The sequence below is a fragment of the Ranitomeya imitator genome, chromosome 1, assembly GCF_032444005.1.
Source record: "Ranitomeya imitator isolate aRanImi1 chromosome 1, aRanImi1.pri, whole genome shotgun sequence".
Taxonomy (NCBI): domain Eukaryota; kingdom Metazoa; phylum Chordata; class Amphibia; order Anura; family Dendrobatidae; genus Ranitomeya; species Ranitomeya imitator.
Window position 1 is genome coordinate 779388463 of NC_091282.1, and position 288358 is coordinate 779676820.

The 288358-nt window shown below is 45.9% G+C and overlaps 3 protein-coding genes across 5 annotated transcripts in view; 1 reads left to right on the forward strand and 2 right to left on the reverse strand.

The window, feature by feature from the left end:
* CALM1 (calmodulin 1) overlaps positions 1-7477 on the forward strand; it is a 7989-nt gene extending 512 nt beyond the window's left edge. The window contains exons 2-6 of the mRNA XM_069736701.1: positions 2661-2691; positions 3746-3889; positions 4548-4654; positions 4741-4876; positions 5318-7477. Of these exons, the coding sequence (XP_069592802.1) occupies positions 2661-2691; positions 3746-3889; positions 4548-4654; positions 4741-4876; positions 5318-5346 (447 nt within the window). The 3' untranslated portion in view covers positions 5347-7477. The remainder of the gene's footprint in view (positions 1-2660; positions 2692-3745; positions 3890-4547; positions 4655-4740; positions 4877-5317) is intronic.
* Positions 7478-23804: 16327 nt separating this feature from the next.
* On the reverse strand, positions 23805-213660 carry TTC7B (tetratricopeptide repeat domain 7B). 3 transcript variants are annotated; one of them, XM_069736734.1, is made up of 22 exons: positions 213436-213660; positions 177388-177542; positions 105678-105846; positions 70745-70875; positions 65955-66076; positions 58119-58197; positions 57832-58004; positions 57686-57749; positions 55956-56093; positions 55622-55705; positions 54544-54648; positions 53417-53534; positions 53087-53144; positions 52606-52678; positions 50164-50324; positions 43474-43590; positions 43297-43394; positions 41320-41466; positions 39004-39057; positions 36469-36609; positions 28265-28467; positions 23805-25160 (listed from the first exon to the last, which is right to left on the reverse strand). In XM_069736734.1, the coding sequence occupies exons 1-22, from the start codon at positions 213554-213556 to the stop codon at positions 24939-24941; spliced, it is 2733 nt and encodes a 910-aa protein (XP_069592835.1). In that variant the 5' UTR covers positions 213557-213660; the 3' UTR covers positions 23805-24938. The 3 variants fall into 3 exon arrangements, with proteins under 3 accessions (XP_069592835.1, XP_069592816.1, XP_069592826.1); XM_069736715.1 differs by lacking the exon at positions 41320-41466 and having other exon boundaries at positions 39004-39066; XM_069736725.1 differs by lacking the exons at positions 39004-39057; positions 41320-41466 and having other exon boundaries at positions 213436-213659.
* Positions 213661-226540: 12880 nt separating this feature from the next.
* Positions 226541-282310, reverse strand: RPS6KA5 (ribosomal protein S6 kinase A5). The gene is made up of 17 exons (XM_069736746.1): positions 282100-282310; positions 254735-254806; positions 253122-253340; positions 249808-249923; positions 246158-246265; positions 244655-244738; positions 243731-243834; positions 243256-243406; positions 240051-240212; positions 238357-238482; positions 236596-236729; positions 235436-235529; positions 235030-235200; positions 234027-234218; positions 233609-233768; positions 233005-233168; positions 226541-229714 (listed from the first exon to the last, which is right to left on the reverse strand). Exons 1-17 carry the CDS (start codon positions 282155-282157, stop codon positions 229481-229483), a joined length of 2349 nt encoding a protein of 782 aa, XP_069592847.1. The 5' UTR covers positions 282158-282310; the 3' UTR covers positions 226541-229480.
* Between the last annotated feature and the right edge of the window lie 6048 nt (positions 282311-288358).

The window sequence follows — 288358 nt, forward strand, 5'->3', positions numbered from 1 at the left end:
TGTCTGTGTAATGGGCCGGACTCGGCTGTGTGTGCCTCTGTAATGGGCCGGACCCGGCAGTGTATGCCTCTGTAATGGGCCGGACCCGGCAGTGTATGCCTCTGTAATGGGCCGGACTCGGCTGTGTGTGCCTCTGTAATGGGCCGGACCCGGCAGTGTATGCCTCTGTAATGGGCCGGACCCGGCAGTGTATGCCTCTGTAAGGGGCCGGACCCGGCAGTGTATGCCTCTGTAATGGGCCGGACCCGGCAGTGTGTGCCTCTGTAAGGGGCCGGACCCGGCAGTGTGTGCCTCTGTAAGGGGCCGGACCCGGCAGTGTATGCCTCTGTAATGGGCCGGACCCGGCAGTGCGTGCCTCTGTAAGGGGCCGGACCCGGCAGTGTGTGCCTCTGTAATGGGCCGGACCCGGCAGTGTGTGCCTCTGTAAGGGGCCGGACCCGGCAGTGTGTGCCTCTGTAATGGGCCGGACCCGGCAGTGTGTGCCTCTGTAATGGGCCGGACCCGGCAGTGTGTGCCTCTGTAAGGGGCCGGACCCGGCAGTGTGTGCCTCTGTAATGGGCCGGACCCGGCAGTGTGTGCCTCTGTAAGGGGCCGGACCCGGCAGTGTGTGCCTCTGTAATGGGCCGGACCCGGCAGTGTGTGCCTCTGTAAGGGGCCGGACCCGGCAGTGTGTGCCTCTGTAATGGGCCGGACCCGGCAGTGTATGCCTCTGTAATGGGCCGGACCCGGCAGTGTGTGCCTCTGTAAGGGGCCGGACCCGGCAGTGTGTGCCTCTGTAATGGGCCGGACCCGGCAGTGTGTGCCTCTGTAAGGGGCCGGACCCGGCAGTGTGTGCCTCTGTAATGGGCCGGACCCGGCAGTGTGTGCCTCTGTAAGGGGCCGGACCCGGCAGTGTGTGCCTCTGTAAGGGGCCGGACCCGGCAGTGTGTGCCTCTGTAAGGGGCCGGACCCGGCAGTGTGTGCCTCTGTAATGGGCCGGACCCGGCAGTGTGTGCCTCTGTAAGGGGCCGGACCCGGCAGTGTGTGCCTCTGTAATGGGCCGGACCCGGCAGTGTGTGCCTCTGTAATGGGCCGGACTCGGCAGTGTATGCCTCTGTAATGGGCCGGACCCGGCAGTGTGTGCCTCTGTAATGGGCCGGACCCGGCAGTGTATGCCTCTGTAATGGGCCGGACCCGGCAGTGTATGCCTCTGTAATGGGCCGGACCCGGCAGTGTGTGCCTCTGTAATGGGCCGGACCCGGCAGTGTATGCCCCTGTAATGGGCTTAACCAGGCAATATGCATTATGACCCGGGCCTGTAGGCAACAGCACAATGATCCCATCATAATAGCTGATCTATCGGGAGCTTGGTGCAGCGCTGCCTTTGCACGTTCCTTGCCCTCTTGCAGTTTTGCATCCTGGTGCTGGCTGCGGGGCATTGCCAGTCATTACTGTATCACCCTGTGATCGCTGCTGTTGTACACATGCTGAGTGTCCTCTGTACTGCTGTGCAGTCATGGAGGATTGATGATGTGTAGGCACTTAGCTGTCTGTGCTGCCAGCCTGCAGGGCACCCTGTAATAACTCTGCTGAACACGGCTATAAGGCTGCTGCCCTGCTGCTGTGGTGTAATTTATTTTCTTGTGCAGAGGTCTTAAATCTCCTCCAGCAATGCAGGAATCAAATGTTAATGTCCTTTCGCTGGAACTTCTCTGGTTCTGTGCCTGGCCTGCTTGATTTAAAGCTTGTCATATTTGAGGGTGCATGTCATGCCTTTACAGGTAGATGGCGTGATTTAGTTATGGCCAAGTCTCGTTGTGTTTTTAGTTTATTTGCATTTCTTTCATAATGAGAAAAATATAAAACATCATGTTAGCAGCCAGCGGCCTAGAAGAAAGGGCCCATAGAACATTTAAAACTCTGGTATAGCCATATCAACAGGCAGGCAGATGCCCGAAATACGGGACTTGGGTAACAGCACATGTAGAGGAATGGTGGCAAATGTACATAAGTGGGCACCCCCAAGGGAGCTCGGTACTTCCAGGTCCTACACTGATGCAGAATCGCTTCTTGGTCTCTGCCAGCCGTACGCTGTCTAGTTATGGAAAGAAGTGATGCTTGGCATTACCTAATTAAACATTACTTGTGTCCAGAAATCACATCATTGTGTGATGGGTGCGGGGCGGCCAAGACTGGTTACTGAGAACCATGTATACCAGACACAGAAATCCTGGAAGCGGTGCCGGCAACATGCAATGGATCCATAACCAGATGTGCTCATTCTCCTACTGATCACTTTTCTGCTCTCCCTGCAGACTGCTCACATTGCATGGCTGTGACATGTCAGCTGCTCATGGTGGAGATTTTAAACTTACCTGAGGGATATGGGGACACTGCTTCTTCAGTTGCAGTGTAGTGGGATCTCTTGTTCCATTATGTCGATCATGTCCGCTCCATGGAGTGTGTATTATATAACTTTTATGGTGCTGCAGTAAATAATTTACATCACCATGTGCAGTGTTTTTGCAATGCTTGTGCTGCAGGTTTGCAGCAGAGAAGGTCACCCCACCCTCCCTCTCCATCTTTAGCCTTGCCCGGCTAATAAATATACTCCTAGATCTGCTATATTATCACTACATGATGCATTGCTTCGGTCTCTCATACATTATTTTTCTCTTTAGGCCGATCAGCTGACTGAAGAGCAGATTGCTGGTGAGTAATTGCTTTTTCCAGCAACCGGGGTAATTTGGTTTGCAGGCTGTTCAGTTGCTTGTTATCCGGCTATGACTAAGCTTGTTTAAAAAGCGGAGCTTGCCTGTCATCAATCTCTTCCTCTAGCTCTCGCTCCGCTGGCTACTATACGGCACATAAATCGGCGTGTGCTACTGCACAAGAGGAGCATTTGTGACATTTTCTGGAGTTGCCTGCACAATGTCAGCGTGTGAACACTAGCAGGTTTGCAATCGGCACCGCTGCAAAAATCAAACGTTGAGCCAAGGGTTGTGTACAGGACTATGGAATAACCTAATGATGCATCAGTCCTTGGTCACAAAACTTACAATTGCTCATCTACATTGGGGCCAGTGTAATAGGAATCCATTTAGCCTATTATGTAGCTGGTGTGTGGGGAAGAAACATGAACGCATAGACTCCATGCAGATGTGGCCCCTGGTCATATTTACACCTAAGGCCCAAGTTCAGAGAGGTGATGGTTGTTCAGCCATTGACATTACGATCTTCCTTGTGCAGTCTATATGGAAAATCACTTGTTTGCAGTTTGAGGGCATGTGCTGCCTCTCAACAGAGACCACCAGAGCAGTTCTACATCAATGGATATTCAATGCATTAACCCTTTAATTTCCTGAGAATGCTTTTGTCACTTTCTGGACTGTACCCAAACCTCCAGGGTGGAGTCTCCATCTTACTCAATACCTCCAGGTTCATTGCCAAGGAATTGCTCCAACATTTAAGGGAACTGGAATGTAGGCATTTTTTTCCTCTGCAGTCAGAGGGGTCATGCACAGACTTGTAATGTTCAGCTAAATTTTCATGGCTCGTACTGGGACACTTTGCGATAAAATAAAGGTATTGTATGTACTCCAGCACGCACAGATTGGGGCTTTTCTCTTGTGGAAGGACTTGGCAAACTATTGTACTTGGGGTTTGGACATGGTGGTATCTATGTATAGAGAACCATTAGGTGAATTGTCCTTGTATAAATTTTAAATCTGATTTACCCCCTCCCCTTTTTTTTCCTCCTTTATAGAATTCAAGGAGGCTTTCTCCTTATTTGATAAAGATGGGGATGGCACTATTACCACCAAGGAGTTGGGCACAGTCATGCGGTCACTTGGTCAAAATCCGACAGAGGCTGAACTGCAGGACATGATCAATGAAGTAGATGCAGATGGTAAGTTACGTCCTAATTAGTGTAGCCGATTCATTAATGGCTGTTTTCGGAGGGATAATTGGATCCTGTAGTTGCTTGAAGCATTGTTAGGTTTGTCACATAACCGTATTAATTATAGGCAGTGATGGCATCACTTGGTTAGATGTCGGGGCGTGAGGGACAAAATACCATGTGCTTTTTGTAGTGATATAGGAAGTGTCAATTTTGAATTTAAAGTGGTACACTCCTTGCTTGCATGACTTCTGATTGCTATTATCTATGTGCTTGCTGCGAAGCACTGACATCTCTAGAAGTAATGGCACAGCGCTGTAATGCTCCCAGTGTAGGAAGGCGTCTGCTCGGCACCTAAGACCTCTGCTCTTAATCACTAGCACGGCTGCAGTGCTGACAGTCACAAGTGGACTGGCGCTTGCACTGAACAAAACTCCTGGGGGGAGTTGGATGCAGCTGCTTATTTATGAAACTCCAAGTTGGAGATATGGCGAGGGGCTCTGAGTGATGCAGAGACTACTAGAACGGCCGCCCCAGGCAGTGTCATCTGCAGTAAGAGTCTGTTGTTCTGCCCAGAGTTCAGTTTGCTCAGTTTTCTGCTGTTAAACATCGCAGCCTTTAGGAAAATGCCCTCACTATCCTCGTTAATTAACCATCTCTTTTCCAGGCAACGGCACAATTGACTTTCCTGAATTCCTAACCATGATGGCAAGAAAAATGAAGGACACAGATAGCGAAGAGGAGATCCGTGAAGCATTCAGAGTGTTCGACAAGGTAGCAGATCCCAGAGTGTTCAATCTGCACATAGTGCCAAAACATAGGTGGCCACCATCTGATGGAGACTTCTGTTTTTCCTACAGGACGGCAATGGTTACATCAGCGCAGCAGAGCTCCGTCATGTAATGACTAACCTAGGGGAAAAACTAACAGACGAAGAGGTAGATGAAATGATCAGAGAAGCCGATATAGATGGAGATGGGCAGGTCAACTACGAAGGTAAGAAATGGGAGACTTTGTTTATCGCTGCAGAATGGGATTAATAATTTAGGAACCCCCATAAATAGCATGACATACATGGAGCAGAGAAAATTGTTCTTTTATATTCTGTACAGCACGTGGTGGTTTGTCAGGTTTCATCTACTAAAGAGATTCTGAGGCAGTGCAATGTCTTGTACTATTCTTGATGTCTAAAACAGATCCATTTGATATTGATATCTGTATACTGGCACTTACCCAGTAAGTCCAGTTCGGCTGCTCTTAATGGCCTGTTTCAAAGTTACTTTCCATATCTATCACATTCCAAAAATTTGTGCAGTCCTGGAAGTACAAAGTCAAGACTTGGGCCAAATAATGCATGCTGATAGCCATCTCAGGTGGACCAGGACATCTCTCTTCATTCACCGCCTGACTAACCCACTCCATTGTTTTTCTTTCCAGAATTCGTACAGATGATGACCGCAAAATGAAGAAGTGTCCCCAATCTTACCCTCTAGAAGAATCAAACTGAATCTTTTACTTACCTCTTGCAAAAATGTTCATTTACTCATTCTGTTTCTGTATAGCAAAACTGAATGTCAAGAAATACCTTCTGTCCACAAAACAATCTGCATGTAACAGTTGGTGGTCCTGTCCCCAAAAAAAACAAACAAAAAGATGAGTTTAAACATCCGTTTTACAGTATCTCGATACTCGTACTACCTTTTAACAACAAGGAAACACTTAGAGGACTCCTTTAAGCTCCATTTGCTAATGATTACTCCACTGTTTGGGCTGGCCAGTTTTACATGCATGCAGCTTGACAATTGAGCACAGTCAAACCTTTGTATTTTAAAACCAAGAAAAAAAAATGCAAAAAAAAAAAAATTGTAAAAGCTATTTTGCCCTGAGTGGCGAGTTTCAATTTGTAGTATAAATTGTCATAGCTGGTTTACTCTAAAATTGGTTTATACCTCAGGATGGTGTGCAGCAGTTTGGCTGATGGATACAGATGTTGGAAGCCCTCCTTCCCCTTAATTGACTGGTCCTTTTTGTACGGAGATGACGACACTACCCGACGATGGCATGCCTGTTCTAATCTCAGTTTAACGTTCTCGTTTCGTGCTGCACTTGAGTGAGACAGGTGTTGGGCCATTTACGATTTTGATAAAGCGTTCACCGTTGGGGGAACAGCTTTGGACTCTCGTCATTTTTAAAGAAAATAAATGTATGTACCGAACTTGGGAGACAGCGGATTCCTATAATCATTGTAGGACTTCAGCACAATGATCGAGGCTGTTTAAGAAAGGAAAAAAAAAACTAATGTCCATTCCAAGTCGTAAATGCTAGTTTTTTTCCAATAAAAAAAACATTAGCGCAATAGATTTTTTAATTTTTTTTAATTTATTCATCCACCCATGTACAGAGCGCTTCTCATTGCTTTGCCATCCTCCTAGTTGCATCCTTAGTGTCTCCTCCCTTTGTAATCTGCTAGTGAAGCTTTGTACATGGTCTTCTGATGGGTCTGAACCCCTGGGCAGCGAGTGTATATTTTATATTGCTGAGAATCACTTCTGTTTTTCATTGACTTCTAGTCTTAATGCGTAGCACATGGACAAGCCTTTTATTTGCATGCTCAAATTTACTGTACAGAAACTAAGGCTCATTATTTTTTATTTTGGCTGTTAATCTGGATTTTTCTTTTTATGAACAGAGGACTAAAGGTGTGAATTGTTTTGGTAAGCGCAATGGCAGGTAACTGGTCACTGAGCATTGTTTACAGCTGTCTGCCAGTAACACAGGGGTAATGGTGGCCAATAGGTGAGGTGTGTTTTGCAGAAGAATCGACTGTTGCAGTTTGGTCTCCGGTCCCGATATCTCACTGTACCGGTTGACTCAAGCGTCCTCATCTGTATAGCAATGTGCTGGCTGTGTGACTAAAAACACATTGCACTGATTACTATGGACCTAGTTGTGTATGCAGTGGATACATGTAAAATGTTTCAGGCTTTTTTGAGGAGTTGAGCAGTAATTTTGAGACTAGTGGCAGGGGTGTGACAGGTTATGCCATATCTGGCTGCAGCCACGGCCTGCAAAGCTCTATATACATCCACGTGCTATATTCTCTCCTCCACCATCCATCAATATCATGTGCTCTGGTTCTGGCAAGAGCTTTGGCACTGTGTGTGAGGCAATGATATTTAATGGACATGCTGCCAGTCTTCATTTCATGTACCAATTTTGTAACTTTTCTTCCTCCTTGCCACCATTTTAATAAGTTGAGTTGCAGAATGCCAAAGACTAGACCGTGCATTGGGCATGGTGGTGGTACGTGGGGTAGGCAGCTCCGGGCGACACTAGTAAGGAGTCTCCTGCTTTTTCAGTTCCCATCATTTTTCATTTTCAGGCCATTCTTGGCGGTGAACACCAGTGGGACAGTGTGGACGTGGCACTCCTGCACTCATTCTACCATGGCGTGACTGGAAGCTTGTGCTAATTCTAAATCTGTGCTTGCACTTTAGGGGAAAATGAAACATGCTAAGCCTTGAAATAAAAGACCTGGATAGAGTAAATGGCTGTCCTGTATTGCAACTGAAATTAATAAAGCCAAATAAAAACAAACATCCATTGTGGTCATCATTGCTGGGTGATATGATTTGGGTAATATTCTGCCCTCTGGATTGGTCCAACATGGCATAGTTTTAAGTGAGACCCTGTTGCTGCCGGGGAACAGCTGCTGGGTGAGAGAAAAGCAGAAATGGTTGGCTTTTAGTGTCCTGCCTTTTTATAAGCCAGATATCGCAACTCTGTCCCTCTCACTTCAGTGAGGCTCGGCTGCAATACCAAACAATGCCAGTAGACTTGAGTGGCACTGTCTCTACATGATGAAATGTTCAACTTCTAAATAACTTTCAGTCCTTGACAGTTTAAAAAAAAAAAAAAGTGCTTGCTGTTGGGGAATCAGAATAGGAGGCAACGAGTAAATAAATGAGACCCTTTTAACTAACTGCATATAGAGCTCTTGTAAAAGAGATTATGGAGATGTGAAAACTGCAGAACTCCAATACTGATGTAATTTCATAATATCAGTTGCAACCACTGGTGGGATAAGAAGTTGCCACGGGCATAACACCTGGAAAGAAAGCTGAAGAATCCAGATTTTTTTCTTCTGTAGAGATCGGCCCCCTCCCTCTGTACTTAACTTTCCCTCATGCTTTGGTGACCCATGATCTTGGATTTCTACATTTACTCAGTTGAGGGTACAGGAGCTTTTCCAACTGAAACCCTGCTCAGTGTTTATGCTGTTGTTGCATGGTGGTTAGTTAATTCAACCAAAATTCCAACTGGAGACACGGCTGCAATATTATCTGTAACGTCTAAACTGTCCGAGTATTACAGTCCATTTACAATGCACAGCTAGTGGGAACAATTCCTAAGAACAAGAGATTTTCCCGATAATCACGCAAACTCTCAATCACCTGATGGACTGGCAACATTGACATGCTTTTAAGTAATTCTTCTCTCAGCAGCACATACTGGGTTACACAAGACAATGTGCTGTCGAGAACAGAGTGCACAGACTGATCTGTGCGTATCGGATGCCCACAGCCTGTCTAAGCATATTGCATGACTGCCCGGTGTTTTAATGCTTGGGGTTGGCTGCTGTAAACCCAGCCTTACATTGTGCCTAGTAGTAACCCAAACTGTCACTGCCATAGTGGTTCAGAGTAAGATGAGTGTCCTCTTACAGCTCTGCTACAATAGGAAAGTATTTGGCTGGGTGACTGTAGACTTTTGGATGTGTTTGATTTGACCAGAACTTGTAATGTGTTGGAAAAACTAAGGGGCATTTTACATGGGCTGATAACCAGGGAATTAATTTTCATAAGGAATATGTGCCATCTAAACAGGATGCCAAATGCAGATATGAGCAAAACACTTTATACAATTCTGGCTTCTGGCAGCACATAATGTTTTGTTCATAGACTTGTTGCCAATATCATGGGATACAATGATCAGCTAGTGATAGATCTGTAAGTGTCCATGGCAAAACAGAGTAACTCTACATACTGCATTATACTGTAGGTGCTCAGCTGTTAGTAGGATTGTGAGATGTCCCCATCTCCCATACTGAGTGCACCTCTGGAGTATAATACAGCATGTAACTTGGATAAGTAACATTAGCTAATCTAAAGACACACAATTTAGTCTGTATTTTCTGTTGTAGACTATAAAAGTAAATTCCTGCTCACCTGTAGGACATGTGCTTGCTGCCATTGACTGTTGCTTCTAGTTGTCCTTTTGTCTCAAGGCTGATGTTGCGTTCTCTGCAGGTTTTTAATCAGTCTTGTTTTTTTAAATTCTGGCTAAAGAGTCCGTGCTCGTTTCTCTGCTCTCAGAAAGTCCAGAGTACCCTGGAGGTGTCATCTGATGCTGCCCATTTACCTGTTAAGTCCTTGCCTCCCCCATAAGAGATGTTTGAGAGTCCGGTGGGCCCAGAGAAAAAGAAACCTCTGACACCGGGTAGAAACTTCAAAATCTGGATTTTGAGATTTCCTTCCTGTTTCCACTGTATAGAGTGCTGGCATCGATCCTCCTGCACAGAACTCAACACCGTAAGCTTCCTGCAATATAGCCAAACTTATGGTCCCATATAGCTGCTATGACCCATGTATTGTGCCTCAGGTCCTGTATATCAGCTGAGATGGAGCAGGACCTGCCACCTCAAGGAAAGCCTCAGTAGTGGCCATTACATTCATAACCTTGTGTATCGGTCATCCAGTGGCTGATAAATCAGTAGGTCTCCTAAGGCTACTACTGCATTCTGGGAATGCTCCACAATGCTGGCCATGTACAGTGAATGCCCTGCATGACCAAGCCTAGCACCGCAAACGCCCCACAAGAAACCCCCCTCTACTAGAAACACTTCAAAACCTGCAGTGAGCTGGTCACAATGCTAAGAAAACATTTATTTTAGAGATGCTTTAACCCAATCATTTGGACATCACAACATGGTCCTTGTCGCAATCACTTAGATCCTTACGCTTGCTGCCTAATTTTGTGCAGTATTATCTATTATATTATGTGTGTTCACTAACTAATATATAATATAATCAAATTATACACCGCCTCATACTGCAGCATCACCTCACTTCTCTCATTTTCCTATCACGTCTCTCATTTTCCCCCTTACACCTGTCATTTTCCGATCACTACACTATTTTCCCGTCACTCTTCTCATTTTCCACTCACACTTCCTCACTTTCACCTCACACCTCATTTTTCCATCATTCCAGTATTTTCCCCTCACACCTGCACAGCAACTTCCTGTTATGAGCACAGCGGTGTAATCCATGAGGCTCCTCCCTTTCCCTTGACATCATGCCGAGTTTTGCGCGTAGCTGAGTTTTGTGTGGTGTGTTTTGAGTATGTGCAAGTTTTGTGTGAGGCAACTTTTGCTTTTGTGCATGTGGCAAATTTTTTTGCGTGTGGCGAGTTTTCCATGAGGTGAGTTTTGCACGTGTGGCGAGTTTTGAGCGGCGACTTTTGTGTTTTGACTTTTATGTGGCGAGGTTGGTGTATGTGTGCTGAGGGTGGTATATGTGTTCAAGCACATGGTTGTGTGTGTGTTCATATCTCCCTGTGTTTGGAGTATCCCATGTTGGGGCCCGACCTTAGCAACTGTACAGTATATACTCTTTGGCGCCATCGTTCTCACTCTTTTTAAGTCCCCCTTGTTCACATCTGGCAGCTGTCAATTTGCCTCCAACACTTTTCCTTTCACTTTTTCCCCATTATGGAAATTTCACCTCACAACATAGCCTATGATGCTCTTGGGGTCCAGATGTGTGACTGCTAAATTTTGTGGCTGTAGCTGCGACGGTGCAGATGCCAATCCTGGACACACACCCCTTTATATATTAGATATATATATTCGTGCAAAATGGCTGGCGCCGTCATGTATTGGTGCTAATTGCAATGTGGCATGCGGGTACAGCTAACAATCTGCAGTGCTGGGTTGTGTAAGGACACTACGCAGCGTGGGGGTTCATTGCAGAGGACGCTGTCATCCGCATGTCTCCTGCTCTAGGATATTGCAGCTTGTGCATGGGCTGCAGCTAATAACTCCATATATAGTGTGAACAGGGACGATACTGCTGTTTCCAAGCTGCAGAATAGCTGAGCTCTGGGAGCCATGAAACTGCTGACCCTTCCATGGGCACAGCGTTCACATACATACACAACATAGCAAGCAGCCCCAAATACAAGGAAAGCACATTTTGGGCAATTCAGGGTTAACATAAAGGCATAAGATTACCAGTGGGATGTGGTCCCTTTTAAATGTTAACCACCTATTTGCAGTAGATGCAGAAGCTCTCTATAGAGTGGGCCCCCAGCAGCATGAGATGTGCAGCTTGTGCTGGGACAGAGCCGTAATCTTTCCTCCCCAGCTGCAAATCTCTGCAGAAAAGAGGCAAATGCTCTGCTGGATATTGACGAAAGCGCCGCAGCTCCTCTGCATTGCAGAACTCCTGGGCACAGTGTCATTACAAGCAGGGGCACAGGATCAACTCAGGGCAGCTGCTAATACATCACTGCTGCATCAATGTCATAGCCGAGACGCCCACGAGCATCAGGCCAGGGCCCAGTGCATGTGCTCTGCTATACCATATCTATAGGTAATGATATTCTCATGTATTATCAAAGGCCAGTTAGATGCAACTGCTAACCCTGCACCCACTATGCAGTGGTTCCTATCCACTGACAGCAAGCAAAGATCTTAAGATTGTTTTAGATTCCTCGCTTCTTTTAAGTTGAATTGTATATTATCATATACATAACAGCTGACATCAGAATTGCTACAGCTCCGCTTGTGCCTGGAATATGACTGAAATACAAGGTGAAGGCTTTGTGCCAAGTTTTGAAGTTGACCACTTTGGATAGAGGATAACATCAAAGTCTCTGCGGGGAGGATGTGAATGACGGGACCCTCAACAATATTGGAGACAGGAGCCCTGTGTGAATAGAGCAGAGAAAAGATTGAGTATGCGGCAGTCTGCGCCATTCTTTCTCACTGAGACTGCTGGAAAGAACCCAGAGCCCTGCATTCTGGGTCAGTGGGGGGGGGGCGCAGGAGTCGAACCCACAGTCATTGTGACGTTATATTAACTTATGGAAACTTTGCAGATCTGCACTGCCTTATAGAATAACACTGATCCGAGTAGAATAATGTTTAGAATTGAGAGTCCTTAGTGGTTGATACCTTTTAATGGCTAACTGAAAAGATGGTAACAAATTGCAAGCTTTTGAGACTACGCAAGCCTCTTCATCAGGCATAGACTAATACAACTTCTGAAGAATCACATATTTATACACAACACGGTACAGAACTGTCATTATGAGAGAGTGATAAACAGTCGTGTCCATTAATATTGGAACAGTTCGCAGATGAGTGAATGATTGATTTTTTTTGTCGTTTGATTGGGGTCTGGTTCTTTGTTATGATGCCCCGTAAGGTCTGAAGTGCAAATTCTTTAATTGATGTAAAAAGACATAAATCCATGCAACACATTCATTCCTGCACTAAGTGTGTCAAATGATGTCATAAGTTTATACTCCCAGATTCTCTTGTCTCTCTGAGATTTGAAGTTACCTTTCAATACAAGTAATTTCAGGCCTATGGTGCTATGAACAGGGATACAAAAATGTTTGGCCACAGGTAGATCCGTTCTTTTTTCTCTTATTGTGTGGCGGTGAGAATTTATCCTTGTTCTCAGTTCCTTTCAGATCTGAGTAGAATTCCATCTTTAATCAGATTGCATTGGTCGTCGTGTGAGCGAGACCTAACATGGTAAATGATGAGTGATCCTGCAGGATGGCGGTTTATCATTTTTAGTGCAGTTGAGCACATGGAATTATCACATTTCTGACTTTTTTTTTTATAACTGGCCATTCCTCATACACTTAGAATATTATTTGTTTTAAAGAAGCAGTTCCTCTAAATAACGACACATTAGACAGACGATTTTGTGTGAGATTTTCCCACTCCGTGCTATTTGCATAGCTGCCAGATCCACGCCTCACAGGTGTTCGGGGAGACAAGCTGTGTATACATACATATATATATACGCTGTATTATTGACCCACAGTTGTTTGTGGCGGTTTCCAGCCTGGGTCTCCTAGCAACTGCCTGCTGAGATCTGCCTGTAGTGTGTGCCAGAGCTGGGAGCGGCCCCCAGCGTGCACTGCGTCAGTGCTGTGTCCACAGGAAATGATTCACTCCATCCACAGTATACAAATGTGCGCGGAGGAGGGGGCTCACCATGCAGACATGTGCATACAGCCATGCCCCGACCGAGTCCTCTGGGGCACTAAGTAGTGGGGTCCATTTGCAAAAATGGATTCCCATTGGTGTAGAGTTTTACCACATTTAACGCAAGGAATTGGGATTTGTCCACGTCCCTTTTCCACGATCCCCAGGGCAAATCCTAAGAAGTGAGCCCTACATGGAGCAGAATAAGAACAGCCCAGGCTCGACTCTTTCCGGTTATGGGCCCTAAATAACCTAAAACATGAATGCACAGGGCCCCTTAGAAAACTCACCATCCTCCACAGTAATCCCCATCACTTTTATCCACGTGGGGCCTGATAGTTTATGCTATGCTGCAACCCATATGCACATATTAGGGTATGTTCCCACGGTCAGGAACTGCTGCGGATTGGACGCTGCATACATCTGCAGCGTCCAACCCACAGCAGCCAGATGTTACAGTATAGTGGATGGGATTTGAAGAAATCCCATCTCCACTATGCGTGCAGCGGCGCCCACGGCTTCCCTGCGTTGACGGACATGCGGCGTGTCTTTCGAGAATGCCTGTCAATTTATCTTGTGGAGACGCTCAGTCTCTGCAAGATAAGTTTCCTGTCCAATGTATTGGACGTGGTGATTGCACACGGTTCAATGAACACATGCGGAATCGCCTGCGTTCAAAAGCCAGCAGCACTTTGGGCGGAGCGGACATGTGCTGCCGGTTCCTGACCGTGGGAACATACCCAAGACCACCACAGAGTGCTCATATATCAATACAGCACCATATACTGCTGTATCCGCTATCACATTCACCGTATATGGTGGGTCAGGTTTTGGGTCATCAGAGCGTTTCTTCCCTATGGATTATTGCAGTTTCTTCACGTGAGATGCTCACGGCCACCATGATCTGGCGGGGGTCAGGAGAATTAAAAAAAAAAAAAAGAAAAATGCAAGATACAACTTTCAATCAACCTGACAGAAGGTTTATTGGTGGTGACGACTGCAGGACCCGGCTTCATCCCTCACCGTCCACGTCGTTATCCCAGTGAAGGTGACATCCAGGGGATTTCCACATCCTCCGCTACCTCCACATGACCTGCGCTATCAGCCATTGGTACTGCAGGAGCGGACAGATGTCACCAGGCAGAAAGGAGGGACTGGGGACAGTGGATGTAGATACAGCCACCAATTAACACCTTGTGCCCTGAATAGAGCCCCTATTAGTCAAAAGCGGAATGTGATACTGTGCACTAGAAACAGCCCCAAACCCTTCATATCAATCCATCAGATATTTAGACATTCAGAATAATCCTTGTATCTCGTCACCTTAATGTAAGTGAAACCATCTACTCTTGAAACACTCTGCTACAACTGCTGTAGGAACCAAACTGACAATCACAAATACCAGTTAATTTAGAGGATTAGACCAAACGCTCAATTGGAAGGCCCCACAGGATCAGTACACTCCCGTGCTGACATACTCTGTGCTGCTTGAGACCCTGCAATTCCGCAGTGTAACTTCCTACAAGATCAGCCGCCCACTTCACTCCTGTGATCCTCAGTGCTGCTGGGGACGCTGCTCCATCTATATAATGGTCAGCAGCACACTACTCTCCCGAAACACTCTGTGCTGCTAAGTGCACTACCCAATTCCTTCCACTATGTACCATGTATGCTAGGAACAGCATTAAATCAGCCTAGTCTTCTGAAATACTCTGTACTGCAGAGGACCATGTACCAGCCTCTACAAAACTCTGTGACTTCTTTCAAGGTCAGGATATTCCTCTCCAGAAATACTCTGAAGTGCTGGGATCACTGATCCTGTAACCTCCCACAAGATCAGCAATTGCTCTCCTGACAGTCTGTGCTACTGGGAGGACCTAATTCCTTCCTCTATAATAATAATAATTTTTATTCCTCTATGTAATCGCAGGCTGGGATCCTGCTCACTATACCACAAGAGTAGCACACGCCTCTCCTAAGATTCTCTGTACTGCACAGAGACCAAATTCCTTCCACACTAACGCTCATCCTAGGACCTGGCACAAGATCAGCCAACGGGTAAAGTCATGCTCCCCTTACCCCATTTCTCAGTCTGTAGCCCCCGCTATGGGTGTCTGCACTATTGCTGCTTTGTTTTGTGTTCCTGCCTGGCTCCTTTGAAGGAATTCACCTTTCAGAGAAATTCTCCCCATGAAATATTCAGGGCGCTGCTGCCACCCATCCGGGGAGATGGGACTTTGAAGAGATCAGAGGCAGCGGTGAGGGCCATATGGATAATTCTGTCTATAAACCGTATCAAACATCTCTTCCTCCATATTGCTGTCAGATTATAAAGACAGCGGCAGAAACGCGGCTCTGGAGAAGATCTGACCAGAGGCGACATGAATTTCCATCACATCTGACCGCAGCCGTTGAGTGCAATGCAAATCAGGAGAAGCCACAAAATACGGCAACCATCATTATGGTATGGAAGCCACTGGGTTGTCACTTCATGAGGATCCTCTACAGTCTAAGCCACAATATACCCCCAACTGCTGCTGATGTCACAAGCGATAGCATCACACTGTGCAGGGGGTAATAATGAGCCTTGAGGAGGTGTCCAAACTTGATGTCACAAGCATGACAGAGGGTAATAACGGGGCCTAAGGAGGTGTCCAAACTACTGATGTCACAAGTGATGATATCACACTATGCAGGTGTAATAATGGGGCCTGAGGAAGTGTCCAAAATATTGATGTCGCAAGTGATGATATCACACTGCAGGGGGTAATAATAAGCCTTGAGGTGTTCAAGCTATTGATGATGTCACAAGAGTTTCAGGGGGTAATAATGGGGCCTAGGGAGGTTTCCAGCTAGTGATGTCACAAGTGATGATATCACACTATGCAGGTGTAATAATGGGGCCTGAGGAAGTGTCCAAAATATTGATGTCACAAGCGATGATATCACACTAGGCAAGAGGTAATTAATAATTGAGCTTAAGGAGGTGTCCAAACCATTGATTATGTCATAAGCAATGACATCCCACTATGCAGGGTTTAATAATGGATCATGGTGCCTGAGTGGGATCATAGCTGCAGATGAGCTCATAAGTGATTCCAAAAGTAAAGATAGACAGCGCTCCATCCAGGTGTATAGACCAAAACCAGTGAATTTATTCAGCCATAATAGCAACGTTTCGACCCTAGTGGGTCTTTGTCAAGCATGCTTGTCAAATCATGCTTGACAAAGACCCACTAGGGTCGAAACGTTGCTATTATGGCTGAATAAATTCACTGGTTTTGGTCTATACACCTGGATGGAGAGCTGTCTATCTTTACTTTTGGAATTCCGTATGGTCCTAGTGGGTTCCCTGGACTTGGACGGGCGCTCCGGTCTATGAGTGCTGTCAGCCATTTTTTTGTTTCTGAGCTCATAAGTGATGACATCACACTATGCAGTGGGTAATAATGGGGCCTAAGGAGGTGTCCAAACAGGTGATGATCTCAGAAGTGATGACATCGCAATATGCAGGAGGTAATGGGGTCTGAGGAGGTCTCCAAACTACTGGTGATGTCACAACAGATGACATCACACTATACACGGGGTAATAATGGTGCCTAAGCAGGTGTCCAAACTACTGATGATGTCACAAGCGATTACATCACACTATGCAGGGGGTTATAATGGATCATGGTGCCTTGTTAGGGTCTTAAGGCCCCTTCACATTAAGCGACGCTGCAGCAATACAGACAACGATCCGGATCGCTGCAGCGTCGCTGTTTGGTCGCTGGAGAGCTGTCACACAGACCGCTCTCCAGCGACCAACGATGCCGGTAACCAGGGTAAACATCGGGTAACTGAGCGCAGGGCCGCGCTTAGTAACCCGATGTTTACCCTGGTTACCATCCTAAAAGTAAAAAAAACAAACAGTACATACTTACCTAACGCTGTCTGTCCTCCAGCGCTGTGCTCTGCACTCCTCCTGTACTGGCTGTGAGCACAGCGGCCGGAAAGCAGAGCGGTGACGTCACCGCTCTGCTTTCCGGCTGACCAACGCTCACAGCCAGTACAGGAGGAGTGCAGAGCACAGCGCTGGAGGACAGACAGCGTTAGGTAAGTATGTACTGTTTGTTTTTTTTACTTTTAGGATGGTAACCAGGGTAAACATCGGGTTACTAAGCGCGGCCCTGCACTTAGTTACCCGATGTTTACCCTGGTTACCAGTGAAGACATCGCTGGATCGGTGTCACACACGCCGATCCAGCGATGTCAGCAGGGAGTCCAGCGACAAAATAAAGTTCTGGACTTTCTTCAGCGACCAACGATCTCCCAGCAGGGGCCTGATCGTTGGTCGCTGTCACACATAACGATTTTATTAACGATATCGTTGCTACGTCACAAAAAGCAACGATAGCGTTAACAATATCGTTATGTGTGAAGGTACCTTTAGCTGCAGCTTAAGTCAGAAGCAATGACATCACACTGCAGGGGGTAATGAGGCCTGAGGAGGTCTCCAAACTACTGATGATATCACCAGGGTCGGACTGGCCCACCGGAGAATTCTCCCGTGGGCCCAGGCACTGACACCTGCTGGCATATTGGCTAGCAGCTGCCTAGGGCCCCCACTGCTCCATGGGCCCCCCAGCCAGTGGAGAGTCGCTAACAGCAGCACACCCAGCTGCTATGGGGCCCCTGAGTCAAGGGGGGCCCTTTTGGTGCCAGAGAGCAGCAGATGGACAGGAGTCTGTCCCCGCTGCTAAAGAGAAATGAATATTCACGCTTCCCCATGGGCGTGGAGAGGCGTGAATACCATTTCACTTTAATGGCGGGCAGCGTTAGCCACAGGCTGAGCTAACACTGCCCGCTGCTGAATGGGGGGCCCCGGAGGTGGGCACCTAAAGGGCGGCGATCCTTGATTGCGATCCCTGCAGCTTGGGACCAGATCGGAGCTGCAGGGATCCACGCCGTCCTCTTTCCTGCCCGGCACGACCTGTCTGAATCAACGCAGCTGTTTCAGACAGAAAGTTGCTGGGATGTGCTGCGGCTGATGAGAATGTGCGAAGAGGTGAGTGGGTGCTGTGTGTGTGCGTCTCTGCCTCCGTGTGTGCAGCTGTGTGTGTGGGGGGAGGCAATGATGATGGTGCTGGAGGCCATGATGATGGTGCTGGAGGCCATGATGATGGTGGTGGGGGCAATGATGATGGTGGTGGGGGCAATGATGATGGTGGTGGGGGCAATGATGATGGTGGTGGGGGCAATGATGATGGTGCTGGAGGCAATGAATATGGTGCTAGAGGCAATGATGATGGTGCTGGAGGCAATAATGATGGTGCTGGAGGCAATGATGATGGTGCTGGAGGCAATGATGATGGTGGTGGGGGCAATGATGATGGTGCTGGAGGCAATAATGATGGTGCTGGAGGCAATAATAATGGTGCTGGAGGCAATGATGATGGTGGTGGGGGCAATGATGATGGTGCTGGCATATTGGCTACCAGCTGCCTAGGGCCCCCACTGCTCCGTGGGCCCCCCAGCCAGTGGAGAGTCGCTAACAGCAGCACACCCAGCTGCTATGGGGCCCCTGACTCAAGGGGGGCCCTTTTGGTGCCAGAGAGCAGCAGATGGACAGGAGTCTGTCCCCGCTGCTAAAGAGAAATGAATATTCACGCTTCCCCATGGGCGTGGAGAGGCGTGAATACCATTTCACTTTAATGGCGGGCAGCGTTAGCCACAGGCTGAGCTAACACGACCCGCTGCTGAATGGGGGGCCCCGGAGGTGGGCACCTAAAGGGCGGCGATCCTTGATTGATATCCCTGCAGCTTGGGACCAGATCGGAGCTGCAGGGATCCACGCCGTCCTCTTTCCTGCCCGGCACGACCTGTCTGAATCAACGCAGCTGTTTCAGACAGAAAGTTGCTGGGATGTGCTGCGGCTGATGAGAATGTGCGAAGAGGTGAGTGGGTGCTGTGTGTGTGCGTCTCTGCCTCCGTGTGTGCAGCTGTGTGTGTGGGGGGAGGCAATGATGATGGTGCTGGAGGCAATGATGATGGTGCTGGAGGCCATGATGATGGTGCTGGAGGCCATGATGATGGTGGTGGGGGCAATGATGATGGTGGTGGGGGCAATGATGATGGTGGTGGGGGCAATGATGATGGTGCTGGAGGCAATGATGATGATGGAGGCAATGATTATGGTGCTAGAGGCAATGATGATGGTGCTGGAGGCAATAATGATGGTGCTGGAGGCAATGATGATGGTGCTGGAGGCAATGATGATGGTCATGGGGGCAATGATGATGGTGCTGGAGGCAATAATGATGGTGCTGGAGGCAATAATAATGGTGCTGGAGGCAATGATGATGGTGGTGGGGGCAATGATGATGGTGCTGGAGGCAATGATGATGGTGGTGGGGGCAATGATGATGGTGCTGGAGGCAATAATGATGGTGCTGGAGGCAATAATGATGGTGCTGGAGGCAATGATGATGGTGCTGGAGGCAATGATGATGGTGCTGGAGGCAATGATGATGGTGCTGGGGGCAATGATGATGGTGCTGGGGGCAATGATGATGGTGCTGGAGGCAATTATGATGGTGCTGGAGGCAATTATGATGGTGCTGGAGGCAATAATGATGGTGCTGGAGGCAATGATGATGGTGCTGGAGGCAATGATGATGGTGGTGGGGGCAATGATGATGGTGCTGGAGGCAATGATGGTGGTGGGGGCAATGATGATGGTGCTGGAGGCCATGATGATGGTGGTGGGGCAATGATGATGGTGCTGGGGCAATGATGATGGTGGTGGGGCAATGATGATGGTGCTGGAGGCCATGATGATGGTGCTGGAGGCCATGATGATGGTGCTGGAGGCCATGATGATGGTGGTGGGGCAATGATGATGGTGGTGGGGGAAGCAATGATGATGGTGGTGGGGGCAATGATGATGATGATGGTGGTGGGGGAGGCAATGATGATGGTGGGGAAGAAAGCAATGATGGTTCTGGTGTAAAGGACAAAGATGGTAGTGGTGGAAAGGACAATGGTGGTGGGGAAGGAGGCAATGATGGAGGTGGTAATGAGTACAATGGTGGAGGGGGAGAACAATGATGATGGTGGAGGGGGCTGAATTATACCCTTTCAGTGGGGCTGAATTATACCCTTTCAGGGGGGCTACATTATAATTCTGTGGGGGCTGCATTATTCTCTGAGGGGGCTACATCATACTGTATGAGAAAAATGCACACTATACAAGCAATGTCAGGAGAAAACAAACCTGAAAATAGTATTGTATCACAAAGCTTGATAAGGGGTAGCAATATGAATGGCAGACCATTCGGCATTAAGAGAGCAAGAAAAAGAAAAAAACCGAACAAAATACACCGGTTGCCTGTTCATTTATTTACATACCCATATTATCTCATGTTATATGGACATCTATATGGACATTTATATGCCCTTTTACTTTATACATATATATTTAACATTTTCTTATGGGCTGTATTATTGATGGATGTCATCTTATCTGTATCATATACATGTACAGTGGGGCAAAAAAGTATTTAGTCAGTCAGCAATAGTGCAAGTTCCACCACTTAAAAAGATGAGAGGCGTCTGTAATTTACATCATAGGTAGACCTCAACTATGGGAGACAAACTGAGAAAAAAAAATCCAGAAAATCACATTGTCTGTTTTTTTATCATTTTATTTGCATATTATGGTGGAAAATAAGTATTTGGTCAGAAACAAAATTTCATCTCAATACTTTGTAATATATCCTTTGTTGGCAATGACAGAGGTCAAACGTTTTCTGTAAGTCTTCACAAGGTTGCCACACACTGTTGTTGGTATGTTGGCCCATTCCTCCATGCAGATCTCCTCTAGAGCAGTGATGTTTTTGGCTTTTCGCTTGGCAACACGGACTTTCAACTCCCTCCAAAGGTTTTCTAAAGGGTTGAGATCTGGAGACTGGCTAGGCCACTCCAGGATCTTGAAATGCTTCTTACGAAGCCACTCCTTCATTGCCCTCGCGGTGTGCTTTGGATCATTGTCATGTTGAAAGACCCAGCCACGTTTCATCTTCAATGCCCTTGCTGATGGAAGGAGGTTTGCACTCAAAATCTCACGATACATGGCCCCATTCATTCTTTCATGTACCCGGATCAGTCATCCTGGCCCCTTTGCAGAGAAACAGCCCCAAAGCATGATGTTTCCACCACCATGCTTTACAGTAGGTATGGTGTTTGATGGATGCAACTCAGTATTCTTTTTCCTCCAAACATGACAAGTTGTGTTTCTACCAAACAGTTCCAGTTTGGTTTCATCAGACCATAGGACATTCTCCCAAAACTCCTCTGGATCATCCAAATGCTCTCTAGCAAACTTCAGACGGGCCCGGACATGTACTGGCTTAAGCAGTGGGACACGTCTGGCACTGCAGGATCTGAGTCCATGGTGGCGTAGTGTGTTACTTATGGTAGGCCTTGTTACATTGGTCCCAACTCTCTGCAGTTCATTCACTAGGTCCCCCCGCGTGGTTCTGGGATTTTTGCTCACCGTTCTTGTGATCATTCTGACCCCACGGGGTGGGATTTTGCGTGGAGCCCCAGATCGAGGGAGATTATCAGTGGTCTTGTATGTCTTCCATTTTCTAATTATTGCTCCCACTGTTGATTTCTTCACTCCAAGCTGCTTGCCTATTGCAGATTCAGTCTTCCCAGCCTTGTGCAGGGCTACAATTTTGTTTCTGGTGTCCTTTGACAGCTCTTTGGTCTTCACCATAGTGGAGTTTGGAGTCAGACTGTTTGAGGGTGTGCACAGGTGTCTTTTTATACTGATAACAAGTTTAAACAGGTGCCATTACTACAGGTAATGAGTGGAGGAAAGAGGAGACTCTTAAAGAAGAAGTTACAGGTCTGTGAGAGCCAGAAATCTTGATTGTTTGTTTCTGACCAAATACTTATTTTCCACCATAATATGCAAATAAAATGATAAAAAAAACAGACAATGTGATTTTCTGGATTTTTTTTCTCAGTTTGTCTCCCATAGTTGAGGTCTACCTATGATGTAAATTACAGACGCCTCTCATCTTTTTAAGTGGTGGAACTTGCACTATTGCTGACTGACTAAATACTTTTTTGCCCCACTGTAGTTCATATACTTACGTGGTCTATTTGTGAGGTGTGTTTTTTTGTGGGCTGATACACACTATGTGTGGTTGGTACCACATTGCCATATTTTTCTTTCTTTCTCTGTCCCTATTTATTACCAATAAAGGTTATATTTTGACTACTTTATGTATTTTGATATGCTTATTTATATTTATTTTTTCCTTTTGACCTATTTTGTTCGTTTTTTTTCTTTTTCTTGCTATCATACTGTATGAGGGGAGCTGCATTATGCCCTATGAGGGGCTACAGTATATTCTATGGGGGCTGCCTTATGAGGGGTTGGCATTATACTCTGAGGGGGCTACATTATATTCTGTGGAGGGGCTGCATTATATTATATGTGGGGGCTGCATTATTCTCTCAGGTGGCTACATCATACTATATGAGGGGAGCTGCATTATGCTCTATGAGGGGGCTACAGTATATTCTATGGGGGTTGCATTATACTCTGCGGGGCTACATTATATTCTGTGGAGGGGCTGCATTATTATGCCATATGAGGGAGCTACATTATATTCTATGGGGGAGGGGGCTGCATTATATTCCATGATAGGCTACATTATATTCTATGAGGCATCTACATTATATTCTATGGGGGGCTGCATTATATTCTGTGGGAGGCTACATTATATTCTATGAGGGGGCTACCCCAACCCCTGCTACATAATTAAGACATGTACTACCTTATATTATGCCCTGATATAAGCGTGTTTTACCGCACAATTGATGGTCTTGAATGTATTTCTATGTAGCTACATAGTGGGCCCCAAGAATGATTTTCTCTGGTGGGCCCAAGGTGCTCCAGTCCGACGCTGGATATCACAAGTGATGACATCACACTGTGCAGGATGCAGTCACAGCTGTAGCAGGATGCTCGGCTGGCTGGGGCACTGCTGTCACCACACAATGACCAGGGGCCTGGTGCAGCAATGGTGGCTTCAGTGGTAGTCGCTCAGCTTTCCTAGAGAACATCAGCTCTGATATACTGTTGATTTCTGCACACAAAACCGGGTAACGTCCGCTCTATTTAACACAACGGCAGTGTACAGCAAGCACGGGCGCCCGCTTCTGATCACTGATGTAAGTGGAGACCGTGACGAACGCTGGTGAATGCATCGGATTTATCGCGCCCCATTTATTCCTTGTTTGTTTCACGTCTCGGCTGGGAATCCTCTGTAGCCCAGACCTATATATCTGTGATTCAGCTGTGCGCTGCTCGCCCAGGAGACCGCACCGTATGTTCATTAACAAAAGCTCACCGTGTGCAGGAAATGTAGGTCAGCGCGTGGGCGGACACCATACTTACACTCCCTGGAGGCACATGATGGCGCTGACCATTAAATACAGGATACCCTTCCCCCGCCCTATGGTGCAGGATGCTGAATCCTGTGACCCTGCAGCCCCCTCGGTCTACTGGACCTTATATTGTCAGATATCGCAGGGATTGGTGCTGGATGGCGATGCGAGTTATCACATAAAACAACGGTCCTTTAAAAATGATTTTATTGACACAGTGACTTGTAAATCATTGTAGAACATGAGGAATGTCACCTAAGCGTCTCCATAAATAATCTCTGAAACCACAAAAAGAAATCTTAAATAGAACGGAGATCCACGTCATCTCGTAACAGGCAAAACATAAATCTCTGATAACAGAACAGTCTGTTCGGCTACACGACGTGACCCGCGAATTCTGAGGGACTAAGTGACATGAGGAAAGAGGGGCAATGGCGGTAGAGCGGGCGCAGTTACCAGTTTACGCCTTTTTGACCATTTATACATAATATAGGAGCAACAAAATGTCGTCGTGAATCAGATTCTAGACTCCTAACCTACATCAGCTGAGACAGTAACATGGCGACACGTTGGCTTCTACGCCACGACATCACCTGACGTCATGCAGCCAGACAAAGCGGCCAACATGTCTTTGGCACTTGCGTGAGTTTGGCGATAATCCTGTCACGGTGCCTCAGAACAAAATAATACAGCGCTCAATGGAAGCCACGTGACGACAGCAACAGACCGCCACTACACGATGACAAGAAGCGACCGAGGGAAATCTCACAACACGTCAGGCCGTGTCTGAAGCCGCAGATATCGTAACAATGCAGAAAATGGCGCAACAGTAAAACGAAAGTAACAGATGCCAAATATGTCAGCATTGCTAAATAATTTAGTGTGGTGGCGGGTCCGTGTGTGCAATTTGTTTGCATATTAGGGTGAAATGAATTATACAATATTACTACAGCAGGAAAATGGTGCAGTCATACAACTATGGAGCCCAATCGCCATCGCAATGCTCTAAATATCTGAAGGACTGGCATCAGCCTATAGAGAAGGCTGGAGAGCGGCAAAACGTTTTCCTGTCATGCAAGAAAGCCCCGGACGCTATTTTCCCTGCGTTAAACCGCAGTGCTGATATACAAGGTATCATGGAAAACACTGGCTGATCTCAGATGACGATGTAACAGTTGTAACATGTAAGTTGCCCCCCACCCCTGGCGAGCGACGACCGTGCCCTCGGTGATTGGTACGGTTATGATTTTAACGCTGAAGCAGGACTGATGGGAGATGGTGATGGGTCTCAGGTCACACTCTCCCCCACCTCGCGCCTCTTCATCACAAGACTCGCGGGATGATTGTGAACGGGACAATGGGACTGCTTGCCTCCAGCTCCAGAGCAGTCAGGAAGCACTCGGTGGCGGCATCATCGTTCCCCTGCGCCTGTAGCACTTCCCCCAGATTATTCCACACCTCATGAGCCGTAGAGTTCACCTGTACAGCGTCTCGAAGGATTTTCTCTGCCAGGCTGTAGCGGCCGTGTTGATGGAGGATCAAACTCTGAAACAAGAAGCAAAGTGTGTTATAGGACGAGCTATAAATTACACCAGTTCCTGTCTGTGGTCATTACATATGGTGACACTAGCCTAACAACTGGTACAGTAGGAAGTGGGTGACAATGCTGCTTGCCCCCGAGTGACGGGCATTGGCAGCTCCACTGTATTTCTCGGGGGCAGACAGTGGACGGACTGCAGCACCGCGGTCAGGACCCTCGCGGTTTGTATGCCGACTGTATGACTCCAGATACGAGGTGCCAGCATCAGAGCAGTGGCTGCACAACCTGAAGATTCACAAATCAGTGTGATCGAGGAGGCAGGAAATCGCCAAGACCATTAAAGGGGTCCTGACCGTAGAAAAAGACGTACCCTATCATACATCCCTCTCTGAACAACCGGGCAGAAACAAACAGTAGGGAAAAGATGGGCGACAACAAAAGAAAAGAAAAAGCAGTGGTAACAACCAAAAAGTTGGGAAAATCTGGGTGACAACCAAACAATAGAGAAAAGACGGGCAAGATACATACATTTTGGGAAAAGCAAGGCTGACAACAACTAGACAGCCAGGGAAAGGAAAAGCTGGTGTGACAACCTGACAGCCAGGGAAAGGAAAAGCTGGGGTGACAACCTGACAGCCAGGGAAAGGAAAAGCTGGGGTGACAACCAGACAGCAAGGGAAAAGAAAAGCTGGGTTGACAACCTGACAGCCAGGGAAAGGAAAAGCCGGGGTGACAACCAGGGAAAGGAAAAGCTGGAGTGACATCCTGACAGCAAGGGAAAAGAAAAGCTGGGTTTACAACCTGACAGCCAGGGAAAGGAAAAGCCGGGGTGACAACTAGGCAGCCAAGGAAAGGAAAAGCTGGGGTGTCAACCTGACAGCAAGGGAAAAGAAAAGCTGGGGTGACAACCTGACAGCCAGGGAAAGAAAAAGCCAGGCTGACAACCAGACAGCCAAGGAAAGGAAAAGCCAGGGTGACAACCAGAAAGCCAGGAAAAGCTGGGGTGACAACCTGACAATCGGGAAAAAGAAAAAGTTGGGCACGATATATGCACATTTGGGAAAAGGTGAGGAAGAGGAAAAGTCTGGGTAACAACCAGTTATAAAAAGTAGAGGTAAAAAACAGAAAGTCAGGTAAACCCCATAAACAGATATACAGTCGGAAAAGCTGGGGTAACAAGAAGATAGTTGGGAAAAGGCGGGGCGACAAACAGTTCAGAAAAAAAATGATAGTTGAATAGTAAGGAAAAGCTGGGTGATAACCAGACAGTCTGCTTACAACTGAAGGGCAGATCTGCTTCTCGGTGAAATAATACGTCCTTTACTCCACTAGGTTACAGAATAAGGCAGCTCCGTCGGTCAGGAAAGCAGAGTGAATAGCTCTGAGAGTGGTAATGGGGCTCAAATTAGTTATATTAGTGGTGACCCAGCTTTCCCGGAAACAGAGAACTGAGAAAAGGCTTAATGACCTGACGTAAGACTCACAATGAGTGAACAGAATATATGGCTGCAGCTTTAGATGCTAGTGGAGTAAAACAAGTTTTGTAAGGCTACTTTCACACTAGCGCTGTGTGATGTACGTCGCAATGCGTAGTTTTTGGAGAAAAAACGCATCCTGCAAAGTTGCCCGCAGGACGCGGTTTTTTCCATAGACTTGCATTAGCGACGCATTGCGACGTATGGCCACACGTCGCATCTGTTGTGCGACGGATGCGTTGTGTTTTGGCGGACCGTCGGCACAAAAAAAGTTGCATGTAACGTTTTTTTGTGCGTCGTGTCCGCCATTCCCGGCCGGAACTCCGTCCCCTCCTCCCCGGACCTTACAATGGGGCAGCGGATGCGTTGTAAAACTGCATCCGCTGCCCCCTTTGTTAATTTTTTTCGCAGTTTGCGTCGGTACGTCGGGCTGACGCATGGCGATGGCCCCGTACGGACGCTAGTGTGAAAGTAGCCTTAGAGAAGTCAAAGCCGTTGACATTAGGGAAAGGGGAGTCGCTGATCACAGACATTTCTGGAGGCCGCTTATCTCCCCCACATTACCGCCAATGTTTGGGGGTCTCTGCACAGCGACAGTACAATGTGGGGACTGCAGCTGGGATGTGATTTACAGGAGCACTCTCTTAAGGATTAGGAACCCTGCGGCCAGGTCCTTCCCCGTGTGCTGAACACCTGGTACCATGTGGATGTTTTTCATTCTATGCCGGATTTTACAGATCCCAAAATGTGACTGGTCATGGTAGACGCGCTTAAGGATTGCAGATATAAATAAGTAACAGGATCCTTTCTGCTGCCGCGCTTTCTGACAAGATGTCCTGGGAGCGATGGAGAAAACCCTGCTTAGCGGCTGCACAACACGGGGTCCGTGCCCTCATTAGTAACAAGGCTGCCTCTGTTATGTCATTACCATAATCTGAGCCGGCACAACGGGTGAGGGGGCAGCCCCCGGGAGGGGGTCCAGACACAAAGCCAGGACTGAATCCTCCATATCACATGAACTAATCTGGTTCTACAGCTCACATCCAGACCTGCATGTGCTGTACTGCTTCATCATGTCCTATACTCCATTCACATCCAAAGCTGCAAACCAAAATAAATACTGGAGTTCTCCTCTTCTGCAAATGGTCATTAATTATATTCAGCTATTATGGAGGACAACCAATGTAGCCACCGTTCAGCTCCCACCCAACGTATGAAGGAAAAGGAGCCCCAAGTTCTATCAACCAGCAGAATTGTGAATGCAGCTCTGGAAAAGACACGTATCAGAGGTGAACTGTACATGTACAAATGACATAGACCCTAACATAATGTGGCTTCGAATGCAGGGAAGAGTGCAAGGGTCTGCTGAGCACACATATTCTCAGTATGGGAGAAGTAACCATCTGTTGGACTTATTCCGCGTAGTAAAGAATGATTGGGCATTTAAAAAAAACATGCCTGATCCCTTATTGCCTCTAGACCGGGCAAGTCAATAGCAAGTGTATTATGTGTATGGCCACCTAGAAAATGGTGGCTAGCAGGTCACAGCAGCCAGACCACCACTGGTCACTACACAGAGCCCTCTGCTCGCCGGCTGGCGGGTGATGGGGAGTGTGACCCCTACTGGCACTCACCAGTCTCTGCATGCTCTTAACATGGGTGGGGCTGATGGACAGCGCCTCTTCATACCATCTTTTGGCATCGTCGATGTTTCCTCTCAGCTCGGACACCTGACCTCTCATGTAAAGCACATTGTGCGACATGGGGAAGAGGTTGGCGGCCTCCTGGATACAGGCCGTGGCTTCTGACGGTTTACCTATCCCGATGTACACCTCCGCTGTAAAAACACAAGGAAAAATCTGCAGTCACATGACCTGCTAGCACCAAAACGAGTCAAATCACATCATGTAGTAGAGAATCGCTTACATACCAACGCCCTCATGTGATGGATGCTAATGCAACATGCAAAATCCCTACTTTAAATATTAGAAACCATCAGTAAATAGTCTGCACGCTGCTAGTAAAAAGCAAAGAACTGGGAACTTCATGGGTTCACTGTAATGGGGCAATATCTCAACTGGCGCTTACCTAATGTGATTGCATTGCTTCAGTTATCTATAGCAGCAAAACTATCAGGGTATGTGCACACGTCAGGATTTCTTGCAGAAATTTTCCAGACAAAAACCGGACATTTCTGCCAGAAATCTACATGCGTTTTTTTCGCGTTTTTGGTGCGTTTTTTTCCCAAATGCATAGAATAGTTGGAAAAACGTAGAAAATCCGCAAAATTAATGAACATGCTGCTTTTTTTTACCGCGATGCGTTTTTTCGCGGAAGAAAAAAAGCATTATGTGCACAAAACATGCAGAATGCATTCTAAATGATAGGATGCATAATGTATGCGTTTTTAATGAGTTTTTATAGCGTTTTTACCGTGAAAAAAACCTGAACATGTGCACATAGCCTCAGTATTTTCTAGGAAAGCATCAGCAAGCTTGAGACAGCTTCTAAAGAAAGACATACCATTACATTAAGGGATTGTTGTTTAAGCTAAATATCTCAATTTCTTCATATATGATTTGCCATTTTCCTCCTCTTTGCAGAAACATCAGGGGGCAGCGATGATGATGGTGAGAGAGGATCATCCTCCATGAGTGATGTCAGCACGGCCGGACCCCTGGCACCGATCACAGGGCAGAACACACAATGATATCTGCTACCACCGAATGGATGGTGCCTTTATATGGAAAGCGAGAGGCCGCAGTACACCCGATGGCAGGCAGCCTCCAGCACACTGTCCTCAATTAACCCCCTGTGCCACAGCAGGATGCAATTCAGAGGAGGATCACCATGCTGACTGCCTCCACAAAGAAGGTACAAAAAATCTACCCACAGCACAATCAATGGACTCAATATATCCTACTAACTACTACTGATAACGTTCCAGAATCACAGGAAAAGAGATTATACAAAAATCAATCATTAATTCTGAAAGTTCATTAATCATAACACAGCAGATATCATTGTCTTTATGCATGGCTCCATATGTACAAGAATATAACTGCTATAATACTGCTCCTATGTGCAAGAATATAACTACTATAATACTGCTCCTATGTACAAGAATATAACTACTATAATACTGCCCCTATGTACAAGAATATAACTACTATAATACTGCCCCTATGTACAAGAATATAATAACTATAATACTGCTCCTATGTACAAGAACATAACTACTATAATACTGCTTCTATGTGCCAGAATATAACTACTATAACACTGCCCCTATGTGCAAGAATATAACTACTATAATACTGCCCCTATATACAAGAATATAACTACTATAATACTGCCCCTATGTACAAGAATATAACTACTAATACTGCCCCCTATGTACATGAATATAACTACTATAATACTGGTCCTATATTCAAGAGTATAACTACTATAATACTGCCCCTATATACAAGAATATAACTGCTATATACAAGAATATAACTGCTATAATATTGGTCTTATATACAAGAATATAACTACTATAATACTGGTCCTATATACAAGAATATAACTACTATAATACTGGTCCTATATTCAAGAATATAACTACTATAATACTGGTCCTATATACAAGAATATAACTACTATAATACTGCCCCTATGTACAAGAATATAACTGCTATAATACTGGTCCTATATACAAGAATATAACTACTATAATACTGCCCCCTATGTACAAGAATATAACTACTATAATACTGCTCCTATATACAAGAATATAACTGCTATAATACTGCCCCTATATACAAGAATATAACTACTATAATGCTGCTCCCTATGTACAAGAATATAACTACTATAATACTGCCCCTATATACAAGAATATAACTGCTATAATACTGGTCTTATATACAAGAATATAACTACTATAATACTGTTCCTGTATACAAGAATATAACTGCTATAATACGGCTCCCTATGTACAAGAATATAACTGCTATAATACTGCTCCTATGTGCAAGAATATAACTACTATAATACTGCTCCTATGTACAAGAATATAACTACTATAATACTGCCCCTATGTACAAGAATATAACTACTATAATACTGCCCCTATGTACAAGAATATAATAACTATAATACTGCTCCTATGTACAAGAACATAACTACTATAATACTGCTTCTATGTGCCAGAATATAACTACTATAACACTGCCCCTATGTGCAAGAATATAACTACTATAATACTGCCCCTATATACAAGAATATAACTACTATAATACTGCCCCTATGTACAAGAATATAACTACTAATACTGCCCCCTATGTACAGGAATATAACTACTATAATACTGGTCCTATATTCAAGAGTATAACTACTATAATACTGCCCCTATATACAAGAATATAACTGCTATAATATTGGTCTTATATACAAGAATATAACTACTATAATACTGCCCCTATATACAAGAATATAACTGCTATAATACTGGTCTTATATACAAGAATATAACTACTATAATACTGTTCCTGTATACAAGAATATAACTGCTATAATACGGCTCCCTATGTACAAGAATATAACTACTATAATACTGCCCCTATATACAAGAATATAACTGCTATAATACTGGTCTTATATACAAGAATATAACTGCTAGAATACTGCTCCTATGTACAAGAATATAACTACTATAATACTGGTCTTATATACAAGAATATAACTACTATAATACTGCCCCTATATACAAGAATATAACTACTCTAATACTGGTCCTATATACAAGAATATAACTACTATAATACTGTTCCTATAAACAAGAATATAACGGCTATATCACTGCTCCTATGTACAAGAATATAAGTACTATAATACTGCCCCCTATGTACAAGAATATAACTACTATAATACTGGTCCTATATACAAGAATATAACTACTATAATACTGCCCCTATGTACAAGAATATAACTGCTATAATACTGCTCCCTATGTACAAGAATATAACTACTATAATACTGCCCCTATATACAAGAATATAACTGCTATAATACTGGTCTTATATATAAGAATATAACTACTATAATACTGTCCCTATATACAAGAATATAACTACTATAATACTGGTCCTATATACAAGAATATAACTACTATAATACTGCCCCTATATACAAGAATATAACTGCTAGAATACTGCTCCTATGTACAAGAATATAACTACTATAATACTGGTCTTATATACAAGAATATAACTACTATAATACTGAAGACAAAAAGAGAAATGATCCAGCTGGAGGTGGAGGCAGTTCAGACTTTGTGAGACTTTATTAGACAACTAAGGCTCCTTTCACACTAGCGTCGGAATCTCCCCGTCGCAATGCGTCGGGGAGAGATTCCGACGCTAGCGTTTGCTGCATTGCACAATGGAGGAAGCGGATGCATTTTTCCGGCGCAGCCGCTGCCCCATTGTAAGGTGCGGGGAGGTGGGGGCGGAGTTCCGGCCGCGCATGCGCGGTCGGAAAAAGCGGTCCGTCAGGAGAAAAAACGTTACATGTAGCGTTTTTTTCTCCCGACGGTCCGCAAAAGCACGACGCATCCGTCGCTCGACGGATGCGACGTGTGGCAATCCGTCGCAAATGCGTCGTCAATGCAAGTCTATGGGGAAAAAACGCATCCTGCAAGCACTTTTGCAGGATGTGTTTTTTCTGCAAAACGACGCATTGTGACGGATTGCAGAAAACGCTAGTGTGAAAGTAGCCTAAAGCGATAAATAGTTCTTCAACAAGAAAAATCTTTACATAGCAAACACCTGGCACACCAGTGAGGAGGATCAACGCGTTTCAACTATGAAGTCTTACTCATGATCATGAGTAAGACTTCATAGTTGAAACGCGTTGATCCTCCTCACTGGTGTGCCAGGTGTTTGCTATGTAAAGATTTTTCTTGTTGAAGAACTATTTATCGCTTTAGTTGTCTAATAAAGTCTCACAAAGTCTGAACTGCCTCCACCTCCAGCTGGATCATTTCTCTTTTTGTCTTCATTTGCTGTGGGCGCTCACCCCGAACCGTGCTGGGCGTTGGCAGGTCTGGGGATTTCGTCTAAGACCGGTAAACTGACTACATTCCTTTTTTTCTTTAGTTACTATAATACTGCCCCTATATACAAGAATATAACTACTCTAATACTGGTCCTATATACAAGAATATAACTACTATAATACTGTCCCTATATACAAGAATATAACTGCTAGAATACTGCTCCTATGTATAAGAATATAACTACTATAATACTGGTCTTATATACAAGAATATAACTACTATAATACTGCCCCTATATACAAGAATATAACTACTATAATACTGGTCCTATATACAAGAATATAACTACTATAATACTGCCCCTATATACAAGAATATAACTACTATAATACTGGTCCTATATACAAGAATATAACTACTATAATACTGCCCCTATATACAAGAATATAACTACTATAATACTGGTCTTATATACAAGAATATAACTACTATAATACTGCCCCTATGTACAAGAATATAACTACTATAATACTGGTCTTATATACAAGAATATAACTACTATAATACTGCCCCTATATACAAGAATATAACTACTATAATATTGGTCTTATATACAAGAATATAACTACTATAATACTGCCCCTATATACAAGAATATAACTACTATAATACTGGTCTTATATACAAGAATATAACTACTATAATACTGGTCTTATATACAAGAATATAACTACTATAATACTGCCCCTATATACAAGAATATAACTACTATAATACTGGTCTTATATACAAGAATATAACTACTATAATACTGCCCCTATGTACAAGAATATAACTGCTATAATACTGCTCCCTATGTACAAGAATATAACTACTATAATACTGCTCCTATATACAAGAATATAACTGCTATAATACTGCCCCTATATACAAGAATATAACTACTATAATACTGCTCCTATATACAAGAATATAACTACTATAATACTGCTCCTATGTATATTTAGGTGATGATTATATCTGAAGGCAGTTTTTGCAGTGGGTGCACTTAATTTGCAGTGTTGTGCGGTATTTCTGTTGCTCAGTGGCCTGTACAAGGTAACTGATGATAATATCGGGACGTTGTTTCTGGCGAGTTCAGTACATGATGGGACATAGTAGAATGATATAACTGCTATTCCCATATAATGTGATAACTTCACTATGACATCAATGATCGTTATCGGCAAAGTCTTCATGGTGTGAGAATGTAATGGTGTCGCCCTCCTTTGCCTCTGAACGCCAAACTATGCACATTCCTGTACAGTCGTTCAGATAAGCAGCGGCTGGTGCACAGGGCAGGGACTGGCAGAACAGAGCAAATATTGTATGTCAATGAAGAGGGTGAAAGTCCCTGACAGTGCCACCACGGGGGTGGGGGTGACGGGGGGAGCACAGAACGTAAAGGTCGCAGCTTACAATGCAGCTTTCAGAGTGCAGAATGGCACGATCAACATGTTGCACCGCAGTGCATGATCCAGGGGGCATCTTACAGGATCTGGGGGGAAAAACGTCACAAAAGCATGACAGGGGAGCTGGGGGGAATGTCACAGTAGCCAGAGGGAAAGTCGCAGTAGCCAAGGGTCAGAATTTGGGGGATGGGGCACATTGTGGGAGGCAGGGAGCATATCACAGGCAAGGGTGGCATACTGCAGTATTACATGACTGGAAAAGCTGGGTCTGCTCAGGCTTTCACCATTACTCATCCAGCTCTGCTGCATATGAAAGCCATTAGTGGAAGCACTGGTTCAGCCGACGCCCAAGAATGTGCGATTTCTTCTGTCTGTGCGACCATGAAATATTTTCACACCTCCACCTCCTCCAGCAACGAGCTGAAATGTCAAATGACTGGAAAGAGTGGAGGCTGGAGGGTCCGATGTGTCTCCATCTACGCGTTTAATACGCCATCATTTAGCTCATATAGCAACTCCCTAACATTGAGTTCTTCCTGCTCGCCGCGGGGGAGATTCAGGGTGCAGACAGGACCCCAATCTGAGTTCCTGGAGCGGTCCTGCCGCAGTTTTCAATCACTTGGTGGAGTTACAATTAAAGCGATTGTCGGATGCTGTCAGGAAAATTGCTGAGAAGTGAACAGTAAATTGTGAGGGAATTGCAATGTTGGCAATAAAGGTATTCATGGAAAGGCTGCTGTGAATACACAATGTCTATGGGGGTTTGGTGCCCACACGGATTGGCGCCCTGTAATGGCTCTTGTGATCGTCTGTGCCCCGGCAGCATTTTGAGCTTTGTCTTCTGAGCGCAGTTATCTGGTAATGTTATCGGGCCCCGGGGTCACCTGATGAATAATACACAGCAGCTAACGCCTTGTGCGCGGGGTGTAAGGTGAGCCGCTCACTCGCTGATCGCAATTTGTCATCAATCTCCTGATGACTTACCTGCGTCTTTAATAACCACCATGGCCAAACCTCGCCACGTCTGCCGTGATTGTTGCTCTGCCATCACACAAGGATCCAAGAGCGATCACATCGCAAATATGTGTCAACAAAATGTATCCGGCTTGTATATCGGAAAAGTGTAAAAATGCTTTTAAGATGACGCACCCTGAGCGCCGGTAACGCTCTCTGCAGTAGGTGGGCACCGTACCCACCCCCGAGGTCTGTCCCGCTCACATGGCTGAGGATTTGTCACAGTTGTATTCAGTCTAGACAATCCCATCTGATAAACTACCAAGACAGGGTAGACAATTGAGCCGCAGCTCCTGATAAGGTCATCGGTTGAACCTTCCATTCACAGGAAGCAAGCAGAGATTTTAAAAATAGCGAGAAACTGAAATGCTAAGTACATTGCAAAGTTGCAGAACATCTGATGAAGTTTAAGGCAATAAATCAGGGAGATCATTGTGATCAGCGGCGCTCTATTGCTGTGCACATCCCTTTAATAAGCAGCGACCCCTAGTGTCTGACGACGGACTGCGGCTAGGATTGCGGGCGCACTGTACCATTATCATACTGGCTGAGGCCTCTTGATATCTTAGAGCATCTTCCACTCCCAAACCTGGAAATGGCGCTCGCCATCAATCACCCGAAGGGATACACGCTATGCTGGCTGTGCCGCTATGAATAGGCGCCAATGTAAATACTATAATCAGAAGCGGCAACAAGCTGGAATTAACCACCCACCTTCAAGCAATTTTTAGCTTTCTTTCCAAAACAAAAAAGCCAACAGGACCTGCAGCTCTGAAGACAGCACTGAGCGACCTGGATATATTTAAAGGGCTGGTTTACTTCTGGCCATCACATGGCAGGGTGACTGAGCACTGCTCAGTGAGATTTGGGCATCCAGACGGCGCAGCTTCACATGGAGCCGCTGTAATTCCATCGTCCCTGTGTGAAACCATGATGAGGACGACGAAAGGGCAAAAGGTTGTTGTGCGCTAAAGAGTCGGGAGGTGAAATTTCAGCCGGCCCGGGGAAGTCTCCTATCACTGTTTCCGAACAGATCTCTGTCACTGTAACAAGGTCAGACTGACAGAAGCCATGGGGAGGATTCGTACTGACGGACGTGAAAAGAGCTGATCTTAAAGTGCCGGCGTCCAGCGAACAACATACAATCATCGAGTTGTGCAACTCTTCTAATAAACTCGATATCATTCATAAGCTGAGGTGTTGTTACAATGTATCAGTCTAGACACAGATTGTCATTTCTTATCAGTTTAATATCTACCATTTACCACCTATCCCTCCCTATAATGCTCTTCTGGTCGTATCCAAGATGAGAGCGATAAATGGACGTTACCTGCATGAAGCCAGATCTGCGCCAGGGTCATCCATGGGTGCAGCGGGCCTTGCTTCGGGGCGCTGCTTTGCAATGAAGAGGCCACTTCAGAAAGGGCCTGCTCTACGCGTGATGCTGCGATGGACGTGGCGTGCACAGAACCTACGGAGGTAAAAAGAGATGTCGGAGAGAAGCGGAGCCATGTGCAGATAGATGCCACTTATCCATTGCGTGCAGTGACCCGGTCCGTGCTGGACACACACACACAGGCGTGAAGCCCTTGATCGTGCCAGATCAGCCATTAACTTACCTGGAGAAGGGCGAGAAGCTTAGTGCTAACCCCATCATCTTCCTCTTACACCCACATCACTAACCACACATAGCTGTCATTATCCAAGCTGATCAGCGCACAGGCAGGAAATGTCATGGTCTTTGTACTAAATGGAATATCCCTACAATTTATATAAATGGTAAGTGCTGCACCCCACTTAAACTTTAGCAGTGGAAGACCCTCCATGGATTTTGCACCTTGGGGTCCCTCTTCAATCTGCAGCGCCTCCCGCTGGTGGTCCGGATTGCTCTAGGAAATGATCCAGCGTGAGAAATGACGCAGGGAAGGTGACTTCTGACTCATTGGGACGACAAGGTATACGAGATCATGTTCTGCAGCAATCTGGCAGCCGTGCATGGGAAGGTGGGGGATGCTGTGCAGGAAGAGCCCAGATTTATGGGAACGGCGGCTGCGGGGGAGCTAGAGACATCCCTGAAGACTGAGGTACCACGAGCCTCACACCTCATACTTGCATACTACTCCCTGTACTGGTCTCAGAGCCCCAAGGTTGTGTTTTCAGTTGAGCATCTCATCCAGACTTGTTTCCTTTACCTTTTTACCCTCTCAACGCCACAGGGTTTTTGCAATTTGCAGATTCCAAATTGCAGAAACTCTACAGATGGATTGTGCTGCAGGCTCCGGAAGAATGCCAAGCTCAGAGCGGCACAGCGACAACCGAGGTCTGTAATGGCATCTTCTGCCCAGTCAGAGCCCCACGTCTGGACAGAGTCCCGGAGGTGCCAGACGGAACATCTCCAGGACTGATCGACGAATCGGAGACATTGATAATGAGGTGTAATGGGAGCTCCAGTGACGGTGCAGATGCAGCAGACTCGCGAGCAGCACAGGTGTATCGAGGCATAACCAGCAATTTACAGACTCACAGCACTCTATTCCCAGGAGGAACACACTAAAAACTCTGTGACTGCAACAGATTCAGTCGAGGATAGGCAGCAACAAACCACAAGGTGCATGCGGTGGTGCAGGCAGACACGCAGGTAATGCAGCTTCTGTGGCATGCGGCGTGCTGCAGACCGACAGTCTTTTATATCTACGAATCAATCAGATTCCTTATCTGTATTAAAAAGACAGTAGACACCCAAAGATGGAGAAATTAGAGGGCGCAGCGACTACAATTCATCATTGCATCCAAAAATAAATATAAAACAACTTTGCAAATAGTCACAATTAAAAGTCTTACTTTTCTGTGTATACAGCTCCGTTGCAGAGTGATGGGGTCAAACTACAAACAAACCCTGTGTCATCTAGTCAGGCTGAAGATCAGGGTGTCATTGCTGATGGGGTTACATTATGATTGTTGCAAAAATTAAATGATGTTGGAATTTTTGGGCCACGTGGACTTTAATTTACGCAACTTGTCTGTGCCTCAGTAACCGGATAACAGCGCAGCGAAGCCACACAAAGTTTTTTAGTCACGTGACCAGTAATTCTGGCTTACTACACTCCATCTTCTACTCTCTGCAGGAGTGTAGCAGCACATGACAGCAGGATCTGGGGGTGTTTATGCAGTCTGTTACACATAAGTCTGCATCCGAGCTGTAAGCAGAAACCGGCAGTAGTTAACTGTAGCAAATTAAAGAATTGATTGTATTAGTGTACACACCCTTTAAGCTCATGTAACTCGATTGGGGGTGGAACACTATTTACAGCAAAAAAAAAATGCTGCAAAAGTGATGGGGAGGAACGAGATGCAGCTTCAATCTCATTAGGAAAAATAAATTGTGCAACCATGATTCTCGGCTCATACACAGAGGACATTCACTGTCTCAGCATCAAGTTCAGAAGTTGCATCGCGGACTGTCACGTAACGTTTGTAGGAACATACGTGTCATCACGTTATAAGCTGCACATATGTAACAGGCGTAGCAGGTCCGAATAAAAATGCTGCAACGCAAGAGCGCCGTTATTATTAAGTAAAGAGCCCTCCTAAAATAACAGTACACTGAAGCTTTTGTAAATGAATACTGTCTCTTTAATAATTAAAGGGCCAGTCCAACAGTATTTAGGCCTCTTAACAACTCGCTCAGTTTACAGCCGTCACCTGCCAGTGGTGAGTTGTGGAGGCAGATATAACAAAATAAAAAAAGACTGGCGCCCCTGTCTGGCAAAGAAGGGTACGGCAGGCAGTATATACTTGACACATCACGTGACTGCTAAAAAGGACAGGCCGGTTGCAAAGCGAGACACTAGCCAGCATTACTTACAAACAGAAAACATGGAGTCAAAACCATGAGAGTGGGGGATGTCTGGAGAGCGCCCTTCAAACACTGGGTACAAATCACAAATTAAAAGAGAATGCACAAGCATCACTGCAAACAAAATCAGCCCCCAACTTCCCCCAAACAAAACCTATATTTTCTGAGGAATCTGCAAAAATAATGTCTGAGGCACAAAGCCAGTGAGCCAGTTCGATACCTAAGGTCAGACCTCCTGAACAAAAAATTGTCCTGTCCCTTTAAGAAACAAAATTGCTAAAGCTGAGCAGGTTGACGCTTGATATTTTACCATTACCTGAATGTCTGTCCTTCTATGACAAACCAAGATTACATAAGCCAAATCCGTTTTTCATTATTTGTTTTCTAAGCCGAGATATGACATTGTGAAGTTACAGGCCCAAAGCCTGAGGCTGCACTACTGCCAAGTACTGAGGACGACAGCATTCAGCAGTGTCCACAAATACTAATACAGGTGCTTCTCACTAAATTACGGTAGATTATCATCAAAAAGTTAATTTATTTCAGTTCTTCAATACAAAAAGTGAAACTCCTATATTATAAAGAGTCATTACAGAGTGATCTATTTCAAGTGTTTATTTCTGTTAATGTTGATGATTATGGCTTACAGCCAATGAAAGCCCAAAAGTCATTATCTCAGTAAATTAGAATACTTTATAACACCAGCTTGAAAAATTATTTTAAAATCAGAAATGTTGGCCTACTGAAATGTATGTCCAGTAAATGCACTCAATACTTGGTCAGGGCTCTTTTTGCATCAATTACTGCATCAATGCGGCGTGGCATGGAGGCGATCAGCCAGTGGCACTGCTGAGGTGTTATGGAAGCCCAGGTTGCTTTGATAGTAGCCTTCAGCTCGTCTGCATTGTTGGGTCTGGCGTCTCTCATCTTCCTCTTGACAATACCCCATAGATTCTCTATGGGGGCTAAGGTGAGGTGAGTTTGCTGCCAATCAAGCATAGTGATACTGTAGTTTTTAAACCAGGTATTGGTACTTTTGGCAGTGTGGACAGGTGCCAAGTCCTGCTGGAGAATGACATTTCCATCTCTAAAACGCTTGTCGGCAGAGGGAAGCGTGAAGTGCTCTAAAATGTCCTTGTAGACGGCTGCGCTGACTTTGGTCTTGATAAAACACAGTGGACCTACACCAGCAGATGACATGGCTCCCAAACCATCACCGATTGTGGAAACTTCACATTAGACCTCAAGAAGCTTGGATTGTGGCCTCTCCACTCTTCCTCCAGACTCTGGGACCTTGATTTCCAAATGAAATGCAAAATTTACTTTAATCTGAAAACAACACCTTGGACCACTGAGAACAGTCCAGTTCTTTTTCTCTGTGGCCCAGGTAAGATGCTTCTGGCATTGTCCATTGGTCATGAGCGGCTTGACAGAAGGAATGTAACACTTGTAGCCCATGTCCTGGATACGTCTGTGTGTGGAGGCTCTTGAAGCAATGACTCCAGCAGCAGTCCACACCTTGTCAATCTCCTCCAAATTTTTGAATGGCCTTTTCTTAACAATTCTTTCAAGGCTGAGGTTACCCCGGTTGCTTGTGCACCTTATTCTACCACACTTTTTCCTTCCACTCAACTTTCCATTAATATGCTTGGATACAGCACTCTGTGAACAGCCAGCTTCTTTAGCAATGACCTTTTGTGGCTTACCCTCCTTGTGGAGTGTGTCAATGACTGCCTTCTGGACATCGGTCAAGTCAGCAGTCTTCCCCATGATTGTGGAGCTACTGAAACAGACTAAGGGACCTTTTTAAACACTTAGGAAGCCTTTGCGGGTGTTTTTTGTTAATTATTCTAATTTACTGAGATAATGACTTTTGGGTTTTCATTGGCTGTAAGCCATAATCATCAACATTAACAGAAATAAACACGTGAAATAGATCACTCTGTTTGTAATGACTCTATAGAATATATCAATTTCACTTTTTATATTGAAGAACTGAAATAAATTAACTTTTTGATGATATTCTAATTTTGTGAGAAGCACTTGTATATGGTAGGGAGAATGAACATGGTGACGAGGAGGGCAATCATCCCTATAATGCACCTAGCAGGAAGCCAAACCTTTCAGTAGGGAAGCCTCAGGCTTGGGGCCTGTAACTTCACACACTCATATCTACACTTAGAAAAACAATCTCTAAAAACAGTTTTCTCATTTTTAATGGTGACTAAGAAATTAACCATCTCAGATTTTTGAGTCCAGTTTGCAGATTAACAGAAAATAAAGGGACAAAAGGGAACAACAGTTCAGAGCAGGAAACCAGTTTACAGTGAGGAGGTTCGGGCCCTGAGGTGAGCTCAGCGCTGGCAGGGGACCTGGTTATAGGGTCGGTTTTGGAAGGTGGATGAGGTAGATGAGAGGAGACAAACAGGTGGAGAGGAGATTCTGGTCTCGAAAGGGAAGAGGAGTCAGATGCTAAAAGACAAAGCAAGAGAGAAGGATGAAGGACACAGACAGGAGTCCGGCAGAGAGGAGCTGGAGGCCCATGCAGAGGGGCTGGAGCCCGACCAATAATGCATCTCTACCTGGTCAAAGGATGGCGGCCGGAAGGGCAACTTTCTGCCATAAAAGCATGCAAATCATTGGCCACGTGTCACAGAAAAGGTCACATGATCTCTCTTGGCCTATCATACCAGAGGGGTGCATTAGTGATCACTGTGTTATAATTTCTGCAACTTTCCCATAAACTTATGCTCTCTCACTTTTAAAATCAGTGCTTACTGTCAGTGAATGGGAGAATTCAATGATTACATTTAAAACATAAAACGCCATCCTGATCCAGACCCACTTTAGCCAGGGAGGTTGCGTGATATGATTGGGGGCTAATACTTACTATGAAAACCCAAATCGTGCATGTGTGCTGACACTCAATTCATCAATATTTGAAAGGAGCGCAAGGGCGCATTGTTCCTCCTTGTGTGTGCAATCGTGAGGTTCCCACAAGTGATCGTACTCATGGTATTGAGTGTGACTGGTTGTACTGACATCGTACGCTGTGAGCAAGCAAATTTACTGACATCTGGTGATGACATCCTGGCTGCAGCTCGGGCCCTGACAGATGGCCTCATATTAATGCTCAGGAGCGAAAGAGACCACGTGACTCACATAGGATGCGGAGGTGATCAGGGAGGGGATGCAGAGAAATCTGGAGGATGATATGAAAAGATGACAACATGGTGGAAGGTGTCAAGGGAGTGGTAACAAAGCAACAAGGGAGGTTACAGGTAATATATTAGACTAAGCCAAGATAAGGAGTCGATATCCGTAAATAACACCTAACTATCGAAAAAGAAAAATTCAGCAACTTCCAATTCACACGGCTCCATTTTTATCACAAAAATTTCAAGAGTTTTGCTTGCGGTCACTGAATGGAAACATTCTTCCTTCCAAACAGTGGCTCACAACCCATGTAAATCTACTCACATCTGAGGGTTTGTTACAACTGTGATCCAGTAAATGCAATAATTTACCTGCACAGAAACAATGTAACTGTGAACAGAACCCCAAGAGGACGGATTTCAGCCTCTGAATAGAAACATTCAGTAAAAGCAGACAGAGATCTTGAATATGACAGAGCGCTGAAAATGATTATTAGAAAGTTGCAGAACTTTTTCTTATACAGAAACTGATGTAAAATACTAAAAGCTCGGTAACAATGAGATCCACTGTGAAATTCGACCACAGCATCATGGAGTATTCAAGAAAAGTGTGAGAGGAGGAAAGACAAGTATGACGGAAAGGTGGGGGCGAAGAGTATACAGGCACTCAACAATAGGAAAGGATTAATTGATTTCCCGAAATGTGAAACACTGACATAATTATTCCCCAAAGTGTAAAGTAATGAGGCTGTGCAGAGTATTTCACCCAGGGAGAATGTGCTGCAGATATAGACTTCCTTATTAGAGTTGAGCGAATTTGATCGGGTCCCTGCTTATTCGGCAAGCTACAGCGCTTATCGAATAAGCTGCAAAGGGAACCGGGATACATGGAGCGTGCCGGCTGATCAGCTGTCAACAAACAGGCTCTCCATGCATGTGCTGTGACAGTGACACAGCCACGATACATGTAGCTACGGCGCCGGACAGCTGATCAGCAGGAGCGATCCAGGTTCCCTCTGCGCTATAGCTTGCCGAATAAGGAGGGACCCGATCAAATTTGCTCAACTCTAATCCTTGTGTCGAGCTGCCCCCTCAGAGCAGGGCAAATATGAGGCACGGGACTGGAGGGGACAGGGGTCCTCCTCACCTGTCTCCGGGTCACTGAAGTCCGGCAGGGTGATCGTGTTCAGCTGCCTCCGGTCGGCGATGGCTCTGTCCAGTAAACTGCTGCCGCGTCCGGAGTCACTGCCAGAAGCAACAAGGGTTTATAATACTAGGGCGTGTAGGGGCCTCGAGGAGCCCCATCAGCTCTACACACATATACCTGGGATTAGTGAGGTTGTAACAGGACTTCCAGATCTGCAGCATATGCTTACAGGACAAGAGCGCCTCATCTGGCCCCCGGCACAAAGACTCCAGCTTCATCTTGGTAAATAGCAATCTACAAGAGAAAAGACAGAGACAAAAGAAAAACGTGAACAAGGAGAGATAAAAGCTGCTGTAACCCACAGAAAACATTTGGTAAATTCAAAAAAGTTCATTTTTTCTGATTAATGTACACTCTGCACCCCATCTTGACTAAAAAAAAACAAAACACAAATGTAGTAATTTTTGCAAATTTATTAAGAAAGAACAACTGAAATATCACATGGTCATAAGTATTCAGACCCTTTGCTCAGACACTCATATTTAAGTCACATGCTGTCCATTTCCTTTTGATCCTCAGTGCAAGACGTATGAACATATGAAAGCCCGCATAGAGTTTGCTAAAAACACATGAAGGACTCCCAGACTATGAGAAATAAGATGAGACGAAGATAGACCTTTTTGGTGATAAATCTAAGCGGTATGTGTGAAGAAAACCAGGCACTGCTCATCACCTGCCCAATACAATGCCAACAGTTAAACATGGTGGTGGCAGCATCATGCTATGGGGGTGTTTTTCAGTTGCAGGGACAGGATGACTGGTTGTCATTGAAGGAAACATGAATGCGACCAAGTACAGAGATATCCTGGATGAAAACCTCTTCCAGAGTGCTCTGAACCTCAGACTTGGCCGAAGGTTCACCTTCCAACAAGACAATGACCCTAAGCACACAGCTAAAATAGTAAAGGAGTGGTTTCAGAACAACTCTGTGACCATTCTTGACTGGCCCAGCCAAAGTCCTGACCTAAACCCAATTGAGCATCTCTTGAGACCTGAAAATGACTGTCCACCAACGTTCACCATCCAACCTGACAGAACTGGAGAGGATCTGCAAGGAAGAATGGCCGAGGATCCCCAAATCCAGGTGTGAAAAACTTGTTGCATCATTCCCAAGAAGACTCATGGCTGTACTAGCTCAAAATGGTGCTTCTACTCAATACTGAGCAAAGGGTCTGAATACTTATGGCCATGTGATAGTTCAGTTTTTCTTTTTTAATAAATTGGCAAAAATTACTACATTTCTGTTTTTTTTCAGTCAAGATGGGGAGCAAAGTGTACATTAACCCCTTAGTGACCGAGTCAAATTTTTGAAATCTGACCAGTGTCACTTTATGTGGTAATAACTCTGCAACGCTTCAACAAATCCCAGTGATTTTGAGATTGTTTTTTCGTGACACATTATACTTTATGATAATGGTAAATTTAGTTCAACATTTTTTGTGTTTATTTATAAAAAATATAAAAAATTTGAGAAAAATGTTAAAAAATTAGCAATTTTCTAAATTTGAATGATTATCCCTTTAATCCAGATAGTCATACAACAGCAAACCATTAATAAATAACATTTCCCACATGTCTGCTTTACATCAGCACCATTTGTAAAATGTTATTTTATTTTGTTAGCATTTTAGGAGGTTTAAAAATGTAGCAGCAATTTTTCATTTTTTCAAGGAAATTTACCACATTTATTTTTTTAGGGACTTATCCATGTTTGAAGTGCCTTTAGGGGTCCCATATATTGGGAAACCCCCAAATGTGATACCATTTTAAAAACAGCACCTCTAAACATATTGAAAACTGCTGTCAGGTAGTTTATTAACCCTTCAGGTGCTTTACAGGAATTAATGCAAAGTGGCATGACAAAAATGAAAATGTGTATTTTTACCACCTAAATGTTGCTAACTTCTAAACAGATTACTATAGCCGTCAGACTCTAAGGCCGCTCTTTGGTCATGAATTGCCATCGCAAACATCAGGACCACAAAATCATGATCTGAGGGCACCAATTGGGATAAAGAAGAAGCCCCCACACTCTGTTAACCATTTATAATGATGTAGTCACTATTGACAGCAGCATCTAAGGGGTTAAACAGATTTAGAAGGTGCAAATACTGATCGTGGCTGATACAGCAAGTTGTCAGCTATAGTGTACAGCCGACAGATGCTGGATTGTCATCTGTATGGGGAGGCTATTCTCTTATATCTCAGGTCAGTTAAAAGACGTATTGGCGGTCATTAAGGGGTTAATGAGAAAAAATGAACTTTTTTGAATTTGCAAAATGGCAGCAATGAAACAAAGAGTGAAAAATTCAAAGGGGTCTGAATACTTTCTGTCCCCACTGTAACTCGTGATCAGCGATTTGATGTATGTACACAGTAGCACCCATGATAGCGATCACTCAGCTTTCCAAGGATCATTTTTTGGGACAGTCTGACATGATCTGATGACTGATGGAGCTGCAGTATAATACAATGTCAGCCACACATGATAATACCCTGTAATGATGGTAATGTGAGCTTCATTGTTAATAGCATTGCTATATACCACGGGTCCTACGGAGCAGGATATCACAATATCTATACAGGCAGGGCCGTATTTGCCACTAGGCACTTGAGGGCACGTGCCTAGGGCGGCGGGATGCGGGGGGGCGCCCTTGAGCTAGGTTTTTTCCTTTTTTTTTTTTATTTTATTTTATAAAACTCCGGGGTCAAGTTTCCGCCCCCCCTCCTCCCTCCCCCCTTCCCGCCCCCCCCTCCTCCCTCCTTCCCGCCCCCCTCCCTCCCTCCCTGAAGACGTAATACTCACCTTCCTCCAGCGGTGGCTGCAACTGCGTCTCAGCGCCGTCCTGTCTTCAGCGGTCACATGGTACCGATCATTAAGGGTGATGAATATGCGCATATTCATCACCCTTAATTAGCGCTACCATGTGACCGCTGAAGACAGGAAGGAAGACGCTGAGATGCCAGGAAGTTCTGTGCTGCGCGCCGGTGAGAGGTAAGTATGACAGGGAAAAAAGTGGGGTGCCGTGCACACAGGGGAGGAGGATGGGGAGCCGTGCATACAGGGGAGAAGGATGGGGAGCCGTGCATACAGGGGAGAAGGATGGGGAGCCGTGCATACAGGGGAGAAGGATGGGGAGCCGTACACACAAGGGAGAAGGATGGGGAGCCGTGCACACAAGGGAGAAGTATGGGGAGCCGTACACACAAGGGAGAAGGATGGGGAGCCGTGCACACAAGGGAGAAGGATGGGGAGCCGTGCACACAGGGGAGAAGGATGGGGAGCCGTGCACACAGGGGAGAAGGATGGGGAGCCGTGCATACAGGGGAGAAGGATGGGGAGTCGTGCATACAGGGGAGAATGATGGGGAGCCGTGCACACAGGGGAGAAGGATGGGGAGCCGTGCATACAGGGGAGAAGGATGGGGAGCCGTGCATACAGGGGAGGATGGGGAGTCGTGCATACAGGGGAGAAGGATGGGGAGCCGTGCACACAGGGGAGAAGGATGGGGAGCCATGTACACAGGGGAGAAGGATGGGGAGCCGTGCACACAGGGGAGAAGGTTGGGGAGCCGTGCACACAGGGGAGAAGGATGGGGAGCCGTGCACACAGGGGAGAAGGATGGGGAGCCATGTACACAGGGGAGAAGGATGGGGAGCCGTGCACACAGGGGAGAAGGATGGGGAGCCGTGCACACAGGGGAGAAGGATGGGGAGCCGTGCATACAGGGGAGAAGGATGGGGAGCCGTGCATACAGGGGAGAAGGATGGGGAGCCGTGCATACAGGGGAGAAGGATGGGGAGCCATGAACGCAGGGGAGAAGGATGGGGAGCCATGAACGCAGAGTGGGAGGATGGGGGAGCCATGAACGCAGAGTGGGAGGATGGGGGAGCCATGAACGCAGAGTGGGAGGATGGGGGAGCCATGAACGCAGGGGAGAAGGATGGGGGAGCCATGAACGCAGGGGAGAAGGATGGGGAGCCATGAACGCAGAGTGGGAGGATGGGGGAGCCATGCTTGCAGGGGAGAAGGATGGGGGAGCCATGAACGCAGGGTGGGAGGATGGGGGAGGCATGAACGCAGTGTGGGAGGATGGAGTATAAATATGGAGTATAAATACTGGGCCCTATAAGGGGGACACAGTGTGAGAGGACAGTGTGAAGAGGGGACTGGTATAGAAAGGAGAGGACAGTGTGAAGAGCATGTACCATAAGAGGGACAGTGTGGGGGTCATACTTTGTGCAGACAATATAGTGAGGGGCAATTTTTTATTTAGGAGCATTATAATGACACTTGTATCTTTAAGGGCGTCATGTGGAGACTTTCTGCAAAAGAGCGGCGAAGATGGAAGTCTGCAGAGACGGCTGTGGATGAGAAAACTCATCATGGGGTCTGGACAAGATGAAGAAAAGGAGAACGGCTCCAGAGGCGACGTCATCTATCAGGTACCTGGATGTAAATGTTATTTGTGATGCTAACTCTCATGTTTTTATATATGTTAGGAGATTTAAAGGGACACTGTCACCTGAATTTGGAGGGAACAATTTTCAGCCATAGGGGTGGGGTTTTCGGGTGTTTGATTCACCCTTTCCATACCCGCTGGCTGCATGCTGGCTGCAATATTGGATTGAAGCTCATTCTCTGTCCTCCGTAGTACATACTGTACCTGCACAATCTGCAATCTTGCCTTGCGCAGGCGTGTACTATGGAGGACAGAGAATGAGCTTCAATCCAATATTGCAGCCAGCATGCAGCCAGCGGGTAAGGAAAGGGTGAATCAAACACCCGAAAGCCCCGCCCCTATGGCTGAAAATTGTTCCCTCCAAATTCAGGTGACAGAGTCCCTTTTAAAGGGGATGTCCAGGCTTGTGATGAGTCTGCAGTCATTCTTTGTGACTGCAGACTTCTGAATTCTCACAGTGCACACTGCACGCTGTCAGGATTCTCTCATGCTGGGGATTTACATTAATGCGATCACGTGCTGACTAGACATGCGTGACCTCCGTCAATGAAAATGAACTGAGCGAGGCCGGGCACATCTAGTCAGAATGTGGTCAGAAGTCTACAAATCACATACTTGTGCTGACATGACCGTCCACCGGCAAGGGAGAATCCTAAAAGTGCAGTGCATGCGTTGTGAGAATTCAGAAGCTGCGATGTCAGGATTCAGCTCTGCAAGTTCCAGTAGTCGTCACATGGACACGTCACTCATATGCGATTTTTCAGACTTAGGGTGTGTGTCCACGTTCAGGATTGCATCAGGATTTGGTCAGTATTTTACATCAGTATTTGTAGCCAAAACCAGGAGTGGGTGATAAATACAGAAGTGGAGCATATGGTTCTATTATAGTTTTCCTCTAATTGTTCCACTCCTGGTTTTGGCTACAAATACTGATGAAAAATCCTGACCAAATCCTGATGCAATCCTGAACGTGGACACATACTCTTATGGTCCTGTGACATCGAGCTTCTCTTCTGCTTCTCTTAGTTTTTCACTGAACATTGAGAGCATTAGGGAGAGGAGCTCGTGGGCACATGACTGAGTGTGCAAATCACATATGTCCTTGGCGGAGGGGGGGCACCAAAATGAATTCTTTCCCCGGGTGCCAGAAACCCTAGATACACCTCTGCTGGTATGCTACTGCGAGCGGTGATTACCGGGTGCGGTGGAGGGAGGTCTGTGCACAGGCAGTGAGGCAGGGACTGAGGGTGTGCACAGAGAGGATGGAGACCCGGAGACTGCCCGTCCCAGTCTACGCCGTAGCCTAGAGCCCTCATTATCATAGGAATATGGCAGTTAATAAATTGCTTTTCTGAAGCTTTATAGTGTAGTTTTAGGTCAGGGAGGGTTGGATAGGGATGAGCTAGCAAGGTGCAGGGACAGGTAATGATGGCTACTTGCGAACATGTGCGGCAATTGCGGTTTTGCACTTACGATGATACATAAAACACTGCTAGTAGTGTTTTTTCTCATTGCTGCAAGTACCGCATTTGCCGGATGGCGGCAAAACCGCAAGAGCCGCACATGTCTGTAAGTCCCATAGGGAATGAATGAGGCCGAACGCAGTGTTGCCCTAAGTGATCCATTACGCGGCAGATGCGGAAAAACTGTCGGATCTGCTGCAAAAGGCGACTTTCACATCAGCGATTTTTGCCAAAGTCACTGCCGATAGTGTCATACTCACCAAAGGGGGAGGCAGCACTAAAAGTGCCTAGGGCAGCAGAAACTCTAAATACGGCCCTGTATACAGGTCTGGATTTAGCTTCCTGCGGAGTCTGATGATGTCGCCGCGCAGCTGGTGGATAAGAGCCGGCGTGCGCTTCGCCCCAGCCCCGAGCTCTGGTTACAATATTCTGCAGATGGCACATTGTGATGATTTCCAGTGCACAGAAGAGCTGTTGGTTAATATTCATTATTTAAAGGGATGGTCTCAGGTAACATAAGCATATTGAGGCCGGGAGGGTAACCATGAGATAACCGTGATAGCAAGGATGAAAGCAGGGAATAAATATTTCATTGGCAAACACAATTCTGCAGCGGCAGGTGGTCAGGAGGAGCTGTGGGGGTCAGAGCTGTGAATGTCCGGGAGATGAGGCTGATGCAGCACTAGGGAAAAGGATTGATTTTACGTTTCCCTGCTTGTCAGCTTTTATGTAGTGGTGATATATTCTGCAGCTTTGTGCACTCACGATAACCACTCCCGTCATTCACATGGATGAGTCAGGACTGCACATGATGTGAGTGACACAAAATTAAGGAGAGCGAAAAACACAAGTCCAAGTTTCCACTGAATTTTGTTACTTACATGAAGTTCTCTGGATACTCGCTCAGAGCCATGTCCATGATATTCAGTGCATCGTGGTAGTGCTTCTGAGCAGAGAGCAGCAGCGCCAACAAGTGGAGGGAGTTGGAGTCATCACCCTGGAGCTGGAGAGCCTGACGAACATAACCCAGAGCTTCCGGGATCTACAGTCACAAAAAAACACAGGCTACAAAGGAAAAACCAGAAATGATCTGTGCCGCCTATCTATAACTAGAGATCAGCGGTGACATCACTGAGAATGCCTCCTATCCATCACTAGAGATCAGAGGTGCCATCACTGAGAATGCCTCCTATCCATCACTAGAGATCAGAGGTGACATCACTGAGAATGCCTCCTATCCATCACTAGAGATCAGCTGTGACATCACTGAGAATGCCTCCTATCCATCACTAGAGATCAGCGGTGACATCACTGAGAATGCCTCCTATCCATCACTAGAGATCAGCGGTGACATCACTGAGAATGCCTCCTATCCATCACTAGAGATCAGAGGTGACATCACTGAGAATGCCTCCTATCCATCACTAGAGATCAGCGGTGACATCACTGAGAATGCCTCCTATCCATCACTAGAGATCAGCGGTGACATCACTGAGAATGCCTCCTATCCATCACCAGAGATCAGCGGTGACATCACTGAGAATGCCTCCTATCCATCACTAGAGATCAGCGGTTAAGTAAAGTAAAAAGGGCAGCACACTGCAGCGCCAAAACATGCAAACTTGAAAACACGAAATTTGAACTGCATTACTGCACTAGAAATACGAAAAATGAGAGCTTTTAGCGCGTAAAAATGGCCATATTTATGTGTACCTCGTAGCCACTCTACGGCATCTCTCTTATACGAGGTCCTACGCTTGACCTACCTCGCTGAGAATAAACGTCTCCATCTGAATGGGTACATGTGAAACCTCTTCTTGGACTCAAATTCTCTCTCTCTGTGGAGGGGTATTGGACCTACTATAATTAAAACACCTGTGGCTAGGAGGCGGGGAGTGCACGATCAGAAGGCTAAAGAATACATTTCAAAAACCTGACCTGCACATCCAAACATAGACTGAGTGTGAACAGGTGCTGAACCCAGAGTCGCCAACTCGTATATAGTTAAGTAAAAAGGGCAGCACACTGCAGCGCCAAAACATGCAAACTTGAAAACACGTAATTTGAACTGCATTACTGCACTAGAAATACGAAAAATGAGACGTTTTAGCGCATAAAAATGGCCATATTTATGTGTACCTCGTAGCCACTCTACGGCATCTCTCTTATACGAGGTCCTACGCTTGACCTACCTCGCTGAGAATAAACGTCTCCATCTGAATGGGTACATGTGAAACCTCTTCTTGGACTCAAATTCTCTCTCTCTGTGGAGGGGTATTGGACCTACTATAATTAAAACACCTGTGGCTAGGAGGCGGGGAGTGCACGATCAGAAGGCTAAAGAATACATTTCAAAAACCTGACCTGCACATCCAAACATAGACTGAGTGTGAACAGGTGCTGAACCCAGAGTCGCCAACTCGTATATAGTTAAGTAAAAAGGGCAGCACACTGCAGCGCCAAAACATGCGGTAGGTCAAGCGTAGGACCTCGTATAAGAGAGATGCCGTAGAGTGGCTACGAGGTACACATAAATATGGCCATTTTTATGCGCTAAAAGCTCTCATTTTTCGTATTTCTAGTGCAGTAATGCAGTTCAAATTTCGTGTTTTCAAGTTTGCATGTTTTGGCGCTGCAGTGTGCTGCCCTTTTTACTTAACTATATACGAGTTGGCGACTCTGGGTTCAGCACCTGTTCACACTCAGTCTATGTTTGGATGTGCAGGTCAGGTTTTTGAAATAGACATCAGCGGTGACATCACTGAGAATGCCTCCTATCCATCACCAGAGATCAGCGGTGACATCACTGAGAATGCCTCCTATCCATCACCAGAGATCAGCGGTGACATCACTGAAAATGCCTCCTATCCATCACTAGAGATCAGCGGTGTCTTAAGTATCTGACTTGTCAGACATATTACCATTACAGGAGGTAACTGGTTACTATTAACCCCTTGGTATAGGCAACATAGTTTTGCAGCCGTCGAGTGATGCTGTGGGGATGAAGCTGTGGAGCACTAGAAAGCAGCAGAGCAGGTGGCCTTTCTGGGGTTAGGGTTATGTAAAGCATCTGGTAAGAGCTGAAAACGGCTTCACACATGAAATATGCAAAGTGGCTCCATGACAGGAGCACAGAGGGGACAGCCTGCGCCAATCCTTCCCAGGAAGCGGTCCTCTGCTGACCCCAATACATACAATTATGCTAATGTCGTGTATAACCAAGACTGGATCAGTCTCTGGAGTCTATGATCCAGGGGCTACGGAGTTGGCTGATGGCAGCGCAGCCGTCACTGAGGTCCTCTATAATATACAATGTCACTCACCTGTCGGGATATCGCCAGCTGCAGAGCCAGGTAAAAGGCTGCCTGATGGTCGGTGGGTGACAGGCTGTGAGCTCTGTGTGACAGAAACGGGCATGAGTACTACAATTCTAACTATGCACAAATCACAGGTTGTCATTAAATTTTGGAAGTTGTCAGATGTTTGCATTTGTGAGGTCAGGATGGTGCTGAGCACAGTAGACGATATTTCCATTGTATACAATTCCTTAAGGGGGTTGTGCATTATCTCGGGATCCCCCTGTACAATTCAGAACCACAGAACAGAGTGGCTCTGACCATGGTGGACCCAAATCATCTCCGGCAACCGGAGGTGTTGCAATAATACACAGATAACAGGGAATAGTGTGATTTTACGATCTATAGGAACAGGGTCGCAATTAATTCTCAGTACATTTTATCTTGGTAGAAATGCTGTCTGTATGTACGGGATGTGTCATGGAGGCCGACACTCCACATTACTCACCGCTGGAAGGCCAGGAGAGCTTTCCTCTGCAGATCTTCCTGCAAACCACGCAGAGACGCTGCAAAAGAGAGATGTGACGTTACTTACCTCCCCCTGCACCATCAACAAGACGACCAGGGTGCAGATCAGCTGTAGTCACTGATACTAACAAATGCAGAGATGCAGTGTAAAGCATCGGAAAAGAGGAGCAACATTTGTGCTTCCGATGAGACATCAGACTTCGACAATGCAGCCGAGCCGTTCTCGATGTCTCCAGACTGGTACCAGTATCAGGGTTAGAGGTTACAAGTATACGCATTCCCTAGACCAGCGCGTGCCAATGCCCCTTACCATCAGAGGCTTGTAAACTATACGCCAGACCCAGGGCCAGGAAACCTTTGGCTTTGAATTCGGAGCTTTTTTCTGCACATTCAACCACCATTTTGGCGAATCTTTCAGCTTCTTCCATCTACAAAAATTAAAATATTGGTCACCTAAGAAATACCGAAACTTAGGTTACGTGCCCACATTGCAGAAATACTGTGGAAATGTCAGCAGCATTTCCGCAACTCTGTGCGGCAGTTAAAATTCATGTGGAATTCGCATGCGTTTTTCCACGAAACAAACGCATTTTGCAAGCGTTTTTAGCTTGCAGAATGCTTGCGCTTTTACAAGCGATTTGAAGCATCGCTTGGAAAAGTGATTGACAGGTTGGTCACACTTGTCAAGCATAGTGCTTGACAAGTGTGACCAACTTGTTACCATTGATGCTGCTTATGCAGCATCAATAGTAAAAGATAGAATGTTAAAAATAATTAAAAAAATTTAAAATATGGTTATTCTCACCTTCAGATGCCCCCCCGATCTCCGCAGCGGCGCTCCCGGTACGTTCCGTTCCCAGGGATGCTTTGCGCGAAGGACCTTTGTGACGTCACTATCACGTGACCGCAACATTGTCTCAGGTGATTCGCGCAATGCATCCCTGGGAACGGAAGCCGCCGTGTGCACCGCTGAGAGGCGGGAGGATCCCAGGGGCCATCGGAAGGTAAGTAAATCCCTATTTTTTATTTTAATTCTTTTTTTTTTTTTTACAGAAATATTGTACCCAGGGCCTGGAGGAGAGTCTCCTCTGCTCCAGACCCTGGGTACCATCCGCACATGAAGCGCTCACTTTACGCATGGTGGGCATAGCCACATGCGTAAAGTGAGGATTTCAATGCAATCCTATGGCGTTGGAATCGCCGTGATTCCGCAGAAATAATGAACATGCTGCGGATTTTACCGCTATGCGATTTTGCAGCGGGAAAAGCTGCAGCATGGGCACAGCAACTGCAGAATCCCATAGGATTGCATGGGAATGCGTTTTTTAAGCCTTTTAAGCGTTTCCGCTGCGGCAAAAATGCAGCGGAAACGCATAAAAAACGCAATGTGGGCACATAGCCTTACAGGTGTCCACGTGTCTTTGCAGAGGCGCTTACCCAGTGCAGAGAGCCCATACACAGCTTGGCAGCAAGAAGGGGAATGGTGGCGTCCTCAGGCTTGAGGCGGATACATTCTTTTAAAACCTTCACAGCTCTGGCAGACTATGAAAACGAGATAAATTTAACGAGAGAGCTGGACAATCAGGGGAAGACGGCACAACACAAGAGCAAAGTGCTAACAGTGTAGCAGCAGAGAAACATGTGCTCGCGGTTTGCACAGGAGCATTTCTGCGCTGATGATTGGCACTGGTTTGAGACTTTTCTGCGCGATCTGTGTTAATACAATAGTTTGGTGCCCATATGATGTGCATATTATCGGCAGCACATTCCTCGTTTAAATGGGGCGATGTGATGCCGACTGGGGCCAGTTTAGGACCCTCATAAAAGGGTGTAAAAAGAGCAATCGCTCTGCTTGTTCGCTGGCTGACCAGCAACAGGTTTATTGGGCACTATGATCAGAAAAGTGCGCACTTACAAAGATGGCTTTGCTTGATTATTGCCTAGGGTAAAGGGGGTCTCTATAGGATTAGATCTCCAAATCAGATCCAGAAATTCCAATAATGCAGAAAATAATGGCCATAGCCTGAAGGTCGAGCATTATATCAGTATCTGGTCCATGAGGAAGGGACGAGAGGCTGAGAGGACCTTATTAGCATTCATCAGTGGTCAGCAAACCATGAGTTTCCAGCATATAAAGCTTTAAGGACTTGTGCTGGCACTTCTAGTTTTCCAATGGTTGAGGAGCCACAGAATTCCAATGACATAAAAAAAAGGGACTTGGGGACCCCACAGTTAGCAAAATGAAGGGTTGCAGTGTTTGCTGGGAGGACAGTCCATTGATTATCTGGACAGCGCCATACTTATGGGGCTGGTACTGCAGCTCAGTCCATGGCATGGTGGAAAGATAAAACTATAAAACCACCACATTACTCCAGCGAGTATTGCAACCCTTTCATCCCGCTTAACATGGAGGTGGGAGCCCTGTCCATCATACCGTTATGGGCTAAATGATCACTATAAAGCCAGCCTGCGTTTAACACAAGTTGTACGATCTGGGAGCAGCAGAGGACCTCACCTTTCCTGCAGCCATGAGCGAGAGGGCAAACTGGTACCAGAGGTGGAACTCTTCAAAGGCAAACTTCATGGCTCTCTCCAAGCACTGGTGGAAGGAAAGCAGGAGAGGTCAGAGGCCGTCGTTATACAGCGTGCCATTACAGTCCAGAGACAGAGAGTCCACCAAAACAACGAGAGGGTTAAAGGGGAACTCTGGATCAGACCTAATCCATCATTTTCACATAAAGGTTGGGACGCTGCATAAGCAACAATGTAGACACTGATGACATGTCCGCTCTCTTGAGGCTTATACTATACTTTGGGGGTGTTATTTATTATTGTCTGGTGTTCTGTACCTCCGAAAGCATTTCATACTGCCCCCTCCGCCCCAGCGCAATGGTCAGCAGGTCGTACACCACAGAGGCGCTCTGCAGGCTGATGATCCGATCGTTCTTATGTTCTGGGATCCGGCTGAGCACGGCGTCCCTGTTGGCCTAAGACAAGATGAAACAACGATCAATACGTCACGTCAGTAAATTAATAGACACATTAAATGGTGGAGTAATGGGGGCCATATTTGGTTATCACCCAGCTTTCCCAGAGGTGGACAGACTGACTGGATACAATTTTTGACAACGTGACATTGTATTGTCCTCTTTTATTCAGTTAAGTATGGGGCCGCAACAGCTCCCGGAGTCCGTGCCAGGCTCAGATCTGCAGCCCAGTAATGAAAGCCAAGCATCCACAGCGGCTATATAAGAGCCCTGAATCTGGGCGCGGCCGCGTCTGTTTACAATCTGCCTCCCGCCCCCACCCAAAGCCAATCTGAACAATCTGGGAAAAGCCACAGTTGTCATGGAAACTTCTAAATTTAGGAGGCGATTAAAAAGCGAATCTAAAAAAAACCCCGAAATCCTCCAGTACTGGGTAGCATCCTGACAGAACCACTTGTGAACGTCATATTAGGGCATAGAGGAGTTACCAAAATCGACAGCCACCTACCCATGTAGCACACGGGAATGGTCAGCATACAATGCACATTCCTGATGACTCGTGATGAGAGCTGATCGTCAGTGATGTAGGAAGAAAAGGATTCTCTTTGTAAGACTTCACCTCCAATTAAAACTTCTGTAACTCTCTGTTTCAGTTCTTCACCATTTTCAATATTTCTGCTTACTCACAGAGAACGATGCTCACATCCAGAGGCTACAATTCCCCCCAATCTAATTTTTTACACAGCTGATTGGTTTGTTGCAAAAAATCCAGATACAGTATGTAAGAGATTTCACCATTATGAGAAATTTGTACCATCCTCCCCGACAGAAAAAATTATCTTTACTGACACACTGCAACAAATCATCAGCTGTACGAGAAAGTTCAGCTGGACATAGATTGTAACCTCTCACAAGAATCGTTTCACTACATGACAAAAGAGAGATATGGAATATAAGGGGGGATTGAAAAACTTAAATCTTGGCTTATTGCTAGGATATGCTAAATTAATGGGGGTCTGACTTCTGGGACCCCCACTAATCCTGAAAATGAAAAAGGCACAGTACTGTTATACACAGCAGCGCTCCCGGCTGAGCAGGGAACGACATCCAGCTCTATCCACTTGGAGACAAACTGCTGCAGGGGGCCCAGAAAGCCCCTCAGAGGAGGAAAACCCGATAACGGCTGCTACAGCACAGCGACCCCTTCATTATCAGGATCACTGACGGGCCCAGAGGTTGAACCACCAGCAATCATTAAATGATGGATTATCAAAGACCTATACCACCAATTACTAAGACGAGAACACCCCTATAAATTAGAAAGCTGATAAACTTTTTATTCCACATTAATTAAAAAGGCTTTTCTCAAAACTTATCATTCATCCACAGGATAAGCATCAAGATGCTGGGGGTCCGGTCAATCACAGGAACTTGGGGGTCATCTGAACAGAGCAGCAGTCAGACATGCTCCCAGCCACTCCACTCGGATCAATAGCACTGATGGCAGTAGCCTAGGGCTGCAGATAGGGGAACGTGCTTCATATACTGGCCCCCACTGTCAGTGTCGTACATTGTGTAACGGGGACTCTCACCATGGACTCACTGATCAGCAGCAGGAGCAGCGCCTCTTCTGTGTTTTCTTGAGGACAGAAAATGCTAGAAAATAAATGAAATCTTAAATCAAAGCAAAAACACCAAAATGCAAAATATCTACACAGAACAGAATGGGAATACTCACTTCTCCCCTGAATAGACCCGCGGCCTCCGGCTTAATGCATAGCTTTTTATGTTCAGACCCTGTCGGAGGGGGTCATCCAGGGGTGACTGGTTTGGGGGATCTTCCAGTGGGTTCCAGTAACTTTGCTCGCACATCCCCCGGAGCAGAATCTCAGCCAGCTGCCGGGCGATCGTCTGATACAGAGAAAGTAAAAAGACAAGACAGTCACCACTGAATGACCTCCATTTATCTAGGTGTGACTAGCATTCAGGACCCGTGCTTAGCAATGTCCTGCATAGCACACTCACCATCCGTAGGTTCTGTGTGGTCCTGGTCTCTACAGCTCTCAGGATCTCCCGGAATTGGCCCACTCCCCGAGTCAGGTTCCTGGATGAAGAACAGACACCATGAACTCTGTCCTAAACCTCTGGATTAGATGGTCAGCTCTGCAGGACAGGCTTCTGTTCTCTGCACCAGTCATGAATGTATTCCTATGCTCCAGGAGGGGGTGAAGACTTTTCCTGGCACATTATTGCTGCATGCCTGTGACCTGGAGGGAGCCCCTACATTCGCTATAGATTTTAATTCTCTGCTATCTCCCGTGCGATCGCCTGCATCTAATATAAACGGCTGCAATCATTTACAGACAATTCATGGTTTATGGCGTTTACTTGGCAGCACATTAACTTCTGTACACCTCTGACGAAGCTGAGCAGCGAGACATGGCGGATTTTCATGGCGCTTGTGGAGTTCACAGAGTCTCGCTCCTGGGGGCGACACTAATGAAGTAGTAAAGTGTAATCATCAAGGGCAAAACAAGTTCTGCGCAGAGTCCCCTGGGCAGCTCTGCAGCCTAACAAGCCGTGCGTCTTATTACTGCGCCACAAATAGCAATGTAGCATTAACGCCATCGCCGCAGCAACAATTGTATTCACTTTCCACGGATCAGATCTGTGGTGGTAGAAAATCTGCGCTATGGTGTTTTATAGAAGCACGCCTTATCGTTCCGTTTGTGGTCAGTCTGTAGGCCGTTCTCCAGTAACTGATGACAGCAAAACAAATCTCCCCAGATGAACTGCTATTTCCTGCGCTGACACATTGTAACAAGACAAGAATTTCTGCCCAGTATTGAGAAGAAGGATAAAAGCCTGGAACAGCCGAGCCCCATAACTATTTTTCCCACAGGCTGGTGTATTATATTAATATTTCAGTGATGGGCACGTGGGTGCAGGGCAGGACTCACAGGTCTGGCGCTTGGCGTTGACCCCGTGCAGCCAGAACATGGCACTGGAACAGTCTCCAACGGGCGCAGCAACTCGCTAATCCTTCTAATTAATTCTGCATAGTGAACTGGCAGCGGGACAGGTCCGGCCACAGCAGATCTGTCAACGCCTTCACCGGAGGCTTTATAAAGACGTCTGATGCTGAACTCAAGGAGATGTCACCTGAGAAGCGGCCCACTACGACTTGGCAGCTGATCAAGGTTGTTTGTGCTGTACTTAGGGCCTCCTAGGGTTTTACAAAGGACTCCAGGGATCAAAAGGAAATCGACTTTATTTTATCCCTTAAATACCCCCTACAGGGCAATTATAGGATAATCCAACACAACATCCCTGGGTTCGCAGCACTTCTCCAGCGCAAGTTCAACACCGAGAGAAGGGACTGGGCAAATTAAGCAACTGGGAACCATTTCTGAAATACTATGTGGTGCTGGAGGACCCTGCTCCCTCTACTATGCAGGCTTCAACCAGAACAACACACATCTTTCCTGTAATACTCTGTGCTGCTGAGTACTCTACTTCTTCCACTATGGTATTACCAGTCTGTAATGTTCCACAAGATCAGTTTACTACTCTCCTGAAACACTCTGTGCTGCTTGGGACCCTGCTCCTTTTATTATGTAAATTCTAGTCTGTGACTTTTTATAAAATCATATCACTTCTCTACTGAAATACTTTGTACTGCTGGGGGATCTAAAATTAAAAACTGCAAAATTGCAAACACGAATTGATAAATAAGCAATCGTGCCCTTAGGGTGGTGAAGTATAGTGCCGCCATCAGACACCACGAGCACATCACCACACACACTGATCTCCAGCTCAGCCTCAGTGCAATAATCACATAACAGGTCGATTTAATAGGATTGAGACCCGGAATGAACTTCTAATCTGAAGCGTCCACACAAAGTCACCCAGGCAGTTATAAAACCTGAAGAGCCGCTAGAATAAAGGACACATAGGATAAATGCATGAAGTGCAATTCCCTAACATCCTGTTATCACTGGAATACAGGGAAGCAATGAAAAGTTTGACTATAAGGTCCCCAGAAGTCAAGCAGCAGTGCTGGAGTTCATCAGTCAGCAGCCAACAGATCCCTAAGTGGAGGTCACTACGAGACCACGCCTGGCCCAACGTAACGTTACTTGCCCACTAATCAGAGGTTCTAGTAATAATCCGACTTATGTAACCTCAAAAAGTAAAACCGTGTTTCCTAACCCCCAAACTCACATGACCTCCAAGAGTTATAAATGACCTACACCTGCCCTGAGGACAACAAATCACAACAACCATATACAAGGACGACAATCTATATGCATGTGTATAAACATTACCGACCATAGAGCAGTATTCTAGCAGTTATTTTCCAATACATAGAGGCAGTATTACTGTAATTATATTCTTGTACATATGAGCAGTATTATAGTCGTTATATTCTTGTACATAGCAGTATTATAGCAGTTATATTCTTGTACATAAGGGGTAGTATTATAGTAGTTATATTCCTGTACGTAGCAGTATTATAGCAGTTATATTCTTGTACATAGGGGGCAGTATTGTAGTAGTTATATTCCTGTACATAGGAGCTGTATTATAGGAGTTATATTCTTGCACATAGGAGCAGTATTATAGTAGGTATATTCTTGTACATAGGAGCAGTATTACAGTAGTTATATTCTTGTACATAGGAGCAGTATTATAGTAATTATATTCTTGTACATAGGAGCAGTATTATAGAAGTTATATTCTTGTACATAGGGGCAGTATTACAGTAGTTATATTCTTGTACATAGGAGCAGTATTATAGGAGTTATATTCTTGTACATAGGAGCAGTATTATAGCAGTTATATTCTTGTACATAGGAGCAGTATTATAGAAGTTATATTCTTGTACATAGGGGCAGTATTACAGTAGTTATATTCTTGTACATAGGAGCTGTATTATAGGAGTTATATTATTGTACATAGGAGCAGTATTATAGCAGTTATATTCTTGTACATAGGAGCAGTATTATAGAAGTTATATTCTTGTACATAGGAGCAGTATTATAGTAGTTATATTCTTGTACATAGGAGCTGTATTATAGTAATTATATTCTTGTACATAGGAGCAGTATTACAGTAGTTATATTCTTGTACATAGGAGCAGTATTATAGTAATTATATTCTTGTACATAGGGGCAGTATTACAGTAGTTATATTCTTGTACATAGGAGCAGTATTACAGTAGTTATATTCTTGTACATAGGAGCTGTATTATAGGAGTTATATTCTTGTAAATAGGAGCAGTATTATAGAAGTTATATTCTTGTACATAGGAGCTGTATTATAGTAATTATATTCTTGTACATAGGAGCAGTATTACAGTAGTTATATTCTTGTACATAGGAGCAGTATTATAGTAATTATATTCTTGTACATAGGGGCAGTATTACAGTAGTTATATTCTTGTACATAGGAGCTGTATTATAGGAGTTATATTCTTGTACATTGGAGCAGTATTATAGTAGTTATATTCTTGTACATCGGAGCAGTATTATAGCAGTTATATTCTTGTAAATAGGAGCAGTATTATAGAAGTTATATTCTTGTACATAGGAGCAGTATTATAGAAGTTATATTCTTGTACATAGGAGCTGTATTATAGGAGTTATATTCTTGTAAATTGGAGCATTATTATAGTAGTTATATTCTTGTACATAGGAGCAGTATTATAGCAGTTATATTCTTGTACATAGGAGCAGTATTATAGAAGTTATATTCTTGTACATAGGGGGCAGTATTATAGTAGCTATATTCTTGTACATAGGGGCAGAATTATTGTAATTATATTCTTGTACATAGCAGTATTATAGTAGTTATATTCCTGTACATAGCAGTATTATAGCAGTTATATTCTTGTACATAGGAGCAGTATTATAGTAGTTAAATTCCTGTACATAGGAGCAGTATTATTCTTGAACATAGGGGCAGAATTATAGTAGTTATATTCCTGTACATTGGGGCAGTATTATAGTAGTTATATACCTGTACATAGGAGCTGTATTATAGGAGTTATATTCTTGTATACAGGAGCAGTATTATAGTAATTATATTCTTGTACATTGGAGCAGTATTATAGTAGGTACAGTTAGGTCCATATATATTTGGACAGAGACAACATTTTTTTAATTTTGGTTATAGACATTACCACAATGAATTTTAAGCAAAACAATTTAGATGCAGTTGAAGTTGAGACTTTTAGCTTTCATTTAAGGGTATCCACATTAAAATTGGATGAAGGGTTTAGGAGTTTCAGCTCCTTAACATGTGCCACCCTGTTTTTAAAGGGACCAAAAGTAATTGGACAATTGACTCCAAGGCTATTTCATGGACAGGTGTGGGCAATCCCTTCGTTATGTCATTCTCAATTAAGCAGATAAAAGGCCTGGAGTTGATTTGAGGTGTGCTGCTTGCCTTTGGAAGGTTTTGCTGTGAAGTAAACATGCGGTCAAAGGAGCTCTCCATGCAGGTGAAACAAGCCATCCTTAAGCTGCGAAAACAGAAAAAACCCATCCGAGAAATTGCTACAATATTAGGAGTGGCAAAATCTACAATTTGGTACATCCTGAGAAAGAAAGAAAGCACTGGTGAACTCATCAATGCAAAAAGACCTGCGCGCCCACAGAAGACAACAGTGGTGGATGATCGCAGAATAATCTCCAGGATGAAGAGAAACCCCTTCACAACAGCCAACCAAGTGAACAACACTCTCCAGGAGGTCGGCGTATCAATATCCAAATCTACCATAAAGAGAAGACTGCATGAAAGTAAATACAGAGGGTTCACTGCATGGTGCAAGTCAGTCATAAGCATCAAGAATAAAAACTTTAGACTGGACTTTGCTAAAAAAACATCTAAAAAAGCCAGCACAGTTCTGAAAGAACATTCTTTGGACAGATGAAACAAAGATCAACCTCTACCAGAATGATGGAAAGAGAAAAGTATGGCGATGGCGTGGTACAGCTCATGATCCATAGCATACCCCATCATCTGTAAAACACGGCGGAGGCAGTGTGATGGCTTGGGCATGCATGGCTGCCAGTGGCACTGGGTCACTAGTGTTTATTGATGATGTGACACAGGACAGAAGCAGCCGAATGAATTCTGAGGTATTCAGAGACATACTGTGTGCTCAGATCCAGCCAAATGCAGCATGCAACTGATTGGTCGTCGTTTCATACTACAGATGGACAATGACCCAAAACAAAGCCAAAGCAACCCAGGAGTTTATTAAAGCAAAGAAGTGGAATATTCTTGAATGGCCAAGTGAGTCACCTGATCTCAACCCAATTGAGCATGCATTTCACTTGTTAAAGACTAAACTTGAGACAGAAAGGCCCACAAACAAACAGCAACTGGAAACCACCGCAGTGAAGGCCTGGCAGAGCATCAAAAAGGAGGAAACACAGCGTCTGGTGATGTCCATGAGTTCAAGACTTCAGGCAGTCATTGCCAACAAAGGGTTTTCAACCAAGTACTAAAAATGAACATTTTATTTAAAATTATTGAATCTGTCCAATTACTTTAGGTCCCTTTAAAAACAGGGGTGGCACATGTTAAGGAGCTGAAACTCCTAAACCCTTCATCCAATTTTAATGTGGATACCCTCAAATGAAAGCTGAAAGTCTGTACTTCAACTGCATCTGAATGGTTTTGTTTAAAATTCATTGTGGTAATGTCTATAACCAAAATTAGAAAAATGTTGTCTCTGTCCAAATATATATGGACCTAACTGTATATTCTTGTACATAGGGGGCAGTATTATAGTAGTTATAGTCTTGTACATAGGAGCAGTATCATAGTAGTTCTATTCTTGTACATAGAGGCAGTATTATAGTAGTTCTATTCTTGTACATAGAGGCAGTATTATAGTAGTTCTATTCTTGTACATAGAGGCAGTATTATAGTAGTTACCGTATATTCTTGTACATAGGAGCAGTACTATAGCAGACGTATTAACAAATATAACGAAGATAATAAACTAAAAGAAAGTCTTGCATTCGGAGACAACATCATTTTAGATCAGTGTCCTTTCCGGGGATATGCTGGGAGACACATTCGGTATACAGTAGTGATGTCTTAGTGACTTCCGTTGACAGAGTAATGGTGGTAGCGGGAGGTCATAACTTGATATCGATTAACAGAACGATAATTGTTTCCAACTAATGATAACATCGATTTTGCTCATGTCTTCTGGGAGAAGACAATCATTATTCTTGGAGGTCAGTGCAGTCTGCTGCTCAGCACTAATATCACGGTGTGGATTAGATAACACTACAATGGAGCACTGTGCTGGGGCACCTGCATCAGGAGGCCCAGGATGAGCAACGCGGCATTGTGGGAATATGTAAATATAAAGGGCAGTCACAGACTATGTAATGTCACCGATCAGCGGTGCAAAGCGGAGTGTCTGTCTGCTGCGATGTGCCACTCTGCAGGGGCCTCACCTGAGAAAGCATTTTATTTCTTGCAGGTCTCATTTCTAATATTAACAGATCTTCCATCTACATTTTCAGAAACCGGATTTCTGGACTTCATTAAACATTGAAAAATTGTGCTGCCTCTAATACAATGGATAAAGCAGCTCAACTGCAGCAAGAAATCTGTGATGTCGCGAATTTCTGAACAGTCAGAGTGGAACAGGTGAGGAGCAGCCTTTATCACGGCAGTGAACTCAATCTCGTGCTTGCTTGGGGGTTTCCATGGCAGTACCTACCGAGTCTTTATGGGCTTCATGATACTCATAAAATAGGATTCATGACAAAAGAGGGCACTCGAGTGTAGCTGTAGAGAGTTCGGCCATGTCCGCATGTTCGAGATTCTATCAAAATCTGACAATTGTGACCTGACCCTTAGTTTGTTGCTACCATGGCAACCCCAGAGCAAACATGACAGTTGCTGCAGCATTGAGGAGAATCAGTACCACATCAAACAAATCAGCAGAGGCTGAAAATATGGTGAAAAGGAAATCAACATCCTCAATTTCAAAACTTGGAGTGAGACAAGAGCCAGGACACCACGGTATATGAATGCAATGTTATAGGACTTAATGGTGGCATACAATCCCCCATAATAGGGTGCAATCACTGAATCAGTAGTGAAAGAGCAGTGATATATAGCCCTTTTATTAAAGGGGTAGAATTGCACATTAAAGGGAACAATCCAGTGAACATCACTACCTAAATCCTGAGCTTTACATCCTTCACATTGATCCTGAGCTATATCCCGAAAAATTCTACTTTAGTTACAGCCAAGGCAAAACCTTTTTTTATTTTTTTTTATTTCCTCTCAGGCTTCAAGACTTTGCAGACTACTGCTGGTTCAGCGTGTGCACAGTACAAGATCTGCTGTGTGCACAGAATCAGCAAGGGGTGACAGGAAGAGGCGAATCCCTATGGCCTGAGAAAAAAAAAATATTGCAGAATTATAAGAAAAAGGTGGAATAATCATCTCCAAGGTTTGAAGTTGTGGAAAATGAATACAGACAAATCGTTGTCTATTCATTTTTTTCTGAGGATGAAATTACAAAGCAGGAAACACGTCATCGAGTCTGAATCCTACAGATGAGAGGGGTTTACTGGAACAGGTTAACGTGGTCACATACACCAGTCTGGGGGGGTCTCTATGCGAGGAACACTTATTAGCGGTATACATACTGTTCATCTTCATGAAAGTTTATCCTGCAGCGGAACATTATAGACATACAGAAAAAGTAATAAAATATCCACAAGACACAAAAAAATAAACAAAATTAAGTGCCTCCACACACAGTATAGGAGCCGTCACCTATATACAGTGCCAGTGTTGGCCGCAAACACCACTCACCCATTCTTGAAGTACAGGACATGTGCCCGCTGCAGCCCATTCTCCAAGAAGAAGCTCATCTCCTGGTCTGGGGCTGCTGGTCCTGGCTTCGGACTCCGGTTCTGAATATTTGCTGCTTGCACCTGATGTGGGAAGAATATGTATATGATTATATATATATATATATATATATATATATATATATATATGTGTGTGTATGTGTTTTTGCCCCCTTCCTGATTTCCTATTCTATTGCATGTTTGTTACGCTTAAATGTTTCAGATTAAACAAATGTAAATATTAACAAAGATAACACAAGTAACACGAAATGCAGTTTTTAAATAAAGGTCTTTACTATTAAGGGAAAAAGAGATCCAAACCTACAGGGCCCTGTATGATAAAGTGATTGCCCCTAAACCTAATAACTGGTTGGGCCGCCCTTCGCAGTAACAACTGCAATCAAGCGTCTGTGATAACTGGCAATGAGTCTTTTACAATGCTCTGGAGGAATTCTGTCCACTCATCTTTGAAGAATTGTTGTAATTCAGCCACACCGGAGGGTTTCTGAGCATGAACCACCTTTCCAATGTCATGCCACAGCATCTCAATCGGATTAAAGTCAGGACTTTGACTAGGCCACTCCAAAGTCTTACTTTTGTTTTTCTTAAGCCATTCAGAGGTGAACTTGCTGGTGTGTTTTGGATCATTGTCTGTTGTAAAAGTGCATTTCAGCTTGAGGTCATGAACAAATGGCAGGACATTCTCCTTCAGGATTTTTGGTAGACAGCAGAATTCATGGTTCCATTTACCACAGGTAAGTCTTCCAAGTCCTGAAGCAGCAAAACAGCTCCAAACCTTCACACTACCAACCACATTTTACTGTTGGCATGATGTTCCTTTTCTGAAATGTTGTTACTTCTATGCCAGATGTAATGGAACATTCACCTTCCAAAAACTTTTGTCTCGTCAGTCCACAGAGTATTCTCCCAAAAGTCTTGGGGATCAACAAGATCTTTTCTGGCAAAACGGAGACAAGCTTTTATGTTCTTATTGCTCAGCAGTGGTTTTCGTCTTGGAACTCTGCCATGCAGGCCAATTTTGCCCAGTCTCTTTCTTATGGTGAAGTCATGAACACTGACCATAACTGTGGCAAGTGACGCCTGCAGTTCTTTGGATGTTGTTGTGGGGTATTTTGTGACCTTTTGGAGTCATTGCTGCGCTCTTGGGTTAATTTTGGTCAGCTGGCCACTCCTAGGACGGTTCACCACTGTTCCATGTTTTCGCCATTTGTGGATTATGGTTCTCAGTGTGGTTTGCTGGAGTCCGACAGCTTTAAAAATGGCTTTATAATCTTTACCAGACTGATAAATCTTAATTACTTCGTTTCTCATATGTTCCAGAATTTTTTTTAGGATCGTGGCATGATTTGTAGCTTTTGAGGATCTTGTGGTCTACTTCACTTTGTCAGGCAGGTCCTATTTAAGTGATTTCTTGATTGAGAACAGGTGTGGCAGCAATCAGGCCTTTGTGTGGCTACGGAATGTGAACTCAGCTCCCCAAAGATGTGATAAACCACAGTTACTTTATGTTTTAAGAGGAGGTGGGTAGGTTTTTTTTTTTGTTTTTTTTTGTTTTTTTTACACAAGGCCCTTTAGGTTTGCATTTTTTCCCTTAAGAATAAAGACTTATATAAAAACTGCATTTTGTGTTTACGTTTACTTGTGTTATCTTTGTTTAATATTTAAATTTCTTTGGTGATCTGAAACATTTAAGTGTGACAAACATGCAAAAGAATAGGAAATCAGGAAGGAGCAAACACTTTTCACATAATTGTATGTATTTATACAGTGGGAAAAAAAGTATTTAGTCAGCCACCAATTGTGCAAGCTCTCCTTCCTAGGCCGGTTTCACACGTCAGTGGCTCCGGTACGTGAGGTGACAGTTTCCTCACGTACCGGAGCCACTGACACACGTAGACACATAAAAATCAATGCATCTGTTCAGATGTCATTGATTTTTTGTGGACCGTGTCTCCGTGTGCCAAACACGGAGACATGTCAGTGTTCGGGGGTGCACAGGAGTTGGGAGGTGGGTGATGACCTGGATCTGCCGGGGACAGCGCTAAACTTAACGGTGCGTGTGGTACCCAGTGGGCACACGGCCGGCACACGTGTGCCGCACGTGTGCCACACTGATGTGCCACAGAAACGCACTGGCACATGGACACAGATAATTCCGGTACCGATTTTTCCAGTACCGGAATTATCTGGACGTGTGAGACTGCCCTTAAAAAGATGAGAGAGGCCTGTAATTGACATCATAGTTAGACCACAACTATGAGAGTCAAAATTGAAAAAACAAATCCAGAAAATCACCTTGTCTGATTTGGCAATTTATATTTTGCAAATTATGGGGGAAAGTAAGTATTTGGTCACCTAAAACATGCAATATTTCTGGCTCTCACAGACCTGTAACTTCTTCTTTAAGAGACTCCTCTGTCCTCCACTCATTACCTGTAGTAAGGACACCTGTTTGAAATTGTTATCAGTATAAAATACACCTGTCCACAACCTCCAACACTCACACTCCAAACTCCACTATGGTGAAGACCAAAGAGCAGTCGAAGGACACCAGAAACAAAATTAATTACTGAATCTGCAATAGACAAGCAGCTTGGTGTGATGAAATCAACTGTGGGAGCAATAATAAGAAAATGGAAGACATACAAGACCACTGACAATCTCCCTCGATCTGGAGCTCCACGCAAGATCTCACCCCATGGGGTCAAAATGATCACAAGAACGGTGAGCACAAATTCCAGAACCACACGGGGGTGGGGGGTTGTGGGACCTAGTGAAAGACCTGCACAGAGCTGGGACCACTGTAACAAAGGCTACTATCAGTAACACACTACGCCGCCAGGGACTCGGGGTATGTGCACACGTTGCGGATTTGCAGCGGATTTGGCTGTGGATCCATTGTGGATTTGCAGCAGTTTTCCATGCGTTGTATAGTACCATGTAAATGTATGGAAAACAAAATCTGCAGTGCACAAGCTGCAGAAAATACAGAGCAGAAACGCTGCGGTTTATTTTCCGCAGTATGTCAATTATTTGTTCGGATTCCGCAGCATTTTACACCTGCTCCATAATTTAATCCGCAGGTGTAAAAACGCATGTGAAAACCACGGTAATTCTGCAAGTAAAACGCAGGGCGTTTTACCTGCAGATTTCTCAGAATCCAAGTGGAAAAATCCACACACGAATCCGCAACGTGTTTACATACCCTCAGAGCCTGCAGTGCCAGACATGTTCCTCTGCTTAAGCCAGTACATGCCCGGGCCCGTCTGAAGTTTGCTAGAAAGCATATGAATTATCCAGAAGAGTATTGGGAGAATGCCATATGGCCTGATGAAACCAAAGTAGAACTCTTTGGAAGAAAGAAAACTGGTCGTGTTTGGAGGAGACAGAATGCTGAGTTGCATCCAAAGAACGCCATACCTACTGTGAAGCATGGGGGTGGCAACATGATGCTTTGGGGCTGTTTCTTTGCAAAGGGACCAGGATGACTGATCCCTGTACATGAAAGAATGAATGGGACCATGTATCGTGAGATTTTGAGTGCAAACCTCCTTCCATCAGCAAAAGTAATGAAGATGAAACGTGGATGGGTCTTTCAGCATGACAATGATCCCAAGCACACAGCCAGGGCAACGAATGAGTGGCTTTGTAAGAAGCATATGAACGTCCTGGAGTGGCCTAACCAGTCTCCAGATCTCAATCTCATAGAAAACCTTTGGAGGGAGTTGAAAGTCCCTGTTGCCCAAAGACAGGCCCAAAACAGCACTGCTCTAGAGGAGATCTGCATGGAGGAATGGGCCAACATACCACCAACAGTGTGTGCCAACCTTGTGAAGAGTTCCAGAAAACGTTTGACCACTGTCATTGCCAACAAAGGATATATAGCAAAATATTGAGATGAACTTTTGTTAATGACCAAATACTTATTTTCCACCATAATTTGCAAAATACATTTTGCCAAATCAGGCAAGGTGATTTTCTGGATTTGTTTTCTCATTGTGACTCTCATAGTTGTGGTCTACCTATGATGTCAATTACAGGCCTCTCTCATCTCTTTAAGTGGGAGAACTTGCACACTTGGTGGCTGACCAAATACCGTACTTTTTTTCCCCACTGTATACATTAACATACATATTTACAGTAAAATTCCTTTTCATCCACTAGTCATTGGTCCAGAAACTCTGATATTGTCAAGCTTCCTGCTGTGCCTGCATCCCTGGCCCCTCGTGCCGGTCATATCTAATCAACACTCTTCGGTCTCAGAAGAGCCAATTCTCATTTCCACTCTCATTATTAATCAATAGTGAAGGAGAATTCCCACATATAGACAGAGCGGGGGTTCCATCATTTATTAATTCCCCCATAGCTGCTTGTATCTACTGGTGAATGGCAAATGAGAAATAATAAGCATCTATTGATTGTCCATGGGGGCCCCTTATCTCTATTTGCTGTGGATCAAAGCAAGCTATTGTTATCTGTTATCCACCTCCCCACCCCCGCCATACAAGGCCTCAAGAGAGTTATCCAATGATCTTGTTACTGCACTAGAGCAGAGGACTTCAACCTATGGACCTCTTGATTGTTGCAAACTAAAAGTCCCATCGTCATCCCTGTCAACATCCCTGTCCTGCCTTGACAGCAGGAGGCTCCAAGAGCATGCTGGGTACTGTGGTTCTCCATTGGCTGGAGGTCCGCAGGATGAAGGCTTCATAGCCCTCAGTGAGTGCTCACCCGCTCCACCTCCTGCAGGTACAGTAAGGCGATGTCTCCAGACTTCTCGTAGCATGTGATGATATCTTGGTCCCGATCCACGTGAAGACTGTTGGTGGAGGAGGAATATGGCAGCTTTTCTAGACAAAGACCTAAAATTAACACAACATATAAAGGTAGTCGGAGCTCGTTGAAGGTTGTTATTTTGCTCGTCCCCCTTCCCCCCACAACTTATATCGTGAAATCAGCAGCAGAAATCACAGATGCGTTAAGGCCCCGTCACACATAGCGACGCTGCAGCGATACCGACAACGATCCGGATCGCTGCAGCGTCGGTTTGGTCGCTGGAGAGCTGTCACACAGACAGCTCTCCAGCGACCAACGATCCCGAGGTCCCCGGTAACCAGGGTAAACATCGGGTTACTAAGCGCAGGGCCGCGCTTAGTAACCTGATGTTTACCCTGGTTACCATCCTAAAAGTAAAAAAACAAACGCTACATACTTACCTACCGCTGTCTGTCCTCGGCGCTCTGCTTCTCTGCTCTGGCTGTGAGTGAGCACAGCGGCCGGAAAGCAGAGCGGTGATGTCACCGCTCTGCTTTCCGGCTGCCCGGCGCTCACAGCCAGAGCAGAGAAGCCCAGCGCCGGGGACAGACAGCGGTAGGTAAGTATGTAGCGTTTGGTTTTTTTACTTTAACGATGGTAACCAGGGTAAACATCGGGTTACTAAGCGCGGCCCTGCGCTTAGTAACCCGATGTTTACCCTGGTTACCAGCGAAGACATCGCTGAATCGGCGTCACACACGCCGATTCAGCGATGTCAGCGGGACCTCAAAGATCAAAAAATGGCCCAGGCCATTCCGACACGACCAGCGATCTCACAGCAGGGGCCTGATCGCTGGTACGTGTCACACATAGCGAGATCGCTACTGAGATCGCGGTTGCGTCACAAAACTTGTGACTCAGCAGCGATCTCGCTAGCGATCTCGCTATGTGTGACGGGGCCTTTAGAGCTTTTCCTGCACAGACTTTCAACCTCTGGATAAAACAAATGGTTTTATGCACTGAGAGCACCTGATAAATGTATTTTCCCGGCAGTGATACATTGTAGCGAACTCTGAGGACAGAGTTTTGTGCTGCTGATGTTATGATGTTCCTTTGTGCTGATAGCAAGCAGAGATCTTGGGTGAAATTACTAGAACTGATAGAAACTTGTAGAACATTTTATTTATTGACATAAAATAGAAAAAAATGTAACCCGTTAATAACCACCAAAACGTCCCTTTAACGGCGGCAGTTAAGGGTACTTATTACTCTGCGCCACTTTTTAACAGCGCTGAGAAATAAGGTTATAGCGCCCCTAGCGTTGTAAATTATCTGGGGTCTCGGTTACCAGGGGTAGCTGGAACCCCGGAGAACATGATTCGGGTCGGTTTTTACCGATCCCAGTGTTGCGATCACCGTTATTATACCTTAGTTTGGTAAAAATATTAATATAAAAAAATGTATTTATTTCCATTTTTTCGTTAGGATTGGGCTAGGGTTGGGGCTAGGGTTAGGATCACGGTTAGGGTTGGCATTAGGGTTAGGGGTGTGTTACGGTTAGGTTTGTGGTTAGGGTTATGGCTGGGATTAGGGTTAGGGGTGTGTTGGGGTTAGGATTGGAGTTGGAATTGGGAGGTTTCCACTGTTTAGGTATATCAGGGGGTCTCCAAACGCGACATGGCGCCCACCACTGATTCCAGCCAATTTTGCGCTCAAAAAGTCAAACGGTGCTCCCTCCCTTCTGAGCCCTGCCATGCGCCTAAAAAGTGGCTTTCCCCACATATGGTGTGTCCACTTTCTCCTGATACCCTTGTGAAATTTAAAAAAATTTGGCCCCAAAGTAAATTTTTTTGTGAAAAAAATATTAAAATTTGTACAATTTTTAAACTTTTAATTTTTGGACCCTTAAATCAGAGAGTGGGTTCACACAAAATACTTAATAGTTAATAAATAACATATCCCACATGTCTACTTTACATCAGCACAATTTTGGAAACTATTTTTTTTTTGTTTGGAAGTTATAAGGGTTAGAAAGTTGACCAGCAATTTCATTTTTCCAACAAAATTTACAAAACCATTTTTTTAGGGACCATCTCACATTTGAAGTGAGTTTGGGAAGTCATTATAACAGAAAATACCCAAAAGTTACACCATTCTAAAAACTGCTTCTTTGTACCTGTGGCAGCAGCATCAGAGAAAGGAGCCACAATGCAGGGAGAAAGTGACTTAGCGCCGCTGCTAGAACATGGGGATTAGAGGTCTGAGGCAGCAGTATACACTGTTAAGCAAAGGGGAAGAACCGCAGCAGACACCACGCCTGGGAACAACCCAGTCACACCACACTAGAGACTAATGACAGTCCTCTGGTTACTGACAGTGGATGGGAACATTCTTGCTTTATTCAGACAATTTCCTATACGTTGTATAGGGGCAAAGGCTTCACATCATCGCTAGCTATGCTCATCCTCGCTATATGCTGCAGCTTAGTGATCCTCATCAACATTACTGTTCTCGTATGCGTCCTGTCCCATTGCAGCGGATACGAGAAGTGTAATCATTGCAGTAATAACTCAGTGGCATTAATGATATAACGGTATTAATGGATCAGATTCAGGAGAAACCGTCACTTTGTCACTAAGACCAGAGACTGAATGCAATCCGATCCGATCCAGGGCCAGAGAGGGGCCAGGGGCAGAGATAAATGGAGAGTGTAATATGAGGATACGGCGCCCCCTGCTGCATGCACAGCGCAAACACCCAGAACTACTGTTCAGAGAGAACAGCCAAGAAAAAGACAATGTGTCACCAACAAAAGAATAATCAGGAGAATAGAAAGCTGATCTCTAGTGATGGATAGCAGGGCTGTGGAGTCGGAGTCGGTATAATAAATAATAATTTTATTTATATAGCGCTTTACAAATTATAGAGGGGATTTGTACAGACAATAGACATTTACAGCATAACAAAAATCACAGTTCAAAATAAGATACTAATCGGAATGGGGAACCTGCTCGCAAGCTTACAATCTATAAGAAAAAGGGAGACACGAGAGGTGGATGGTAACAATTGCTTTCGTTGTTCGGACCAGCCATATTGTAAGGATCGGGTGTTCATGTAAAGCTGCATGAACCAGTTAACAGCCTAAGTATGTAACAGTACAGACACAGAGGGCTATTAACTGTATAAAGTGTATGAGAACATGATGTGAGGAACCTGATTAAGGTTTAAGGTTTTTTTTTTTTTTTTTTTTAATAGGCCACACAGGGATAGTTAGGTTAATGAGTTGAGGCGATAGGCCAGTCTGAACAAATGCGTTTTTAGGGCACGCTTAAAACTGTGGCGATTGGGGATTAATCTTATTAACCTGGGTAGTGCATTCCAAAGAATTGGCGAAGCACATGAAAAGTCTTGGAGACGGGAGTGGGAGGTTATGATTATTGAGGATGCCAACTTCAGGTCATTAGCAGAACGGAGAGCACGGGTAGGGTGGTAGACTGAGACCAGAGAGGAGATGTAGGGTGGTGCTGAGCCATGGAGTGCTTTGTGAATGAGGGTAATAGTTTTGTACTGGATTCTTAAATGGATGGGTAACCAGTGTAATGACTGGCACAGGGTAGAGGCATCGGTGTAACGGTTGGTGAGGAATATAATCCTGGTAGCAGCATTCAGGACAGATTGGAGCGGGGAGAGTTTGGTAAGAGGAAGTCCAATTAAGAGAGAGTTACAATAGTCCAAACGAGAATGAATGAGTGAAACAGTGACAGTTTTTGCACCGTTGAAAGTAAGAAAAGAGCGAATTCTAGAAATGTTTTTGAGATGCAGATAAGAGCCAGCCAATGATCGGATATGGGGGGTGAAGGAAAGCTCAGAATCAAGGATTAACCCAAGGCAGCGGGCATGTTGCTTGGGAGTAATGGTGGAACCACACATGAAGATGGCAATGTCAGGCAAAGGTAGGTTAGTAGAGGGAGTGAACACGAGGAGTTCAGTTTTTGACAGGTTCAGTTTCAGATAGAGGGAGGACATGATGTTAGAGACAGCGGTAAGACAATCACTGGTGTTTTCTAAGAAGGCAGGTGTGAGATCAGGAGAAGAAGTGTATAATTGGGTGTCATCAGCATAGAGATGGTACTGGAAACCAAATCTACTGATTGTTTGTCCAATAGGGGCAGTATACAAAGAGAAGAGGAGGGGGCCTAGGACTGATCCTTGAGGAACCCCAATAGTAAGGGGAAGGTGAGAGGAGGAGGAACCAGCAAAAGATACAGTGAAGGAGTGGTCAGAGAGATAGGAGGAGAACCAGGAGAGAACGGTGTCCTTGAGGCCGATGGAGATGAGCATAGAGAGGAGGAGCTGATGATCCACAGTATCGAATGCTGCGGAGAGATCCAAGAGAATCAGCATGGAGTAGTGACCATTAGATTTAGCTGTTAGTAGATCATTAGAGACTTTAGTGAAGGCAGTTTCAGTAGAGTGTAAAGAGCGGAAACCAGATTGAAGAAGGTCGAGAAGAGAGTTATCTGAGAGATAGCGGATGAGACGAAGGTGGACCAGGCGTTCAAGGAGTTTAGAGATGAATGTAAGATTAGAGAGAGGTCTATAATTAGCGGCACAGTTTTGATCGAGGGATGGTTTTTTAAGTAATGGGTGTATGATGGCATGCTTAAATGAGGAGGGAAAGATACCGGAAGATAGAGAAAGGTTGAATATTTTTGTTAGGTAAGAGGTGACAGCCGGGGAAAGTGACTAGAGGAGATGTGACAGAATGGGGTCACTGGTGCAAGTGGTCGGTCGAGAAGATTCAAGGAGCCTGATTACTTCTTCTTCTGTAACTGGTTCAAAGTCAGAGAGTGAACTAGATGCAGTGGGGGAGGGAGGACAGTGCATGGTATGAAGGGATTGGGAGCTAATTTCCTGTCGAATGTGGTCAATTTTTTCTTTGAAGTAATTGGCCAGATCGTCAGCGCGGGGATCCGTGGTTGGGGCCTGCACACTTGGGTTGAGTAGGGAATGGAAAGTGTCAAAGAGACGTTTAGGGTTACTGGACAGCGAGGTGATGAGGGTGTTAAAATAGGTTTGTTTGGAGAGGTGAAGGGCAGAGATGTATGTTTTAAGCATAAATTTATAATGGATGAAATCTTCGGGTAGATTAGATTTTCTCCACAGACGTTCGGCGCACCTGGAGCACTGCTGTAGGAAACGTGTTTGCAACGTGTGCCACGGTTGTCGCCGTCTGTGCCGAGTTGTTCTATGTATAGAAGGTGCAATTTCATCCAGGGCACTTTGGAGGGTTTCATTGTAATGCTTCAGTACAGAATCAGGACATGAGATGGAGGAGATAGGGGCCAATGAGGCCAAGTTCTGCATAAGTTTCTGGGTGTTAATGGCCTGTATGTTTCTATAAGTGTGGAAAGTGGGGGTGACCTGAGCAGGATGGCAGTTCTTGATAGAGAATGAAAGAAGGTTGTGGTCAGAGAGCGGGAGAGGGGAGTTTGTGAAATCGTCCACTGAGCAAAGCCAGAAGACCAAGTCAAGGGAATTCCATCTTCATGCGTATAAAATGGACAGACTCTGAAAATATATAATAAATTGGGTACAGTAGTTCAATGTAGTTTGTGGGGAATATTTTTTTCATTAGAATTTGGTAACATTATGAAATGTTCTATAAATGTCTGTCCTATTCCTGATCTAAGGTCTAGACTTTTAGCTGAGATGAATCTGTGCTGCAGTTTATGTTCATGACAAGTAGTGAGGCTCCTCCTCTACAGATAAGGGGAAAAAAAATAACAAACACACATGGAAGGAAAGCCTACATTCATCTCAGAATTTCTGGAGTGAACAGGAAAGCAGAATTAAGGAAGGTAAGTACATCCTAAAGCATACTTAAACTTTCAATAAACTGTGCATAAATCAATAATCCAGTATATGTTTTCTCTGTATACTTGATGTTTTAGTTTGTTTTTCCTCTTAGCTCATGTTTGGACAAATTAGCTGCTCTTATATACACTATACATAGAATATAAGGGGGAAAAATGTTTTCTAACATCTCAAATTCAGAAATACAGTAACAGGATCGATGAGGACATATATATTTGTGTGTGTTCTGGAATATGATTCAGCACAAACATGCTCCCTCCCTCCTCCCCTCTTCATAGACTGTGAAGAAATATGATGTGAAGCATTTAGTGAGCTGTACCCTGTTGTAAAGTGTTCATTTTAGGACATGGTAACGTATCAAAGTCAAACATCAGAAATACTCAGTCTGACGCCTGAGTCTGACGCCTGAGTCTGACGCCTGAGTCTGACGCCTGAGTCTGACGCCTGAGTCTAATACTTGAGTTGAACTGCTGAGACAAGCCTTGACATTGAAAGGTCAGAGTAAAGCTATTTAACAACATATTTTACAAACTTTATACTTATCTATTGATTTATGCAAAGATTGTTTTATTTCTATCCCAAATTATACAGGACACGATTCACTATTCTTGTAAGTATTATACTTTATTTTTTTACAGGACAAAATTATTTTAGAGCAAATTTACATAATTACAAATTGTCTAAGAAGCATCTTATGAAGTCCTCTGTATTTGAGCATTTTACAATGATTTAAGATAACATTTTGTGTGTCAGTGTATAAGTGACAAAGATGAAAACAAATGCTGTGATGCCAAAATCAGTGCATACTCAGGCAGTGGTAAAAATGCTCCTTCAAGATATTCCAATCTAAAAAGACATTTATAACGCTGCCACCCAGTTTACAAAGCTGTGACTGAAAAAGATCACAGCAGCACCAAGAAACCAGCACTTCCCGCCAGGCAAAGGAGGAGGAAAGAGCATCTTAAATGTCAGTTACAAGATATTTTGTAAGTGACAAAGTTACTGTAACAATGACAACAGATGTGTTTAACCCCTTCACCCCGAAGCCTGTTTTCAACTTCCTGACCAGGCCATTTTTTTCAATTCTGACCACTGTTACTTTATGGGGTCTTAACTCTGGAATGCTTCAACTGATCCTGGTGATTCTGAGTTTGTTTTCTCGTGACATATTGTACTTTATGATAGTGGTAAAATTTCTTCGATATGACTTGCGTTTATTTGTAAAAAAAAAAAAAAAAAAAATTTGCTGAAAATTTTGCAATTTTTAAACTTTTAGTTTTTACGCCCTTAAATTAGAGAGTCATATCATACAAAATAGTTAATAAATAACATTACCCACATGTCTGCTTTACATTAGCACAATTTTGGAAACAATTTTTTTTGTTAGGAAGTTATAAGGGTTAAAAGTTGACCAGCAATTTCTAATTTTTACAACAAAATTTGCAAAACCATTTTTTTTAGGGACCACCTCACACTTGAAGTGACTTTGAGGGGCCTATGTGACAGAAAATGCCCAAAAGTGACATCATTCTAAAAACTGCACCTCTCAAGGTACTCAAAACCACATCCAAGAAGTTTATTAACCCTTTAGGTTCTTCACAGGAATTTTTGGAATGTTTAAAAAAAATTGAGCATTTAACTTTTTCACAAATTTTTTTACTTCATATCCAATCTGTTTTATTTTACCAAGAGTAACAGGAGAAATTGGACCACAAAAGTCATTGTACAATTTGTCCTGACTACGCCGATACCCCATATGTGAGGGTAAACCACTGTTTGGGCACATGGCAGAGCTCGGAAGGGAAGGAGCCCCATTTGAATTTTCAAAGCAAAATTTGCTGGAATTGAGATCGGACACCATGTCGCGTTTGGAGAGCCTCTGATATGCCTAAACAGTGGAAACCCCCCAACAAGTGACAATTTTGGAAAGCCGACACCCTAAGGAACTAATCTAGATGTGTGGTGAGCACTTTGAACCTCCAAGTGCTTCACAGACGTTTATAATGTAGAGCCTTAATTTAAAAAAATTTTTTTTTAATCTTTTCGCCCCAAATTTTTTATTTTCCCAAGGATAGCAGGACATTGGACCCAAAAGTTGTTGATCAATTTGTCCTGAGTTAGCTGATACCCCATAAATGGGGGTAAACCACTGTTTGGGCACATGGCAGAGCTTGGAAGGGAAGGAGCGCCGTTTGACATTTCAATGCAAAATTGACTGGAATTGAGATCGGAACCCATGTTGCGCTTGGAGAGTCCCTGATGTGCCTAAACAGTGGAAACCCCCCACAAGTGACCCCATTTTCGAAAGAAGACCCCCTAAGGAACTTATCTAGATGTGTGGTGAGCACTTTGAACCCCCAATTGTTTCACTACAGTTTAGAATGTAAAGCCGTGAAAATTAAAAAATCATTTTTTTTCCCCACAAATTGATCTTTTAGCCTGCAATTTTTTATTTTCCCAAGGGTAACAGGAGAAAATGCACCCCAAAGGGGGCGTGGCTATGTAAGCCAAGAGAGAAGACGCACCTTTTGGAGGCTCCCATTATCCTGATCTGAATCCGGCCATTTATCCCCCTGAACTGCAGCTGCACCGGCTGAGGCGGTGCTCTGAAAGCTCGGGAGACCGGCGACCCCCCCGGGTGGCGGCGGTGGAACGCTGGAGAGCCGATATCTGTGGCGGCCTGGAGGAGCGGCGAGGTCCCTGGGCTGCGGCGGCCATCTTTAAGCGCGGCTCCGACGGGCGGGACGCAGTGCCGGCGGCGGCTGAAGCCGGGTGGATCCCCCGGGGAGCACGGCAGGCACTTACATACAGCGGGGACGCTGTGGAACATCGAGGAGCAGGAGACAGGTGCCGGGTCTGGAGCGGCGGGCGGGCCCTGGGAGACGGCGGCCATTACCACAGCGCACTCTCCAGCAGCAAGGAGAGAGGCGCTATATAGCAAGTCTGCGGTGCATTCAGGAGGTGAGCTACCGGCCTGAAACACTAAAAGGGGCAGAGCGGTGTGCGCCCTGGAAAATTGGGCCCTGCACTCCCCTTATCAAAACCCCTGCTTGCACCATTACTTTGGAGGGATCGTTCCCCCCTCCCTGCTGTTCTTCCTGGGGAACTGTGGCTGCTCTGGGACACAGTGCCTGGGCAAACTCCTAAATTGATACATTTGCAGATATCTGAGACTCTTTGCTTGGTTTGCTGCCTCTCGGGGGGTGCATCCCGGTGTTTGGCCCTGTCCGGTCTGCTAGTGGAGAATAGACTGCCATAATAATAAATTTGGTCATTTGGTGGGGATCTTCTGCCAATCACCATGCATCATCCTAAAGGAGCGGGGGCTGCTGACAAGTTGAGGAAATATGCCAGAGAAGATGCCCCAGATAATACACGCTCTCTCAGAAATAATCCCACGCAGAGTCAACGCAAAAATCGTCTTTCTGACAGCAATGAGGAGGGAGAACAAGACGAACTGACTCTTAAACAAGCATCTGAGCAGTTGATGCAGGCTATATCTCTCACCAGGTCCTCTCTCACTGAGAAAATAGAAGACGTGCATACTGAAGTGGGCCGTCTGCGACAAGATATACAAACTATGAGAGGGCGTATTTCAGAGGTTGAAACAAGGGTGTCTCAGATAGAGGACACCATTGCCCCAATGGAGGCTAAGTTATCAAAGGCCACTGGCTCTGTGAATGCCTGGAAGCAAAAGGCAGATGACCTGGAAAACAGGCTGCGCCGTAATAATATCCGAATTATTGGCCTACCAGAACGCTCGGAGGGTCAGCAACCTGAGCAATTTCTAGAGGACTGGCTTAAAACCTCCCTGGGAGACGGATTCTCCTCAACATTTTCTGTGGAAAGGGCCCATAGGGTCCCAACGAGACCTCTTCCTCCTGGAACTCCGCCCCGACCCTTTCTGGCACGTCTCCTTAACTGCAGAGACAGGGATGCAATTCTTCGCTTGGCAAGGCAGAAGGCCCCTATTAAATTCAATAACGCCACTATATCAATCTTCCCGGACTTCTCTATGGAACTTCAAAAGCAGCGAGTTCGATTTATGGAAGTCAAAAAGCAGCTCAGGGATAAAAACATCATTTACTCCATGCTTTATCCAGCTCGACTCCGTATTGTTCATGAAGGCTCCTCCCTGTTCTTCACTGACCCGGCGGAGGCGGTCGAATGGTTACGGTCATACAAGGGGCCTAGTACCCCGGACTCTTGAGTAGCTCTTTCTATCTGATGGCAACACAATCTAGAGCTCTCTATGTGGGTGCTGAGTTTGTCAACTATACCGGACGCTGATTCCAGTGAGGGTATCCCCTATTCTACTCAACTATAGGAGTGTAGGATTACACTCCTCCACTGTTCAAATGTTGTTTGGTTTGGTATTTTACACCAGTTTCAATTTCAATTGTTTGTTATGTTTATTAGTCGCCAGTGATAACCTTATGCTCTGTATGATGTTCCTGATTCCCGCCCAGGCTGTGGTGTATGTTATGCCTTTTCCCGAACGTAGATATGGGATCTGAGATTGTATGTATGACGTGGAACATACGGGGTATTAAGACTCCTCGAAAGAAAATTAAGGTATTTTCACAAATTAAAAGGTATCATCCACATATTGTAGCACTTGTGGAGACGCATTTGACCAGAGACACAGCTAAGTGTACGCAAAAGCCGTGGGTGCAGTGGTCCCTTCACGCATTTCACACCAGTTACTCCAGAGGGGTCTCCCTGTTGGTACATAGGAATGTCAGGTGGGAGGCTAGAGAGTCACGACGCGATCCTGAGGGTCGCTTTGTTTTTGTTCATGCCTTTATTAATATGAAGGAATATGTGATATTATGTGTTTATAACCCACCCCCGGCCGGCATATCGGTTCTCCGCATGGCACTGGGTTTCTCCCTAAATTATCCTAATGCTAGTGTTATCTGTATGGGAGACTTTAATTTAGTCATGGATAATCTTAAAGACAGACTGAGACTAGACGGCGAGATGTCAAGGGGGCCCCTTTCTCAATCTCCCTCTCAATTGGCATCATTTATGAACGGTAGCGGATGGTTAGACCTATGGAGAATACGTCACCCTGAGATAAAGGAATATACTTGTCATTCTTCAACTAGACAGTCTCTATCCCGTATAGATTACATATTTGGATCTAGCGACCTAGCACTGTGGGTGAATAGTGTCGAACATGGTAGCAGGGGGATATCAGATCACAGCCCAGTTGTTCTCAAACTTAAATACGGTCAGTCAAATAATAATATACCTTGGAAATTGAATCCCTTCTGGCTGAAACTAATAGATGCTAGTGATAGAACGGTTGATCAGTTAAACTGCTTTGTCTCTACTCACCCAGACCCCTCGAATCTCAATCTGTTCTGGGACACTCTAAAGGCATATTTGAGGGGATGTCTGTCCTCTACAATCTCCTATATAAAGAGGGTGACGGCGGGGGAAGATGACGAGATTGAGCGACGGCTGAAGGACTCGGAAGCCGCCTATGTGGCCAATCAAACTAACGGCAACAGGGTGGAGTGGCTCACTTCCCAAAGATTATACACCCAAAATATAGACACTAAATCAAAACGTAAATTATTTTTTACCCGTCAGTCTTATTTTGAAATGGGGAATCAGGCCAGTAAACTCCTAGCTTTTTTGGTACGTCAGCATAACACCTCCAACACGGTACTACAGATTCGGACACTCGATGGTTCGTTGGTATCCTCCACCGAGGAAATTCTTCAAAGTTTTTGTAATTACTATAAGTCACTGTACAAATCGGGTAGTGGTCTTGGGGTCCCTGAATGTATAGACTATCTATCAGACATGGCATTCCCCTTACTGAGCCCAACCCAGCAAGCTTTTATGGAAGCCGAGTTTACTCTGGAGGAGGTGGAACAGGCTATAATGGATATGGCCATCGGGAAGGCCCCTGGACCTGACGGGTTTCCCGTTGAGTTCTATAAAAAATATCGGGACCACCTGGCACCACTCTTATTGAAGGTGCTTCAGAATATATGGGAGGGAGAAATTATGCCTGAAACATTTTATGATGCAAATATCATTGTACTTAAGAAGGAGGGAAAGGACCCCTTGGAATGTGGATCATATCGCCCCATATCATTGGTGAACGTAGATTATAAAATCTTCACTAAAATATTGGCCACTAGACTAAATACAATCATATTAGATCTTATACACCCAGATCAAACAGGCTTTATGCCTGGGAAAAGTACCTCTATTAATATTCGGCGGGTCCAATCAGTGATTCAATATAGCTCCCTAGAATTGGATAATAACTGGGCTCTGGCATCCCTAGACACAGCTAAAGCGTTTGACTCCCTTGAATGGCCTTTTCTTTCTGCATGTCTGCAGAAATACGGTTTTGGAGATAAATTCATTAGAGGGATAGATACACTATATAGGAATCCTAGGGCACGGGTAATTGTGAATAATTCTATCTCTGATTCTTTTACTTTACATAGGGGAACCCGTCAGGGATGTCCTCTGTCCCCGGCCCTCTTTGCCCTCGCGATAGAAGCATTGGCAATACGCATAAGGTCTTCCACGGATATCAAGGGAATAAGTATTGCGGATCGTGTAGATACCATCGGTCTATATGCTGATGATATGATCATATTTATGGATAAAACAGAAGAAACACTACCGCGAGTAATAACGACTATAGATAATTTTAGCAAATTCTCTGGTCTCTATATCAATTGGGATAAGTCTGCTCTGATGCCTCTGTCTCATGCGCCGATGCCCCGTCTCGAAAATCTCTCGTCACTACCTGTAGTCTCCAATTTCAAATATCTAGGAATACATATGTCTCAATATAGTCAGCTGGACCTACGACTTAATATTTATCCACTATTGGACCTGGCCAAATCTAAATTCATAGCTTGGAGCAAACTCCCTCTCTCCGTTGCAGGTCGCATTAATTTAGTTAAGATGATATTGCTCCCCAAATTTAATTATTGTCTCCAACATAGTGCTGTGCCAATACCCAAATCTTTCTTTGCAAACTTAAACTCCCTGACCACGTCCTTTATATGGGGGAAGACTAGACCCAAACTCAAGCTATCTACTCTACAGAGACCGACAAGGGGGGGAGGGGCAGCCTTACCAGACTTTTATCTATATTATCTTGCTGGGCAGGCTAGGGCGATAAGCAAATGGATGCCTAGCAACTCCCTACCTAATTCAGAAAGCCATATAATCCATTCTGCCCGTATTGACTGTCCACTGGGTTTTTTGGAAATGGAGAAAGTCAGTGCTCCCCGTTTGCTGCCATTGCTTCGACAAGCGAGATTAATATGGAGACAAATTAAAAAAGTTATTAAATATACAGATATAATAGCCGAAATGCCACTGTGGTATAATAGTTATTTTCCAGAATTACTAAATCACCCGTCTACTGAGTTCTGGATCTCATGTGGTGTTCTCTCGGTAGGTAATTTGTATAACCAAGATGTTTTTGTGTCCTTTGAACAATTGCGGGATACCTGCAATATCCCAAGATCTCAATTCTTCCGTTATTTACAGCTGAGGTCAGCTTTCCAGTCACATATGCGAAATGCAGGTGCAGGTCGAGCAATTTCATCTTTACCCCTTATAGGCATTCTCAAATCACAGGGTCCTCAGGGGCTCATTTCCTCTTTATACACATACCTATTATCCGTGGGAGATGGGCTCACTATTAACACCTTAAAAAAGAAATGGGAGGGACTCCTTCCCGATACACTGGGAGAGGAGTGGGAAGATATTTTGGAATCTCCAACTAAAGTTTCTCCCTCAGTTAACAATAGGATGACCCAGCTATATATTACATATCAGACTTATCTGACTCCGACACGACTTTTTAAAATGGGCCGCCTTCAGACGTCAGACTGCTTACGGTGTCACGCACATGATGCGGATTTTACCCACATGATATGGCGGTGCCCGGTAATCCTTCATTATTGGAAAGAAGTCACGACATTGTTAACGTCTTTATTGTTAATCCCTGTCCCACTTGAACCATTGACTTGCCTATTTGGGGTGTGGGATACAGAGACCTGGGATCACCATACTGGGATCTTCCTTCGAGAAACGCTCTTCTTAGCACGAAAGGTACTGGCATTAAGGTGGATGGGTGGCTCCTCCCCGTCTCTCAGAGCTTGGATTGACCTGGTGAACTCGGTTATCCCATATGAAAGAACACTGTACCATAATAGAGGATGCCCAGGTAAATTCGAAAAAATTTGGGGTAGATGGAACTCATCTCATCATACTCTGTAGTCTGCGTGGATTAGATATATGCACGGGGAGGAGGGCATGGGGTTTGGGGACATCGTTGCAGAGCAAACTTGAATCTGTTTTCTTTTGGCGACTTATTACTAAAGGTTAAAGTTGTTTAAGTTGTATAGTAGGTATTTTGTAGGTACTAGTGATTCAACATGCACAGTCTATTGCCTCTGAACTTTGGATGCGATGATGTTTGTAATCATTTGTATCTGATGGTATGTTTAATAATGATAAATGTAATATGTGCAATGTTTGTCTATTCTGAAATTAATAAACGAATTTAAAAAAAAAAATGCACCCCAAAAGTTGTCCAATTTGTCTTGAGTACGCTGATACCCCATATGTGGGGGGAACCACCGTTTGGGCGCATGGCAGAGCTTGGAAGGGAAGGAGCGCTGTTTTGGAATGCAGACTTTGATAGAATGGTCTGCGGGCGTCACGTTGCGTTTGCAGAGCCCCTGATGTACCTAAACAGTAGAAACTCCCAAAAGTGACCCCATACTGGGAACTAGACCCCCAAGGAACTTATCTAGATGGGTTGTGAGAACTTTGAACCCCCAAGTGTTTTGCTAAAGTTTATAATGCAGAGCCATGAAATTCCAGAATTGGCTGGCATTGAGATCGGACGCCATGTCACATTTGGAGAGCCCCTGATGTGCCTAAACACTGTAACCCCCCCAATTCTAACTCCAATCCTAACCCCAACGCACCTCTAAGCCTAATACCAACCACAACCCTGACCACACCCCTAACCCGAACACACCCCTAACCCTACTACCAGCCCTAATCTCAACCCTAACCCCGGCACACCCCTAACCCTAATCCCAACCCTAACCCCAACCCTAACTTTAGTCCCAGCCCTAACCCTAACTTTAGCCCCAACCCGAACCCTAATGGGAAAATGGAAATAAATACATTTTTTAAATTTTATTATTTTTCCCTAAGGGAGTGATAAAGGGGGGTTTAATTTACTATTTATAGCGGGTTTTTGTTTGGCAGCTGTCACACGCTAAGAGACTCTTTTTATTGCAAAAAATCATTTTTTGCATCACCACATTTTAAGAGCAATAATGTATCCATATTTTGGCTCAGAGTCATGTGAGTTCTTGTTTTTTGCGGGATGAGTTGATGTTTTTATTGGTACCATTTTCGGGCACGTGACATTTTTTTGATCGCTTTTTATTCTGATTTTTGGGAGGCAGAATGAACAAAAACCAGCAATTCCTGAATTTCTTTTAGGGGAGGCGTTTATACCGTTCCACGTTTGGTAATATTGATAAAGCAGTTTTATTCTTCGGGTCAGTACGATTACAGCGATACCTCATTTATATTTTTTTTAATGTTTTGGCGCTTTTACACAATAAAAAACATTTTATATAAAAAATAATGGTTTTTGCAACACTTTATTCTGAGAGCTATAACTTTTTTTACTTTTCTGCTGATGATGCTGTATGGCGGGTTTTTTTGCGGGACAAGATGACGTTTTCAGAAGTACCATGTTTATTTATATCTGTCTTTTTGATCACATTTTATTACACTTTTTGGTCGGCAGTATGATGATAAAGCGTTTTTTGCCTCTTTTTAGCAGTGTTCACTGAAGGGGTTAACTAGTGGGATAGTTTTATAGAGCGGGTCGTTATGGACGCGGCGATACCAAATATGTGTACTTTTATTGTTTGTTTGTTTTTATTTACATAAATAGATTTATTGGAAAAAAACATTTTTTTTTCTTTATTTGGGGATTTCTTTTTTTTTTACACTTTATAATATTGTCCCAGGGTGGGACATCACTATGGTACATCAGATCGCTGATCTGACACTTTGCATAGCACTGTGTCAGATCAGCGATCTGACAGGTGGCCATTTTGGATCCGGGGACTCGCGATCGCATCGCTTTGTTCTGGTGGGAGAGCGCAGGGAGCCCCCGTCCCTGCGCAATGCCCCTCTATGTCGCTGTCACTACTAACAGCGGCATCAGAGGGGTGAAATGCCCACGATCGGCGCTAGCTGACACCCGCACGCTATGGCCGCGGTGCTCAATGTGAGACCGCGCGATAGTGCTGCCGTACTAGTACTGCGGTTTGCGGGAACTCAGGCGCATGTCGGAAAGGGGTTAAAAGACAGCTCATCGAGTTTGTTGTAAAGGACTGTGTACCATTATCATAAAGCAGGTCTTCGACTAAAAAGCTGTTTGATTATTTTCATCTAATTTCCATGTATTTTGGTGTGCTGAAAACGAAAAAAATATTGCAAAAAATCCTGAACGTCAGGATTTGCCACAAAATGCAAAATTCTCTTCAAATTTAGTATATTTTTCTCAATTTTTGGTATTTTTTTATCTTATTAAATTACTATTAATTAATTCACATCAATGCATTGAAGATATACAAGACTCTGACTACAAAAAAAATCGTCGGACGAATGCTGAAAGCATTTCAAGCTTTAGGTTGCCTGATGAGTTTGAAAGTGCATTTCCTCCATTCCCACCCTGACAACTTTCCTGAAAATTTGGGAGCTGTGAGTGAAGAGCAATGTGAGCGATTCCACCAGGACAGTAAAGAGATGGAAAGAAGATACCAGGAAAGATGGAGCATTACAATGATGGCAGGCTACTGTTGGACGCTTCAGAGAGACATTCCAGATTCTACTCACAAGCGTAAATGTACCAAGAGAAGCCTCACAGGGAAGAAGAATCGATTTTAGAGTGTGTTAGTGAGCTCATTGCAGTTAAAAAATGATTTTCATGAAAGATTTGTAATAAAAAATTAATTTTATGAGTCTATTTTCATTTATTTTGAGGTATTGTCTTATCTAACAGTTACTTAAATTGTCAGAAAACATGATGTCCTAGGACAAAACAGCTCATTTTCAGATTCAGCACACTTAAAACCATAAAGATTACGTGGAATAACCAAAAACAGCTCTTGAAAGAAAATTTTTTTGCAGACCTGTGATTTGCACAACAAGCTTTTAGGGTATGTGCACACGCTGCGGAAAACGCTGCGGATCCGCAGCGTTTCTGCAGCTGCGGGTCCGCAGCAGTTTCCCATGAGTTTACAGTTCAATGTAAACCTATGGGAACAGCGTCGGACTGGAGCACCTTGGGCCCACCAGAGAAAATCATTCTTGGGGCCCACTATGTAGCTACATAGAAATACATTCAAGACCATCAATTGTGCGGTAAAACATGCTAATATCAGGGCATAATACAAGGTAGCTCCCCTCATATAGTATGATGCAGCCACCTGAGAGAATAATGCAGCCCCTCCACAGAATATAATGTAGCCCCCTCAGAGTATAATGCCAACCTCTCATAAGGCAGCCCCCCATAGAATATACTGTAGCCCCTCATAGGGCATAATGCAGCTCCCCTCATACAGTATGATGTAGCCCCCTCAGAGAATAATGCAGCCCCCACAGAATTATAATGTAGCCCCCTGAAAGGGTATAATTCAGCCCCCTCCACCATCATCATTGTTCTCCCCCTCCACCATTGTACTCATTACCACCTCCATCATTGCCTCCTTCCCCACCACCATTGTTCTTTCCACCACTACCATCTTTGTCCTTTACACCAGAACCATCATTGCTTTCTTCCCCACCATCATCATCATCATCATTGCCCCTACCACCATCATCATTGCCTTCAGCACCATCATCATCATTGCCTCCAGCACCATCATCATCATTGCCTCCAGCACCATCATCATCATTGCCTCCAGCACCATCATCATCATTGCCCCCACCACCATCATCAATGCCTCCAGCACCATCATCATCATTGCCTCCAGCACCATCATCATCATTGCCCCCACCACCATCATCATTGCCTCTAGCACATCATCATCGCCTCCAGCACCATCATCATCATTGCCTCCAGCACCATCATCATTGCCCCCACCATCATCATCATGGCCTCGAGCACCATCATTGCCCCACCACCATCATGGCCTCCAGCACCATCATCATTGCCCCCACCACCATCATCATTGCCTCCAGCACCATCATCATTGCCTCCAGCACCATCATCATTGCCTCCATCACCATCATCATTGCCTCCACCACCATCATCATCATTACCTCCAGCACCATCATCATTATTGCCCCCACCACCATCATCATGGCCTCAAGCACTATCATCATTGCCCCACCACCATCATCATAGCCCCCACCACCATCATCATTGCCCCCACCACCATCATCATTGCCTCCAGCACCATCATCATTGCCTCCCCCACACACACAGCTGCACACACGGAGGCAGAGATGCACGCACAGACACACACACAGCCGCACACATGCAGGCACACACACAGACGCAGGCACACACAGACGCACACACAGCACCCACTCACCTCTCCACACGTTCCCAGCAGCCGCAGCACATCCCGGCAACTTTCTGTCTGAAACAGCCGCGCTGAATGATGACGTCATCCAGCCGCGCTTATTCAGACAGGAAGTGCCGGGCAGGACAGAGGACGGCATGGATCCCTGCAGCTTCGATCTGGTCCCAAGCTGCAGGGATCGCAATTAAGGATCGCCGCCCACCTCCGGGGCCCCCCATTCAGCAGCGGGCAGTGTTAGCTCAGCCTGTGGCTAACACTGCCCGCCATTAAAGTGAAATGGTATTCACGCCTCTCCACGCCCATAGGGGCGTGGGGAAGCGTGAATATTCATTTCTCTTTAGCAGCGGGGAGACTCCTGTCCATCTGCTGCTCTCTGGCACCAAAAGGGCCCCCCTTGACTCAGGGGCCCCATAGCAGCTGGGTGTGCCGCTGTTAGCGACACTCCACTGGCTGGGGGGCCTTAAGCAGCTGCTAGCCAATATGCCAGCAGGTGTCAGTGCCTGGGCCCACCGGAGAATCCTCCGGTTCTCCGGTGGGCCAGTCCGACCCTGTATGGGAAACTAAAAACGCTGTGCACATGCAGCGGAAAAAACAGCGCGGAAACGCAGCGGTTTACATTCCGCAGCATGTCAATTCTTTCTGCGGATTCCGTAGCGGTTTTACAGCAGCCCCTATGGAAAACCGCAGTTGTAAAACTGCAGTGAAAACTGCAGAAAAACCACAGTAAATCCACGATAAATCTGCAGGCAAAAAGGCAGCATTTTTTCCCTGCAGATTTATCAAATCTGCTGCGGGAAAATCCACAGTGGCCAAGAATAAGAGCTGTAAGGGTATGTGCACATGTAATGGAGAAATGGCTCACAAACTTGGTGTTTCTCTGGAAAGAGAAAGTATTAGAAAATTAGTGATTGAAGAAGCCCTTAACCAAATTTAACCAAAAGGAAGATCTTAAAAAGACTCTCAAAAGATGTTTTGTATTTCTTAAAATGGATGCCTGCACACGTCACAGAGTGAACTATTTCGCTATCAAAGTTCAATGTGTTTGTGACAACAAAAATTTTTTTACTAAGACACTGGCAGTAAAATATACTAAAGCTCATCACATCAGCCAGTTTCTCCAGACCTTAATGCAGGGGTGGGGAACCTCCGGCACGCAGGTGACTTTTCATGTGGCCCGCGGGCAAGTTCACGGAGTCCCCAATGCTCGGGCGGGAGCCGTATCCTGTTGACCCTTTAACCCCCAAGTGCACGGCACACAGCGTTCATTATAGAACGCTGCCTGCCCTGCACATGAAAGATGACATCATCTGGGTGGGCGGTGTTAGCACCCAATGCTCTCCTGTCCAGGAAGAGGAGCTGTTGCGGAGTTCAGAGCGATCTCTGTGCCGGAGGCTCTGTGCTTTTCTACTGGTGATAAGTGCCGCCCTGTGATCTATGTGCCCCTCCAGCTATGCAGCTATGTGACCCCCTATGATCTTTGTGCCCCCCAGCTATAAGCCCCCATGTGATCTGTGCCCTCAACTATATGCCACCCTGTGATCTGTGTGCCTCCCAGCTATGTGCCCCCCCCCAATCTCTGTGGACCCAACTATGTGCCCCCTCGATCTCTGTGGACCCAACTATGTGCCCCAGAGCTAAGTCCCCTGTGATCCCTGTTCCCCCAGCGATGTGCCACCTGTGATTTCTGTGCTCCCCAGCTATATGCCCCCCTGTGAATTCTGTGCCCTCCAGCTATATGCCCCGTGACCTCTGTGCCATCTAGCTTTGTGCTCCCCTGTGATCTCTGTGCCCCCCAGCAATATGCCCCATGATCTATGCCCTCCAGCTATGTGCTCCCCTATGATCTGTGCCCCCAGCTATATGCTCCCCTGTGATCTGTGCCCCCCTAGCTATATGCCCCTGTTATGATCTAGTGGCCTAGGAGCAGCATGAGACGGACTCTGGAGAAGGTGGTCCCTGTACTGACCGCAAACCCTGAACCTAGCAGCGCAATTAGAAGTAGCCGTGGGGGGTACCTAACACTCCCTAGACCCCTTGACACAGCCTAAGAACTATCTTCCCCTAAAGACAGAAACAGGAAACCTATCTTGCCTCAGAGAAAATCCCCAAAGGATAGATAGCCCCCCACAAATATTGACTGTGAGAGGAGAGGGAAATAACATACGCAGACATGAAATCAGAATTTAGCATAGGAGGCCATACTAGCTAAAAAGAAAGAAAAGGACAGAGTACTATGCGGTCAGTATTAAAACACTAGAAAATATCCACCACAGAAAAAACAAATCACCACATCTGACTAAAGACATGGAGGGTATATCTGCATCTCCAGAGACACAGCTTGGCTGCAAAAAATCCTTCACAGACAAAGCTGGACAAGACAAAACATGAAAATGCACAGAACTATAAGGCCCACAGCAGGTGGACAGCAAAAACAAAGCCAGGACTTATCTTTGTAGAAAAGCACAGCAAACAGGAGAGACCAGAAGGGAAGAGAATCCTCCAAAAACAATGGACAACTGGCACTGACTAAAGGATCAAGCAGGACTAAATAGCTGAGTCCAAATTGAACACACCTGATGAATGCTGCGATCCACAGACAGCAGCACTACCACTCATAACCACCGGAGGGAGCCCAAGAGCAGAATTCACAACAGTACCCCCCCCCTTGAGGAGGGGTCACCAAACCCTCACCAGAGCCCCCCGGCCGATCAGGATGAGCCAAATGAAAGGCACAAACCAAATCGTCAGCATGAACATCGGAGGCAACAACCCAAGAATTATCCTCCTGGCCATAACCCTTCCATTTGACCAGATACTGAAGCTTCCGCCTCGAAAACGAGAATCCAAAATCTTCTCAACCACATACTCCAACTCCCCATCAATCAACACCGGAGCCGCAGGATCAACAGAGGGAACAACGGGCACCACATACTTCCGCAACAAAGATCTATGGAAAACATTATGGATGGAAAACGAGGCCGGAAGGGCCAAACGAAAAGACACTGGATTGATAATCTCAGAAATCCTATAAGGACCAATAAACCGAGGCTTGAACTTAGGGGAAGAAACCTTCATAGGAACATGACGGGAAGACAACCAGACCAAATCCCCAACCCGAAGCCGGGAACCAACACACCAACGACGGTTAGCAAAACGCTGAGCCACCTCCTGAGACAACACCAAATTGTCCACCACATGAGCCCAAATCTGCTGCAGCCTGTCAACCACAGAATCCACACCAGGACAATCAGAAGGCTCAACCTGCCCTGAAGAAAAACGAGGATGAAAACCAAAATTACAAAAAAAAAGGCGAAACCAAGGTAGCAGAACTAGCCCGATTATTAAAGGCAAACTCGGCCAATGGCAAGAAAGCCACCCAATCATCCTGATCAGCAGACACAAAGCATCTCAGATAAGTTTCCAAAGTCTGATTAGTTCGCTCGGTTTGGCCATTTGTCTGAGGATGAAATGCGGAAGAAAAAGACAAATCAATGCCCAGCCTAGCACAAAAGGCCCGCCAAAACCTAGAAACAAACTGGGAACCTCTATCGGACACAATATTCTCCGGAATGCCATGCAAACGAACCACATGCTGAAAAAACAACGAAACCAAATCAGAAGAGGAAGGCAATTTAGGCAATGGTACCAAATGAACCATCTTAGAAAACCGGTCACAAACCACCCAGATAACAGACATCCTCTAGGAAACCGGAAGCTCTGAAATAAAATCCATAGAAATATGCGTCCAAGGTCTCTCAGGGACCGGCAAATGCAGAAGCAACCCACTAGCGCGGGAACAGCAAGGCTTAGCCCGCGCACAAATCCCACAGGACTGCACAAAAGAACGCACATCCCGCGACAAAGAAGGCCACCAAAAGGACCTACCAATCAAATCTCTAGTACCAAAAATCCCAGGATGGCCAGCCAACACAGAACAATGAACCTCAGAAATCACTTTACTAGTCCATCAATCAGGAACAAACAGTTTCCCCACTGGACATCGGTCAGGTTTATTAGCCTGAAATTCCTGAAGAACCCGTCGTAAATCAGGGGAGATGGCAGAAAGAATCACCCCTTCCTTCAGAATGCCGACCGGCTCAAGAACCCCAGGAGAATCAGGAAAAAAACTCCTAGAGAGGGCATGCTCCTTAACATTCTTAGTACCAGGAATGTACGAGACCACAAAATCAAAACGGGAGAAAAACAGGGACCATCGAGCCTGTCTAGGATTCAGCCGTTTGGCAGACTCGAGGTAAATCAGATTCTTATGATCGGTCAGGACCACAATACGGTGCTTGGCCCCCTCAAGCCAATGTCGCCACTCCTCAAATGCCCACTTCATAGCCAACAGCTCCCGATTGCCGACATCATAATTGCGTTCCGCAGGCGAAAACTTCCGAGAAAAGAAGGCACACGGTTTCATCAAGGAACCATCAGAATTCCTCTGAGACAAAACGGCCCCTGCCCCAATCTCAGACGCGTCAACCTCAACCTGAAATGGAAGAGAAACATCCGGCTGACGCAACACAGGGGCAGAAGTAAATCGGCGTTTAAAGGGAACCTGTCACCTGAATTTGGCGGGACCAGTTTTGGGTCATATGGGCGGGGTTTTCGGGTGTTTGATTCACCCTTTCCTTACCCGCTGGCTGCATGCTGGCTGCAATATTGGATTGAAGTTCATTCTCTGTCCTCCATAGTACACGCCTGCACAAGGCAAGATTGCTTTGTGCAGGCGTGTACTATGGAGGACAGAGAATGAGCTTCAATCCAATATTGCAGCCAGCATGCAGCCAGCGGGTAAGGAAAGGGTGAATCAAACACCCGAAAACTCCGCCCATATGACCCAAAACCGGTCCCGCCAAATTCAGGTGACAGAGTCCCTTTAAGCTCCTGAAAGGCAGAAACAGCCGAGGAGGACCAATTCGTCACATCAGCGCCTTTCTTCGTCAAAATCGGTCAGAAGTTGGCAATGAAACGACGATAAAAAATAGCAAAGCCCAAGAATTTCTGAAGGCTCTTCACAGATGTGGGCTGAATCCAATCATGAATGGCCTGAACCTTAACCGGATCCATTTCTATAGACGAGGGAGAAAAAACGAAACCCAAAAAAGAAACCTTCTGCACTCCAAAGAGGCACTTTGACCTCTTCACAAATAAAGCATTATTACGGAGGATCTGAAATACCATCCTGACCTGTTTCACATGAGACTCCCAATCATTGGAAAAAAATCAAAATATCATCCAAATATACAACCATGAATTTATCAAGATAACTCCGAAAGATATCATGCATGAAGGATTGGAACACAGATGGGGCATTAGAGAGTCCGAATGGCATCACAAGGTATTCAAAATGGCCTTCGGGCGTATTCAATGCAGTTTTCCATTCGTCACCCTGCTTAATACGAATAAGATTATATGCCCCTCGAAGGTCAATCTTAGTAAACCAGCTAGCCCCCTTAATCCTAGCAAACAAATCAGTAAGCAAAGGCAAAGGGTACTGAAATTTGACCATGATCTTATTCAAGAGGCGATAATCAATACAGGGTCTCAAGGAGCCAACCTTCTTGGCAACAAAAAAAAAACCTGCTCCCAATGGTGAAGAAGATGGCCGAATATGCCCCTTCTCCAAAGACTCCTTAATATAGCTCCGCATGGCGGCATGTTCTGGCACAAACAGGTTGAAAAGTCGGCCCTTAGGGAACTTACAACCTGGAATCAAGTCAATAGCACAATCACAGTCCCTATGCGGTGAAAGGGAACTGGATTTGGGCTCATCGAACACATCCTGGAAATCTGACAAAAACTCAGGAATTTCAGAAGAGGGGGAAGAGGAAATTGACATCAAAGGAACGTGACCATGAACCCCCTGACAACCCCAACTAGTCACAGACATAGATCTCCAATCTAACACCGGATTATGTACCTGTAACCATGGAAAACCCAGCATAATATCATCATGCAAATTATGCAACACCAGAAAACGACAATCTTCCTGATGGGCTGGCGCCATGCGCATGGTCAGCTGTGTCCAAAACTGAGGTTTATTTTTAGCCAACGGTGTAGCATCAATGCCCCTTAAAGGAATAGGGTTCTGCAAAGGCTGCAAGGGGAAACCACAACGTCTGGCAAATTCTAAGTCCATTAAGTTCAGAGCGGCGCCTGAATCCACAAATGCCATGACAGAAAATGATGATAATGAGCAGATCAAGGTCACAGATAACAGAAAATTAGGTTGTACAGTACTGATGGTAACAGAACTAGCGATTCTCTATGGACGCTTAAGGCAATCATAAATAACATGAGCAGAATCGCCGCAGTAAAAACACAACCTATTCTGATGCCTGAATCTTTGACGTTCAGCTCTAGACAAAATCATATCACACTGCATAGGCTCAGGTCTCCGCTCAGAGGACAACGCCACAGTGTGCACAACCCTGCGCTCGCGCAAGCGCCGATCAATCTGAATGGCCAGAGACATAGAATCACTCAGACCAGCAGGCGTGGGGAACCCCACCATAACATCTTTAACGGATTCAGAAAGACCCTTTCTGAAAATTGCCGCCAAGGCATCCTCATTCCATTTAGTCAGTACAGACCATTTTCTAAATTTCTGGCAATACGATTCTGCCGCTTCTTGACCTTGACACAGGGCCAACAAGATTTTCTCAGCCTGATCCACAGAATTAGGCTCATCATACAATAACCCCAATGCTTGAAAGAAAGAATCAACATTAAGCAAAGCAGGATTGCCAGATTCCAGGGAAAATGCCCAATCCTGTGGGTCACCACGCAGCAGAGATATGATGATTTTAACCTGCTGAATTGGATCACCAGAAGACTGGGGTCTCAATGCAAAAAACAGTTTACAGTTATTTTTGAAACTCAAAAATTTGGATCTGTCACCAAAGAATAAATCAGGAGTGGGAATCTTAGGTTCTAAGGCAGGAGTCTGAATAATATAATCTGAAATACCCTGTACCCTAGCAGCAAGCTGATCCACCCGAGAAACTAACTCCTGAACATTCATGTTATTACTAGATTCCGTAGCCACCCAGAGATTGAGGGAGGAAAATACAAAACAGGCTAAGGAAAAAAAAATGGCTCAAAACCTTCCCTCCCTTCTTCTGAGATGCAATTAACTCATTGTTGGCCAGTTGTACTGTTATGATCTGGTGGCCTAGGAGCAGCATGAGACGGACTCTGGAGAAGGTGGTCCCTGTACTGACCGCAAACCCTGAACCTAGCAGCGCAACTAGAAGTAGCCGTGGGGGGTACCTAACACTCCCTAGACCCCTCGACACAGCCTAAGAACTAACTTCCCCTAAAGACAAAAACAGGAAACCTATCTTGCCTCAGAGAAAATCCCCAAAGGATAGATAGCCCCCCCACAAATATTGACTGTGAGAGGAGAGGGAAATAACATACGCAGACATGAAATCAGAATTTAGCATAGGAGGCCATACTAGCTAAAAAGAAAGAAAAGGACAGAGTACTATGCGGTCAGTATTAAAACACTAGAAAATATCCACCACAGAAAATACAAATCACCACATCTGACTAAAGACATGGAGGGTATATCTGCATCTCCAGAGACACAGCTTGGCTGCAAAAAATCCTTCACAGACAAAGCTGGACAAGACAAAACATGAAAATGCACAGAACTATAAGGCCCACAGCAGGTGGACAGCAAAAACAAAGCCAGGACTTACCTTTGTAGAAAAGCACAGCAAACAGAGACCAGAAGGGAAGAGAATCCTCCAAAAACAATGGACAACTGGCACTGACTAAAGGATCAAGCAGGACTAAATAGCTGAGTCCAAATTGAACACACCTGATGAATGCTGCGATCCACAGACAGCAGCACTACCACTCATAACCACCGGAGGGAGCCCAAGAGCAGAATTCACAACACGCCCCCCTGTGATCTCTGTGCCTCCCAGCTATGCGCACCCCTGTGATATCTTTGGCTCCCAGTTTTGTGCCCCCCTGTTATACCTGTGATATTTGTGCTCCCATGTGATCTCTCTGCCCCCTGTCCCCTCCAGCTATGTGCCCCTTGGTGATCTATGAGCCCCCCCACCCCGGTGATCTATGTGCCTCCCCGGCGATGCCAGTCCCCTCAGTGCTGTATGTCCCCCCTCTCCCAATGCTGTATATCCCCCCCATGGCTGTATGTGCCCCCAAGTGATGTATATATTCCCCAGTGCTGCATTTACCCCAAAAGTGCTGTATATCCCCCGACCTGTGATATATATAGCCCCCAGTGATGTATGTGATCCGTTCAGTGATGTATATTCCTCCCCCATGACATATATACGCCCTGTGCTGTCTGTGCTTCCTAGTGATGTCTATTCCCCCCAGCCTACCCAGTGATGAATATGTCCCAGCATCTCCTGTGATATCTATGCCCCCTCATCCCCTCCTGTAATTTATATGACCCCAGAGTCTTCTGTGATGCATATATAGCAGTCTCAAGGTTTCCTGTTATGTATGTATAGCAGTCCCAGCTTCTCCTATGTGATGTATACAGCAGTCCCAGTGTCTCCTGTGATGTACATACAGCAGTCCCAGCGTCTCCTGTGTGACGTATGTACAGCAGTCCCAGCGTCTCCTGTGTGATGTATATACAATACAGCAGTCCCAGCATGTCCTGGGTGATGTATATGCAGCAGTCCCAGCGTCTCATGTGTGATGTATATACTGCAGTCCCTGCATCTCCTGTGTGATGTATATACAGCAGACCCTGCGTCTCCTATGTGATGTATATACAACAGTCCCTGTGTCTTCTATTTGATGTATATACAGCAGTCCCAGCGTCTCCCATGTGGTGTATATACAGCTGTCTCAGCATCTCCTATGTGATGCATATACAGTAGTTCCAGCGTCTCCTATGTGATGTATATGACTTACAAAACTTATTATGACAAAAAGTTGACTGCTCTCCTGGCCGACACAAACCTGGAAAAGCAGCTGTGAGAAGCAACATGATCAGTATCTCCTAACATCACAGCTGCACCAAAGAGAAGCAGCTCCAGCCGTCACATCAAGGGTGAGTTACCATAATTGTTTGACTAAATATACCAGGGTAATTTTTAAGGTGATCATTTTTGTGTGGCCCCCGAATGATGGTAGAAATTTCCAAATGGCCCCCGACTGGAAAAAGGTTCCCCACCCCTGCCTTAGTGGAAAAAGTTCTGCAAGATTATGAACTCAAAAAAAGATCAGGTTCTTGCTAATGTAACTGATCATGTTTCAAACATGATAAGTACAATTAAATTGATGAATGAGAATAATACAGCAGCTATAAGAACATTTCACATTCAGTATGTTGGAGATGGAAGGCCACAGTCCGGTCCGGTTCCCATAACGGAGGAACAAACAGATATTACTAAAGAAGAACAGCAAGATGATTCTTTACAATTAGATGATCTTGTTGAAGCGGCTTCACACCTCTTTCCTATTCAACTCATGTGCTGTGTTGTGCACACGATTCAGCTGGCAAGAAGAGATAGTCTGCATGAGGGACATGCTGGAACTCTGAATAGCAAAGTGAGGATATTGGCTATTGCTGCCAGAACCCCTAAAATTGATTCCCCCTTGAAGAGACGTGCTGGAAAAGGGGCAATTGTGGATCAAGCCACTCGGTGGGGCAGCAATTATTTAATGGTTGAGCGGTTGCTTGAGCTGAAACCCTTCCTTGTAGATATGGCCAACCCTCAGGTAACACTACAAGACGGTCAATGGACACAGGTGGCTGAATTGAAGGAATTGCTTCATCACCGATTTACAGTGACTAAAAAGTTACAAGCTGAGGATTTAACTCCTGTCATTTTTATAACGTGGAAGAACTTGTTGTTTTGCCTGTCCCAAAGAGGAGGTTTAATTGCAGATGGCATTGCTGCTTCAATGAAACGGAGAGAGACACTGCTATTAGAAAATAAAATTCTTCTTACAGCTGTTTATGTGGACCCGAGTCATCGTATATTGCTGGATGATCAACAGCTTACTAAAGTAAAAGAAGCCATGATTGAGGTAGCAGTTAGGATGAGTGGGCTACAGGACCGCCAAGAGCAAGAGGACTCGGGTCCTGCTAGTGCTGCTGCTGCCATTCCATCATCCTCATAAGATGAGGAGTTTGATTTTCGACAAGTATTTGGATGACATGAAGCAGACAAAGCGTTGCTGCAGGGAAAAAGATTCCACTCCCATAGAAAACAGATTGACCATATTTCAGCAAAATTTTTCACTTGCTCTCAAAGAAGTAGAAGAGTTCAATCGTTCATCAAAACTGACTGAGCACGAGGCAATTCCTTTATACCCTGAAATTGTTAGAGATGTTGCCCATGTGGTTACTGCTTTCCCACCAACCCCAAGTTAGTGTAGAGAGGTTGTTCTCTATCCTTAACATAATTACCGTATTTTTCGGGACCATAAGACGCACCTGACCATAAGACGCACCCCAAATTTGGGGTGAAAATTGCAGAAAAAAAGATTTTTTATAAGATGGGGGTCTGTCTTATTGTCCGAATTTACAGTATCTTACCTGAGGGCTGGCAGTGGCAGAGCAGGGTCACAGGAGGCATGGTGTCAGCAGAGGTGGGGTGATGCGGTACGGCATGCACCTGAGCAGGGTCCCTTCCTTCTTAGGTGGGTGACGCCACGACCTGGTGTCCATGGGGCGGTTGCAGCAGTGCTGTGGCGACGGCAGAGGTGCTGGGATATTGAGCGGTATGGTGTGAGCAGGCTCCCTTCCACAGGTGAGGTGATGCAGCAGCCTGGAAAGCAGCAGAGCCGGGTTAATTACCGGTTTATCGGTGGCGGCGGCCATCTTCCTGAGGCCGCACGTGCGCAGATGGAGTGCTCTGCTTCCCGGGGCTTCAGGAAAATGGCCGTGGGAGGCCGCACGTGCGCAGATGGAGATTGTGGCGGCCAGTTTCCTGAAGCCGAGATCTAAATCTGCGAACTCTGCTTCAGGAAAATGGCCAACGCAATCTCCATCTGCGCACGCGCGGCCTCCCGCGGCCATTTTCCGGAAGCTCCGGGAAGCAGAGCACTCCATATGCGCACGTGCGGCCTCAGGAAGATGGCCTCCACCAATAAACCGGTAATTAACTCGGCTCTGCTGCTTACCGGGCTGCTGCATCACCTCACCTGTGAAAGGGACCCCGCTCACGCTATACCGCCTCCTCATCCCCGCACCTCTGCCGCCGCACCACTGACGGTAAGCCTGCATTACGACTATAAGACGCACCCCTCATTCCCCCCCCCTTTTTTTTGGGGGGGGGGGGGGGGGGAGTGCGTCTTATAGTCGGGAAAATACAGTAGGTCAGATGGGAGGTCATCTATTTTTTTTTTTCAAATCAGATAATTTTTTATTAACAATATTCAAATTTTTCAACTACACACAATTGTGTCAGCAAAGGAGAATAAACATGTTTACAATCATTTTGAAAAAATCCCCCACCCTCCCTCCTCCCTTAAAGCCCTTATAAACAAGAATAGGACAATAGCATACATTGCTTACTTAATAAAACAACATCCCACTGGAATCAGTTCCTCTCCATCCAAGGTTTCAAAAGTGTTTCAAAAGTTTTCCTTTTTTCATAAATACCCTTTTCCATATTAATAACCATATCAGACTGTCTATAAAATTCCTGCAGAGTCGGCGGTACCTCACTCAACCAGTGCATGGCAATTAGCTTTCGCGCAACATATAATAATCTAGCTATGGCCACTTTATGATGATTTGGAACTCGGATCTCTTCTACATATCCCAAAATATATATCACAGGATCGCGTGCGATTGTACAGCCATACGATTTCCCAATTGCTTCTCCCACCTCCAACCAATATGAATTCAATGTCGTACATTGCCATAACGTGTAGAATCCCTGCCCCCTCGGACTGACACCAAGGACACTCGGAAGTCTGTCTCAGCCCTGCCTTATATGGAGTTCTATATACTCTGTGAAGCACATATATTTGCGAAAGTCTACCCAGGTCACTTAATGATAATTGGGGAATATATTCCCTGATATCCTCCCATTTATCCTCCTCTATCGTTCCCAGCTCTTCCTCCCATTTCTCTTTTGCCTTAAAGGGAACCTGTCACCCCGTTTTTTCAGTACGAGATAAAAATACTGTTAAATAGGGCCTGAGCTATGCGTTACTATAGTGTATTTTGTGTACCCTGATTCCCCACCTATGCTGCCGAAATACCTTACCAAAGTCGCCGTTTTCGCCTGTCAATCAGGCTTGTCAGGTCATATGGGCGTGGCGACATCGCTGTTTCTTCCCCCAGATCTTGCATCTCTTTCCGTTGGTGGCGTAGTGGTTTGCGCATGCCCATCTTCTGAATCCACTGGGCAGGAGAAGAAAAAACGCGCGATCTGCGCTATTTCCCTGGTGATCTGTGGGGGCGCCCATCTTCCTGAGGCCGCGCATGCACATATTGAGTCCTCTGCTGCCCGGGGCTTCAGGAAAATGGCCGCAGGATGCAGCGCGTGTGCGCAGTTGGAGATCGCGGCGGCCATTTTCCTGAAGCAGAGTTCGCATCTCGGCTTCAGGAAAATGGCCGCCACGATCTCCATCTGCGCACGCGCGGCATCCCGCGGCCATTTTCCTGAAGCCCCGGGCAGCAGAGTTCTCCATATGCGCACGCGCGGCATCAGGAAGATGGCCGCCCCCACAGATCACCAGGGAAATAGCACAGATCGCGCGTTTTTTCTTCTGCTGCCCAGTGGATTCAGAAGATGGGCATGCGCAAACCACTACGCCACCAATGGAAAGAGATGCAAGATCTGGGGGAAGAAACAGCGATGTCACCACGCCCATCTGACCTGACCAGCCTGATTGACAGGCGAAAACGGCGACTTTGGTAAGGCATTTCGGCAGCATAGGTGGGGAATCAGGGTACACAAAATACACTATAGTAACGCACAGCTCAGGCCCTATTTAACAGTATTTTTTATCTCGTACTGAAAAAAACGGGGTGACAGGTTCCCTTTAATAGGGAATCTATTAAGAAAAGGTACCGTATATACTCGAGTATAAGCCGAGATTTTCAGCCCCCAAAAAAATCGGTTGAAAGTGCCCCACTTGGCTTATACTCAAGTCATGGATGGCGGGGGGGTCAGTGGGTGAGGGGGAGCGACGCCTGTCAAATACTCACCTGCTCCCGGCGCTCCTGACGTGGTCCCTGCATGTCCCACGGTCTTTGGGCGCCTGCAGCTTCTTCCCCTGTTCAGCAGTCACTGGTACCGCTCATTAAAGTTATTAATATGGACTCCACTCCCATAGGGGTGGAGCCGCATATTCATTACTGTAATGAGCGGTACCATGTGACCGCTCCCGAAGACCGTGGGACATGCAGGGCCCACGTCAGGGGCAAGTATGTCATATTCACCTTTCCGCGTTCCACCGCCGCCTTGTCTTCCCGTCCTCTTGCTGTGACTGTTCAGGTCAGAGGGTGTGATGACGTATTAGTGTGCGCGCCGCCCTCTGCCTGAACAGTCAGTGTGGGGAGGCGGGACGCTGAGGAGCAGCGACGAGAGGAGAGTATGTAATTTTTTTTTTTTGTGCAGCAGCATTACATGTGGCACAATGCATGGCAAGAACTGCATGGAGCATTATATGGGGCATCTATGGGGCCATAACTGCATGGAGCATTATATGGGGCATCTATGGGGCCATAACTGCATGGAGCATTATATGGGGCATCTATGGGGCCATAACTGCATGGAGCATTATATGGGGCATCTATGGGGCCATAACTGCATGGAGCATTATATGGGGCATCTATGGGGCCATAACTGCATGGAGCATTATATTGGGCCATCTATGGGGCCATAACTGCATGGAGCATTATATTGGGCCATAACTGCATGGAGCATTATATGGGGCATCTATGGGGCCATAACTGCATGGAGCATTATATGGGGCCATAACTGCATGGAGTATTATATGGGGCATCTATGGGGCCATAACTGCATGGAGCATTATATGTGGCATCTATGGGGCCATAAAGAACTGCATGGAGCATTATATGGGTATCTATTGGGCCATAAAGAACTGAATATAGCATTATATGGGACATCTTATGGGGCCATAAAGAACTGCATGGAGCATTATATGGGGCATATTTTGTATGGAGCATCTTATGGGGCCATAAAGAACTGCATGGAGCATTATATGGGGCATATTGGTATATGGAGCATCTTATGGGCCATAATGAACTGTATGGAGCATTATATGGGGCCTATTTTGTATGGAGCATCTTATTGGGCGATAATGAACTGTATGGAGCATTATATGGGGCTCCTGATTCAATATGGATATTCAGAAACACTTAACCTACTGATGTCTCGATTAATTTTACTTTTATTGGTATCTATTTTTATTTTTAACATTTACCCGTAGCTGTTGCATTTTCCACCCTAGGCTTATACTCGAGTCAATTAGTTTTCCCAGTTTTTTGTTACAAAATTAGGGGGGTCGACTTATGCTCGGGCCGGCTTATACTCAAGTATCTATGGTATATAACAAATCCCTATAAATATCCGAGACTACCCCTTTCGTTCCTCCCGTCGCACAGACATAGTCCACCAGAATGTCTCTATAAATTCCCATTTCCATCGTTTTACTCTGCGCAAGATAGGCATGTCTCAACTGTCCACATTGAAACCTACAGGTCTCCTGCAACCTATAACTCTCCTGCAGTGCCTCAAAGGATAACAGTCCTTGTGCGTCCTGAATCTGAGCCATATATTGAATACCCAATGCTTTCCAATTTTTGAATTCCCCCATTTTAATAAATTCAGGCAGTATTTCATTATGCCATATTGGGGAGAGATTTGTTAAAAGTCCCACTTCTCTTGTCTTTTTAATTGCCTCCCATACTTTTTGAACCAGTATCAAAGTAGGATAGGTTGTTCCAAACTTCCCAAATCCCCCTGCCTCCAATCCCTGAACCAATGGGTCCCTTCCCACCAACCAAACCAAAATCCGCTGAACCCAGTCCATTCACCTCTCTCCAACCTCTCAGCTGCTGACGCTGCGCTGCCAAAAAGTAGATCCAGGGATTCGGAAGGGCCAATCCCCCCCCCCCCATGTGAGGTCATCTATAAAGAAGGATCTGATGGAGGCGATACTATTTCTCAGAACAAATTCATAGACTGCACAAATGCTATTCAGTACGTTTTTGTTGAAAACTGTTTTTTTCCCCACTTACTGCAGAGTGTATAATAAAGTGTAGATATGCAAAGTTGTTTTTGTTCTAGAGTTGTATTTCACTAAATATATTTTATGTTCTATGATCTAAATAGCTTGATTATTGTATCATAATAAAGATTAAAAGCCTGATGTTACTATTTTACTACAGTAAATTTATCACTTAAACATGAGACATGTATGAGGGAGTCGGAGTCATGGAGCCGGTGACATGGGAATTGACGAGTCGGAGGTTTGGCTTACAGACTCCACAGCCCTGATGGATAGGCGGCATTCTCAGTGATGTCACCGCTGATCTCTAGTGATGGATAGGCGGCATTCTCAGTGATGTCACCGCTGATCTATGGTGATGGATAGGAGGCATTCTCAGTGATGTCACCTCTGATCTCTAGTGATGGATAGGCGGCATTCTTAGTGATGTCACCTCTGATCTCTAGTGATGGATAGGCGGCATTCTCAGTGATGTCACCACTGATCTCTAGTGATGGATAGGAGGCATTCTCAGTGATGTCACTGCTGATCTCTAGTGATGGATAGGAGTCATTCTCAGTGATGTCACCGCCGATCTCTGGTGATGGATAGGAGACATTCTCAGTGATGTCACCGCTGATCTCTGGTGATGGATAGGAGGCATTCTCAGCGATGTCACCTCTGATCTCTAGTGATGGATAGGAGGCATTCTCAGTGATGTCACCGCTGATCTCTAGTGATGGATAGGAGGCATTCTCAGTGATGTCACCGCTGATCTCTAGTGATGGATAGGAGGCATTCTCAGCGATGTTACCGCTGATCTCTAGTGATGGATAAGAGGCATTCTCAGTGATGTCACCGCTGATCTCTAGTGATGGATAGGAGGCATTCTCAGTGATGTCACCGCTGATCTCTAGTGACGGATAGGAGGCATTCTAACTGATGTTACCGCTGATCTCTAGTGATGGATATCAGACATACCTGCTGTTCTGTGACTGAGCACAAGACTAATTAATTACCTCCTTTTACTTAGATCATTAACCACCACATTACATTACACTTGTACAGGGCTTATGACATCATTAGAATATAATGTAGAGTCACAGTTACATACAGGCTGTTGGGTTGGAACCTCAATGATCAATTAGTGGCGAAACTAAAAAAAAAAAAGAAACTATTTAAGAGAGACAACGTAATCTTTCTACCTTTGGTTGAGTAAGCTTCAGCGATCATCCGCAGCTTGTAAGGAGGAGCTGCCACCAACTGAATGTCATCCAGACCAACAAGAGCGTAAATACCAAGAGCTTCTTTATAATCACCCTCCACATAGTTCAGTTTCGCCATTATCATATTGGCTTCCTGAATGAAGTCTGACTGTAAAGAAAAGAAGAAAAAGGTTAATACAGCCAATAGAGTCAACTCCTGATCACTGGGTACAACGGGCAATGGGTAACATATCATACAACTACATGTATTATACCCCAGAGCTGCACTCACTATTCTGCTGATGCAGTCACTGTGTACATACATTACTGATCCTGATCGCACTGACACCTCATAAGCGAAGATTTTACTCTGGAGATCTCCTCGCGATACGTCCAGTTGAGACAAGAAGCTCGAGATTCCTCCTCAGACCCCGATGCAGACGGTACCTGCTCAGACTCCTGAGGCTCGAGAGCTGGCGGAAGAATCTCGCCACGGTTTCCTTGAACATCTCCCACCACTCTGACTTACTACTACAAAGATCCAGTAAGGATATCTGGCTCTAAACAAAATCCTCAAAGGGCTGTCTTATCTCCGCTTTTTCCAAGAGAGACGAATTGAGCCTTCAAAAGCCTCTTCCCATCTGGAGGGTCTGTAACATTCAGAGAAAACAAAATTAAACAGTGGTCGGAGAACTCCACCTCAACAACAGACCCTGCTGAAGAGACAGCTTCCTCCTTTAAATAAAACCTATCGTTACCTCTGTGATATGTGAACCCCTCGTGGCCTGGGGTGTGCCGAATGTGGACATCCACCAGGCGAGCCTCACTAGCAATACTATTAAGGGCGACGCCATCATAAGTCAGCTTGTCTCTGGAACCTCCTCTATCTTGGGGCCTCGTGACAGTATTGAAGTCCCCTCCAAAGACAACCTGCCGACTCATAAAAAGGTAGGGCTTGATCCTCATAAAGAGACACTTCTGGTCCCACTTAGGTTGGGGACCAAAGATGTTAAAGGGAGCCTGTCACCCCAAAAATCGAAGATGAGTTGCGGCCACCAGCATCGGGGGCTTATCTACAGCATTCTGTAATGCTCGCCTAGCTCCCTATCCTGTCTGCGCTTGTCTCGATGCCTCAGCTGGGCAGGCGTCTTTTTATTGCTTTTCCTCCTTGGCCCCTCAGCTCCCTCATCCCTGCTAGTCCCTTCCCCAGCAAAATCAGCTTCACGGCTTTCTCCCACCAGGGTAACGACTGCATTAGCGAAGGAGTGAAGACAACGGCTGAATAGGGATGTATCAAGGCATAAATGTCAATCGCCTTGAAGCTCATCCTCAGCAGGAGCTCCACAACTTTAGACCTTGGTGGACACACATCACTGCCCCTCCACCGAAGATGGACCACATTCCTACGGTCTGGCTGTTGGGAGGGACCACACTGTATCCCCCCCCCTCTTTGCTCTTGGAAGGCCCCGAGGCCATGCCTCTCTATCCAGAAGGATAGATCAACCTTTCGACCCTCTACCATTAGTGATCTATCCCCCTTCTTTAGAGCCTCCAGGAGACGCCGCTGCAATATGCCATCCCCAGAGCCCGGAGACGAGGAGGACGCCGTACTTCCCCCAGAGATGACAGCGGCAAAACTCCGGATGGGTGTTGCCACCACTGGGGGGCAACCGGACCAGTGACCACATCCACACCAACAGCATCACTATTACCCACCTCCCTAACCCCCTCACCTTCTACCAAACCAGCAACCACACTACTAGACAAAGAATTTTCCTCATCCATACTCACCAACACATTCACTCCTGCTGGACCAGTGACAATAGGGGGTGACATTTTGACCTCCGCATCATCAGGCACAAGGGGCTGAATCTCCCCCACAGAACTGGAGGCGACCTCACCCGTGGTCTTACGTGTGCCCTCGGCATCATCAGTTGATATTTTCCGCTGCTTTACTGTTGACACCAGGCGCCGATCTTTCGCCGCTGTGGGGCGCTGCTGATCCTTTATATCAGCATCTACAGGACTTTGGTGGGAGGACTGGAGCACCCAGCCCCGGTAAACCCCTCACACTGCCGCCGCTTCTCAACTAAGTGATCAGCGGCAACAGCATTCAGGGGCACTGAGGCTACCGGAGCTGCTCCCGACACTGGGCCGCTCAACCCCTCCCACTGAGGAGAGCACCACGGTATAGTGGCCTGACCATACGCCAACCGCCGGGCTGCCCTCACTGTCCAGCCTCTCGGCTGATTCACCTGCTGCTATGTCCCCGCTACTACAAGTAGAGACGGAGCTCTGCGCCTCATTAAGTTGTTGTGTAATCTTCCCGTACCTTTGCACCGTATCGACAGCAGAACCCGGGCTGGGCTGGGCAACGGGGCTTATACAGTGAGCTGACCCTGCAGCCGACTCAGGGGGTACTGGGAGGGGGGCATACACATAGCTTACCACTTCCTGCAGCTTTGGCTTGTTGGTTTTCCTTGTCTTTTTCTTCAGGCCTCCAGGTGCCTCCTCTGGTAAATCACCACCAAGATGGAAGTTCTGAAGGCACACTGGGGACTCCAGGAGCTTGATCTCTGCCATTAGCGCCCCTCCCTGGCCGATGTTATCACTGTGGAGGGGCTTTCTGCTGGTCATCAATCATCATTCTCCTCATCATCATCATCATCCACCTGGCTCTCAGGCTGCAGCCCCATCTGCCCTTGCTCTCTGTTATCAGCCATTTCTCTGAATCTATCCTCATTCACAAGCTTTTCCTTGAACGGTCCACTTTTTTCTCTGATGAAAGCTTTTCTGATTTCAAGCTCATTAATTTCAACTTAGTCTCCTTACCTCCGCCAGGAGCAGATTCTTCCTCGGTTTGGAGGCACCTGCAGCTTTAGCGCTTGTGCAGCGCAACTCCTCCCGGAGCCTCTTCAGGGACTTACTCGCCTCTTCATACTCACGGAGGTGGCTCCTGACCCGGGAGGCATAGGTGGACACAGACTCCCGGGGTCTCTGCAGCGCCCAACCCTCCTCAGTGAGGTTGGCCTCACCTCAGTGAGCACTCAGCTTTCCTCCGGAAGGGCCGCAATCTTGCACGCTAGCAGGCTTCTCCTCCATTTTAGAAGCCTTGCTGCTTCTCGGAGTCTCTACAGACCTGAGGGGAGAAGGAGCCACATTGCTGCGACTCCTGGTGGAGCGTCTTACCCCCGAGTCCTCTGATGTGCAGGCTGGTTGCTGGTTTCTTCTGCCACCCACCAGCCTGGTCCAGGAAGCAGAAGCCTGGGACTTGGCTCCTTCACTCATCCCAGGAAACCTACTCCCACCCTGGGTACGAGAGAGAGCAGGTCCTCAGGTGGAGAGGTGGTGATTCTCTGGAGCTCAGGAGCAGACAGCAGGATCAGTGGCGACCGCACCCAAAATTACCACAATGAGCAGCAGCTGAGCAGAGATGCGCTCACTATTCTGCTGGTACAGTCACTGTGTATATACATTACATTACTGATCCTGGGTTACATCCTGTATTATACTCCAGAGCTGAACTCACTATTCTGCTGTTGCAGTCAGTGCGTATATACATTACTGATCTTGAACTAATCCTGAGTTACATCCTGTATTATACTCCAGTGCTGCACTCACTATTCTGCTGTTGCAGTCACTTTTTGTACATACATTAATGATCCTGAGTTACATCCTGTATCTGTCACGGAGTTACCGCGACAGAGCAATACCAGAAGACCACGGTGTCTGACGGCTTCTGCTTCATCGCTGAGAAGCACTTCTCCTGTATATTAAAGGTGTTTTGTTTTCTTTCAGCAGGACAGGGGTTAATAGGCCTTGTGGAAATTCCTGCTTTCAGCTGTGCTCAGTTAGCCACTCCTTACTCCTATAAAAGCTAGGCTTTCTGATCAGATCCTTGTCTGAAATAGCACTTGCTTGATAGACCTGGAGTAGTGAGGAGCTGGTGTTTGGAGAGCTGGAGGAATTTATTGTGCGACAGTTGTTTGGTTTGTACGCTTGGAATATTCCTCATCCTTACCTGCTTTATTTACCCTCCCCGTCCTTCACACCCTGGTGGATACCTTTGTTATTTGTGAGATCATATTTTGTGTGAGTGGAGTTTTCTTTTATCCTTGTCTTTTTTCCCCTGTCGGGTTGGTGTACTGTTGTACACTGTAGCGCCTCTCTTCCCCGGGTGGGGGAGGGGACAGACGCAGGGCAGCAGTCAGGAGAGAGGGCGAGGGCGGAGGCCCCGGCATCCTCGCCATCTGAGGTATCCCGGGGAACAGGGCGAGTTAGGGCGCCCCCTAGAGCTAGGGCCAGGAAAGGTGCCCCTGGTTCCAGTTTACTCGCCAGTCCAATAGTGACATTATTTCAGACCCGAAAGCATTTTCTGATCCGTAATGGATCCTATCACAACGCTGACAGGGCAGTTGCAGCAGCTCAGTCTGGAGGTGGCGGATTTACGCACGGTGGTTTCACAGCACTCTGTTACGTCTTGTGTGGGAATCTCACTTTCCAAACAAATCATTGTGGAGCCCAGGGTTGCGCTGCCAGACAGGTTCTCCGGAGGGCGGGACAAGTTTGTTGTGTTCCGGGAGGCCTGCAAACTTTATTTCCGGCTGCGTCCGGTATCCTCTGGTACGGAGGAGAAACGGGTGGGGATTGTTATCTCGCTCCTACAGGGGGACCCGCAAGCATGGGCATTCTCTCTTCCATCTGACTCACAGTCACTTCAGTCAGTAGAGGGCTTCTTCCAGGCTTTGGGCTTAGTGTATGATGACCCTGATCGTGTCTCCTTGGCTGAGTCGTCTCTGCGCCAACTTCAGCAAGGAGACCGTCAGGCAGAGGAATACTGCTCCGAGTTCCGGCGGTGGGCCACTGACACTAGGTGGAATGACCCGGCCCTCCGTAGTCAGTTCTGCAAGGGTCTCTCCGTAAGAGTAAGGGATGCTTTAGCTCTCTATGAGACTCCGGATTCCCTTGAGGCGGCCATGTCTCTGGCGATCCAGGTTGATCGCCATCTTCGCCAGAGGCATAGGGAGACACCTCTGGGGGCAGGAGGTCCAAGTTTGAGCGTGACCAGTACTGATAATACTGTGGAACCCATGCCAGTGGGTGCAACATCCCAACCTAGCAAACTTGAATTAATTCGACGTAAGGGGGGGGGAGTGTGTTTTTGTTGTGGCAAGAAAGGTCATTTTGTGAGCACATGTCCTACCCGTCACTTGTTTAACCCCTTAGCGACCGCCGATACGCCTTTTAACGGCGGCCGCTAAGGGTACTTAAACCACAGCGCCGTTAATTAACGGCGCTGTGGAAAAAGTCCATAGCGCCCCCCAGAGGCCGATTTTCTCCGGGGTCTCGGCTGCCGAGGGTAGCCGAGACCCCAGAGAACATGATTCGGGGGGTTTTTAACCCACCCCGCATTTGCGATCGCCGGTAATTAACCATTTACCGGCGATCGTAAAAAAAAAAAAAGCGATCTCTTTTTAATTTCTCTGTCCTCCGATGTGATCGCACATCGGAGGACAGAGAAAAGGGGTCCCAGGTGGCCCCCCAATACTCACCTAGCTCCCCCGATGCTCCTCGTGTCTCCCGGTGGGCGCCGCCATCTTCAAAATGGCGGGCGCATGCGCAGTGCGCCCGCCGGCCGGCACCGGGAGAATCTTTGGGGTCTCGGCTGCCGGGGGTAGCCGAGACCCCAAAGAGCACAATCGGGGTCGGTATTACCGACCCCTGTTTTGCGATCGCCGGTAATTAACTGTTTACCGGCGACCGCAAAAAAAAAAAAAAAAGTAAAGTGTAATTCTCGGTCTTCTGATGTGATCGCACATCAGAGGACAGAGAAATAGGGGGATTCGGGGACCCTAGCATACTCACCTAGGTCCCTGGACCCTCTTGCTGCTCCTCCTGGCCGCCGGCAGCAGAACATGGCGGACGCATGCCCAGTGCGCCCGCCATCTATCTCCATCTGCCGGCCGGCAGGAGAACAGCAGTTGGGGCTAAAATTAGGGGTAGGGTTAGGGTTAGGGTTAGGTTAGGGGTAGGGTTAGGGGTAGGGTTAGGTTAGGGGTAGGGTTAGGTTAGGGGTAGGGTTAGGGGTAGGGTAGGGTTAGGGGTAGGTTAGGGGTAGGGTTAGGGGTAGGGTTAGGGGTAGGGTTAGGTTAGGGGTAGGGGTAGGGTTGGGTTAGGCGTAGGGTTAGGGTTGGGGCTAAATTTAGGGTTAGGGTTGGGGCTAAATTTAGGGTTAGGGTTGGGGCTAAACTTAGGTTTAGGCTTCTTTCACACTTACGTCGGTACGGGGCCGTCGCAATGCGTCGGCCCGACATACCGACGCACATTGTGAAAATTGTGCACAACGTGGGCAGCAGCTGTAGTTTTTCAACACATCCGCTGCCCAATCTATGTCCTGGGGAGGAGGGGGCGGAGTTACGGCCACGCATGCGCGGTCAGAAATGGCGGATGCGACGTACAAAAAAACGTTTCATTGAACGTTTTTTTGTGCCGACGCTCCGCCAAAACACAACTGATCCAGTGCACGACGGACGCGACGTGTGGCCATCCGTCACGATCCATCGGCAATACAAGTCTATGGGTAAAAAACGCATCCTGCGGGCACATTTGCAGGATCCGTTTCTTGTCCAAAACGACGGATTGCGACGGAATGCCAAACGACGCAAGTGTGAAAGTAGCCCTAGGGCTAGGGTTAGGGTTGGGGCTAAAGTTAGGGCTAGGGTTGGGGCTAAAGTTAGGGTTAGAGCTGGGATTAGGGTTAGGGTTTGGATTAGGGTTCGTATTAGGGTTAGGGTTGGCATTAGGGTTACGCTTGGGATTAGGGTTAGGTTTGGGATTAGGGTTAAGGTTAGGGTTGTGATTAGGGGTGTATTGGGATTAGGGTTAGGTTTGAGGTTAGGGTTGAGATTAGGATTAGGGGTGTGTTGGATTTAGGGTTTTGATTAGGGTTATGGTTAGGGTTGACATTAGGGTTGTTTTGGGGTAAGGGTTGTGATTATGGTTAGGGTTAGTGATTAGGATTATGGATGAGGTTGGGATTAGGGTTAGGGGTGTGTTGGGGTTAGGGTTGGAGCTAGAATTGGGGGGTTTCCACTGTTTAGGTACATCAGGGGGTCTCCAAACACGACAGCCAATTTTGCGCTCAAAAAGTCAAATGGTGCTCCCTCCCTTCTGAGCTCTGCCGTGCACCCAAACAGTGGGTTACCCCCACATATGGGGCATCAGCGTACTCGGGATAAATTGGACAACAACTTCTGGGGTCCAATTTCTCTTGTTACCCTTGTGAAAATAAAAACTTGGGGGCTACAAAATCTTTTTTGTGAAAAAAAAAATATTTTTTATTTTCACGACTCTGCATTCTAAACTTCTGTGAAGCACTTGGGCATTCAAAGTTCTCACCACACATCTAGATAAGTTCCATGGGGGGTCTAGTTTCCAAAATGGGGTCACTTGTGGGGGGTTACTACAGTTTAGGTACATCAGGGGCTCTGCAATCGCAACATAATGCCCACAGACCATTCTATCAAAGTCTGCATTCCAAAAAGGCGCTCCTTCCCTTCCGAGCTCAGCCGTGCGCCCAAACAGTGGTTTACCGCCACATATGGCGCATCAGCGTACTCGGGATAAATTGGACAACAACTATTGCAGTCCAATTTCTCCCGTTACCCTTGTGAAAATAAAAACTTGGGGGCTACAATATCTTTTTTGTGGAAAAAAAATATTTTTTATTTTCACGACTGCATTCTAAACTTCTGTGAAGCACTTGGGCATTCAAAGTTCTCACCACACATCTAGATAAGTTCCATGGGGGGTCTAGTTTCCAAAATGGGGTCACTTGTGGGGGATTTCTACTGTTTAGGCACATCAGGGGCTCTCCAAACGCGACATGGCGTCCGATCTCAATTCCAGCCAATTCTACATTGAAAAAGTAAAACGGCACTCTTTCTCTTCCAAGCTCTGCGGTGCGACCAAACAGTGGTTTACCCCCACATATTGGGTATCGACGTACTCAGGAGAAATTGCACAACAACTTTTGTGGTCTAATTTCTCCTGTTACCCTTGTGAAAATAAAAATTTGTGGGCAAAAAGATAATTTTTGTAGAAAAAAATGCAATTTTTTTTTTCACGGCTCTACGTTATAAACTTCTGTGAAGCACATGGGGGTTCAAAGTGCTCGCCACACATCTAGAAAAGTTCCTTAAGGGGTCTAGTTTCCAAAATGGTGTCACTTGTGGGGGGTTTCCACTGTTTAGGCACATCAGGGGCTCTCCAAACGCGACATGGCGTCCAATCTCAATTCCAGCCAATTCTCCAATGAAAAAGTAAAACGGCACTCCTTCTCTTCCAAGCTCTGCGGTGCGCCCTAACAGTTGTTTACCCCCACATATTGGGTATCAGCGTACTCAGGAGAAATTGCACAACAACTTTTGTGGTCTAATTTCTCCTGTTACCCTTGTGAAAATAAGAATTTGTGGGCAAAAAGATCATTTTTGTGTAAACAAAAGCGATTTTTTATTTTCACGGCTCTACGTTATAAACTTCTGTGAAGCACTTGGGGGTTCAAAGTGCTCACCACACATCTAGATAAGTTCCTTAAGGGGTCTAGTTTCCAAAATGGTGTCACTTGTGGGGAGTTTCCACTGTTTAGGTACATCAGGGGCTCTCTAAATGTGACATGGTGTCCGATCTCAATTCCAGCCAATTCTGCATTGAAAAAGTCAAACGGCGCTCCTTCACTTCTAAGTTCTGCGGTGCGCCCTAACAGTGGTTTACCCCCACATATGGGGTATTGGCGTATTCAGGAGAAATTGCATAACAAAATTTATGGTTACATTTCTGTTTTTACACTTGTGAAAATAAAAAAAATGGTTCTGAATTAAGATGTTTGCAAAAAAAAGTTAAATGTTCATTTTTTCCTTCCACATTGTTTCAGTTCCTGTGAAGCACGTAAAGGGTTAATAAACTTCTTGAATGTGGTTTTGAGAACCTTGAGGGGTGTAGTTTTTAGAATGGTGTCACACTTCATTATTTTCTATCATATAGACCCCTCAAAATGACTTCAAATGTGATGTGGTCCCTAAAAAAAAATGGTGTTGTAAAAATGAGAAATTGCTGGTCAACTTTTAACCCTTATAACTCCCTAACAAAAAAAAATTTTGTTTCCAAAATTGTGCTGATGTAAAGTAGACATGTGGGAAATGTTATTTATTAACTATTTTTTATGACATATCTCTCTGATTTAAGGGCATAAAAATACAAAGTTTGAAAATTGCAAAATTTTAAAAATTTTCGCCATATTTCCGTTTTTTTCATAAATAATCGCAAGTAATATCGAAGAAATGTTACCACTAACATGAAGTACAATATGTCACGAAAAAACAATCTCAGAATCAGCGGGATCTGTTGAAGCGTTCCAGAGTTATAACCTCATAAAGTGACAGTGGTCAGAATTGCAAAAATTGGCCTGGTCATTAAGTACCAAATTGGCTCTGTCACTAAGGGGTTAAACAACCGCTGGAAAACTAGAGAGCTCGGGTTGCAGGGAGGTAGGCAACCCGGTGTACTCATAACCTCTGTGGGAAAGACTCGTTTTTTCCTCCCAGCTATGTTATATGTGGGTGAAAATAAGGTTGACGTGTCTGCCTTCTTGGACAGTGGGGGGGGGGGGTTAAATTTGGTCGACGCAGGGTTCGTCCGGGACCAAGGCCTTGTCTCACAAACCTTGTCCAGACCTATTCCCATAATAGCTATTGATTCTGGTCCTCTAAGACAGAAGCACTTCACACAGGTAGTCCATGACTTACGGCTACAGGTAGGGGCCATACACACTGAGGTGTTAAAATTTTATGTGCTTGAGGGCCTACCCTCACCTGTGGTACTGGGACTTCCTTGGCTCGCTCTGCACAATCCAGTAATTGATTGGCAGACACAGGAAGTGGTAAAATGGAGTACATATTGTCAAGGACACTGTTTGGGTACCCGGTTGGCAAGGGTGGATACCCAGTCTGTGCCCCATTACCTGTCAGACTTGGTGGATGTGTTTTCTGAGCAGGGGAGCCAAGAGCTTCCCCCACATCGTCCTTATGATTGTGCCATCAATCTGGTTCCTGGTGCCAGGCTGCCCAAGAGCAGACTCTATAACATCTCAGGTCCAGAAAGGCAGGCCATGAAGGACTATATTACAGAAAGTCTGGCTAAGGGCCATATCCGACCTTCCTCTTCACCCCTTGCTGCAGGGTTCTATTTCGTTAAGAAGAAGGATAGCGGGTTACGTCCTTGCCTGGATTTCCGGGAACTTAATGCTATCACGGTCCGTGATCCGAATCCGCTACCTCTTATACATGACCTTTTTAACCAAATTGTTGGGGCAAAATGGTTCTCTAAAATGGACCTCAGGAGGGCGTACAATCTCATCTGCGTTAAGGAGGGTGATGAGTGGAAGACGGCGTTCAATACGCCAGAAGGACACTACGAGAATCTAGTGATGCCATTTGGGTTGACGAACGCGCCCGCCGTCTTCCAGCATTTTATTAATGACATCTTTAGTCACCTTGTAGGCAGGTTTGTTGTTATCTACCTGGATGACATTGTGTATTCACCTGACCTAGAGTCACACCAGCAACATGTCAGACAAGTCCTACAGATACTTTGTGACAATAAATTGTAAATGTCAAACCTGAAAAGTGCATGTTCTTGGTGGAGGAGATCCTTTTCCTTGGATATGTATTATCTGCCACCGGTTTTCGCATGGATCCGGCAAAAGCCTGGGCGGTATTGGAATGGGATCGTCCTGAGGATTTGAAGGCCTTACAAAGGATTTGGGTTTTGCCAATTACTACCGTAAATTCATAAAGAACTTTTCAGTAGTAGCTAAACCGCTCACTGACATAACTAAAAAAGGGACGGACTTCTCTAAGTGGTCCAGTCCTGCCAGGGAGGCATTTGACACTTTGAAGGCGTGTTTTGCTTCTGCACCAATTCTTATTCAGCCTGATGTCACTCAGCCATTCATTGTGGAGGTGGATGCATCCGAGGTGGGAGTGGGGGCTGTATTATCGCAAGGTGCGTCTCCTGGTAAATGGCAACCATGCGCTTACTTTTCTAAAAAACTGTCGCCAGCAGAGAGAAACTATGATATTGGTAATAGGGAACTCTTAGCTATCAAATGGACATTTGAGGAGTGGCGTCATTTCTTGGAAGGAGCGGTTCACCCTGTGATGGTGATCACTGACCATAAGAATCTGGTTTACTTGGAGTCGGCAAAACGTCTTACACCTCATCAGGCAAGATGGGCTTTGTTCTTTACCAGATTTAACTTTTTTGTCACTTTTAGGCCGGGAAGTACAAAATGTTAAGGCAGATGCTTTGTCCCGTTGCTTTCCTGGGGGAGGCGATAAGTGCAAACCGGTACCTATACTACAAAAAGGGGGTAGTAATGGCGTCCATATGCTCCAATCTTGAAAGAGAGGTTGCGGACGCTCAGGGCAACGCCCCTGCTACCTGTCCTCTTGGTAAACTGTTTGTACCAGTCAATCTCAGTCTTAGAATCCTCAGTAAACATCATGATACGGTGCTGGCTGGACATCCAGGGATTAAGGCTACCGCGGATCTACTTACTCAGCGTTTTTGGTGGCCAGGTGCTTATAAGGATGCCCAGGTATATGTCGCTGCCTGCAATGTCTGTGCGTGTTCTAAGACTTCACATACTCGTCCATCAGGGGTTCTCCTACCTTTGGAGATTCCCAGCAGACCTTGGACTCATTTGTCGGTCGATTTTATTACGGATCTACCTGTGTCTGCAGGGAACACTGTAATCCTGGTGGTAGTGGATAGGTTCAGTAAAATGTCTCATTTTATTGCTTTACCAGCTTTGCCTAATGCCAAAACTTTGGCGCAAATCTTTGTCAGGGAAATAATAAGATTGCATGGGATTCCTACGGATATTGTTTCTGATCGGGGGGTGCAGTTTATCTCCAAATTTTGGAGGGCGTTTTGCACCCATCTGGGGATCCATTTGTCTTTTTCTTCGGCGTTTCACCCACAGTCTAAAGCGGCAGACTAAAGGGGTTAATCAGAATTTAGAGACATATCTTAGATGTTTCGTATCTGAGAATCAGGAGGACTGGGTGACCTACTTACCGTTGGCTGAATTTGCAGTTAAAAATCGCTGTCAGGAATCAACTGGTAAGTCCCCATTTTTGGGGGCATATGGGTTTCATCCGCAGTTTAGTTCGTTCAACGGTGATCGCCCTTCTGGTTTACCGGAGGAGGAACGGTTCTCTTCTTCTATTTCTACGATTTGGCAGGGGGTGATTGATAATTTGCAAAAGATGAGCTCCAAGTATAAGAGTGTGGCTGATCGGAGACGTTTGGTGGGTCCGGACCTGAGTGTTGGTGACTTGGTGTGGCTGTCCTCAAGGAACATTAAGCTAAAGGTTCCCTCTTGGAAATTGGGTCCCAGGTTTATTGGTCCCTATAAGATCCTAGCCGTAGTCAATCCGGTAGCATTCCGCCTTGCTCTGCCGCCTGCTTTTAAAATCCACAATGTGTTTCACCGTTCTCTTCTCAAAAAGTACGTGGCATCTGCAGGATCTTCACTCCTGCCACCTTCTCCTGTCATTGACGATGGTAATCTGGAGTTCCAGATAGCCAAGGTCTTAGATTCTCGTCTTGTTCGGTCACTTCAGTACATGGTACATTGGAAGGGGTACGGTCCTGAGGAGAGGATGTGGGTTCCAGCTTCCGACGTTCATGCGACCAGACTGATTCGGGCCTTTCATGTGGCTCACCCAGATAAACCAGGTCCTGAGGTTCCGGAGGTCCCTCATAGAAGGTGGGGGGGGGGGGGGGTACTGTCACGGAGTTACCGCGACAGAGCAATACCAGAAGACCACGGTGTCTGACGGCTTCTGCTTCATCGCTGAGAAGAAGCACTTCTGTATATTAAAGGTGTTTTGTTTTCTTTCAGCAGGACAGGGGTTAATAGGCCTTGTGGAAATTCCTGCTTTCAGCTGTGCTCAGTTAGCCACTCCTTACTCCTATAAAAGCTAGGCTTTCTGATCAGATCCTTGTCTGAAATAGCACTTGCTTGATAGACCTGGAGTAGTGAGGAGCTGGTGTTTGGAGAGCTGGAGGAATTTATTGTGCGACAGTTGTTTGGTTTGTACGCTTGGAATATTCCTCATCCTTACCTGCTTTATTTACCCTCCCCGTCCTTCACACCCTGGTGGATACCTTTGTTATTTGTGAGATCATATTTTGTGTGAGTGGAGTTTTCTTTTATCCTTGTCTTTGTTCCCCTGTTTGTCGGGTTGGTGTACTGTTGTACACTGTAGCGCCTCTCTTCCGCGAGTGGGGGAGGGGGACAGACGCAGGGCAGCAGTCAGGAGACAGGGCGAGGGCGGAGGCCCCGACATCCTCGCCATCTGAGGTATCCCGGGGAACAGGGCGAGTTAGGGCGCCCCCTAGAGCTAGGGCCAGGAAAGGTGCCCCTGGTTCCAGTTTACTCGCCAGTCCAATTGTGACAATATCATTCTCCAGAGCTGCACTCACTATTCTGCTGGTGCAGTCACTATGTACATACATTACTGATCCGGTACTGATCCTGAGTTACATCCTGTATTATACCCCAGAGCCGCACTCACTTTTCTGTTGGTGCAGTCACTGTGCACATGCATTACATTACTGATCCGGAGTTACATCCTGTATTATACTGCAGAGCTTCACTCACTACTCTGCTGGTGCAGTCACTGTGTACATACATTACTGATCCTGTACTGATCCCGAGTTACATCCTGTATTATACTCCAGAGCTGAACTCACTATTCTGCTGGTGCAGTCACTATGTGCATACATTACATTACTGATCCTCAGTTACATCTTGTATTATACTCCAGAGCAGCACTCACCATTCTGCTGGTGCAGTTACTTTGTACATACATTATGATTCTGAGTTACATCCTGCATTATACTCCAGACCTGCACTCACTATTCTGCTGGTGCAGTCAGTGTGTACATACATTACATTACTGATCCTGAGTTACATCCTGTATTATACTCCAGAGCTGCACTCACTATTCTGCTGATTGTTATTAGAAATATTATTCCAGCCTGCTGATGTTTTATCTGTTATTTTTTCCTACATGTTTGGCGTTTATTTCACTTTTCCTAGAATGCATAATGCCAAAGCAAGTTTTCTGCAGACACTGCAGGGACTGCAGGCAGATTTCAGCTCTGAAGCCTGCAGACTAGTCAGTGCAGCTCTGCAGTGTGTTACTGATATCAGAGTCAGTGGTAGGGATTCCCTAGTGCAGCTAGTATACGGTAAGTGCAGGTTATAATCTGTGGGCTTTCTGTATTCTGTGTGACTGGTTTGTGGCCAATAAAGGGTTACCACAGGCTGCAGCAGAACTGTGGAGAACAATTAGTTTAATGAGTCTGTGATTTGGTGGCAGGCCAGTTGTTTAATACCATAAAGGCTTGGGACAGATGGGAGGATGTCAGCCTCTCGAGCCCACTCCCCCCTCCCCCTCGCACTGCAGATATATTAATATAATTGACCGTGGGGACTAAAACCCGTAATACAACATACGTGTAAAGCCAATCAGAATGATGACCAGTGGTCATGTAACCTCAGGTGTGTGCATTCCTTTAACCACCTAGTGACAGAGCCAATTTGGTACTAAATGACCAAGTCAATTTTTACAATTCTGACCACTGTCACTTTATGAGGTTATAGGTCTAAAACTCTTCAACGGATCCCGCTGATTCTGACACTGTTTTTTTGTGACCTATTGTATTTCATGTTAGTGGTAACATTTGTTCGATATAACTTGATTTTATGTATGAAGAAAATGGAAATTTGCCAAAAATGTAGCAAATTTCAAACTTTTAATTTTTGTACCCTTAAATCAGAGAGTGGTGTCACACAAAATAGTTAATAAATAACATTTCCCACATGTCAATTTTACAACATCGCAATTTTAGAAACATTTTTTTTTGTTTGGAAGTTATAAGGGTTAAAAGTTAATCAGTGATTTCTCATTTTTCCAACAAAATTTACAAAACCAATTTTTTTAGGGACCACCTCACATTTGAAGTGAGATTGGAGGGTCAATATATCAGAAAATACCCAGAGGTGACACCATTCTACAATCTGCACCCCTCGAGGTACACAAAACCACATTCAAGAAGTTTATTAACCCTTCAGGTGCTTCACCAGAACTAAAGCAATGTGGAAGAAAAAAATGAACATATTACTTTTTTCACAAAAAATTTACTTTGGAACCAAGTTTTTTTTTTATTTTCACAAGGGTATCAGGAGAAAATGAACTACAAAATTAGTTGTGCAATTTCTCCTGAGTATGGTGATACCCTGTATGTGGGGAAATCCACTTTTTAGGCGCATGGCGGGACTCAGAAGGCGAGGAAGCACCGTTTGACTTTTTGAACGCAAAATTGGCTGGAATCAATGGTGAGCGCCATGTCGCGTTTGGAGACCCCTGATGTACCTAAACAGTGTAAACCCCTCAATTCTAACTCTACCCCTAGCCCCAACTCTACCCCTAGCCCCAACTCTACCCCTAGCCCCAACTCTACCCCTAGCCCCAACTCTACCCCTAGCCCATCCCTAACCCCAGCCCTAACCCTAATGGGAAAATGGAAATATATTTTTATTATTTTATTATTCTTACCTAATTAAGGGGGTGATAAATAAAAAATAGTAAATCAAATGCCCCTTTATCACTGTGATAGGTTCTATCACAGTGATCAAAATAAACCAATATGAAAAATGTCCTATTGTTGCTGGGTGCCGGCTGGCAGATCTTGGCCGGCACACTGTGCATGAGTCTGTCATTTTCTTCCCAGAAGATGCCGCCAGCCAGGGGACATCATGGGGTGGACGCAGGAGGTACTAGGGACACAGGAGGTACCGGGGGAGTATCGGGGGACCCCCATTTCTCTCTCCACTGATGTGCAGTCACATCAGAGGAGAGAAAATTTAAATGGGAAATCAGACTTTATATCTGTGGTTGCCGTTATTCCGTGAATAACGGTGATCGCAACACTGGGGTAGGTAAAAACCGACCCAAATCATGTTCTCTGGGGTCTCAGCTACCCCCAGTAGCCAAGAACCTGGAGAATTTACAACGCTGCGGGGTGCTATCCACTTATTTCTCAGCGCCGTTAAAAAGAGGTGCTGAGGAATAAGTACCCTTAATAGCCGCTGCTAAAAGGCGTATCGGCGGTTGTTAAGGGGTTAACTCCTCCACCTGTAAAGGCCTGTCCCCAGACTACCATGTTTGTCATTGTTTTCTGTGTGACAGATATAATCACTAAGTATCATGTCTGCAAATTGCCTCTTCAGAGAGAAAGAGGACTTGAACTTTATAGCACCACTTGCTGGAAGTAGCGATCCTACAAGTCACAATCAACCCTTTAACAAGTCTTGCAATAAGACTTAGGATAAAAAACAAATCAGAATCTCAAATTGCACACACAATGTTTCAGGCTATTGGCCCTCGTCAGTGCAAAGTATGAGAACTGATTTGGAGAGGTGAAAGGCTCTGGACTGGAGTCTAAGGGAAAGGTTTCTCCTTATGTATCATGTCAGTTTTCAGGATTTCAGCTGCTTATTTAGTGTCTGCAAAGACAAAACATTGGTGCAGTGCATTCTCTGAACTGTTGTCTTCATACCACAAAACAGAAAAATTAACTGTCCTTGTAATAAAAGCTCAGCTAGGATGTGTATCTGACAACAGGCTTGCTGATTGTTTCCATGAACATTAACTGTGACTAAAGTTTTGCAGCATAATACAGGATGCAAAACTAGTGAGTGCAGCTCTGAAGTATAATACAGGATAACACTCAGGATCAGCAATTACCGTATAAACTCAAGTATAAGCCGACCCGAGTATAAGCCGACCCCCCTAATTTTGCAACAAACTGGGAAAACTTAATGACTCGAGTATAAGACTAGGGTGGAAAATGTAGCAGCTACTGGTAAATTTAAAAAATAGATACCAATAAAAGTAAAATAATTGAGACATCAGTTAAGTGTTTTTGAATATCCATATTGAATCAGGAGCCCCATATAATGCTCATACAGTTCATTATGGCCCCGTAAGATGCTCCATACAAAATACGCCCCATATAATGCTCCATACAGTTTATGATGGTCTCCATAAGATGCTCCATATTAAAATATGCCTCATATAATGCTGCACATATGTTATGACCACATAAGATGCTCCATAGACACATTTGCCCCGTATAATGCTCCACAAATGTGGATTACGATACGATACACTTTATTGATCCCGTGGGAAATTATGGTATCACAGCAGCACAACTTAAATCATAAAAATCATAAAGGAATTACATAGTTGACATGACAGTGGAGTTGACAGAAGAACATTATACATTAGAATAGGACATACACAACGAGTGAACTGAAATGTAGAGAAATAAGTAGACATTCACCTTGGTGGTTTAACCCTAATGTTATTGTTGTACATTCCCATGGCAGTTGGCACAAACGATTTCCTATATTTTTCCTTCTTACACCTCAGAAGTATTAGCCGGTTACTGAAGGTGCTCTTCTGTCTCATGAATAGCTCATATAATGGATGTGCATTATTGTTCATAATTGCCATACACTTTTTCAGAGTTCTTTTCTGCACTACCTCCCCAAAAGGGTCCAGCTTGCAGCCCACAGCAGAACTTGCCTTCTTAACCCCTTAGCGACCGCCGATACGCCTTTTAACGGCGGCCGCTAAGGGTACTTAAACCACAGCGCCGTTAATTAACGGCGCTGTGGAAAAAGTAAATAGCGCCCCCCAGAGTCGGATTTTCTCCGGGGTCTCGGCTGCCGGGGTAGCCGAGACCCCAGAGAACATGATTCGGGGGTTTTTTAACCCACCCCGCATTTGCGATCGCCGGTAATTAACCGTTTACCGGCGATCGCAAAAAAAAAAACCGCGATCTTTTTAATTTCTCTGTCCTCCGATGTGATCGCACATCGGAGGACAGAGAAAAGGGGTCCCAGGTAGCCCCCCAATACTTAACTATCTCCCCCGATGCTCCTCGTGGCTCCCGGTGGGCACCGCCATCTTCAAAATGGCGGGCGCATGCGCAGTGCGCCCGCCGGCCGGCCCCGCGAGAATCTTTGGGGTCTCGGCTGCCAGGGGTAAAACCGACCCCTGTTTTGCGATCGCCCGTAATTAACTGTTTACCGGCGACCGCAAAAAAAAAAAAAAAAAGTCAAAGTGTAATTCTCTGTCCTCTGATGTGATCGCACATCAGAGGACAGAGAAATAGGGGGATTCGGGGACCCTGCCATACTCACCTGTGTCCCTGGGTCCTCCTGCTGCTCCTCCTGGCCGCCGGCAAAAGAAAATGGCGGGCGCATGCGCAGTGCGCATGCCATCTGTCTCCATCTGGGTTAGGGGTAGGGTTAGGGCTAGGGGTAGGGTTAGGGCTAGGGGTAGGGTTAGGGCTAGGGTTAGGGCTAGGGTTAGGGGTAGGGTTAGGGGTAGGGTTAGGGGTAGGGTTAGGGGTAGGGTTGGGGGGGGGTTAGGGGTAGGGTTAGGGCTAAATTTAGGGTTAGGGTTGGGGCTAAATTTAGGGTTAGGGTTGGGGCTAAATTTAGAGTTAGGGTTGGGGCTAAATTTAGGGTTAGGCTTCTTTCACACTTACGTCGGTACGGGGCCGTCGCAATGCATCGGCCCGACATACCGACACACATTGTGAAAATTGTGCACAACGTGGGCAGCGGATGTAGTTTTTCAACGCATCCGCTGCCCAATCTATGTCCTGGGGAGGAGGGGGCGGAGTTACGGCCACGCATGTGCGGTCAGAAATGGCGGATGCGACGTACAAAAAAACGTTACATTGAACTTTTTTTGTGCTGACGGTCCGCCAAAACACTGATCCAGTGCACGACAGACGCGATGTGTGGCCATCCGTCACGATCCGTCGGCAATACAAGTCTATGGGCAAAAAACGCATCCTGCGGGCACATTTGCAGGATCCGTTTCTTGTCCAAAACGACGGATTGCGACGGATGCCAAACAACGCAAGTGTAAAAGTAGCCTAAGGGCTAGGGTTAGGGTTGGGGCTAAAGTTAGGGTTAGAGCTGGGATTAGGGTTAGGGTTTGGATTAGGGTTGGTATTAGGGTTAGGGTTGGCATTAGGGTTACGCTTGGGATTAGGGTTAGGTTTGGGATTAGGGTTAAGGTTAGGGTTGTGATTAGGGGTGTATTGGGATTAGGGTTAGGTTTGAGGTTAGGGTTGAGATTAGGATTAGGGGTGTGTTGGATTTAGGGTTTTGATTAGGGTTATGGTTAGGGTTGACATTAGGGTTGTTTTGGGGTAAGGGTTGTGATTATGGTTAAAGTTAGTGATTAGGATTATGGATCAGGTTGGGATTAGGGTTAGGGGTGTGTTGGGGTTAGGGTTGGAGCTAGAATTGGGGGGTTTCCACTGTTTAGGTACATCAGGGGGTCTCCAAACACGATAGCCAATTTTGCGCTCAAAAAGTCAAATGGTGCTCCCTCCCTTCTGAGCTCTGCCGTGCGCCCAAACAGTGGGTTACCCCCACATATGGGGCATCAGCATACTCGGGATAAATTGGACAACAACTTCTGGGGTCCAATTTCTCTTGTTACCCTTGTGAAAATAAAAACTTGGGGGCTACAAAATCCTTTTTGTGGAAAAATATATATATATTTTTTTTATGACTCTGCATTATAAACTTCTGTGAAGCACTTGGGCATTCAAAGTTCTCACCACACATCTATATAAGTTCCTTGGGGGGTCTAGTTTCCAAAATGGGGTCACTTGTGGAGGGTTTCTACTGGTTAGGTACATCAGGGGCTCTGCAAACGCAACATAATGCCCGCAGACCATTCTATCAAAGTCTGCATTCCAAAATGGCGCTCCTTCCTTCCGAGCTCTGCCGTGCGCCCAAACAGTGGTATACCCCCACATATGGGGTACCAGCATACTCAGGACAAATTGGACAACAACTTTTGGGGTCCAATTTCTCTTGTTACCCTTGTGAAAATAAAAACTTGGGGGCTAAAAAATCTTTTTTGTGGAAAAAAATTTTTTTTTATTTTCACGACTCTGCATTATAAACTTCTGTGAAGCACTTGGGCATTCAAAGTTCTCACCACACATCTAGATAAGTTCCATGGGGGGTCTAGTTTCCAAAATGGGGTCACTTGTTGGGGATTTCTACTGTTTAGGCACATCAGGGGCTCTCCAAACGCGACATGGCGTCCGATCTCAATTCCAGCCAATTCTACATTGAAAAAGTAAAATGGCACTCTTTCTCTTCCAAGCTCTGCGGTGCGCCCAAACAGTGGTTTACCCCCACATATTGGGTATCGACGTACTCAGGAGAAATTGCACAACAACTTTAGTGGTCTAATTTCTCCTGTTACCCTTGTGAAAATAAAAATTTGTGGGCAAAAAGATAATTTTTGTAGAAAAAATGCCTTTTTTTTTTCACGGCTCTACATTATAAACTTCTGTGAAGCACATGGGGGTTCAAAGTGCTCGCCACACATCTAGATAAGTTCCTTAAGGGGTCTAGTTTCCAAAATGGTGTCACTTGTGGGGAGTTTCCACTGTTTAGGTACATCAGGGGCTCTCTAAACGTGACATGGCGTTCGATCTCAATTCCAGCCAATTCTGCATTGAAAAAGTCAAACGGCGCTCCTTCAGTTCTAAGTTCTGCGGTGCGCCTAAAAAGTGGTTTACCTCCACATATGGGGTATTGGCGTATTCAGGAGAAATTGCATAACAAAATTTATGGTTACATTTCTGTTTTTACACTTGTGAAAATAAAAAAATGGTTCTGAATGAAGATGTTTGCAAAAAAAAGTTAAATGTTCATTTTTTCCTTCCACATTGTTTCAGTTCCTGTGAAGCACGTAAAGGGTTAATAAACTTCTTGAATGTGGTTTTGAGAACCTTGAGGGGTGTAGTTTTTAGAATGGTGTCACACTTCATTATTTTCTATCATATAGACCCCTCAAAATGACTTCAAATGTGATGTGGTCCCTAAAAAAAAAATGGTGTTGTAAAAATGAGAAATTGCTGGTCAACTTTTAACCCTTATAACTCCCTAACAAAAAAATTTTGTTTACAAAATTGTGCTGATGTAAAGTAGACATGTGGGAAATGTTATTTATTAACTATTTTTCATGACATATCTCTCCGATTTAAGGGCATAAAAATACAAAGTTTGAAAATTGCAAAATTTTAAAAATTTTCGCCATATTTCCGTTTTTTTCATAAATAATCGCAAGTAATATCGAAGAAATGTTACCACTAACATGAAGTACAATATGTCACGAAAAAATCTCAGAATCAGCGGGATCCGTTGAAGCGTTCCAGAGTTATAACCTCATAAAGTGACAGTGGTCAGAATTGCAAAAATTGGCTCGGTCATTAAGTACCAAATTGGCTCTGTCACTAAGGGGTTAATAATCTTATTCAGCTTATTAGCATCAGAGGCCCGCACACTACTACCCCAGCACGTGATTGCAAAAAAGATGGCACTTGGCACTACAGATTGGTAGAACATTTCTAACATTTTGCTACACACATTAAAAGACCTAAGTTTCCTTAGGAAATACAGTCTGCTCATCCCCTTCTTGTAGACAAACTGAGTGGCATCTCCAGTCCAGTTTGCTATCCAAAAGGACCCCCAAATATTTGTAACTCTCCACCTGCTCTACCTCCTGACCAGCAATAGTGATCGGTAAGCATTCCATCTTTATCCTGGCCACCAACTCCTTAGTTTTCTTAACATTTAGTTGTAGATAGTTACCATTGCACCAATCCACGAAATTCGACACCACCCTTCTATATTCCTCATCCCCCTGATCTCCCCTAATGCATCCCACAACCACGGAGTCATCCGAAAATTTTTGAAGGTGGCAAAGTTCAGATTTATACTGAAAGTCTGAAGTATACAGTGTGAATAGAAAGGGCGCAAGCACCGTTCCCTGGGGGGCACCTACACTGCTCAATAATCTGCTTGACACCACTGCTCCCATCTGTACAAACTGTGGCCGATCTGATAGATAGTCAGTTATCCAATTTCTCATCCCCTCCTCAACCTTCATATCAGTCATCTTTTTGTGTAGTAAAGGTGGCTGCATGGAATTAAATGCACTCGAGAAATCGAAGAACATCGCTCGCACCATGGTTCAGTCAGTCTCCAGAAATGAATGTACCCTATGTAACAGAGAAAGAATAGCATCATCCACCCCCAATCTATGTCGGTAGGCAAACTGAAGGGGATCGATAAAAGCATTGACCCTTGGTCTTAAGTGAGCAAGCACTAATCTTTCCAAGGCCTTCATAGCGTGAGATGTTAAGGCTACAGGACGATAGTCATTAAGGGTTGCAGGAGAAGAAGTCTTGGGTACCGGCACCAGACAGGAAGTTTTCCATAACACAGGTACCCTCTGTGTTTGTATACTTCCATTAAATAGGCGTGTAAAGACAGTACACAGCTGGTCTGCACAAACTTTAAGGACACGTGAGCTGAGTCCATCAGGTCCTGCTGCTTTACCATTGTTAAGTGACTTAAACTGCCTCCGCACATCATTTTCGGATATGGCCCCATAAGAATGCTCCATACAGATATTTGCCCCATATAACGCTGCACATGGCCCTATAAGATGCTCCATAGAGATATTTGCCCCATATAATGCTGCACATGGCCCCATACAGATATTTGCCCCATATAATGCTGCACAATGCCCCATACAGATATTTGCCCCATATAACGCTGCACATAGCCCCATAAGATGCTCCATACAGATATTTGCCCCATATAATGCTGCACATGGCCCCATAAGATGCTCCATACAGATATTTGCCCGATATAATGCTGCACATAGCCCCATAAGATGCTCCATACAGATATTTGCCCCATATAATGCTGCACATGGCCCCATAAGATGCTCCATACAGATATTTGCCCCATATAACGCTGCACATAGCCCCATAAGATGCTCCATACAGATATTTGCCCCATATAATGCTGCACATGGCCCCATAAGATGCTCCATACAGATATTTGCCCCATATAATGCTGCACATGGCCCAATAAGATGCTCCATACAGATATTTGCCCGATATAATGCTGCACATAGCCCCATAAGATGCTCCATACAGATATTTGCCCCATATAATGCTGCACATGGCCCCATAAGATGCTCCATACAGATATTTGCCCGATATAATGCTGCACATGGCCCCATAAGATGCTCCATACAGATATTTGCCCCATATAATGCTGCACATGGCCCCATACAGATATTTGCCCCATACAACGCTGCACATGGCCCCATAAGATGCTCCATACATATACAGTACAGACCAAAAGTTTGGACACACCTTCTCATTTAAAGATTTTTCTGTATTTTCATGACTATGAAAATTGTAAATTCACACTGAAGGCATCAAAACTATGAATTAACACATGTGGAATTACAGTTATATGAAAAAGTTTGTGCACCCCTATTAATCTTAAGCTTAATGTTTTATAAAAAAATTTTTTTTTTTTGCAACAGCTATTTCAGTTTCATATATCTAATAACTGTTGGACACGTAATGTTTCTGCCTTGAAATGAGGTTTATTGTACTAACAGAAAATGTGGAATCGGCATTCAAACAAAATTTGACAGGTGCATAAGTATGGGCACCCCACCAGAAAAGTGACATTAATATTTAGTAGATCCTCGTTTTGCAAAAATGACAGCCTCTAGTCGCTTCCTGTAGCTTTTAACCCCTTCATGACCCAGCCTATTTTGACTTTAACCCCTTTACCCCCAAGGGTGGTTTGCACGTCAATGACCAGGCCAATTTTTACAATTCTGACCACTGTCCCTTTATGAGGTTATAACTCTGGAACGCTTCAACGGATCCTGGTGATTCTGACATTGTTTTCTCGTGACATATTGTACTTCATGATAGTGGTAAAATTTCTTTGATCTTACCTGCGTTTATTTGTGAAAAAAAACAGAAATTTGGCGAAAATTTTGAAAATTTCGCAATTTTCAAACTTTGAATTTTTATGCAATTAAATCACAGAGATATGTCACACAAAATACTTAATAAGTAACATTTCCCACATGTCTCCTTTACATCAGCATAATTTTGGAACCAAATTTTTTTTTTGTTAAGGAGTTATAAGGGTTAAAAGTTGACCAGCAATATCTCATTTTTACAACACCATTTTTTTTTAGGGACCACATCTCATTTGAAGTCATTTTGAGGGGTCTATATGATAGAAAATACCCAGGTGTGACACCATTCTAAAAACTGCACCCCTCAAGGTGCTCAAAACCACATTCAAGAAGTTTATTAACCCTTCAGGTGTTTAATAGGAATTTTTTGAATGTTTAAATAAAAATGAACATTTAACTTTTTTACACAAAAAATTTACTTCAGCTCCAATTTGTTTTATTTTACCAAGGGTAACAGGAGAAAATGGACCCCAAAAGTTGTTGTCCAATTTGTCCTGAGTACGCTGATACCCCATATGTGAGGGTAAACCCCTGTTTGGGCACACAGGAGAGCTCGGAAGGGAAGGAGCACTGTTTTACTTTTTCAACGCAGAATTGGCTGGAATTGAGATCGGACGCCATGTCGTGTTTGGAGAGCCCCTGATGTGCCTAAACAGTGGAAACCCCCCAATTATAACTGAAACCCTAATCTAAACACACCCCTAACCCTAATTCCAACGGTAACCCTAACCACACCTCTAACCCTGACACACCTCTAACCCTAATCCCAACCCTATTCCCAACTGTAAATGTAATCTAAACCCTAACCCTAACTTTAGCCCCAACCCTCACTGTAGCCCCAACCCTAACCCTAGCCCTAGCCCTAGCCCTAACTCTAACCCTAGCCCTAGCCCTAATGGGAAAATAGAAATAAATACATTTTTTTTTATTTTTCCCTAACTAAGGGGGTGATGAAGGGGGGTTTGATTTACTTTTATAGCGAGTTTTTTTAGCGGATTTTTATGATTGGCAGCCGTCACACACTGAAAGACGCTTTTTATTGCAAAAAATATTTTTTGCAATACCACATTTTTCCATATTTTGGTCCACAGAGTCATGTGAGGTCTTGTTTTTTGCGGGACGAGTTGACGTTTTTATTGAAAACATTTTCGGGCACGTGACATTTTTTGATCGCTTTTTATTCCGATTTTTGTGAGGAAGAATGACCAAAAACCAGCTATTCATGAATTTCTATTGGGGGAGGCGTTTATACCGTTCCGCGTTTGGTAAAATTGATAAATCAGTTTTATTCTTCGGGTCAGTACGATTACAGCGACACCTCATTTATATCATTTTTTTATGGTTTGGCGCTTTTATACGATAAAAACTATTTTACAGAAAAAATAATTATTTTTGCATCGCTTTATTCTCAGGACTATAACTTTTTTATTTTTTTGCTGATGATGCTGTATGGCAGCTCGTTTTTTGCGGGACAATATGACGTTTTCAGCGGTACCATGGTTATTTATATCTGTCCTTTTGATCGCGTGTTATTCCACTTTTTGTTCGGCGGTATGATAATAAAGCGTTGTTTTTTGCCTCGTTTTTTTTTCTTACGGTGTTTACTGAAGGGGTTAACTAGTGGGACAGTTTTATAGGTCGGGTCGTTACGGACGTGGCGATACTAAATATGTGTACTTTTATTGGTTTTTTTTTATTTAGATGAAGAAATGTATTTATGGGAATAATATATATATATTTTTTTCATTATTTTGGAATATTTTTTTTTATTTTTTTTTACACATTTGGAAAATTTTTTTTTTTACTTTATTACTTGGTCCCAGGGGGGGACATCACAGATCAGTGATCTGACAGTTTGCACAGCACTCTGTCAGATCACTGATCTGACTTACAGTGCTGCAGGCTTCACAGTGCCTGCTCTGAGCAGGCTCTGTGAAGCCACCTCCCTCCCTGCAGGACTCAGATCCGCGGCCATCTTGGATCCGGGGCTCGAGCAGGCAGGGAGGGAGGTAAGACCCCCGCAGCAACGCGATCACATCGCGTTGCTGCGGGGGGCTCAGGGAAGCCCGCAGGGAGCCCCCTCCCTGCGCGGTGCTTCCCTGCACCGCCGGCACATCGCGATCATGTTTGATCGCGGTGTGCCAGGGGTTAATGTGTCGGGGGCGGTCCGTGACCGCTCCTGGCACATAGTGCCGGATGTCAGCTGCGATAAGCAGCTGACACCCGGCCGCGATCGGCGGCGCTCCCCCCGTGAGCGCTGCCGATCGCTATGACGTACTATCCCGTCCAGGGTCAGATAAGCCCAGGGCACCTCGACGGGATAGTACGTCTAAGGTCACAGAGGGGTTAATGACCTGGCCGTTTTTTGCAATTCTTACCAGTGTCCCTTTATGAGGTAATAACTCAGGAACGCTTCAACGGATCCTAGCGGTTCTGAGATTGTTTTTTCGTGACATATTGGGCTTCATGTTAGTGGTAAATGTAGGTCAATAAATTCTGCGTTTATTTGTGATAAAAACGGAAATTTGGCAAAAATTTTGAAAATTTCGCAATTTTCATATCTTGAATTTTTATTCTGTTATACCAGAGAATTATATTGCGATAAATGAGGTGCTCACTGTAATTAGAGGTGCTCAGGAGAAAATCAATATATATAGATGAAAAAACTCCGGCACACTGTGAAGTCCAAATGAGATTATGGTTTATTTTCCAGCAAATTTCAGCAATATATGCTATAACATAAGATTTCCAAAAAAAGACGTTTTCTGTACAATTTAACGGACATACACTTTCTTTCTCAACATTTCGGCTAAGGAAGCCTTTCTCAAGAGATTAAATGTCCTTTTGCGGGTACAGGGAGCCGGGCAAGGAAATCTACTTATTCCACGTCACAGATGAGCGTCGCATAAAGTGCGGAGGGCCAGGGAGCTGTGACCGCCGTCCAGGAAGCATGCTATATGTTATAGCATATATTGCTGAAATTTGCTGGAAAATAAACCATAATCTCATTTGGACTTCACAGTGTGCCGGAGTTTTTTCATCTATATAAACCAGAGAGTTATGTGACACAAAATAGTTACATTTCCCACATGTATACTTTACATCAGCACAATTTTGGAAACAAAATTTTTTTTTTGCTAGGAAGTTATAAGGGTTAAAATTTGACCAGCGATTTCTCATTTTTACAATGAAATTTACAAAACCATTTTTTTTTTAGGGACCACCTCACATTTGAAGTCAGTTTGAGGGGTCTAGACGGTTGAAAATACCCAAAAGTGACACCATTCTAAAAGCTGCACCCTTCAAGGTGCACAAAACCACATTCAAGAAGTTTATTAACCCTTCAGGTGCTTCACAGCAGCAGAAGCAACATGGAAGGAAAAAATGAACATTAACTTTTTAGTCACAAAAATGATCTTTTAGCAACAATTTTTTTATTTTCCCAATGGTAAAAGGAGAAACTGAACCACGAAAGTTGTTGTTCAATTTGTCCTGAGTACGCTGATACCTCATATGTGGGGGTAAACCACTGTTTGGGCGCACGACAGGGCTTGGAAGGGAAGGCGCGCCATTTGACTTTTTGAATGAAAAATTGGCTCCACTCTTTAGCGGACACCATGTCACGTTTGGAGAGCCCCCGTGTGCCCTAAAAATTGGAGCTCCCCCACAAGTGACCAAGTGAAGGAGCGCCATTTGACTTTTTGAATGAAAAATCATCTCCATCGTTAGCGGACACCATATAGTGTTTGGAGAGCCCCTGTGTGCCTAAACATTGGAGCTCCCCCACAAGTGACCCCATTTTGGAAACTGGACCCCCCAAGGAACTTATCTAGATGCATATTGAGCACTTTAAACCCCCAGGTGCTTCACAGAAGTTTATAACGCAGAGCCATGAAAATAAAAAATAATTTTTCTTTCCTCAAAAATGATTTTTTAGCCTGGAATTTCCTATTTTGCCAAGGGTAATACGAGAAATTGGACCCCAAAAGTTGTTGTCCAGTTTGTCCTGAGTACGCTGATGCCCCATATGTGGGGGTAAACCACTGTTTCGGCGCACGGCAGGGCTCGGAAGGGAAGGCACGCCATTTGGCTTTTTAAATGGAAAATTAGCTCCAATCATTAGCGGACACCATGTCACGTTTGGAGAGCCCCTGTGTGCCTAAACATTGGAGATCCCCCACAAAATGACCCCATTTTTGAAACTAGACCCCCAAAACTAACTAATCTAGATGTGTGGTGAGCACTTTGAACCCCCAAGTGCTTCACAGAAGTTTATAACGCAGAACCGTAAAAATAAAAAATCATATTTTTTCACAAAAATTATATTTTTGCCCCCAATTTTTTATTTTTCCAAGGGTAAGAGAAGAAATTGGACCTCAAAAGTTGTTGTCCAATTTGTCCTGAGTACGCTGATACCCCATATGTGGCAGTAAACCACTGTTTGGGCGCAAGGGAGAGCTCGGAAGGGAAGGAGCGCCGTTTGACTTTTCAATGCAAAATTGACAGAAATTGAGATGGGACGCCATGTTGCGTTTGGAGAGCCACTGATGTGCCTAAACATTGAAACCCCCCACAAGTGACACCATTTTGGAAAGTAGACCCCCTAAGGAACTTATCTGGATGTGTGGTGAGCACTTTGACCCACCTGTCATGATCCCAATGGCAGGGGATCACAAAAGGACAAGCACAAAAACAAAACAAGCTCTAGGGTGATGGAACCTGAGCTGACCGCGATCCTGAACCTAAACACACAACTAGCAGTAGCCGGGGAACGTGCCTACGATGATTCCTAGACGTCTCGCGCCAGCCGAAGGATTAACTTCCCCTATTAGAAGAAACACAGACCTCACTTGCCTCCAGAGAAACACCCCACAGAAATAGCAGCCCCTCACATGTAATAATGGTGAAATGAGAGGAAAGCACAAACGTAGTTATGAAAATAGAATCAGCAAAAATGAGGCCCGCTAAAGCTAGATAGCAGAGGATACAAAAGTGAACTGCGCGGTCAGCGAAAAACCCTTCAAAAAACCATCCTGAAATTACTTGAACTCATGTGCCAACTCATGGAACATGAGGAGTAATTTCAGCCCACTAGAGCAACCAGCAGCAAGGAATCACATATCAGCAAGCTGGACTAAGACAAAAATAAAGCAAAACGTGGAACAGGAAAATCAAAACTTAGCTTGTCCTGAAGATAACAGACGCAGGAAGCAGAGGTAAAAAGACACGCTGATTACATTGATAGCCGGCGAGGAAATGACAAAAAGGCCAGGTTAAATAGGAAACTCCCATAACCTGATGGAACAGGTGGACACCAGAGACCGCAGAGAACACAAGTCACCCAGTACCATCAGTAACCACCAGAGGGAGCCCAAAAACAGAACTCACAACACCCACCAAGGGCTTCACAGAAGTTTATAATGCAGAGCCATAAAAATAAAACAAAATTTTTTTCCCACAAAAATTATTTTTTAGCCCCCAGTTTTGTATTTTCCCTAGGGTAACAGGAGAAATTGGACCCCAAAAGTTGTTGTCCAATTTGTCCTGAGTACGCTGATACCCCATATGTGGGGGGGGGGAACCACCGTTTGGGCGCATGGGAGGGCTCGGAAGGGAAGGAGCATCATTTGGAATGCAGACTTAGATGGATTGGTCTGCAGGCGTCACATTGCGTTTGCAGAGCCCCTAATGTACCTAAATAGTAGAAACCCCCCACAAGTGACACCATTTTGGAAAGTAGACCCCCCTAGGAACTCATCTTGATGTATTGTGAGAGCTTTGAACTCCCAAGTATTTCACTACAGTTGATAACGCAGATCCGTGCAAATAAAAAATATTTTTTTTTCCACAAAAATTTTATTTTAGCCCCCGGTTTTGTATTTTTCCAAGGTTAGCAGGAGAAATTGGACCCTAAATGTTGTTGTACAATTTGTCCTGAGTACGCTGATACCCGATATGTGGGGGGGAACCACCGTTTGGGCGCATGGGAGGGCTCGGAAGGGAAGGAGCATCATTTGGAATGCAGACTTAGATGGATTGGTCTGCAGGCGTCACATTGCGTTTGCAGAGCCCCTAATGTACCTAAACAGTAGAACCCCCCCACAAGTGACCCCATATTGGAAACTAGACCCCTCAATGAACTTATCTAGATGTGTTGTGAGAACTTTGAACCCCCAAGTGTTTCACTACAGTTTATAACGCAGAGCCGTGAAAATAAAAAATTTTTGTTTTCCCACAAAAATTATTTTTTAGCCCCCAGTTTTGTATTTTCCCAAGGGTAACAGGAGAAATTGGTCCACAAAAGTTGTTGTCCAATTTGTCCTGAGTACGCTGATACCCCATATGTGAGGGTAAACCCCTGTTTGGGCACACAGGAGAGCTCGGAAGGGAAGGAGCACTGTTTTACTTTTTCAACGCAGAATTGGCTGGAATTGAGATCGGACGCCATGTCGTGTTTGGAGAGCCCCTGATGTGCCTAAACAGTGGAAACCCCCCAATTATAACTGAAACCCTAATCTAAACACACCCCTAACCCTAATTCCAACGGTAACCCTAACCACACCTCTAACCCTGACACACCCCAAACCCTAATCCCAACCCTATTCCCAACTGTAAATGTAATCTAAACCCTAACCCTAACTTTAGCCCCAACCCTAACTGTAGCCCCAACCCTAACCCTAGCCCTAACCCTAGCCCTAACCCTAGCCCTAACCCTAGCCCTAGCCCTAATCCTAACCCTAATGGGAAAATGGAAATAAATACATTTTTTTTTATTTTTCCCTAACTAAGGGGGTGATGAAGGGGGGTTTGATTTACTTTTATAGCGAGTTTTTTAGCGGATTTTTATGATTGGCAGCCGTCACACACTGAAAGACGCTTTTTATTGCAAAAAATATTTTTTGCAATACCACATTTTGAGAGCTATAATTTTTCCATATTTTGGTCCACAGAGTCATGTGAGGTCTTGTTTTTTGCGGGACGAGTTGACATTTTTATTGAAAACATTTTCGGGCATGTGACATTTTTTGATCGCTTTTTATTCAGATTTTTGTGAGGAAGAATGACCAAAAACCAGCTATTCATGAATTTCTATTGGGGGAGGCGTTTATACCGTTCCGCGTTTGGTAAAATTGATAAATCAGTTTTATTCTTCGGGTCAGTACGATTACAGCGACACCTCATTTATATCATTTTTTTATGGTTTGGCGCTTTTATACGATAAAAACTATTTTACAGAAAAAATAATTATTTTTGCATCGCTTTATTCTCAGGACTATAACTTTTTTATTTTTTTGCTGATGATGCTGTATGGCAGCTCGTTTTTTGCGGGATAATATGACGTTTTCAGCGGTACCATGGTTATTTATATCTGTCCTTTTGATCGCGTGTTATTCCACTTTTTGTTCGGCGGTATGATAATAAAGCGTTGTTTTTTGCCTCGTTTTTTTTTTTTCTTACGGTGTTTACTGAAGGGGTTAACTAGTGGGACAGTTTTATAGGTCGGGTCGTTACGGACGTGGCAATACTAAATATGTGTACTTTTATTGGGTTTTTAATTTATTTAGATGAAGAAATGTATTTATGGGAATAATATATATATATGTTTTTCATTATTTTGGAATATTTTTTTTTTTACATATTTGGAAAAATTTTTTTTTACTTTTTTACTTGGTCCCAGGGGGGGACATCACAGATCAGTGATCTGACAGTTTGCACAGCACTCTGTCAGATCACTGATCTGACTTACAGTGCTGCAGGCTTCACAGTGCCTGCTCTGAGCAGGCTCTGTGAAGCCACCTCCCTCCCTGCAGGACTCAGATCCGCGGCCATCTTGGATCCGGGGCTCGAGTAAGGCAGGGAGGGAGGTAAGACCCCCGCAGCAACGCGATCACATCGCGTTGCTGCGGGGGGCTCAGGGAAGCCCGCAGGGAGCCCCCTCCCTGCGCGGTGCTTCCCTGCACCGCCGGCACATCGCGATCATGTTTGATCGCGGTGTGCCAGGGGTTAATGTGCCGGGGGCGGTCCGTGACCGCTCCTGGCACATAGTGCCGGATGTCAGCTGCGATAAGCAGCTGACACCCGGCCGCGATCGGCGGCGCTCCCCCCGTGAGCGCTGCCGATCGCTATGACGTACTATCCCGTCCAGGGTCAGATAAGCCCAGGGCACCTCGACGGGATAGTACGTCTAAGGTCACAGAGGGGTTAATGACCTGGCCGTTTTTTGCAATTCTTACCAGTGTCCCTTTATGAGGTAATAACTCAGGAACGCTTCAACGGATCCTAGCAGTTCTGAGATTGTTTTTTCGTGACATATTGGGCTTCATGTTAGTGGTAAATGTAGGTCAATAAATTCTGCGTTTATTTGTGATAAAAACGGAAATTTGGCAAAAATTTTGAAAATTTCGCAATTTTCATATCTTGAATTTTTATTCTGTTAAACCAGAGAGTTATATTGCGATAAATGAGGTGCTCACTGTAATTAGAGGTGCTCAGGAGAAAATCAATATATATAGATGAAAAAACTCCGGCACACTGTGAAGTCCAAATGAGATTATGGTTTATTTTCCAGCAAATTTCAGCAATATATGCTATAACATAAGATTTCCAAAAAAAGACGTTTTTTGTACACGTTAACGGACATACACTTTAACTTTTCGGCTAAGGAAGCCTTTCTCAAGAGATTAAATGTCCTTTTACGGGTACAGGGAGCCGGGCAAGGAAATCTACTTATTCCACGTCACAGATGAGCGTCGCATAAAGTGCGGAGGGCCAGGGAGCTGTGACCGCCGTCCAGGAAGCATGCTATATGTTATAGCATATATTGCTGAAATTTGCTGGAAAATAAACCATAATCTCATTTGGACTTCACAGTGTGCCGGAGTTTTTTCATCTATATAAACCAGAGAGTTATGTGACACAAAATAGTTACATTTCCCACATGTATACTTTACATCAGCACAATTTTGGAAACAAAATTTTTTTTTTGCTAGGAAGTTATAAGGGTTAAAATTTGACCAGCGATTTCTCATTTTTACAATGAAATTTACAAAACCATTTTTTTTTTAGAGACCACCTCACATTTGAAGTCAGTTTGAAAGGTCTAGATGGTTGAAAATACCCAAAAGTGACACCATTCTAAAAACTGCACCCTTCAAGGTACACAAAACCACATTCAAGAAGTTTATTAACCCTTCAGGTGCTTCACAGCAGCAGAAGCAACATGGAAGGAAAAAATGAACATTTAACTTTTTAGTCACAAAAATGATCTTTTAGCAACAATTTTTTTATTTTCCCAATGGTAAAAGGAGAAACTGAACCACGAAAGTTGTTGTTCAATTTGTCCTGAGTACGCTGATACCTCATATGTGGGGGTAAACCACTGTTTGGGCGCACGACAGGGCTTGGAAGGGAAGGCGCGCCATTTGACTTTTTGAATGAAAAATTGGCTCCACTCTTTAGCGGACACCATGTCACGTTTGGAGAGCCCCCGTGTGTCCTAAAAATTGGAGCTCCCCCACAAGTGACCAAGTGAAGGAGCGCCATTTGACTTTTTGAATGAAAAATCATCTCCATCGTTAGCGGACACCATGTAGTGTTTGGAGAGCCCCTGTGTGCCTAAACATTGGAGCTCCCCCACAAGTGACCCCATTTTGGAAACTGGACCCCCCAAGGAACTTATCTAGATGCATATTGAGCACTTTAAACCCCCAGGTGCTTCACAGAAGTTTATAACGCAGAGCCATGAAAATAAAAAATAATTTTTCTTTCCTCAAAAATGATTTTTTAGCCTGGAATTTCCTATTTTGCCAAGGGTAATACGAGAAATTGGACCCCAAAAGTTGTTGTCCAGTTTGTCCTGAGTACGCTGATGCCCCATATGTGGGGGTAAACCACTGTTTCGGCGCACGGCAGGGCTCGGAAGGGAAGGCACGCCATTTGGCTTTTTAAATGGAAAATTAGCTCCAATCATTAGCGGACACCATGTCACGTTTGGAGAGCCCCTGTGTGCCTAAACATTGGAGATCCCCCACAAAATGACCCCATTTTTGAAACTAGACCCCCAAAACTAACTAATCTAGATGTGTGGTGAGCACTTTGAACCCCCAAGTGCTTCACAGAAGTTTATAACGCAGAGCCATGAAAATAAAAATAAAAAATTTATTTTCTCAAAAATTATTTTTTAGCCCGCTATTTTTTATTTTCCCAAGGGTAGCAGGAGAAATTTGACCCCAAAAGTTGTTGTCCAGTTTCTCCTGAGTACGCTGATACCCCATATGTGGGGGTAAACCACTGTTTGGGCACATGACGGGGCTCGGAAGTGAAGTAGTGACGTTTTGAAATGCAGACTTTGATGGAATACTCTGCGGGCATCACGTTGCGTTTGCAGAGCCCCTGATGTGGCTACACAGTAGAAACCCCCAAGTGACCCCATTTTGGAAACTAGACCCCGAAAGGAACTTATCTAGATGTGTGGTGAGCACTTTGAACCCCAAAGTGCTTCACAGAAGTTTATAACGCAGAGCCGTGAAAATAAATACATTTTCTTTCCTCAAAAATAATTTTTTAGCCCAGAATTTTTTATTTTCCCAAGGGTTACAGGAGAAATTGGACCCCAAAGGATGTTGTCCAGTTTCTCCTGAGTAAGCTGATACCCCATGTGTGGGGGTAAACCACTGTTTGGGCACACGTGGGGGCTCAGAAGGGAAGTAGTGACTTTTGAAATGCAGACTTTGATGGAATGGTCTGCGGGCGTCACGTTGCGTTTGCAGAGCCCCTGGTGTGCCTACACAGTAGAAACCCCCAAGTGACCCCATTTTGGAAACTAGACCCCCCATGGAACTTATCTAGATATGTGGTGAGCACTTTGATCCCCAAGTGCTTCACAGACATTTACAACGCAGAGCCGTGAAAATAAAAAATCATTTTTCTTTCCTCAAAAATGATGTTTTAGCAAGCAATTTTTTTTTTTCACAAGGGTAGCAGGAGAAATTGGACCCCAGTAATTGTTGCGCAGTTTGTCCTGAGTATGCTGGTACCCCATATGTGGGGGTAAAACCACTGTTTGGGCACACGTCGGGGCTCGGAAGTGAGGGAGCACCATTTGACTTTTTGAATACAAGATTGGCTGGAATCAATGGTGGCGCCATGTTGCGTTTGGAGACCCCTGATGTGCCTAAACAGTGGAAACCCCTCAATTCTACCTCCAACACTAACCCCAACACACCCCTAACCCTAATCCCAACTGTAGCCATAACCCTAATCACAACCGTAACCACAACCCCAATTCCAACCCTAACCCTAAGGCTATGTGCCCACGTTGCGGATTCGTGTGAGATTTTTCAGCACCATTTTTGAAAAATCCGCGGGTAAAAGGCACTGCGTTTTACCTGCGGACTTACCGCGGATTTCCAGTGTTTTTTGTGCGGATTTCACCTGCGGATTCCTAATGAGGAACAGGTGTAAAACGCTACGGAATCCGCACAAAGAATTGACATGCTGCGGAAAATACAACGCAGCATTTCCGCGCGGTATTTTCCGCACCATGGGCACAGCGGATTTGGTTTTCCATAGGTTTACATGGAACTGTAAACCTGATGGAACACTGCTGCGAATCCACAGCGGCCAATCCGCTGCGGATCTGCAGCCAAATCCGCACCGTGTGCACATAGCCTAATTCTAAAGTTATGTGCACACACTGCGGAAAACGCTGCGGATCCGCAGCAGTTTCCCATGAGTTTACAGTTCAATGAAAACCTAAGGGGATTTCTGCGGATTCCAAAGCAGTTTTACAACTGCTCCAATAGAAAATCGCAGTTGTAAAACCGCAGTGAAATGCGCAGAAAAACCGCGGTAAATCCGCCATAAATCCGCAGCGGTTTAGCACTGCGGATTTATTAAATCCGCTGCGGAAAAATCCGCAGAGGACCAGAATACGTGTGCACATACCGAAACCCTAACTCTAACCCTAGTTCTAACCCCAACCTTAGTGGAAAAAAAAAAATCTTTATTTTATTATTGTCCCTACCTATGGGGGTGACAAAGGAGGGGGGGGGTCATTTACTATTTTTTTATTTTGATCACTGTGATAAAACCTATCACAGTGATCAAAATGCACATTGGAACGAATCTGCCTGCACATGCGCCCGCCATTTTGGAAGATGGCGGCGCCCATGGAGAAGACGGACGGACCCCGGGAGGCTCGGTAACTATGATGGGGTGAGGGGGAGCACGGGGGTGTGGATCGGAGCATGGGGGGGTGGATCTGAGCGCGGGCGGAGTGGACTGGAGCACGGGGGCGTGGATCGGAGCACGGGGGGTGGATTGGAGCACGGGGGGTGGATCGGAGTACAGGGGGGTTGGATTGGAGCACGGGGGGTGGGATTGGAGCATGGGGGGAGCGGACAGGAGGACGGAGGGGAGAGGACAGGAGGACGGAGGGGAGCGAAGCAGTGTACAGGACTGATCGGAGGACTGGGGGAGATCGGAGGCGGTGGGGGGAGGGGGAGGAGGCAGACCAGAGTTTCCAGCCATGGCTGATGATATTGCAGCATCGGCCATGGCTGGAATGTAATATTTCACCAGTTTTAATAGGTGAAATATTACAAATTGCTCTGATTGGCAGTTTCACTTTCAACAACCAATCAGAGCGATTGTAGCCACGGGGGGGGGGGGGGTGTGAAGCCTCCCCCCCTGGGCTGTACTACTACTCCCCCTGTCCCTGCAGATCGGGTGAAATTGGAGTTAACCCTTTCACCCGATCTGCAGGGACGCGATCTTTCCATGATGCCACACAGGCGTCATGGGTCGGATTGGCACCGACTTTCATGACGCCTACGTGGCGTCAAAGGTCGGGAAGGGGTTAATGAGTTCCTGGATCCTGGATGAAGGTATTTTTGACCATTCCTCTTTACAAAACAATTCCAGTTCAGTTAAGTTTGATGGTCGCCGAGCATGGACAGCCCTCTTCAAATGATCCCACAGATGTTCAATGATATTCAGGTCTGGGGACTGGGATGGCCATTCCAGAACAGTGTAATTGTTCCTCTGCATGAATTCCTGAGTAGATTTGGAGCAATGTTTTGGATCATTGTCTTGCTGAAAGATCCATCCCCTGCGTAACTTCAACTTTGTCACTGATTCATGAACATTATTGTCAAGAATCTGCTGATACTGAGAGGAATCCATGTGTCCCTCAACTTTAACAAGATTCCCGGTGCCAGCATTGGCCACACAGCCCCAAAGCATGATGGAACCTCCACCAAATTTTACTGTGGGTAGCAAGTGTTTTTCTTGGAATGCTGTGTTTTTTGGCCGCCATGCATAACGCCTTTTTGTATGACCAAACAACTCAATCTTGGTTTCATCAGTCCACAGGACCTTCTTCCAAAAATAAATTGGCTTCTCCAAATGTGCTTTTGCATACCTCAGCCGACTCGGTTTGTGGCGTGCTTGCAGAAACGGCTTCTTTCGCATCACTCTCCCATACAGTTTCTCCTTGTGCAAAGTGCGTTGTATAGTTGACCGATGCACAGTGACACCATCTGCAGCAAGTTGATGCTGCAGCTCTCTGGAGGTGGTCTGAGGATTGTCCTTGACTGATCTCACCATTCTTCTTTTCTGCCATTCTGATGTTTTTCTTGGCCTGCCACTTCTGGCCTTAACAAGAACTGTACCTGTGTTCTTCCATTTCCTTACTATGTTCCTCACAGTGGAAATTGACAGGTTAAATCTCTGAGACAGCTTTTTGTATCCTTCCCCTGATCAACTATGTTGAATAATCTTTGTTTTCAGATCATTAGACAGTTGTTTTGAGGAGCCCATGATGCCACTCTTCAGAGGAGATTCAAACAGGAGAACAACTTGCAAGTGGCCACTTTAAGTAGCTTTTCTCATGATTGCATACACCTGGCTATGAAGTTCAAAGCTCAATGAGGTTAGAAAACCAAAAAAGTGCTTTAACCCTGCTGTTCTGTTGGTCAAAAATGACCGACTTTGAACTTCAATATTCTTTAAAATATTCAAGATGCGGCTCTGAAACCCGTGGCAGACCGACCCATCCTCATTTAAGTCAATCAACCACAAGTTTCAGAACCGCATCTTGAACACCCCAAAAAATACCAAAGTTCAAAATAGGTCTCCCCAGACCGAACAGAACAGCAGGGTTAATAAGTCTGTAAGAAGTAGGTAGGAGTATTTAAAACAAGAAAATGATAAGGGTGCCCATACTTATGCACCTGTCAAATTTTGTTTAAATGCAGATTGCCCATTTTCTGTTAGTACAATAAACCTCATTTCAAGGCAGAAACATTACTGTGTCCAACAGTTATTAGATATATGAAACAAATAGCTGTTGGGAAAAAAAACAATTTTTATAAAACATTAAGCTTAAGATTATTAGGGGTGCCCAAACTTTTTCATATAACTGTATATACTTAAAGAAGTGTGAAACAACTGAAATTATGTCTTATATTCTAGGTTCTTCAAAGTAGCCACCTTTTGCTTTGATGACTGCTTTGCACACTCTTGGCATTCTCTTGATGAGCTTCAAGAGGTAGTCACAGAGAATGGTCTTCCAACAATCTTGAAGGAGTTCCCAGAGATGATTAGCACTTGTTGGCCCTTTTGCCTTCATTCTGCGGTCCAGCTCACCCCAAACCATCTCGATTGGGTTCAGGTCTGGTGACTGTGGAGGCCAGGTCATCTGGCGTAGCAACCCATCACTCTCCTTCTTGGTCAAATAGCCCTTACACAGCCTGGAGGTGTGTTTGTGGTCATTGTCCTGTTGAAAAAGAGATGATGGTCTAACTAAACACAAACCGGATGGAATAGCATGCTGCTGCAAGATGCTGTGGTAGCCATGCTGGTTCAGTATGCCTTCAATTTTGAATAAATCCCCAACAGTGTCACCAGCAAAGCACCCCCACACCATCACACCTCCTCCTCCATGCTTCACGGTGGGAACCAGGCATGTAGAGTCCATCCATTCACCTTTTCTGCGTCGCACAAAGACATGGTGGTTGGAACCAAATATCTCAAATTTGGACACCTCAGATCAAAGCACAGATTTCCACTGATCTAATGTCCATTCCTTGTGTTCTTTAGCCCAAACAAGTCTCTTCTGCTTGTTGACTGTCCTTAGCAGTGGTTTCCTAGCAGCTATTTTACCATGAAGGCCTCCTGCAGAAAGTCTCCTCTTCACAGTTGTTGTAGAGATGTGTCTGCTGCTAGAACTCTATGTGGCATTGACCTGGTCTCTAATCTGAGCTGCTGTTAACCTGCGATTTCTGAGGCTGGTGACTCGGATAAACTTATCCTCAGAAGCAGAGCTGACTATTGGTCTACCTTTCCTGGTGCGGTCCTCATGTGAGCCAGTTTCTTTACAGCGCTTGATGGTTTTTGCCACTGCACTTGGGGACACTTTCAAAGTTTGCCCAATTTTTCGGACTGACTGACCTTCATTTCTTAAAGTAATGATGGCCACTCATTTTTCTTTACTTAGCTGCTTTTTTCTTGCCATAACACAAATTCTAACAGTCTATTCAGTTGGACTATCAACTGTGTATCCACCAGACTTCTGCACTACACAACTGATGGTCCCAATCCCATTTATAAGGCAAGAAATCTCACTTATTAAACCTGACAGGGCACACCTGTGAAGTGAAAAACATTCCCGGTGACTACCTCTTGAGGCTCATCAAGAGAATGCCAAGAGTGTGCAAAGCAGTCATCAAAGCAAAAGGTGGCTACTTTGAAGAACCTAGAATATAAGACATAATTTCAGTTGTTTCACACTTCTTTGTTAAGTTTATGATTCCACATGTGCTAATTCATAGTTTTGATGCCTTCAGTGTGAATGTACAATTTTCATAGTCATAAAAATACAGAAAAATCTTGAAATGAGTAGGTGTGTCCAAACTTTTGGTCTGTACTGTAATTGCCCCGTATAATGCTGCACATGGCCCCATAAGATGCTCCATACAGACATTTGCCCCATATGCTGTTGCTGCGATAAAAAAAAATTACATACTCACCTCTCGTCGCTCAGGCCCCCGGCACTTGCTATATTCACCTGCTCCTCGTTCCACCGCCGACCGCTGCTGTGTCTTCCCCATCGTTCGCACTGAGGTTCAGGCAGAGGGCGGCGCGCACTAATCGCGTCATCGCGCCCTCTGACCTGAGCGTCACTGCAGCGGAAGCAGAAGACACAGCGGCGCTGACGGTGGAACAGGGAGCAGGTGAATATAGCGCACTGCGTTATACTCACCTGCTCCTGGTGCGGTCCCTGCACGTCTGTTCCCCGGCACCGGCAGCTTCTTCCTGTAGTGAGCGGTCGCATGGTACCGCTCATTACAGTAATGAATATGCGGCTCAACCCCTATGGGAGTGGAGTCGGGTCCATATTCATTACTGTAATGAGCGGTACCATGTGACCGCTCACTACAGGAAGAAGCTACCAGGGACGTGCAGGGACCACGCCAGGAGCAGGTGAGTATTATTACACAGCTCCGCTCCCCCTCCCCTGCCGACCCCTGTGTATGACTGGAGTATAAACCAAGAAAGTTACTTTCAGCCCAAAGAAAGTGGGCTGAAAATCTCGGCTTATACGCTAGTATATACGGTATATCAAATAATGTGTCCAGAATTATAGGGGCACTTCAACATAACACTACAACAAAAAAACTCCCATAAAGGTGTAATACTCAAGGGAATATGAAGAGATCCCAAACGAAGATTAAAAATATATACTTTATTAAATATTAATTAGAATAATCTAAAAAAACAAAATGCCATCCGGGGACACCAAGCAGAACCAAAAGGGGATATAACATCAAATATAATGCACATAAAAAGACCAATTAGTATATGTATATACAGTGCCTTGCGAAAGTATTCGGTTCCCTGGAACTTTTCAACCTTTTCCCACATATCATGCTTCAAGCATAAAGAAACCAAATGTAAATTTGGAACAAAATTGTGAAGTTGAATTAAATTTATTGGTTATTTAAAATTTTTGTGGAAATTCAAAAACTGAGAAGTGGGGCGTGCAATATTAATCGACCCCTTTAACTTAATACTTTGTTGTGTCACCTTTTGCTGCGATTACAGCTGCAAGTCGCTTGGGGTATGTCTATCAGTTTTCCCTCCCCTTTTTGTAGCATAGGAACCAGTTCACAATTATCTCCACCCCAAGAAAACAACGAGGTAAGGTATCTGCCGCAAGGAGTTTGTATGTTCTCCCCGTGTTTGCGTGTTTTCCTCCCACATTCCAAAGACGTACTGATAGGGATTCTAGATTGCGAGTCCCAATGGGGACAGTGCCAATAATGTTTGCAAAGCGCTGTGTAATTATTGGCGCTATATGAGAGAGTAAAATAAATAAATAAAAATGTTCTTATTCACCGGCCTATAGGTGACAACAAAGTTAAGCCTGGTGAAGAATAATGCCCATCTTGCCTGTCGAGGCGTTAAACGTTTTTTAGACTCCAGATATAGAAGATTCTTATGATCTGTGATTACCATAACAGGATGAACTGCCCCCTCAAGAAATTGACACCACTCTTCAAAGGCCCACTCGATTGCCAAGATTTCCATGTTAACAATGTCATATTTTCTCTGCAGATAACAGTTTTTTAGATACCGTATTTTCCGCTTTGTAAGACACACTTTTATTTCCCCCAAATTGAGGGGGAAATGGGGGTACGTCTTACAATCGGAATAGTGGAAAAAAAAATAGGGAAAAAGAGAAGGAATCTCTTACTGTGATGCTGGCGGGCTGGCAGAAGGCAGGGTCACCAGTGGGGCAGTGCAGCGGGCCTGGAGCTGGGGGTGGCGGCGCGGTTTTCTCCAGTGTTCAGGCGGCACAGTGCAGGGCGGCGCCATTACACTTCTGGTATCCAGAGTTTCTGGAATAAGGGCCTGTGCCTACCGCACAGAACTTCAAGAAAATGGCCGTCGAACCAGCGCATGCGCAAATGGAGCGCTCAGTCACTGAGCTCTCAATCTGCGCATGCGCTACAGGAGTTCTAGGCAAATACTAGCTGGCAGCAGGGTGAATTCTGGGCTCCGCTGCACACAGAGCCCTAAAGCAGAGGAGGGAAAGAAGCATGATTATCCTCCTCCTTTGCAGGGATAGATATTGATTGGTGGAGGGAACTGTTGCTGAGCTGCGTCCACCAATCAGATATTTGTCCCTGCACAATGTATAGTGTTGCACTTGTTATTTATACAAGCACGAGATCCTTTAGAGAGGTGAGCACACATTGAAGGGAAGCACAACCCCCATCATCCTTCAGAATATACTGTACCAATGGGTGTATTCTGACAGATGATGGGGGTTGTAGCCATATTTGGTGTAACAGATCACCCATAACAGTGCATCACCACAGATCCCCCTAACAGTGTGTCATCCGCAGATCCTCCCATAAGTGTGTACCCTGCAGATCCCTCATAACAGTGAGTCACCAAAGATCCCCCATAACAGTGCGTCATCCGCAAGTTTTTTGCACACCATTTGGTTCAAAATATTTTTTTTTCTTATTTTCCTCTTCTAAAATCTAGGTGCATCTTATAAAGCTAAAAACATGGTAAGTATTCACACAGACGCCATTTCCCAGGAGATGCACCCAGCAACAACACCCCCCCACTTGAGATGCGTCAACTTCTACAATAAATGGCTAAGTGATGTCAAGCTGTATGAAGATGAGCGCTGATGCAAAACACTCCTTCAAGTTATCGAATGCCTCCCTGGCAGGACTGGACCATTTGGAAAAGTCTTTCTCTTTCCTGGTCATATCCATCCCGTCAGAGGTTTGGCCACTATTGAAAAGTTTTTGATGATCTTATGGTAGTAGTTGGCGAAAACTAAAAACCTTTGTAACGCCTTCAAATCCTCAGTACAATCCCAATCCAGCACCACCCAGACTTTCGCAGGATCCATTAGAAAACCAGTTGATAATATAGCATATCCTAGAAAAGGGATCTCCTCAACCAGGAACACACATTTCTCTGATTTGACAAATAACTTATTGCCTCTGAGTATTTGTAAGACCTGCCTGACATGTATCTGGTGTTACAAGGTCAGGTGAATAAATGAATATGTCATCAAGATAGATTAGAACAAATTTACCTACCAGCTGATTAAAGATGTCATTTACAAAGTGCTGAAAGACGGTGAGAGCATCAATCCAAATGGCATCACAAGGTTCATAGTGTCCATCAGGCGTATTGAATGCTGTTTTCCAATCATACCATTCTTTATTGCGAATGAGATTATACGCCCCTGAGGTCCAGTTTAGAAAACCATTTTGCTCCTACAATCTGACTAAAGAGGTCTGGGATAAGAGGGAGCAGCTACGGATCCTGGCACATGATCAGATTCAGTTTGCAGAAATCAAGGCAGGGGCGTAAACCCCCATCTTTCTTCTTTACAAAGTAAAACCCAGCAGCAATGGGAGATGAGGATTGTCTGATTACTACCCTTTGCAAGAACAAAAAAGGTAAGGAGCACTACTATAGGGTATGTCTAAATAAGGACTAATATGAATGGGGCTGCTGCCTCGTGCACGGAGAGGCTAAACATGTGGAGAGGAGGAGAAATAGATCCGTGCATACAAGGTGCACACCCAAAATCACAAGACAATGTTGAAATTATGTGCAATATTTATTAGTAGACATAATAAAACCATTAAAAGACAAAACACATAGCCAGAAGTTCCATATGAATATGACATATCAATACAATGTCAAGGCAAAGTGCAGCATATACGGTATATGTGTGCACACATGGATAATTAGCCCTGGAAAACAATATCAATGCCAATAAATCTTAAATCACATGAAGTATCACACTGGGCGTCCCCAGGGAGACAGAAGAAAAAGGAACTTAGTGCAAGATAACAATAAATCCTGATATAGAACTATAAACCCCTCAGTTCAGTTTGCAGAAATCAAGGCAGGGGCGTTAGGCTTCTTTCACACTTCCGTCAGTAGTTTCCCGACACAAAGCGTCGGTGCGACGTACTGACGGAAGTGTTTGCTTTCACATTTCCGTCTGCGTTGCCAGGCAGGAAAGAGTCAGAGAGAGACATTTCCTGCCGGGCATGCACAGACGGGAAAACTGGATACGACGTACAGAAAAACGTTCTCTTGAACGTTTTTCTGTGACAACGGTCCACCAAAACCCGACGCAATCCAGTGCCCGACGGACACAATGTCGGGGCCTCTCGTTACCACTGGGGGCCTTGTTGGTGACTTGTGACGTTGAGTCCCTATACTCCAATATTAGCCATGGGGGTGGTATCACAGCGGTTTTGTACTTTTTGGACCAACTTGAACACTCAGACAAAATGCACGACTCCCTGGTGGTTGATTTATTAGATTTCATCTTGAGGCACAATTTTTTTTATTTGATAGAACCTATTACTGGCAGATCTCGGGTGTGGCCATGGGGGCGAGATGTGCCCCGGCCCTGGCAAACCTTTTTTTGGGATGGTGGGAGGCTACAATAGTATTCCCATCACCGGTCTTTAAAAATAAAATATGCCATTGGTCACGGTATATAGACGACTTGTTTTTCATTTGGATGGGGACTGCAGAAGAGTGTTGTTAATTTATTGAATCTTTAAATGTCAACACACATAATATTTTGCTCTCGTACTCCATGTCGCCTTCTTTAGTGACATTTTTGGATCTATAGGTAATGTTGGATAATGGCTCCATTTCTACAAAACTATTTCGGAAGCCAACGGCCACCAACAGCCTGCTGGACTACAGGAGTTTTCACCCGTTACATACTAGGAATGGGGTTTCAACTGGCCAGTTTTTGCGGGTAAGAAGAAATTGTACTACCGACAGGGACTTTCGAACAGAGGCATGGGATCTGACGGACCGTTTCAGGGTAAGGCACTACCCACGTAGAAGCATCTCCATGGCGTTTCAGAGGGCCAGGGCCCACACGCAGGAGTCTTCTGGATACTGAGGCCAAGGTATGTGATGGTAAGCCCAGGTTCATTACCGGCTTTAACCCCTTCCCGACCTTTGACGCATACGCTGCGTCATGAAAGTCGGTGCCATTCCGACCCATGACGCAGCATATGCGTCATGGAAAGATCGCGTCCCTGCAGATCGGGTGAAAGGGTTGACTCCCATTTCACCCGATCTGCAGGGACAGGGGGAGTGGTAGTTTAGCCCAGGGGGGGTGGCTTCACCCCCCCATGGCTACGATCGCTCTGATTGGCTGTTGAAAGTGAAACTGCCAATCAGAGCGATTTGTAATATTTCACCTAAAAAAATGGTGAAATATTACAATCCAGCCATGGCCGATGCTGCAATATCATCGGCCATGGCTGCAAACACTAATGTGCACCCACCCCACCCCTCCGATCGCCCCCCCAGCCCCCCGATCTGTGGTCCGCTCCCCTCGGTCCTGTGCTCCGCTCCCCCGTCCTCCTGCCCGCTCCCCCCGTGCTCCAATCAAACCCCCCCGCACTCCGATCCCCCCCCCCCGCACAGGGATCCCCCCCCCCCCGGTGCTCCGATCCACCCGCCCGCACAGCGATCCCCCACTCCGTGCTCCAATCCACCCCCCGTGTTCCGATCCACCCCCCCCCCCCCCCCCCCGTGCTCCGACGCGCCCCCCCCCCTGCCCTGATCTCCCCCCCCCCCCTTTATACTTACCTGGCCTCCCGGGCACCGTCCGTCTTCTTTCCTGGGCGCCGCCATCTTCCAAAATGGCGGGCGCATGTGCAGTGCGCCCGCCGAATCTGCCGGCCGGCAGATTCGTTCCAGAGTGAATTTTGATCACTGAGATATAACCTCATCTCAGTGATCAAAATATATAAAAAAGTAAATGACCCCCCCCCCCCCCCCCCTTTGTCACCCCCATAGGTAGGGACAATAAAAAAATATATATATATTTTTTTCCCCACTAAGGTTGGGGTAAGAACTAGGGGTAGGGTTAGGGGTAGGGTTAGGGGTAGGGTTAGGGGTAGGGTTCGGGATGTGCACACGTATTCTGGTCCTCTGCGGATTTTTCCGCACGTTGCGGGAAGTAAGCGGATAATGTGCGGGTGGTACCCGGGGTGGAGGAGAGGAGACTCTCCTCCAGGCCCTGGGAACCATATTTGGGGTTAAAAAATAAAAAATCTGATTATACTCACCCTCTGATGTCCGGAGCTCCTGGGCGCTGCACGCGGCCGTCCGGTCAGAGTTGCTGTGCGACCAGGACCTGCGGTGACGTCGCGGTCACATGACCGTGACGTCACGAAGGGTCCTTCTCCCACAGCATCTTTGGAACCGGACCGCCGGGTGCAGCGCCCAGGAGATCCGGACATCAGAGGGTGAGTATAACCAATTTTTATTATTTTTAACATTACTATTGATGCTGCATATTGCTGCATATGCAGCATCAATAGTATAGGCGGAAACCCGCAGCGGAAAACGCGGAACAAACCGCGATAAATCTGCAGGGAGAACCGCAGTTGTTTTGCCCTGCAGATTTATCAAATCCGCTGCGGGAGAACCCGCAGGGACCCGACGCAAGGTGTGAACATAGCCTTATATCAACTGTAAAACGTCTTGCGTTATTTACCCACTGATCTTTCCATGCCGGTTGGTGTATGTGAGCCAAATGTCGCAGGAGTTGCGGCGTAGGGTCCAAAAACACTTCTCAACAATTAATTTGGCGTAGAGTGATGTTTCTAAGGGTAAGACACTTACCCCTGTAGCGACCCATTTTTTGGCTCAACACACAAGTGGTGGGGCTGGAAAAGTTTTATATTTCAAATAGGGGTGGTCCATGCAAACCAAGTCTTTTGCGTACCAAGTCTCGTTGGATCTTCAATCTGGGTTCGGTGGCCCCAGCAGGTCTTAATGAAGAGCTCCTTTTTACTGGTTTCTTGGGATGATACCTGTTCCTTCTTTTCTCAGGTTATGGGAAAGGTTCTCGAAGGGACCCTACATGGAATGTCGTGGGTCGTTCATCTTTGCTGGCTTGAATATGAAGATTTGTAATCTTGCCTGAAGAAGGAGCCACTGTGCTCTGAAAGCTGGCAAACATATTATTTTCTGGTTAGCCAATAAAGGTATCACTCCTAGAATACTTCTGTCATCATTGGGCAGAAAAGTATTCACATCGATTTTTCTGGCCAACACGTTACCACAATACAATTTGTTATTGTACATCACATTATAGTAGTGCGCTCGATGTGTCTCCCTTTTTATCGTGTGGCCATACGTCGCGATCAGTAGGCAATACAAGTCTATGGGAAAATGCAGGATCCTGCAAATTTTTTTGCAGGATCCTGCATTTTCAAAAATCGACGGATTGCGTCTTGACACAAAAGACGGAAATGTGAAAGTAGCCTTAACCCCCATCTTTCTTCTTTACAAAGTAAAACCCAGCAGCAATGAGAGATGAGGATGGTCTGATTACTACCCTTTGCCAAACTTTCCGCGATATAGTCCTTCAAGGCCTGTGTGAAGGACGAGGGAGACTCCATTTTGGATTTATTAATTCAGGCCCAATAGAGTATCCAGAGATGTCCCTTTCCACTCCTGAAGTGGCCCCCACCCTTGGGATAAGAACACAAATCCACAACAGAACAGAACTTTTGCCAAATGGCCAGAGAATTAGAGGCCATGTGTTAATGATGGCAAGGAGGAGCAGAGCTGAAACCCCCTGCTGTCTATTGTGCAAAGTGGCCCACATCAAGGGGAAAGTGTAGACACTAAAGGTACCGTCACACTAGACGATATCGCTAGCGATCCGTGACGTTGCAGCGTCCTCGCTAGCGATATCGTCCAGTGTGACAGGCAGCAGCGATCAGGCCCCTGCTGTGCTGTCGCTGGTCGGGGAAGAAAGTCCAGAACTTTATTTGGTCGCTGGACTCCCCGCAGACATCGCTGAATCGGCGTGTGTGACACCGATTCAGCGATGTCTTCACTGGTAACCAGGGTAAACATCGGGTAACTAAGAGCAGGGCCGCGCTTAGTAACCCGATGTTTACCCTGGTTACCATCGTTAAAGTAAAAAAAACAAACACTACATACTTACCTACAGCCGTCTGTCCTCCAGCGCTGTGCTCTGCACTCCTCCTGTACTGGCTGTGAGCGTCGGTCAGCCGGAAAGCAGAGCGGTGACGTCACCGCTCTGCTTTCCGGCCGCTGTGCTCACACAGACAGTACAGGAGGAGTGCAGAGCACAGCGCTGGAGGACAGACGGCTGTAGGTAAGTATGTAGTGTTTGTTTTTTTTTACTTTTAGGATGGTAACCAGGGTAAACATCAGGTTACTAAGCGCGGCCCTGCGCTTAGTTACCCGATGTTTACCCTGGTTACCGGCATCGTTGGTCGCTGGAGAGCGGTCTGTGTGACAGCTCTCCAGCGACCAAACAGCGACGCTGCAGCGATCCGGATCGTTGTCTGGATCGCTGCAGCGTCGTTTAGTGTGACGGTACCTTTAGGCACCAACACCTAGAGATGAATTATAGTAACATAGTTATTATTAAGGTTGAAGGAAGACTTTAAGGGTATGTGCACACGTCAGGATTTCTTGCAGAAATTTTCCTGACAAAAACCGGACATTTCTGCCAGAAATACGCATGCGTTTTTACCGCGTTTTTGATGCGTTTTTCCCAAATGCATAGAATAGCGGGAAAAATCCAGAAAATCTGCAAAATTAATGAACATGCTGCTTTTTTTTTTACCGCGATACGTTTTTTTCGCGGAAAAAAACACATCATGTGCACAAAACATGCAGAATGCATTGTAAATCATAGGATGCATAATCTTTGCGTTTTAATGAGTTTTTATAGCGTTTTTACCGCGAAAAAAAAAAACACGAGAAAACCTGAACGTGTACACATAACCTTAGTCCATCTAGTTCAACCCATAGCCTAACCTAACATGCCCTAACATGTTGATCCAGGGGAAGGCAAAAAAAAAAACATGTGGCAAAGAGTAAGCTCCACATTGGGGAAAAAAATTCCTTCCCGACTCCACATACGGCAATCAGACTAGCTCCCTGGATCAACGCCCTATCAAAGAATCTAGTATATATAACCTGTAACATTATACTTTTCAAGAAAGGTATCCAGTCCCCTCTTAAATTTTAGTAATGAATCCCTCATTACAACATCATACGGCAGAGAGTTCCATAGCCTAACTGCTCTTAAGGCCCCTTCACATTTAGCGACGCTGCAGCGATACCGACAACGATCCGAATCGCTGCAGCGTTGCTGTTTGGTCGCTGGAGAGCTGTCACACAGACCGCTCTCCAGCGACCAACGATGCCGGTAACCAGGGTAAACATCGGGTAACTAAGCGCAGGGCCGCGCTTAGTAACCCGATGTTTACCCTGGTTACCATGCTAAAAGTAAAAAAAAACAAACAGTACATACTTACCTACAGCCGTCTGTCCTCCAGCGCTGCGCTCTGCTTCTCTGCTCTCCTCCTGTACTGTCTGGGAGCCGGAAAGCAGAGCGGTGACGTCACCGCTCTGCTTTCCGGCTCACAGACAGTACAGGAGGAGTGCAGAGCGCAGCGCTGGAGGACAGACAGCGGTAGGTAAGTATGTACTGTTTGTTTTTTTTTACTTTTAGCATGGTAACCAGGGTAAACATCGGGTTACTAAGCGCGGCCCTGCGCTTAGTTACCCGATGTTTACCCTGGTTACCAGTGAAGACATCGCTGGATCGGTGTCACACACGCCGATCCAGCGATGTCTCCAGGGAGTCCAGCGACGAAATAAAGTTCTGGACTTTATTCAGCGACCAACGATCTCCCAGCAGGGGCCTGATCGTTGGTCGCTGTCACACATAACGATTTCATTAACGATATCGTTGCTACGTCACAAATAGCAACGATATCGTTAACAAAAAATGGAGACGCTACGGGTATCGGAAAATGGCACTTTTTTTTTTTTTAGCAAAGTTTTGAAATTTTTTTCACCACTTAGATAAAAAATAACCTAGACATGTTAGGTGTCTATGAACTTGTAATGACCTGGAGAATCATAATGGCAGGTCAGTTTTAGTATTTAGTGAAGCTAGCAAAAAAAGCCAATCAAAAAACAAGTGTGGGATTGCACTTCTTTTGCAATTTCACCGCACTTGGTATTTTTTTTTTCTGTTTTCCAGTACAAGACATGGTGAAACCAATGGTGTCGTTCAAAAGTTCAACTTGTGCCGCAAAAAATAAGACCTCACATGACCATATTGACGGAAAAATAAAAAGGTTATGGCTCTGGGAAGGAGGAAAACGAAAAACACAAAAACGAAAAAGGGCCGCTGCGGGAAGGGGTTAAATGTCACCTGCTTAACCCAGCAGGAAGTACGACGGCATGTAAAAATCACAAAAATTGAAAAAAATCTTCGGGCCCGGATGGGATACACCTCCGAGTACTGCAGGAATTAAGTACAGTCCTGTACCACAGGACTGGCCTATAGCAAATGTGTTGCCAATATTCAAAAAAGGGACAAAAACTGAACTCGGAAATTATAGGACAGTAAGCTTAACCTCTACTGTTGGTAAAATCCTGGAGGGCATTCTAAGAAATGCAAATAAAATAATGGGATGCATTAAAAGAGGCATAGATGCTCATGAGGAGAATATAATTTTACCTCTATACAAGTCATTATTTCGACCCCACTTAGAATACTGTGCACAGTTCTGGTCTCCGGTGTATAAGAAAGACATAGCTGAACTGGAGCGGGTGCAGAGAAGAGCGACCAAGGTTATTAGAGGACTGGGGGGTCTGCAATACCAAGATAGGTTATTACACTTGGGGCTATTTAGTTTGGAAAAACGAAGACTAAGGGGTGATCTTATTTTAATGCATAAATATATGAGGGGACAGTACAAAGACCTTTCTGATGATCTTTTTAATCATAGACCTGAAACACGGACAAGGGGGCATCCTTTACGTCAGGAGGAACAAAGGTTTAAGCATAATAATAGACGCGGATTCTTTACTGTAAAGGTACCTTCACACATAACGATATTGTGGGGCAGGGTGAGGGCTTATTTTTTGCGTGCCGAGCTGACGTTTTTAATGATACCACTTATGTGCACATACGTTCTTTTGATCGCCCGTTATTGCATTTTAATGCAATGTCGCAGCAACCAAAAAAACGTAATTCTGGCATTTCGAATTTTATACTCGCTACTCCGTTTAACGATCAGGTTAATGCTTTTTTTTATTGATATATCGGGCGATTCTGAACGCGTTGATACCAAATATGTGTAGGTTTGATTTTTTTTATTGTTTTATTTTGGATGGGGCGAAAGGGGGGTGATTTAAACTTTTATATTTTTTTATTTTTTTCATATTTTTAAAAACATTTTTTTTTTTACTTTTGCCATGCTTCAATAGCCTCCATGGGAGGCTAGAGGCTGACATAGCCTGATCGGCTCTGCTACATAGCAGCGATCATCAGATTACAGCAGGCCGGCATCAGAAACCATAGAGGTCTCAAGGACCTCTATTGTTACCATCCTGATGCATCGCTGACCCCCGATCATGTGACTGGGGTGGGCGATGCACTCATTTCCGGCCGCGCGGCCGGAAGCGCTGGTTAAATGCTGCTGTCAGCGTTTGACAGCGGCATTTAAGAGGTTAATAGCAGCGGGTGAATCACGATTTCACCTGCCCCTATTGCGCGCACATGTCAGCTGTACAAAACAGCTGACATGTCACGACTTTGATGTGGGCTCACCGCCGGAGCCCACATCAAAGCAGGGGACCCGACATACGCCGTACTAGTACGGGGCATGTCGGGAAGGGGTTAATGGGGAATTTTTGTTATCACTGATCATATTGTCTGCTATGGGATTTTCTTGTGTAAATACTGATGAAAAAATTCATTTAGCATATTGGCTTTTTCCTCATCCATCATTTCACCCAGACTATTTTTAAGGGGGCCAACACTATCATTTTTTAGTTTCTTACTATTTACGTAGTTGACTATTTCAAATATTTTGGGATTATTTTTACTCTCTCTGGCACAGAGTCTCTCTGTCTCAATTTTTGCTGCCTTGATTTGCTTTTTACAGAATTTATTTAAATTTTCTGTATTTATTTAATGCATCATCACTACCTACTTCCTTTATGGCTCTAAATGCTTTCTTTTTGTCACTTATTGCGCCCCTTACAGCTCTATTTAGACACATTGGTTTCCTCCTATTTCTAGTATGTTATGAGAGTACCGTGCATCTCAGAGATAAGTCCAATATACCATCAGAACCCTGGGAGCCTTCCACGCACACCCCAGTGTTTCATATTTCTCTAGCTGTCCCGGATATTGAGCTATCAAGACTTGCTCTCCAGAACCACTTAGCCGATCCAAGTTTGGACTCTCCATATCGGTCCAGCCCCAGCGAACCCGTTGAGACGTCAGTCGCCCCGTTTGGACCTCCCACTAGAGAGTTATGACCCATCCTAGATATTGGGAATTATTTCAGCTAGGAGGTCAAGGGAGTTGAATTCAGTCCAACCCAAAGGCACAGTGGCGTATGGGGGAAGGGGCGAGCTAGGGGTTAAAAGCTAGTTGCACATCTTTTAGCCTTTGTCATTGTTCTGCCATGGAATCCGCATCACGCGTGGAGACGGACCAGAAACTAAGAAGGTGCCTGTGGATACGTGAGCTTCCCTCCATCCACAAGTGATAAGAAACGGTAATGTGACACATACAGCTAACTGCTATCCCCAACCTGTGCCCTACTTTTTTCTGTACTTCTGGCTGGATTATCTGTATATTACTCTGTATATATTTGTAGTATCTAGTGCGCCTATTGGCAATTAAAATGTCAATTAATTTTGGAATGCTCTTTTATCATCATGAAACCCGATTTCCCACGTCCGTGAGTTCGGCTAGTACTTATACCTAGGGTTGGTTTATGACCCGATATAAGTTTGTTACCGGATCGGGCTTATATCTAATGAAGAACTGGTGGCAGCATACTGTTCTGGTGTTATTGGTGGATTCTGGCAGTGATGGATCGGAGGTTTACATATACCGTATATACTCGAGTATAAGCCGACCCGAGTATAAGCCGACCCCCCTAATTTTGCCACAAAAAACTGGGAAAACGTAATGACTCGAATATAAGCCTAGGGTGGGAAATGCAGCAGCTACCGGTAAATGTCAAAAGTAAAAATAGATACCAATATAAGTAAAATTAATTGAGACATCAGTAGGTTAAGTGTTTCTGAATATCCATATTGAATCAGGAGCCCGATAAAGTTTATGATGGTCCCATAAGATGCTCCATATTAAAATATGCCCCATATAATCCTGCATAAAGGTTAATAATGGCCCCATAAGATGCTCCATAGACACATTTGCCCAATATAATGCTGCACAAATGTTGATTATGGCCCCATAAGATATTTGCCCAATATAGTGCTGCACAAATGTTATGGCCCCATAAGATACTCCATACAGACATTTGCCCCATGTAATGCTGCACAAACGTTAATTATGGCGCCATAAGATGCTCCATACAAACACTTGCCCCATATAGTACTGCACAAACGTTGATTATGGCCCCATAAGATGCTCCATGCAGACACTTGCCCCATACTATACTATTACTATGTACTATTACTGCACAAACGTTGATTATGGCCCCATACAAACACTTGCCCCATATAGTGCTGCACAAACGTTATGGCCCCATAAGATGCTCCATAAAGGTATTTGCGCCATATAGTGGTGAACAAACATTATGGCCCCATAAGATGATCCATACAGACACTTACCCTATTTGATGTTGCTGCGATAAAAAAAAAAAAATAAATCACACTCACCTCTCCGTCGCTCAGGCCCCCGGCACTTTCAATATTCACCTGACTTCGTTCCAGCGCCGCTCTATCTTCAGCGTCTTCTGCACTGATGTTCAGGCAGAGTGGGCGCGCACTAACCACGTCACCACGCTCTCTGACCTGAGCATCACTGCAGAAGATGCTGAAGATTGAGCAGCGGCTGGAACGAGGAGCAGGTGAATATTGCGCAGCGCTGTGCTCCCCCTCCCGGTTATACTCACCTGCTCCTGGCGCGGTGCAGTCCCTGCTTCCCCAGCGCTGCTGCTTCTTCCTGTACTGAGCGGTCACCGTTACCACTCATTACAGTAATGAATATGCGGCTCCACCCCTATTGGAGGTGGAGCAGCATATTCATTACTGTAATGAGCGGTACCATGTGACCGCTCAGTACAGGAAGAAGCAGCAACGCCGGGGAGCCAGAGACCTGCAGGGACCGCGCCAGGAGCAGGTGAGTATAATTAGACAGCCCCCTCTCCCCCTCCCCTGCCGACCCCTGGGTATGACTATTATAAGCCGAGAGGGGGACTTTCAGCCCCAAAAAATGGGCTGAAAATCTCAGCTTTTACTCGAGTATATACGGTATATATCCGGCCTGGGACTGGGGATATATATACCGCCCTCACTGCAGAGTGCCCCGATAACCAGTACGTGAGAGGGCACTCTGCAGTGAGGGCAGAGTGCCCCGATAACCAGTACGTGAGAGGGCAGCGTTTCCGGTGACTACTTATCCTAGGTGCAGTTCCCTGACTGATCTTAGGGAACGGGGGGTGCCAGAGAGCTGACTGTGTAAGCTCCTCTGTGAAGGCGGGGGGATATCCGTATCCCCTTGCTCTCCTCTCGTGTGTGTTTTCCTTCCAGCCTGCCTCTCCGGACAAGAGATATTATAGTCTGCTCTTTGGCAGGCTGGCCCCAGGAACAAGATTAACAGCACAGTCATAAGGATAATGGGGAGGAAGTTCTTGGCACCCCTGCTCCGAGAACACATCCCCAATGTCAGACAGGTATTTAGGCACAGACTGGGTAACCACCCAAGGTCACTCTTATTCACCTTCTTTTATATTTAATAAAGATTTATTTTTTGTGCATCACACAACCATCACCAAGACAGGGCGGGAACTAATGCGGTGCGGTCATGGCTCTGGAAAATCAAATTGCCGGTAAGTAATTATTTTTTCACTTCCCCATGACAGCACCGCACATGAGAGGAAGAAATAGAAGAGACTTCTAGGGTGGCACAACAGCAGATAACACCCTTCTACCGAAGGCTAGATTTCAGAGCCCTAGATCTAGCCTGTAGTGGCGGAAGAAAGTGGAGGGTGAAGACCATACTGCTGCTCTACAAATCTGTTCCACAGACGCATTCGCCCTTTCAGCCCAGGATGTGGCAATGGCCCTTGTAGAGTGAGCCGTTACATCCAGTGGGGGATTCTGACCTGGTCAGGCCGGGTCAGTTATGACTACTCTGTCCTCCAGAAAGGTAGTATATGGGGGATTTACAGAGATACCTTGCAGCTCACAGATACGCCGAGGTGACGTCAGGGCAACCAGGAGCACTGTTTTTAAAGTTAAGGCCTTCTCTGACATAGAAGTAAGAGGCTCAGAAAGAGGAGAAGTTAAGGCATTTAAAACTAAATTTAGATCTCAGGGAGCCACCTTGGGTAATGATTTTGAGGGTCTGGCTGCAAATGAGGCTCGCATGAACTGGCAGACCCAAGGGTGATCTGCAAGTTTTTGGTCAAACAATGCACCTAGGGCAGAGACTTGTACTTTTAGGGTGTTAGTAGAGAACCTTCTTTCCAGCCCTCTTTGAAGGAATTCTAGTATTTCTTTTACCGGGACTTTCTGGCTCGTATTGGACAATTGTCGTCCCAAAAACGCCAGGAATTTTTCCCATATCGTTTGGTACTTGTCTCATGTTATTTTCTTTCTGCTGGCGAGCAGAGTATCTACTAAAGGGTTTGAGAAACCTCTTGCTAGTAACAGTCCCCTCTCAAGTTCCAGGTGGTGAGATAGAGTCTGTGCACCTGACGATGTAGCACTGGACCCTGGTATAGAAGATTTGGAATGTCCGGGAGGATCCAGGGTCCGAGATAGACATGAGTCTGAGCCATGTGAACCATGCCCTCCTTGGCCAAAAGGGCGCTAAAAGGATTATCCATGCCCTGTCCTTCCGAATCTTCTTTAGGAATATCTGAATCAATGGCATTGAGGGAAATGCGTACCCCAGATGAAACTTCCACTGGTGCAGTAGTGCATCCAGTCCTTCCGGGTGTTCTTTTGGATTCAGAGAGTAGAATCTGTTTACCTTCTGATTTTTTCTTGTGGCAAATAGATCTACTTCTGGCATGCCCCAGAATGTACAGATTTTCCCAAATACCTCTTGATTCAGGGACCACTCTCCCTGGCGTAATACACGGCGGCTTAAGAAATCCGCCACAAGATTTGACTTCTGCCATCAGTTATTCTTGTACCTCCTTGTCGTTTTATGTAAGCTATGGTGGTGCTGTTGTCGGACAGCATTGTGACATGTTTCCCTTGGACTTCTTTCTCTGCATGAAGAAGAAGTGTTAACTCTTTCAGGTTGGGGGATGCCGTTCTCATTGGAGGTTCCCATGGACCCTGTAGAATTAGGCCTGACTGGTGTGCTCCCCAACCTAACGGCCCTGCATCTGTAGTTAATACTACCGGATTTTGAATTGACCAAGGTACAGCGTTGCTTATATTTTCGATGCTCAGCCACCACTTTAACCCCTTAATGACCGCCGATACACCTTTTAACGGCGGCCACTAAGGGTACTTAAACCACAGCGCCGTTAACTAACGGCGCTGTGGAAAAAGTAAATAGCGCCCCCCAGAGTCCGATTTTCTCCGGGGTCTCGGCTACTGGGGGTAGCCGAGACCCCAGAGAAAATGATTCGGGTCGGTTTTTACCGACCCCGCTTTTGCGATCGCCGGTAATTAACCTTTTACCGGCGATCGCAAAAAAAAAAAACCGCGATTTCTTTTTAATTTCTCTGTCCTCTGATGTGATCGCACATCAGAGGACAGAGAAATGGGGTCCCAGGTAGCCCCCCAATACTTACCTGTCTCCCCCGGTGCTCCTCGTGGCTCCCGATGGGCGCCGCCATCTTTTTCCGGCAAAAAAATGGCGGGCGCATGCGCAGTGCGGCCGCCGGCCGGCACCGGGAGAATCTTTGGGGTCTCGGCTGCCGGTGGTAGCCGAGACCCCAAAGAACATGATCGGGGTCGGTTTTACCGACCCCTGTTTTGCGATCGCCGGTAATTAACTGTTAACCGGCGACCGCAAAAAAAAAAAAAAAAAGTAATGTGTAATTCTCTGTCCTCTGATGTGATCGCACATCAGAGGACAGAGAAATAGGGGGATTCGGGGACCTTGCCATACTTACCGGTGTCCCTGGGTCCTCCTGCTGCTCCTCCTGGCCGCCGGCATCTTCATGGCAAAAGAAAATGGCGGGCGCATGCACAGTGCGCCCGCCATCTGTCGGCCGGCAGGAGAAGAGCAGTTGGGGCTAAAATTAGGGCTAGGGTTAGGGTTAGGGTTGGGGCTAAAATTAGGGTTGGGGCTAAATTTAGGGTTAGGGTTGGGGCTAAATTTAGGGTTAGGGTTGGGGCTAAATTTAGGGTTAGGCTTCTTTCACACTTACGTCGGTACGGGGCCGTCGCAATGCGTCGGCCCGACATACCGACGCACGTTGTGAAAATTGTGCACAACGTGGGCAGCGGATGTAGTTTTTCCAAAGCATCCGCTGCCCAATCTATGTCCTGGGGAGGAGGGGGCAGAGTTACGGCCACGCATGCGCGGTCAGAAATGGCGGACGCGACGTACAAAAAAACCTTATATTGAACATTTTTTTGTGCCGATGATTCGCCAAAACACAACTGATCCAGTGCACGACGGACGCGACGTGTGGCCATCCATCGCGATCCGTCGGCAATACAAGTCTATGGGCAAAAAACGCATCCTGCGGGCACATTTGCAGGATCCGTTTTTTGTCCAAAACGACGGATTGCGACGGATGCCAAACGCAAGTGTGAAAGTAGCCTTAGGGCTAGGGTTAGGGTTGGGGCTAAAGTTAGGGTTAGAGCTGGGATTAGGGTTAGGGTTTGGATTAGGGTTGGTATTAGGGTTAGGGTTGGCATTAGGGTTACGCTTGGGATTAGGGTTAGGTTTGGGATTAGGGCTAAGGTTGTGATTAGAGGTGTATTGGGATTAGGGTTAGGTTTGAGGTTAGGGTTGAGATTAGGATTAGGGGTGTGTTGGATTTAGGGTTTTTATTAGGGTTCTGGTTAGGGTTGACATTAGGGTTGTTTTGGGGTAAGGGTTGTGATTATCATTAGGGTTAGTGATTAGGATTATGGATCAGGTTGGGATTAGGGTTAGGGGTGTGTTGGGGTTAGGGTTGGAGCTAGAATTGGGGGGTTTCCACTGTTTAGGTACATCAGGGGGTCTCCAAACACGACAGCCAATTTTGCGCTCAAAAAGTCAAATGGTGCTCCCTCCCTTCTGAGCTCTGCCTGCGCCCAAACAGTGGGTTACCCCCACATATGGGGCATCAGCGTACTCGGGATAAATTGGACAACAACTTTTGGGGTCCAATTTCTCCTGTTACCCTTGTGAAAATAAAAACTTGGGGGCTACAAAATCTTTTTTGTGGGAAAAAAAAATATTTTTTATTTTCATGACTCTGCATTCTAAACTTCTGTGAAGCACTTGGGCATTCAAAGTTCTCACCACACATCTAGATAAGTTCCTTGGGGGGTCTAGTTTCCAAAATGGGGTCACTTGTGGGGGGTTACTACTGTTTAGGTACATCAGGGGCTATGCAATCGCAACATAACACCCACAGACCATTCTATCAAAGTCTGCATTCCAAAACAGCGCTCCTTCCCTTCCGAGCTCTGCCGTGCGCCCAAACAGTGGTTTACCCCCACATATGGCACATCAGTGTACTCGGGATAAATTAGACAACAACTATTGTGGTCAAATTTCTCATGTTACCCTTGTGAAAATAAAAATTTGGGGGCAAAAAGATCATTTTTGTAGAAAAAATGCTATTTTTTATTTTCACGGCTCAACGTTATATCCTTCTGTGAAGCACATGGGGGTTCAAAGTGCTCACCACACATCTAGATAAGTTCCTTAAGGGGTCTCGTTTCCAAAATGGTGTCACTTGTGGGGGGTTTCCATTGTTTAGGCACATCAGGGGCTCTCTAAACGTGAAATGGCGTCCGATCTCAATTCCAGGCAATTCTGCATTGAAAAAGTCAAACGGCGCTCCTTCACTTCCAAGTTCTGCGGTGCGCCCAAAAAGTGGTTTACCCCCACATATGGGGTATTGGCGTATTCAGGAGAAATTGCATAACAAAATTTATGGTTACATTTTTGTTTTTACACTTGTGAAAATACAAAAAAATGGTTCTGAATTAAAATGTTTGCAAAAAAAAAGTTAAATGTTCATTTTTTCCTTCCACATTGTTTCAGTTCCTGTGAAGCACGTAAAGGGTTAATAAACTTCTTGAATGTGGTTTTAAGAACCTTGAGGGGTGTAGTTTTTAGAATGGTGTCATACTTTGTTATTTTCTATCATATAGACCCCTCAAAACCACTTCAAATGTGATGTGGTCCCTAAAAAAATGGTGTTGTAAAAATGAGAAATTGCTGGTCAACTTTTAACCCTTATAACTCCCTAACAAAAAAAAATTTTGTTTCCAAAATTGTGCTGATGTAAAGTAGACTTGTGGGAAATGTTATTTATTAGCTATTTTTCATGACATATCTCTCTGATTTAAGGGCATAAAAATACAAACTTTGAAAATTGCAAAATTTAAAAAAAAAATTTCATAAATAATCGCAAGTAATATCGAAGAAATGTTACCACTAACATGAAGTACAATATGTCACGAAAAAACAATCTCAGAATCAGCGCGATCCATTGAAGCGTTCCAGAGTTATAACCTCATAAAGTGACAGTGGTCAGAATTGTAAAAATTGGCTCGGTCATTAAAGGGAACCTGTCACCCCGTTTTTTTCAAGAAGAGCTAAAAATAGCGTTAAATAGGGGCAGAGCTGGGCTTTACATTGGTGTATTTTGGAGCCTTTATTCCCCACCTATGCTGCCGAAATACCTTTGCAAAGTCGCCGTTTTGGGCTGTCACTCACGCTGGTCAGGTCATATGGGCGTGGTGACAGTGCTGTTTCTCCCCCAGATCTCCGTTGGTGGCATAGTGGTGTGCGCATGTCCAAGTGGCGAATCCACTGCGCAGCTTCAAGGAAAATAGCGCGATCTGCGCTATTCAGCCGTTTATCGGTGGGCGCGGCCATCTTTGTGAGGCCGCGCGTGCGCAGATGGTTCTTCTTGGCTTCCCGGGGCTTCAGGAAAATGGCTGCGGGATGCCGCTCGTGCGCAGATGGCGATCTCGACGGCCATTTTCCTGGAGCCGAGTTCGCATCTCGGCTGCAGGACAATGGCCGCCACGATCTCCATCTGCGCATGCACGGCATCCCGCGTCCATTTTCCTGAAGCCCTGGGAAGCCGCGAAGAACCATCTGCGCACGCGCGGCCTCACAAAGATGGCCGCGCCCACCGATAAACGGCTGAATAGCGCAGATCGCGCTATTTTCCTTGAAGCTGCGCAGTGGAGTCGCCACTTGGACATGCGCACACCACTACGCCACCAACAGAGATCTGGGGGAGAAACAGCGCTGTCACCACGCCCATATGACCTGACCAGCGTGAGTGACAGCCCAAAACGGCGACTTTACAAAGGTATTTCGGCAGCATAGGTGGGGAATAAAGGCTCCAAAATACACTAATGTAAAGCCCAGCTCTGCCCCTATTTAACACTATTTTTAGCTCTTCTTGAAAAAACGGGGTGACAGGTTCCCTTTAAGTACCAAATTGGCTCTGTCACTAAGGGGTTAATGCACCCGTGGTGATAGGAGAATCTTTTGATTCAAATTGTATGGATCCACTGTTTGTTCGGACAGGATCTGCCATTGTAAATCTTTTGTATGGGCTTGTGCCCACTGGACTGCTGGTATTATCGCTGTTAGGACGCCTAAGAGTGACATCGCCGATCTTATTGAGATGGGTTGACCAAACTGTACCTGGCGTATTTTTTGTTGAATGGTCCAGATCTTTTTCTCTGGAGGGACACATTTTTGCTTGATTAAATCCAGTTGTATGCCCAGGAACTCCTGTATCGGAGTTGGATTTAGTCTTGAATTTTTGAAGTTTATTATCCAGCCTAGATTGGTCAGTATTTCTCGCACTGTTGTGACTGCCTTTGCGCATTTTTGTTTGTCGTCTGCTACAACAAGAAAGTCGTCCAAATAGGGTACCAGAAGTATATCTTCCTTTCTTATGTAGGACGCTATTTCGGAGATTATTTTTATAAATATACGGGGAGCTACTGAGACCCCGAAGGGAAGGCACTGATATTGTAGGTGAGTGGGAACTTGAGCAATCTCCACTACCAACCTTAGGTACTGCTGGTATTCTTCGCAGATTGGTACATGGTAATAAGCGTCAGTTAGATCTACTACCACCATGTAGCACCCCGGATTGAGTAGCTTTACTGCTGACTTTACAGTTTCCATTTTGATACTCTCCACCCAGATATATCATAGTTACATAGTTACATAGTTATTAAGGTTGAAAGAAGACTATAAGTCCATCTGTGTGTAGCCCATTCACTATCTCCATCTATTCCCCAACCCCTGAAGATGGCTGGACCATGATTGTAAATACATCATTGTAAATACACACCTGTACTTTGTACAGTGAGGCAAAAAAGTATTTAGTCAGTCAGCAATAGTGCAAGTTCCACCACTTAAAAAGATGAGAGGCATCTGTAATTTACATCATAGGTAGACCTCAACTATGGGAGACAAACTGAGAAAAAATAATCCAGAAAATCACATTGTCTGTTTTTTTATCATTTTTTTTGCATATTATGGTGGAAAATAAGTATTTGGTCAGAAACAAACAATCAAGATTTCTGGCTCTCACAGACCTGTAACTTCTTCTTTAGGAGTCTCCTCTTTCCTCCACTCATTACCTGTAGTAATTGCACCTGTTTAAACTTGTTATCAGTATAAAAAGACACATGTGCACACCCTCAAACAGTCTGACTCCAAACTCCACTATGGTGAAGACAAAAGAGCTGTCAAAGGACACCAGAAACAAAATTGTAGCCCTGCACCAGGCTGGGAAGACTGAATCTGCAATAGCCAACCAGCTTGGAGTGAAGAAATCAACAGTGGGAGCAATAATTAGAAAATGGAAGACATACAAGACCACTGATAATCTCCCTCGATCTGGGGCTCCACACAAAATCCCACCCCGTGGGGTCAGAATGATCACAAGAACGGTGAGCAAAAATCCCAGAACCACGCGGGGGGACCTAGTGAATGAACTGCAGAGAGCTGGGACCAATGTAACAAGGCCTACCATAAGTAACACACTACGCCACCATGGACTCAGATCCTGCAGTGCCAGACGTGTCCCACTGCTTAAGCCAGTACATGTCCGGGCCCGTCTGAAGTTTGCTAGAGAGCATTTGGATGATCCAGAGGAGTTTTGGGAGAATGTCCTATGGTCTGATGAAACCAAACTGGAACTTTTTGGTAGAAACACAACTTGTCGTGTTTGGAGGAAAAAGAATACTGAGTTGCATCCATCAAACACCATACCTACTGTAAAGCATGGTGCTGGAAACATCATGCTTTGGGGCTGTTTCTCTGCAAAGGGGCCAGGACGACTGATCCGGATACATGAAAGAATGAATGGGGCCATGTATCGTGAGATTTTGAGTGCAAACCTCCTTCCATCAGCAAGGGCATTGAAGATGAAATGTGGCTGGGTCTTTCAACATGACAATGATCCAAAGCACACCGCCAGGGCAACGAAGGAGTGGCTTCGTAAGAAGCATTTCAAGGTCCTGGAGTGGCCTAGCCAGTCTCCAGATCTCAACCCTATAGAAAACCTTTGGAGGGAGTTGAAAGTCCGTGTTGCCAAGCGAAAAGCCAAAAACATCACTGCTCTAGAGGAGATCTACATGGAGGAATGGGCCAACATACCAACAACAGTGTGTGGCAACCTTGTGAAGACTTACAGAAAACGTTTGACCTCTGTCACTGCCAACAAAGGATATATTACAAAGTATTGAGATGAAATTTTGTTTCTGACCAAATACTTATTTTCCACCATAATATGCAAATAAAATGTTAAAAAAACAGACAATGTGATTTTCTGGATTTTTTTTTCTCAGTTTGTCTCCCATAGTTGAGGTCTACCTATGATGTAAATTACAGACGCCTCTCATCTTTTTAAGTGGTGGAACTTGCACTATTGCTGACTGACTAAATACTTTTTTGCCCCACTGTATCTCCCCCACCTCATTGTAGATTGTAAGCTCTCACGAGCAGGGTCGTTTTATTTTGCTTTAATTATTGTATTGTTAATGTTATTACTTATGACTTTTGTGTTTGAAACTGTTAAACTGTAAAGCGCTGCGGAATATGTTGGCGCTATATAAATAAAGATTATTATTATTATTATTTATTATCTAGTTCAACCCATAGACTAACCTAACATGCCCTAACATGTTGATCAAGAGGAAGGCAAAAAAAAACCATGTGGCAAAGAGTAAGCTCCACATTGGGGAAAAAAATTCCTTCCCGACTCCACATACGACAATCAGACTAGTTCCCTGGATCAACGCCCTATCAAGGAATCTAGTGTATATACCCTGTAACATTATACTTTTCCAGAAAGGTATCCAGTCCCCTCTTAAATTTAAGTAATCAATCACTCATTACAACATCATACGGCAGAGAGTTCCATAGTCTCACTGCTCTTACAGTAAAGAATCCGCGTCTGTTATTATGTTTAAACCTTTTTTCCTCCAAACGCAGAGGATGCCCCCTTGTCCCTGTTTCAGGTCTATGATTAAAAAGATCATCAGAAAGGTCTTTGTACTGTCCCCTCATATATTTATACATTAAAATAAGATCACCCCTTAGTCTTCGTTTTTCCAAACTAAACAGCCCCAAGTGTAATAACCTATCTTGGTATTGCAGACCCCCCAGTCCTTTAACCCCTCTGTGACCTTAGACGTACTATCCCGTCGAGGTGCCCTGGGCTTATCTGACCCTGGACGGGATAGTACGTCATAGCGATCGGCAGCGCTCACGGGGGAAGCGCCGCCGATCGCGGCCGGGTGTCAGCTGCTTATCGCAGCTAACATCCGGCACTATGTGCCAGGAGCGGTCACGGACCGCCCCCGGCACATTAACCCCTGGCACACCGCGATCAAACATGATCGCGATGTGCCGGCGGTGCAGGGAAGCACCGCGCAGGGAGGGGGCTCCCTGCGGGCTTCCCTGAGCCCCCCGCAGCAACGCGATGTGATCGCGTTGCTGCGGGGGTCTTACCTCCCTCCCTGCCTGCTCCAGCCCCGGATCCAAGATGGCCGCGGATCCGGGTCCTGCAGGGAGGGAGGTGGCTTCACAGAGCCTGCTCAGAGCAGGCACTGTGAAGCCTGCAGCGCTGCTAGTCAGATCAGTGATCTGACAGAGTGCTGTGCAAACTGTCAGATCACTGATCTGTGATGTCCCCCCCCTGGGACAAAGTAAAAAAGTAAAAAAAAAATTTCCAAATGTGTAAAAAAAAATAAATAAAAAAATATTCCAAAATAATGAAAAAAAAAATATATATTATTCCCATAAATACATTTCTTCATCTAAATAAAAAAAAACCAATAAAAGTGCACATATTTAGTATCGCCGCGTCCGTAACGACCCAACCTATAAAACTGTCCCACTAGTTAACCCCTTCAGTAAACACCGTAAGAAAAAAAAAAAAAGAGGCAAAAATCAACGCTTTATTATCATACCGCCTAACAAAAAGTGGAATAACACGCGATCAAAAGGACAGATATAAATAACCATGGTATCGCTGAAAACGTCATCTTGTCCCACAAAAAACGAGCCGCCATACAACATCATGAGCAAAAAAATAAAAAAGTTATAGTCCTAAGAATAAAGCAATGCAAAAATAATTATTTTTTCTGTAAAATAGTTTTTATCGTATAAAAGCGCCAAAACATAAAAAAAATGATATAAATGAGGTATCGCTGTAATCGTACTGACCCGAAGAATAAAACTGATTTATCAATTTTACCAAAGGCGAAACGGTATAAACGCCTCCCCCAATAGAAATTCATGAATAGCTGGTTTTTGGTCATTCTTCCTCACAAAAATCTGAATAAAAAGCGATCAAAAAATGTCACGTGCCCGAAAATGTTTTCAATAAAAACGTCAACTCGTCCCGCAAAAAACAAGACCTCACATGACTCTGTGGACCAAAATATGGAAAAATTATAGCTCTCAAAATGTGGTATTGCAAAAAATATTTTTTGCAATAAAAAGCGTCTTTCAGTGTGTGACGGCTGCCAATCATAAAAATCCGCTAAAAAACTCGCTATAAAAGTAAATCAAACCCCACCTTCATCACCCCCTTAGTTAGGGAAAAATAAAAAAAAATGTATTTATTTCCATTTTCCCATTAGGGCTAGGGTTAGGGTTAGGGTTAGGATTAGGGCTAGGCTTAGGGTTAGGGCTAGGGTTAGGGCTAGGGCTAGGGCTAGGGCTAGGGTTGGGGCTTCAGTTAGGATTGGGGCTAAGGTTAGGGTTAGGGTTTAGATTACATTTACAGTTGGGAATAGGGTTGGGATTAGGGTTAGGGGTGTGTCAGGGTTAGAGGTGTGGTTAGGGTTACCGTTGGAATTAGGGATAGGGGTGTGTTTAGATTAGGGTTTCAGTTATAATTGGGGGGTTTCCACTGTTTCGGCACATCAGGGGCTCTCCAAACACGACATGGCGTCCGATCTCAATTCCAGCCAATTCTGCGTTGAAAAAGTAAAACAGTGCTCCTTCCCTTCCGAGCTCTCCCGTGTGCCCAAACAGGGGTTTACCCTCACATATGGGGTATCAGCGTACTCAGGACAAATAGGACAACAACTTTTGTGGTCCAATTTCTCCTGTTACCCTTGGGAAAATACAAAACTGGGGGCTAAAAAATAATTTTTGTGGGAAAACAAAAAGATTTTTTATTTTCACGGCTCTGCGTTATAAACTGTAGTGAAACACTTGGGGGTTCAAAGTTCTCACAACACATCTAGATAAGTTCATTGAGGGGTCTAGTTTCCAATATGGGGTCACTTGTGGGGGGTTTCTACTGTTTAGGTACATTAGGGGCTCTGCAAACGCAATGTGACGCCTGCAGAGCAATCCATCTAAGTCTGCATTCCAAATGATGCTCCTTCCCTTCCGAGCCCTCCCATGCGCCCAAACGGTGGTTCCCCCCCACATATCGGGTATCAGCGTACTGAGGACAAATTGGACAACAACATTTAGGGTCCAATTTCTCCTGCTAACCTTGGAAAAATACAAAACTGGGGGCTAAAATATAATTTTTGTGGAAAAAAAAAAATTTTTTATTTGCACGGCTCTGCGTTATAAACTGTAGTGAAATACTTGGGGGTTCAAAGCTCTCACAACACATCAAGATGAGTTCCTTAGGGGGTCTACTTTCCAAAATGGTGTCACTTGTGGGGGGTTTCTACTGTTTAGGTACATTAGGGGCTCTGCAAACGCAATGTGACGCCTGCAGACCATTCCATCTAAGTCTGCATTCCAAATGGCGCTCCTTGCCTTCCGAGCCCTCCCATGCGCCCAAACGGTGGTTCCCCCCCACATATGGGGTATCAGCGTACTCAGGACAAATTGGACAACAACTTTTGGGGTCCAATTTCTCCTGTTACCCTAGGGAAAATACAAAACTGGGGGCTAAAAAATATTTTTTGTGGGAAAAAAATTTTGTTTTATTTTTATGGCTCTGCATTATAAACTTCTGTGAAGCCCTTGGTGGGTCAAAGTGCTCACCACACATCCAGATAAGTTCCTTAGGGGGTCTACTTTCCAAAATGGTGTCACTTGTGGGGGGTTTCAATGTTTAGGCACATCAGTGGCTCTCCAAACGCAACATGGCGTCCCATCTCAATTCCTGTCAATTTTGCATTGAAAAGTCAAACGGCGCTCCTTCCCTTCCGAGCTCTCCCATGCGCCCAAACAGTGGTTTACTGCCACATATGGGGTATCAGCGTACTCAGGACAAATTGGACAACAACTTTTGGGGTCCATTTTCTCCTGTTACCCTTGGTAAAATAAAACAAATTGGAGCTGAAGTAAATTTTTTGTGTAAAAAAGTTAAATGTTCATTTTTATTTAAACATTCCAAAAATTCCTATTAAACACCTGAAGGGTTAATAAACTTCTTGAATGTGGTTTTGAGCACCTTGAGGGGTGCAGTTTTTAGAATGGTGTCACACTTGAGTATTTTCTATCATATAGACCCCTCAAAATGACTTCAAATGAGATGTGGTCCCTAAAAAAAAAATGGTGTTGTAAAAATGAGAAATTGCTGGTCAACTTTTAACCCTTATAACTCCCTAACGAAAAAAAAATTTGCTTCCAAAATTATGCTGATGTAAAGGAGACATGTGGGAAATGTTACTTATTAAGTATTTTGTGTGACATATCTCTGTGATTTAATTGCATAAAAGTTAAAAGTTTGAAAATTGCGAAATTTTCAAAATTTTCGCCAAATTTCCGTTTTTTTCACAAATAAACGCAGGTACTATCAAAGAAATTTTACCACTATCATGATGTACAATATGTCACGAGAAAACAATGTCAGAATCACCAGGATCCGTTGAAGCGTTCCAGAGTTATAACCTCATAAAGGGACAGTGGTCAGAATTGTAAAAATTGGCCTGGTCATTGACGTGCAAACCACCCTTGGGGGTAAAGGGGTTAATAACCTTGGTCGCTCTTCTCTGCACTCGCTCTAGTTCAGCTATGTCTTTCTTATACACCGGAGACCAGAACTGTGCACAGTATTCTAAGTGTGGTCGAACTAGTGACTTGTATAGAGGTAAAATTATGTTCTCCTCATGACCATCTATTCCTCTTTTAATGCATCCCATTATTTTATTTGCCTTTGTAGCAGCTGCCTGACACTGGCCACTGAATATGAGTTTGTCATCCACCCATACTCCCAGGTCTTTTTCATTGACGGTTTTGTCCAGAGTTTTAGAATTAAGCGCATAGTTATACATCTTATTACTTCTACCCAAGTGCATGACCTTACATTTATCCCCATTAAAGCTCATTTGCCATTTATCAGCCCAAGCTTCTAGTTTACATAAATCATCCTGTAATATAAAATTGTCCTCCTCTGTATTGATTACCCTGCAGAGTTTAGTGTCATCTGCAAATATTGAAATTCTACTCTGAATGCCCCCTACAAGGTCATTAATAAATATGTTAAAAAGAAGAGGGCCAAAAATACTGACCCCTGTGGTACCACACTGCTAACCGCTACGCAGTCCGAGTGTGCTGCATTAATAACCACCCTTTGTTTCCTATCCCTGAGCCAGCTCTCAACCCACTTACACATATTTTACCCTATCCCCATTATTCTCATTTTATGTATCAACCTTTTGTGTGGCACCGTATCAAAAGCTTTTGAAAAGTCCATATACACTACATCCACTGGGTTCCCTTGGTCCAATCCGGAACTAATCGGTTAATATCGGATTAATGCTTTTAAGTTGAATATTGTCCTCGTTGAGCCGTCTGATTTTGGTGTAAGAAAAAGGGTACTGTAGAACCCTTCTCCTATTTGGTGATATGGTAGCTTTATTAGTACTTCTTTCTGTAAGAGGATTTGAATTTCTTTTTCTAGTGTGGCTTGGTTTTTCTTGGCCACTCAAGTGATTATCATCCTCTGTGGCGAGGGGCTGAGGAAACTTAGTCGCAGGCCCTCGGATAATAAATTGGTTACCCATTGTGAGGCAGGTAATGCTAACCATTGATGGAGAAAATGTCGGAGTCTTTCCCCCACCAGATTTCTGGCGTCATTGAGGTTTGGGGTGTGATCTAGAGGGAGGCTTATTGAAAAGGAATTCCCTATCTTTCCTCCAGGGTTTTCCTCGCATTGACCTATCATCTGAGCGTCCTCGGCCACCTCCATTAGCTGATCCTCTAAAGGACGAGTGAGCATCACCCCAACGGCGTCTAGAGAAGAGGGGGGGAGGGGGGGGGGAGTGGAAACCGTTTCTTCTTATCCGATGCTTTCTCCAAAAGTTCGTCTAAAAAAGGTACTGACCTTCACAAGGGACTGAACAGAGTTTTACTTTTGATTGAAAATCTGCAGCCCAGTTTTTTAGCCATAGTGCCCTGCGCCCTGAATTTGATAGGACGCACGTACGGGCGGTACATCGAAGGAGTCAGTCCGCTAGGAATCCTGCAGCTTTCTGTAAGGAGGGTATTGCCTCCAATAGCCTCTTTCTCAGGCATTTGTTTTTAATTTGTTCGCTTAATTCTTCAAGCCACTTGACCATAGCACGAGCTGTGCAAGTGGCAGCAACCCCAGGCTGAACTGACCACGCTGAGGCCTCCCAAGTGGATTTTAAGAAAGCATCGGCTTTCTTGTCAAGGGTTCTTTTAAGGCACCCATGTCCTCGAATGGTAGGGCTATTCCTTTAGACGTACTGGCGATGGCCGCATCCAGTCTAGGCGCTTTTTCCCATTTTTCACAGACCTCCTCATCAAATGGGTATTTACATTTAAGTGTCTGAGGCACAGACATCTTTTTGTTTGTTTTTTTCCATTTCTTTTTAATTAAATTTAGAAGGTTGTCACAAAAAGGAAAAACCTTACGTTTTTTCCCCTCTAAATTGCTGAACATGGATTCTTGTACAGTGCGTTGTTCCTTAGGCGTTTCGACCCCCATAGTGGACCTAACCAATTTAAGCAATTCCCCAATATTTTCGGACAAAAAATAAGGGTGGCCATACTCCTCATCCGAGGAGTCCAGGTCTGACACCTCCGAGGGAGTTTATTGGTCGGGGTTGTCGTATATATGACCCAGAGCCAGAAAATATTCCTCCTTCATCTGGAGCGACTGGGAATCAGACGGGAGAGAAAATGCCCATGCTTGGGGGTCACCCTGAAGAAGAGATTATTATCCCATCCCGTTATTTCTCGGTTCCGGAGAAACAAAGATGTAACCTGAAGTACAGTTTCCAGACCTCCCTTAAAACAACAAACTTGTCACGTTCCCCAGAGAAACTGTCAGGAACAGCTATCTTGGGCTCCCCTAGGGGTTGCCCGAGAGTCACGGTTCCCAAATCTGACGTATTACGGTGCTGCAAAACAACATTGCGTAGAATTTCCACCTCCAAGCTGAGCTGCTGCAGTTGCCCTGTCAAAGCAGTAATGGGATCCATAATGGATCAAAACACGGCTTCGGCCAGAGATAACGTCAAGACTCTGTTGTCCGGTGTCCCAGGCCCAGGGGTTTCTTCCCTGTCCCTAACACTAGGGGTGCCCAAGCATGCCCTGTTCCCCAGATTATATCTGATTGTGAAGACGCTAGGACCACGTAACTTGCCTGCGGATTTTTCTGCGGATCCGTAGCGGTTTCCCATGAGTTTACAGTACCATGTTAACCTATGGGAAACGAAATCCGCAGTGCACATGCTGCGGAAAAAAAACGCGCAGAAACGCAGCGGTTTACATTCCGCAGCATGTCAATTCTTTGTGCGGATTCCGCTGTGGTTTTACACCTGCTGTAATAGAAAACTGCAGGTGTAAAGCCGCAGCGGAATCCGCAGTTGAAACCGCGATAAATCCGCAGGAAAAACCGCAGCGGTTTTGCACTGCGGTTTTTCCAAATCCGCTGCGGAAAAATCCGCAGTCCTCCAGAATACGTGTGCACATACCCTTAATGCAGGAAAGCTTCCAGGAGCTCTCAACTGAGCAGATTAATCCCTGAACTGCTAACTGAAACCTGCACCTTTAATAAATATGAAGGAGAAGTGCTTCTAATTAGTGAAGGAGTAGGAGAAGTCAGGACGCTGTGGTCTTCTGGCTCTTCTCTGTCCTGGTAAACCTGTGACATCTGGGCTATAATACAGGAGGAGGTAACTCAGCAGCAGTAATGGAAAATATGTGCACACTGACTGCATCAGTAAAATAGTGAGTGCAGCTCTAGAGTATAATACAAGATGCAACTCAGGATCAGTAATGTATGTACACAGTGACTGCACCAGCAGAATAGTGAGTGCAGCTCTGGAGTATAATACAGGATGTAACTCAGGATCAGTAATGTATGTGCACACTGACTGCATCAGCAAAATAGTGAGTGCAGCTCTAGAGTATAATACAGGATGCAACTCAGGATCAGTAATGTATGTACACAGTGACTGCACCAGCAGAATAGTGAGTGCAGCTCTGGAGTATAATACAGGATGTAACTTAGAATCAGTGCAGAATAAGTAATGTATGTACACAGCGACTGGCCCAGCAGAATAGTGAGAGCAGCTGAAGGGTATACATTACATTACTGATCCTCCACTGAGCTGTATTATACTCCAGAGCTGCATTCACTATTCTGCTGATGCAGTCACTGTAGATGAGTCTGTCTTCTATACAGCTGCCACTGGAATTATTCAAAGTGTGTGCAAACTAAGAGTCGCCTTCACTTTTTGTATGGCAGGTCAAGGATATTCTCTATTTCCTACAAGATGTCCTACCTACAATCAAGCCAATCTGATTAAGCAGAGCTGCAGTATAAACTATGGGGAAAGGGGAAGAAGCAGCCTGGAGCTCTGATAAGATCCATACAAACACTCATCCGATACATAATAAGTGTATAATCATATCTAACTGATATCCTTGGTACCTTAAGGTTTCCTCTGTCCAGTGCTGCAGTCAGATGCTTGCGGACATCAGTCAGCTTTGGTCGCGGTCCCCGAGGACTGGTTCCCTGCTTCAAGGGGTTTTCCTTCAGGTACTGCTCGAGTTTGGCTTCTCCAAGAAGCAGTTCAGCCATGTCATCTGTGGGGCAGGAGAGAGACTAATGAACATAGTGTATGTACTATAGAAATGTGTCCTGCATATAGTTGGCAATATATAACACAGTGTTCTGTATATAGGGGTGCATTATAATGTACTGTGTATATAGATGTATACAGTGCCTGGAAAAAGTCTTCATATCCTGACTCTTTCCACATTTTTTCATGTTACACCCACAAACTTAAATGTATTTATTAGAACTTTATGTGATACCATCACAAAGTAACAAGTATTTGTGACGTGTAAAGGGAATGATATGAGGTTTTTTGGTTTACTAAATATAAATAAGTATAAATCTGACAATTGTGATGTATGATAGTATTCAGCCCCTCTGAGTGAATACTTTGTAGGACCACTTTTCACTGTAATTCCTGCTGCAGTCTTTTGGGGTCTGTCTCTCCACCTTCCTCTGCAGTCTTTTGGGGTCTGTCTCTCCACCTTCCTCTGCAGTCTTTTGGGGTCTGTCTCTCCCACTTTGCACATTTAGAGGTGACATTTTGCCCCTTCCTCTTTGCACACTCGCTCTCTCTTGGTGACATTGGATGGAGACGTCTGTGTTCAGTAATTTTCACGTCTTGTCATAGATTCTCTTGGATTTGGAACTGGACGGTGAATGGGCCGTTCACTCAACTGAATATCCTCTCATCTAAACCCTCCATTGTGGCTCTGGCAGGATGTTTAGAGTTGTTGTCCTACAGGAATGTGAACCTTCGCCCAAGTCTCAAGTCTTCTGCAGCCTCTAACAGGTTTTCCTCCAGGATTGCCCTATTTAGCTCCACCCACCTTTTCATCAACTCTGACCAACTTCCCTGGCCCTGCTGAAGAAAAGTCTCCCCACAGCAGGATGCTGCCACCATGTGTGACGGTGAGGATGGTGCTTTTAGGTTAAAAGTTTTCCTTTAGTGTCCTCTAACTAGAGCCCATTCTTGCACATGCTCGCTGTGTCCCCTACATGGGACTTTTTATGACTTTCACAAATGCCTTTTTTCTTGCCGCTATTCTATAAAGATGGTTTTCATGATGTTATTTGCTCTCTAATGTTCTCACACAAACCTCTGAGGCCTTCACAGAACAGCTGTAGTTATATTGAGAAATCATACCCAGGTGGACGCAATGTATTAATTATATAACCTTTGGGGGGGGGGGGGGGGGTGCGAAGGTGCTGGAGACTTCTGAGATCTCGGAGGTCTTTACAGACTTCGATGCGGATTTGTACTCCTCGTGGCTGGATGCATCGATGGGAGACACTGGGGCTTTTTTAAGGGGGACTTGAGTTGCCTAAGCTGAGTGAGGATGACAGGGAAAGTTTGGAGGCACCTATTACGGATGAGGAATTGAGCCGGGCATTAAGGTCAATGGCAAAGGGTAAGGCGCCAGGAGCAGATGGACTACCAGCTGAAATTTACAAAGATATGGAAGAAGTGTTGATGCCCAGATTAAGAATGGTCTCGGAGGAGGCTAAGAGTAGGGGAATCCTGCCAGCCTCCATGACAGAAGCCATAATAGTGGTAATCCCAAAGGAGGATAAAGACTTACGGTATCCTGAGTCATACTGAACAATTTCTTTGCTTACAACAGATGTCAAGCTTCTGGCCGGGGTGTTGGCAACCAGACCAACAGGTGTTATATCTAAATTAATACATCCAGGTCAGTCCGGCTTTATGCCAGACAGGTCTACAGCAATTAAATTGAGAAGGCTTTTTATGAATGTACAGCTGAGTGCTGATAACTGTGGCCAGAGAGTTATTGCATCCTTAGACGCCCATAAGGCTTTCGACAGTGTAGAATGGGGGTATTTGTGGCAGGTATTACACTGTTCGGGTTTTGGTCCACAATTTGTGTCCTGTGTCAAACTGCTGTATGCGCAACCAGTGGCTAGAGTTAAGGTGAATGGAGAGTTTTCTTGTACGATTAAGGCTACTTTCACACTAGCGTCGTACTCGGCCCGTCGTAGTGCGTCGGGCCGACGTACCGACGCTAGCAGTGAATGCGCCGCACAACGGGGGCAGTGGATGCATTTTTCCAGCGCATCCGCTGCCCCATTGTGAGGTGCGGGGAGGTGGGGGCGGAGTTCCGGCCGCACGCGCGCGGTCGGAAATGGCGGACACAACGCTGCAAAAAGATGTTACATGTAACTATTTTGCAGCCGACGGTCCGCCACAACACGGCGCAACAATCGCACGACGATTGCGACGTGTGGCAAAGCGTCGCAATGCGACGCTAATGCAAGTCAATGGAGAAAAAACGCATCCTGCAAGCACTTTTGCAGGATGCGTTTTTTCTACAAAACGACGCATAGCGATGTGCAGTGCACAACGCTAGTGTGAAAGTAGCCTAAGTTACATAGAGGTGTCCGCTCTCCCTTCTCCTGTTTGCTTTGGCTGTTGAACCACTGGCCGCCAAGATTAGGCAGTCTGCTGAAGTATCTGGGTTTAAGTATGGGTCAATTGAAGAAAAGATAGCGTTACACGCGGACGACATGCTGCTGTTCTTGAGCGATCCACATATTTCATTAGGAAATGCTATTCGGCTTATCGAAAGATTTATTAAAATGATTCTCATGCCTAAGATACTGTATGTTCTCCATAACTCACCTATTTGGATACCACGTGGGAAATTTAAGCTGATTAACTCCTTATTTAGGAATTTAGTGTGGGGGAAGCAGCATCCCTGTAATAGGTTGGAGACGCTTGAGAGACCTAAGGATGAAGGAGGTTTGGCTTTGCCTAACCCTGAAATATACTTCCTGGCGGCTCAGTGCCAGCACTTAAAGGGCTGAGAGCGTGAGGCGTCTTCCAGCGTGGTACAACAGCTGATAGAGAGGGTGACGACAAGATGTCCAGTGCTTGGAAGATGGGTCTCTGGGGGCACTTGGGAAAATCTATCCTATGCTATTCCTGATATATAAATTATGGGGAAGAGTCAGATAAATTCGTGGAGTCACCTGTCTTACCAGGTTCTCCCCGCTGTGGTTTAATAACAATTTACCAGAGTTTATGGCAATGGGATGTTTACCAGAATGGCAGGCCAGGGGAATAACAATATGCACAGGTGAGACATGCGTTTAATGCACAGAACAGGGGAGACACTTTTAAAATTCAATGCGATTTAGTGTTGGAGTATGTGTGTGGAGAGGGGGCAATGAGAGGGGTTATTTCCACCTTGTACAGAGACCTACTACATACTCATTTACTGGGTTTCCCGACTGGCGCTAGAACTAAATGAGAGAGAGAATTGGGCCATTTAGAGGATGAAACATGGATGTCTGTGTTAGAATGGATACCAAAACTGTCACTGAATGAACCATAAGACTGTCTCAGCTTTACATCCTACATAGAGTGTATAGATCTCTAGATGTTTTGTATAAGGCCGGATTGCAGTCTGACTCGGAGTGCCCTAGGTGTAGGAATGACAATGCTGGACTGCTTCACATGCTCTGGACGTGTCCGAGGCTGGCTGCTTTGGGGCTGGTGGTGGGTTTGTTGGGATATGTAGAGGAGATAAGAGTAGATAACAATTTGAAGATAGCAATCGCTAGACTATTGTACATGGCTTGGAAGTTCATAGCAAGAATACCTTCAATATGTGAAATATGTTATTACTCTAGAAAAGGGGGTTTATCAGAAAAGAGGGAAAGTGGAGTTTTATGATAAAATGTGGATGCCTTGGCTGGAATTGGGGTAGGGGAGGGATGAGGGAAGAACGATCTGTGAAGTTTTTTCCTGTTGGAATGTTTGTTTATATGGGGACAGTAGGAGTCATCACATAATACTAAAGTATATGCCGGTATACAATATGCTAAGCGAAGAGCATGAGCTGTCTAAATGGGGAGAAAAGGGGGGAGTTGGTAATGTTGGGATTAGGCCATATGCACACGTTGCGTCGGGTCCCTGCGGGTTTTCCCGCAGCGGATTTGATAAATCTGCAGGGCAAAACCGCTGCGGTTATCCCCGCAGATTTATCACGTTTTGTCCTGCGGGTTCCGCTGCGGGATTTTACTCCTACTATTGATGCTGCATATGCAGCAATATGCAACATCAATAGTAATTGACGTCCCGATCTCCTCGGCGCTGCAGGCGGCAGTCCGGTTCCAAAGATGCTGTGCGAGAAGGACCTTCGTGACGTCACGGTCATGTGACCGCGACGTCACCGCAGGCCCTGCTCGCACAGCAACCCAGACCGGACGGCCGCGTACAGCGCTGAGAGGTTAGTATAACATTATTTTTTATTTTAATTCTTTTTTTTAACCACAAATATGGTTCCCGGGGCCTGGAGGAGAGTCTCCTCTCCTCCACCCCGGGTATAACCCGCACATTATCCGCTTACTTCCCGCATGGTGGGCACAGCCCCATGCGGGAAGTAAGCGGATCAATGCATTTCCATGGGTGCAGAATCGCTGAGATTCTGCACAAAGAAGTGACATGCTGCGGGTTATAAACCGCTGCGTTTCTGCGTGGTTTTTCCCACAGCATGTGCACAGCGGTTTGCGGTTTCCATAGGGTTTACAGGTTACTGTAAACGCAATGGAAACTGCTGCGGACCCGCAGCATCAAAATCGCCGCGGTTCCGCGGTAAAAACCGCAACGTGTGCACATAGCCTTAGTGATGAGCGAATATACTCGTTACTCGAGACTTCCTGAGCATGCTCGGGTGTCCTCAGAGTATTTTTTAGTGCTCGGAAATGTAGTTTTTATTGCCGCAGCTGAATGATTTACATCTGTTAGCCAGCATAAGTACATGTGGGGGTTGCCTGGTTGCTAGGGAATCCCCACATGTACTTATGCTGGCTAACAGATGTAAATCATTCAGCTGCGGCAAGAAAAACTAAATCTCCGAGCACTACAAAATACTTGGAGGACCCCCGAGCGTGCTCAGGAAATCTCGAGTAACGAGTATATTCACTCATCACTAGTTGGGATATATTGCGGGGGGAGGGGTGGTGGGAGATATCTTTTCAAATTCCCTGTATTGTTGTAAAATGTTTATTGTGATTTTATACTTAATAAAAATCTATTTGAGTTAAAAAAACCTTTGGGGGGCTGTTTAGTCACTCAGTGATTTTATTTAGGTAGATCAGACTACAGGGGGCTGAAAATAAATACCTCACACTGTTCAGATTTACCATATATACCCGAGTATAAGCCGACCCTCCTAATTTTGCCACAAAAAACTGGGTGGAAAATGCAGCAGCTACCGGTAAATTTCAAAAGTAAAAATAGATACCAATAAAAGTAAAATTAATTGAGACATCAGTAGGTTAAGTGTTTTTGAATATCCATATTGAATCAGGAGCCCCATATAATGCTCCATAAAGTTTGATGGGCCCCAATAGATGCTCCATATTAAAATATGCCCCATATAATCCTGCATAAGGGGTAATAAGGGCTCCATAAGATGCTCCATAGAGATATTTGCCCCATATAGTGCTGCACAAACGTTATGGCCCTATAAGATGCTCCATACAGACACTTGCCACATATAATTGCTGCACAAACGTTATGGTCCCATAGGATCATCCATACAGTCGTTTGCCAAATATAGTGCTGCACAAGTGTTATGGCCCCATAAGATGCTCCATACAGACACTTGCCCCATATAGTGCTGCACAAGCGTTATGGCCCCATAAGATGTTCCATACAGTCACTTGCCCTATATAGTGCTGCACAAGCGTTATGGCCCCATAAGATGCTCCATACAGTCACTTGCCCCACTATAGTGCTGCACAAGCGTTATGGCCCCATAAGATGCTCCGTACAGTCACTTGCTCCATATATTGCTGCACAAGCGTTATGGCCCCATAAGATGCTTCGTACAGTCACTTACCCCATATAGTGCTGCACAAGTGTTATGGCCCCATAAGATGCTCCATACAGACACTTGCCCCATATATTGCTGCACAAACGTTATGGCCCCATAAGATGCTCCGTACAGTCACTTGCCCCATATAGTGCTGCACAAGTTTTATGGCCCCATAAGATGCTCCATACAGCCACTTGTCCCTTACAGTGCTGCACAAGTTTTATGGCCCCATAAGATGCTCCATACAGTCACTTGCTCCATATAGTGCTGCACAAGTGTTATGGCCCCATAAGATGCTCCGTATAGTCACTTGCCCCTTATAGTGCTGCACAAGAGTTATGGCCCCATAAGATGCTCCGTACAGTCACTTGCCCCATATGCTTTTGCTGCGATAAAAAAAAAAAATCACATACTCACCTCTCTTCGCTCAGGCCCCCGGCACTTTTACCTGCTCCTCGTGCGGCTCCGTCTTCAGCACTGACGTTCAGCAGAGGGCGCACACTGACTACGTCACCGCGCCCTCTGACCTGAGCGTCACAGCCAGAGGATGCTGAAGACAGAGCCGCACCAGAACGAGGAGCGGTAAATATCGCGCAGTGCAGCGCTCCCCTCCCCATGTACTCACCTACTGCTGGCGCTGTGCAGTCCCTGCTTCTTCCAGCGCTGCATCTTCTTCCTGTATTGAGCGGTCACAGCTACCGCTCATTACAGTAATGAACACATTCGGATCCTTCAGATGGAACCTGAAAACTCATCTCTTCAGGAAAGCCTACAGCCTGCACTGACACCGCTGCCTCCTCACCACTACTGGAGCTACCGCCTCACAAACACCGGAGCTCCTGCAACCCTCAACCTACTGTCTCCTTCCCCACCATCCTGTAGAATGTAAGCCCGCAAGGGCAGGGTCCTCGCCCCTCTGTATCAGTCTGTCATTGTTAGTTTGTTTACTGTATGTGATATTTGTAACTTGTATGTAACCCCTTCTCATGTACAGCACCATGGAATCAATGGGGCTATATAAATTAATAATAATAATAATAATAATAATAATATGCAGCTCCACCTCTATGGGAGGTGGAGCCGCTTAGTCATTACTGAAATGAGCGGTGCCATGTGACCGCTCAGTACAGGAAGAATCTGCAGCGCTGGAAAAAGCAGGGACGTGCAGGGACCGCGCCAGCAGTAGGTATGACGGGAGTATAAGCCGAGATGGGGACTTTCAGCCACAAAAAATGGGCTGAAAATCTCGGCTTATACTCGAGTATATACGGTATGTATTTTTTTATTTAGCAAACCTTGTATCATTTCCTTTACACATCACAAATACTTGTTACTTTGTGTGGGTGTTACATAAAATATCAGTAATACACTTATTTCTGTGGGAGTAAAGTGTAAAGGTTCATGGGGTATGAAGAGTTTTTCAAGGCACTGCATTCACTGTAGCAATATGCTATGCAGTGTACTGTACACAGGCATGATATCAGGGAGGTGTGTATACACATAAAGCTCTGGCAAAAATTAAGAGACCACTGCAAAATTTTCAGTTTGTCTTATTTTTCTCTTTATAGGTATATTTTTGAGTAAAATGTAAATTGTTCTTTTTTATTCTATAAGTTCCAAGCAATAATTATTTAAAAAAACATGATTCCAGCTCACCTAGTTGCTCTATGCTCATCCACATGGGGCTCAGACACCGGACTCGCCCAGTCAACTGGGACATGTCGACCATGTAAATTTTTCTTTTGTATGCACCATATTTTCTTTTGAAAAAAGAAAAGGAAAATCCAGTCCTGTTGAGCCGGAATCCAATTTTTTCTACCGTATATACTCGAGTATAAGCCGAGATTTTCAGCCAACTTTTTTGGGGCTGAAAGTAACCCTCTCGGCTTATACTCGAATCATACCCAGGGGTCGGCAGGGGAGGGGGAGCGGAGCTGTGTAAAAATACTCACCTGCTCCAGGCGCGGTCCCTGTACGTCCCTGGCAACTTCTTCCTGTAGTGAGCGGTCACATGGTACCGCTCATTACAGTAATGAATATGGACCCGACTCCACTTCCATAGGGGTGGAGATGCATATTCATTACTGTAATGAGCGGTACCATGTGACCGCTCAATACAGGGAGAAGCTGCTGGTGCCGGGGAACAGACGTGCAGGGACTGCGCCAGGAGCAGATGAGTATAACTCGATGCCCCATATAATGCTGCACACGGCCCCATACAGATATTTGCCCCATATAATGCTGCACATGGCCCCATAAGATGCTCTATACAGATATTTGCCCCATATAATGCTGCACATGGCCCTATAGATATTTGCCCTAGGTCAGAAGGTGCGATGACGCGATTAGTGCGCGCCGTCCTCTGCCTGAGCGCCAGTCCGGAGGACGGGAAAGACACAGCGGCGATCAGCGGTGGAACGGGGAGCAGGTGAATATAGCAAGTGCCGGGGGCCTGAGAGGTGAGCATGTAATTTTTTATTTTTTTAATCGCAGCAACAGCATATGGGGCAAATGCCTGTATGGAACATCTTATGGGACCATGTGAAGCGTTACATGGGGCAAATATCTGTATGGGGCATCTTATTGGGCCATGTACAGCATTATATGGGGCAAATATCTATGGGGCCATGTGCAGCATTATATGGGGCAAACATCTGTATGGAGCATCTTATGGGGCTATGTGCAGCATTATATAGGGCAAATATCTGTATGGGGCCATGTGCAGCATTATATGGGGCAAATATCTGTATGGAGCATCTTATGGGCTATGTGCAGAATTATATGGGGCAAATATCTCTATGGAGCATCTTATGGGACCATGTGCAGCGTTATATGGGGCAAATATCTGTATGGAGCATCTTATGGGGCCATGTGCAGCGTTATATGGGGCAAATATCTGTATGGAGCATCTTATGGGACCATGTGCAGCGTTATATGGGGCAAATATCTGTATGGAGCATCTTATGGGGCTATGTGCAGCGTTATATGGGGCAAATATCTGTATGGAGCATCTTATTGGGCCATGTGCAGCATTATATGGGGCAAATATCTGTATGGAGCATCTTATGGGGCTATGTGCAGCATTATATGGGGCAAATATCTGTATGGGGCCATGTGCAGCATTATATGGGGCAAATATCTGTATGGAGCATCTTATGGGGCTATGTGCAGCATTATATGGGGCAAATATCTGTATGGGGCCATGTGCAGCATTATATGGCGCAAATATCTCTATGGATCATCTTATGGGGCCATGTGCAGCATTATATGGGGCAAATATCTGTATGGAGAATCTTTATTGGGTCATAATCAACATTTGTGCAGAATTATATGGGGCATATTTTAATATGGAGCATCTTATGGAGCCCATCATAAACTGTATGGAGCATCTTACGGGGCCATAATGAACTGTATGAGCATTATATGGGGCTCCTGATTCAATATGGATATTCAAAAACACTTAACTGATGTCTCAATTATTTTACTTTTATTGGTATCTATTTTTACATTTGACATTTACCAGGATCTGCTGAATTTCCCATCCTAGGCTTATACTTGAGTCATTAAGTTTTCCCAGTTTTTTGTGGCAAAATTACGGGGGAGTCGGCTTATACTCGGGTCAGCTTATACTCGAGTACAGTATATGCGGTATTTTCCGAAAATGAGAAATTGTCAAAATAACAAAAAAATGCATTGCTTGCAGACCTCAAATAATGCAAAGAAAACAAGTTCATAATCATTTAGAAACAACAAATACTAATGCTGTAACTCAGGAAGAGTTCAGAAATCAATATTTTGTGGAAAACCATGATTTTTAGGCTATGTGCACACGTTTAGGATTTCTTGCAGAAATTTCCTGAGAAAAACCTGAAATTTTCTGCAAGAAATCTGCATGCGTTTTTTGTGCGTTTTTACCGCTTTTTTGGGGGGATTTTCCAGACATTTCCCAATGCATTATTAAGTGGGAAATCCGCAAAAAATCCGCAAAATTAATGAACATGCTGCGTTTTTTACCGCAATGCGTTTTTTTTTGCGGAAAAAAACGTATCGTGTGCACAAAAATTGCGGAACTCATTCTAAATGATGGGATGCATAATGTATTGTTTTTTTTTGCGGTTTTATAGCGTTTTTAAAGCGAGAAAACGCAAAAAAAACGCAAAAAAATCAGCAACGTGTGCACACAGCCTTAATCACAGCTTTCATGCATCCTGGCATGCTTTCCACGGCTTTCACATGGCTTTTGGGTGACCTTATGCCACTTCTGGCACAAAAATGTAAGCAGTTTTTCTTTGTCTGATGCCTTGTGACTATCCGTCTTTCTCTTGATCACATTCCAGAGGTTTTCAAAGGGGTTCAGGTCTGGCGATTGGGCTGGCCATGACAGGGATTTGATGTGGTGGTCCTTCATCCACACCTTGATTGACCTAGCTGTGTGGCATGGCGCATTGTCCTGCTGGAAAAACCAGTCCTCAGAGTTGGGGAACATTGTCTGAGCAGAAGGAATCAACTGTTTTTCTAGGATAACCTTGTATGCGGCTTGATTCATACGTCCTTCGCAAAGATTAATCTGCCCAATTCCAGCCTTGCGGAAGCATCCCCAGATCAACACCGATCCTCCACCAAATTTCACAGTGGGTGCAAGACACTATGGCTTGTACGCCTCTCCAGGACTCCATCTAACCATTAAACGACCAGATTAAATAAAGATTAAGGTGTTGGGCAAAGCTGAAAATTAGACTCATCAGAGAAGATTACCTTACTCCAGTCCTCTATGGTCCAATCCTTATGTTCTTTGGCAACTTCAGCCTGGATCTCCTTTGCTTCTCATTGATGAAAGGCTTTTTTCTAGCTTTACATGACTTGAGTCCTGCATCTAGGAGCCTGTTAACAACTGTTCTTGCCGTGCACTTCACCCCAGCTGCCATTTGCCATTCCTTTTGTAGGTTACTTGATGTCATCCTGCGATTGCTGAGTGACATTCGAATAAGATGACGATCATCCCGGTCACAGGAGAGTCGTTTTCGCCTTCTGCCTGTCTGTAGCTTTGTTGTCACCAATATCTGCTGCTTGACCTTGTTGTAATGGACTGCCATCTTAGAAATTTTAAGAATGGAGGCAACATGACACTCACTGTGTCCCTCTGCTAGGAAAGCCAGAATTGAGCCTTTCTTTTCCTCACTCAAGACTTTTCTTTTCAACTCTATTGGCATGGTTAAAAGTTATTTTTTCATTCCTATTACTTTTGGGATATTACTAGCACTTGTTTTGCCATCCAGCTTGTCCTATTGCAGGAGGATTGTGAACACCACAGAAGTGTTTTTTATACTTTCTTTCGTTAAATACGATTTCGTTCAGGTGATCACCTAATCAGAAGCACATTAAGTAGTATTAGGTGTACTCTGGTTGGAATTCAACTGACACTGGAATGGAATTCCTCTCTGACATGTAGAAAAGCGAATTTTTATAAAGCTGTGCAGTGCTCTCTTAAATTTTAGCCAGAGCTGTATACAGGGGAACAGTGACATCGGGGGGGCACACTTCTATCCTCTACTAATGTATAAAGGGTCGTGTGTACAGGGCCATATATACAGGAGCACAGTAACGTATGTGGGCGCACACTGCCCTCCTCTGCTTCTGTATACAGGGTGGTGTATACAGGGCTATATATATACAAGAGTACAGTGAAGTCAGTGAGCGCACACATCTCTCCCCTGCTTCTGTATACAGGGTGGTGTGTACAGGGCCATATATACAGGGGTACAGTGATGTCAGGGGGCGCACACTTCTCTCCTCTGCTCCTGTATACAAGGTGGTGTGTACAGGGCCATATACACAGGGGCACAGTGACGTCAGTGGGCACACACTTCTCACCTATGCTTCTGTATACAGGGTGGTGTGTACTTTAGTATATACAGGGGCACAGTGATGTCGGGGGCGCATACTTCTCTCCTCTGCTCCTGTATACAGGGTAGAGTATACAGGGCCATATACACAAGGGCACAGTGACGTCAGGGGGCGCACACATCTCTCCTCTGCTCCTGTATACAGGGTGGTGTGTACAGGGCCATATATACAGGGGCACAGTGACGTCAGGGGGCGCACACATCTCTCCTCTGCTCCTGTATACAAGGTGGTGTGTACAGGGCCATATATAGAGGGGCACAGTGATGTCAGGGGGCGCACACATCTCTCCTCTGCTCCTGTATACAAGGTGGTGTGTACAGGGTCATATACAACCCCTGCTTGCTTGGTTAAAAAAAGTAACCATTACGGACTACCACATTTTTTGTTCTTGATTTCTTTTAGTGTTTATTAAAGCCAGAAAGTTGCCATTTGAAATGACTTTAGTTTTGTGCCATGTCTGTGATCTGCTTTTTTTTCTACAAAATTAAACAACTGAATGAACATCCTCCAAGGCCGGTGATTCCATAATTTTTGCCAGGGGTTGTGTACAGGGGCACAGTCACGTCAGGGGGCGCATAAGTCTCTCCTCTGCTCCTGTATACAGGATAGAGTATAAAGGCACGGATGATTGACCTCGTGGAGACCAAAACATCCAACACCGCGGAGACACCATCACGTGTTTCTCAACGCAGTGATCCAGAACACTGCCCACAAATATGCAAATGCATGTAGAGGAGCTGCGGAGACACCATCACGTGTTTCTCAACGCAGGCAGTGAATAGCCAGGCCTTTCCCCGGGAAGGAACAACCAAGGGAAGGCCAGCATCCAATAAAGGAAAACATCCAATAAAGGAAAACCACCTAAGCATGGTATCCATACACAGACAGCTGTTTCGGGGTTTTTGCCCCTCATCAGTGTGGAGTAGGAAACTGGCTATCAGGAGCAGTGCCTAGTAGAAAATCTATAAAGGACTGACTATCAGGAGCAGTGCCTAGTAGAAAGTCTATAAAGGACTTTATAGACTTTCTACTAGGCGGCACTGCTCCTGATAGCCAGTTTCCTTCTCCACACTGATGAGGGGCAAAAACCCCGAAACAGCTGTCTGTGGATGGATACCATGCTAGGCATGGGTGGTTTTCCTTTATTGGATGTTTTCCTTAATTGGATGCTTCCCTTCCCTCGGTTGTTCTTTCCCGGGGAAAGGCCTGGCTATTCACTGCCTGCGTTGAGAAACACGTGATGGTGTCTCCGCAGCTCCTCTACATGTATTTGCATATTTGGGGGCAGTGTTCTGGATCACTGCGTTGAGAAACACGTGATGGTGTCTCCGCGGTGTTGGATGTTTTGGTCTCCACGAGGTCAATCATCCGTGCCTTTATAGACTTTCTACTAGGCACTGCTCCTGATAGCCAGTTTCCTACTCCAGACTGATGAGGGGCAAAAACCCCCAAAACAGCTGTCTGTGGATGGATACCATGCTTGGCATAGGTGGTTTTCCTTTATTGGATGTTTTCCTTTATTGGATGCTGCCCTTCCCTTGGTTGTTCCTTCCCGGGGAAAGGCCTGGCTATTCACTGCCTGCGTTGAGAAACACGTGATGGTGTCTCCGCAGCTCCTCTACATACAGGGTAGAGTATACAGGGCCATATATACAGGGGCACAGTGATGTCAGAGAGCGCACACTTCTCTCCTATGCTCCTGTATACAGGGTGATGTGTACAGGGCCATATATACAGGGGCACAGTGATGTCAGGGAGCGCACACTTCTCTCCTCTGCTCCAGTATACAGGGTTGTGTGTACAGGGCCATATATACAGGGGTACAGTGATGTCAGGGGGCGCACACTTCTCTCCTCTGCTCCTGTATACAGGGTGGTGTGTACAGGGTCATATATACAGGGGCACAGTGACATCAGGGGGCGCACACTTCTCTCCTCTGCTCCAGTATACAGGGTTGTGTGTACAGGGCCATATATACAGGGGTACAGTGATGTCAGGAGGCGCACACTTCTCTCCTCTGCTCCTGTATACAGGGTGGTGTGTACAGGGTCATATATACAGGGGCACAGTGACGTCAGGGGGCGCACACTTCTCTCCTATGCTCCTGTATACAGGGTGGTGTGTACATGGCCATATATACAGGGGCACAGTGACGTCAGGGGGCGCACACTTCTCTCCTATGCTCCTGTATACAGGGTTGTGTGTACAGGGTCATATATACAGGGGCACAGTGATGTCAGGGGGCACACACTTCTCTCCTATGCTCCTGCATACAGGGTGATGTGTACAGGGCCATATATACAGGGGCACAGTGATATCAGGGGGCGCACACTTCTCTCCTCTGCTCCTATATACAGGGTGGTGTATACAGGGCCATATATACAGGGGCATAGTGATGTCAGGGGGCGCACACTTCTCTCCTCTGCTCCTATATACAGGGTTGTGTGTACAGGGTCATATATACAGGGGCATAGTGATGTCAGGGGGCGCACACTTCTCTCCTATGCTCCTGTATACAGGGTGATGTGTACAGGGCCATATATACAGGGGTATAGTAATGTCAGGGGGCGCACACTTCTCTCCTATACTCCTGTATACAGGGTTGTGTGTACAGGGTCATATATACAGGGGCATAGTGATGTCAGGGAGCACACACTTCTCTCCTATGCTCCTGTATACAGGGTTGTGTGTACAGGGTCATATATACAGGGGCATAGTGATGTCAGGGAGCGCACACTTCTCTCCTATGCTCCTGTATACAGGGTGATGTGTACAGGGTCATATATACAGGGGCATAGTGATGTCAGGGAGCGCACACTTCTCTCCTATACTCCTATATACAGGGTTGTGTGTACAGGGTCATATATACAGGGGCATAGTGATGTCAGGGAGCGCACACTTCTCTCCTATACTCCTATATACAGGGTTGTGTGTACAGGGTCATATATACAGGGGCACAGTGATGTCAGGGGGCGCACACTTCTCTCCTATGCTCCTGTATACAGGGTTGTGTGTACAGGTTCATATATACAGGGGCATAGTGATGTCAGGGAGCGCACACTTCTCTCCTATGCTCCTGTATACAGGGTCATATATACAGGGGCATAGTGATGTCAGGGAGCGCACACTTCTCTCCTCTGCTCCTGTATACAGGGTGATAGGTACAGGGCCATATATAGAGGGGTACAGTGATGTCAGGGAGCGCACACTTCTCTCCTATACTCCTGTATACAGGGTTGTGTGTACAGGGTCACATATACAGGGGCATAGTGATGTCAGGGGGCGCACACTTCTCTCCTATGCTCCTGTATACAGGGTGATGTGTACAGGGCCATATATACAGGGGCATAGTGATGTCAGGGAGCGCACACTTCTCTCGTATGCTCCTGTATACAGGGTTGTGTGTACAGGGTCATATATACAGGGGCATAGTGATGTCAGGGGGCGCACACTTCTCTCGTATGCTCCTGTATACAGGGTTGTGTGTACAGGTTCATATATACAGGGGCATAGTGATGTCAGGGAGCGCACACTTCTCTCCTATGCTCCTGTATACAGGGTTGTGTGTACAGGGTCATATATACAGGGGCATAGTGATGTCAGGGAGCGCACACTTCTCTCCTCTGCTCCTGTATACAGGGTGATGGGTACAGGGCCATATATAGAGGGGTACAGTGATGTCAGGGAGCGCACACTTCTCTCCTATACTCCTGTATACAGGGTTGTGTGTACAGGGTCACATATACAGGGGCATAGTGATGTCAGGGGGCGCACACTTCTCTCCTATGCTCCTGTATACAGGGTGATGTGTACAGGGCCATAGTGATGTCAGGGAGCGCACACTTCTCTCCTATGCTCCTATATACAGGGTTGTGTGTACAGGGTCATATATACAGGGGCATAGTGATGTCAGGGGGCGCACACTTCTCTCCTATGCTCCTGTATACAGGGTTGTGTGTACAGGGTCATATATACAGGGGCACAGTGATGTCAGGGAGCGCACACTTCTCTCCTCTGCTCCTGTATACAGGGTTGTGTGTACAGGGTCATATATACAGGGGTACAGTGATGTCAGGGAGCGCACACTTCTCTCCTATGCTCCTGTATACAGGGTTGTGTGTACAGGGTCATATATACAGGGGTACAGTGATGTCAGGGAGCACACACTTCTCTCCTCTGCTCCTGTATACAGGGTTGTGTGTACGGGGTCATATATACAGGGGTACAGTGATGTCAAGGGGCGCACACTTCTCTCCTCTGCTCCTGTATACAGAGTTGTGTGTACAGGGCCATATATACAGGGGCACAGTGATGTCAGAGGGCGCATACTTCTCTCCTATGCTCCTGTATACAGGGTTGTGTGTACAGGGTCATATATACAGGGGCATAGTGATGTCAGGGAGCGCACACTTCTCTCCTATGCTCCTGTATACAGGGTTGTGTGTACAGGGTCATATATACAGGGCACAGTGATGTGAGGGGGCGCACACTTCTCTCCTATGCTCCTGTATACAGGGTGATGTGTACAGGGCCATATATACAGGGGCACAGTGATGTCAGGGAGCGCACACTTCTCTCCTATACTCCTGTATACAGGGTGGTGTGTACAGGGTCAAATATACAGGGGCACAGTGATGTCAGGGAGCGCACACTTCTCTCCTATGTTCCTGTATACAGAGTTGTGTGTACAGGGTCATATATACAGGGGCATAGTGATGTCAGGGAGCGCACACTTCTCTCCTCTGCTCCTGTATACAGGGTGATGGGTACAGGGCCATATATAGAGGGGTACAGTGATGTCAGGGAGCGCACACTTCTCTCCTATACTCCTGTATACAGGGTTGTGTGTACAGGGTCACATATACAGGGGCATAGTGATGTCAGGGGGCGCACACTTCTCTCCTATGCTCCTGTATACAGGGTGATGTGTACAGGGCCATATATACAGGGGCATAGTGATGTCAGGGGGAACACACTTCTCTCCTCTGCTCCTGTATACAGGGTTGTGTGTACAGGGTCATATATACAGGGGCATAGTGATGTCAGGGGGAACACACTTCTCTCCTCTGCTCCTGTATACAGGGTTGTGTGTACAGGGTCATATATACAGGGGCATAGTGATGTCAGGGGGAACACACTTCTCTCCTCTGCTCCTGTATACAGGGTTGTGTGTACAGGGTCATATATACAGGGGTACAGTGATGTCAGGGAGCGCACACTTCTCTCCTATGCTCCTGTATACAGGGTTGTGTGTACAGGGTCATATATACAGGGGTACAGTGATGTCAGGGAGCACACACTTCTCTCCTCTGCTCCTGTATACAGGGTTGTGTGTACGGGGTCATATAAACAGGGGTACAGTGATGTCAGGGGGCGCACACTTCTCTCCTCTGCTCCTGTATACAGAGTTGTGTGTAGAGGGCCATATATACAGGGGCACAGTGATGTCAGAGGGCGCACACTTCTCTCCTATGCTCCTGTATACAGGGTGATGTGTACAGGGCCATATATACAGGGGCACAGTGATGTCAGGGAGCGCACTCTTCTCTCCTATGCTCCTGTATACAGGGTTGTGTGTACAGGGTCATATATACAGGGGCATAGTGATGTCAGGGAGCGCACACTTCTCTCCTATGCTCCTGTATTCAGGGTGGTGTGTACAGGGTCATATATACAGGGGCACAGTGATGTCAGGGAGCGCACACTTCTCTCCTATGCTCCTGTATACAGGGTTGTGTGTACAGGGTCATATATACAGGGGCACAGTGATGTCAGGGAGCACACACTTCTCTCCTATGCTCCTGTATACAGGGTTGTGTGTACAGGGTCATATATACAGGGGCACAGTGATGTCAGGGAGCGCACACTTCTCTCCTATGCTCCTGTATACAGGGTTGTGTGTACAGGGTCATATATACAGGGGCACAGTGATGTCAGGGAGCGCACACTTCTCTCCTATGCTCCTGTATACAGGGTTGTGTGTACAGGGTCATATATACAGGGGCACTGTGATGTCAGGGAGCACACACTTCTCTCCTATGCTCCTGTATACTGGGTTGTGTGTACAGGGTCATATATACAGGGGCACAGTGATGTCAGGGAGCGCACACTTCTCTCCTCTGCTCCTGTATACAGGGTTGTGTGTACAGGGTCATATATACAGGGGCACAGTGATGTCAGGGAGCACACACTTCTCTCCTATGCTCCTATATACAGGGTTGTGTGTACAGGGTCATATACACAGGGGCACAGTGAGGTCAGGGAGCGCACACTTCTCTCCTATGCTCCTATATACAGGGTTGTGTGTACAGGGTCATATACACAGGGGCACAGTGCTGTCAGGGAGCACACACTTCTCTCCTATGCTCCTATATACAGGGTTGTGTGTACAGGGTCATATACACAAGGGCACAGTGATGTCAGGGAGCGCACACTTCTCTCCTATGCTCCTATATACAGGGTTGTGTGTACAGGGTCATATATACAGGGGCACAGTGATGTCAGGGAGCGCACACTTCTCTCCTATACTCCTATATACAGGGTTGTGTGTACAGGGTCATATATACAGGGCTACAGTGATGTCAGGGGGCGCACACTTCTCTCCTATGCTCCTGTATACAGGGTTGTGTGTACAGGGTCATATATACAGGGGTACAGTGATGTCAGGGGGCGCACACTTCTCTCCTATGCTCCTATATACAGGGTTGTGTGTACAGGGTCATATATACAGGGGCACAGTGATGTCAGGGAGCGCACACTTCTCTCCTATACTCCTGTATACAGGGTTGTGTGTACAGGGTCATATATACAGGGCTACAGTGATGTCAGGGGGCGCACACTTCTCTCCTATGCTCCTGTATACAGGGTTGTGTGTACAGGGTCATATATACAGGGGTACAGTGATGTCAGGGGGCGCACACTTCTCTCCTATGCTCCTATATACAGGGTTGTGTGTACAGGGTCATATATACAGGGGTACAGTGATGTCAGGGGGCGCACACTTCTCTCCTATGCTCCTATATACAGGGTTGTGTGTACAGGGTCATATATACAGGGGCATAGTGATGTCAGGGAGCGCACACTTCTCTCCTATGCTCCTGTATACAGGGTGGTGTGTACAGGGTCATATATACAGGGGCACAGTGATGTCAGGGAGCGCACACTTCTCTCCTGTGCTCCTGTATACAGGGTTGTGTGCACAGGGTCATATATACAGGGGCACAGTGATGTCAGGGAGCGCACACTTCTCTCCTATGCTCCTGTATACAGGGTTGTGTGTACAGGGTCATATATACAGGGGCATAGTGATGTCAGGGAGCGCACACTTCTCTCCTATGCTCCTGTATACAGGGTGGTGTGTACAGGGTCATATATACAGGGGCATAGTGATGTCAGGGAGCGCACACTTCTCTCCTATGCTCCTGTATACAGGGTTGTGTGTACAGGGTCATATATACAGGGGCACAGTGATGTCAGGGAGCACACACTTCTCTCCAATGCTCCTGTATACAGGGTTGTGTGTACAGGGTCATATATACAGGGGCACAGTGATGTCAGGGAGCGCACACTTCTCTCCTATGCTCCTGTATACAGGGTTGTGTGTACAGGGTCATATATACAGGGGCATAGTGATGTCAGGGAGCGCACACTTCTCTCCTATGCTCCTGTATACAGGGTTGTGTGTACAGGGTCATATATACAGGGGCACAGTGATGTCAGGGAGCACACACTTCTCTCCTATGCTCCTATATACAGGGTTGTGTGTACAGGGTCATATACACAGGGGCACAGTGATGTCAGGGAGCGCACACTTCTCTCCTATGCTCCTATATACAGGGTTGTGTGTACAGGGTCATATACACAGGGGCACAGTGATGTCAGGGAGCGCACACTTCTCTCCTATGCTCCTATATACAGGGTTGTGTGTACAGGGTCATATATACAGGGGCACAGTGATGTCAGGGAGCGCACACTTCTCTCCTATGCTCCTGTATACAGGGTTGTGTGTACAGGGTCATATATACAGGGGCATAGTGATGTCAGGGAGCGCACACTTCTCTCCTATGCTCCTGTATACAGGGTTGTGTGTACAGGGTCATATATACAGGGGCATAGTGATGTCAGGGAGCGCACACTTCTCTCCTATGCTCCTGTATACAGGGTTGTGTGTACAGGGTCATATATACAGGGGCATAGTGATGTCAGGGAGCGCACACTTCTCTCCTATGCTCCTGTATACAGGGTGGTGTGTACAGGGTCATATATACAGGGGCATAGTGATGTCAGGGAGCGCACACTTCTCTCCTATGCTCCTGTATACAGGGTTGTGTGTACAGGGTCATATATACAGGGGCACAGTGATGTCAGGGAGCACACACTTCTCTCCTATGCTCCTGTATACAGGGTTGTGTGTAGAGGGTCATATATACAGGGGCACAGTGATGTCAGGGAGCGCACACTTCTCTCCTATGCTCCTGTATACAGGGTTGTGTGTACAGGGTCATATATACAGGGGCATAGTGATGTCAGGGAGCGCACACTTCTCTCCTATGCTCCTGTATACAGGGTTGTGTGTACAGGGTCATATATACAGGGGCACAGTGATGTCAGGGAGCACACACTTCTCTCCTATGCTCCTATATACAGGGTTGTGTGTACAGGGTCATATACACAGGGGCACAGTGATGTCAGGGAGCGCACACTTCTCTCCTATGCTCCTATATACAGGGTTGTGTGTACAGGGTCATATACACAGGGGCACAGTGATGTCAGGGGGCGCACACTTCTCTCCTCTGCTCCTGTATACAGGGTTGTGTGTACAGGGTCATATATACAGGGGCACAGTGATGTCAGGGAGCGCACACTTCTCTCCTATGCTCCTGTATACAGGGTTGTGTGTACAGGGTCATATATACAGGGGCATAGTGATGTCAGGGAGCGCACACTTCTCTCCTATGCTCCTGTATACAGGGTTGTGTGTACAGGGTCATATATACAGGGGCATAGTGATGTCAGGGAGCGCACACTTCTCTCCTATGCTCCTGTATACAGGGTTGTGTGTACAGGGTCATATATACAGGGGCACAGTAATGTCAGGGAGCGCACACTTCTCTCCTATGCTCCTATATACAGGGTTGTGTGTACAGGGTCATATACACAGGGGCACAGTGATGTCAGGGAGCACACACTTCTCTCCTATGCTCCTATATACAGGGTTGTGTGTACAGGGTCATATACACAGGGGCACAGTGATGTCAGGGAGCGCACACTTCTCTCCTATGCTCCTATATACAGGGTTGTGTGTACAGGGTCATATATACAGGGGCACAGTGATGTCAGGGAGCGCACACTTCTCTCCTATACTCCTATATACAGGGTTGTGTGTACAGGGTCATATATACAGGGGTACAGTGATGTCAGGGGGCGCACACTTCTCTCCTATGCTCCTATATACAGGGTTGTGTGTACAGGGTCATATATACAGGGGCACAGTGATGTCAGGGGGCGCACACTTCTCTCCTATGCTCCTGTATACAGGGTTGTGTGTACAGAGTCATATATACAGGGGTACAGTGATGTCAGGGGGCGCACACTTCTCTCCTATGCTCCTATATACAGGGTGATGTGTACAGGGTCATATATACAGGGGTACAGTGATGTCAGGGAGCGCACACTTCTCTCCTATGCTCCTGTATACAGGGTTGTATGTACAGGGTCATATATACAGGGGCACAGTGATGTCAGGGAGCGCACACTTCTCTCCTATGCTCCTGTATACAGGGTTGTGTGTACAGGGTCATATATACAGGGGCATAGTGATGTCAGGGAGCGCACACTTCTCTCCTATGCTCCTGTATACAGGGTTGTGTGTACAGGGTCATATATACAGGGGCACAGTGATGTCAGGGAGCACACACTTCTCTCCTCTGCTCCTGTATACAGGGTTGTGTGTACAGGGTCATATATACAGGGGCACAGTGATGTCAGGGGGCGCACACTTCTCTCCTATGCTCCTGTATACAGGGTTGTGTGTACAGGGTCATATATACAGGGGTACAGTGATGTCAGGGGGCGCACACTTCTCTCCTATGCTCCTATATACAGGGTTGTGTGTACAGGGTCATATATACAGGGGCACAGTGATGTCAGGGAGCGCACACTTCTCTCCTATGCTCCTGTATACAGGGTTGTGTGTACAGGGTCATATATACAGGGGCATAGTGATGTCAGGGAGCACACACTTCTCTCCTCTGCTCCTGTATACAGGGTTGTGTGTACAGGGTCATATATACAGGGGCACAGTGATGTCAGGGAGCACACACTTCTCTCCTATGCTCCTATATACAGGGTTGTGTGTACAGGGTCATATATACAGGGGCACAGTGATGTCAGGGAGCGCACACTTCTCTCCTATGCTCCTGTATACAGGGTTGTGTGTACAGGGTCATATATACAGGGGCATAGTGATGTCAGGGAGCACACACTTCTCTCCTCTGCTCCTGTATACAGGGTTGTGTGTACAGGGTCATATATACAGGGGCACAGTGATGTCAGGGAGCACACACTTCTCTCCTCTGCTCCTGTATACAGGGTTGTGTGTACAGGGTCATATATACAGGGGCACAGTGATGTCAGGGAGCACACACTTCTCTCCTATGCTCCTATATACAGGGTTGTGTGTACAGGGTCATATATACAGGGGCACAGTGATGTCAGGGAGCGCACACTTCTCTCCTATGCTCCTGTATACAGGGTTGTGTGTACAGGGTCATATATACAGGGGCATAGTGATGTCAGGGAGCGCACACTTCTCTCCTATGCTCCTGTATACAGGGTTGTGTGTACAGGGTCATATATACAGGGGCATAGTGATGTCAGGGAGCGCACACTTCTCTCCTATGCTCCTGTATACAGGGTTGTGTGTACAGGGTCATATATACAGGGGTGTTGTGAATTCTGTGGCTGAATTCACTCCTGTGGTCACAAGTGGTACTGCAGCTTCTGAGCTTCCTCCCTCAGGTGTTCTGGTGAGCTCGTTAACTGCTTCATTACTTAACTCCGCCTGATGCTGCTATCCTTGCTCCTTGTCAATGTTTCAGTGTTGGATCTGAGCTTCTCCTGATTGTTCCTGTGACCTGCTGCTCTGTATAGCTAAGTGCTTTTTGTTTTTTTGTTGCCTTTTTTCTGTCCAGCTTGTCTTTTGTTTTGCTGGAAGCTCTGAGACGCAAAGGGTGTACCGCCGTGCCGTTAGTTCGGCACGGTGGTTTTTTTTTGCCCCTTTGCGTGGTTTTGCTTTAGGGTTTTTTGTAGACTGCAAAGTTCGCTTTACTGTCCTCGCTCTGTCCTAGAATATCGGGCCCCACTTTGCTGAATCTATTTCATCCCTACGTTTTGTCTTTTCATCTTACTCACAGTCATTATATGTGGGGGGCTGCCTTTTCCTTTGGGGAATTTCTCTGGGGCAAGTCAGGCCTATTTTTCTATCTTCAGGCTAGCTAGTTTCTTAGGCTGTGCCGAGTTGCCTAGGTAGTTGTTAGGCGCAATCCACAGCCGCTTTTAGTTGTGTTTAGGATAGGATCAGCTGTGCAGTCTACAGAGTTTCCACGTCTCAGAGCTCGTTCTTGTATTTTTGGGTATTTGTCAGATCACTGTGTGCGCTCTGATCGCTAAGCACACTGTGTTTCTGGATTGCCTTCATAACACCTGTCATTAGCAAACATAACAGTACAAGGAGCCAACTAATGATTCTCAATAGAGGGAAAGAAAAAGTTCTGACTTTTTTTTTTTTTTTTTTTTTCTGCTCTGTGTTCACTTTTTTTTTTCCCCCCTAGACATTTGGGTGATTCTGGACACAGGTGTGGACATGGATATTCAGGGTCTGTGCTCTTCAATAGATAATCTCGTTATAAATGTACAAAAAATTCAAGATACTATTGATCAGAAATCTATGTTAGAACCAAGAATTCCTATTCCTGATTTGTTTTTTGGAGCTAGAACTAAGTTTCTAAGTTTCAAAAATAATTGTAAGCTATTTCTGGCCTTGAAACCTCATTCTTCTGGTAATCCTATTCAACAGGTTTTGATTATTATTTCTTTTTTGCGCGGCGACCCTCAAGACTGGGCATTTTCTCTTGCGCCAGGAGACCCTGCATTGAGTAGTGTCGATGCGTTTTTCCTGGCGCTCGGATTGCTGTACGATGAGCCTAATTCAGTGGATCAGGCTGAGAAAAATTTGCTGGCTTTGTGCCAGGGTCAGGATGATATAGAAGTATATTGTCAGAAATTTAGGAAATGGTCAGTACTCACTCAGTGGAATGAATCTGCGCTGGCAGCTTTGTTCAGAAAGGGTCTCTCTGAGGCTCTTAAGGATGTCATGGTGGGATTTCCTATGCCTGCTGGTTTGAATGAGTCTTTGTCTTTGGCCATTCAGATCGGTCGACGCTTGCGCGAGCGTAAATCTGTGCACCATTTGGCGGTACTGCCTGAGGTTAAACCTGAGCCTATGCAATGCGATAGGACTATGACTAGAGTTGAACGGCAGGAATACAGACGTCTGAATGGTCTGTGTTTCTACTGTGGTGATTCCACTCATGCTATTTCTGATTGTCCTAAGCGCACTAAGCGGTCCGCTAGGTCTGCCGTCATTGGTACTGTACAGTCCAAATTCCTTCTGTCCATTACCTTGATATGCTCTTTGTCGTCGTTTTCTGTCATGGCGTTTGTGGATTCGGGCGCTGCCCTGAATCTGATGGATTTGGATTATGCTAAACGTTGTGGGTTTTTCTTGGAGCCTTTGCGGTGTCCTATTCCATTGAGAGGAATTGATGCTACACCTTTGGCCAAGAATAAACCTCAATACTGGGCCCAGCTGACCATGTGCATGGCTCCTGCACATCAGGAAGTTATTCGCTTTCTGGTGTTGCATAATCTGCATGATGTGGTCGTGTTGGGGTTGCCATGGCTACAAACCCATAATCCAGTATTGGATTGGAATTCCATGTCGGTATCCAGCTGGGGTTGTCAGGGGGTACATGGTGATGTTCCATTTTTGTCGATTTCGTCATCCACCCCTTCTGAGGTCCCAGAGTTCTTGTCTGATTATCAGGATGTATTTGAAGAGCCCAAGTCCGATGCTCTACCTCCGCATAGGGATTGTGATTGTGCTATCAATTTGATTCCTGGTAGTAAATTCCCTAAAGGTCGATTATTTAATTTATCCGTGCCCGAACACGCCGCTATGCGCAGTTATGTGAAGGAATCCCTGGAGAAGGGACATATTCGCCCATCGTCATCACCACTGGGAGCAGGGTTCTTCTTTGTAGCCAAGAAGGATGGTTCGCTGAGACCGTGTATTGATTACCGCCTTCTTAATAAGATCACTGTTAAATTTCAGTATCCCTTGCCATTGTTATCTGACTTGTTTGCTCGGATTAAGGGGGCTAGTTGGTTCACTAAGATAGATCTTCGTGGTGCGTATAATCTGGTGAGAATCAGGCAAGGAGATGAATGGAAAACTGCATTCAATACGCCCGAGGGTCATTTTGAGTATCTAGTGATGCCGTTCGGACTTGCCAATGCTCCATCTGTGTTTCAGTCTTTTATGCATGACATCTTCCGTGAGTATCTGGATAAATTCCTGATTGTTTACTTGGATGACATTTTGATCTTCTCAGATGATTGGGAGTCTCATGTGAAGCAGGTCAGAATGGTTTTTCAGGTCCTGCGTGCTAACTCTTTGTTTGTGAAGGGATCAAAGTGTCTCTTCGGTGTGCAGAAAGTTTCATTTTTGGGGTTCATCTTTACCCCTTCTACTATCGAGATGGATCCAGTTAAGGTCCAAGCCATCCAGGATTGGATTCAGCCGACATCTCTGAAAAGTCTGCAAAAGTTCCTGGGCTTTGCTAATTTTTATCGTCGCTTCATCTGTAATTTTTCTAGCATTGCCAAACCATTGACCGATTTGACCAAGAAGGGTGCTGATTTGGTTAATTGGTCTTCTGCTGCTGTGGAAGCTTTTCAGGAGTTGAAGCGTCGTTTTTGTTCTGCCCCTGTGTTGTGTCAGCCAGATGTTTCTCTTCCGTTCCAGGTCGAGGTTGATGCTTCTGAGATTGGAGCAGGGGCGGTTTTGTCACAGAGAGGTTCTGATTGCTCAGTGATGAAACCATGTGCTTTCTTTTCCAGGAAGTTTTCGCCCGCTGAGCGTAATTATGATGTGGGCAATCGAGAGTTGCTGGCCATGAAGTGGGCATTCGAGGAGTGGCGTCATTGGCTTGAAGGAGCTAAGCATCGCGTGGTGGTATTGACTGATCATAAGAACTTGACTTATCTCGAGTCTGCCAAGCGCTTGAATCCTAGACAGGCCCGTTGGTCGTTATTTTTTGCCCGCTTCGACTTTGTGATTTCGTACCTTCCGGGCTCTAAAAATGTGAAGGCGGATGCTCTGTCTAGGAGTTTTGTGCCCGACTCTCCGGGTTTATCTGAGCCAGCGGGTATCCTCAAGGAAGGAGTCATTGTGTCTGCCATCTCCCCTGATTTGCGGCGGGTGCTGCAAAAATTTCAGGCGAATAAACCTGATCGTTGTCCAGCAGAGAAACTGTTCGTCCCTGATAGGTGGACTAATAAACTTATCTCTGAACTTCATTGTTCGGTGTTGGCTGGTCATCCTGGAATCTTTGGTACCAGAGAGTTAGTGGCTAGATCCTTCTGGTGGCCATCTCTGTCACGGGATGTACGTACTTTTGTGCAGTCCTGTGGGATTTGTGCTAGGGCTAAGCCCTGCTGTTCTCGTGCCAGTGGGTTGCTTTTGCCCTTGCCGGTCCCAAAGAGGCCTTGGACACATATTTCGATGGATTTCATTTCTGACCTTCCCGTTTCTCAAAAGATGTCAGTCATTTGGGTGGTCTGTGATCGCTTTTCTAAAATGGTCCATCTGGTGCCCTTGGCTAAATTGCCTTCCTCCTCTGATTTGGTACCTTTGTTCTTTCAGCATGTGGTTCGGTTGCATGGCATTCCTGAGAATATTGTTTCTGACAGAGGTTCCCAGTTTGTTTCAAGGTTCTGGCGAGCCTTTTGTGGTAGGATGGGCATTGACCTATCCTTTTCCTCGGCTTTCCATCCTCAGACTAATGGCCAGACCGAACGAACCAATCAGACCTTGGAAACATATCTGAGATGTTTTGTTTCTGCAGACCAGGATGATTGGGTGTCCTTTTTGCCGTTGGCTGAGTTCGCCCTTAATAATCGGGCCAGCTCGGCTACCTTGGTTTCTCCATTTTTTTGCAATTCTGGGTTCCATCCTCGTTTCTCTTCAGGACAGGTTGAGTCTTCGGACTGTCCTGGTGTGGATTCTGTGGTGGATAGATTGCAGCAGATCTGGACTCAGGTAGTGGACAATTTGATCTTGTCCCAGGAGAAAGCTCAACTTTTCGCTAATCGCAGACGCCGTGTGGGTCCCCGACTTCGTGTTGGGGATCTGGTTTGGTTATCTTCTCGTCATATTCCTATGAAGGTTTCCTCTCCTAAATTTAAACCTCGTTTTATTGGTCCGTATAGGATTTCTGAGGTTCTCAATCCTGTGTCTTTTCGTTTGACCCTCCCAGACTCCTTTTCCATACATAATGTATTCCATAGGTCGTTGTTGCGGAGATACGTGGCACCTATGGTTCCATCTGTTGAGCCTCCTGCCCCGGTTTTGGTGGAGGGGGAATTGGAGTATATTGTGGAGAAGATTTTGGATTCTCGTGTTTCTAGACGGAAACTCCAGTATCTGGTTAAATGGAAGGGTTATGCTCAGGAAGATAATTCCTGGGTTTTTGCCTCTGATGTTCATGCTTCCGATCTTGTTCGTGCCTTTCATGCGGCTCATCCTGGTCGGCCTGGGGGCTCTGGTGAGGGTTCGGTGACCCCTCCTCAAGGGGGGGGTACTGTTGTGAATTCTGTGGCTGAATTCACTCCTGTGGTCACAAGTGGTACTGCAGCTTCTGAGCTTCCTCCCTCAGGTGTTCTGGTGAGCTCGTTAACTGCTTCATTACTTAACTCCGCCTGATGCTGCTATCCTTGCTCCTTGTCAATGTTTCAGTGTTGGATCTGAGCTTCTCCTGATTGTTCCTGTGACCTGCTGCTCTGTATAGCTAAGTGCTTTTTGTTTTTTTGTTGCCTTTTTTCTGTCCAGCTTGTCTTTTGTTTTGCTGGAAGCTCTGAGACGCAAAGGGTGTACCGCCGTGCCGTTAGTTCGGCCCGGTGGTTTTTTTTTGCCCCTTTGCGTGGTTTTGCTTTAGGGTTTTTTGTAGACTGCAAAGTTCGCTTTACTGTCCTCGCTCTGTCCTAGAATATCGGGCCCCACTTTGCTGAATCTATTTCATCCCTACGTTTTGTCTTTTCATCTTACTCACAGTCATTATATGTGGGGGGCTGCCTTTTCCTTTGGGGAATTTCTCTGGGGCAAGTCAGGCCTATTTTTCTATCTTCAGGCTAGCTAGTTTCTTAGGCTGTGCCGAGTTGCCTAGGTAGTTGTTAGGCGCAATCCACAGCCGCTTTTAGTTGTGTTTAGGATAGGATCAGGTGTGCAGTCTACAGAGTTTCCACGTCTCAGAGCTCGTTCTTGTAGTTTTGGGTATTTGTCAGATCACTGTGTGCGCTCTGATCGCTAAGCACACTGTGTTTCTGGATTGCCTTCATAACACCTGTCATTAGCAAACATAACACAGGGGCACAGTGATGTCAGGGAGCACACACTTCTCTCCTATGCTCCTGTATACAGGGTTGTGTGTACAGGGTCATATATACAGGGGCACAGTGATGTCAGGGAGCGCACACTTCTCTCCTCTGCTCCTGTATACAGGGTTGTGTGTACAGGGTCATATATACAGGGGCACAGTGATGTCAGGGAACACACACTTCTCTCCTATACTCCTATATACAGGGTTGTGTGTACAGGGTCATATACACAGGGGCACAGTAATGTCAGGGAGCGCACACTTCTCTCCTATGCTCCTGTATACAGGGTTGTGTGTACAGGGTCATATATACAGGGGCACAGTGATGTCAGGGAGCGCACACTTCTCTCCTATGCTCCTGTATACAGGGTTGTGTGTACAGGGTCATATATACAGGGGCACAGTGATGTCAGGGAGCGCACACTTCTCTCCTATGCTCCTGTATACAGGGTTGTGTGTACAGGGTCATATATACAGGGGCACAGTGATGTCAGGGAGCGCACACTTCTCTCCTCTGCTCCTGTATACAGGGTTGTGTGTACAGGGTCATATATACAGGGGCACAGTGATGTCAGGGAGCGCACACTTCTCTCCTATGCTCCAATATACAGGGTTGTGTGTACAGGGTCATATATACAGGGGCACAGTGATGTCAGGGAGCACACACTTCTCTCCTCTGCTCCTGTATACAGGGTTGTGTGTACAGGGTCATATATACAGGGGCACAGTGATGTCAGGGGGCGCACACTTCTCTCCTATGCTCCTATATACAGGGTTGTGTGTACAGGGTCATATATACAGGGGCATAGTGATGTCAGGGAGCGCACACTTCTCTCCTATGCTCCTGTATACAGGGTGATGTGTACAGGGTCATATATACAGGGGCATAGTGATGTCAGGGAGCGCACACTTCTCTCCTCTGCTCCTGTATACAGGGTTGTGTGTACAGGGTCATATACACAGGGGCACAGTGATGTCAGGGAGCGCACACTTCTCTCCTATGCTCCTGTATACAGGGTTGTCTGTACAGGGTCATATATACAGGGGCACAGTGATGTCAGGGAGCACACACTTCTCTCCTCTGCTCCTGTATACAGGGTGATGTGTACAGGGCCATATATACAGGGGTACAGTGATGTCAGGGAGCGCACACTTCTCTCCTATGCTCCTGTATACAGGGTTGTGTGTACAGGGTCATATATACAGGGGAATAGTGATGTCAGGGAGCACACACTTCTCTCCTCTGCTCCTGTATACAGGGTTGTGTGTACAGGGTCATATATACAGGGGCACAGTGATGTCAGGGGGCGCACACTTCTCTCCTATGCTCCTGTATACAGGGTTGTGTGTACAGGGTCATATATACAGGGGCACAGTGATGTCAGGGGGCGCACACTTCTCTCCTATGCTCTTGTATACAGGGTGATGTGTACAGGGCCATATATACAGGGGCACAGTGATGTCAGGGAGCGCACACTTCTCTCCTATGCTCCTATATACAGGGTTGTGTGTACAGGGTCATATATACAGGGGCATAGTGATGTCAGGGGGCGCACACTTCACTCCTATATACAGGGTTGTGTGTACAGGGTCATATATACAGGGGCACAGTGATGTCAGGGGGCGCACACTTCTCTCCTATGCTCCTATATACAGGGTTGTGTGTACAGGGTCATATATACAGGGGCACAGTGATGTCAGGGAGCACACACTTCTCTCCTCTGCTCCTGTATACAGGGTTGTGTGTACAGGGCCATATATACAGGGGTACAGTGATGTCAGGGGGCACACACTTCTCTCCTCTGCTCCTGTATACAGAGCTGTGTGTACAGGGTCATATATACAGGGGCACAGTGATGTCAGGGAGCACACACTTCTCTCCTATGCTCCTGTATACAGGGTTGTGTGTACAGGGTCATATATACAGGGGCACAGTGATGTCAGGGAGCACACACTTCTCTCCTATGCTCCTGTATACAGGGTGGTGTGTACAGGGTCATATATACAGGGGCACAGTGATGTCAGGGGGCGCACACTTCTCTCCTATGCTCCTGTATACAGGGTTGTGTGTACAGGGTCATATATACAGGGGCACAGTGATGTCAGGGGGCGCACACTTCTCTCCTATGCTCCTGTATACAGGGTTGTGTGTACAGGGTCATATATACAGGGGCACAGTGATGTCAGGGGGCGCACACTTCTCTCCTATGCTCCTGTATACAGGGTGATGTGTACAGGGCCATATATACAGGGGCACAGTGATGTCAGGGAGCGCACACTTCTCTCCTATGCTCCTATATACAGGGTTGTGTGTACAGGGTCATATATACAGGGGCATAGTGATGTCAGGGGGCGCACACTTCACTCCTAGATACAGGGTTGTGTGTACAGGGTCATATATACAGGGGCACAGTGATGTCAGGGGGCGCACACTTCTCTCCTATGCTCCTATATACAGGGTTGTGTGTACAGGGTCATATATACAGGGGCACAGTGATGTCAGGGAGCACACACTTCTCTCCTCTGCTCCTGTATACAGGGTTGTGTGTACAGGGTCATATATACAGGGGCACAGTGATGTCAGGGAGCGCACACTTCTCTCCTCTGCTCCTGTATACAGGGTTGTGTGTACAGGGCCATATATACAGGGGTACAGTGATGTCAGGGGGCGCACACTTCTCTCCTCTGCTCCTGTATACAGGGTTGTGTGTACAGGGTCATATATACAGGGGCATAGTGATGTCAGGGAGCACACACTTCTCTCCTCTGCTCCTGTATACAGGGTTGTGTGTACAGGGTCATATATACAGGGGCACAGTGATGTCAGGGAGCACACACTTCTCTCCTCTGCTCCTGTATACAGGGTTGTGTGTGCAGGGTCATATATACAGGGGCACAGTGATGTCAGGGAGCACACACTTCTCTCCTATGCTCCTATATACAGGGTTGTGTGTACAGGGTCATATATACAGGGGCATAGTGATGTCAGGGGGCGCACACTTCACTCCTATATACAGGGTTGTGTGTACAGGGTCATATATACAGGGGCACAGTGATGTCAGGGGGCGCACACTTCTCTCCTATGCTCCTATATACAGGGTTGTGTGTACAGGGTCATATATACAGGGGCACAGTGATGTCAGGGAGCACACACTTCTCTCCTCTGCTCCTGTATACAGGGTTGTGTGTACAGGGTCATATATACAGGGGCACAGTGATGTCAGGGGGCGCACACTTCTCTCCTATGCTCCTGTATACAGGGTTGTCTGTACAGGGTCATATATACAGGGGCACAGTGATGTCAGGGAGCACACACTTCTCTCCTATGCTCCTATATACAGGGTTGTGTGTACAGGGTCATATATACAGGGGCATAGTGATGTCAGGGAGCGCACACTTCTCTCCTATGCTCCTGTATACAGGGTTGTCTGTACAGGGTCATATATACAGGGGCACAGTGATGTCAGGGAGCGCACACTTCTCTCCTCTGCTCCTGTATACAGGGTTGTGTGTACAGGGTCATATATACAGGGGCATAGTGATGTCAGGGAGCACACACTTCTCTCCTCTGCTCCTGTATACAGGGTTGTGTGTACAGGGTCATATATACAGGGGCACAGTGATGTCAGGGGGCGCACACTTCTCTCCTATGCTCCTATATACAGGGTTGTGTGTACAGGGTCATATATACAGGGGCATAGTGATGTCAGGGAGCGCACACTTCTCTCCTATGCTCCTATATACAGGGTTGTGTGTACAGGGTCATATATACAGGGGCATAGTGATGTCAGGGAGCGCACACTTCTCTCCTCTGCTCCTGTATACAGGGTTGTGTGTACAGGGTCATATATACAGGGGCACAGTGATGTCAGGGGGCGCACACTTCTCTCCTATGCTCCTATATACAGGGTTGTGTGTACAGGGTCATATATACAGGGGCATAGTGATGTCAGGGAGCGCACACTTCTCTCCTATGCTCCTGTATACAGGGTGATGTGTACAGGGTCATATATACAGGGGCATAGTGATGTCAGGGAGCGCACACTTCTCTCCTCTGCTCCTGTATACAGGGTTGTGTGTACAGGGTCATATACACAGGGGCACAGTGATGTCAGGGAGCGCACACTTCTCTCCTATGCTCCTGTATACAGGGTTGTCTGTACAGGGTCATATATACAAGGGCACAGTGATGTCAGGGAGCACACACTTCTCTCCTCTGCTCCTGTATACAGGGTGATGTGTACAGGGCCATATATACAGGGGTACAGTGATGTCAGGGAGCGCACACTTCTCTACTATGCTCCTGTATACAGGGTTGTGTGTACAGGGTCATATATACAGGGGCATAGTGATGTCAGGGAGCACACACTTCTCTCCTCTGCTCCTGTATACAGGGTTGTGTGTACAGGGTCATATATACAGGGGCACAGTGATGTCAGGGGGCGCACACTTCTCTCCTATGCTCCTGTATACAGGGTTGTGTGTACAGGGTCATATATACAGGGGCACAGTGATGTCAGGGGGCGCACACTTCTCTCCTATGCTCTTGTATACAGGGTGATGTGTACAGGGCCATATATACAGGGGCACAGTGATGTCAGGGAGCGCACACTTCTCTCCTATGCTCCTATATACAGGGTTGTGTGTACAGGGTCATATATACAGGGGCATAGTGATGTCAGGGGGCGCACACTTCACTCCTATATACAGGGTTGTGTGTACAGGGTCATATATACAGGGGCACAGTGATGTCAGGGGGCGCACACTTCTCTCCTCTGCTCCTGTATACAGGGTTGTGTGTACAGGGTCATATATACAGGGGCACAGTGATGTCAGGGAGCGCACACTTCTCTCCTCTGCTCCTGTATACAGGGTTGTGTGTACAGGGTCATATATACAGGGGTACAGTGATGTCAGGGGGCGCACACTTCTCTCCTCTGCTCCTGTATACAGGGTTGTGTGTACAGGGTCATATATACAGGGGCATAGTGATGTCAGGGAGCACACACTTCTCTCCTCTGCTCCTGTATACAGGGTTGTGTGTACAGGGCCATATATACAGGGGTACAGTGATGTCAGGGGGCGCACACTTCTCTCCTCTGCTCCTGTATACAGGGTGGTCTGTACAGGGTCATATATACAGGGGCACAGTGATGTCAGGGAGCACACACTTCTCTCCTATGCTCCTGTATACAGAGTTGTGTGTACAGGGTCATATATACAGGGGCACAGTGATGTCAGGGAGCACACACTTCTCTCCTATGCTCCTGTATACAGGTGGTGTGTACAGGGCCATATATACAGGGGCACAGTGATGTCAGGGAGCGCACACTTCTCTCCTATGCTCCTGTATACAGGGTGGTGTGTACAGGGTCATATATACAGGGGCACAGTGATGTCAGGGGGCGCACACTTCTCTCCTATGCTCCTATATACAGGGTTGTGTGTACAGGGTCATATATACAGGGGCATAGTGATGTCAGGGAGCACACACTTCTCTCCTATGCTCCTGTATACAGGGTTGTGTGTACATGGCCATATATACAGGGGCACAGTGACGTCAGGGGGCGCACACTTCTCTCCTATACTCCTGTATACAGGGTTGTGTGTACAGGGTCATATATACAGGGGCATAGTGATGTCAGGGGGCGCACACTTCTCTCCTCTGCTCCTGTATACAGGGTTGTGTGTACAGGGTCATATATACAGGGGCACAGTGATGTTAGGGAGCACACACTTCTCTCCTATGCTCCTGTATACAGGGTGGTGTGTACAGGGTCATATATACAGGGGCACAGTGATGTCAGGGAGCACACACTTCTCTCCTCTGCTCCTGTATACAGGGTGGTCTGTACAGGGTCATATATACAGGGGCACAGTGATGTCAGGGAGCACACACTTCTCTCCTATGCTCCTGTATACAGGTGGTGTGTACAGGGCCATATATACAGGGGCACAGTGATGTCAGGGAGCGCACACTTCTCTCCTATGCTCCTGTATACAGGGTGGTGTGTACAGGGTCATATATACAGGGGCACAGTGATGTCAGGGGGCGCACACTTCTCTCCTATGCTCCTATATACAGGGTTGTGTGTACAGGGTCATATATACAGGGGCATAGTGATGTCAGGGAGCACACACTTCTCTCCTATGCTCCTGTATACAGGGTTGTGTGTACATGGCCATATATACAGGGGCACAGTGACGTCAGGGGGCGCACACTTCTCTCCTATGCTCCTGTATACAGGGTTGTGTGTACAGGGTCATATATACAGGGGCACAGTGATGTCAGGGAGCACACTTCTCTCCTATGCTCCTGTATACAGGGTTGTGTGTACATGGCCATATATACAGGGGCACAGTGACGTCAGGGGGCGCACACTTCTCTCCTATGCTCCTGTATACAGGGTTGTGTGTACAGGGTCATATATACAGGGGCACAGTGATGTCAGGGAGCGCACACTTCTCTCCTATGCTCCTGTATACAGGGTTGTGTGTACATGGCCATATATACAGGGGCACAGTGACGTCAGGGGGCGCACACTTCTCTCCTATGCTCCTGTATACAGGGTTGTGTGTACAGGGTCATATATACAGGGGCACAGTGATGTCAGGGAGCACACTTCTCTCCTATGCTCCTATATACAGGGTTGTGTGTACATGGCCATATATACAGGGGCACAGTGATGTCAGGGAGCGCACACTTCTCTCCTATGCTCCTGTATACAGGGTTGTGTGTACAGGGTCATATATACAGGGGCACAGTGATGTCAGGGAGCGCACACTTCTCTCCTATGCTCCTGTATACAGGGTTGTGTGTACAGGGTCATATATACAGGGGCACAGTGACGTCAGGGGGCGCACACTTCTCTCCTATGCTCCTGTATACAGGGTTGTGTGTACAGGGTCATATATACAGGGGCACAGTGACGTCAGGGGGCGCACACTTCTCTCCTATGCTCCTGTATACAGGGTTGTGTGTACAGGGTCATATATACAGGGGCACAGTGATGTCAGGGGGCGCACACTTCTCTCCTATGCTCCTGTATACAGGGTTGTGTGTACAGGGTCATATATACAGGGGCACAGTGATGTCAGGGGGCGCACACTTCTCTCCTATGCTCCTATATACAGGGTTGTGTGTACATGGCCATATATACAGGGGCACAGTGACGTCAGGGGGCGCACACTTCTCTCCTATGCTCCTGTATACAGGGTGGTGTGTACAGGGTCATATATACAGGGGCACAGTGATGTCAGGGAGCACACTTCTCTCCTATGCTCCTATATACAGGGTTGTGTGTACAGGGTCATATATACAGGGGGCACACTGCTGATCCCCGCGCATCTCTAGTGTCAGACACTCGTGCCCCCTCTGTGGATGACCCCGGAACCGCCTCTAGCACCGACACCTGGAGGCCGCACTTGCATCCCCGGCCTTTCCTTGCGGTCCGTACCGTTAGAGATGAGCTTGGCGGAGAGCTGCTTGACGAGCTCATGGATCCGGTCCCACAGGCACTCGGAGCGGCAGCGCTCGATCTCCACCTCCAGCCGCGATCCGGCCTTCTTAGCGGCCATATCTGACAGCAGCGCCCGGGCCCGAACACAGGCGCCGGGAGAAGAGCCGCTGCCGGCCGGACAGTGACAGCGCTGTGCCCCCTTCTGTGGGTGCAAGGGAACTGCGGTAAGGGATGACAGCGCCACCACGTGTGGAACACTGGGAATTGCAGCCAATGATGACAGCGCCACCGCACTTGGAACACTGGGAATTGCAGCCTGTGGTGACATCGCCACCTTGTGTGACTCGCTGGGAATTGCAGGCACAATGCAGATTTATTTTTGTTTCATATTTATTTTTAGTAAGGGAATAACTGTATTGCTGTCTATTTAATGCGACAGAAATATGGATACAAAGAAATGAAACTTAGCTAAAAGATGCAAACATAAAACACAATGTTTTAACTCCTTAGTGCCAGAGCCAATTTGGTACTTAATGACCAGGCAAATTTTTACAATTCTGACCACTGTCACTTTATGAGGTTATAGCTCTGGAACGCTTCTATGGATCCCGCTGATTCTGATTGTACTTCATGTTAGTGGTGAAATTTCTTCGATATAACTAGTGTTTATTTATGGGAAAAAAAGCATTAATTTGGCAAAAAATGTTAAAATTTTACAATTTTTGTACCCTTAAATCAGAGAGTGGTGTCACACAATTTCTTAATAAATAACATTTCCCACATGTCTACATCAGCAAAATTTTGGAAACCATTTTTTTTTGTTTGGAAGTTATAAGGGTTTAAAGTTGACCAGCGATTTTCTCAATTTTCCAACAAAATTTGCAAAACCATTTTTTTTAGGGACCATCTCACACTTGAAGTGAGTTTGGGGGGTCAATATAAGACAAAATACCCAAAGTGACACCATTCTACAATCTGCACCCCAGGAGGTACACAAAACCACATTCAAGAAGTTTATTAACCCTTCAGGTGCTTCACCAGAACTAAAGCAATGTGGAAGAAAAAAAATTAACATTTTACTTTGTTCACAAAAAATGTACTTTGGAACCAATTTTTTTTTTTTTTTTTTCACAAAGGTATCAGGAGAAAATGGACCACAAAATTTGTTGTGCAATTTCTCCTGAGTACGCCGATACCCTGTATGTGGGGGAATGTCACTGTTTGGGCGCACGTCGGGGCTCAGAAGGGAGGGAGCAGCATTTGACTTGTTGAATGTGAAATTGGCTGGAATCAATGGCGGCACCATGTCGCGTTTGGAGACTCTACATATCTACAGAATGCTGTAGATAAGAACCTAATGGCGGTGGCCGAAGCTTATATACGAAAAAGTAGGTAACAGATTCCCTTTAAGTACCCTTTACTGCTGCCATTAAAAAGGGTATTGGTGGTCTTTAATTTAACCCCTCAGGCTACTTTCACACTAGCGTCGGCCCGTCGCAGTGCGTCGGGCCGACGTTCCGACGCATCCTGTCACAACGCAGCATAACGGGGGCAGCGGATGCATTATTACAACGCATCCGCTGCCCCATTGTGAGTTGCGGGGAGGAGGGGGGACGGAGTTCCGGTCGCGCATGCGCGGTCGGAAATGGCAGACACAACGCACCAAAAAACGTTACAAGCAACGTTTTTGGTGCCGACGGTCCGACGCAGCACGACGGTTGCGACGTGTGGCAATGCGTCGCTAATACAAGCCTATGGAGAAAAAACGCATCCTGCAGACAACTTTGCAGGATGCGTTTTTTCTGCAAAACAACGCATTGCTACGTGCGTCGTATGACGCTAGTGTAAAAGTAGCCTTAAGGGCAAATTTCGGGATAATTCTGGGCAAACCCAGTGTCCATACGAATACGTTGCAACTTTTTGCATTAGAAAAACGTAATGTGTATTAAAAAAAAAATGGAGATGTGAAAAGAATTTCTTTATCGCTTCTTTGGGGAACACAGGTAACCATGGGGGTGTATGCTGCTGTCGCAAGGAGGCTGACACTACGCAAAAAAGGAATATAGCTCCTCCTCTGCAGTGTACACCCACTGACAGGCACCAAGTACCTCAGTTTTAGCTTAGTGTCTGTAGGAGGTGGACCTGGATTTGATCCCAGATCTGCAGTTTTCCTTTTCAGGTCACCTTTTGTGTTTTATTAATCTTTTTCCTTTGTCTTTCAGGTTCTTCAGCTTCAGGGTAACAGGGTGTAATGTCTCACCCTGTTTTCCCACACTTATGCGACCCGAGAGCAGTGTGGTGTCGCCCACATCGCCCACTCTCGGACCCGCAGGCAGGACTTTATTCCCTGTCACTTTTACTGGTGTTTCAGGTGATTCCCGGTGGCCAGTCCTAGCCTTTTCCCCTCCTCACCCGTCTCCTCGGAAAGGGCTGAGAGGAAGACCGTGGTCACCAGCGGTGACCTCCCCCCTTCTTGTAAAGGGTTGATGCCGTCTTCTACACCGTCTGGAAACGATGCGGGAAGGAGGATCCCGGTTTCCAGTGACCCTCATCCACCCTGAGGGCTCCTGTTGTGATCCTCGTCAGTGAAGAGGGATTCGGGACTCACCTTTTACAGGTATGTCCCTTTCTCTGTCCCCAGCAGCTACCCGCCTGCCTCACTTTTTACCCGTGACAGAACGCCACACAGTATGTGGCGTCTCTGAATGTCAGCGGCCATCTTTTCTTCATACTTGTGCTTCGATAACGCCCTCCTTCTTTCCTGGCCACAGTCCCCCCCCCCTCGCATTAAGCGCGCTTAAAGATTGCGCGCTTATTTCCCTATCAAGGGGCCTCCTCTTCCTGCCCAATGCACTTCTCCGGCAGCACAGCCAATAGGAGAGCCCCTACTCCCTGATACCGTCAGGCGTGGCCAATTTTCATGCCGGAATAGGACCTTAGTTAATACCATTTTCCAGTCCTGTCATTGCAGGTACCTAGGCTTCGCATAATTGCATGTCCTCTGTTAATTTAGCCGCCGGCTTTGGGCCTTCTCCCCGACTCTGTGTAGCCACGCCCGGTTACCGGGCCAATAAGCTATCGCCATCCGCTTAGCCACGCCCCCTTGCTGGACTCTCGGCTAATTGGGGCACGCCGTACGCTGAGGCCCCATGTCCCGGCCTAATAAGAGAGTGTGTTTTCTCTATCCCTATCTCCTGAGATGCCCCCCGCCAGGGTGACAGTGTATCTCTGCCTGCAAAGTGTGTGAAGATTCGAAAGCGTATGAAGAATCGTGCAGTCACAATCGTCTAAAGGGCACAACAGGCGTCCATCACTAACCTGCACTGGATTTGGGGGACACTGCAACCTGAGCAGTGACAGCGCCGTCTCTTATCAGGTAGGACCAGCCCAGACTGGTTAATTTCTCTCTTCACAAGGGCTTCGCTCTCCCCAGCTGGAGCCCTAGTTCCCTCACTTATACCCAATCTCAGAGAGGCCCATTCCTGTCCCTATAATCCTGACGCCTGTGCCATCTGTAAAAGAAAAGTGGCATTCCGAGAAACCCTCTAACGTCCGGGATGAGAGCACTCCCCTCCCTCCAGAGTGGGCTGTTGCCATATCACAGTCGGTCTCACAGTCCCCGATTCAGGTCCTGAAGTGACCTCCACATTTGTTTTCTGCCACCAGTGCTCGGGACACCTCTCACGGTGATTGGCATGCACCTGACCGCGACCTTCACAGGGACAACTCGGGTACAAAGCAAAGGAAGCTGCGTGTCCCTCTACTTTCTCCTGGATGCATTCCTCATCCCATGCCCCCTCCTCAGAGGTGGCTTTTGGGGTCAGATATGGATTCCCAGTCTGAGTCCGTTAAGGACCAGACCTGAAAGATGCAAGATATGCTCGATAGCCTCATCTTGGCAAATTACCAAAATTCTGAACCTAAGGGAGGATGAAGCACCTGCTCAGGAGCACTCCGTTGCTTTTGAAGGGGAAAAATGTCCTTCCCGGAGTTTTCCCTAATCTCAGGAAAGTTGTCATGATTATGTTTAAACACTGAGAACACCCTGAAAAGTGCTTCCAAGGTAGTTAGAAGCTACACATCCTCTTCCCCTGTAGCCAAGACCTTCTTGATAAATGGACAGAATCTCTAGTGTGGATCCGCCAGCTTCTCGCCTATCTTCCAAGACAGCCTTGTCTCTACTGATCAGTGCATCGCTTAAGGATTCTACAGATAGACAGATTGTATTCTTTGCTAAGTCAGCCTTTGAAGCAGCTGGCGCTTCTCTCTGTCTCTTATTTGCCTATACCTGGGTGTCAAAATCCATGCCTGCCTGGGTAGATCTGGCAGATCAGATTGCCCATACCAGCAAATATCTCGGGACCACTCCCTTTTGATGCGGCTGGTTGATCCGCCTCGGCTACCAGCAACATCGTCGCTATACGCCGCACTTTCTGGCCTCACTGGCCTTGCCTTCCAAGGCTCTAGACCTTTTGGATCCAAGCTGGATCAAATAATTTTGCATGCCACCAGCAGGAACAGCACCTCGTTTTCCCGGTCCAAGTCTAAATGTCCTTTTAATAGGAAAAGATAGTTTCAATCTCGAGAGGGATAGCGACTTTCGGCTACGAAATAGACTTCCCCCCCAATCTGGAAGAAGATTCCCGCTGTTTCACCCGCCAAGACATACGTCGCAGGCTCCAGGAGTTCTTCAGGCCGTCTTTTTCCTACCACGCACAGGAGTGATCGTACATGTCCCCGGAAACGTACAGTTTTCAGGGTTCTACTCTATTCTTTTCATAGTCACGAAAGAAGACGGACCGCTACCTCCGTTTTTGGACCTCGGGCGGTTTACCGGTCACGTTCGGTTGTGTCTTTTCAAGACTGAGTCCCTACGTTCGGTTGTCACTTCCATGGACTCGGGAGAATTCTTCACACTCCTATTTGTGTTTAGCATCAGAGGTTCCTATGGTGTGCGATCCAGTTCACGGCCCTTCTTTTCGACCTGGCCTCTGCTCCCAGACTAGTCACGTCATGGGCATCCTTCTCTCCAGGGGGTTTTTCATATTTCCCTACTTGGACAATCTTCTGATCAAGGAGCCGTCCCGTCGAGTCTGCAACCAGAGTCTTCAGTTTACTCTGGATACTCTGGTCCATCTCAGCTACATTATATGATAGAAGTTCTCCCACACCTTTTCTCAGCACCTTATGTTTCTATGTATAAGGTTCGACATGACCCAAGCCAGTATCTTCCTTCCAAAGGAGAGGTTTTTCATCCCTCTGCCAGGGGATCCGTACTCTAAAGCTTCCAGCTTCTCTCCTCCTACGGTCCTGCATGAGAGCTCTAGGGGAAAGGGATTGTCGCCATGGAAGCAGTTTCTTTTGCCCAGTTCCATGCCCGTCCACTTCAGCTGGCCCTCTGATCGTCTCCCTGGATGATCCCGTGCTTCTACCTCAGGGTGAGGTAGTCCCTCACCTAGTAATGCTGTAGGCATCAGTCCTATGAAGGAAGTCCTTCCTTCCTCTCTGGTGGCAGGTCATCACCACCGACGGCAGTCTCCTCGTTTGGGGAGCCGCTTTTTCTTAGTCACACAGCGCAGGGCCACTGGAACGCCAAAGAAGCCTCCTTCCCCGTCAGTCTCCTGGAGATCAGGGCAATTTTTTCTTTGCTCTTCGCTACTGCCATTCTCCCTTTCCAAGCCAGCCGATCTGCATACAGTCGGACAATGCCACTGCAGAGGCCTACATAAACTGTCAAGGCGGAACTCGCAGCAAACAAGTTATGATAGAGGCAACAAGGATTCTGCCATGGGCAGAACGTCTCGTTTCCGCCATGTCAGCGTGCACATTCCGAGGGTAGAAAGTAGGGCAGCCGATTTTCTGAGCCATCAGGGTCTCGCTTCAGGCGGGTGATTGCTCAGCCCCGCAATCTTCATCCAGATATGCTGAAATGGGGTTCTCCAGACGTCGTCCTCATGGCGTCTCGGATAAACCACGAGGTTCCTTGGTTCGTAGCCAGTTCCTGGGATCCTCTAGCCAGCTCTTGAGATGATCTAGTAATATCGTGGTCACTATTCCAACTGCCTTATCTTTTTCCGTCTCTCCCCTTGTCCGTATGTCGTGAAAAGGATAAAGGAAGAAGGGATCCCTATAATCCTGATAGCTCCGGACTGGCCAAGAAGGGCCCGGTGAACATGTTCATGGACGCCCCTTGGAAGCTTCCAGGCCGTCCAGATCCTCTCTCTTAAGGTTCTCTCTTTCACCAGAGTTTATAGTCTCTGAGTTTAACAGCATGGCCGTTGAGACCATAGTCCTGAGGGAGGTTGTTTTTTTCCCATCTGGTCATTCAGACCATGTTTAGGGCCAGAAAACCAGCATCCTTGCATATCTAATACAAATACTGAAAGGCCTTCTTCCGGTGGAGTGTGGACAAGGGTTTGGTCCCTATGCCCTTTACTTTCCATTCTTGGTTTTCTACAAGCGGGTCTTAACTTGGCTCTATCGTTTCGATCAATTCTTTTCCAACAATATCTGGCTTCTCGTTCCCAGGTAAAAGACCTTTCTTCAAGGAGTCGCCCACCTGGTACCTCCTTATCGTCTTCCGATAGATCCATGGCATTTTAACCTTGTCTTTGGCATGCTGCAGTGTGCTCCTGTTGAGCCCATTCAAGACATCTTTATTTTTTTTCCTGTCTTGGACAGTTGTCTTAGTTAAATTACATCCATCAGGAGAGTTTCCGAGTCAGCGGCATTGTCCTGCCATTCCCCGCTCCTGATTCTATATCAGGACAAGGTGGTTCTCAGGCCTGTTCCTTCCTTTCTACCCATGGTGGTCTTTTCATTTCTCATTAATGAAGACATTGTCCTTCCTTCTGTGTCTCTCCGGTCCATCTCCTGGAGAAGTCCCTCTACATGCTGGATCCCGTCACAGCCATCTGAGTCTACCTTTCAAGGAAAGCTCCCTTTCGTCAATCTGATGCCCTGTTCTGAGGGTTATCTTAATGGGCTCCTAGCTTCAAAGTTCACTATCCGCGTTCAGGGCAAACTGCCTCTTCCGGGGGTGAAGGCTCTTCCGGGGGTGAAGGCTCACTCCGCTCTGCGGTGGGGCCTCCTGGGCTGTTCATTACCAGGATTTGGCTTTCCAGATTGTAAGGCCGCAACCTGGTCATCTTTGCACTCCTTTGAGTTTTTTACAGGGTTCATCCATGCCTCGTCTGATGCAGGCCTGGGAAGGAACGTGCTGCAGGCGGCGATTTTGCAGCGGCCGACCAGAGTCCATTTATTCCTTGAATCTTCCCGTTTGCCACCCTAGGGACTGCTTTGGGACGTCCCATGGTTACCGGTGTCCCCCAATGAAGCGATAAAGAAAGAGGGATTTTTGGTACTCACCGTAAAATTTCTTTCTTGGAGCCTTCATTGGGGACACAGCACCCTCCCTAACTGTTGGTACCATTATTTGGTCTATATGCCTTCGTTGTTGGATTGGTATATATGTTGTACCATTATTTGGTCTATATGCCTTCGTTGTTGGATTGGTACATATGTTGAGTTTTTTGGTTGCTTCTCCTACGGCTTTAACACTAACTGAGGTACTTTGTGCCCGTCGTTGGGTGTATACTGCTGAGGAGGAGCTATTTTCCTTTTTTGCATAGTGTCAGCCTCCTAGCGACAGCAGCATACACCCCATGGTTACTTGTGTCCCCCAATAAAGGCTCCAAGAAAGATTATACGGTGAGTACCAAAAATCCCTCTTTTAACCCCTTAATTCCCAGAGGTATTTTCGTTTTTTTCTCTTCTTCCCAGAGCCATAGCTTTTTTTAATTTTTCCCTCAATATGGCCATGTGAGGGCTTGTTTTTTGCAGGACGAGTTGTACTTTTGAAAGACACCATTGGTTTTAACAAATCGTGTACTGGAAAACGGGAAAACAAATCCAAGTGCGGTGAAATTGCAAAAAAAGTGAATCCCACAGTTGTTTTTTTGGATTTTCTTTTTTAATAGGTTCACTAAATGCTAAAACTGACCTGCCATTATGATTCTCCATGTCATTTCGAGTTCATAGGCACCAAACAAGTCTAGGTTCCTTTTTATCTTAGTGGTAAAAAAAAAATTCCAAAGTTTGTAAAAAAAAAAAAAAAAAAGCGCCATTTTCCATTACCCGTAGCGTCTCCTTTTTTTGTGATCTGAGGTTGGGTGAGGGCTTATTTTTTTTGCGTGCTGAGCTAACGTTTTTAATGATAACATTTTGGTGCAGATACATTCTTTTGATTGCTTGTTATTGCATTTTATTGCAATGTAGCGGTGACCAAAAAAACATAATTCTGGCGTTTTGACTTTTTCTAGTTACGCCAGTTAGCGATCAGGTTAATCCTTTTTTATTATTGATTGGGCAATTCTGAGCAGGACGATACCAAATGTGTATGCTTGCTTTTTTTTTAATTGTTATTTTGAATGGGGCGAAAGGGGGGTGATTTGAAATTTAATATTTAAAAATTTTTTTTTTTTTTTTTACTTTTGGTATGCTTTAATCGTGTCCATGGGAGACTAGAAGCTGCCATAACCCTGTCGGCTCTGCTACATATAGGCAATGATCAGATCGCCTGTATGTAGCAGACTTGCTCACTTGCTATGAGCGCCGACCACTGGGCGGTGTTCATAGCAACCCTTCAGTGACAATAGAGGCCTGCTGGAGACCTCTTGTCATGCCAACCCATGGGCGACCCACGGTCATGTGACACGGGTGCTAATGGGCGGGATTTCCGGGGCACTTGCCGTAAGTGCGTGTTAAATGCTGCTGTCATAGTTAATACAGATAGATATGTAAATGACCACATTAAATATTTCTGATTGCTTAAGGTACCGTCACACTCGACGCTGCAGCGATATAGACAACGAGCCGATCGCTGCAGCGTCGCTGTTTAGGTCGCTGTAGAGACGTCAAACACAGCAACACCAGAAAGATGCAGGAGCGATCCAGTGACGTAACGGCGACTCACTTATCGTTCGCGCTGGTTGTTAGCTCCATGTAAAAACATTGCAGGCATCGTTGCTTTTGCTGTCAAACATGACGAATCATGCCGATCTGACGACCAAATAAAGTTCCGGACTTCTAGCTCCGACCAGCGATGTCACAGCGGGATCCTGATCGCTGCTGCGTGTCAAACACAATGAGATCGCCATCCAGGACGCTGCAACGTCACGGATCGTTGTCGTTCTCGTTGCAAAGTTGCTCAGTGTGAAGGTACCTTTATGCTTAAAGTAGGGTCAGCTGCCTGCATAGCAATTTGTACAGTCACCACTAGAGGGAGCTCCCTGCATAGTAATTTATACAGTCACAACTAGAGGAAGCTGCATGCATAGAGATTTATACAATCACCACTAGAGGGACTTCCAGTTATTGTAATTCAGAGAGACATCCCTGCTTATGGATTTATACATTCTCCTCTTACAGGGAGAGTCCTGCATTGAGATTTATATAGTCACCACTAGAGGGTGCACCCTGCATAGTAATTTATACAGTCACCACTAGAAGGAGCTCCCTGCATAAAGACTATAGTCACCACTAGAGAGAACTTCCTGTATAGGGATTTATATAATCGCCAATAGAGGGAGGTGCCTGTATAGTAATTTATATAGTCACCACTAGAGGGAGCTCCCTGCATTGGATTTGAGGCCAGTTAGAGCTCAGCTACTAGACCACATATGACAATGGGGTGGAGTTAAATGATTAACCCTTACCAAGAGCAACCAGCACAAGTTTTTTTCGCAGCTAAGGCTATCAAACAACGTCATGATTAGAGAGACCCAAGGACATGACAAAACATTGAATAAGTTTCTTACGACACAAACAAAATAAGACATGAGGAGGTTTCATTTGCAATGTGATGATTTAATAGTTGTATTATAGTCGTTCACACAAAGCTTTGCACAATATAATCTGCTTCTTCCACAGACCTCCCCTGCCAGTCGGTCATCATGCATCGTAAAAGCGGCCACAAGCAGACGCCGAGTTCTCCTTTATTATTAAAATTCTCTGGTTTTACAAGTTGATGCAACTCAGTCTATAAATCCCTTCACTTAAAGGGACATGAACATGTGTAAAATACGGAATAGACATCTCATATATAGAATGCTCTTCATCTCTTACCAAAAAATCTTTACATTCTCAATAAATATCTAATAGAAATTCCCTTATTAAAAAATAATAAAATAGAGACAATACGGACCATCCCCTTCACACAGGGTACGCCGACTGTGTACATGCGGCAAAGCGAACGCACAGAAAGAAGAGTCCTGGACATCACCAGAGACGAAGGAGCCATTGTATTGCTTGCTGAGAAGCTCAGACCCGGCAGCGACTACGAAACAGTGGAGTTCTCCTTTAAGACACTAAGTGCTAGTGACCCAGGAGGTGGGGTGTCCTATGTGACATCATCCAGGATGATATAAATGAGAATAAAGAAACTAGTGATACAAGGGGACCCTAAAAAATAGATTCTGGGGGCAGTAGGCCTCATGGGTGTCCATGCAACTCTGCAGGGGGAATCACCCGTATTCACATTCTCAGAGATCACATTACTGCAACTGCCCCAGACCAGAATTTTGGGGGTTAAAAGTCTGTAGGACAGTTACTTGCTCTCTGGTATCAGTTATAAAATTACAGTCACCTCGCCTCAGTAATAGCTGATATCAGGGAGTAATAGATTGTAGCCTCCTGTCATACAGTCTCCTCCCCCAATAATGGCCGATAACTGGGAGTAATAGATTGTAGTCACCTGTCCTTTAGTAGCCTTCTGCAGTAATAGCTGATAACAGGGAACAATACATTTTAGCATCATCTTATTGCAATCACAGCAGCTGTAAAGTGAAATTCTTTTTTTTTTTTTTTTTTTGCGGCCTCTGCTGACATCTAGTGGTCGAATGGAGAATTGTGACATTTCTTTCCTGTATTGATTGTTTTCCAGTCTAATTTAAAAAAAATTAAGTTCCCTTCTGATAACCAATTCCCTTTAATGATCCCAGATTCATGCTGTATTCCCAAGAATGTGTTTTTTAACAGCAGCAGGAATTCCCAGGTAGTAATAATTTTGGTAACTAAGATATCATCTCAGTGCTCCGACAATGGAGGAGATGGAGAAATTAATTTCTCCGCCTCCTCCGCAGCTGTGCGAGAGACTCAGAGCACAGACGCATGACACTTGGCTCCTACTGGCAGCAGAGTAGGAGCCGCGGGTCATTAGCATATCGCATCCGATGCCACACGCTAGTGTGACCCCGGCCTTAGAAGACAAAACATATGAATATGTCAGATACAAGGTAAAACATGATAAACTGATGGTTCGCCGCCACCGGCTTCTGCCATACAAATAAATGGCTGAAATCATTGCTGCTGCGCTAATAGGAGGGAGCTCAGGGATCCTAAAATGGGTGATAAGTCCTGAGCCTCCAGTCCCACCGCAACGAGAGCTTTCTCGAAAACAGGAGCCCCAGATTTAGATTGTTCCACGTGACCCCCTTTCTTCTTCGTAGCGCCCAATGGAGGGTTATAGCTCCACGTACCTTACACGATTAATATCATCATTGCAAGACGCAAAGTATTAAAAAGGCGCCAAAAAGTGTGCCAAAGTTGTAAAAATAAAGTCTATGGAGGAGACGGACGTTTCCACCTAAAAAGAGTCACTTTGTTAAGACTTTGCTTTAATAGCACCCTCTAGTCATATCCAAAGTTGCATTCACGATCTGTCTAGTGTCCAGTTAGTAGAGAGCAGTGCATTTTGGGAGATAAGAGTAAAGCTGGTCTGATAGGTGAGCGTAGATACTAGCGAACGCAGCTCTGGATGTGACTGGAGAGCATAGTTATTAGCGAACGCAGCTTTGAGTGTGATTGGAGTATAAGAGGACAGGACAGGAGGACGGAAGTGAAGCCAAGTATCTCCATGTGGTCTGTAGACTCCATAACAGAGGAGACAATGATCCCGGGGATGGAGGGAGACGCTTCCTTCTCTGCATTCTCCCACAAGGACACTAACATCACTTTTTTCAATCTGAAAGGCTGAAACCAGAAAACAATAGCTTTACAGCTGTATCATTGTATTGACTGACCATTACTTTAATAATAGTATACATCATCTATATGAGACGGCCTGAGCTGAAGTGTCCGATGGTCACATACCGCGCCACTGTCAGACAACCCGCAGCCATTAACAACGCCCGAAGGTAAAACTGGACAAAAAATGGCACAAGTACAAAACAAGAAAATGTGACTTTAACACCAGCTCCGGCCTGTCCTGCACTACCTAACTCCAGCTCCGGCCTGTCCAGCAGTGCCTAACTCCAGCCACAGCCCATCCTTGCTTCACTTTAGCCCACCCTGCTCCGCCCCGACTTGCTCTGCTTCAACCCACCTTTCACCGTCCTCGTCTTGCTCCGCTTTGGCCTACTCTGTTCCACCTAGTCTTGCTCAACTTTGGCCCACTCTGCTCCAACTAGTCTTGCTCTGCTTTGGTCCACCCTGCCCCATCTCGTCCTCCTCTGGCCCAGCTCGTCCATACTTGGCCCAGGCTCTGCCCCTCCTGCACTGACAGCCATCTGCAGGCAGTTGTGTGGTTTACTAAAAACCTCCACGTAGTCCAGGTCCACTTTGGCCCACCCTGCTCTGCCTAGTCTTGCTCCGCTTTGGCCCACCGTGCTCCACGTAGTCCTGCTCTGCTTTGGCCCACCCTGTTCCACGTTGTCCTGCTCCGCTTTGGCCCACCCTGCTCCACATAGTCCTGCTTAGCTTTGGCCCACCCTGCTCCATGTAGTCCTGCTCTGCCTTAGCCCACCCTGCACCACCTAGTCTTGCTCTGCTTTGGCCCACCCTGATCTGCCTAGACTTGCTCTTCTTTGGCCCACCGTGCTCCGCCTCGTCCTCCTCTAGCCCAGCTCGTCCATGCCAGACTTCGCATTGGCTCCTCCTGCAACAGCAACCATTTGCAGGCAGTTGTGCGGTTTCATAGAGAAGCAAGTGACAGGAAAAGAATCTGTGTCCTGCCGACCACCGCAGTTGTGTATGGAGTAAACAGCGCCCCCTCTACTCCTCTAATAGAACTACATGATGCCTGAAATCGGCTTTCATCCCATACTGTATAAAATCAGATCACATTATAATAAAATATTCTCACGCTCTCCCAAATACATTCAATATCAAGTCATTAACAATTTCAAAACCTCTGCTTGCTGTCATCTGATATCTGGTAAACACTCGTAGCTTAAAGGGACACAATGTAAAAACTGCACCTCTAATGATCTCATGGCTTCCTCCGGTCTGCAGAAACTCTAGTTTAATCAATTATGCTAATTAGGATGTTTGGTGTCTCCTGGGTGTGGCCCAGAGGCTCAGTCTGGTTTTGCATGTCCCGCCTCTCTAACTGGCGAATGACAGCACTGCTTTAACTGGAGTGAGCAGTCTGCAGAGAAAGCTCAGGCATGCTGTCAATCATCACTGAGGGGGCGGGACATGCAAAATCGGCAACACCCAGAGTGCACCGTGCAGCCTATGTGGCATATTTGATGAAGTATGCCATTCACTAACAGCAAACAGAAATTAAGACACAAAGGGTCCAATTCATCATTGTGGGTTTTTCTTTAGCCACTATTTTTTTTGCACCAAGTTATTACAAATGGGGCACAATGTTCATTAATTTTGCATACAAAATGCTAAAAGTGACAAAATTGCCACAAAAACAAGGGCGAGGATTTTTAAGTATTTTTGAAAAGTCACAACTGAATATCCGGCTGAAAACCTCTAAAAAACAAAAATAACGAACATTAAAAAAAGCAAAATGGGTGAAAGCACATAAAATAGACAGGAAAAAACAGAGCAAATCAAAAACAGACGAAAAACACCCAAATTTAGAGAGAAAGCAGGCGCAATTGCAATGAAGAATTGGCCACGTGCCTACGAGAAACAAGGTTCATAGACGCAAGTTCAGACTGAGCTGCCAACGAGCAGCAGGTACTATATAATCGTATAATTTCTAATTTCTCACCTAAGAATCTACATTTTCTATAAAAATATATATTATTTTCCACACAGATTTCCGCTCTTCTCTCTGTACACATCATCTGTATAAAACTACAAAGATTAAAAACCACGCAGAAACCTCGCCGAGACCACAGTTAAGGGATCCGATCTTGAGTCGCCCCCTAGATAAAGAAAGCTGCGCGGCACCAAAGAGCGACTATAATATACATGTCTCTAGCATACAAGAGGAGGGCGCGGGACCCCAAAAAAGCAAACAGGTGCAGACTTTCGCTTCTATAACGCTAATTAGGTTCCCCCCACCACCACAAATACTTTTGGGGCGATCAGAAGCCCAACACATCCAATGCAGTAATGCACCCGACAATGACCAATCTTATATTAATTATGCATTTTCTTTGCATAGCAGAAAGTTCTGGATGCCCCCCCACCCCCCCTCCACCACGAGTCCTGTTTTTATTTTTCTCACTATATCTGCTTACTGTCAGTGAGAAAATTCCTGACCTTTAATTGCACACTTATAAGTTGTCCCCAAAAAGGAAGAAAAAAGGTAAAAGTTGCAAATCCATTTCCCAGACAGAATCACCGTCTGATAGGTCTAGGCGTGCAATGCCGCCATCGGCACTGGTAGGAGCAATGATCCAGGACTGCAGCCGCATGGGCAGAACGAGTTTTCGGCCTCTGACTGGATGTTCCCGCTCACTGACAGCAAGCAGAGATCTTTAGTTCTGGGGGGGTTTGCAATTCTAATATGAAGTTGCAGAACATGAAGGGTTTCTCCTGGTAACAGATGCATTTCCTTCAGACGTGTCTGTGTCAAAGAAAATGTGAGACCCAGCACTCAAAAGTCACATGACCAAGCAATCTGCACCCCGTAAGCGTCCGCCCAACCCTAAAATATGGCGGTCGTCAGAAAGGTGCAGAATAAAAAAGTGCGAAATGCAAAATACGTTCCCTTTTTTACGACCGGACTGAAGTCACAAAAAAGCGCAGACTAACCCCTCTCTCTCCCATCAATAACAAAATGGTGTTTTGGAAAATACTACGACTGGGGTGCAAAAACGGCAGGACGCACAGACAGGACAGGCGTTCTATGCGAAGCCTAAAGAGGTGGACTAAAAACATGAACAATGGGACAAAATGCACGAGGGGGGCTCGCAGGACGCGCCGAGCACTTGCTGGGTGAGCGGCCGATGCTCCCACATCTTCACCCGCTACAGTACAAAAGCTTCAAGTCTGATTCATGTATAAAAAGAGGCGGGATGGGACGATGTCCTGCACCCCAACAATAAAGCCCCCCTTAACTAGTGCAGTAAACTCACAGTGGAAAACTCTCCGGACAATAAAAACCTTCAGCGCCAGAAACCTCCAGAATGGTTGGGTTTCTCAAACTCGTTACTTTGGCTTCTAAAACCAAATGCACATTTCCCAGAAAGCAATTAAAAAAGAAATAAACATTGCTCCCCTGTGGTCGTCTGCGGGATGAAGTCGATCTGCATCCGAGTGTGTTCCCACAATCACTGTCAGCGGCACAACGAGCGCCAAGTGCCGGAAATGCGCTAGAATCTGGGCCCTACTTGAAATGAAGGACTAGGACAAGCCGAGAGCAAAGGGTTAAAGACAATGCCCCCTGTGAGGGAAAGATAGTAAAACCACAAGTCTCAGCATGCCCCCAGCTCACAGGTTGCATAGGCCTGCTGTATCATTTACACACATAAAAGCCCCCCGGGTGACTGCTCGGTCTCGGCAGCAAGTCAAACCTTTCTGGGATAAATGGCAGTCTTCCCAGGAGCCGTGGGGTTAATTAAGGCGAGATTTGCGATTGTTTGCAACAGCCCTTAAACTTTTCAGGAAAATGGAAAGGAGGATATTCCCAGCACCGCTCTCCAGAGCTTCTATGCCAAAGTTATCACACCCCCACCCCATTCCCATAAGCCCTTGCAGCACCAATTGGTTCTTATTAAATGGCTAATTGCTTGCAAGCCCACGAGTGGCGTTCTGCGGCCCAGCACCCGCTGCGTCCCGGACTCTTGGGAGGTCTCTAGTCCGTGAACTGGAAGATCGTGTCAGGGTTATTGCTGTCGCTTTGGCTGGCCGGCTGCACAGTCTTTGTCGGAGAGGTTTTACCGTGGGAGTGGGATGAGTGGGAGCTCTCGCTGGAGCTGCTCCGCGTCTCTGTACTTGTGCTGGTCTTTTTCATCTTCCGCCGCTTGGCCAGAGGGGCCTTGTCCACGTTCTGGAGGAGGAAACCTTCCCGCTTGTACTTGTTGAAGGCCTGAGGAGACAAACTAGTTTAACAGCTTGATGACAATAGCAAGTCCGGGCCCGCAGAGCATGCAGGCAGGTGGACGGCCGACAAGCAGAGTGCCTCCCCCTGCAGAATAGCACTGGGCTGTACTATAATAATAATAATTTTTATTTATATAGCGCCAACATATTCCGCAGCACTTTACAATTAAGCAGGGACATGTACAGACAATAAATTCGGTACGAGTTAAGACAATTTAAACAGTGAAATTAAGGGTGAGGTCCCTGCTCGCAAGCTTACAATCTACAAGGAAATGGGGGGACACAATAGGTGAAAAGTGATTATAATAAATATGGATTTTCATATAAAGCAGCATGATCCGGTCATCAGCCCGTGTGTTTAAGTGCAATAGTCAAGTACCAAAGTGCAGTTATCGTGTGCATGGAGGGTGTGGAGACAGATGAATAGTAGGGTGCAGATTCACATGCAAATAATATTTAGAAGGAGGGAGCAGGGCAAAGTTAGTTTACTGAGTAGTTGATGTGGTAGGCTTGTTTGAAGAGATGGGTTTTCAAAGCGCGCTTGAATAGGTCGGGGCTAGGTATCAGTCGGATCGTCTGGGGAAGTGCATTCCAGAGAGCTGGCGCAGCACGAGAGAAGTCTTGGAGACGGAGGTGCGAGGTTCGGATAATGGGGGATGTTAGCCTTAGGTCATTTGTAGAATGTAGGGCACGTGTAGGGCGATAGACAGAGATGAGAGAGGAGATATAAGGCGGTGCAAAACTGTGGAGAGCTTTGTGGGTGAGAGAGATGAGTTTATACTGGACCCTGTAGCGAATGGGTAGCCAGTGTAATGACTGGCACAAGATGGAGGCATCGGTGAAGCGGCTGGACAGAAATATGACCCTGGCTGCCGCATTCAAGATGGATTGGAGGTGAAAGTTTGGAAAGAGGGAGACCGATCAGAAGAGAGTTGCAGTAGTCCAGACGGGAATGAATAAGAGTGACAGTAAGAGTCTTAGCAGTTTCAACGGTGAGAAAAGGTCGGATTCTGGAAATGTTTTAAGATGCAGGTGACAAGAGCGAGTGAGTGATCGGATATAGGGAGTAAAGGAAAGTTCGGTGTCGAATATGACCCCAAGACAGCGGGCATGCTGCTTGGGAGTTATGGTTGAACCCTCCAGGGTAATTTCGATGTTGGGTAGAGTGAGGTTAGTAGAAGGGAGAAACACAAGTAGTTCAGTTTTGGAGAGATTTAGTTTCAGATAGAGGGAGGACATGATGTTAGAGACAGCAGACAGACAATCCTTGGTATTTTGAATTAGGGTAGGGGTGATGTCGGGGGAAGAAGTGTATAATTGGGTGTCGTCAGCATAGAGATGGTACTGGAACCCAAATCTGCTGATTGTTTGTCCAATAGGGGCAGCGTATAGAGAGAAAAGGAGGGGGCCCAGGACGGAGCCCTGCGGAACCCCGATAGTAAGGGGACGAGGAGAGGAGCCGGCAAAAGATACAGTGAAGGAGCGGTCAGAGAGGTAGGAGGAGAACCAGGAGAGGGCTGTGGCCTTGAGGCCTATGGAGCGGAGCACGGTGAGAAGGAGCTGGTGATCCACAGTGTCAAATGCGGCAAAGAGATCCAGGAGAATCAGCAGAGAGCAATGACCTTTGGATTTAGCTGTTATTAGATCATTAGAGACTTTAGTGAGGGCAGTTTCAGTGGAGTGTAAAGAGCGGAAACCAGATTGTAAGGGGTCAAGAAGAGAGTTATCCGAGAGATATCGGATTAGACGGGAGTGGATCAAGCGTTCCAGGAGTTTAGAGATGAAGGAAAGGTTAGAGACAGGTCTGTAGTTAGCCGTGCAGTTCTGGTCCAGGGATGGCTTTTTTTTTTTTTTTTTTTTATTTAAATAGGTTTTTATTAACAATAAACGAAAAAGAACATCACATTCTCATCCACAATTCAATATGTTACATACACATTTTCTTATTTTTAAGAAACCCCAACATACCCACAACAACCCTCCCCCCCCCCCATAGGACAGCTCATCCCCAATCTATACTCCCCTGAGGTCGCCAATGCCTCAAGTAGTTCTCACCTATCCGAAGCTTATAGTTCCCAACTTCTATTACTCCTATCCCAACTCAAGCCATGGAGACCACATTTTATTACACATTTCTATTTTCCCCCGTCTCTTGTAAACCCCTTTTTCCAACTTTAGACAGTGTTGTACATATTGAAGAAATTCCCTCCTCGCAGGTGGTTCTACCTTTATCCAATTCCGTGCTATCACTTTCCAAGCCATATATAGTAACCTAGCGATTGCTATCTTCCAGGTGTTGTCCACTCCTATTTCATCCACATATCCCAACAAGCATATTATCGGATCTCTAAGGACTCTACATTTACACGCTCCTTCCACCCGACTCAAAACCACAGGGATGGCTTTTTAAGTAAAGGGGTAATGATGGCATGTTTAAATGAGGAGGGAAAGATACCTGAAGAAAGAGAGAGGTTAAATATTTTAGTCAGGTGAGTGGTGACCACTGGTGAGAGAGACTGCAGGAGAGGTGAAGGAATGGGGTCACTATTGCAGGTTGTAGGCCGAGCAGAAGTGAGGAGCTTGTAAACTTTTTCTTCTGAAACAGGCTCAAAGATGTCTAGTGAGCTTGAGGTGCGGCAGGGAAGGGGATCCAGGCACTGAGGAGATTGGGCTGAGATATCATGATGGATGTGGTTGATTTTTTTTCTAGGAAATAAGTGGCCAGATCCTCACCACTGAGATTGGAGATGGGGGCCTTTAGGTTTCAGGAGGGAGTTTAAGGTTTCAAAAAGTCGTTTTGGGTTGTTGGATAGTGAGGTGATGAGGGTGGTGAAGTAGGATTGTTTGGCCAGAGAAAGGGCAGAGTTATAGGTTTTGAGCATGAACTTATAGTGGATGAAGTCTTCTGCTAAGAGAGATTTTCTCCACTGCCGCTCTGCACACCTTGAGCAACGCTGAAGAAAGCGTGTTTGCATAGTGTGCCAGGGCTGCCGTTGTCTGTGTCGGGTCTTTCTGCGGGTAGAAGGTGCTGCTTCATCCAGGGCATTCTTCAGTGTAATATTGAAGTGTGACAATGCCAAGTACTAAAACCTGCTGACCCGTCACCCTATATATTGTTTTACTCTTCATACCCCAATCCTACTGTACCCCTAAACCGCCCATAGTCGGGACTATATGACCCCGATCCAACATTTGCTCTGAAAAGTTACCGTTTTTAGAAAGAGCAAATATCCCGTTATCTGTCAATGAAACCCCCACGAGAGGAAACAATCTTACATGAAACGTGGCTTTGACATGAGTGTGCACCGACGCTCCGGCTGAGCCCAGGATATCCGGTGTCATCAGAGGGTTGGAAGATAACTGGCTGCCATTTTGAAGCCACTCATTATATCTCAGGGTCGACATCTTGATTCTTTTATTCGGATCTACAGTAAGAAGCCCTGAGGAGAGAAAAGAGAAGAACTATCAGCAGCATCCATCTGGTGCCAAACGACAATTCCCCAAAAGTCAATGACGGCTGTGTAGTTTCGCAACAGCCATATGCAATAGTAGCAGTGGCGCCCCCTGGAGGCAGCAGTTATTTTATATTACACGGTTAAATACCTGGGACTCCAGCCCTCAGCCACGATGGGGGCAGTAATTCTGTACAGTGCAATGACCCATCCCATCCTGACACCCGGTGATGTAATGCTGGGGTGCACTATGGGGGCTGATTCATTTACATGCAGTGTCTGTGATATCCGTCAATGCCCCATCACCATTCAGACTTTGATAAGATGGACATAGGGGGCTAATACTTAATCCGAGCTGCAGCATCCTGATGCTTGTGCCGGCGGGTTCAGCTCTGCAATTTGGAGGCAGAAAGTAGCCGGATTTGTACCTTGGATTAAATCCTTCGCCTCCTGAGACACATTTTTCCAGCTTTCGCCTTCGAAAGAGAAGTCGCCTTGCTTTATTTTCTTCATGATGTCCTCTGCGCTGGCACACATCAGGGTCTTCTCGTGACACTGGAAAGGTACCTGACCCGACAGCATCGTATACTGCAAGGAAGAATTCTTTACAATTATCAGAGCATTTCCTATTAAAAGTGGCTGCAGATGAGGGGTGCACAAACTTTCTAGGGGCTGCCTGAGGGGGGGCTACAATAAAGTTTTTCTAAAAAGTTTATTACAAATTTACTCCACATTCTATGAAAGCTCAGTATTGACCCAATGTCAAGGGCCGCAAAGTCTCCTCCATTACCAGTGCCCCGCGGGATGGCCCCCATAAAGTTACAGTCAAGTTTTCCTTCCACTTACTAAAATCACCCCCAGACTCCAGAGGTCACATGACTCATCATAGCCGCTGGCGTTCAGCAGCTCTGGCGCGGCGTAATGCAGAGTGAAGCAGGGGGTTTTAAGCGGCTGATTATCTGGTGGCTTTAACCGAGCAAATCCAAAATCTATGATTTTTATTTCTGAATTATCACTTTCATCTGTAAATAAGAAATTCTGGAGACAAAAGAAAAATAAATGAATCCAAATCAGTATTAACAATAGGAAACGCAAGACATCAAGAGATATTTGGTACATGATGAGAGTTGTAGTGGGTAGTGTTTTTTAATCAGAGGAGGACTACGACCCCTCCCACACTGGGCCCCGCCTACTAAACGCCGTCACGCACTTCCCCTTAGTGCCACCTGTGTTATTAACTTTGTCACTAGGGGGCAGCACAACTACTGAAATATACTGGGCTAATCACTGTGCACAGATCCTTACACTTATGTTTAGCGGATATCTCAGTACCAGCCCAGCACAGCAGACCCTGCAGGGAGGATGGCACCCAGTGGAGCATAGTGCTGCCAAGTACCGTGTGCCCAATCTCAGCATCTAAGAACCCCTGCTCTTTTACTTCCCCCCTTACCAAACAGCCCACCTGACGCCTTTATCTCCCCATTAGTATCTTCTGTCTTCCACTTCCATTGTTCACATCTTTTATGCCCCTCATACCTTTTGTCATCTATGGACCTTACACCCCTCACCCTAACCTATCTTCTGAGACATTGCTATCTTTTATTTTCTAGGACTTCTACTCTCATCTTAAAACGCCTGAGACTTTCAGACCCCACAACCACATGCAAAACGCAGCCTCCAATTCCTTGAAATGAAAGGAGAATGAGGCAGTCGGGATCTGATCTATGCTGCCAGCTAACTTTTGTATTCAGTAGAGGGTCGCAAGAATCAATCTTACTGGAGGTCCCATCCCTCGCACCCCTCGTTCTGATATAATCCATATAAATGAATATTCATGGTTGGACCGTACCTCTGGTTTCAGGTCGCGGTGTACGACCCCCACGTCGTGCATGTGGCTGACAGCGGACACCAGCTTACGCATGATGTGGCTGGCTTCGGACTCGCTGAATGATTTCTTCTTCTTGATTCGCTCAAACAATTCTCCTCCTTTCAGTAATTCCATCACGAGAAAGGTGTGAAGCTGCGAAAATGTACAGAAAAAGTGAGAAAAACACAAAACACACTGCGAAGAAAAGTATCACAAGTTACTGATCGCAGGAACAAAGAACTTAAAATATGAAAGGGTTGAGAAGATGACGGTAGGACAGATGACTATTGTCCATTAATCCTTGTTATGAGCCATTTTAATTTTCCCAATATAGATGTTTCTAATTCATTTCTTGCAGTAATATCAGTAGGCGACAATGTTCACTCACCTGGTCATGATATATGTCATGTAACTTCACTATATTAGGATGACCCTCACACAACCTCATCGCTGCTATTTCTTTCTGGGTATTACTCTCCATTCTACATGGAGAAAGACAAAGAAGCACAAAATGTTCTAATGTGATTAACAGACAACAACCAAGAGCAAATACATATTATCTGTCTGCCTTTAAACAAGTTTCCTTAAGATTATATAACTGATCCCGCACTGAACCGGAGTTACATTTGTGATATACTACAGAGCTGCACTCACTATTCTGCTGGTGCAGTCACTGTGTACATACATTACATTACTGATCCTGCATTACAACCTGTATTATACCCCAGAGCTGCACTCACTGTTCAGCTGGTGCAGTCACTGTGTACATATATTACTGATCCTGCATTACAACCTGTATTATATCCCACAGCTGCACTCACTATTCTGCTGGTGCAGTCACTGTGTACATACATTACTGATCCTGTACTGATCCTGAGCTACATCCTGTATTATACTCCAGAGCTGCACTCACTATTCTGCTGGTGCAGTCACTGTGTACATACATTACATTACTGATCCTGAGTTATATCCTGTATTATACTCCAGAGCTGCACTCACTATTCTGCTGGTGCAGTCACTGTGTACATATATTACATTACTGATCCTGAGTTACATCCTGTATTATACCCCAGAGCTGCACTCACTATTCTGCTGGTGCAGTCACTGTGTACATACATTACATTACTGATCCTGAGCTACATCCTGTATTATACCCCAGAGCTGCACTCACTATTCTGCTGGTGTAGTCACTGTGTACATACATTACATTACTGATCCTGAGCTACATCCTGTATTATACCCCAGAGCTGCACTCACTATTCTGCTGGTGCAGTCACTGTGTACATACATTACATTACTGATCCTGAGCTACATCCTGTATTATACCCCAGAGCTGCACTCATTGTTCAGCTGGTGCAGTCACTGTGTACATACACTACTGGTTTTCGGCAGTAGTGAATGATGAGCTGTTACTATGTATAATTGGAATTTCATGTCACTACATATAGGCTTTGATTCATTCTGTTACATCTTGGATTATGCCCCCTCCCATTAACTCAGGCCTAACCTATGAGTGTGCAGTGTGGCGCGGCCCCCCAAGCTACGTACCGCTTGCTGATTATTTTCACCGCATACTCTTGGTTGTTCTTTTTGTGCAAACACTTTCTACAGATGGAGAAACTGCCTTCTCCCAGCGGCTTCTCCTTCAGATCGAGCTCGTAGTGCTGATAAAAGGGGGAGTCCTGCCAGGAAATCAATGGCACGCAGTAAATAAGTTAGAACTTAGCAAAAAATATTGGAATGTGAATTCCAGATAATAAAGAAATAAGCAAAGAGGCCGCAAGAAGGAAACATCAGAGGAAGGAGAAATTTGCTGCTGTGGGGGATGTCAGACAGATAGCCAAGACTTCTAGTACTGCGGCGATGTGCACCCTATAACATGACATAACTGGGTACATGGCTGGCATCTGTTTATCACTCAAACTGTTGTAAAACTACAACTCCCAGCATTCATTGGCAGCTATAGGCTGTCAGTGCCTGATGGGTGATGTAATTACACAACAGCCGAAGTGCCGCAGGTTCATGATTCCCTATAGTGAGCCAACCCCTTTAAAGCAAGGGCAGCTGGCAAGGGGAAGCATTATGATTAACCCCTTAGTGACAGAGCCAAATTTTTTAAATCTGACCCGTGTCACTTTATGTGGCAATAACTCCGCAACGCTTCAACAAATCCCAGTGATTTTGAGATTGTTTTTTCCTGAAACATTACACTTTATGATAATGGTAAATTTAGGTCAATATATTTTGTGTTTATTTATAAAAAATATCAAAAATTTGAGAAAAATGTTAAAAAAAATTGCAATTTTCTAAATTTGAATGATTATCCCTTTAATCCAGATGGTCATACCACAGTAACCCATTAATAAATAACATTTCCCACATGTCGGCTTTACATCAGCACCATTTGTAAAATGTTATTTTATTTTGTTAGCAGTTTAGGAGGTTTAAAAATGTAGCAGCAATTTTTCATTTTTTCAAGGAAATTGACAAAATGTATTTCTTTAAGGACTTATCCATGTTTGAAGGGACTTTAGGGGTCTCATATATTGAAAACCCCCAAAAGTAATATCATTTTAAAAACAGCACCCCCAGACATATTGAAAACTGCTGTCAGGTAGTTTATTAACCCTTCAGGTGCTTTACAGGAATTAATGCAAAGTGGCATGACAGAAATGAAAATGTGGATTTTTACCACCTAAAAGTCTCTAACTTCTGAACAGATTTCTTCAGCAGGCAGACTCTAAGGCCGATATTTGGTCATGAATTGCCATGGCAAACATCAGGACCACACAATCATGATCTGAGGGCACCAATTTGGATAAAGAGGAAGCCCCCACACTCTGTTAACCATTTATAATGATGTAGTCACTATTTACAGCAGCATCTAAGGGGTTAAACAGATTTGGACGGTGCAAATACAGATCGTGGCTGATGCAGCAAGTTGTCAGCTATAGTGTACAGCTAACAGCTGCTGGATTGTCACCTGTATGGGGATGCTATTCTCTTATATCTCAGGTCAGTTAAAAGACATATTGGCGGTCATTAAGGGGTTAATACTATGGAAGCTGTGAGTAAGGGGGGCACTGTAGCTTATGGGGGCCCCTCATCAGTCAGTAGCGGGATAAGGCGAACACTAGGGCCGCAGTGTGACAGTCGCTATGAGTGATGGTGGCTCGCCCTGTAAAAGTTTAGCTGCAGATTCCAACTTTGATGAAAATCAGATTATGTCATGCAATCAATAAGTGACATCAAACTCCATTTCCGGTTCAGAAAGAGGTTGTGCAGCTGCTGAGGTGTCTGCTCTGGTACCTTCATCATGGCACTCCTTGCAATGTTTGTGACTCCCGGTCGCTCCGATCCCAAGTGATACTGTACAGTGTCTGCGATGGCAGCATTCGGCTTAAACAGGATGGATGGAGCAACAAAAGAGTATCCCTGCGAAAAAAAACACACACACAACAATAATCAGAGTATACCAATATGAATATAGCGAGCATACACAAATATGGGGGCGGCAGGAGCCCAGGGATGCGGAGCGCACTCTGTAATCATCACATGGGCAAACATGGCACAGATGTTAAAAATAAAAAGGATAAAAATACATTGCAGCTGTTCCTGCACTTGTGAAAACGTTCAGATGTCTCCAGAGGCGCCAAATACTGAGGAAATACAGAGCAACAAAGCTTCTAATTAAGCGACAGATCCATCCAGATCTCCTGCCAAGGTGCAAGCATCCGAGACATGTCACCTCAACCGCAATATAGCCCTAGACAGCAAAGAAGGAGCTGGAGTATTACCTCCATGTATCAGGATGAAGCGGAGCCCCCCAGTACCTCACTGTACTGCTCAGTGTCCACGGGAAGACAGAGCTCTATAGAAAAACCTCCTAAAAGGATTTCATTATTATCATCAGAGCATTACAATACTGATCCGGAGTTACATCTTGTATTAGGCTACATTCACATTAGCGCTGTGCGGCGCAGGGTCGGGCGCAGCCGCGGCGACGCATGCGTCATGCGCCCCTATATTTAACATGGGGGGCGCATGGACATGCGTTGTCTTGCGTTTTGTGATGCATGCGTCATTTTGGCGCAACTGTCAGGGTGCAGAGGACGCTGCATGATGCAGTTTTTTCGGCACCAAAAATCATGCAAAAAATGAACGCATGCGTCACAAAACGCTGCGTTGTGCATGTGTTTTGCATGCGTTGTGCGTTGCGTCGCCGACGCTGCGCCGCACAACGCTAATGTGAACGTAGCCTTATCCTCCAGAGTTGCGCTCACTATTCTGCTGGTGCAGTCACTGTGTACATACATTACTGATCCTGAGTTACATCTTGTATTATCCTCCAGAGCTGCACTCACTATTCTGCTGGTGCAGTCACTGTGTACTTGCATTACATTACTGATCCTACAATGCATCCCCTGCTTGTTCACTGTCTGTAGAGTTTTCCGTTGACATGTACATTCTGGGTGGTCTCACCTGATGGAGACACCACTACCTGCTACCTGCAGAGCCTCAGATGATACGTTGTGGCTGCCCGCTGTCGCTGCTCACATACTAAAAGTCTTGCAGAACTGCAGTTCCTTCCATGTAGGCGTCTCCACCATGTGTACGGTAACCTACTCTTAGGGGTAGAACATCTGGGAGTATACACGACACTGCTCCTTGTCTTCCTTGATATAACATCAAATTGAAGGACTCCACTGTCTCTGACATCACATTAGGAGATGGCAGCTTAGAGTGCTAATATAATAATGCAGGAATGCCCTTGAATAATGTCCGATCCATACAGTAACCAGAGACTTATCAGGTATTATATGGGGGATGCACTGCTGGATGCTGTGCTCGCTGTCCGGACGTCTCGTTCTGCAGCTCATTACAACGGAACCCCGACAAGTGACTCGGCAAAACATATTGTGTAATCGGAGGATTAGCTCCACGGGTCAAGACTCCCCCAGGGGAAAAAGCTGGCAGCTGTGCCAGGCACAAGACTCAGTTACCTGAAATATCCGGTCGGCATTCATGGGCAGAGCAGCTGGGGAGTATGTAGGATCCATCTCTGTAAACTCTTCTGCAAAATTCCCCACGTCTAGCTCATCCTTGATCACCGGCTTAAATGGAGCAGGCACTTTCTTTGCTGCCAAATCCTCCCAATCCAGGTTCTGAAATATAAGAAGGGCAGCAATGTATAAAGCAGGCCATAGCTCCCTGATATTTATCAACCGGCGACATAAGTAGTATGGACCCTCCTGATGGCAGATGTGGGAAGATGAGGAACCAGAAGTTGGATTTCAATAAGTAGAGTAATTTTATTCTCTAGGGAGATAATCTGCAGAGATCGGAGTTCAGCGGAAAGGGAGAATGGATCTGGATGGAGAGGTGGTGACAGACGAGTCTGGGGTAAAGGGAACAAAAAAGTCCAGTGGAAGACAAAGTAACGCCAAAGAGGAGTCTGGACTGGAAACAGCAGAATCCAGGAAGGATGGGTGTGGTGACATGGGGGTCCATGAGCCATGTGAGCACAGTGGGTGGTGGGCATCCAGGTGACAGAGAGAAGGGGAGTGAAGAGGCCGGGGGGCAACGGAGAGCCAAGAGGCCGGGGGGCAACAGAGAGCCAAGAGGCCGGGGGGCAACAGAGAGCCAAGAGGCCGGGGGGCAACAGAGAGCCAAGAGGCCGGGGGGCAACAGAGAGCCAAGAGGCCGGGGGGCAACAGAGAGCCAAGAGGCCGGGGGGCAACAGAGAGCCAAGAGGCCGGGGGGCAACAGAGAGCCAAGAGGCCGGGGGGCAACGGAGAGCCAAGAGGCCGGGGGGCAACGGAGAGCCAAGAGGCCGGGGGGCAACGGAGAGCCAAGAGGCCGGGGGGCAACGGAGAGCCAAGAGGCCGGGGGGCAACGGAGAGCCAAGAGGCCGGGGGGCAACAGAGAGCCAAGAGGCCGGGGGGCAACAGAGAGCCAAGAGGCCGGGGCGCAACAGAGAGCCAAGAGGCCGGGGGGCAACAGAGAGCCAAGAGGCCGGGGGGCAACAGAGAGCCAAGAGGCCGGGGGGCAACAGAGAGCCAAGAGGCCGGGGGGCAACAGAGAGCCAAGAGGCCGGGGGGCAACAGAGAGCCAAGAGGCCGGGGGGCAACAGAGAGCCAAGAGGCCGGGGGGCAACAGAGAGCCAAGAGGCCGGGGGGCAACGGAGAGCCAAGAGGCCGGGGGGCAACGGAGAGCCAAGAAGCCGGGGGGCAACGGAGAGCCAAGAGGCCGGGGGGCAACGGAGAGCCAAGAGGCCGGGGGGCAACGGAGAGCCAAGAGGCCGGGGGGCAACGGAGAGCCAAGAGGCCGGGGGGAACGGAGAGCCAAGAGGCCGGGGGGAAACGGAGAGCCAAGAGGCCGGGGGGCAACGGAGAGCCAAGAGGCCGGGGGGCAACGGAGAGCCAAGAGGCCGGGGGGCAACGGAGAGCCAAGAGGCCGGGGGGCAACGGAGAGCCAAGAGGCCGGGGGGCAACGGAGAGCCAAGAGGCCGGGGGGCAACGGAGAGCCAAGAGGCCGGGGGGAAACGGAGAGCCAAGAGGCCCGGGGGGAACGGAGAGCCAAGAGGCCGGGGGGCAACGGAGAGCCAAGAGGCCGGGGGGCAACGGAGAGCCAAGAGGCCGGGGGGCAACGGAGAGCCAAGAGGCCGGGGGGCAACGGAGAGCCAAGAGGCCGGGGGGCAACGGAGAGCCAAGAGGCCGGGGGGCAACGGAGAGCCAAGAGGCCGGGGGGCAACGGAGAGCCAAGAGGCCGGGGGGAAACGGAGAGCCAAGAGGCCCGGGGGGAACGGAGAGCCAAGAGGCCGGGGGGCAACGGAGAGCCAAGAGGCCGGGGGGCAACGGAGAGCCAAGAGGCCGGGGGGCAACAGAGAGCCAAGAGGCCGGGGGGCAACAGAGAGCCAAGAGGCCGGGGGGCAACGGAGAGCCAAGAGGCCGGGGGGCAACAGAGAGCCAAGAGGCCGGGGGGCAACAGAGAGCCAAGAGGCCGGGGGGCAACAGAGAGCCAAGAGGCCGGGGGGCAACGGAGAGCCAAGAGGCCGGGGGGCAACGGAGAGCCAAGAAGCCGGGGGGCAACGGAGAGCCAAGAGGCCGGGGGGCAACGGAGAGCCAAGAGGCCGGGGGGCAACGGAGAGCCAAGAGGCCGGGGGGCAACGGAGAGCCAAGAGGCCGGGGGGAACGGAGAGCCAAGAGGCCGGGGGGAAACGGAGAGCCAAGAGGCCGGGGGGCAACGGAGAGCCAAGAGGCCGGGGGGCAACGGAGAGCCAAGAGGCCGGGGGGCAACGGAGAGCCAAGAGGCCGGGGGGCAACGGAGAGCCAAGAGGCCGGGGGGCAACGGAGAGCCAAGAGGCCGGGGGGCAACGGAGAGCCAAGAGGCCGGGGGGAAACGGAGAGCCAAGAGGCCCGGGGGGAACGGAGAGCCAAGAGGCCGGGGGGCAACGGAGAGCCAAGAGGCCGGGGGGCAACGGAGAGCCAAGAGGCCGGGGGGCAACGGAGAGCCAAGAGGCCGGGGGGCAACGGAGAGCCAAGAGGCCGGGGGGCAACGGAGAGCCAAGAGGCCGGGGGGCAACGGAGAGCCAAGAGGCCGGGGGGCAACGGAGAGCCAAGAGGCCGGGGGGAAACGGAGAGCCAAGAGGCCCGGGGGGAACGGAGAGCCAAGAGGCCGGGGGGCAACGGAGAGCCAAGAGGCCGGGGGGCAACGGAGAGCCAAGAGGCCGGGGGGCAACGGAGAGCCAAGAGGCCGGGGGGCAACGGAGAGCCAAGAGGCCGGGGGGCAACGGAGAGCCAAGAGGCTGGGGGGGAACGGAGAGCCAAGAGGCCGGGAGGAAATGGAGAATGTCACATAAGTCCGTAGAGGAAAGCAGAGAATTTTGGCAGTGGCTTTCTCCTCTTTTCCTAAAAAATGCACATGCAAAATATATGTTAGGTAAAGGTTGGGTTAAATGCTAATCAGCCAAGCCAGTATCCAGCCGAAGAACAAAGAATCACTAACGGAATATACTAAATATACAAAGGATAAAATCACTAAGGCTAGTAAATCAGAAATGCAGGGAAATAAGTGAGCAGCCTGCAGTATCTGCTTCCCCCTATACTAGTAGGGTAATAACATGCAGAGATGCAGCTTCAGCATCTCTCCTAATGTGTCTGTCAGCGCAGAAATCGGATCAGTAGAGCTGAACAGCGGGAAACTCACCTGGAAAAATGGATGTTTCCTTATTTCATCACAGCCACCGGGACCGCAGCCGAGCCGCTTGTTGGGGTCTTTCATCAGCAGACCTCTGATGAGATCTTTCACCAGCTCACTCATCTCTGGCGGGTAGGGCGGGTCACTTTTTAATATTCTCCTGCAAAAGTACAGATCTGTATTTGTGCCTTAATTCCATCATTAAAAGGAATATTACTGAAGTGACATAAAAAGTCAGTGATCTAAGTGAAAAAAAGCAGCACAGAGGATGGCAGGAGCAGGGTCACTATCAGCAAATAATATTGCAAGAGAGGAGAGTGCTGTTCTTCTAGAAGGACACAGAGTTACTTAGAAAAAAGAACACGGTCCCCTAGCAGAGCACAGTATTTCAGGAGAGGCGTATGCTGATTTTTTTAAGGATATTTTTTGCCTTCGGTCATTGGCAAAAGTCAAATGTGTCATATTCCAGCAATATGGGACGTACTTTGAAATTTCTGCTTGTGAATTTTTCTCCCCGTCTACAGTGAATGGCGACGCTCCTGTCAGCAGCTCATACATCAGAACGCCCAAACTCCACCAGTCGACAGCCTGAAACACGATAATGGCAGAAAGTCTTATCCCAAAACAGAAAACCAAGGCAAATGTTATACGTATAATGAAAGATTAATCCTCACAAGTAATGAAAGCGTCTACTATAATAGTCTAATACTCCGAGTCGGCTATCTATCACCAGAGATCAGCGGTGACATCACTGAGAATGCCTCCTATCCATCACTAGAGATCAGCGGTGACATCACTGAGAATGCCTCCTATCTATCACCAGAGATCAGCGGTGACATCACTGAGAATGCCTCCTATCCATCACTAGAGATCAGCGGTGACATCACTGAGAATGCCTCCTATCCATCACTAGAGATCAGCGGTGACATCACTGAGAATGCCTCCTATCCATCACTAGAGATCAGAGGTGACATCACTGAGAATGCCTCCTATCCATCACTAGAGATCAGCAGTGACATCACTGAGAATGCCTCCTATCCATCACTAGAGATCAGAGGTGACATCACTGAGAATGCCTCCTATCCATCACTAGAGATCAGCGGTGACATCACTGAGAATACCTCCTATCCATCACTAGAGATCAGCAGTGACATCACTGAGAATGCCCCCTATCCATCACTAGAGATCAGCGGTGACATCACTGAGAATGCCTCCTATCCATCACTAGATATCAGCGGTGACATCACTGAGAATGCCTCCTATCCATCACTAGAGATCAGAGGTAACATCACTGAGAATGCCTCCTATCCATCACTAGAGATCAGCGGTGACATCACTGAGAATGCCTCCTATCCATCACTAGAGATTAACGGTGACATCACTATATAGGATATATAGATCCCGGTACCTTGTTGTGTCCAGAATCCCCTCCTCGTACGATCTCCGGCGCCATATATTCGATGGTCCCACAGAAGGAATAGGCTCGTTCATTCTAAGAATAAAGAAATTGATCATTTGATGTAGAATAAAGACACAGGATATTACAGATATTTGGGGTTGGGGTGGATATCACAGTAAGGCTCTGCGGACCTTCATGCTCACATCGCCATACACAATATTGTATATATACAGTACATATGTACATATAATAATATGGCATAATCATACTGCAGCTGTCACTGTGTCAGCTCCAGCTGGGGGATGATTTACTTCTGCTCCTGTATACAGGTTACCACCCGCCGATACATTCCCAGTTATGATTGCAGGGATTATCGAGGTGAATGTGCTGCATTAATCCCTCACCTGCAATATCCTGACAGACGAGGATTACAGCATCAGAGACCAGGACAAAGGACTTAAAAACAATAATACTGATCTTCACTTTTTGGGATCTTTTTCTTTCCCAAGACACAGCTCGTACCGTGGGAAAAAGAGAAAATGTAGTGGCATCCCCCTTCTCCCACCACCTATCTACATTACACATCTAGATGCAATTTATGGAGGCTGTGGGGAAATATAACTACAGCAGGCATTCAATATGCACTACAATATAAAAGGGATCAGCGGTGACATCACTGAGAATGCCGCCTATCCATCACTAGAGATCAGCAGTGACATCACTGAGAATGCCTCCTATCCATCACTAGAGATCAGCGGTGACATCACTGAGAATGCCTCCTATCCATCACTAGAGATCAGAGGTGACATCACTGAGAATGCCTCCTATCCATCACTAGAGATCAGCGGTGACATCACTGAGAATGCCGCCTATCCATCACTAGAGATCAGCAGTGACATCACTGAGAATGCCTCCTATCCATCACTAGAGATCAGCGGTGACATCACTGAGAATGCCTCCTATCCATGACTAGAGATCAGCGGTGACATCACTGAGAATGCCTCCTATCCATCACTAGAGATCAGCGGTGACATCACTGAGAATGCCTCCTATCCATCACTAGAGATCAGCGGTGACATGACTGAGAATGTCTCCTATCCATCACTAGAGATCAGCGGTGACATCACTGAGAATGTCTCCTATCCATCACTAGAGATCAGCGGTGACATCACTGAGAATGCCGCCTATCCATCACTAGAGATCAGAGGTCACATCACTCAGAATGCCTCCTATCCATCACTAGAGATCAGCGGTGACATCACTGAGAATGCCTCCTATCCATCACTAGAGATCAGCAGTGACATCACTGAGAATGCCTCCTATCCATCACTAGAGATCAGAGGTGACATCACTGAGAATGCCTCCTATCCATCACTAGAGATCAGCGGTGACATCACTGAGAATGCCTCCTATCCATTACTAGAGACCAGCGGTGACCTCACTGAGAATGCCTCCTATCCATCACTAGAGAAATGTAGTTTTAAACCCTAGACGGCCGTGTAAGTCACTTACCTCATCTGATAGAAACTCCTTACTGAGACCGAAGTCCGTTAGAACCACATGGCCGCTGGAGTCCAGGAGGATATTTTCGAGTTTGATATCCCGGTATATTATCCCCAGCTGAAAGTAAAGCAGATTCTCATTTCTGTGACGTGTCCGATGACAGCAGAGGACTGGACAGAGAAGGAGCTGCAGATTATTCAGGCATCTGGCACATAAACAGCGATAAATCCTCCAGAGAAGAATGTACACAGCACCACTGGGATTCTCTCCTGTCCTGAAAGTTTGCTATAATGTATCAGGAGTAATGTAAACTGCACTAAAAAATAAAGGGAACACTTAAACAACACAATGTAACTCCAAGTCAATGACATTTCTATGAAATGAACCTGTCCAGTTATGAAGCAACGCCGATCTTAAATCAATTTCTCCTGCTGTTGTGCAAATGGAACAGACAACAGGTAGAAATGATCGGCAATTAGCAAGATAACACCGATAAAGGAGTGGTTCTGCAGGGGGTGATCACAGACCATTTCTCTGTTCTCACCCTTTTTGGCTGTTTTGATCACTTTTCCATTTTGTCATTTCTCTCACCCCTAAAAGGTAGTATGAGGCAGTGTCTACAACCCAAATTTGTGACTCAGGTAGTGCAGTTCATCAAGGATGGCACATCAATGCGAGCTGTGGCAAGAACGGTAGCTGTGTCATCTGCACAGTGTCCAAAGCATGGAGGAGCTACCAGGAGACATGGAGGGGGCCAGAGGAAGGCAACAACCCAGCAGCAGGACCGCTACCTCCTCCTTTCTGCAAGGAGGAACAGTGCCAGAGTGCTGCAATATGACCTCCAGCAGGCCACTAGCATCCATGTGTCTGCTTAAACTATCAGAAACAGTCTCCATTCCTGATATTGATAATCATGGACGAACTGTTGTCGGCTCCTGGATTGTTCTCCATGAGGGTGGGTGGGGAAGGGTTGAGGTGGAGTTATTTACTTGTAAATGTAAAATGAGTATGGATATATGACGTGATACTTTTTTATGTTTTTGTGTTCAATAAAAATTTATCTGATTTAAAAAAAAGGAAACAGGCTCCATTAGGGTGGTATGAGGGCCCGACATACACAAGTGGGTGTTGTGCCTACAGTCAACATTGTGCAGGGCGAATGGCATTTAACACCAAGATTGGCAGATTCAACACTGGCGCCCTGCACTTTTCACGGATGAGAGCAGGTTCACACTGAGCACATGTGACAGACGTGACAGAGTCTGGAAACGACGTTGAAAACATTCTGCTGCCTGAAACATCCTGCAGCATGACCGGTTTGGCAGTGGGTCAGTAATGGTGTGAGGATGCATTTCTTTGGAAGGCCACACAGCCCTCCATGTGCTCGCCAGAGGTACCCTGACTGCCATTAGGTACCGGGATGAGGTCCTCCGACCCATTTTGAGACCATATGCTGATGCTCTGGGCCCTGGATTCCTTCTAATGCATGAAAATGCTAGGCCTCATGTGGCTGAAGTGTGTCAGCAGTTTCTGCATGATTAAGGCATTGAAGCTATGGACTGGCCTGCCCATTCCCAGACCTCAATCCAATCGAGCACATCTGGGATACCCTGTCTCGTTCCATCCACGAACACCACAGACTGTCCAGGAGTTGACTGCTGCTTTAATCCAGCTCTGGGAGGAGATCCCTCAGGAGACCATCCGCCGCCTCATCAGGACCATGCCCAGGCATTGTAGAGAGATCATACAGGCGCGTGGAAGCCACACACACCTCTGAGCATCATTACCTTATCTTGAGGCATTTCCAGTGTAGTTGATCGGTCTGTAATTTGATTTTGAGTATCATTCCAAATCCAGACCTCCATGGGATATTAATTTTCATTTACATTGATCATTTTTATGTTTTATTGTTCTCAACACATTCCACTATGGAATGAATAAAGATTTGCAAGTGGAATATGTCATTTAGTGATATCTAGGATGTGGGATTTTAGTGACTGTTCACTATATTTTTTGAGCAGTGTATATCTGGTGCAAAGAGGATTGTCCACACTGGATACATCTGTAACAAACCCTCAACTGTTAAAGTATTATGTTAGAACAGCTGTTCAATCTCTACCCAGACAAGATCCTGTTCATATACAGCAAGCATATATAGAACTAAAAACACAAAGTATAGTCGAAAGTTGCAGAACTTTTCATTACGCAACGATTAAGCTTTAACATACAACCGGAGCCCCTCTTTAATGCTTGTGTTACTACAGCTCCAGGGCGCAGATCAGTGTAACAAAACAATCCCGGCTCGTGTTCCCGTCCTCCATTTCTCCTTCACATTTCATTCCTGGTTGCATTGTTTAGACTATATCCATCCAGCGCAAGAGATAAAGAAGGGTGGCGAGGTCTTGGGTTCCAGCAGAGCCCCCCGCTCCTGGCATGCAAGCTCTGCTCCTGACTCCCTGACCTGACTACATCCATGCGAATATTAATGTCGCCTTCTGCGGGCGGGCGAACACAATTGGGTTTTTGTGTGTGACTGTGTCAAAAGCTGCAAGAGGAAAGATATGGAGCTCTCCTAATCTGTAGTTGTGCGATATTAATGAAGACTTTCAATAATGACTATCTACAAAATGTCCAATACAATAGTAATTGCAATACTTCAACAAATGCAAAAATGTGAGTTTGCCAGGACCACTAAAGAGCCCTCCAGCCCCACTCCACCACTCAATTGCCAGTTTGCCTCTTTGTGACCCCTGATTGAGGGTGCTCGGAGAAAACGTCTTGTTTTGCAGCTTCAGGGTATACTTTGTGGTACAGTTTGTAAACATTTTCAAGATCTCTGCTTACCATCAGTGAATATTCTTTGACCTGGGCTCAATGAGCGCTCTATAGCCATTGAAATAGAAGACAGTAGAGATAATAAACCGCTGCTGTCTTATCACCAGGACCATAAAAAAACAATTGCGCTTGGTCTATATTAGTTAAGTGGGGTTATCCAGCACTGCTCACTTCTACATCGAGAGGTGTGCAGTACCAAAAGTGTTGCATTTGCACATATATGCAGAGACCAGTGCACGACATGACGATTGAACACTCGCCCCAGTGTGTAAGTGGTGACGCAACATCACTGGCACCACTCACCTCCAATGTGAAAGTGAGCGGCATCGGACATCCCTTTAAGGATCCACTCACACGAAGCTCACCAATCACAATTTCCATAAAATCATTGCAAATTCTAAAAGTTTGCAATATAAAAAATGTGTTATGATCACACCACATAAATGTGCTACAGGGCTAGAGATATTGGCATATCAGGATTCCAGGAAAGCTGCGATGGCTGCCATATTGATTGTCAGCCAGCTTTCCCAGGAATAATGATCCATTATACAAGGTGACAGGTGATGTACGATTAAGTTGCCTGATTTATTTGTAGGTGTAGAAGTGATCCTGGAAGTGGAATTATTTTTTAAATGTCTGCATTTATCAGCTCTTAACGTGAGCGACATGAAAGACATGGAAATAATAAAACCAGTGCTGAGTCAGCTACTTAACCCCGGCAGAGCGTGCCACCTCTACGCCATTTTATAACCCGATCCCGAGCCACCTACGGCTCCCACAAGTGTCAGAAGGTGAAAACACCAAGAAACAGCAGCAGGACCGACCTTGTGCAGATGTTCGAGGGCCAGGACGATCTCCCCGATGTAGATCTGTACTTCACTCTCCGTGAATTTTTCCCTCTGGGATAAATGCGTAAAAAGCTCACCTCCATTAATGTAATCTGCAAAAAAGAGAAGTAAACCAGGGACAAATATTCATAAAAAGGGAAAGTTCAGACTTCATTTTATCCAAAGACAGAGTGTGACTCGCTGCCCTCATCCCAAACTAGAAAAAATCTACTCAAATATGTGCAGAACCTTCTTGATTATCAAGAGCAGTAACTGGCCATCCATTGTTCATCATCATTCTGCCAGCACTAGAGGTGCTGGAACTTTCTTTCCCTCACTTCCCACCATGCATTGCTTTTGCTAATATTCCAATGGCTGGTCCTCCATGAATGGAGAGTCTGCCTGTTATGTCTGCATGCAGTTTGGCAAAAGTAGACATAGGCCTGCCACAACTCCATGTACAGAGACAAAGACCCGTCCCCACTCTCTGTAAAGAGACCAAGACCCACCTCCAAAACCTACAGAGGCGTTAAAGACCCGTCACCTCTACCCAAACAGAAACAAAGGCCCTCCCCCGTTCTATGTAGAGAAACAAAGACCTGCCCCCGCTCACCATACAGGTACAAAACCCCTCACAATACAGAGACAAAGACCCGCCCCCGCTCACCATACAGGGACAAAACCGCTCACCATACAGAAACAAAGACTCGCCCCCGCTCACTATACAGGGACAAAGATCCACCCATGCTCACCATACAAAAACAAACACCATAAAAAGACACACCCACCATACAAAAACAAAGACCCACCCATGATCACCATACAAAAACAAACATAAAAAGACACACCCACCATACAAAAACAAAGGCCCACCCATGCTCACCATACAGAGACAAAGACCCGCCGATGCTCACCATAAAGAGACAAAGACGCGCTCACCATACAGAGACAAAGACCCACCCATGCTCACCAGAGACAAAGACCCGCTCACCATATAGAGACAAAGACCCGCCCATGCTCACCATACAGAGACAAAGACCCGCTCACCATACAGAGACAAAGACCCGCCAATGCTCACCAGAGACAAAGACCTGCTCACCATACAGAGACAAAGACCCGCCCATGCTCACCATACAGAGACAAAGACCCGCTCACCATACAGAGACAAAGACCGGTCCCCGCTCACCATACAGAGACAAAAAACCGGTCCCCGCTCACCATACAGAGACAAAGACTGGTCCCCACTTGCCCATACAGAGACAAAGACTGGTTCCCCTCACAATACAGAGACAAAGACTGGTTCCCGCTCGTCATACAGAGACAACAGAGACAAAACCTTATCCCCCTTTGCCATAGAGACAGAACCGTCCCCGTTCACCATACAGAGACAAAACCCTGCCCACGCTCACCATACAGAAACAAAGACCCACCCACAAACCATACACAGACAAATACCCGCCCATGCTCACCATACATAGACAAACACTAGTCCTCCCTCACCACCCAGAGACAAAGACTGGTCCCCCCTCACCACACAGAGACAAGGATACACCCATGCTCGCCATACGAAGACAAACACTGGTCCCCCCTCACCATACAGAGACAGACTGGTCCCCCCTCACCAGAGACAAATACCCGCCCCTGCCGCTCGCCATACAGAGACAAAGACCCGCCCACGCTCGCCATACAGAGTAAAGACCCGCCCACGCTCGCCATACAGAGACAAAGACTGGTCCCCCCTCACCATACAGAGACAAAGACCGCTCGCCATACAGAGACAAAGACCGATCCCCCCTCACCATACAGAGACAAAGACCGGTCGCCATACAGAGACAAAGACCGGTCCCCCCTTACCACACAGAGACAAGGACACACCCATGCTCGCCATACAAAGACAAACACTGGTCCCCCCCCTCACAAGAGACAAACACTGGTCCCCCCTCACCATACAGAGACAAAGACTGGTCCCCCCTCACCATACAGAGACAAAGACTGGTCCCCTGTCACCACACAGAGACAAGGACACACCCATGCTCGCCATACAAAGACAAACACTGGTCCCCCCTCACAAGAGACAAACACTGGTCTCCCCTCACCATACAGAGACAGACTGGTCCCCCCTCACCATACAGAGACAAATACCCGCCCCTGCCGCTCGCCATACAGAGACAAAGACCGGTCCCCCCTCACCATACAGAGACAAAGACCGGTCGCCGTACAGAGACAAAGACTGGTCCCCCCTCACCATACAGAGACAAAAACCAGTCCCCCCTCACAATACAAAGACCAGTCGCCATATAGATACAACAGAGACAAAGACAGGTCCCCGCTCACCATACAGAGACACAGACTGGTCCCACCTCACCATACCGAGATAGAGACTGGCCCCCGCTCACTATAAAGAGACAAAGACTGGCCTCCATTCACCATACAGAGTCAGAGACTTGCCCCCACCTCTTGTAATCTGTCTTGATGTCTATCTCGGTATAACCCTAATAAACAGGCAGTGAAGTAGATACAGGGAAGTAAGACACTTAATGGCTGTCACAGTAGAAGTTTTTGGACTCAAAATGTCATTTTGAATAAAGCAGTGAAAAAAGTTAATATTGAAGTCTGTATTGAATATAAAGTCTTCAATCTCTGCACGCAGCACATAGCTCAGCACTTCTGCCCTTTTGTTTTGGCAATATGTGGGTATCTCAGCACGCAGACTCTACCAATCTAAACTCACAACGTGTCTCACTGACTTATCAACAGTTCTTTTTAAGTTGCACTAATTAATTGCATCGATCTTATAGACTGTGAGCCCTCACAGGCAGAGTCCTCTCTCCTCCTGAACCAATCGGTGACTTGTATCAAGATTATTGCATTAGGTTATAATTATGTATACCCCTTTTCACACAAAGCGCCATGGAATAAATGGTGCTATAATAATAAATAATAATCCTCTCCCAACATTTATATCAAACCTGATGACATGTGATTGACAGGGGCAGATAATGAATTTGCGCAAGGCAGGCAGATAGAGAAATTGCATCTCTGAACCTCCGATCCACCTGGCAGTGAAGTTCCCTACTTTACAGCAGTTCACTACAGACCGGTGAGGAGCGTCGTAAGAAAATTCACCACCTACTTCATAGCGGGAGCGTTCATTGCGCTCACTGCTCCTCTGCAGCGGTTCCTAGATACTTTGCACACATTTTCCCAGATAAGATCATGTCTCCATCTCGCACAGTGAAGCCAGTGTTACACAGAGTATAATTCCGTCACATTCTCACCCCTGATGTATAAAAATATAAATTCATTCTTACCCAAAATGAGATGAAGTTTTGTGTCTGTCTGGAAAGCATAATGAAGGGTTACAAGGAATGGAGATTGGCGGATGTGTTCCAGCACCTGACGCTCCGTCCGCGTGTGCTCCGCAGTCTTGGCTTTCTGGATGATAGTCGCCTTCTTTAAAACTTTCATAGCATAAAGCTTCCCGGAGTCATGACCGCTGATCTTCCGGACCAGGAATACTTTGCCATAAGCTACAAAGAAAAAGACAAATTAAGAACTAAGATTCTCCATGAATGATGGAGTCAGGCTATGAGATTCTAAGTGCAAGTCATAAAAGCTGCAGCGGCTTCCAGCTGAATTATCAGCAATTCACTGCAGATTGCCCGCGTCAACCGTGTAATTTCTGCAGCCATTCGCAAATAATTGCAATATTGCAGCATCAACTTCTCCGTGGCGGTGTAGACGCAGGCAGTGGGTTCCTGAGCGCAGACCCCTGCTATAGAGGGCAGCCTGCAGCCCATTTCAACTGCAAGTCTCCTGATGGGATCCCCTTTGTATCGGTGAAAGAAGCGGATGCGTAGTATTCATTTTTTTCTCTGCAAGGGAAGTTAGGGGACACAGACACCCAATAAAATTGCTGTGGTCATCAGCGGGGTGCTGCTCTTTACAGGCTAAAAGAGGGGGATCCCAAGCAGGGAACCTGTGCAATTCTTCCAGCCAGCAGAAAGGTTCTCCTAACCAGACTGTTCCTGTAATAAAATCCTACTACAGTGTCCATCTTTGGCCCTTTCCCTATTGTACATTTTTTAAATTTTTATTTCTTTAGTTGGACAGGATCTGCACCAAAACCACAAACGGATGAAGAAAGAGGAGTCCAAACTGCTGACTGTTCGGACAGGACTTCCCCCACTGCCGAGGTTGGGTAACACCAAGGTCCTCTGTAGCCACAATGACACTCCTAATTTTCTGTTGTGCAGCCTGATCCGCCACCATCAATACGAGGTGTTTCTACAGACATTATCACAAATATGACATCCCTATAGGTGTCGATGGAATGTCTATTTGATTTGCCGTTTCTGCCAGAGGACCCCCGTCAAGGTCAGGTTGCAGTTATGATATGCGACTAGATCCCGAGAGCCGCCATTCACTTACAGCTCTTGGATCATACATTTGGAGATATCCATGGAGAATTTCCCAGTGACACCTCCAGCAAGCAGAGATCTTGATAACGGTGAAGAATGCAAACACAAAGTGGAAAGGTGCAGAATTTTTCATTTTGTGATGATGGAGAAACATTGCCATGAAGACGTGATAGATCCAGCTCGGGAAGGCATTGGGAAATTCTCAGATATAAAGCATTATCGATTGGGGGAGTAATTGCACGAGTCGCCCACAGAGAGACGCTCGATATATGTATATGTGAACTACAAGAAAACGTCAGGATGAGGCAGTGGAAAGCGGCCCATTAGGACACATATATGAGGTAGTACGGTGGCATGCGGCATCCTCTGTATGTAAGGCATCAGGATCATGCAGCGCAAACGTTACAGCCACTTCTGAAGCCTCAGCCTGCTTCCCAAGCTGCTGCAACATGTGGAAACGCAAATATCTATCATCAAAAATGACTTTTATTAAAGCAACCTACCTCCCGTGCCCAGGACCTTCAGAAGCTCGAAGTTCTCGATTCCAACCTTCTCTGCGTGTCCCGTCAAGTTTGCTATAAAATAAATTCATCAGATATAACGAGGTCCATTAAGTAATTAATGAAGCATGATAGCGACCGTATTTCATAGTCATCCCCCATTGTTAAAGGGAACCGGTCACCCCGTTTTTTCAGATTGAGCTATAAATACTGTTAAATAGGGCCTGCGCTGTGCGTTACTATAGTGTATGTAGTGTACCCTGATTCCCCATGTATGCTGAGAAATACATTACCAAAGTCGCCGTTTTCGCCTGTCAATCAGGAGCATCTCGGCTTTGGGAAAATGGCCGCCGCGATCTCTTGTGCGCACGCGCGGCATCCCGCGGCCATTTTCCTGAAGCCCCGTGCAGCAGAGCACTCCAACTGCGCACGCGCGGCCCCAGGAAGATGGCCGCCCCCACCGATGAAAGGGATGACAGCGCAGATCGCGCGCTGTGTCTTCACGTGGGCGCAGGGAATTCGGACCTTGGACATGCGCACACCACTACGCCACCAACGGAAAGCTGGGGAAGAAAAGAGCGCTGTGAACACGCCCACCTGACCAGACCAGCCTGATTGACAGGCGAAAACGGCGACTTTGGTAATGTATTTCTCAGCATACATGGGGAATCAGGGTACACTACATACACTATAGTAACGCACAGCGCAGGCCCTATTTAACAGTATTTATAGCTCAATCTCAAAAAACGGGGTGACAGGTTCCCTTTAATCATTATGATGTGGGGAACATCTTGCTGAGGCTTGTGGGTCACATGTAATCAAATGGATCGATGTTATTCCATCAGCGCCGGGCTCATTAACCCCTCTGTGACCTTAGACGTACTATCCTGTCGAGGTGCCCTGGGCTTATCTGACCCTGGACGGGATAGTACGTCATAGCCGATCGGCCGCGCTCACGGGGGGAGCGCGGCCGATCGCGGCCGGGTGTCAGCTGCTTATCGCAGCTGACATCCGGCACTATGTGCCAGGAGCGGTCACGGACCGCCCCCGGCACATTAACCCCTGGCACACCGCGATCAAAGATGATCGCGATGTGCCGGCAGTGCAGGGAAGCACCGCGCAGGGAGGGGGCTCCCTGCGGGCTTCCCTGAGACCCCCGGAGCAACGCGATGTGATCGCGTTGCTGCGAGGGTCTCACCTCCCTCCCTGCTCCCTCCAGCCCCGGATCCAAGATGGCCGCGGATCCGGGTCCTGCAGGGAGGGAGGTGGCTTCACAGAGCCTGCTCAGAGCAGGCACTGTGAAGCCTGCAGCGCTGCATGTCAGATCAGTGATCTGACAGAGTGCTGTGCAAACTGTCAGATCACTGATCTGTGATGTCCCCCCCTGGGACAAAGTAAAAAAGTAAAAAAAAAATTTTCCAAATGTGTAAAAAAAATTAAAAAAAATATTCCAAAATAATGAAAAAAAAAAAAAAATATTATTCCCATAAATACATTTCTTCATCTAAATAAAAAAAAAAAAACCAATAAAAGTACACATATTTAATATCGCCGCGTCCGTAACGACCCGACCTATAAAACTGTCCCACTAGTTAACCCCTTCAGTAAACACCGTAAGACAAAAAAAAAAAAAACGAGGCAAAAAACAACGCTTTATTATCATACCGCCGAACAAAAAGTGGAATAACACGCGATCAAAAGGACAGATATAAATAACCATGGTACCGCTGAAAGCGTCATATTGTCCCGCAAAAAAAGAGCCGCCATACAGCATCATCAGCAAAAAAATAAAAAAGTTATAGTCCTGAGAATAAAGCAATGCAAAAATAATTATTTTTTCTGTAAAATAGTTTTTATCGTATAAAAGCGCCAAACCATAAAAAAATGATATAAATGAGGTATCGCTGTAATCGTACTGACCCGAAGAATAAAACTGATTTATCAATTTTACCAAACGCGGAACGGTATAAACGCCTCCCCCAATAGAAATTCATGAATAGCTGGCTTTTGGTCATTCTTCCTCACAAAAATCGGAATAAAAAGCGATCAAAAAATGTCACGTGCCCAAAAATGTTTTCAATAAAAACGTCAACTCGTCCCGCAAAAAACAAGACCTCACATGACTCTGTGGACCAAAATATGGAAAAATTATAGCTCTCAAAATGTGGTATTGCAAAAAATATTTTTTGCAACAAAAAGGGTCTTTCAGTGTGTGACGGCTGCCAATCATAAAAATCAGCTAAAAAACTCGCTATAAAAGTAAATCAAACCCCCCTTCATCACCCCCTTAGTTAGGGAAAAATAAAAAAAAATGTATTTATTTCCATTTTCCCATTAGGGCTAGGGTTAGGGCTAGGGCTAGGGCTAGGGCTAGGGTTAGGGCTAGGGCTAGGGCTAGGGTTAGGGTTAGGGCTAGGGTTAGGGCTAGGGTTAGGGTTAGGGCTAGGGTTAGGGTTAGGGCTAGGGCTAGGGTTAGGGCTAGGGTTAGGGCTAGGGCTAGGGTTAGGGCTAGGGTTAGGGTTAGGGTTGGGGCTACAGTTAGGGTTGGGGCTAAAGTTAGGGTTAGGGTTTAGATTACATTTACAGTTGGGAATAGGGTTGGGATTAGGGTTAGGGGTGTGTCAGGGTTAGAGGTGTGGTTAGGGTTACCGTTGGAATTAGGGTTAGGGGTGTGTTTAGATTAGGGTTTCAGTTATAATTGGGGGGTTTCCACTGTTTCGGCACATCAGGGGCTCTCCAAACACGACATGGCGTCCGATCTCAATTCCAGCCAATTCTGCGTTGAAAAAGTAAAACAGTGCTCCTTCCCTTCCGAGCTCTCCTGTGTGCCCAAACAGGGGTTTACCCCAACATATGGGGTATCAGCGTACTCAGGACAAATTGGACAACAACTTTTGTGGACCAATTTCTCCTGTTACCCTTGGGAAAATACAAAACTGGGGGCTAAAAAATAATTTTTGTGGGAAAACAAAAAGATTTTTTATTTTCACGGCTCTGCGTTATAAACTGTAGTGAAACACTTGGGGGTTCAAAGTTCTCACAACACATCTAGATAAGTTCATTGAGGGGTCTAGTTTCCAATATGGGGTCACTTGTGGGGGGTTTCTACTGTTTAGGTACATTAGGGGCTCTGCAAACGCAATGTGACGCCTGCAGACCAATCCATCTAAGTCTGCATTCCAAATGATGCTACTTCCCTTCCGAGCCCTCCCATGCGCCCAAACGGTGGTTCCCCCCCACATATCGGGTATCAGCGTACTCAGGACAAATTGGACAACAACATTTAGGGTCCAATTTCTCCTGCTAACCTTGGAAAAATACAAAACTGGGGGCTAAAATATAATTTTTGTGGAAAAAAAAATATTTTTTATTTGCATGGCTCTGCGTTATAAACTGTAGTGAAATACTTGGGGGTTCAAAGCTCTCACAACACATCAAGATGAGTTCCTTAGGGGGTCTACTTTCCAAAATGGTGTCACTTGTGGGGGGTTTCTACTGTTTAGGTACATTAGGGGCTCTGCAAACGCAATGTGACGCCTGCAGACCATTCCATCTAAGTCTGCATTCCAAATGGCGCTCCTTCCCTTCCGAGCCCTCCCATGCGCCCAAACGGTGGTTCCCCCCCACATATGGGGTATCAGCGTACTCAGGACAAATTGGACAACAACTTTTGGGGTCCAATTTCTCCTGTTACCCTAGGGAAAATACAAAACTGGGGGCTAAAAAATAATTTTTGTGGGAAAAAAATTTTGTTTTATTTTTATGGCTCTGCATTATAAACTTCTGTGAAGCCCTTGGTGGGTCAAAGTGCTCACCACACATCCAGATAAGTTCCTTAGGGGGTCTACTTTCCAAAATGGTGTCACTTGTGGGGGGTTTCAATGTTTAGGCACATCAGTGGCTCTCCAAACGCAACATGGCGTCCCATCTCAATTCCTGTCAATTTTGCATTGAAAAGTCAAACGGCGCTCCTTCCCTTCCGAGCTCTCCCATGCGCCCAAACAGTGGTTTACTGCCACATATGGGGTATCAGCGTACTCGGGACAAATTGGACAACAACTTTTGAGGTCCAATTTCTTCTCTTACCCTTGGAAAAATAAAAAATTGGGGGCAAAAATATAATTTTTGTGAAAAAATATGATTTTTTATTTTTACGGTTCTGCATTATAAACTTCTGTGAAGCACTTGGTGGGTCAAAGTGCTCACCACACATCCAGATAAGTTCCTTAGGGGGTCTACTTTCCAAAATGGTGTCACTTGTGGGGGGTTTCAATGTTTAGGCACATCAGTGGCTCTCCAAACGCAACATGGCGTCCCATCTCAATTCCTGTCAATTTTGCATTGAAAAGTCAAATAGCGCTCCTTCCCTTCCAAGCTCTCCCATGCGCCCAAACAGTGGTTTACTGCCACATATGGGGTATCAGCGTACTCAGGACAAATTGGACAACAACTTTTTGGGTCCAATTTCTCCTGTTACCCTTGGTAAAATAAAACAAATTGGAGCTGAAGTAAATTTTTTGTGTAAAAAAGTTAAATGTTCATTTTTATTTAAACATTCCAAAAATTCCTATTAAACACCTGAAGGGTTAATAAACTTCTTGAATGTGGTTTTGAGCACCTTGAGGGGTGCAGTTTTTAGAATGGTGTCACACTTGGGCATTTTCTATCATATAGACCCCTCAAAATGACTTCAAATGAGACGTGGTCCCTAAAAAAAAATGGTGTTGTAAAAATGAGAAATTGCTGGTCAACTTTTAACCCTTATAACTCCCTAACAAAAAAAAAATTGGTTCCAAAATTATGCTGATGTAAAGGAGACATGTGGGAAATGTTACTTATTAAGTATTTTGTGTGACATATCTCTGTGATTTAATTGCATAAAAATTCAAAGTTTGAAAATTGCGAAATTTTCAAAATTTTCGCCAAATTTCCGTTTTTTTCACAAATAAACGCAGGTACTATCAAAGAAATTTTACCACTATCATGAAGTACAATATGTCACGAGAAAACAATGTCAGAATCACCAGGATCCGTTGAAGCGTTTCGGAGTTATAACCTCATAAAGGGACAGTGGTCAGAATTGTAAAAATTGGCCTGGTCATTGACGTGCAAACCACCCTTGGGGGTAAAGGGGTTAATATAAAAATCTCTTATTGCAGTGTAAGGGTCTAAATCAGCCGGACAGATAATTAGTTATGGAAGAGAGCCTGATACTGATGCATCTGAACCAGTAATGCCCGATCCTTCCTCATCTGACATAATTGATCATCATTATCGACCCCCAGCGGCCACCTCATAGCCCACCTGGAAAAACCCCAATAGGTATAATAGTTTGGCATCTGGCCGCTGACGGAACACTCAGTACATCAGTTATATGACACATCAGTGAGGCCAATGGCACCTTTGTGACCCTCACCAGATCTTCTGGGGGCATTAATGCATCAGAGGAGCTTCAACTGGCAACACTAGGTGCACAACAAGAACTAACACTATATACACAGGGGACATAATACTACTCTGCACCATATATGCAGGTTACACACCACTGCTATACATCAGGTACACAGAGTACGTACTAGAAGAGATGCTTCGTGCCCTTTTAGTCAGAAGGCATTCAGGGCAGTGACAGGTCATTACCATTTTATTATAGAAAGAGAACAGTATGTACTAGCACAGGGAAATATGCAATTAGCGGAATGTAATCCACAAACCTATTAAAATAATAGATGATGTCCCAATAATTTATTGCTGCAGTGATACAATATAATTCTAAAGCTACAAGAGAAGGAAACCGCTCATCTCAATAGTGGAGAAATAAGGGCGCAAGCGCTGAAACCCATAAAGTGATCTATTGTAATTACATCACTGATCCTGAGTTACACCCTCTTGTATTATACTCCAGAGCTGCACTCACTATTCTGCTGGTGCAGTCACTGTGTACATACATTATATTCCTGATCCAGATATGCACTGACTATTCTGCTGGTGCAGTCACTGCGTACATACATTTCTGATCCTGAATTATACTTCAGAGCTGTACTCACTATTCTGATGGTGCAGTCACTGTGTACATACATTGCATTACTGATGCTGTACTGATTATGTATTATACTCCAGAGCTGAAATCACTATTCTGCTGGTGCACTCACTGTGTACATTCATTACATTACTGATCCCAAGTTATTATATTCCAGAGCTGAACTCACTATTCTGCTGGTGCAGTCACTGTGTACATACATTACTGATCCTGAGTTACGGTACATTCTGTATTATACTCCAGAGCTGCACTCACAATTCTGATGGTGCAGTCACTGTGTACATACATTGCATTACTAATGCTCTACTGATTATGTATTATACTACAGAGCTGAAATCACTATTCTGCTGGTGTAGTCACTGTGTACATACATTACTGATCCGGAGTTACCTCCTATATTATACCCCAGAGCTGCACTCACTATTCTGCTGGTGCAGTCACTGTGTACATACATTGCATTACTGTTGCTGTACTGATTATGTATTTTACTCCAGAGCTGAAATCACTATTCTGCTGGTGTAGTCACTGTGTACATACAACACAGACCAAAAGTTTGGACACACCTCATTTAAAGATTTTTCTGTATTTTCATGACTATGAAAATTGTACATTCACACTGAAGGCATCGAAACTATGAATTAACACATGGGGGATTATATACTTAACAAAGAAGTGTGAAACAACTGAAATTATGTCTTATATTCTAGGTTCTTCAAAGTAGCCACCTTTTGCTTTGATGACTGCTTTGCACACTCTTGGAATTCTCTTGATGAGCTTCAAGAGGTAGTCACCGGGAATGTGCCCTGTCAGGTTTAATAAGTGGGATTTCTTGCCTTATAAATGGGGTTGGGACCATCAGTTGTGTTGTGCAGAAGTCTGGTGGATACACAGTTGATAGTCCTACTGAATAAACTGTTAGAATTTGTATTATGGCAAGAAAAAAGCAGCTAAGTAAAGAAAAACGAGTGGCCATAATTACTTTAAGAAATGAAGGTCAGTCAGTCCGAAAAATTGGGAAAACTTTGAAAGTGTCCCCAAGTGCAGTGGCAAAAACCATCAAGCGCTACAAAAACTGGCTCACATGAGGACCGCCCCAGGAAAGGAAGACCAAAAGTCACCTCTGCATCTGAGGATAAGTTTATCCGAGTCACCAGCCTCAGAAATCGCAGGTTAACAGCAGCTCAGATTAAAGACCAGGTCAATGCAACACAGAGTTCTAGCAGCAGACACATCTCTACAACAACTGTTAAGAGGAGACTTTGTGCAGCAGGCCTTCATGGTAAAATAGCTGATAGGAAACCACTGCTAAGGACAGTCAACAAGCAGAAGAGACTTGTTTGGGCTAAAGAACACAAGGAATAGACAATAGACCAGTGGAAATCTGTGCTTTGGTCTGATGAGTCCAAATTTGAGATCTTTGGTTCCAACCGCCGTGTCTTTGTGCGACGCAGAAAAGGAGAATGGATGGACTCTACACGCCTGGTTCCCACCGTGAAGCATAGAGGAGGAGGTGTGATGGTGTGGGGGTGCTTTGCTGGTGACACTGTTGGGGATTTATTCAAAATTGAAGGCATACTGAACCAGCATGGCTACCACGGCATCTTGCAGCTGCATGCTATTCCATCCGGTTTACGTTTAGTTGGACCATCATTTATTTTTCAACAGGACAATGAGCCCACACACCTCCAGGCTGTGTAAGGGCTACTTGACCAAGAAGGAGAGTGATGGGGTGCTACACCAGATGACCTGGCCTCCACAGTCACCTGAACCCAATCGAGATGGTTTGGGGTGAGCTGGACAGCAGAGTGAAGGCAAAAGGGCCAACAAGTGCTAAGCATCTCTGGGAACTCCTTCAAGATTGTTGGAAGACCATTCCCGGTGACTACCTCTTGAAGCTCATCAAGAGAATGCCAAGAGTGTGCAAAGCAGTTATCAACACAAAAGGTGGCTACTTTGAAGAATCTAGAATATAAGTCATATTTTCAGTTGTTTCACACTTGTTTGTTAAGTATATAATTCCACATGTGTTAATTCATAGTTTTGATGCCTTCAGTGTGAATGTACAATTTTCATAGTCATGAAAATACAGAAAAATCTTTAAATGAAAAAGGTGTGTCCAAGTTTTGGTCTGTACTGTACATTACTGATCCTATATTGATCCTGAGTTACATCCTGTATTATACACCAGAGCTGCACTCACTATTCTGCTGGTGTAATCACTGTGTACATACATTATATTACTGATCTTGAGTTACATCCTGTATTATACACCAGAGCTGCACTCACTATTCTGCTGGTGTAATCACTGTGTACATACAGTACATTACTGATCTTGAGTTACATCCTGTATTATACACCAGAGCTGCGCTCACTATTGTGCTGATGGTCTAGTAATGCAGCAAATCTGGGAAGCTGCAGAAGTTCATATGATAAAAGCTCCTCCTGAATGTGTTTGTTTTCTAGAGTGATGGTGAGGGTAGTAGTTCTCACTATATAAGTGTCCTAACACTATGCGTCTCCTTACACTGCAGCACAATGCACCCATCACTGGGGTCCAGTAGCCTCCTCCATGCGTGTTCCTTCCTTCTGTGGCTGCTCATTACTGGGAGCCCCCTGACCAAACATCACTACAGAACGACAGATGTGTCAGGAGAATAAATGGCGCAGATGTGTGCTCTCTTGTGAATATTGCTGAAAGGTTCCTTATGCCTGAAAACATCTCGATACTTTCGCCTACACAACCTCAAAACTGAAGGAGGAAGAGAAGCTTTCACTGCTGTACATTTAAGAAAATCCCGGGGCTTTCGCCGCCGCCATTTCCTTTTTTTTTTTTCCTCTCATCTCTTCCCCACTTAAATCCTTTCTAATGAAAACTTCCTCTCCATCTGGCGAAACACATCATTTTGTGCCTTCCTGCTGAGCTAAGAGAACTAAGTAATGTAATAGATAAACCATTATTTCTTATTTTTAGGGACTCTATAGCGACAGGGTCTGTTCCGCAGGATTGGCGCATAGCAAATGTGGTGCCAATATTCAAAAAGGGCTCTAAAAGTGAACCTGGAAATTATAGGCCAGTAAGTCTAACCTCTATTGTTGGTAAAATATTTGAAGGGTTTCTGAGGGATGTTATTCTGGATTATCTCAATGAGAATAACTGTTTAACTCCATATCAGCATGGGTTTATGAGAAATCGCTCCTGTCAAACCAATCTAATCAGTTTTTATGAAGAGGTAAGCTATAGGCTGGACCACGGTGAGTCATTGGACGTGGTATATCTCGATTTTTCCAAAGCGTTTGATACCGTGCCGCACAAGAGGTTGGTACACAAAATGAGAATGCTTGGTCTGGGGGAAAATGTGTGTAAATGGGTTAGTAACTGGCTTAGTGATAGAAAGCAGAGGGTGGTTATAAATGGTATAGTCTCTAACTGGGTCGCTGTGACCAGTGGGGTACCGCAGGGGTCAGTATTGGGACCTGTTCTCTTCAACATATTCATTAATGATCTGGTAGAAGGTTTACACAGTAAAATATCGATATTTGCAGATGATACAAAACTATGTAAAGCAGTTAATACAAGAGAAGATAGTATTCTGCTACAGATGGATCTGGATAAGTTGGAAACTTGGGCTGAAAGGTGGCAGATGAGGTTTAACAATGATAAATGTAAGGTTATACACATGGGAAGAAGGAATCAATATCACCATTACACACTGAATGGGAAACCACTGGGTAAATCTGACAGGGAGAAGGACTTGGGGATCCTAGTTAATGATAAACTTACCTGGAGCAGCCAGTGCCAGGCAGCAGCTGCCAAGGCAAACAGGATCATGGGGTGCATTAAAAGAGGTCTGGATACACATGATGAGCGCATTATACTGCCTCTGTACAAATCCCTAGTTAGACCGCACATGTAGTACTGTGTCCAGTTTTGGGCACCGGTGCTCAGGAAGGATATAATGGAACTAGAGAGAGTACAAAGGAGGGCAACAAAATTAATAAAGGGGATGGGAGAACTACAATACCCAGATAGATTAGCGAAATTAGGATTATTTAGTCTAGAAAAAAGACGACTGAGGGGCGATCTAATAACCATGTATAAGTATATAAGGGGACAATACAAATATCTCGCTGAGGATCTGTTTATACCAAGGAAGGGGACGGGCACAAGGGGGCATTCTTTGCGTCTGGAGGAGAGAAGGTTTTTCCACCAACATAGAAGAGGATTCTTTACTGTTAGGGCAGTGAGAATCTGGAATTGCTTGCCTGAGGAGGTGGTGATGGCGAACTCAGTCGAGGGGTTCAAGAGAGGCCTGGATGTCTTCCTGGAGCAGAACAATATTGTATCATACAATTAGGTTCTGTAGAAGGACGTAGATCTGGGGATTTATTATGATGGAATATAGGCTGAACTGGATGGACAAATGTCTTTTTTCGGCCTTACTAACTATGTTATGTTAAATGCAGTACACAAATGTTTATAGAGATGGAAGAAAAGGGCACGGATCCAGAACCGCAGCAAGAGATCTGCAAGGAGGGGGGAAAGAACTATAGGTTCCAGCATGCCATAGATCACCTGCAGTGCCCACCTCCTCCCTTTCACAACGCACGACTGAGGGTTACGTGCCACGATGTGAAATAGCATCTCGTCCGTTCCGGGGACATCTGCCGGATTAATTCCAGAACACGTTCAATCTTGGCTCGCGGCTTAGAAGATTACCGAAAGAAAAAAGCTTTAGACCTCGGATCTCAGTAACTGCCTGTATATATTATATATACTCCATTACTGATATGTGCATGAAACCCACAGGATCGGTAAAGGTGTTCCGTCTAGGGAACATGAATGAGGTTGGGATGTTAGGTCCCAATGTAAAGACCACCGCGGGCTCCAGCTGATACCTGGGGACCAAAGCACTGATCCTCAAACAAACTTTCTGCCGGAGTTTTGGAAGATCGACCCATGGTGGTCCGCTGATCGCTGCAGCAGATTTCAGCCTTAAGGGGGTCTTTTCCATGATCACCCAGATTCACACACAGCGTGTTGCAGCTTTTTTTTGTGGTTCACATTTTCCACAGCAGATTTCTTTCAGGATAAGTTTTTCTGCAGCTTCAGCACAGATTTGCAGAAACAGACTTGGGATGAGTCTTGTAAGCAGCACCAAAATCCTTGTCAAATCCAGCACGTGGACAGGGTGCACGATCAGTGTGGACCCCCAGCAGCAGAATGAATGGATTACAGTGCCATAGGCTCAGCGGCCCATCCCTACAAGTGTCAGAAATGGTTCTCAGCGCAGGTACAGCACATCCGAGTTTCCTGGAAATAGGGCATCTTGTTCTTAAACATTTAGTGTTGAAAATGGTGAGAACACGCAACGTAGAGCATAGCTGAGGCTGGTGAAACATTTGACAGAAAGCATAATATTTTTGTTGGATTAGCAGCATTTCCAGATCATCAGATGTCAGATTTATGGAATGACACATATTGCAGAAAAAGTTCACAGTCTGGGATATAAATCCAGGCTTCCATAGCTATGGGCACAAGTACGGCGAGTTCAGAAAATGTTCCTGTATGTCCAGACTTGCTGTTACATTCCTGAATATCAGGTGCTTTAGTAAAGTTTTCTACATTTCTAATGGAATCCTGTTCAGACACAAGGATACAAAGAAGCTCTGGTTTGTTACAGTTGCATACAGTGACAATCCTCTGCACTCCGGACTGATACATTGTAGCTTCTGACACAAGTATCCAATGTCATGTTCACACCTGCAGCCCTAGTTAGGCTACTTTCACACTAGCGTTTTCTGCAATCCGTCACAATGCGTCGTTTTGCAGAAAAAACGCATCCTGCAAAAGTGCTTGCAGGATGCGTTTTTTCCCCATAGACTTGTATTGACGACGCATTTGCGACGGATTGCCACACGTCGCATCAGTCGAGCGACGGATGCGTCGTGCTTTTGCGGACCGTCGGGAGCAAAAAACGCTACATGTAACGTTTTTTGCTCCTGACGGACCACTTTTTCCAACCGCGCATGCGCGGCCGGAACTCCGCCCCCACCTCCCCGCACCTTACAATGGGGCAGCGGATGCGCCGGAGAAATGCATCCGCTGCCTCCATTGTGCAATGCGTTAAACGCTAGCGTTGGAATCTCTCCCCGACGCATTGCGACGGGGAGATTCCGACGCTAGTGTGAAAGTAGCCTTACAGAACACTGCAGAAATGATGGGAAAGTAGTGCTGCACGTTGCGAGATTTTAGTCTCGCCAAAATGAGGAAAACCACAACTGGCTCTTTTACACGTTACTGGATCCGACGGCTTCATTGGCTTCCATTTTCAACAAGGACGCAAATGTGAAGCACAACTGGTCAGACCTGGATACAACTGGAACAGACTCTCAGCTGTGAAAAGTATCAGCTCATTATAGGTTTGCTGAATCTGGATCTAAAAAAAAAAAAAATCTTAAGATGTGTACAACACTATGGAGTAAGTTAGCACTATAGAAGCAATGCTGCGTAGATGTCAGTCTTCACTGCAGTTTTTGCTATTCTGTTCATACACCATAAAGATCAGGATGAACAACGAGTTCATTAACCTTCGTCCGGCTGACTAGGTACAATTTTAACTATTCCGTTTTAAAATTGCAATAACTTTTTTTTTTTTTTTTTTTAAAGCCGTAGAGGGCTGAAATTTCGTGACATCTCTGCACTTTTGGTCCAGAATATATTGGCCAAATATCACAGTGGATATATGAAGGTACAATTGTACCTCTGCAGCCTGTTACCATTGTAAAATTATGCAGCCTGACGAAGGTTAAACAGCAGTCCTCCATGCTGTAATCTATGGGGCCCCCTGGAAAGGCCTCTTAAAACTGGACTGGTGCAGCCAACCCTGGGTAGTGCTGCAGAGCAATGTGCATAGTTCTGCAGTCTGCGATCAGCGTCGGACCGCCAGATGTCGACATTAAGCGTTCCAAGCTCCTAATCCTCCCCAAACATTGTGTGCCGAAAAACATAAAACTTCTGCAAGGAGACGGGACAAAAGCGGCTAATTACAAAGAGTCATCAGATGAGAAAACACTATGAAGAGTCACATTCCACACAGCGGATCCTGCAATGTTATCCTTATATAATGCCCACTAGTGACTCCAAAAACATGGCAGAGCGGCAGAAGCCATTCATCCTGGTGAATATGAGGATAAAATAGTGAACAGATGGAGGGAAGGGGTGAGTCCGGGCGTACAAACACACACACACGGCACGCCTGACATCAATGTGTTTGCTTTATAGCACTGAGCAAGGCGCTGGAAAAGCTCCAAGAGAGCAGACAGTGGCAGAGACGCTCGCGCACTTGAAAAGCAAAACAGACACTGCTTAGACAACAAATGGCGCTTTCATCCTCTGAATTTTGCGGTGGCGCATCACAGACGTTGCAGATGCCATGAAATAAGGAAAATGCAAGACGAACCGTGAGACTGTGGCGTTTCTGTGAATGTAATATATACAGTGGAAATAAGTCTACACACCGCAGTGAAATTCTCAGGTTTTTACCATGTTCAAATATTATACCAAGAAGAATAATTTCAGAACTTTGTCCTCTTTTAATGACATCGATGATCTCCACAAATCCACTGAAAAGAAAAAAATATTTTCGGGTGGAAAAATAAAAATAAAAGTGATTGCATAAATCTGCAGACCCTTACACTAATACTTTAGTGTTTTCCCCTTTGAATTTCTGGCAGCATTCAGTCTTTTTGGGTAGGGGTCTCTCAGTGTGACACATCCAGAACTGGTGATCTTTGCCAGCTCCTCCTTGCAGTATCTCCTGTATACAGCGCCCCCTTCAATCACAGATTTCTCCTTGGATTCAGGTCTGGGCTCAGGCTGCACTGTTAGGGTATGTTCACACGTTCAGGATTTCCATCCTTTTTTTTTCCTGACTGTTTTTTAAAAAACTGCAGCTCTTGGCAGAAAACGCAGGTCCTTTTTTTGGTCCTTTTTTGGTCCGTTTTTGATGCGTTTTTTGATGCGTTTTTTGATGCGTTTTTTTGATGCAGTTTTCTAGCCAGAGTCTGTGTGTTTTCTAGGAATTTTTTTAGGGTTAAAATGGCTGAAAATACCCTAACCCTAACCCTACCCCTAACCCTACCCCTAACCCTACCCCTAACCCTAACCCTACCCCTAACCCTACCCCTAACCCTAACCCTACCCCTATTCTAACCTTAGTGAAAAAAAAAAAAAAAAAAATTCTTTATTTTTTTTATTGTCCCTACCTATGGGGGTGACAAAGGGGGGGGGTGTCATTTACTATTTTTTTATTTTGATCACTGAGATAGGTTATATCTCAGTGATCAAAATGCACTTTGGAACGAATCTGCCGGCCGGCAGATTCGGCGGGCGCACTGCGCATGCGCCCGCCATTTTGCAAGATGGCGGCGCCCAGGGAGAAGACGGCCGGACGGACACCGGGACGCCGGGTGAGTATAAGGGGGGGAGATTAGGGCACGGGGGGGGGCATCGGAGCACTGGGGGGGGCATCGGAGCACTGGGGGGGGCATCGGAGCACGGGGGGGCGGGATCGGAGCACGGGGGGGCAGCCACACTCCGCCCACGCACTTCCGCCCGCTCCCCGCACTTCCTGCTGCAGCGGTTCTGCACATCAAATCGCAGTAAAACCCGCAGATATATTTTTGATCTGCGGGTTTTACTGCGGTTTGGACCTCACAATGGAGGTCTATGGGTGCAGAACCGCTGCGGCTCCGGAAAAAGAATTGACATGCTCCTTCTTTTTTCCGGGAGCTATTCAGCGCGTCTTTTTTTTAACAATTTCCGGACCATGTGCACAGTGTGTCCTGTTTTCCATAGGGTACAGTGTACTGTACCCTGCATGGAAAACAGCTGCGGAACCGCAGCGGCAAAACCGCCGCGGTTCCGCGGTAAAAAACGCACTGTGTGAACATGGCCTTACAAAAACTTTCAACTTTTTCTGGTGAAGCCATTCTTTTGGTGTTTTCAAAATCTCTTAGGGTAGGTGCACACGTTGAGGATTTTTCACGTTTTTTTCACGTTTTTCGCGATAAAAATGAATTTAAAAACGCATACATATGCATCCTATCATTTAGGATGCATTCTGCAATTTTTGTGCACATGATGCGTTTTTTTTCCGCGAAAAAAACGCAGCATGTTCATTAATTTTGCGGATGAGGATTTCTGGCAGAAATGTCCGGTTTTTGTCAGAAAACTTCTGCAAGAAATCCTGAACATGTGCACATACCCTTAGGGTTGCTGTCATCCTGAAAGGTGAAATTCCTTTTCACCTTCAAGACCTCAAGGTTTTGATGCAAAATTGACTGATATTTGGACTGTTCATAACTCCCTCCGCCTTCACTAAAGCCCTAGTTCCAACTACAGAAAAGCAGCCCTAAAGCACAATGCTGCACCCACCATGCCTCACTGTTGGTATGATGACATTTTGGTGATGCACAGGGTTGGCATTGAGCCAAATGTAACTGTTGGAATTATGGTCAAAAAGTTCCACATTCAGATATGACACGTTTTCTACATGCTCTCAGCAACACATAGCTGGGATAGTAAGTTTATCTTTTTAAGTAAACACTTCCATCTTGCCACCTAACCTGACAGGCCAGACATGTGAATACGGGAGAATGTTGTCACATGCAGGACACAACCAGTACTGGACAGATATTCCTGTAGCTCCTTTAATGTTGCCATCGTCCACTTGGCAGCGTCCCGGACCTATTTTCTTCTCGTCAATATCATCAATTTTTGAGGGACGTCGAGTTCAAGTAATGTCACTGTTGTGTTAAATTTCACTCACTTCTTGATGACATCTTCAAAATATTCGGTGCTAGATCTGATTCCTTGTAAATGTTTTTATGCTCTTCTTACTGATAAATGTCCACAGTTAGATCCTTTACTGTGTTGTCAGCTGTTCAAAAACCAGAATATGTCACGAAAATCCTCCTGGGACCGTGACACTTTTTCGGGGTTAATCAGAATGGCTGTAAATGATGAAGGCCAAGCAGTGACTACTCTGTAACATGGGGAAATGTGATTGGTTAATTCTGAACACAACCACATCCCAGATTAAAACAGGGTACTCCCACTTATGAACAACTTTATTTTAAAGGGAACCTGTCACCAGTTTTTGCCAATATTAGACACGGCCATCACTTTTCAGGGCTGACATACAGTATTCTATAATGATGTATTATCTGCCCCCAACCCGACCTGTAAGACTGTGTGCACACATTGTGTTTTTTTTCGCGTTTTTTCACTATAAAAACGCATACATTATGCATCCCTCTGTCAATCCCTTCACTGGCTCCCCATTGCCCAGAGACTCCAGTACAAAACCCTAACCATGAGGTACAAAGCCATCCACGACCTGTCTCCTCCATACATCTGTGACCTCGTCTCCCGGTACTTACCTACACGCAACCTCTGATCCTCACAAGACCTCCTTCTCTACTCCCCTCTTATCTCCTCTTCCCACAATCGTATACAAGATTTCTCTCGTGTATCACCCCTACTCTAGAACCCTCTACCACAACACATCAGACTCTCGCCTACCATCAAAACCTTCAAAGAGAACCTGAAGACCCACCTCTTCCGACAAGTCTACAACCTCCAGTAACCACCGATCGACCAAGAGCTGGTCGTGCAGCGGTTATCCTCACCTACTGTATCCTCACCCATCCTTTGTAGATTGTGAGCCTTCGCGGGCAGGGTCCTCTCTCCTCCTGTACCAGTTATGACTTGTACTGTTTAAGATTATTGTACTTGTCTTTATTATGTATACCCCTCCTCACATGTAAAGCGTCATGGAATAAATTATTATTATTATTTATTGTTATAGCGCCATTTATTCTATGGCGCTTTACATGTGAGGAGGGGTATACATAATAAAAACAAGTATAATAATTTTAAACAATACAAGTCATAACTGGTACAGGAGGAGAGAGGACCCTGCCCGCGAAGGCTCAAAATCTACAAGGGATGGGTGAGGATACAGTAGGCGAGCATAGAGCTGGTCATGCAGCGGTTTGGTCGATGGGTGGTTACTGCAGGTTGTAGGATTGTCAGAAGAGGTGGGTCTTCAGGCTCTTTTTGAAGGTTTCGATGGTAGGCGAGAGTCTGATATGTTGTGGTAGAAGGTTCCAGAGAAGGGGTGATACGCGAGAGCAATCTTGTATGCGATTGTGGGAAGAGGAGATAAGAGGGGAGTAGAGAGGGAGATCTTGTGAGGATCGGAGGTTGCGTGTAGGTAAGTACCGGGAGACGAGGTCACAGATGTATGGAGGAGATAGGTTGTGGATGGCTTTGTACGTCATGGTTAGGGTTTTGTAGTGGAGTCTCTGGGCAATGGGGAGCCAGTGAAGGGATTGACAGAGGGGAGAGGCCGGGGAATAGCGGGGGGACAGGTGGATTAGTCGGGCAGCAGAGTTTAGAATAGATTGGAGGGGTGCGAGAGTGTTAGAGGGGAGGCCGCAGAGCAGGAGGTTGCAGTAGTCAAGGCGAGAGATGATGAGGGCATGGACTAGGGTTTTTGCAGATTCATGGTTGAGGAATGAACGGATTTGTGAAATATTTTTGAGTTGAAGTCGGCAGGAAGTGGAAAGGGCTTGGATATGTGGTTTGAAGGAGAGATCAGCGTCAAGGATTACCCCAAGGCAGCGAGCTTGTGGGACTGGGGAGAGTGGGCAGCCATTTACTGTAATGGATAGGTTCGTTTGGGGGGGGGGGTCGCGTGAGATGGGGGAAAGATGATGAATTCTGTTTTGTCCATGTTAAGTTTCAGAAATCTAGCGGAGAAGAAGGATGAAATGGTGGACAGACATTGAGGGATTCTGGTTAGTAGGGAGGTGATATCTGGTCCAGAGATGTAGATCTGTGTGTCATCAGCATAGAGGTGATACTGTTTCATTGAACGTTTTTTTGTGCCGACGGTCCGCCAAAACACAACTGATCCAGTGCACGACGGACGCGACGTGTGGCCATCCGTCACGATCCGTCGGCAATGCAAGTCTATGGGCAAAAAACGCATCCTGCGGGCACATTTGCAGGATCCGTTTCTTGTCCAAAACGACGGATTGCGACGGAATGCCAAACGACGCAAGTGTGAAAGTAGCCTCAGGGCTAGGCTTAGGGTTGGGGCTAAAGTTAGGGCTAGGGTTGGGGCTAAAGTTAGGGTTAGAGTTGGGATTAGGGTTAGGGTTTGGATTAGGGTTGGTATTAGGGTTAGGGTTGGCATTAGGGTTATGCTTGGGATTAGGGTTAGGTTTGGGACTAGGGTTAAGGTTAGGGTTGTGATTAGGGGTGTATTGGGATTAGGGTTAGGTTTGAGGTTAGGGTTGAGATTAGGATTAGGGGTGTGTTGGATTTAGGGTTTTGATTAGGGTTATGGTTAGGGTTGACATTAGGGTTGTTTTGGGGTAAGGGTTGTGATTATGGTTAGGGTTAGTGATTAGGATTATGGATCAGGTTGGGATTAGGGTTAGGGGTGTGTTGGGGTTAGGGTTGGAGCTAGAATTGGGGGGTTTCCACTGTTTAGGTACATCAGGGGGTCTCCAAACACGACAGCCAATTTTGCGCTCAAAAAGTCAAATGGTGCTCCCTCCCTTCTGAGCTCTGCCGTGCGCCCAAACAGTGGGTTACCCCCACATATGGGGCATCAGCGTACTCGGGTAAATTGGACAACAACTTCTGGGGTCCAATTTTTCTTGTTACCCTTGTGAAAATAAAAACTTGGGGGCTACAAAATCTTTTTTGTGGAAAAATATATGTATATTTTTTTTTTTATATGACTCTGCATTCTAAACTTCTGTGAAGCACTTGGGCATTCAAAGTTCTCACCACACATCTAGATAAGTTCCTTGGGGGGTCTAGTTTCCAAAATGGGGTCACTTGTGGGGGGTTACTACAGTTTAGGTACATCAGGGGCTCTGCAATCGCAACATAATGCCCACAGACCATTCTATCAAAGTCTGCATTCCAAAAAGGCGCTCCTTCCCTTCCGAGCTCTGCCGTGCGCCCAAACAGTGGTTTACCCCCACATATGGGGTACCAGCATACTCAGGACAAATTGGACAACAACTTTTGGGGTCCAATTTCTCTTGTTACCCTTGTGAAAATAAAAACTTGGGGGCTAAAAAATCTTTTTTGTGGAAAAAAAAAATATTTTTTATTTTCACGACTCTGCATTATAAACTTCTGTGAAGCACTTGGGCATTCAAGGTTCTCACCACACATCTAGATAAGTTCCATGGGGGGTCTAGTTTCCAAAATGGGGTCACTTGTGGGGGATTTCTACTGTTTAGGCACATCAGGGGCTCTCCAAACGTGACATGGCGTCCGATCTCAATTCCAGCCAATTCTACATTGAAAAAGTAAAACGGCACTCTTTCTCTTCCAAGCTCTGCGGTGCGCCCAAACAGTGGTTTACCCCCACATATTGGGTATCGACGTACTCAGGAGAAATTGCACAACAACTTTTGTGGTCTAATTTCTCCTGTTACCCTTGTGAAAATAAGAATTTGTGGGCGAAAAGATCATTTTTGTGTAAACAAAAGCGATTTTTTATTTTCACGGCTCTATGTTATAAACTTCTGTGAAGCACTTGGGGGTTCAAAGTGCTCACCACACATCTAGATAAGTTCCTTAAGGGGTCTAGTTTCCAAAATGGTGTCACTTGTGGGGAGTTTCCACTGTTTAGGCACATCAGGGGCTCTCTAAACGTGACATGGCGTCCGATCTCAATTCCAGCCAATTCTGCATTGAAAAAGTCAAACGGCGCTCCTTCACTTCTAAGTTCTGCGGTGCGCCCAAAAAGTGGTTTACCCCCACATATGGGGTATTGGCGTATTCAGGAGAAATTGCATAACAAAAAATATGGTTACATTTCTGTTTTTACACTTGTGAAAATAAAAAAAATGGTTCTGAATTAAGATGTTTGCAAAAAAAAGTTAAATGTTCATTTTTTCCTTCCACATTGTTTCAGTTCCTGTGAAGCACGTAAAGGGTTAATAAACTTCTTGAATGTGGTTTTGAGAACCTTGAGGGGTGTAGTTTTTAGAATGGTGTCACACTTCATTATTTTCTATCATATAGACCCCTCAAAATGACTTCAAATGTGATGTGGTCCCTAAAAAAAAATGGTGTTGTAAAAATGAGAAATTGCTGGTCAACTTTTAACCCTTATAACTCCCTAACAAAAAAAAATTTTGTTTCCAAAATTGTGCTGATGTAAAGTAGACATGTGGGAAATGTTATTTATTAACTATTTTTCGTGACATATCTCTCTGATTTAAGGGCATAAAAATACAAAGTTTGAAAATTGCAAAATTTTAAAAATTTTCGCCATATTTCCGTTTTTTTCATAAATAATCGCAAGTAATATCGAAGAAACGTTACCACTAACATGAAGTACAATATGTCACGAAAAAACAATCTCAGAATCAGCGGGATCCGTTGAAGCGTTCCAGAGTTATAACCTCATAAAGTGACAGTGGTCAGAATTGCAAAAATTGGCCTGGTCATTAAGTACCAAATTGGCTCTGTCACTAAGGGGTTAAAGCTTGAGGGGAAAACACCAGTTGTTAGTGATAGGTTGAAGAGATGGGTTAGGGATGGGATGAAGACTGTGGTGAGGTTTGGGATGAAGTGGGAAGGGATCGGGTCAAGTGCACAGGTGGTGAGATGCGATCTTGAGAGTAGAGTGGAGAGTTGATCTTCTGTAATGGTGGAGAAGTTGGTTTTGGCGCTATAAATGGCGCTATAACAATAAATTAATAATAATAATAATCCCATCATTTAGAATGCACTCAGCAATTTTTGTGCCCATGATGCGTTTTTTTCCGCAAAAAAATGCAGCATGTTCATTCATTTTGCGGATTTTTTTGCGTTTTTCCCACTATTTAATGCATTGGGAAGCTCTGGAAAAACGCGTCAAAAACGCACAAAAAAAAGCGTCAAAAACGCATGCGGATTTCTTGCAGAAAATGTCGAGTTTTGCTCAGGAAATTTCAGCAAGAAACCCTGAACGTGTGCACATACCCTAAGGTTAAAAAAAAAAAGTTCTGAAAAGATTCTTTTTTGATACAACAAAAATCTGTTTTGTTTTCTTTATCAGGGGCATGTATACTTTATATATCCACTGTATATTATACTGTATGATAGAAAAAAATCCCAAGACGCACTGCGCCTAATGCAACACAGGTCATTTCCAATTTTACTTAAAGTCCTTAAACTTTCTAACATGCAGTAATTCTTCATCATTTTGAAGATCTTTGCTTGCTGACACTGAATGGAAATATTATTTCTATTTAGAGTCTGAAAACTGAAATCTGATGCTTCTCACGGCTGAGGATTTGCTGCAGTTGAATCTAAACCACAAGACTGCAATGTATCAGCGCAACTAAGACCTATCAAGTGCATGACCCTGGCCCAGATACGTCAGTATCGAGAGACCCTGCAAACCTTCTCCTACCTGTGGGCATACCCTATTTGTAGGCACAGCACAACGACATGTGATATTTTTATGGTCTGAACATGCATAAGAATATCCCATTCATTGACAGCAAACACATCTAGATGAGTGAATGGGATGGAAATGATCAAATAAAAAAACAATCCGCAACAAAATCTCCGGGAATTAATGGGGAGGGGGTTATTGAAACAAAAACCGGGTAAATCAGTAAGGCAAATGGAAACTGTAGCGAGTAAACACAGCGATAAAGCTGCCGAACTGTGAGAGATACTGTGCCGCGGGTGAAACAGATAGGCGAGTACGGCAGGGGTACTGTATGCAGAATAGATATCAAGCAAGTTCACATCCTTGATAGAGTGCCAAGGGTTAATTCACAGTGGTACTGTTCATGGGCAGGCAATACCTCCAGGGCAGGGGTGCAGGGAGATACTCTGCAGAGTACAGGTCATTGTGACATGTTCTAGGTCAATACTGTACTGTACTGAGAAAGGGGCAGGTAATGATCAGCTGCGGGGAAAAACGGATGAGGCTGAGTTGGTAATAAATAAGCAAGGAAGGGATCAGTAACACTGAGTGAGCAATATGCTGCAGGACATCAGAGACAGCATGCTAACAGCAGTGTGATGTGAGCATAAGAGGGACAGGGCGCGGGGAGGTCCGGGGACAGGGCGCAGCGGACACGCGGGGAGGTCCGGGGACAGGGCGCAGCGGACACGCGGGGAGGTCCGGGGACAGGGCGCAGCGGACACGCGGGGAGGTCCGGGGACAGGGCGCAGCGGACACGCGGGGAGGTCCGGGGACAGGGCGCAGCGGACACGCGGGGAGGTCCGGGGACAGGGCGCAGCGGACACGCGGGGAGGTCCGGGGACAGGGCGCACCGGACACGCGGGGAGGTCCGGGGACAGGGCGCACCGGACACGCGGGGAGGTCCGGGGACAGGGCGCACCGGACACGCGGGGAGGTCCGGGGACAGGGCGCAGCGGACAAGGGGGAAGGTCAGGGGAGTGGGGGCTGATCAGTGATGTACATGGAGGATATATAGGTGGGGATACGGCTGTGTATGCAGGTGGAAACAGTGCTGTATATAATTGGGGTCAGTCCTATATCTTGGCGGTGATCAGTGCTGTATATGTTGGGAGGATCAGTACTGTATATGTGGCTGGGAGCAGCACTGTACATGAGGGCGCAGTGCTCTATATTTGGATGGAATCAGTGTTGTATATGGGGATCAGTGCTTTATATAGGGGGGGTCAGTATTGTATATGGGGAAGATCAGCGCTGTATATGAGGGGACAGTGCTCTATATTTGGATGGGATCAGTGCTGTATATGAGAGGGATCAGTGCTGTACATGGGGGGTGATCAGTGCTGTACATGGGGGGGGATCAGTGCTGTACATGGGGGGGGGATCAGTGCTCTATATGGTGGGGGATCAGTGCTCTATATGGTGGGGGATCAGTGCTCTATATGGTGGGGGATCAGTGCTCTATATGGTGGGGGATCAGTGCTCTATATGGTGGGGGATCAGTGCTCTATATGGTGGGGGATCAGTGCTCTATATGGTGGGGGATCAGTGCTCTATATGGTGGGGGATCAGTGCTCTATATGGTGGGGGATCAGTGCTCTATATGGTGGGGGATCAGTGCTCTATATGGTGGGGGATCAGTGCTCTATATGGTGGGGGATCAGTGCTCTATATGGTGGGGGATCAGTGCTCTATATGGTGGGGGATCAGTGCTCTATATGGGGAGGGATCAGTACTCTATATGGGAGGGATCAGTACTCTATATGGGAGGGATCAGTACTCTATATGGGAGGGATCAGTACTCTATATGGGAGGGATCAGTACTCTATATGGGAGGGATCAGTACTCTATATGGGAGGGATCAGTACTCTATATGGGAGGGATCAGTACTCTATATGGGAGGGATCAGTACTCTATATGGGAGGGATCAGTGTTGTATATGGAGGGGATCAGTGCTGTATATGGGGGGGGGGATCAGTGAATCAGTGATGTATATGGGGGGATCAGTGTTGTATATGGGGGGGATCAGTGTTGTATATGGGGGGGGGGATCAGTGTTGTATATGGGGAGGGGATCAGTGCTGTAACTGGAGGGGATCAGTATTGTATATGGGGGGGGGATCAGTGTTGTATATGGGGGGGGATCAGTGTTGTATATGGGGGGGGATCAGTGTTGTATATGGGGGGGATCAGTGTTGTATATGGGGGGGGGATCAGTGTTGTATATGGGGGGGGATCAGTGTTGTATATGGGGGGGGGATCAGTGTTGTATATGGGGGGGGGGATCAGTGTTGTATATGGGGGGGGAATCAGTGCTGTAACTGGAGGGGATCAGTATTGTATATGGGGGGGATCAGTGCTGTATATGGGGGGGGATCAGTGCTCTATATGGGAGGGATCAGTGCTCTATATGGGAGGGATCAGTGCTCTATATGGGAGGGATCAGTGCTCTATATGGGAGGGTCAGTACTCTATATGGGAGGGTCAGTACTCTATATGGGAGGGTCAGTACTCTATATGGGAGGGTCAGTACTCTATATGGGAGGGTCAGTACTCTATATGGGAGGGTCAGTACTCTATATGGGAGGGTCAGTACTCTATATGGGAGGGTCAGTACTCTATATGGGAGGGTCAGTACTCTATATGGGAGGGATCAGTACCCTATATGGGAGGGATCAGTACTCTATATGGGAGGGATCAGTACTCTATATGGAGGGATCAGTGTTGTATATGGAGGGGATCAGTGCTGTATATGGGGGGGGATCAGTGAATCAGTGATGTATATGGGGGGGGGGGGATCAGTGTTGTATATGGAGGGGATCAGTGTTGTATATGGGGGGGGGATCAGTGTTGTATATGGGAGGGGGATCAGTGCTGTAACTGCAGTATTGTATATGGGGGATCAGTGTTGTATATGGGGGGGATCAGTGTTGTATATGGGGGGGATCAGTGTTGTATATGGGGGGGGGGATCAGTGCTGTAACTGGAGGGGATCAGTATTGTATATGGGGGATCAGTGTTGTATATGGGGGGGGATCAGTGTTGTATATGGGGGGGATCAGTGTTGTATATGGGGGGGATCAGTGTTGTATATGGGGGGGATCAGTGTTGTATATGGGGGGGATCAGTGTTGTATATGGGGGGGATCAGTGTTGTATATGGGGGGATCAGTGTTGTATATGGGGGGATCAGTGTTGTATATGGGGGGATCAGTGTTGTATATGGGGGGGATCAGTGTTGTATATGGGGGGGGGATCAGTGCTGTAACTGGAGGGGATCAGTATTGTATATGGGGGATCAGTGTTGTATATGGGGGGGATCAGTGTTGTATATGGGGGGATCAGTGTTGTATATGGGGGGGGATCAGTGTTGTATATGGGGGGGGATCAGTGCTGTAACTGGAGGGGATCAGTATTGTATATGGGGGATCAGTGTTGTATATGGGGGGGATCAGTGTTGTATATGGGGGGATCAGTGTTGTATATGGGGGGGATCAGTGTTGTATATGGGGGATCAGTGTTGTATATGGGGGGATCAGTGTTGTATATGGGGGGGATCAGTGTTGTATATGGGGGGATCAGTGTTGTATATAGGGGGATCAGTGTTGTATATGGGGGGGGATCAGTGTTGTATATGGGGGGGGATCAGTGCTGTAACTGGAGGGGATCAGTATTGTATATGGGGGATCAGTGTTGTATATGGGGGGATCAGTGTTGTATATGGGGGGGATCAGTGTTGTATATGGGGGGGGATCAGTGTTGTATATGGGGGGGATCAGTGTTGTATATGGGGGGGGATCAGTGTTGTATATGGGGGGGGATCAGTGTTGTATATGGGGGGGATCAGTGTTGTATATGGGGGGGATCAGTGTTGTATATGGGGGGGGATCAGTGTTGTATATGGGGGGGATCAGTGTTGTATATGGGGGGGATCAGTGTTGTATATGGGGGGGATCAGTGTTGTATATGGGGGGATCAGTGTTGTATATGGGGGGGATCAGTGTTGTATATGGGGGGGATCAGTGTTGTATATGGGGGGATCAGTGTTGTATATGGGGGGGATCAGTGTTGTATATGGGGGGGATCAGTGTTGTATATGGGGGGATCAGTGTTGTATATGGGGGGGGATCAGTGTTGTATATGGGGGGGGATCAGTGTTGTATATGGGGGGGGATCAGTGTTGTATATGGGGGGGGATCAGTGTTGTATATGGGGGATCAGTGTTGTATATGGGGGGGATCAGTGTTGTATATGGGGGGATCAGTGTTGTATATGGGGGGGATCAGTGTTGTATATGGGGGGGATCAGTGTTGTATATGGGGGGGGGGATCAGTGTTGTATATGGGGGGGGATCAGTGTTGTATATGGGGGGATCAGTGTTGTATATGGGGGGGATCAGTGTTGTATATGGGGGATCAGTGTTGTATATGGGGGGGATCAGTGTTGTATATGGGGGGATCAGTGTTGTATATGGGGGGGATCAGTGTTGTATATGGGGGGGATCAGTGTTGTATATGGGGGGGATCAGTGTTGTATATGGGGGGGGATCAGTGTTGTATATGGGGGGATCAGTGTTGTATATAGGGGGATCAGTGTTGTATATGGGGGGGGATCAGTGTTGTATATGGGGGGGGATCAGTGCTGTAACTGGAGGGGATCAGTATTGTATATGGGTGATCAGTGTTGTATATGGGGGGGATCAGTGTTGTATATGGGGGGGGATCAGTGTTGTATATGGGGGGGATCAGTGTTGTATATGGGGGGGGATCAGTGTTGTATATGGGGGGGGGATCAGTGTTGTATATGGGGGGGATCAGTGTTGTATATGGGGGGGATCAGTGTTGTATATGGGGGGGGATCAGTGTTGTATATGGGGGGGATCAGTGTTGTATATGGGGGGGATCAGTGTTGTATATGGGGGGGATCAGTGTTGTATATGGGGGGATCAGTGTTGTATATGGGGGGGATCAGTGTTGTATATGGGGGGGATCAGTGTTGTATATGGGGGGATCAGTGTTGTATATGGGGGGGATCAGTGTTGTATATGGGGGGGATCAGTGTTGTATATGGGGGGATCAGTGTTGTATATGGGGGGGGACCAGTGTTGTATATGGGGGGGGATCAGTGTTGTATATGGGGGGGGATCAGTGTTGTATATGGGGGGGATCAGTGTTGTATATGGGGGATCAGTGTTGTATATGGGGGGGATCAGTGTTGTATATGGGGGGGATCAGTGTTGTATATGGGGGGGATCAGTGTTGTATATGGGGGGGGATCAGTGTTGTATATGGGGGGGATCAGTGTTGTATATGGGGGGGATCAGTGTTGTATATGGGGGGGATCAGTGTTGTATATGGGGGGATCAGTGTTGTATATGGGGGGGATCAGTGTTGTATATGGGGGGGATCAGTGTTGTATATGGGGGGGATCAGTGTTGTATATGGGGGGGATCAGTGTTGTATATGGGGGGGATCAGTGTTGTATATGGGGGGGATCAGTGTTGTATATGGGGGGGATCAGTGTTGTATATGGGGGGGATCAGTGTTGTATATGGGGGGATCAGTGTTGTATATGGGGGGGATCAGTGTTGTATATGGGGGGGGATCAGTGTTGTATATGGGGGGGATCAGTGTTGTATATGGGGGGGATCAGTGTTGTATATGGGGAGATCAGTGTTGTATATGGGGGGGATCAGTGTTGTATATGGAGGGGGGATTAGTGCTGTATATGGGGGGAAGGTCAGATCAGATCTGTATGTGGCCGACGTGCTTTCTTGCTCCTGATGTGACACTACCAGCGCAGCACTCACCGCTCCGGAGCTCATGGGTCACAGTGAGCAGGTCACCTTCCCGGGAGGGCCCCTCCATGCCCCGTCCGCCGTACACAGACACTAAGCTCACGGGTTGAGGTGGCAAGGATCTCGCGCCGTGTGCCCGCAGCGCTGCCCTCTCCCTCCCGCTCACACCCCGGGAGCCGCTCTGCCCCCCGCCCCGGACCACTACGGCACAGCGCAACCCATCCCACTGCCAACCAGCGCTACCTAACCTGGGCAAGCCTTCGGACGCTCATTGGCTGGCGTCTGGGAGAAGAAGGCAGAGTCTGACGCGCCCCAGAGATTCCCTTCCTCACTCCCTCAAAGCTGACTGACAGAATGGGCGGAGCCACATGTGCGTCAACAAACCCCGCGACGAATCAAGCGCCGGTGTTTGCTTCCCCTACCAACAACCTGCTTGATGTTGATTGGACAATTCACCCAGCTGAAGGCGAGCTGATTGGTTTACCAAACATGTCTGTTTGTGAGACGTGTTCCCGCCTTTTTTTATGTCTTTGGTGAAGAATCCTGTCAGGCTATGTGCACAGGTTGCGGATCCGCAGCGTTTATACCGTGCAGAAATGCTGCGATTCCGCAAGTGATAGGCTATGTGCACACGTTCAGGAATTCTTGCAGAAATTTTCTGAGAAAAACCTGAAATTTTCTGCAAGAAATCTGCATGCGTTTTTTTGCGCGTTTTTGGTGCGTTTTTTTGCAAATTTTTCCGGACATTTCCCAATGCATTATGTAGTGGCAAATGCGCAAAATTAATGAACATGCTGTGTTTTTTACCGCGATGCCTTTTTTTTTTTTACGGAAAAAAACCCATCATGTGCACAAAAATTGTGGAATTCATTATAAATGATGGCATGCATAATGTATGCTTTTTTTGCGGTTTTATAGCGAAAAAACGTGAAAAATCAGCAACGTGTGCACACAGCCTAGGCTATGTGCACACGTCAGGATTTCTGGCAGAAATTTTCCTGACAAAAACCTGACATTTCTGGCAGAAATCCACATGCCTTTTTTTCGCGTTTTTTCATGCATTTTTTACGTGTTTTTGGTGCGTTTTTTGCGCGTTTTTTACCAAATGCATAGAATAGCGGGAAAAACGCAGAAAATACGCAAAATTAATGAACATGCTGCTTTTTTTACCGCGATGCGTTTTTTCGCGGAAAAAAACGCATCGTGCACAAAAATTGCAGAATGCATTCTAAATGATAGGATGCATATGTCTGCAGTTTCTAATGCGGTTTTATCGCGTTTTTATCGCAAAAAAACGCTGTAGGTTAAAAGAAGGAGCATGTCATTTATTTGTGCGGATCTGCAGCGTTTCTGCACCCATTGACTTGCATTGAGTCGGGCACATCCACAGCAAAACCGCAGATCTAAAAAAGATCTGCAGTTTTGGTGTGAGAAACGCTGCAGATCGGGAGGGGGTAATAGAGTTGTAGCATACATGTTACACACATAGAGAGGAATTATAGTACATCAAAAAAGATACAAAAATAAATATCCCAGTTGTCCCTATTTGCTAGGACCAAATAGGGACAACTGCATAAAACAGATATCCTAATCACCACAGAAACGCAGTCAAAAAATCCCATAAAATATCACTTTTATTAACTACATAATAAAACCCAATACATGGAAACAGGTACAGTGGAAAAGATGGGGGACAGTGGAGCACTATGTGGCAGTACAATAAACACAAAAAGGGCTAAAGGTACCACCCACTACATACACATACCGTGAAACAGTGCACTTTGGCTAGCAAACCATAAATATGGTAAAATGAATATATAAATTAAATCACTAAAGAGTAATCATTATCAAGCCAATATACAGTGCCTACAAGTAGTATTCAACCCCCTGCAGATTTAGCAGGTTTACACATTTGGAATTAACTTGGCATTGTGACATTTGGACTGTAGATCAGCCTGGAAGTGTGAAATGCACTGCAGCAAAAAAGAATGTTATTTCTTTGTTTATTTTTTTTTTTAAATTGTGAAAAGTCTTTTCAGAGGGTCATTTATTATTCAACCCCTCAACCCACCAGAATTCTGTTTGGTTCCCCTAAAGTATTAAGAAGTAGTTCAGGCACAAAGAACAATGAGCTTCACATGTTTGGATTAATTATCTCTTTTTCCAGCCTTTTCTGACTATTTAAGACCCTCCCCAAACTTGTGAACAGCACTCATACATGGTCAACATGGGAAAGACAAAGGATCATTCCAAGGCCATCAGAGACAAGATCGTGGAGGGTCACAAGGCTGGCAAGGGGTACAAAACCCTTTCCAAGGAGTTGGGCCTACCTGTCTCCACTGTTGGGAGCATCATCCGGAAGTGGAAGGCTTATGGAACTACTGTTAGCCTTCCATGGCCTGGACAGCCTTTGAAAGTTTCCTCCCGTGCCGAGGCCAGGCTTGTCCGAAGAGTCAAGGCTAACCCAAGGACAACAAGGAAGGAGCTCCGGGAAGATCTCATGGCAGTGGGGACATTGGTTTCAGTCAATACGTAAGTAACGTACTTCACCGCAATGGTCTCCGTTCCAGACGAGCCCGTAAGGTACCTTTACTTTCAAAGCGTCATGTCAAGGCTCGTCTACAGTTTGCTCATGATCACTTGGAGGACTCTGAGACTGACTGGTTCAAGGTTCTCTGGTCTGATGAGACCAAGATCGAGATCTTTGGTGCCAACCACACACGTGACGTTTGGAGACTGGATGGCACTGCATACAACCCCAAGAATACCATCCCTACAGTCAAGCATGGTGGTGGCAGCATCATGCTGTGGGGCTGTTTCTCAGCCAAGGGGCCTGGCCATCTGGTCCGCATCCATGGGAAGATGGATAGCACGGCCTACCTGGAGATTTTGGCCAAGAACCTCCGCTCCTCCATCAAGGATCTTAAGATGGGTCGTCATTTCATCTTCCAACAAGACAACGACCCAAAGCACACAGCCAAGAAAACCAAGGCCTGGTTCAAGAGGCAAAAAATCAAGGTGTTGCAGTGGCCTAGTCAGTCTCCTGACCTTAACCCAATTGAAAACTTGTGGAAGGAGCTCAAGATTAAAGTCCACATGAGACACCCAAAGAACCTAGATAACTTGGAGAAGATCTGCATGGAGGAGTGGGCCAAGATAACTCCAGAGACCTGTGCCGGCCTGATCAGGTCTTATAAAAGACGATTATTAGCTGTAATTGCAAACAAAGGTTATTCCACAAAATATTAAACCTAGGGGTTGAATAATAATTGACCCACACTTTTATGTTTAAAATTTATAAAAATTTGAGCAACAAAACTTTTTGGTTTGTAAGATTTATGCATCTGTTAATAAATCCTGCTCTTGTTTGAAGTTTGAAGGCTCTAACTTATTTGCATCTTATTAAACCTGCTAAATCTGCAAGGGGTTGAATACTACTTCTAGGCACTGTAACTGAGGAAGGAGCCGCCCTGTTCTCTGAAACGTGCGTCAGGGTGGGCTCTGGGTCCCCCACCACTGCACATACCAGGTATTAGGCCGGCGTCACACTCAGCGTATAAAAATACGGTCCGTAATTTACGGCCGTAATATGCAGAAAAGTCCCCAAAATAGTGGTCCGTATCTCCTCCGTAGGCAGGGTGTGTCAGCGTATTTTGCCCATGGCATCCTCCGTATGTAATCCGTATGGCATCCGTACTGCGAGATTTTCTCTCAGGCTTGCAAAACCGACATACGGATATACAAGGGATCCATGTGCTCCCAAAAACATAAAAACATATGTACTGTATATATATATATATATATATATATATATATATATATATACCGTTAGGTCCATATATATTTGGACAGAGACAACATTTTTTTAATTTTAGTTATAGATATTACCACAATGAATTTTAAACAAAACAATTCAGATGCAGTTGAAGTTCAGACTTTCAGCTTTCATTTGAGGTTATCCACATTAACCCCTTAGTGACAGAGCCAATTTGGTACTTAATGACCGAGCCAATTTTTGCAATTCTGACCACTGTCACTTTATGAGGTTATAACTCTGGAACGCTTCAACGGATCCCGCTGATTCTGAGACTGTTTTTTCGTGACATATTGTACTTCATGTTAGTGGTAACATTTCTTCGATATTACTTGCGATTATTCATGAAAAAAACGGAAATATGGCGAAAATTTTTAAAATTTTGCAATTTTCAAAATTTGTATTTTTATGCCCTTAAATCAGAGAGATATGTCACGAAAAATAGTTAGTAAATAACATTTCTCACATGTCTACTTTACATCAGCACAATTTTGGAAACAACATTTTTTTTTGTTAGGGAGTTAGGCTTCTTTCACACTTCAGTTGTGTGGCGTCAGTTAGGTCCGACATCGTGGCGGATCGACGGATCCGTCAAATTTTGTGGAAAAACGGTTCTAACGGATCCGTTTTTTTGACAGATCAGCTGCCCTGATCCGTTAAAAAAACGGATCCGTTAGAACCGTTGCGACCGTTTTTACATCCGTTGTAACCGTTTTTTGACGGATCCGTTTTTTAAAAGGGGAGGATTTCAATGTGATTGGCTACTAGAAACTACTGGAAAACTATATATAGCGTGTATTTACACCACATCTTTGAAAGGTTGTAGAGAAAGTGGCAGAAATGGAAGGAGTCCTGGCGAACATTGCAAAGATCTATGCGGATTTTACTTTTGAGGCAAATCAGTTGGCAGTCAGCGTTCGAGAGAGGGAGGAACAAAGACTGTGCATCCTACGGCAGCGGCGGAAGAGAAGGCTGTGGATCCATCCCATCTCAGCACAACGTATGACCCGTGGTGTTTATTCCACGCTTTACATGGAACTAAGGGAAAACCCTCAAAAGTTCTTCAATTATGTGAGGATGAGAGCTGAAAATTTCGAGTTTTTATTGGGCTATGTGGAAGACTGTATACGGAGACGAGACACCCAGATGCGATTCTCAATATCACCAGCAGAGCGTCTCATGGTGACTATTCGGTAAGTAATTTTTTTTTTAAATGATTCTCATTCATCAGACTTATAACTGTAATGTTTTTTGAATTTTTTTTTATTAATTATTGTCTTTTCGTTTTGTTAACAGATTCCTTGCAACTGGAGAGTCGTTCTCATCCCTCCATTTCCAATTTCGACTTGGGATATCCACCATCTCGGGGATCATCAGAGATACCTGCCGGGCATTGTGGGAGTGCCTACAAGTGGAATACATCCCAGAGCCATCACAGGAGAGGTGGCTGGAGATCGCCCAAAATTTTCATCAAATTTGCCAGTTTCCAAATTGTGTTGGAGCAGTTAATGGAAAGCACATACGGATCGTCAAACCTTCAGGCTCTGGATCACAGTTTTATAACTATAAGAAGTACTTCTCTATTGTGTTGATGGCCATAGCCGATGCACAATGCAAGTTCATCGCTGTTGATATCGGTGCGTATGGACGCGCAAATGATTCACAAATCTTTAAAAATTCACCAATGGGGCGCCGTTTATATGGAGAGACATTTGATTTTCCGCCCCCTAGACCTCTCCCTGGAACCACTGGTCCACCATTACCATTTCTTTGTGTTGGAGATGATGCCTTCCAGCTTTCCCCACACTTGCTGAAACCCTTTGGAAGTAGTGGACTGACCCAGAGGAAAAAAATTTACAATTACCGCTTAACCAGAGCACGAAGAGTAGTGGAATGTGCTTTTGGCATCTTAACTGCCAAATGGAGAGTCCTGCTAACTGCAATTAAACTGCAGACTGAAACTGTCGATGATGTGGTCAAAGCGTGCGTTGTCCTGCACAATTTTGTTTTATCAAAAGAACAAGTTTCCCTGGAGGATAATGTTTCAGAAAGCACCTTACGGGATTACCAAAACCCCACTTTTCGCAGTCCAGTAGCAGTCTCCAGAATGCGGGACAGTTTTGCAGACTACTTCATGTCTCCTGCAGGATCAGTTGACTGGCAGTATGAAATGGTGTAAAAAATTTTTTCTTTTTACACTTGTAAAAATACCATTTTTTGTTTGCTTACAAAATCTTTGTACTTTAATGCAGCATTGTATGTTTTGCAACGGTACCCTTTAAACACTGTTATTGTTACTATTGCCATAACCTTGGTGACTTAAAAACTTTACAAAAAAAAAAAAAGAAAGACAATAAAATTGTTTTTAAACCAAAAAACTGTTTATTTATTGACTTTTACAGATTCTCATAGTTTGGGGTGGAGATAGTAGCGGAGGGGCTGACAGGGCGGACCACG

What these genes read in the sequence shown, in the direction of transcription:
- TTC7B (XM_069736734.1), bottom strand. Translation starts at nt 213,556, where the DNA reads ATGGCCGCTAAGAAGGCCGGATCGCGGCTGGAGGTGGAGATCGAGCGC. An exon ending in GCTCTCCTGGCCTTCCAGCG is followed by an intron (nt 52,679 to 53,086) that starts GTGAGTAATGTG and finishes TCTGTCACACAG; the next exon opens with AGCTCACAGCCTGTCACCCA. An exon ending in TACAACCTCACTAATCCCAG is followed by an intron (nt 43,395 to 43,473) that starts GTATATGTGTGT and finishes TGCTTCTGGCAG; the next exon opens with TGACTCCGGACGCGGCAGCA.
- RPS6KA5 (XM_069736746.1), bottom strand. Translation starts at nt 282,157, where the DNA reads ATGGAGGGGCCCTCCCGGGAAGGTGACCTGCTCACTGTGACCCATGAG. An exon ending in GTGAAAATAATCAGCAAGCG is followed by an intron (nt 235,530 to 236,595) that starts GTACGTAGCTTG and finishes TTCTCCATGTAG; the next exon opens with AATGGAGAGTAATACCCAGA. An exon ending in ATGACATATATCATGACCAG is followed by an intron (nt 235,201 to 235,435) that starts GTGAGTGAACAT and finishes ACATTTTCGCAG; the next exon opens with CTTCACACCTTTCTCGTGAT.